The sequence below is a fragment of the Anarhichas minor genome, unplaced genomic scaffold, assembly GCF_050575085.1.
Source record: "Anarhichas minor isolate MPS153535 unplaced genomic scaffold, ASM5057508v1 ptg000087l, whole genome shotgun sequence".
Taxonomy (NCBI): Eukaryota; Metazoa; Chordata; class Actinopteri; order Perciformes; family Anarhichadidae; genus Anarhichas; species Anarhichas minor.
In genome coordinates this window covers 2,908,512-3,180,000 of record NW_027466533.1, presented here as the reverse complement: position 1 = coordinate 3,180,000, position 271,489 = coordinate 2,908,512, and the positions used below count along the sequence as shown (strand labels likewise).

General features: G+C 44.4%; 16 protein-coding genes and 1 long non-coding RNA gene across 38 annotated transcripts in view; 5 read left to right on the top strand and 12 right to left on the bottom strand.

Annotated features, from left to right (window-relative positions):
- The window catches only part of bcor (BCL6 corepressor), a 33,537-nt gene extending 7,638 nt beyond the window's left edge, over positions 1–25,899 (bottom strand). Inside the window, exons 1-9 of one of the 2 annotated variants that reach the window (XM_076081787.1) lie at positions 24,928–25,899; positions 15,217–15,298; positions 11,789–14,959; positions 10,231–10,287; positions 9,530–9,689; positions 8,185–8,514; positions 6,844–7,134; positions 5,149–5,462; positions 3,667–3,957 (exon numbers count right to left, since the gene is read on the bottom strand). In XM_076081787.1, coding sequence (XP_075937902.1) covers positions 3,667–3,957; positions 5,149–5,462; positions 6,844–7,134; positions 8,185–8,514; positions 9,530–9,689; positions 10,231–10,287; positions 11,789–14,959; positions 15,217–15,219 — 4,617 coding nt within the window. In that variant the 5' untranslated portion in view covers positions 15,220–15,298; positions 24,928–25,899. The remainder of the gene's footprint in view (positions 1–3,666; positions 3,958–5,148; positions 5,463–6,843; positions 7,135–8,184; positions 8,515–9,529; positions 9,690–10,230; positions 10,288–11,788; positions 14,960–15,216; positions 15,299–24,927) is intronic. The other variant, XM_076081788.1, reaches the window with a different exon arrangement.
- An 8,022-nt stretch (positions 25,900–33,921) lies between these two features.
- LOC142938575 (cyclic AMP receptor-like protein A) lies at positions 33,922–87,261 on the bottom strand. Of its 2 annotated transcripts, XM_076081854.1 has the most exons (14): positions 87,101–87,236; positions 84,306–84,340; positions 83,474–83,526; positions 82,394–82,448; positions 81,245–81,301; positions 81,065–81,125; positions 77,927–78,014; positions 74,837–74,926; positions 74,300–74,338; positions 69,331–69,409; positions 65,958–66,005; positions 56,856–56,938; positions 44,642–44,789; positions 33,922–35,483 (listed from the first exon to the last, which is right to left on the bottom strand). In XM_076081854.1, exons 1-14 carry the CDS (start codon positions 87,102–87,104, stop codon positions 35,316–35,318), a joined length of 1,008 nt encoding a protein of 335 aa, XP_075937969.1. In that variant the 5' UTR covers positions 87,105–87,236; the 3' UTR covers positions 33,922–35,315. The 2 variants fall into 2 exon arrangements, with proteins under 2 accessions (XP_075937969.1, XP_075937968.1); XM_076081853.1 differs by lacking the exon at positions 84,306–84,340 and having other exon boundaries at positions 87,101–87,261.
- Positions 87,262–89,591: 2,330 nt separating this feature from the next.
- Positions 89,592–91,519, bottom strand: mid1ip1b (MID1 interacting protein 1b). Its single transcript, XM_076081855.1, has one exon. It carries the CDS (start codon positions 90,900–90,902, stop codon positions 90,405–90,407), a length of 498 nt encoding a protein of 165 aa, XP_075937970.1. The 5' UTR covers positions 90,903–91,519; the 3' UTR covers positions 89,592–90,404.
- Positions 91,520–102,056: 10,537 nt separating this feature from the next.
- On the bottom strand, positions 102,057–112,899 carry tspan7 (tetraspanin 7). The gene is made up of 7 exons (XM_076081892.1): positions 112,834–112,899; positions 104,242–104,430; positions 103,886–103,960; positions 103,674–103,769; positions 102,912–103,067; positions 102,623–102,706; positions 102,057–102,143 (listed from the first exon to the last, which is right to left on the bottom strand). Exons 1-7 carry the CDS (start codon positions 112,897–112,899, stop codon positions 102,075–102,077), a joined length of 735 nt encoding a protein of 244 aa, XP_075938007.1. The 3' UTR covers positions 102,057–102,074.
- Positions 112,900–115,227: 2,328 nt separating this feature from the next.
- On the bottom strand, positions 115,228–122,047 carry katnal1 (katanin p60 subunit A-like 1). The gene is made up of 10 exons (XM_076081890.1): positions 121,880–122,047; positions 121,554–121,714; positions 120,464–120,632; positions 120,235–120,362; positions 120,016–120,121; positions 118,488–118,646; positions 118,259–118,385; positions 117,918–118,052; positions 117,200–117,326; positions 115,228–115,426 (listed from the first exon to the last, which is right to left on the bottom strand). Exons 1-10 carry the CDS (start codon positions 122,039–122,041, stop codon positions 115,228–115,230), a joined length of 1,473 nt encoding a protein of 490 aa, XP_075938005.1. The 5' UTR covers positions 122,042–122,047.
- Positions 122,048–123,318: 1,271 nt separating this feature from the next.
- LOC142938586 (ras-related protein Rab-33B) lies at positions 123,319–125,597 on the bottom strand. 2 transcript variants are annotated; one of them, XM_076081873.1, is made up of 2 exons: positions 125,307–125,597; positions 123,319–124,665 (listed from the first exon to the last, which is right to left on the bottom strand). In XM_076081873.1, exons 1-2 carry the CDS (start codon positions 125,562–125,564, stop codon positions 124,219–124,221), a joined length of 705 nt encoding a protein of 234 aa, XP_075937988.1. In that variant the 5' UTR covers positions 125,565–125,597; the 3' UTR covers positions 123,319–124,218. The 2 variants fall into 2 exon arrangements, with proteins under 2 accessions (XP_075937988.1, XP_075937989.1); XM_076081874.1 differs by having other exon boundaries at positions 123,319–124,659.
- Positions 125,598–126,367: 770 nt separating this feature from the next.
- On the bottom strand, positions 126,368–130,514 carry kbtbd7 (kelch repeat and BTB (POZ) domain containing 7). Its single transcript, XM_076081962.1, has one exon. It carries the CDS (start codon positions 130,140–130,142, stop codon positions 128,271–128,273), a length of 1,872 nt encoding a protein of 623 aa, XP_075938077.1. The 5' UTR covers positions 130,143–130,514; the 3' UTR covers positions 126,368–128,270.
- A 1,348-nt stretch (positions 130,515–131,862) lies between these two features.
- LOC142938543 (uncharacterized) lies at positions 131,863–133,147 on the bottom strand. The gene is made up of 3 exons (XM_076081800.1): positions 133,127–133,147; positions 132,815–132,978; positions 131,863–132,097 (listed from the first exon to the last, which is right to left on the bottom strand). Exons 1-3 carry the CDS (start codon positions 133,145–133,147, stop codon positions 131,863–131,865), a joined length of 420 nt encoding a protein of 139 aa, XP_075937915.1.
- A 1,487-nt stretch (positions 133,148–134,634) lies between these two features.
- slain1a (SLAIN motif family, member 1a) lies at positions 134,635–145,990 on the bottom strand. 2 transcript variants are annotated; one of them, XM_076081936.1, is made up of 9 exons: positions 145,524–145,990; positions 143,206–143,342; positions 140,324–140,440; positions 138,995–139,090; positions 138,717–138,866; positions 137,195–137,527; positions 136,482–136,670; positions 135,966–136,299; positions 134,635–134,710 (listed from the first exon to the last, which is right to left on the bottom strand). In XM_076081936.1, exons 1-9 carry the CDS (start codon positions 145,988–145,990, stop codon positions 134,635–134,637), a joined length of 1,899 nt encoding a protein of 632 aa, XP_075938051.1. The 2 variants fall into 2 exon arrangements, with proteins under 2 accessions (XP_075938051.1, XP_075938053.1); XM_076081938.1 differs by lacking the exons at positions 137,195–137,527; positions 138,995–139,090; positions 140,324–140,440; positions 143,206–143,342; positions 145,524–145,990 and having other exon boundaries at positions 138,717–138,777.
- Positions 145,991–146,741: 751 nt separating this feature from the next.
- scel (sciellin) lies at positions 146,742–155,971 on the bottom strand. The gene is made up of 25 exons (XM_076081893.1): positions 155,456–155,971; positions 154,308–154,339; positions 153,658–153,727; positions 153,417–153,473; positions 153,231–153,302; positions 153,065–153,097; positions 152,879–152,923; positions 152,750–152,785; positions 152,606–152,653; positions 152,447–152,515; positions 152,300–152,362; positions 152,047–152,115; positions 151,892–151,942; positions 151,116–151,184; positions 150,924–150,965; positions 150,724–150,798; positions 150,569–150,634; positions 150,429–150,476; positions 149,107–149,175; positions 148,957–149,010; positions 148,769–148,831; positions 148,611–148,676; positions 147,895–148,003; positions 147,257–147,359; positions 146,742–147,121 (listed from the first exon to the last, which is right to left on the bottom strand). The coding sequence occupies exons 2-25, from the start codon at positions 154,324–154,326 to the stop codon at positions 147,105–147,107; spliced, it is 1,413 nt and encodes a 470-aa protein (XP_075938008.1). The 5' UTR covers positions 154,327–154,339; positions 155,456–155,971; the 3' UTR covers positions 146,742–147,104.
- A 3,367-nt stretch (positions 155,972–159,338) lies between these two features.
- Positions 159,339–223,837, top strand: mycbp2 (MYC binding protein 2). Of its 15 annotated transcripts, none has more exons than XM_076081810.1 (83): positions 159,339–160,032; positions 162,315–162,390; positions 168,887–169,102; positions 171,278–171,431; positions 171,637–171,833; positions 173,659–173,901; positions 174,515–174,586; positions 174,907–175,003; positions 175,122–175,195; positions 177,961–178,099; positions 178,318–178,394; positions 180,364–180,568; positions 180,685–180,849; positions 180,997–181,155; positions 181,293–181,497; positions 181,686–181,831; positions 182,328–182,414; positions 182,735–182,839; positions 184,825–184,944; positions 185,119–185,200; positions 185,584–185,701; positions 185,858–186,216; positions 186,586–186,758; positions 187,091–187,216; positions 187,477–187,604; positions 187,919–188,010; positions 188,100–188,234; positions 188,364–188,447; positions 188,553–188,649; positions 188,745–189,003; positions 189,274–189,548; positions 190,126–190,347; positions 190,534–190,725; positions 192,135–192,341; positions 192,442–192,579; positions 192,723–192,901; positions 192,992–193,134; positions 193,249–193,349; positions 193,439–193,657; positions 193,777–193,999; positions 195,703–195,821; positions 195,932–196,019; positions 196,173–196,222; positions 196,337–196,509; positions 196,695–196,839; positions 196,953–197,159; positions 197,967–198,022; positions 198,098–198,213; positions 198,418–198,515; positions 200,260–200,376; positions 200,982–201,122; positions 203,874–204,098; positions 205,025–205,157; positions 205,245–205,370; positions 208,646–208,831; positions 210,962–212,596; positions 212,704–212,873; positions 212,988–213,235; positions 213,347–213,514; positions 214,091–214,248; positions 214,341–214,540; positions 214,722–214,871; positions 214,969–215,129; positions 215,373–215,529; positions 215,633–215,857; positions 215,947–216,012; positions 216,269–216,508; positions 216,601–216,690; positions 216,786–216,866; positions 216,950–217,216; positions 217,873–218,156; positions 218,270–218,366; positions 218,834–218,953; positions 219,043–219,144; positions 219,234–219,362; positions 219,466–219,598; positions 219,719–219,822; positions 220,594–220,782; positions 220,872–220,979; positions 221,232–221,441; positions 221,526–221,633; positions 222,159–222,324; positions 222,459–223,837. In XM_076081810.1, the coding sequence occupies exons 1-83, from the start codon at positions 159,761–159,763 to the stop codon at positions 222,572–222,574; spliced, it is 14,223 nt and encodes a 4,740-aa protein (XP_075937925.1). In that variant the 5' UTR covers positions 159,339–159,760; the 3' UTR covers positions 222,575–223,837. The 15 variants fall into 15 exon arrangements, with proteins under 15 accessions (XP_075937925.1, XP_075937926.1, XP_075937934.1 ...); XM_076081811.1 differs by having other exon boundaries at positions 182,304–182,414; positions 188,745–188,937; XM_076081819.1 differs by having other exon boundaries at positions 182,304–182,414; positions 203,874–203,909.
- A 943-nt stretch (positions 223,838–224,780) lies between these two features.
- Positions 224,781–230,790, top strand: fbxl3a (F-box and leucine-rich repeat protein 3a). Its single transcript, XM_076081824.1, has 5 exons — positions 224,781–225,073; positions 225,702–226,080; positions 226,219–226,341; positions 227,280–227,451; positions 227,951–230,790. The coding sequence occupies exons 2-5, from the start codon at positions 225,703–225,705 to the stop codon at positions 228,589–228,591; spliced, it is 1,314 nt and encodes a 437-aa protein (XP_075937939.1). The 5' UTR covers positions 224,781–225,073; position 225,702; the 3' UTR covers positions 228,592–230,790.
- Positions 230,789–234,776, bottom strand: cln5 (CLN5 lysosomal BMP synthase). Its single transcript, XM_076081825.1, has 4 exons — positions 234,578–234,776; positions 233,843–234,017; positions 232,911–233,136; positions 230,789–231,787 (listed from the first exon to the last, which is right to left on the bottom strand). Exons 1-4 carry the CDS (start codon positions 234,679–234,681, stop codon positions 231,300–231,302), a joined length of 993 nt encoding a protein of 330 aa, XP_075937940.1. The 5' UTR covers positions 234,682–234,776; the 3' UTR covers positions 230,789–231,299.
- Positions 234,464–237,365, top strand: LOC142938558 (uncharacterized). 3 transcript variants are annotated; one of them, XR_012949660.1, is made up of 3 exons: positions 234,464–234,948; positions 235,521–235,736; positions 236,159–237,365. It is a non-coding gene; the product is annotated as an uncharacterized LOC142938558 (long non-coding RNA). The 3 variants fall into 3 exon arrangements; XR_012949659.1 differs by having other exon boundaries at positions 234,505–234,948; positions 235,594–235,736; XR_012949658.1 differs by lacking the exon at positions 234,464–234,948 and having other exon boundaries at positions 234,968–235,736.
- Positions 237,366–238,386: 1,021 nt separating this feature from the next.
- Positions 238,387–241,053, top strand: LOC142938617 (glutamine amidotransferase-like class 1 domain-containing protein 3, mitochondrial). 2 transcript variants are annotated; one of them, XM_076081913.1, is made up of 4 exons: positions 238,387–238,533; positions 239,246–239,417; positions 239,644–239,842; positions 240,625–241,053. In XM_076081913.1, exons 2-4 carry the CDS (start codon positions 239,252–239,254, stop codon positions 240,818–240,820), a joined length of 561 nt encoding a protein of 186 aa, XP_075938028.1. In that variant the 5' UTR covers positions 238,387–238,533; positions 239,246–239,251; the 3' UTR covers positions 240,821–241,053. The 2 variants fall into 2 exon arrangements, with proteins under 2 accessions (XP_075938028.1, XP_075938026.1); XM_076081911.1 differs by having other exon boundaries at positions 238,403–238,637.
- acod1 (aconitate decarboxylase 1) lies at positions 241,037–244,074 on the bottom strand. Its single transcript, XM_076081799.1, has 5 exons — positions 244,063–244,074; positions 243,694–243,855; positions 243,132–243,221; positions 242,850–243,049; positions 241,037–242,138 (listed from the first exon to the last, which is right to left on the bottom strand). The coding sequence occupies exons 1-5, from the start codon at positions 244,072–244,074 to the stop codon at positions 241,178–241,180; spliced, it is 1,425 nt and encodes a 474-aa protein (XP_075937914.1). The 3' UTR covers positions 241,037–241,177.
- Positions 244,075–246,539: 2,465 nt separating this feature from the next.
- Positions 246,540–247,409, top strand: kctd12.1 (potassium channel tetramerisation domain containing 12.1). The gene has a single exon (XM_076081910.1). It carries the CDS (start codon positions 246,540–246,542, stop codon positions 247,407–247,409), a length of 870 nt encoding a protein of 289 aa, XP_075938025.1.
- Positions 247,410–271,489: the final 24,080 nt, after the last annotated feature.

Sequence of the window (271,489 nt, the reverse complement as noted above, 5' to 3'; positions counted from 1 at the left end):
CTCTACTTCTCTCTTGATTTATTACCTCAGTAAACATTGTAAACATGAGTTTAGGGTCTCAATCTCTAGTTTCAAGTCTTCTTCAATACAGCATGATGTTCATTTAGTAAATTATGGTCCATTCAGAGTCAAATAGACCATAAAGTAGGGTATGATTTAGGGCGGGCTTACTGTGATTGACAGGCCGATGCCGCTACCAGAGCCGTATACGGCGTCTCTACCTCACTCCTGCTCATTCCAAATGCATTGACTTCCGTTAAAAAAAAAAAAAAAAAATGACGACGGCCGTAATTCAAGATAGCGACGGCGAAATCTCCAAACTTGAGACTTCAAAACGTCAGTCCACAAACCAATGGGTGACGCCACGACAACTACGTCCACTTCTTATATACAGTCTATGCATGCTACCCACTACAGTAGCTAGCCTAATGCTAAAATGATGGCACCGGCTAGCCAAAAGTGCTCGCCAAGCTCGCTGCCGTGAAACCAGCTAGCTAACAACTAAGTAGCTAGCTCGGTCGCTAACTAGATACTAAGTTCAAATGGATAATTAAAGTGAATTTCTATATGTATGAATCCGAGTGACTTGGTTACAACAGATATGCTTGATTCCTCTATTTTCTGTTCCCTCAAAGGTTGGCACTGTCAGGACTGTTGGTCAAAAGAGAAAATTTGCGCGTCAACGTTTATCATAGTTTAACTTGAAAAATCAGTGGGAAATTACTTCACAAGCAAATCCACTAATTGCCATGGTTTTCGGTCCCAAAAAGTTTGCGATCGTAGATGCTGGTCCGACTGGGCACTTGAAACGCAATCTAGTTGTTTTTTCTCTTTGCTCGGATCATACACGGATTTGAGGAGGAAAATCAGTCGTGATTCATGTGAGGAGAATAAATGACAGATTGCACCTTTATCTGAGCTTTCAATGGGCAGAGCCGAGAGGGGCCCCGGCACGAGGGGGAGAGGGATGAAGACATCCGCAGAATCTCTCCTCATTACCATTTCAAATGCTCAGAGAGCGAGGCAGACGCGGGAGACAGAGAGAGAGCGAGAGAGAGAGCGAGAGAGAATAAAAGGGGAGTGAGGGAGGGGAGGAAGAAAGAGAGAGTGGGCTTTCATGTGCAGAGGCACGGATCGCGAAACTAAACGAACATGAAATATGCACGGTGTCGGCGGGCTCCGGGAACAGCGCAGAATAGTGCGTGTTAAATAAAATGCGTGCGTGCATGAGGCGGTTCTGCATGTGCAGGTCTGTGGACGAAGAACGGACGCCTGTGCATGTGCTTACGATGTAACAACTGCTGTTTCTGTGAAATTGTGTGTGGCGAGCATGTGAGCCTTGTGTGTACGCATGTGTGCGATTCCGAATTTGCATGTGTGGGTCCGTGTCTGTGGGCGACAGCAGCGAGTGCGGAGAGCCGTCGCTGTGTGCAGCATATGGAGGAGAACACGTCAGGATGCCTGTGCTTATTGGGTCATAACGGGTGTTTCTGTGTGTGTGTGTGTGTGTGTGTGTGTGTGTGCGCGTGTGTGTGTGTGTGTGTGCTAGTAATCAGCATGTGAGCTGTGTGTGTGTGCGTGCCTCTGTCTCTCAGGCCCTCATATCTCTCTGCCTGTGTGTGATAAGCCCGGAGCTTGCGGCGCTAAAACACCAGCGTGAGACAAGCGCTCTGTGCGTCTACAGGCTTGTATGCGTGTGTGTGTGTGTGTGTGTGTGGGGCGGTATGCATAAATTGGCGTGTCTCTCTGCGCACGTCCTTGTGCGCGTGTGTGAGCCCCAGGGGTCTGCCCCAGGCTTATCACACACAGGCAGTGAGAGACGAGCTTCCTGAGAGGGGGAGAGAGGGAGAGAGAGAGGGAGAGAAAGAAAGGGAGGGAGGGATGTGTGGGGGGGGTGTTGTTTGCGCAGCGGTCAGCGCCTTGTTTGTGTAGTCTCAGGTTTTCTCCTCCCTCCTCCCCTCTCCACACACGGAGCGCAAGAAGGGAAAAATGCGAAGGGGGTAGGAAAAAAAAAAATAAAGAGGGAGAGGGAGGGAGGGAAAAAAACGTTCGAGAGAGACGCATAAATCAGAGAGACGAGCCAGCTTCTCTCCAGCACGGCTGACTGAACCCTGCTGCTGCTGCGCTACACCCTGTGCTTGTGCGCGCGTCTGTGTGTGTGTGTGCGTTTGTGTGTGTATATATGAGCGAGGGAGAAAAACAGCCGCCGCCACTGCTAACCACAGTCACCACGGCACATTAGAGGGCCATTAGAACGCGATTATACTCCCAGTGCTTACCTCTCATTCACACTCTTGCTCTCTCTCCCTCTCACTCACTGACTCACACACATTCGCACGTAATCACGGACACACACACACCTCATCACCATAAATGTGTACGACAAACACACACGACCATAAAGCAAGCGGTTAATGAGCGACAAAAAGATACCCACACCTATTTACAGTTCTGTGAAGATACCTCTGCTGGTGATAAAAAAACACACACAAAAAAAAATAAAAATCATCACACACACACACACACACACACACACACACACACACACACACACACACACACACACACACACACACACACACACACACACACACACACACACACACACACACACACACACACACACACACACACACACACACACACACACACACACACACACACACACACACACACACACACGAGTGAGCGACGGGGTGGACATGAGGCACAATCTGCAGCTCAAGTGGCATAAAAACCACTTGGATCAATAAATCAATTTGTAAAATCTGTCAACAAGGGGGGGGGGGGGCTTAGGCTCACAAACACCAGGGGATGAGGGGGAGCGAGGCGGTGGGCCATCCAACTTTAATTAAAAGCTTTCAGAGCAATGGGAGTTGAGAGATTCAGCAGAATATACGCCGGTCTCGTTCTTGTCGTGTATGTGCAGAGAATGAGAGGATCCGGTTTAGGAGCGAACGATCGGCAGCTACACACAAAGAAAAAAGAAAAAAAAAGAAAAAAAACCTCCCGATGCTAGAGAGAGGCAGCGAGCATCAGTCTCCGTATAATGATCCCACCGATCCCTCATGCTGTCTGCGCACGCACTTGTGTGTGTGTGTGTGTGTGTGTGTGTGTGAGAGAGTGTGTGTCACACTTCGCCTCACGGAAAATTAATGAGATGTGAGAGCGGAGCGAGGCAAGAGGAGGGGAGGCGAGGGAAATGTGCGTGTGTGTGCGCTAGGGGGGGAGGAGGAGGAGGGGTGCCAACGACAATCTGAGTCACAAAGAGAGGAAGAGAAAGAGAGCGCTGAGAGGAAAGAAGGGGGGGAGCGGAAACCTAAGAGAGAGAGAGAGAGAGAGAGAGAGAAGCGGGCAAGAGGAGCAAAAAAAAAAAAAGATGGAGTATGGCGAGAAGAAAGCGCGAGTAAGGGAAATGATGCAAAAAACAAAAAGAGTGAGCTAGAAAGAGGAAGAATAGGACAGATGTAAGAGAAGAATGAGATGGAGAAAGACAATTTTGAGAAAAAAAAAAAGAGAAGAACCATGTCTGCCAGAGTCACAGACAGGAACAAAGTAGGGGGAGAAAATGAGCTCAATTTAAGAAGAAGAGAGAGCATGGATTTGTGTAAGTGTGAGGAGAGACAGAGATGAGGCGGGAGGACGACTTTGAGCGGAGCCCATTACCTCGTAGCCCAGCCGCGCCGCTCTCTGGAGCAGAGTCTCGCCGGCATTCTTGTTCACTATCAGCCGACGAGCCTCTGGCGGGATGGGACGCACCGAGGGGGACTCGGCAGGGGGGGCCCTGTGCAGCCCCACCGCCGCCTCCTCCGACTGGAGGCCGCACGCCCTGCCGTTCACCTGGGGCAGCAGGGTCGGTGGACAGAGCGCAGTGGGCGAGCAGGGCTTGACTGGAGAGCAGGGGTAATGATTAGGGGAGGAGGCTCCCTTCCTCGGAGCGCCGCGCTGCTTGCTCAGCTGAGGGGAGAGAGGGAGGGAGAGAGAGAGTTACAGCCACTGCCACATAGCAGGCTGGACACATTCACACGCACACATGGACACACTCATGGGCACGTGGATGAGATTACACACAAGGAGACACTCGCATATAATAGTTTTTTTGGATAAAATAAAGTGGCAAATAAAAAACTGGTAAAAGTATATGACATTGCGTCAGTGGTCACTAGAAGGCCAAAATCCATCCAGAAAAAAAGAATACTAATATTTTTAATAAAGCTCAAAAAGCTATTTATCCTCTTACATATATAGCTCTCTTTTAAATAACACCCACATAAAGCTACATATGGATGGGTTTTTCTTTCTTTCATTCATTCAGTTTTACAACGTATGTATATTTATGTGTGATTATTGTGTATGGAAGCCACACTATATGCGTCACTGAAAGCGTTCACACCGACTGCTCACGCCCCAAACACTGCAGGTTGGCACGCCACTTTTCTTTGACCGCTGAAACAACAGAGCCCTCGGAGCGTAACACACGAGAGAGGGAGTTGCCTGCCTTTCTCTGTGTGTGTGTGTGTGTGTGTGTGTGTGTGCGCGCGAAAAGTGCGTGCCCTCTCAGTGGAATTCCATGTCGAAGCAGCTGTCAGGCTGAGGAGAGCAGCGCGGGCGGAAAACAACTAGCCTCCTTTTTTTCCCTCTTTTTTTCCCCCTCAAATTTTCCCCATGCTCGTTTTTTTCCCCCTCTCGTTTGAACTCGGGCGCTTCATACGCTCCGCCACGGCTGCCACATTCCTCGCTGTGTGTGTGTGTGCGTGTACGTGTGTGTGTGTGCTCGGCGCTGAGTGCGAAGTATAATTGCTCCGGGGTTTTGTTGTTATGTCAGGAATGCTCACAAACACGCAGACACTCACGGCCTTCGGCACGCACACTCGCGCACAAAAACGGCGTCGATGACACACGTTCAGACAATTAAGGGCCCGAGACAAACGCACGTGCATGCAGTCGCTCCGCAGGGAGTCGATAAGGGCACGAGGAGGTCAAAGCTCCAGCAGCCCTCTAAACATTGTAAACATACTTCCTTCCTCCCTCCCTCCCCCCCTACCTCTCCCAGCTGCATAATCAGAGGCGCCGACTGGCATACTGAAACAGACCCCGCTGCTGCAAACATCCAGATGTACCGCGGCCAGGCACCCTATCAGCGCTCACCATGTCATCTTCAGCTGCTCCCAGATCAGCCACGCAACGCTGGCCCGGGCTGCTAGGTGTGGCCTCTTTCCTCCTCTCCCGCTCTCGCTCCCTCTGACTGGTGTGCTTGGTCTTGCACGGCCGCTTGCCCTTGGGTTTGTCCGTGTCACTATGGCGACGGGGCTTGACACAAGGGGTGCCTCCCGCGTGCAGCTCCGGGGCCGGAGAGGGGGGGCCCCTCCTGGGCTCCTTGAGGCCGCGGTCACCCAAGAAGGGGCCCGGCGGGTGCGCTCTGTCCTTCAGCTGGCCGAGGGGGAGGGGAGAAGTAGCTACTCCTGGAGCAAAGAGGGGAGGGGGGGAGAGGCAGAGTGAGAGGCTGATAGTGCGAGAGCTCAGTGGAAGGGGAGGATGGGAAGGTATTGCAAGGCCATCTCTCACCCTCTGTTGGTTTATTAATGAGCGCACAGAGCTGTCTGGGAGCGCAGCATGCCTGCTCGCTCAGAAAAAAAAAGAAAAAAAGAAATTGCAAAAAAATAATAAAAAATACACACATACACACACGGGCTCATATAAACACCCCCACAACGTAACTTGTGCACACTCATTCACTGCAGCAAGGACACCGCTAAGAGTAATCTCCTTAAACAAATGTAGCACTGTCTAGTTCCAGCCTCTAATAATACATATTTACACGAAAAATAAACACCTGCCCTTGAAACCACAATGTCAAAATGCTGTTTAATAGCTTAACGGGATACAGATAACTGCAAAGCATTTCTAACTACTCGGGAACGTGGTCTAGGTCTGATCTGTGTAACAACAGGACCTTTAGAATAAACAGTCAATGAAATCAGTGGTCGGCTGTGAACCAGTGGAGAGGAAAGTGGAATTATACACCTGTAGCAATAGAAACCTTTTAGAATGAGAGATTCTTAACAGTGATGAATGCGTTCTATCCGATTAGTGGAGTCCTGAAAAAAAAAAAGACCACAGCCCTGACAGACACACTGTGGAATAACCACAATCATTGTAAAAACACGGCTGTTGCCAGGGTGATGTTATCTAAAAAAAGGTAAGAGCGAGAAAAAAAAAAGGAAAAGAAATCAGTGGCCAATCAAGGCCTGTGGTTTCTGCAGGAAACATAAAACCAAAATCTCCCCTGCTTTATTCACTTCCTTTAATCTCTCTCCTGCTCTTTTATTCTCTCTTCGTCTGTGCCTCCCTCTGTCTCATTTTGGGCACTTGAACAAGGGAAAGCCCTGGTTTTAATAAGTTAACATGCGCGCACACACACACACACACATTCCCGCCCCCCCTTTCCCTGTAACTGGTCTTGAGGGGAAAAAAAGAGAGAGAATAATCATTGATCACACATTAGTCACACCTGCCCACGCATATCTCCACCAGCCACTTCCCTCATTCGCACTTTCATCGTTCGCACGGAGCCCTATGAAGACAAGCGCAAAAAAAAAAAAAGAAGGGGGGTGGGGGGGGGGGGGGTCTTCAGGTCCCGTTTGTGAATTCTCCTCTGGCAGGAGGAAGTATCCTCTACCTCACTTCCTCTGCCCTCTCCCCAGAAGCCGCACGGGAAATCCCCCCCCAAAGTCAGACCGCTCAACAAGAAAGTGAAACGTGAGCCAAAGATAGATTTCCGTTACCCTAGATGAACTCAGAGATGCAGCAGGGCGGTTTGTGCTGCTGACGGCTCATTCTTACCATTAAGTAGCTTCTCGCAGCCCCATTTCCTGTTGATCTCGGCTCTGTGCGCCGCGGCCCTGTCCTCCTGCTCACCGGGCCGGATCTTGCGCTCCCGCTGGTTCTGGACCGGGGCTGCCAATCGGGGCTGGGGCCACGCCCTCTCCTGTTTGATCAGGGGCCCGTCGGGAGACACCGCACCGGCAGAGGGCTTGCTGAGCCGCAGTCCCTTCAGCTCGATGCAGACCTTGAGCTTCCGAACCTCATCATCGTCATCATCATCGTGGCCGGGGCTGGCCTGCTCGCGCTCATCTGCAGATAACAAACGTAGAATTTGCATTGTTTGCCATCCCTCATATAAAAGATTCTAGAAAAGATTAGATGGAAGAAAATTCTCCTTCATTTACGAAAGGTCACGAAAAACCCAAACAGCAATGCATTGTGGGCGAGCTTTAACCCCGACAGTTTCTATTGCAGGTGTCGGAGTAGGTTTTCACTCCTTCAAAGACGCTACTCTCACCTTCTGCAGCGCATAAAAACTATTTTATGTACACACCCACGACCTGCAGACAACTGAGCACAAAGAACAAAGGCCATTAATCACTACATTCATACGGCTTGTAAAACCCCCTCTAAGCCTGACGTTTACCACGAGTGCACAGAGGCAGCAAGCAGGACGCGAGAACGACAGATTGCGGAGCAAAAAGGGGAAGAGAAGTCAAGAACCGGGCGGAGACACAAAGCAATAACGACTGGAGAAGCAGAGGGAGAGTTCTCCCCCTTGAAATTCACGGGGGACGGGTATTTGACTCGTCTGCCAGTGCCGGGGAGAGCGAGCGCGACACCGCATGCCAGAAAAAAGAAAAAAAAAGGAAACCCAAACAGATGAGGGAAAAAAAAAGAAAAGAGATGAAAAGAGCAGCTTTGAAGAGGGTGGGTAAGCGCGGCGTAGGAACGGGAGAGCTGAGAGAGAGAGAGAGAGAGAATGGCTGTCCCTCTTCCTCGCTTCTCTCTCTCGCACTCCGCTCAAAGGCAGGATTAAACACTTCTCTGAGCTGGCTGCCACACAGAGCGAAAGATGGGACAGGGGGTGGGAAGGGGGAAAGAGCGTGGGGGGGGGGGGGGGGGGGGCAGGTTGAAGGTGGAATTGATTGGGAAAGAGGAAGCGACAAAAGGAATAGAACTTTTTTTTTTTTAAAGGACGAGGGAAGAGACAGTGATCAGCATAATATAGGATGAAGGGGAAAGAGTGGGCAGAATTAGAGAGATGCACGGAAAGCAGAAATGAGGTGGTGGTGGAGGGAGATTTGAGGAAAATGGAAGTGGCATGTGGGTGATGATGCGTGCTCAAGATATTCTTACCCGTAGAAAGCTTGGCCCTTTTCTCCGGGTGGGACACCCTGTCTCCTTCCTCCCACTCCGTGTCCTCCTGTTCGGCCTCGAGGCGGAGCTGGCGTTTCCTGTTGGCTCCAAAGCCGGGGCTGGCCTTCTCCTCGGGGTATCCTCTTGCCGGCGTCAAAGTAGGGGGCAAACAATGACCTCCTTCTGGCTCCCTCTTCACCTTCCTGGCCCCGTCACTGAGCTCTCCTTGGCCGGCCCCCTCACGAGCCCCGTGTCCTGGGGACATGGGCTCGCTCGGGCCCCCGCACCTCTGGAGGACCGGCACTCTGTTGGTGTACGCCGGCCGGACACCTGAGCGAAGCGGAGACAATTGGGCAGGGGAGGAAGAGGAGGGGAGTGGGCAGAGGCGAAAATAAGACACGAGAGGATCAAAGGGAGACAGACGGACCACAAACCAGACAGACAGAGAGCAGGGAAACACGGGGAGGGGGAGGCGAGACAGGGTGTGGGATTGACAGAGGGAGAATGCCAGTTAAACAGCAGCCAGTTTTTATTCTGCTTTAAAGACAGGCAGTAAAACTTTCATGGGGTAAAGACTTTTTAATCTGATGTGAGCCGAGCCAACGGGCCGACGGTTCAGAGCCGCCGCTCGCACTTCCAGCGAGGAAACATCCTGCGCACTCGCTGCACACGGCGACTCCCATCCCCCCCCCCCCCTCCCCCGTCCTCCCCCACGGCATGACCGCACCACGCCCTTCTCACACTGAGCGTGACTCCCCCCCCCCCTCTCCGTGTCTCTCCGTGCCATAATTAGGCTCACACGTCAGCCGCGGCCTCGCTCCAACACACAGCTGGGCTCCCAGCCAACGCAACTCTCCCTTCTCCCCTCTCGCTCTCTTTCCGTCGCACTCTCCCATCCGCTTTCACCCACTGACTACTCCACCCCCCCCCCTCCCCCCTTCACTCTCTCTCTCTCACGCAATCTCTGCCCCTCTTTCCCTCCCTCTCGATCGTCTCTTCACGCAGATAAGCACAAAAGACTTCTTGAAAATAAAACTCCCCCTCTCCGTCTCTCTTGCCGGCTCGTTCGCTCGCACTGCCTAGCTTGTGTAAGAGTGCGCGTATAAGTGTGTGTGTATGTGTGTGCGTGCGTGTGCGCGTGTGTTGAGTCCGTGTGTGTGGAAGCGCTTGTCTTTTTTTAGAGTGACCCGGTCTTGCCTCAGCGTTTGCTGCAAGTGCACGTGAGCGTGTACGCGCGCCTATTGTTTGTGTGTTCCTTTCTGAGCGTTCATTTGCAGAGTGGCTGTGTGTGTGTGTGTGTGTGTGTGTGTGTGTGTGTGTGCGTGTGTGGTGCTGGGTTACTCACCCTCCCTCTCTCCCTGCCTGGTGGTGTGTTGGCAGTGTTCCAGCACTCGCTCTCTATGCTGGCCGTCTGCCAGCTCCCGTCCTGCTGCCGCTGCCGAAGCAGACACGCACACACCGCCGCCCTCCTTCAGCTCCAGCTCCGAGAACCGCATCATTGCCCGCTGTGCGCACACACACACACACACACACACACACACACACACACACACACACATACACACACAAAAATGCAGAGAAAGACCCATGAAACCCACTCATCATCTGCCCACGCCGCACACACACACACACACACACACCTCTCTAAGCCTCAATCTGGCCTCAACAGCTACAGAAGCAAAAAAATTGCGTCAGAAATCACATCGTCTTAAAAATCAAAGAAAATGCCAAGGAAATTAAACCCACACACACAAAACGCACACAGGACAAAAAGGTAGACAGATAAATCACAGGCATGGCATCAAGACACAGATTAGACTACTGCAGCCACTGTGAGTCCATGCTCTCTGGGGCTTAAATCCTGGCATCTCCCTTCCTGAAACATAAACATGGCTAGGAAACATATACATCTAAGCCCTGAGGCAGAGAGAGGAGAGGAAAGAGGAAAGAAGGGAGTGGGGAGAAAAAGGAATGTGCAGCGATACAGAGTACAAAGGAGACAGAGCCCGTCAGAGGCAGATGTGATAAGAAATGTAAAGAACTGACCTCCCAGTTAGCTGCAGGTTGACTTATATTACTCCCCTCTCGTGATATGACTTCCATCTAAGCAATTAGAATGGGGGGCTCAATATATCTGTCCATCATTTCATCTTTTTTTAATGACTTTATGTTACGTTTCTCCACATGTTTCTTTTAACACACAATAGGCAGCCACAATCCCACAAAATGACACAATTAAATTAAAGTGACTCAACAGGTTGATTAACGCTGCATCAAAACTATCAAATGATTTCTGAACTGCATGAGTGACAAATTTGGAAAAAGAGAATCGAAAGAATATGTTCATTTTAAGAGTGATTGATAACGCTGATTCAGTTTTAGAAGTCTTGTTTCTTTAAAAAAAAATCCCAAATAGACTTCCACATCTTATTTGTCCAGAAATAGAGCGTTTGATAGCTTTGTGTTGCAGCTGTGCATTGACAAGCATGACAGACAAAACCACAGTTTTCTAGGGCGTGTTCACAACATAGACAGACATGTGCAACCTATTAAGATATCCGCCTCTGAGCCTGTGGATAATGGAGCGTAGGGTTCGTTTGTGTTTCTATGCTGAACATTGAGCACATAAGGACCCAGAGGTAACGGTCTAAAAGGAATAGCTCAATGTGAGTATCAGAATGTTAGGCGATGATGGCCGACTGTAGGGGACGTTGCTGTGCTGGTGCATTTATAGATGTAACGTGATGTGTGTTAGGAGAGAGGGTCTTTTAGCCAACGGGGTGAGGAGAACTATGTCCTTGGACAGCAACCAGGCAGGGCAGCGTAGGCCATCAGGGGGAGGACGGTTAGGGGAGGATAGCGTCTGGCGGGTGGGGGGGTGGGGGGGGGGTGCATGCAGAAAGCCTAAGAGGCTCCCCAAAGAGGGCAGCTACTGGTTTTTAAAGCACACTGCAAGCCCTCTGCTGCCCCTCACCTCGGGGTTAAGCATAGCCAAAGGCAATGTGAACTGTGAGGCTGCCACAGGCACGCTCTGAAACTACAGTATACGGCTCTATAGCACCAGTCAGCACTAACACATGCTTTAGCCTCAAGGCAGTCACACAAGGACAAGCACGTACGGACACACAAACACGTGCGCATGGAAATAACCTTTCCAATAACTGCTCGCTAATCAACATACAGAGACTGCAGCCCTGGTTAACCTTTGAACTGCCTTCCCTGATAGGGGGCCTCAACTGGCCTTACACCAGCTCACTAGGACAATGAAACTGAGGGGAAGGTCAGGTTAATGGCCAGGACAGTAGCATGACAGCATGTATATTACTCTGTACTGTATTGTTAATACGGCCTGTGCCAATTTCATGCAGGGTTTTGTATTGCAACAAGGGAATAAAGACAGTAGCCCTTGTGGTGGAGGGGGGGGGGGTATCATTCCTGATTAAATGTCAGAACTGAAAGTATGTTTGAAAAGTATGCACATAAGAAACATTGATCAGTATGACTTCTTTCCAACCCACCACCAACTTGAGCCCAATATACCCTGTACTGTATACACACACACACACAAACGCACACACACACACACACGTGTTAATGGCCTTACCTGCAGGGCTCTCTGTTCACGGCTCAGCTTGCTGGAGTCAGCATACAGCTCAGTGGTAACACATTTAAAGCGGTCGCCAACGTAGCCTGAGGAGTTAGCGATCCTCTTGGCCAGACTGGATCTACGAGAGCCTTTAAGTGACGTCAGGCCATCTTCGTCGTAGTCGTAGTCGTCATCGTCATCATCATCCCCTTCTCCTTGAGACTCTCCTAGGTCAACAATGCTGTCTTCCTTTTCCATCTCCCCCTCACACGCTCTCTCCTCCTTCACCACATCTGTGCAGTCCTGAGAGAAGTGAAGAGCTTGGCTGTCTCTGTCCCGTTTGTCCTTACCAGAGCTGCGCTCCCCAGATGTGCGAGCACAGCGCAAGGTGCTCTGGTCTTGGTCGTCGGGGTCGGGGCTCCGCTCCTCCGGGCTCTCCTCGGCTTGGGCGAACTGCCCTGGAGAAGTCGGGGATGTGCTGGAGGTCAACCCAAGACAGCCCGTGTCCTGAAGAGCCTTAGTTTTCCTGAAGGGAGTTTCTGGCTGTCTATCATTGTGATTGGACTTCAGGGTGGGGCTGTGTCCGGAGTGGATCGGAAAAGGATGGGAAAGGCGGTGTTGGTGTTTTGGCTCGTACTCAGTCTTTGTCAGATTTTGGTTACTATGACAACATTCATTTTGGTTAACCTTGCTGCTGGTCTCAGCAGAGGGCTGTTTGTTGACTGTTGGGGAAGACTCAATATCTGTGTCTGAGTGTACAAGGTCAATGCAGACAATCTTTTCTCTGCATGTTACTGAAGAGGGGGGTTTGCTTTGATTGCCACCATGTCCTTGTGCTCCTGCTTCCCTATCAGACTTAATTTGGCTTCCTTCGCCTATCTCTTTCCCAACGCCGTGATCTCTGTGGCCCCCGCATTCTTCAACAACCCCCCTAGGTTTCTCCTGTCCCCGGGGCTTCAAGGTTGCATCTCCCCTTTCTGCCAGCTTGTCTGAGTGCGTTTGCATCAGGGGATGGGCCATCTCCTGTGAGTTATAAGTGAGGTATTCTCCTCCTGGACCAGCTGGGAGGTTGTGGTAGGGTAAAGGGTGTTTTGCTGCTAAGTGGGTTGGGTAAAGGCTGTTGCTGCCCAGCAATACTGGGTGAGGGTAGACTGGGCCTTTTCCTGCAATTGGCAGGGAGTGTAGCGCCATGCCATCGGGGATGGGGTAGTGCAGGTATCTATTGGCATAAGCCAAACTGTGGTTCAGGTAAGCGTCACTTTGAGGAAGGTAAAGGTGGCCAGGGATGTGACCATTCTCTAAACAGGGCCTCTTGTATGCTGACAGTTCTGGAGTCATTTCACCTCTCTTAGCGGTCTGGGAGGACTTCTCTGTTCCCTCTCTGTGGTGGCCTGGGTGTTCTGAATGGCTAGGGCTGTGTTTGACCCACTCGCCATTGGGCTTGGGAGAAAGAGCCCTGGAGCTGACCAGAGAAGAGTGTTGAGTGGAGGACACATTATGGTTGGACTCCCCTGTCCTTGGACAGGATGAGCTACGTTGCTGAGGGAGTACTCTCTCTAGACCCTTGTGTTTGATGACAGAGGGTGAGGAGCCTTTGGCTTGAGAAAGGCCCAGGTCTGTGTTAGGCCTTGGGGAGGGGGGCAAGCCTGGTGTGTGCTGTGTACGGGATGGAGACGGGCTAGGTACAACCCAGGAGGAGTGTAAAGTGCTTATCATTTCTGGCCTTTCTGGGACCTTTGAAGAAGTGCTGCTGACCACAGAGTGTGGGTGGGAGGAAGGAGAGAGGGACAGGTTTTTGTCCTTTAGGAGCTCTCGGCTAGGGGGCAGTCCATAATGTGCGCCAGATGCTAAAGTGTCCATCTTAACTGGGAAACCATTAGGAGGCAACCCAAACTCTAGCATTCTTCCAGACAAATCCAAGGGCTTCTCTGCCGAGTCTTTGGTTGCTTGGGGTTGGTGAGCTGGTCTCTCAAAATTGGGTTTGGAGGGTGACCTGCTGGGTCTCCTCTCAACCCCTGCATTTCTGTTTTCAGATGCCCCGTCTCTTGTCCTAGATTTATGGGGGCTGGGCCGGGCAGGAGAGGGCTGCTCTGATGCCATGCTGCTTACAGAGAATGGATGAGGAATGGACTGTGTGGATGAGGATGAGGCAGATATTGAAGAGTTGGAGGAGGTGGATGGGTGTCCTATTCTAGCAACTGGGCGTTGTAAATCCAGTGAGTTGTCAATAAGGGCAGGAGGAGGGGGAGGCTGGGGAAGGCGAGAAGATGCATGAGGAGGAGAATCAGTAGGTAGACTATTATTATTCCCACTATTGGTGCCACTAGTGTTAGCGCTACTGGTATTATTGTTGTTGCTAGAGCCCTTCCTTGAGGGAGGTCTGCTTGGTCTGCTGCTCCTGCTAGGGGACCGGTCCCTGTCTCTGTCTATGGCAGCCTGATGATGCTGAGGATGAGGGGAAGGTTGGTGAAGCTGCTGTGCAAACTGAGGCGCAACACCAAGCCCCTTGTCCTGGCAGTGGACCATGGATGTGGGGGCCACTGTCACTGTAGGAATCCTCATAGGAGGCGCCACCAAGGGAGAAGAGATGGGGGAAGGAGGATAATGGGGCATATAGTAGAGCCTCTCAGCAGCAGCAGGGTTAACATTGCCCCCCTGGGATGCACACAGAGACGGGTATGCCAGGTGCTGGGCAAGATAGGGGTTGGGTTGGCTGAGCAAGGAGGCTTTGTACATGTTTAGAGCCGCGTACTTGGATGTGTCCATGAAGGGATACATGCTGGTTTCAGGGTAGGGGCTGAGCCAAGGCAGGCGGAGGTAGCTGCCACCAGCGCCTGCCAAGCCCAGTTCAGATGCCTTTTCTCCAGGCCCTAACCTGCGTTCCAAGCCTAGACCTTCAGCTCCATGAACCAGCACAGGCTTGTGGAAACCTTGAGGAGTGCCCTTGTACAGACCCAGGTATCCATTAGTGGGCTTACGACTGTCCAAGGGGCCATCAGGCTTGTAGATGAGCTCTGGGAGACCATCCCTGTTATAAGTGAGGGGGAGGGAGTGCGTCTCTCGGCTTTTCTCCGCTGGCAGTGCTCTGATGCCTGGGTATACAACCCCACCATGGAGACGAAGACCGTCGTGCATCAGAGTGCCTCGGTCCAGCCCCATCGCTGCCAGGGGCGTCAACCTTGCATCCACCTGTGCCAAAAAAGGGGGTGACCAGAGAAGTAAATGTGACTCAGATCCCTCAAGAGAACATTTGGAAAATCTCACACTGAAAGCACGAACTATGAAACAATGACTGCTAAACAAAGCACAAAAGAAAAATTGCTTAATGTTTTAGTTCTGTGGCGTGCATGCACATAGTGAATCAGACCAAATGGTTATTTCCAGGTAATAATGACTAACGCGACAACTGAGTGTAAACAGTACTTAAGACAAGCACGGGGACTTGCCATGTTTTGTGTGATGTGGTTCCCTTGTCTTAGTTCCAGGTTGGTTTGTGTCTCAGCATCGACATCACGAACAGATGTTGCCCTGTGGAGATGAGCAAACAGTTAGCAGTCAGTGTCTTGGCTCTGATGCAGGCACGCACGCACACCACAGCTCTGTTGTAACCCCAAAAAAAAAAATTTGACAGGGGAAAAATGTCGGTTCATAAAATCTCCAAAAGAGAAATTAGATAGAAGTATTGCACATTCGTTAATTTCTGGGTCAACATTTAGATTACGGGGAGTAGGGCAAATTTACAAAGAAAGGAATGGTAACAGCATTGTAAGCTACAGTCAGCCTTCCTTTCACTCTCACACATACACACACACGCACACATCTCCACTGAAGTAGTCAGTGGAGATGAAAGCACTGTGTGGGCTCCCCTCCCATCCATCAACACCCCTCAGCCACCCCCATCCTCCTCTCCCCTCCCCTGACCCCCATCCTGCCCACCCCGTGGGCTTGACGTGCATTGTGGGGCTGCGTCTATTCAGTCACGTTCCCCACACACTGGTTCTTCAGTGCCCTCTCTGACCCGCTCTCTTGGCTGCCTCAGTCAGCGGAGCGAGGGAAGATTATACATCAGAGACCACTTCGGTGGGAGACCATTTGCCGCCCGCCAACGCAGAGCCACGGATCAACAAACTCTCCCACCAAAGAACATGCGCAAAAGTATAGTACGCAAGAGAGAAAGAGACAACTGTGTATAATTTGCAATAAACAAAAATAGATTCAGTTTGAGAAGGAATTACGTGGAGAAGTATAAAGAATAATACGACCACTGAGGTGAAAATGGTGTTTCTTGTTTTTTGTTTTTGATCACAAGAGAAACGACAATAAGCAAAAAAACATCAAGATCTCTTTGTATGTGAAATGTCCTTTATCTGTAATTTTTTGGTATATATTTGAATTTCTTTAAAGAACTGGAGCACAACAGAGCAATTACTCTATGTTAAGGAGATATTGAATAAGTAACAAGAAGATTGCTATCATTTATTCATTAGTGCAACATTTTAGGAGATTTAATAATTGGTCTTTGACATTAAATCTGTGCTTTTATCAGCGGGGTGCCGATTGGGGCTGGATTTTACAACGTTATTAGATTAAAAGATACAAAGATAGGTCTTACCAGGACTAAATACAATTTGGGGGAAGCAGATAAACCACATGTTATTTTTTGACAAATGTATATTCATACAATGCCTCAAATGTCTGTAAGTAGCACAACTTATGTCAAATGTGAAACATGTTGACTTTTATTGATATGCACATTGAGCTCGCTCTAAACTTAATGTACTTTCAAAGAAAAGAAACTCAATGTACACATTTTTTAACAGCAAATTTACAGCACTTCTTTTCTCCAGTTTGTATTTACGTTATGGTGTCAGTTCAGTAGATATAGAAATCTTACTTTGTGGCAATACTTTGTATTACTGAGTGAAGGATATCACACTGCAAAACAACGCAAATTTGTTTTTCATAAAATATTGTTGTACAAATGGCAACATTGAGAGATCACTGAGCACTTGTGAGCCTCATGAGTGGAATCTTAAAAACAACAAAGTGGTCTGAATTCAAGAGGCCATTTCAAAATCCTGAAAAACTGGTAAAACAACAACGGTGAAAAGGTGAAACTACTGCTCCCACTTGGCAGATTATATTTGAAAAGGGAACATTTAAGTTTTCATTGATGACTCGTTAGGGTGGACATTTCTGCAAGGTTAGGGGAGCCAGTGCAGGAATGAGGTGGGGGGGGAGAAGTGCCTTTAAATAGTAAAAGTGAATCCTCAGCGGTGTTGAGAGCAGCAGGGAAACTTGGCTCCTCGATCATCGCAGAGAAACGCCCCTGAGCCTCGCTGCTGGCACGCCACTTTTATTGCCGTGACCCGGGGCCCATTAATCAGCCTGTTGCGGGGCCCCTCGGCGCGGCTCCTCCCTGCCCCAGCGCTCCCATCCCCCAACAGCTCCCACAACATCCGCGTCTGACGGAACTGAAAACAGTGTGCGTGCTCGGATAAAAAAAAAAAAAAAAAAACTGCCAGTGTCGATACGAATGTGCGTGCAGCCATGTGAAGGTTGGATTTGTGTTACACAGACAACCGTTAAGAAATCACACCAGTCCCGTTGCTCGTATTTCCTGGAGCGTCACATGCACCTCTCTTACACACACACACACACACACACACACACACACACACACACACACACACACACACACACACACACACACACACACACACACACACACACACACACACACACACACACACACACACACACACACACACACACACACACACACACACACACACAAAAAGTCTGCGCTCCACGAGACCAAACGTGATAATGAAAAAAAATAAGCCTCTTAAACAAACGCAGATTGTCAATGACACGCTGGCTTTCTGGACATTTCCGTTTAACCTAAACGCAACCTTCACCGCTTTAATGAAATATCTGTCCTTGGCATAAAGCCGGCGTCTGTGCTGCTTTTCCAGAAAAAAAGAGAAAAACAGGAGAGAGAGAGAGAGAAAGAGGGACGGGCTCACGTAAAACAAAAAGACAGTCGGCTGTCTTAAAGGCCTGTCATTACTTTACTTCACAACGTGCGCACCGTGCCGATGACCGAGTAGTTTTGCGCGGCCGCGGCGCCTGTCATTTCCATGAAATGAATAGTAGCCCCGTCCAGAAAAGATGAGAGGCTGCGCAGGGCCTCAAGGTCAGGATCAAGCACTTGGCGGCATACTGCACGCACCGCTGGGAATAGCCTCTATATGACACAGCCTCTCTGATGCACTGTACACTCTAAATAAAAAGAAAACTCAAAAAAATGCCGCAAAACGCGCGGGACAAAGCGCTCTGTTGAGCACAATGATGCCGTTACAATCCCATATAGCCAGAGGAAACATAGACAGGTTTCTAATTCCCCCGAATAACCTCTTTTTCAATAACCGTTAAAAAATATTATTGGAAGATTATTGTAAATATTAATGGTATTTAGATTATATTTCATGATGCAAAATTATTATTTTTTCCGATGTATGTGATTTTCGTACCTAGCATTTGCAACATAGCCAATAACGTGTAGCCACAGAATTGCATCGACTTGATTAGGCTTTTGTGAAAAGGACTTCGGCACGTTGCAACTGTCATGTCGTCACCGACACAATATGACAGCAGGAAAACAGGCTACTTTATCACAGATTCATTCTGGTCACAACCACATTTCTTAAGTGCTGCTGTTGGTTGAAAAGCTGCATTTGAAATAGATTTTGTTCATGCTAGTCTGAGTCAGGTCCAAACGACTATGCAAGACACCATACAGAATATTATGGGCAACCATCTGGAAAGCTTGTGTGGCTCGCAGTAATTAAAACAAAACAACTAAAAAACACCTTACCCATCCCGGGATGAGGGTAATGTTGCATTAAAGGCACCATGAAGTCCATGAAAGAGACGTGTCACGCCTATTCCAAATCTCATGTTTATAATTTCTCTAAAATCTGAAGATTAAAAAAAAATTAAACTGTTGTTGCCTGAGAATATTCTGGGAAGAAATTCTTCCATGATGTCACGTATAAGTGGAGGGAGAGAGATAGGAAAGGAGGAAAAGGCAGTGTTGACGCTCATCCCCGCTGCTAAGAATAGTTTGCGCAACAAACAACTCCCTACGGCCGCCCAATCCATCACAGTGGTCGGCAGCAGCAGCAGGAGGGAGGGGGGGGGGGGGGGGGGGGCGGGGGGAGGGAGCGCAGCGGTCGGCGTTGCGTTTATAAACCAGACCGCTGGAGCGGAGCCCCGACTTGCACCATTAACCAGAAAACCACCGGGCGTTTTTCGCGGAACCTTTAGCTCTGCATTCCGGTATTGTCTGCTTCTTCTCTTTTAAGGGAGGAAGAGTAAAAAAACAAGGGCAGAGGGAAAGACTGATAGAGAGAGAGGGGGGAGGGAGGGAGAGAAAACAAACTCGCTTCTCCCTCTTTTCCCTTGTTTCCTGTTTCTGACGACAATTACTTGAACTCAGCGTGACCCGCGGCGCATGCACGCACCGGCACCACTCATCGCTTCCTCCAGGACGGAGGCCTCTATTCCCCGTGCAGCGCAGTGGTTACGTGCGCACCGGTGATGTGTGTGTGTGTGTGTGTGGGGGGGGGGGGGGGGTCTATCACCAGCAGCAGCTTCCTCTCTCTTTTTCAAGTTAGTAAACGCAGATCCACATTTAAAGAAAACGTAGGGCCATCAATCATTCATAAACACCTCGTGCGCTTGCTAATCTGTTCGGGTAGTTGAACGGGGAACCGGGAACGTGGGTCTCGCTGTGTAACGGCGCCCCTCGCGCTCTTTGTCCCTGGAGCTTTGCCAGGCTCTCTGAAGCGCAGAGCTCCGTTCAGCTCTGAAAAAATGCAGTGTGACGCAGGATAATCTCCGCAGCGACGGGGGTGGGGTGGGTATAAACAGGGATTAAATGTGGGCGCGCGCATGCACACACACACACACAACCGTGAGGTTGTGTGCGTGTGTGCCAAAAACGAAAGGAATTCTGCGCACACTGCCGGTGAACAAAATAGAAATCAGCGGGAACAAATGTGAGAAAACATTAAGCGCAGACCAAAACTACAACCTGACTACTAAATACACAGCCTCAGGGCCTCACTCTCACCTGAGAGAGAGCGAGAGCGGGAGAGAGAAAGAGAGAGAACGCGTGCCCAATTTTAATTGTTATTGATCATCGGGCTGACGTGTGCCAAATGGCCCCATTGATCATCTCGATGTAGACTCGGGAGTCCAGATATGGGAAGTCGACGCGCTGCCTCTCGGTGTAGTTTCTGATACAACAGGAGCGTGCAGACCGAACGGAGGCAGCGGGGATAATCGCTGCAGGGAGCCGCGGGGAGCGCGCTGCTGGTGGAGCGCAGAGCTGGAGGGAGCCGGCGGCGTCTCTTCAGCTGTCACATTATTAGCAGCCGAGCTGTAAACAAAGGGGCCCCTTGGTCCTCCCCGGGCTGCTGCACAGCCGCATGCAAGTCGGTGCACGGTGCAACCCCCCCCCCCCCGCCCGCCCGCCCGCCCTCGGCAGCACGGCCGTCAACAACGTCGACATTGTGAGGCCTCCCCCCCTTCCCCGTGCTGTCACTGGGGCCCGGGCGGCGGCCGCTCAACTGGCTCTATTCATCCCGGGCCAAATGGGGACTAAATGGCCCTTTATGCCTCCAAAGGACCCGATTGTAATGGGGACGCGCGGTCCCGCGTTTACCGGAGGTTTCTTGACTTTCCTTTGAAATGCCGGCGCTGCTTTCATGTGTTGGATGTAAGCACATTACGCTAAAGGAACCCCCCCCCCCCCCCCATGTATAGGATGAATAGCCTGTATAAAGAGGTTTATATATTGGTGCTGCGTAAAGACGTACATAACGCTAAAAGAGCATCAGTTTAAAACAGGTGCTGACTCAGCGTGAGGTAAACCAAGCTTCCACACCTCTGACATGGCCTACATGTCGGGCTTTTAAAAAGGTCACGTGCATTGTGGGTGACATATGAGGAAATGAGGCTACATGTGAGGCCCCAAGTTCAAAATAGAATTCAGTCTTTAAAGAAATTTAAAAACGTACTTAAGGTGTTTATCTCAGCCGATCGGTGCTTTGAAGACGGTTGCATGTGATAAACTCCTATCGCCCTCACCCTGCCGCCGCGCAGCGCAGCCGAGCGTCTGTGGTGATTGCGTCAGATGGATAGATGGACGCCCGAGGCGCCGACGCATACAAAACAAACGAGGCCTGATCAAGACCGAGCCTGCACCGACTCAAGAGGAGGGAGGTGATGCGTGTCATCATCACTCCACTGCTAAATCAATCTTCCGACGGGCCAGAGCGAGGTCAGTCAACTAAATACAATCCGGGAGATTTCGAGTTTTAACTACCCTGAAAAAAACACAAAAACATTCCAAATGTTGCTCCCGGAGACACGATTAACAAAAAATGTAACACTAATTATTGGGCTTAAACTGCCATCAGAAATATATGTGTTAATATGCCAGACACGTGTTAAGAGTCGAGAATAATGTGGGATGATTTTTTTCTGCGGGGCCGTAATGACAGCCTCTGTGACGGCGAAACAGCGCTGGGGGGGCCGACACATCTCTGCGGGGAAGTGATCCGTGCGCTCCAGACCTCGTCGAAACAAAAAGCTTTGTGAAGCGTTGCGAGAGAGCGAGAGAGCGAGAGAGAGAAAGAAAGAGGGGAGGAGGGGGGGGGCAGCTCTCCCGTTTCATCGCGAGGTCCCGGGAGGCCAGCACGGAGCATAGCTTCAATCAAACCGTGACGTCTCCTCCGGGAGCAGCGCAGCGCCTGGAAAACCGATCTCTCCTCGGCTCTCTGCCGTGCCTCCGCTTTTTTTTGTTCACACGCACCTCGCCTCAGCAGCGAGCGCAGCGCCGGCAGCGACGAGACTGTTGTTTTATATCCAGGCGAGAGCGAGAGAGCGAGAGAGCGAGAGAGAAAAAAAAAACAAGCGCGAACACAATAAGATAGACCTCATGTCTCCGGCTGGATATAAACAGAACACGGGCGTTTCTTTTTTTTCCTTTTTGGTTGACGGCTTTTCTGCGCATTTCCCCGCCCGCTGTCCCGACACGTTAGAGCGGGGTTTGATATGCAAAAGTAGTCCCGTGGTTTTATTGACGCGCTTTCTATCCGTGCGCGATATTCCCCGCGTGGTCCTTATTGATTCCAGAGAAAGCAAAGCGGACAAACAGCAGATTAATGGGTATAAAAATGGAGGTGGCGTGGTTGTCCCTATACCCCCCCCCCCAGGAGCACACATCCACCGCCACACAGCACTCAGCATGACAATATGGCCCAGCAGGCACGAGGTTTGGTGATACCTTCAGAGACACCGACCCACACTTTGATTGTCTGACTGTGTTGGAGAGACGAGGTGGCCGAGATGAGAGTGACCGTTAAAGCCATGTCTGCATATTTCTAATAGGAAGTCATTTCTTATTAAATCAATAAATAAATAAAAACTCTATATTTGGTTCGGAGACCATCCTTGACCCTGCACTTTGAATGCCATAAAACACCGTTTTTGGGACGAAGTGTGAAGTCATCTCGCATAAAAGGAGGGGGTGAGGAAAATCAGTATGTCAATCCATAATAATAATAATAATAATAATAATAATAATAATACCGGCGCAACGTTCCCGCCCTGAGCAGGCTGTGAAAGAGGCCCCAGCAGTAAGCAGCCCTCCCCGCTCTGTGCTTTCAACACCTGGGAGATAGATCAGCCCCACGCTGACTGCTCAGCGCGCAGTGGAAAAATGATGCGCGAAAACGGCTCCGATGCGTAGGCCATAGCGCTATAAATAAACTCGGCCCACACAAAAGTATTTGTTTTACGCTTTCCACAACAGTCGGGGGAAACGGGCTCCATTACCAAAAAAAAGATCAGACAGCAGTTAAAATAAAGAAGCAAGAGTCATGAAGAAGGCTGTGGTAGCTGTGAAAGGTTGTGGGGCGTTAAGAGAGAGGCCGAGGACAGGTAGGAGATATCTGAAGGCGACGAAACGATATTATTGTCATGGTATAGCTGATTCATTCCCAACACCAAATCAAGATGAGAAAAAACACTATTGTGGCAGGAATAGGAACCTAAACCTAAAGACATGCCTTGATTGACACGCAAAAAGAAGTCCCTATGTCCCCATTATGTCAAAAACATGGCAAACTCAAGAGGAACACGCGGAGCAGTGTGAACAGCGTGTCATTTGGACAATTTGGTAAATAATTAGCCATATGGTTTTATGGGTCACTTTATGATCCTCAAATTAGAAATCCGTATTCTCTCCGCTGATTTTGTATTATTTTAAAACCAGATCAAATTTCACTGGAGTCATTCACCCTATACCTCGCCGTACCAATAGGGACAATACATTTAAATACAATTAAGCCTTTATTCTGCTTGAAATCCCCCCTGAAGTATAGCCTCCACCCCCCACCACTTAATCCCTCCCGCTCCGTTCCCTCGAAAAGGGTCCCAAACACGAGGTCCTGCTCTTTGCGCGCGTCAGCCGCTTGCGTTATGACCGATCCTCTGCGCTGTAATATACGCTTTTCTTCTGCGGGGCCGAGGCGGTCTTTTATAGTGGCTGCTTCCCTCACTAAGCTCGTCAATGAGCTGGAGCCAGCCGATATGAGGCACATCGATCGTCCTAAGAGAGCGTCCCCTAATTAGTGCCTGTGTGGCTGCAGGACAGGCAGCAGGCGCGGCGGCGGTAGCGGGGAATAAAAACAACAACAACAACAACTGCGATGTGAGCCGTCCTCGATGCGATGGAGAGTGCGGTCCTGACAAAGTCGCTTGGAGACAAACATCCCGGTTAAATGCGGCTCTGTTGCTCGTGAAATGTGGGCTATGCGCAGCCCCGCAGAGGAGCTTTAGAGACTCGCTGGGAAAAGACGGTTCAGTTTGGAACACGTCCAACGCGCCTTGCGGCACTTATTTCAATTAAACGTCAACTTTATAGGACGTGGTTCGTCGCTGCCGCCCACAAACTGCAGTACTACAGTGAGGGGAGGGGGTCTATAACTGGCGCTACACGGATCCACCGTGCGCAAAGGACCCCCGCAAAGCAAAGACTGCACGCAAGAGTGGAAGACAACATACCGCAGCGCAAAGTCACAGCAGAGAACACCTGCAAGACACCAAGTGTGTGGTGGCAGGATGCCAGAGCGGTTTCCATCAAGTAAGACAGGAAGGTGAGCGGTGCAGCCCCCCCACCACTACCTTTGGGACTGATGAGACAACTGATCAACGTCCACTCTGTCCCAAACAAAGTCTCCCCCCACCACCACCACCACACACACACACACACACACACACACACACACACACACACACACACACACACACAGCAGCCACGCCAGCACACGCACACACCGCGGGGATGCCCTCCAACTGAACTGAACCTATAAACGAGAGCAGCACCGCTGGCTTCCCGTTGGCAGGGCGAGGCTGGATTCCGTAACCTTGTTTAGCGCAGAAGCTCCGTGTGCGCGCACGCACACACGCACACACTCATACCGTCGCCCCACAGGCTCTCTCGCGCACTTCAGTACTAAAACGGAGTGCGAAAAGCCGGAATTTTCACAAGCGAGGACGGCGCCACTTTCAAGTCCGCTAATCTCCGGGACGTCCTTCTCACCTCCCTCCGGCTGACAGGGCAGTTGTAAAAAAAGAAAAGAAAAGGGAAAAAGAAAAAAAAAAAGAGGCCAAGCTCACGGTCGGATCATTACGTGTGTGCGCGCGCGCGCGCGCGCGCGCGCGCGCGCGCGCGAGTGTTATTTATCAACCACATGCCACTGCCCCGCCGAAACGCACAAAGACCACCCTATGCGCTATTCTTAGAAGTGGCCGATCCTCTCCCCGGTCTCTGCGCACAACACCGGGCTGTCGCGTTCAGATTCAGCCCGACCGTCTTTCATTTACAACACACTATATTTAAAAAAATAAAATAGAAAACACAGTGGTCGTTTAAAAAGCACATGAGCTGTTGTGTACAGTTACAGTTTGAAAGATTCAGAGCAAAGTGTGCGTTCTCTGTCCTCGTTCAGGAGGTTTCCACATCGCCAAAGACACACGCGAAGAGAAAACACATTTGGGTTTGTCATTGATTGCCTCACCTGGTTAATTGGTGCTAGTTCCAGCCGTCGTCCGTGCGACCCCAAACTCACGCCTTTTTCCTGTTTTTCTCCCAAGTTAACTGGGAGGACAGCGATCCGTGCGTACACGTAGAGAGCAGCCCGGTCACGGTCCCGTCTGCTGGAGACACGCAATCCCGGCCAAAGAAAAAAAACTAAAAAGTGTCTAACAGGTTATCCACTTGTCACGAAACAAAACAAGTCTCACAAATAAAAGCTCTCGGTCCTTATTCTACTGTTTACGGGAAACTCTCCTCCGTTACCCGATATTTCGAGCGGACTTTTCTGCTGCTGCAAATGTCACTTGGGTTGCCATAAAGCGACAAAAAAAGAGATCCTGCGCGGAGGGGGAAAGAAACGTCAGAGTGTAGAGAAATCCACTAAAGAAGATCCGTTAAGGTCCGGCAGAGGCGATGCGCCGTGTGGCCCGGGCTCCCCACAGGATACAGGTGGCGAGGTCGGCGGACTCGCGGAGAAATTAATTCAGCTCGGCCGTACCTCGCAGCAGCGCCATGTTGGGTTTCAGCGGAGCACGCCGTCCTCGGAAAAAGCCCCCTTTTCTCCCGCTCTCCGTCACTCCATGTCCTCTCCGACAACCGGAATACCCGAGTCTCGGAAGGTTTTCTGAAGGTTATTCCGTGTGGTCCCGCGTTTCGCTGGAGGAGCGCAGAGAGAACACCAACCGGGTTCGAGACCGAGGACGCGCGGAGCCGTATGGGGAGTGCCGCACAGAATGGATGAACGCTGCCGAGACCGAGCGACTCGCTCCACTCCCACTCGCGCAGACTCTACCCAGAAGGCCAGTCGGGAGACCGCAATTACCATAAGCCTCCAGCGCACGGCACTGGCTGCGCGCGCACGCACACAGAGAGAGAGAGAGAAACAGACACACAGAAAAACACACGCGCACACACACACACACACACACACACACACAAGCTCCGCTGAAACTCCAAAACAGGAATAGGCGAGGTTTTAACAGCAGAAATAAGGTAGAAATTAAAGTCAAATATATTATATAGCCAAATAAAGCGTAATAATAGTCATAATAACAACATTTATATATTTTGAATTACATTTTTTAAATGTATCTTTTTAATTAAGGCAACAAATAGATATTTAACTAAAGGGAAAGTGCACAATTCCAATAGTTATGTTGACATAGAGACCAACACATATATTCCCATTTAAGACAAACAGTTTGTAATAAATTGAGTGTGGTGATGGAGGACGACCTCCAAGGAATTAATACCGGTACAGTTTGAATCGTGGCATTTTATCTAAATAGATTAAAAAATAGACGTTGAGTGCAAATACAAATTAAATGTCTCTTCCGTTTTTGTTTTTTTCTAAACCAACAGATAAGGTGAATCTGCGAAGCACGAGGCAATGGGGGGGGGCAGCTCAAGGCTGGGGCACATCTGTTAAGGCTCCCATGTCAAGTGAAGGAGGAGGAGGGAGGCTATGAATATCAAGCCTGAGGTGTGTGTGCGTGCGTGCCTCTGTGTGTGTCTCTCTGCGTGTGTGCGTGCGTGTGTGTAGGAGAGCAGAGAGAAAAGCCAGCAGACAGACACACAGAAGCAGAGTAGGAGTAGGAAAAGAGAGGGGGAACTTGGAAATGGAAGGTCTGGCTGCGTTCGCCACAGCTGCTGAAAGTAGGAGTTAAACCAGACGGTCATGCACAAACAAACACAAAGCTCGCAAAGCACTCACACGTGGACGCGTTCAAAAGCAAAGTTCATCTTAAAAGGACGAGTTATCCGAAAGCGGAAAGAAGAGTCTCTCTCTCTCTCTCTCTCTCTCTCTCTCTCTCTCTCTCTCTCTCTCTCTCTCTCTCTCTCTCTCTCTCTCTCTCTCTCTCTCTCTCTCTCTCTCTCTCTCTCTCTCATATCTGACTTCCTGTGACAAGAAGATGAAAAAAGAGCCTTTCTTCAAACTTTAATTAAATCAGGGTGAGTTGCTGGGCGTCTCTGCTCTCCTCGGCCCCACCCTCTCCCTCTCCTAACTGGGAGTTATCCACTATGACCACCGCAGGCACCAAAACCACGAGGCAACTGAGGCTGAGTCCACACTAAGCCGGATGAATCTGCTCGGACGGTTTACGTGTGATGAGGACGCAAACTCACGCCAGTGTTCAGGTAGATTTCATCCACACTGAAGAGCATAGCAAAGCGAGATGCTTGCATCTTAAAGATGTTACTTGTTACAGTAAAGCTGCGTTCAGACAAACAGCCGTGTTTGTTTGAGTTGTCTGCCAACACAGAGATGGCAAACAAACTAAATAAAAAGCAGGGTGATCTGGCAAAAAAGAAGTTAACTTTAGCCTGCAAAGCGATGAACTCATGTGCTGCCTGAAACAATAATCATAAACGTGGGTTATTATTGATAGTCATTTCATCGCCAAGCGGCCCCGGGCCGGCCTCAGGGCGATGTTCTCCGAAAGCTGTGTTTTTACCCCGATCACAAGGCAAGGCATTTTTTTGAATCGTCCGTTCTGGAGATGTTTTCAAGAAAAGCTCCGTTTAGAGAGAGAGAGAGAGAGAGAGAGAGAGAGATTTAGAGTGGACATAATGTGAGTCAGTGGACTTACTTCTCAGGCTTCACGGTGCCTTGGATGCGCATGAGCATTTTGGACATGATAATCATTGTATGGAAAGTATACGTTACACTTACAAGGAATTTGACTTGGTGAATGGTCCATAACAATAAACAATGAGCACAATGCAATAATCGGGACATAATTAGCGGTCCAAACCCCCCAAAGCATTATACCTAAAAACCGGAAACAAACTAGGTCAAATTTCATATTCACGTATTGTGATGTGGCGTTGCTTTGTGTATTTCCCCTCCATGCCTATAGATTAGACATGCACCGATACCGGTCCCATGCCGACTCAAATAGCTGGATTGGGTACCATTATTTTCATACATAACAATTCAGTACATTTATACGGATTCCTCGTGTTGCCTTACACATCAAATAATGATCCCCGTCACTTCCACACAATGAGACATAGTTTATTAATTAAACACTGGTATCAAATTGGTACTATCAGGTGATATCCAAAGCCAGGTATCGGTATCGTATATCGCATATCTCCATATAGCCTAGTGTATATATGAATCTTAAAGAGGTGACTTATAAAATAGTGATCAATCTTAGAGCAGCATCAAGAGAATCAGCACACACAGTTTTAAGATTTGGTCCGTCAGACTGCAGAGAGCCAGCCGAGCCTTTTGGAAGCCGACCACAAGATGAGAAGTAAACAACGAGCATGAACGGAGGGAAGGAAAACCCTTTTCGTTCTTTATGTGGTTATGCATGGCGGCAGCTGGCATGCGAAGAGACGCACTCCTTCGACCAGCATATACCTGCACCCTCCACAGTCCAGACAGCAGCGTGTTTGGTTCTGGAAACACGTCCTTCTGTCTATAGAACCACCCCAACGTGTACCCCCCCCCCCCCCCCCCCCCCCCCGGAAGGACACCACCATTTTAGCCTTGGCAATGTGAAGTTTCATGCTCTCTCTGTACCATTTAGCCACATCCCACCATATGTTCCATTCACTTCCCCTGCCAAGATTTTTTCCAGGTACAGGGATCCAACCTGGCAACCCTACCCACTGTTTGTACTGTGTTAATACTGGGCCATGGGGGGATATGATGTGCCCCTTTCAAAGATGTCAGGGGGGGGGTGAGGGGCACCGTTGTCTCCAAACAGAAGCCATGATTTAGCATAAACTACCGAGTCACCAAGAGGTCAGTCAGGAGGATTATGAATAAAAAGCTGAAAGCTCCTTTGATACTCTGGTTTTTAAAGCAGTTAAAAACAAATATTTGCGACGTCACACACCGCTAATAATCACGCTAAAAGGTCAGATGCGTGTTGGAAAGACAGGGCGACGTCACAGCAGCAGACACCGGGTCTTCCCTCCCCCCGCACTGACTCAGAGGCTCTCTCCATCGCTCACTGGAAACCGGATTAGAATGAATATTGCTCCGAGGAACCGCAGGGCAAAAAACAAAAACGTTTCTGGCGCTCAAACGCAAAAAAACAACAACACAGTCATAGGTAACAGAAAGAAAAAAATTCTGGGGTCTGAGGGAGTCTCTCGAAAACAGGTCTGGCGAGCGCGGGCCTTTTTAAAAAAAAAATTTTATAACTTGCATTTTTACGACCGTGTGTGAACTTTGTGGTTTGGAAAAAGCCAGCCCCCAGAACAGCGTGTGCCTTTGAAAACGCGCTCATGTTGGGTAATGGCGACGGGAAAAAAAAGCGTGCTTAAAATCCCGTGATGTCGTCCTCTAACTGTCATTCTATGTCATGCATAGGTGTGTCTATGTGTGTGTGTGTGCGCGTGTTTTATACAAATCAAAAACAGCGTGAACGCACACATGCGTGCACCCCGGCGTAGGGAGCCACACTCTGGGAGGTCAGAGTGATCCAGCCATCTGCTGTTGCAATCAGACACTGAAGCGGTGGCCGGACACACACACACACACACACACACACACACACACACACACACACACACACACACACACACACACACACACACACACACACACACACACACACACACGGCAAGTTCACACAAGCCTCCAGCACACATTAACCAAATATACACGTGCTGTCCTCAAAACAGACACACATATTTTTGAAAGGGCTGGCTGCCAACGCACAAGCGAGCACAGGCGTTGTATTCGCGCGCACACACAAACACACAGTCGTCAGGCTCAGATTGCAGGAAGCTCTTTGCACGCAGCTCAGTCCGCAGCAGCCGGTACTAATCAGCACAATCCACCTGCAGATCGTTATGGATCGCTTACTGCAACTCACACACAAACACACGGACGCGCGCGTGCACTCACTTACACGCAAAACTTGCCCGAAAGCTCACTATAGCACGCATCTCGGTCACGTGCACACGTACAATCAATAGATCTATACATGAACACACTTTTAGAAAGCCCTCACGTTGCTGATTATTTGTTGTTCACGGCAGTCTGACAATCACCTGCCATTCCAGGAAAATGTTTACGGGAAGTCATTGCGTGTTAAGACAGTCCACGGTGACTTTATAGTGAGCGTATCAATTGTTTTAAATCCATTTATTTTTTTCTAATCTAAAATCGCTTTTTAAGGTTCACGCGAGGACTTTGGAAATGCCTCGATGCGAGCTGCTGAAATAGCAACACAGCGGCGCTTGTCTCTCCGTGTCACACAAATACGAAATAGCACGCGCACGCAAATCCCCCCCTCCATCCCCCACCGGTGTTGTAGGGCTAACCGGTTCCCCACAGGCGCGCCACGCTGCGTTAGCGCGGCCTCACCGGGGATAATTACAGCCTGGCGCGGCAGGGCGAGCGTGGCTCCGAGCCAAACACTGCTGCTGCTCGCGAGAGAGAGAGGGAGGGAGGGAGAGAGAGCGAGAGAGATTATTGGAGCAGTGAGAGACATAGACCTATAGATTAAACCCCAATCAATAGGCTGCTAAATTCGTCGATGCGATCAATCAGTGGGCCCGTGACATAAAGTAACCATCGCGATCAATCACACTTCTTAATTCTGACCTTGGGGATCATGGGTACCCCCCCCCCCCCCCGGGTGCCCCCCCCCCCCCTCCTCTTTCTCACTCTCCAAAACGCGCGAACTAACAGCCGCGTCGTTTTTTTTAAAAGAGAATAAAGATTAAAACCTTCAAACGAACCTTATCTGAGGGGAAGGAGAAACGGTGGCGGCTCTCAGCGCGCAGCACAAGAAAGATCCCCCCACCCTCCTCCTCCTCCCCCTTCCTCCCCCCGCCTCTCTCTCGTCTGTCGGCCTCTGTCGAGTTCCGCTCATAACCTCGCCACCCACCCTCCCAGTTCCCCGCCTCTCCCTGCTTTCCGCTGCTGGCGGGGAGCGCACACACATACACACACACACACACACACACACACACACACACACACACACTTTACACACAAACGAGGGAGACGCACACACCCACCTCTTTATAGCTCTCTCGCTCTGACACGCACCCACAAGCATGCACAGCCTTGCACGTACTCACACACACACACAGATGACACACATACACACACACAGATGACACACACACAGAGGCAGGCAGCGTCAATAAAAAGCCCAGCGCTGTGAGAGGCCGCCGGCACTCAACTCCCCCCCCCCCCACACTCCCCCCCTCCCTCCTGCCACTGCGATTAGCGGAGGCTGGCTGGCTGGGGAGAGGCGCCCCTCTGTTATCTGGGGCGGTGGCAGCCTGTGTGTGTTGAGAGAGCGAGAGAGAGAGAGAGAGAGAGCGAGAGACAGGAGAGGGAGAGATTAATTTAACTCTTTCGGGGCCGGATCGCAGCGCTTGAAGCTCCGCTCGCTTCTGCTCTCCGCTCAGCAGCAGCAGCACAGCCGAGCTGTTATGAGACAGGACGCAGGGGAAAGAGGGATAATGCACGCGATCCTCAAGAAGTAGCCGTCCAATAATTGAATTAAAAAATAATAATAATTGTTAATTGCTGCCATAATTTTGACCGTGATATAGAAATATTGGATTTAAAAAAAAAAAAAATACTTTTGCTCTGAGTTTGGTTGGGGGAATGCTTTTGGTGGGTGTGGCGTTCTGCTGGGGGATGCATTTCTAAAATCCTGGGTATGTCCCTGAATGTAAGGCGATGGCTGCATTCGAGTAAGAATAAAAAGGTAACAATGTGTGCAGGAGCCATGAGTGAAGAGGAGCCTGAGGGACATTTTCAAACAATCGTTTATGTAAATGGTCAGAATGCTCTCATTTTAGAATTTGACACTTTGGTTTAACATTGCCACTTTTTTAGACACATGACTAAATTTATAGTTTAAGCATCCAAATCATTTTTTAAAAATTCTTATTTAATCCACTGCTTCATCAGGTTGGTCTCAAGATAGACTTGAAACCAATTATGGTACTGCACCACGCAAGCCTTTAAAGGTCTTTGGAAACCGCAACATCATCACCACTCTAATATGTCGAGCTTTGAAAACTAGAATTTAGTTCTCACACGCTCATGGTGTTTGCAATTACTCCATAGAGAAACTTTGTTCAGCTCTAAAAAAATAAATAAAAATGAATCACAGATTCAAGGTCAGTGTCACGATGAGAGTGAGGAATCCAGAGAAGTCCAGAGAATCTTTTCATTAAATCCATAGTGCAATAATGGAAACTACAGATACTTTGGTGTTGGTTTGCACACTGGTAATGGGTTGAAACAGATATGGGATAAATTCCAGTTACCATTCTTTGAATGTTAACTGTGGTGTTGTGTAATTGCCCGCTCACTGATTGGCCAGACTTACCTGTTTGAGGGGGCCCAGAGGCAACAATTGGAGCTGAGCCACTCTACAGTCTTTTGGGGGAAGACAAATGTGGATTCATCCACAACTGAAAATAGTCCCCGACAAATGCAAGATTTACTTGTTTAGTAAGGTTTGCTAAATACTACACGTGCCCAATTGTTTTTTTCAATTACTGAGCCTTTAAAAAAAATGTTACTTTACATTTATTTTCGAGCTAAACATTAATTTTAGTATTCAGTACAAAGTGCCACTGTCAGAGAATGGAAGTTGGAAGATCCTGAAAGATAAACACGTTGTTGGTTTTAGTCTTCCACGGGATTTGTTGACGATAGGAAAAGTGTAGAGTAAGTGCAGACTTTTGAGGCTGCAGCACGTGGGCTGAATCTTAAATCTCTGAAAAAACATTTACGTTTTGGGTAATACAAAATTTGCTTCAGCAGCCTATTCGCATCTTACTCTTACGCCACTTCTTTACGTCTATACATGTCACCCAAAATACGGCTGTTCCGCACATTCTTGCAGACCTGTAAATCTCCCGTTCAGAACCTGCAGCCATAGCAAATGGCTAATTAAAACATTCGACGTATAAAAGGGCTAAACGCGAGAACTTCCAGTCAATTATTTATACTTTTAAGGCTGCAATCTCCCCATTAACCTTCTCCAGCCTTATATTTAGTGCACGCGGCGGGTGAGCAGAGTTTAGGAGGGGGCTGTACCCCCCCCCCGCCCCGCCTGTAAACACTGCTCTGGGGGCTCTAATAGACAGCAGTCGAGGCTCCCGGTGGGAAGCCGCGCAGGGGGAGCGACAAACACCAATCCGGGCCTGCCTCGCTATCGCTCCGAGGCGACAGCTCCGGCTTGTTTTTCAGCCAGCGTCTGGGCTGCTGCTGTCGCCTCTCCCTCCCCCCTCTCCCCCTCTTCTCTCTCGCTCTCTCTCTTCCTCTCTCTGTGCGTCACAGCTAGGTCATGGCCGGACTCCAACAATGGCTCCGGTTTCTCGAGCCACATGCACGTGCGCAAACACACGCACACACACACACGCGCGCACAGGCACACAAACACTGATCTGACAAATGATAGGGTGGCGAGGCGAGGCGAGCTAATAGCAGGCAGCGCGCCTGCCGACATGCCCGTGGGCCGCGGGGTGTTAAATTGTATCCAATTACGGCGCATGCGACGATATGAGAGGGGGGGGGGGGGTGTAATAATTCTTCTTGCGTGACAGGGAGATTCGCTTATTTTTCCCGGGCTCTTTATGTGGAGACGGGCGCGGGGCTCGAGACGCTCGAGCTTCCGCGGAAGAGCCGCGTGGAGGGGGGAAAAGTCTAGCTTTTCTGGAGGACATGGCGCGCGTATTCCATTAATCAAAATCCAGTTAACCAGATTTGGAGACCCCGCGGGGGGGGGGGGGGGGGGGGGGGGGGGGGGGGGGGGGGGGCAGCAGGGTCCGACCAATAATTAATATCCATTATTTAAGCAGCCCAGGTCTAAGAGGCGTCTTAAGCGCACGCGCACGCACGCACACACACACACACACACACACACACACACTCACTAACAGACACTTCGCAGGAGACAGGGGAAGGGGCACGAGGGGGAATGAGGGATTGCATGAATGTGAAAATGAAATAAACACGCCCAGTCTCAGCTTTGTTATGAAATGTCTCTGCTGCTCATTTATTTGATGAGAGTGCACAGTCAAGTAAAATCAGCAACAGTGCCAAAAGAGGGGTAGGGGCACGGTGCACATGAGCATGTGTGTGTGTGTGTGTGATACAGTGGTGGGGGCTCTGTGAACTGCAAACGAAAGTTGCACTCTGGCGTTCACTGCCGCCCCGGCAGAAGAGCTCGACAACTCAAGGGTAAAAAGGGGGGTCAAGTGTCGGTTCATTAGTTCAACTTGTCAGAGGCAGCTGACAGGCGGCAGCTCACGCCCCGACAGTGACGGAACCACCTCGACGTGTGTGAAAAAAACAACGGGCTGATGTGGAATATATAGCGACTCTATTATCCTGCCAATCACACCTCAGCTATATGCCCCCACCCCCTTCAGCGCCACGGACAAGGGCCACGAGGCAATGAACCGTCAGAGGCTGTTGCTTCGTCATCGTTTCCAAGAAGGCCCCGTGTGTCTGCGTCGACTAGTGAGATGGGTTTTTTTAAGTTCATAGCTTCCATTGAATCTTCCTCGACTGTCTCCGTGAGAGCAGCAGGTTTTTGGACCAAACCTCACATTCCGGTCCGAGGCACGTACAAAAATAGAGCGTACACTATATATACATATGTACAGGTCGTTGATAAATACAGTGCAACAAACAAATGTAGTATTCCATAAAAAACAACAACAATACAAACAGTCTTTCAAAGTAATACTTGTGCGAAAAGTTGCAACAACAGTAATGTCATAAGATGAACCAAGGGAACACAGATACTGTCCGAGGAAGGAGAGACTGCTTTGGGACTAATTCGCCCCACCAAAGTCCTCTTCCTGTATTGCCACTGTACCCCCCACACCCCCCCAAGAAAATTGATGCTTTCAACTTCTGACACACGAGGTACTTTTAAAAGGCACGTTTTTCACCCCCGTAGAGAAGTGAAAAGGTAATTGCTGTCAATGCTCAACGAACACCTTGTTACGATTGCCTTTGAGCCATTCTTCATGTTTTCGTGGTATGCCAAAACGCTGCAGAATGCTGGAGTTGTTGTAGGACCTTTGGCTCTGCAGCAGACGCCTTTAACATCAGGAGGATCTTTAGAGCCGCTCCTCTCTCCTCGTAGTGTTGTAGGGAGCTGCAGCTCTGCTCAGTATGTGTGTGTGTGTGTGTGTCTTTAGGATATTAAATAGTAAAGGATGGGGATTAATAATGGAACCTGACAGCTCATCTCCGCCTTCTATCTGCCCGACTGTCCCCCCAATCTTTTCCCTTCCATCCCCCCCCCCCCCCCCACCTCTTGTTCCTCCCTCTCGGTTTCTAATCCGCTGCGTCTCTCTTCCTTCGGGCTGCTTCCCTCCAGCTCTTTTCTCTCCCTCCCTCCCTCTCTCTCAGGGCCCTCTGTCTTTCAGGGTCATGTCAGGAGAGTAGAAGAGCACGTTGGTGTCATCGTCGTCGTCATCGCTGAGGTCGACCAGGTCAGCCTGTGTGTAGCGCACCGCCCCGGGGTGGTACTCTCCGATCCGAGTCCTGTCACACAGCCGCGACTGCAGAGCCAGCTGGAAAACAGGCACACACAAGCAGAGTTTGAAATCAAGACACGCTGTTTTGTACCGGAGTAAAGAGTGCGTTCACACAAAACCGACAAATTTTGCCCCCCCCCCCCCTTAGATCTGGCCATCCAGTCGCACTAAGCTGCCGTTTCACACACTCGAAGACGGTCTCCTGGGTTGATACATGTGAAAACGACCGGCCGTTCACACATGCAGGAGGCGAGACAGGCTGCCGCTCACTTGTGAGCTGAACCTTCGAGTGACATCCTGGTGCTGCCGATTAAGACGCAAAAGATCGACCCGGAGAAGTCGAGAAAAGGTTCCACTTTATGCTAATTTACTCTGACACGCTTGTTTTTGACTCCCTCTGGAAACTGAAGCACAGTTGTTTTCATTTTCTACTCCACTCAATGACATGAAAGTACCGTACTTCAAACAAAATGGAGGAAAAGCGTGCTGTCACGGTCAATGGCACTCAATATGATGTAACTTCAGGGAACTATCGGGACTTGAATAAGAGAAAAAATTGAACATGAACGGCTTTGTCGTGCACCAGTGGCCAATCAGAGCTCCAGTAATGATGTAATTCACATGCATGAGGGAAAAAAGGCTTGCAAGCCTCAGGCTCATGAGGGGGCCAGTATGCTCAGTCAGAACAGCGTATAGCCTGGGAGACCCCCCCCACACACACACACCCTTCTGACATAGTGTTGGGGGGCACTGTGTCCCACCATTTATGCAACTTTTTGAAACAGACATCTACACCTCACTTTACGACCTCAGGTGAGAAATGAGCCAGAGTTTTAACTCCTCTCTCAAGCTATCTTTTTTTATTATTTACACAACAATTTCACTTCATGACTTACCATGAGAACAACCAAGTGCACCCCTGCAGCCCTTTTTGCAGAGAGATTCTGCAACTCTGCCATAAAGGAGACACGCCATTATGTCGGCTTTGCTTTTTGACACTGAACCCACCAACGGCGGCATAATGTTCCCCCGGTGTGTGAGTTAAGATAGCATGCTGGCATTAGGGGCCGATCACACCGAGACGCAGCCCAAGAAACGCGTCGCCTGCAAAACCATTGTTTTCCTATGGCATGTTGCGCCTGGAGTGTGCTACGTTTTTCAGGCAGTTTTAGACACGCATAAAGTTTACATATATTTACCTTTTCAGTGCCAGACCATAGACTGTATATAAGAAGTGGACGTAGTCACCGTGACGTTTTGAACCCTCAAATTCGGCGATTTCGTCCTCGCCATCTTGGATTACGGCGGTCGCCGAGTTTTTTTTTTTTTTGTAGCAACCAGTGAACGGAAGTGACCATATTTGGAATGCGGAGGAGTGACCTAGAGACGCTGTATACGGCTCTGGTAGCGTCAGCGACCTGTCAATCACATTAAGCCCGCCCTAAAGCATACTCTGCTTTATGGTCTATTTGACTCTAAATGGACCATCATTTACTAAATGAACATCATGCTGTATTGAAGAAGACTTGAAACACAAATGTCCCGCCTTCAACAGGCGTGTGTGAAAGGTGCTTATTGATGAATTCCAGGAGAGACTGAGTCTGAAAATGTGCGCCGTCATCCTCATATTTAATCAATATCGCCTCTACATGACGGCCACTTTGTTACTCCGCCTTCGAGTGTGGCCATACGAAAAACACTTCCTACAAAGTGGTTCTCTTCTAGCATGACCCAACACTTGTGAGAGGAAAGAGAGAGTCTGCTACTTTGAGTTTGTGTATGTGTGAACTTGGCGTTATGGGGGGGTGGAGCATACTGACGACTTTAGGGTGATTTCCCACCTGTAGTCCGGTTCATTTGGTCTGGACCAAAGGGAAACACTAAACACTGTTGCATTTTAGTTCTGCTTGGGTTCCTGTTCACACTGACGTTTTACGAATGAACCAAGACGAGTTCACATGAAGTTGGGTGATTGGACAGTTCTGGTGATCGTCTTCCTGCATCATCAGGACTCTCAAGGGGAAATGACAGAAGTTCATGCAGCACTTTAATGCTTCTGATGAGGATACTTATATTTAGAGTCACAAAGACCTCACGTAGAAATAACTGATGATTAGCAGTATTGGTGTTATTAGACTGCAAATCGATCCGATGATGATGATGAATAATGACCAACAGGTAGAGACAACACTGTTCAAAAGCCCCTTCACATGCTCACAGATGACTGGTGTGAACGTCAGGGAGCGCACGGACACCAGGCGTCTGTTCAGTAATGACTCAGGGCTGATGGCTGTGGGATCGCTGTCACACACTTGGACTTAATGGACAATAGACTTAATGAACTGACAAAGTACACAGAGTCGGATATAAGCACAGCTTTTACACAGGGAAAATACCGGTGCTGACATGCACACCTGTTGATTTGCATAAATAGGTTTTGAAACTGCTGTCCGCCGCCTTAACAGGTGACTTTAATGACCCGCAAGGAAATCGCTAATTAATCAAGTTTGTTTGACAACAGGAACAGAATAATATCTGCACGAGAATAACCAAAGTGAATTTCTACTGTTTTCAAACACAGCAGGTGATCACAGAGAGTGAAAGAGGGCGGAATGTTGAAAGTAAAGAGTATCCAGGCTATCAACTACTCCTTAACACCAACGTATTATTTTACAATGATAAGTATATCTTACGATGAGTTACTCTGCATTTTTTGTGCGCTTTCCTGCGAACATGTGTCAATTTCCACTCGTTAAGCAGTCTTTTCAAAATTAACTTCCGTGGAGAGTGATCATCATACCTGCTAAGCATCGGCACGTTAGCAATGTCCTTGTGCAACATATCCTCATACAACAATTCATATATCTTACATAAAGTTACACATTTATCGTGCGTTTTCCCAAGAAAGACAGCAACACGTGTCAATTTACACTTGTTGCATGCATACGGTCTTTTCAAAATAAACCTCCGCCTTTACGGGAAACAGCACAGGTAGGTTTAGGCAACAATACTTCTTGGTTAGGTTTAGGAAAAAACCTTAGAATAAATGTACGTTGAGTGACTTCTCTTTTCACATGGGTCTCCTGGCTGAAAGATAAGTGTTTGTTGGACCCACCCACCTCCTGTCCCTCCCGCCCTGCGTGGGCTTTTGCGTTCTTCATATTTCCTTGTTCATGTTCACGATTCCGTCGATAACATACAAAATGATTTCCGTGAATTACAGCGCATATTTTTCGTAAGGTATAGCTCGGAACGCTGGATGAGAACAGCCTGCCTGATACACGACAGCTGTGAGGCACAGTGTGAATGTTTACTGGCCGAAAAAGGACCCCAAAGAAACGATCTTTACAAAAAACGACCTGCGGCGACATGTTGTTTACACACAACATTTTTTTTTTAATGAGCTGGCTCGGCGAGGACGTACTCTAAGACTGCAGCGACAGTGAGACCTGTGGGGATTGGGAGCAGCTTTTTCCTGCATGCATACACACACACAGAGGAAGAAGACGACGGAGAAGAAGAAGTGAGCTCATTGCAGAGCTACAGGCGGTTCGAGCTGCATGGCTTGAATGCAGATCAATATCAGGGAAGGAAAAGAGTGGAAGAAGAGGGGGGGGTACACAGGTGGGAGGCAGACGCAACACAAAGGAGAGCGGCAGAAATAATGTAAGAGATAAATGCCAGAGATGCTGTAACAGGGTGAAGGGAACAGCAGAGGCATGGGAACACACACACATACAGTACAGAGAGATAGAGATAGCAGAGTCGAAGACTGCGAGGAAGAGAGGGAAAAAAACAACGGAGGACTAGAAAAGAGCGAGAGACACGAGGCAGAGAGACAACATGCACACGAGACTCCAGAAATCTGGTTTTCACGGGTGATCAGGCGAGGTGAGCAATCAGAGGAGGTGAGTTTAGTGTAAGTTGTAGACTGCTGAGGGCTTTTTAGCACAGGAACAAGAAGGGGTGGGAGTCTTTGGTTTGATGTAGAGTTTCACAATTCAATACATAGCAAAGAGGCAGTATTGTTTGGACTCTTTCTCCAAACACTCACGTTTGCAGTCTGCTAAATCGTAGTTTGAAACATAAAGCAGTTAAGCGAAATGGTCCTAAAGAAGGTCACTGTCTGACCAAACAGAAAAAGTAGGCGTGTGGGAGTATAAAGCTTTTCTTTTTTTATTTGAAAAAAAGTTACATTTTGACAAAATGCTGCATGTCTTCTGGCTGAATGAGAATAAAGAGATGAAAACCAATGTATATGCTCTTCTCTAGAAGCACAGGTCGGTCTATGTGTTTCGGGGTGCTCTGCTGTGCTGATTTTAACATTACATCTCAATCAGCGGAGAACACCCGGGTCATGGGCGGGGGGGGGGGGGGGTTCTTTTGCCCTAACCAATCGGTCGTTCGTGATGTTTCCATTCCGCCAATGTCATTTTCAATTACCAGCTGAACCGTTCACTGGACGTATATCACAACATAAAAAATGACAGGGATATAGGTTATTCTGTAAGAATTTACAGGAGTATGTACAGCTACGTCGCCCTAATTCTTATTCCCATTTTAAATCCCATTTTTAATCCCGTATACAAAACTCTGGCTGGTCGACTGTTTCTCCAACCGCAGGTTAACAGTTGTTAGATGGCAGCTCATCTCCGCCTTCTTGTTCACGCCAAACCTGTTTGAGTCACTGAACACATACATGTTTGGCTACACGTGCAGGTCTTAAAATGAAATAGAATAGAAATATCAAATTAATCTCCATAGACTAGACCAAGGGACAAACAACTGCGACCCCCACTTCCCCCGCCCTCACTGAGTTCGGCTACAACATGAGCCTTCGTTCTTTAGCCTGCATTTGTTTACATTTAGGAAAATTGGCAACATTAAAAGGCACAATGGTTATAAATTGTAGACACAACAGTCAAAGTTAGCCCCTCCTCTTCCGCTTAACGAGGGTTATGGTGCTCGCCAACGCCGTTTACGCAGCTTCCTTTTGGATGCGTGTTCACGATCTGGCACTCGATCGTAAGATCGATCGATCGCAAAATGAAAATAAAAGAGAAAACCCAATACAGACACCGCCACACACTTCTAGTGGGACACTAATCTCTACAAACAGGTTGATCTGTTCGTACACGTCGTCCCTCAACTCCAACCCAAACCTCGCATGTCAAGTTGCTAATCGCGCTGTAAAAACCAAGAAGCCTGCAAAAAAATGAAATCTTGGCGCGGATATCTGCTGGCTGCACCGGAACCCCAGAAATAAAGCCCCGATGTCAGACCGATAGCTGGTGGGTTCAGAGATTGTTGGGTCATAAATGATGATTGAGATGGATTATTTTTGTATGAGTCTATAGCTAGTTTTCAAAGAAAATCCTACTCTTTCCTTTAAAAGTATTTGCCAAATAAGCTATTTGTAGTTTTTGTTTGCAATGGACACACAGAAAACTACAAACAAAATGAATCAACTAAATATTATGAACTAAATAAACTATAACTAGAGCGTCTTTTTCTGTCATTTCTAAGCAGATTTATGGATTCAACTTCCCATCGGTTGCAGAACGCCGGCATGCACCCGTCCCTTTCACCTCACGCAGTATCTTTGCCTCACGTCTCTCCCTCAGTGCCTCCCTTTCAACTCTCACAACAACTTAAAGTGGTGCAGTGTGTGTCGGTTGACCGGCTCATAGTTCGTTAGCTCACTGCTGTAAGTCTTTGAGTTTTGGCACACAAAGCATTCACAAAATACTTCACCTTATTCTTGTAAATACTAGTATTTAAGCTATTAAATCCAAAATGCTTGTCAGCATTTCACGATGCCCTAAATTCACAGTTTCTCCCTTTTCAGTTATCCCAATATAGCGGGGAGAAACACACGTTATTAACGACGTGAAGTAAGAATCAGAATCACAGAAGAAAAGGATTCTGATTAAAAGGAACAAAAACTGGATTTTGTCTCTTATTTCTCACGCTGTTGTCACATCAGGAGGGAATCCTTTAATGGCGAGTACGGTGAGGAGGGACCGTCAACTCATTTAACGTACACAAGGCATACGAGCAGTGTATTAAGACCCAAGCCGATCCCTTTAAACGCATGTAAATGCACCGCAGGCAAACAGCAGGAGAGACGTAGAGAGGCAGACAGCCAGTGAGTGAGCTGGAGGAGGCAGGCTTAGGAGGGGTGGGTGGTATCTGGTACCAAAGTGCAGATTTGTTGCGTTGAGGGAGGAATGCTTTGACGCTGTTCCCCCCCTCCCCCCTCCCTTCTCTCCCTCACCCCTCCTCTCCTCCGCCAATCTCGCACCTGATGTGTGGGGGCTGCTGGGAGCCGCATGCCAAGATGAATAACAACCGGCTGTTAGTCACGATAGAGCACGAACACGCGCGCGCCGCCCGTCTCTCTCGCTCTCTCTCTGTCGTCTTCTTTCTCGCCTTCTCTCCCTCTCTCTCTCTCTCTCTCTGACACACACACACAAACAGCATTTTCTCTGTGATTTACGAACACATTGAGATTCCACTTCACTCCTCTGTCTCCTCGTGTGTGTGTCTCTCTCCCCCCCGACTCGCCACAGTGCAACATTGACATTTGGGTTGAAGGTCATACCACACATTCCGGTCTTCCACGTTGCGCTCGTGACCCGTTATCAGCGTGGTTGGTGAAACTGAGTAGGTGACAATACGTGTGTGTGTGTGTATGCGTGAACTAAGACCACGGGGACTTTTTTTTTCTCTTTGTGGTTCAATATCAGCTGTGGCTCATATCCGCAGATGCTGCCTGTGTTTGTGGATTGAGACAAATCTGTGGAGAATTGTATTGATTGTGGTGTTTATTGAAATGCAACCAATCAGGGTGTGCGCTTCAAATGTAAAAAAAAAAAAAAAAAGGCCTTCATTACATTTTCCTAAAAGACTTAAGGATGTGTAATTTCACTCTTTAAATAAGGGGATTTTGGTATCAGACCCGACAGTTATTTCCTGTGTAGGTGATTCGTGAACACCTGTGACGGATGGTAGCAGACAACTTGGAAAGTTTAGTACGCTAATTACAAACTCTGAAGCGAGGAACTGGGAAGATGTTGAAATTAGAGTGAGTTTTTGTGGGGTTAGCACATCGGTTAACTTCAATTTATATGAGTATAAAGGTTGCTTGGCCTCTTTCTTCCAAGATAGTGATCATGAAATACAAATGGTTTGATCTACATGTATTCTAAATATATCAAGTTTCCGACCACATATAGAACTACGGTTAACCATCTGTGGGGCATTTTTGCTTGGCAAATTTCTACTGCTTATCAAGTGTGTTGCCTATTCATGTTCAGTCAATCGACTGACTACATGTTTTGGCCGTTCATCAGTATGAAATTGTTGCAGCTACTACTGACACCACCGGTTGCTGGTTAGTGCAGCGCCACCAGGAGTTCCAGAGTGGTATATACTGTGCAGAGTGAGGAGGAACACACAGCCCTCGTTTGTTTTTTTTTGCCGACGACAGATGGACAGATGGTAATATGATGGAATCTGTGGCATCGCTGATAGGAATGCAACGGATCATAAATCTCACGGATCAGGTTGTATCACGGTTGTGAGTCAGGGATCCGATCCGATCATAAGAAAAAGGGGAACAAATATAATTTTCAGAGATGCCCCGATTATGTTTTTGTGCTGCCGATACCAATTGCAGATTGCTGATGATCCATATTGGCCGATACAGATCATTAATGTTGTGTATAGCAGCTGGTCTACAAGGCTCCAGACTATTCTTCCCTAAAATCATTTCAACCGCTCTGATTGGTGTAAACCATCAGAAATTCAAAATGTTAGCCTTTTACTTCGTTATAATCACCTATAGGTGTTATTTACATTGGAACAGATAGATTACAATTTTCATTGATGTAAAAAATCTTGGAATTAGCAATTTTAATGATGTATCATAAGCTGCTAAGAGCTAGGGCTCCCGTCGATTTAAAAAACAGATTTGTTGTTTACACTGTAACATTATCAGGGATCGCCTACTAGAAAGCATTATGCTGATCTCCTAATTCCATATTTTTATGGAACATCGGCCAAGGGTGATGGGCAGTAAAACTTTATTTCACACTATGATAGTTGAAGTGTGTGACTAATCTGCGGTTCACATGCGTGCTGAACTGTGTGTGTGTGTGTGTGTGTGGGGGGGGGTCATACGAATCACAGGTTTGGTCAGTTACATCGCTAATTGGTGGCTGCATCTATATATTAAAGTTATTGCCCTTTAGCTAGCGATGTGGCTCTAGATATTCATATCTGCAGATGATGAATCCCAATGACTCCGGATTACCTGGGCTTCCTTGTAGCGCCCCCGTGAGGCGTGAACGATTGGATAGATTGCCATTCAATTTAATACCGATATACATGGGGACAGGTACCCAGAGGATGAAGCCTTGTGACTTTTGCAAACCCCTGACTTTTCCCCTAGCGCCACCTTGAGGCTGGCCTTTTGGTTTCGACTAAAGTGACTCGACAACTATTGGATGGATCGCCAGCAAATGTGGCAGACATTCATGTCTCTCTCAGGTTGGATTGTAATAACGTCGGTGTTCTCTGACTTTTTAGCATCACCATCAATTCTGATTTATGATCAAATACTTGCAGAACTAATGACATTCCCATCAGTCTCAGCTGTACTTTGTGTTTAGTGCTAATTAGCCATTTTCCATCTGAGATAAGTGTTAGCTTGCTAACTAAGATGGAAAATTAGCTGATCATTATACCTGCTAAGCATCAGCACGTTAGCAATGTCCTTGTGCAACGTATCCCCGTTCGTATATCTTACATAAAGTTCATCCTTATTTTCCGTGCGTTTTTCCCAAGAAAGACAGCAACACGTGTCAATTTCCGCTTGTTACATGCGTATGGTCATTTCAGAATAAACCTCCGCCTTCACAGGAAACAATTCAGCTAGGTTTAGGCAACAAAACAACTTCATTAGGTTTAGGAAAAGATCGTTGTTCGGGTTAAAATAACTACGGAAGTGACTTTTATTGTTGTTGTCAAACACATATCTCCATAATGTAAATGGAAGTGTTACGGAAAAGTAACCAGGTCCGAAAAATTACTTGGTGACGTATTCAGACGTCAATCAATAAGTGAAATTCCAAACACATTCACAGAGTGTTCCGCATGTCTGGACGGGCAAGTGTGTGCAGCTGCTGTACCTGCATGCCAGTGGGGCTCAGTAGGCTCCACCAATCCCTATCCAGGCCGAAGACAAACGCGTTGGCCAGGCCGTGGAGCGGTGCCGACAGGACGTGCAACAGGGTGAGCGGGAAGGACGGATCCTGTGGGTAGAAGGCATTATGGAGCCTGGTAGAGGGGGGAAGAGAGAGACAGAAGCATCATTCATAGAGTTCATCCATAAAACAGTTGTAAGTAAAGAGACAACCTGCGTGAGAGCTTCACAGGTGAGGATGGAGTAATTGATGGAGAAGTCAGAACGAGCAGAAAGGCAGCAACGGCAAAAAAAAGAAAGAGAAAAAAAACACGGGGAAAGACGGCGAGCGAGATGTTGATCGACAGAGCGCCAGAGAAGAGGGAGGAAGAGAGGGAGAGGACAAGTGAGTGACAGACTGAGGGACAGGGTGAGAACGGGGAGGTAATGATGGCGAGCGGCAAAGGCAGGAAAAGAGAGGGGGAGAGAGAGAGATGGAGAGGGAAAAGGGGAGGGCGAAAGAGCGGGCGAGCTTTATATCAGCGTTTAAGAGCCCATTAGGCAGCGTGAGACGGCCGGGCTGACACATTCTTGGCTGCCACCTCGACAGCACGCAGCACTTTACAAGGACAGGGAGAAGTGTAGCGCTCAACTCCCCTTCCTCTGCTTCTCTCTCTCTCTCTCTCATCTCAGCTTCCTGCTTCTCCTGACCACAATTTTTCGTCGTTCCATCCACTCCTTTTTTATTCCGTGCACGTCTCCCCCTCAACACACACACACACACACACACACACACCCTCCCTCCCTCCCCCTCTTTCTACGAGATCTCTCCCATTTCTTTGTATTCAGTTTCATCCGTCTGGCTATCTCATTTTCATCTCGACTCGCGAGGGCGATCCTCAATTCTTCTCTTTTCAATTTCCCTCCCTGCGCCCATATCTCTCTCTGGGAGCCCGGGGCATGACTAGAAGGAGAACCTGATATTGTGCGGAGGGGCTGCAAACTAATGGCTGCCTCCGAGGAGGACGCCGCTCAGCCATTAACCCTGGATTAACCCTGTATTAGCGCTGCTCGTCGGGTTAGCCCGCCGCTAATGTCTTTTATTGATCTATTAGCCAGAGAATCAAAACCGCACGCAGCTCAGAGCGTTTCTCCCCCTTCGAGTGCGAGGTCCCGGGAGGGGCGCGCGGAGGGAACCGAGTGGCCGCGGTGGTTGACCTCGGGGGTCGGGGAAGTCGTCCCTGAGCACCCCACGCACCCAGCAGGGAAGGACGATACAAAACCCAACCATTTGAGGAAAAGAACCACTGATGCATTGTGGTTACAAGGAGCAACGCGAGACACCACGATCATGTGACATGTCTCCAGTTATCTAAAATGATATTCATTTAAGAGCACAACTGCTGTGTTTTGAACTGTTCTCCCCGTTAATCACTTTACAACGGTGTTGCCGATAGTGTGACATGATTGTGCACCTTCTCCAGACAAACACATCATGACACCAGCCAAGCTGCAAGGAATAAGGCACCTCCACCAATATTTGTGCCTATAAGCGACCAAATGTAAACGTGGAGATATCCACGCTGTACAGATTCATCAAATGTGTTTTAAAGAACAATATACGGTGTTACAGTCTAAAAAAATGTAACTTAACATTAAATTGAAAAAAAAAAGACAGCGGTTGCTAACGGTCATGTCAGCAGCAGACCTGTTTATATGTACACGAAAGCAACTACTCTGTACGATGCGTTGTCTTATCACGTCAGTAGCCAACTTGTCCACATATTTATGCATAAATCTTTAAAATAAAATCCTAGTTCCATAATTTATTTTAAGTCAAAATAATTTCCTAATAGACAGTTAAGTAACAACATTGTATATGCAATTGTATGTATTTGTAAGTGGATTCATGAGAAATGTGGTCTTAATTTGAAAAACAACGATCTTACACCAAGTTTAAGGTTACCGGTCATTTTAGGCATGGTGTCGATCGTTTGGCGCAAACACACAAACACATCGCAATTAATGTGACGATACCATGAATTATTGCTGGCCCACATAACCTAAAATCCACACGAAGATGAACGGCAACATTCACATTGGTAACTACAAATGAAACAATGTATTTTTGAAAGTAACTGAGCATGACTGTTTTCAGGCAAAATCTTGTCTGTTTCATGAAAGTAACAATCAGAATTAGGATTATAAATAGATTTGAGCAACACATTTAGTATGTTACCTTTTCTTTGCTATTTACGCATCATATTACATGACATGGTTGTGTTGCAACTATTTTTACAACGCTATTTACAGCTTGACTTTGCTCTGTAAGCCAAAGTGTGCCATGACATTTTATTTCTCTGCAGCAGCTCTTCTTCGTTTGCAACTGTGCGACCGACTGTAATTCATCCAATGCTGGAGTTACAATCAGAACTAGACTAACAGGTGCTCATAGTTGATTGCATCCTTACAACAATTAAAAAAGGACTTGTCGCCAGTTGCTTTGTTGTCGCAGTGCGAGCACAGCTTCAGGCTTAGATGTGATTCTTGATTTGCTTTCAAATGCGCACACACGACAGCCGGTCTGAAAGAATCATTTGACCAAACATGCCGACGTGACTTTGGATGACTTCAGTTTTGGTAAATGTTTGGTTTGTTGCCCAGCCCTCCATCCTGCGAATGTCAAAAACGCTGCACCTTGAAATTACAGTTTGGAAGCACTTTTACTTTGTCGAGCTAAGCAAGCACATCATGATGATCTTGTCGACTTCCCTTGAAAACCCCAGTGAGCGCTGCAGGTGAGCAGCACAGAAGATGATTATGGAGATCCGTCCGCAAATCTGGTTATAATCCTCTCTTATCCTCTTTTGCAGCGCCAGGTTGTAAGGTTTATTTGCTGCTAATCTGTCTCCGTTTTACCTTCCGGCAAAACCCTTTGAAAAGGGAAGGAAATCGCAAGTTGGGCCGGCCGAAGATGGAGACCCAACTTGTGCTTTCTGGGTAATGGTGTCGGCTAAATGCGGCTTAAAATAAAACCAACAGTGCAGCTAGTGGAGCGTGGAGCGGCGTGTCTTGGCACTTGTCGGAGTGAGGAGCGTTTTCGGAGCGCCGCCGCCTATTTTCCGGGTTGGCCTACTGCTGCTGTATCTCCGAGGACCAGACCAGCTGCTGCTCACATTCATTTCACTTCCCATTAAAGGTGAAATAAATCAGGAGTCCCCGCGCAACCTCCTTAGAGACGCGGAAAACACGCACGCACGCACGCACGCACGCGACTGCCTGTGCGTGCAGTCTAACCTAGGTCATATGCATCGAGGATGTCAGATGGAGAGGAAATGCAGTGGATGTGTGTTCTGTGTGTGCGCCTGCCGGTGTATGTGTGTGCGTGCGTGTGTGTGTGTGTGTGTTCCTCTGACAGCGCAGCGGTGAGAGTGAGTGGGTCTGTGTGAAGGGGGGCTATTTCTGGCGTCTCATTTTTTTTTTTTTCCCTGCTGCCGCAAAGAAATGCGATCGGCGTCCGGGAAACGAGAGCTGGCAGCAAGCAATCATCTGCCTGCCTGCCACACACACACACACACACACACACACACACACGCACACACACACACACACACACACACACACACACACACACACACACACACACACACACAGCACCTCGCAGCGCCGAGCAACACGCGCCATGGCAACGGAACAGCCGCAATTAGAGGCGAAGAGCCTTTCCCCTCCATCGAGGGAGAGACGGAGAGCGAAATGAAAGGAAGAATGAAAGAGCAGGCGAGAGAGAAAGAGAGACAGGAAGAGGGGAGGGAGGAGGACGGGGAGGGGGTGGGTGGGTGGGGGACGAGTGTCAGAGAAACAGCACCGTGCAGGAAGGAGAGAGGGAGAGTGGAAGAGGAAAGGAGAACGCGATAAAGAGGTGAGAATGTGCAAGCGCGAGGCGGCGAAGGGGAAGGAGGGCCGAGAGCAATGGAGGAGGAGGAGGAGGAGGAGAGCGGGCTGAAATAGTGACGCTGAATGGAAAAGACTAAAAAAGCAGAGGAGGCAGAGAGCGAGAAAGAGGAGCACGAGGAGAAGGAGGAGGAGATATCCAAAAAGACAGATTGCAAGACATGAGCGAGACAAACAAAAGAAATTACGCGCGAAGAGAAACCAAGATAAGACGAGACGATGGTTAGATAGAGATGGAGGAGATGGAGAGTAGGGTGGAGGCGTATGGAGGAGGAGGGATGTTTCTCCTGTGTGAGCCGCGCTAATGAAAGATGAATGAGGGAGTGGTGGGAAGGAGAGTGTGGCTGCGGGCGGTGAGTGTGTGTGTGTGTCTGTCAGGGTTTTTGTGTGTGCGGCACGGTCAGTCGAGCGAGTCCCACAGTTGGCTGACTGGTGTTGGACAACAGGGACGTTATTGTGTATACTGTATGACTCGGAAGCAAACGGTCAACAACAACAGCACGCACACATGAATGCAGCGCGAGGCCGACATGTGTAGCTTTCAGTGGAAAAGCCTGCTGCCACCTGTAAGCGCGAAGTCAGTCATTAGCACTCGCACGGCGTCTCCGAAGCCTCGCTCACTTATTCAGACCTTCCATCTATCATGCTGTCAGACTCTCTCTCTCTCTCTCTCTCTCTCTCACCCTGCCAGTCTATACCACTCTCCAGCCATCAACCCCACCCCCCTACCCCTGTTTTTTTTTTTGTCTGCCTCTAATTGTTCATCCTGAGCACTGTGGGAGATGCAGAGCTGTAGCAGCGCGGAGGAGAACTCCCCTTCCCGGAGTGCGGCCAGACAGAGAAGTCGCCCTGACCCCGATTGCACTTCTTTCTCTCTCCGACTGACTGCCTGACTTCTTTTCTTTCTTTTTTCCCCCTTCCTCCAGACAAATCACATGCTTTCGCAGTTCCAAAACAAGGCCCTGGTGCTGCCCGCGGTGCTGTTGCCGCTGACAGCAAATCTGAACTTTTTTTCTCAGACTAAAAGGGATTTCTGCCAAAACGAGCTTAATCCCTCGACTACGGTCAGACTGTGATTCAGTGTGATCTTTTTTTTTTTTACTCTCTGAAACGTCTGGCTGCGTCGACATATAACGAGGCATGGGCGACTTGTTGAAGGCGAGGAGATGGTGTGATTTCGGCCTTCATTTCTGGGAATAAATCACTGCAACTGTGGGGCACTATTGGGGGGGGGGGGGGGGGGGGGAGATTTATATACTTGAATTATAAAAAAGTATGACCACCCTGTGGCGATACTCACTTTACAGCTTTTAGGCTTATTAAAATGATCTTAATGCCCCTGAAATTAAATTTGGGGTCCAATCAGAGAAATCAAAATTTAACACTGAAATGACAAAAGACAAACACTTCTCACAAACAGACACTAGGAAACAATAACTAGAAATTGCCACACTTCATTAAAGCCTAATTATGCTTCATGACGCTTTGGGGCGTGATCGCCTTTTATTGAATTTGAACCGAGAATCCTTCAATCCAAATCCGAATCCTTCAAAGCATGATCGGATCATCTGCAGTTTTGACTCTCAACAAAGTTTGTTTTGGTTTTTTTAGAGAATGGTAACTCAATGATAGACATTCGATGCGGAGAAGACCTGACCTGTGGACACAGTGGCTCAAACGGTTCTGTTGGTTGTTCACTGGTCTGCTGTGAATGTGCGGCAGCCTTTAGGACAGCGAAGACAAGAGGACAGGCCTCCCATTGTCCAGAGACAACATGTGATCAGCCACTTCAATGTGCGTGAAGCTGTACTGCTTGGGAACTCTCTGCAGGAATATGGATATGGACATGTGCACGATCTACTTTGATCATAAAGTCAACGAGGAGATTACCGTCACGGTTACGGTTGTGACTCCTGTTATGCACGAACCCACAAATGCACAGTGTGCGCGCGCACACACACTTCTTGTCACCTCTGTGCGAAACAAATATTTCTGGAATCAGGCTGAAACACAGAAACAGGCAGGCATGTTGTGCAGAAGCCCCCCCCCCCACCACACACATACACACACACAAATAGACAAAGAGGCACACACAGACCTTGGGGAACGAAGCGGCTAACGTTCACCGACAGAATAAAACCCAAACAAAGAGACATCCTGTTTCCTGGAACACAACACCACTCAACCCTCTGTGCAGGGAGCAGCCAGTAAACACACACACACACACACACACACACACACACAGCTCATTGTCCACCGCCGTGCATGTGTTTCCTTGCGCCTGATTCATGTACCGGCGTGTGTCTGCGTGTCCAGCGATGCCACTGGCTGTGCCTTTGACTGTCGGTGCACGTGAGCTCATGCCTCTGAGTTGCTGTGGCCAGCAGTGTGAGCGTGTGTGTGTGTGTGTGTGCGTGAGAGTGAGAGAGAGAGAGAGAGCGCAGCAGGGAGAGCAGATGATAGAGTAGACTTTAGCGATTCCCTGGAGTGTGAGGCAGCGTTTACGGCACTCTCTGAGCAGCCAGAGTGATGAATATTTAAAGACGTGCCTGAAAGAGCAGGGGGGAGAGGGAGTAGGGGGGGAGAGAGGGGGCGTGAATGCGTGCACGCGTGGATGTGTTTGTGTTTGCGTGTGCCCGTGAATGTGTGCGCGTGTGTGAGGAAGGTTATCTAGCATCTCCTTTAGCATTTGCATGTGCGTACCATATGCATATGAATGTATGTGCCTTTATATAGGTGCCTGTATGGATGTGTGCCTACATCGGAGAATATATATCTCATATGTAGGTATATATAATTTATTTGCCTGTATATGTGTGTTAATCTCTGACTATGTGCATGTGCCTGTATCTTATGTGCATTTTAATATAAGTATTTCACGTCTGCATAGTGATTTACATGCATGCAAATGTGTATTCATATGTCCACTACGATATTAAATTCAGAGCCTCTCTGTGTGTGTGTCCAGCCACAGCGCGGGTGCCTGCCCTGTGTGTGTTTGTGTGTGTGTTTGCACTTCACACAGCCCTGTAGGCCAGCTCTCTGTCTCACTAAATGGGGATGAATAGCAGAGCGCCGCTGCTGCTGCTCAACGGGAGACGAATGGCTACGGGGCTCTCCGTCTCCGGTTACAAAGCGATCGCTGCCTGAGACGCAACGGCACACATGGACGCCCGCCCGCCCGCCCGCCCGCCCGCCCGCACACACACACACACACACACACACACACACACACACACACACACACACACACACACACACACACACACACACACACACACACACACACACACACACACACACACACACACACACACACACACACACACACACACACACACAATCATATATCCACCCACATATTATCTAGGCCACATGAACACATGTGGCCGAACTGTCACACGGGCGATCAGGGGGTTTAGAGAGCGTGTGGCGTCGGACGCCACAGACATCTTTGATTTTGAGGGGGGGGTTAAAGAAAACGCAAGAATAAGCTGATCATCCTACGTGTTTTTTTTAGTGGGCTAAATTCTAGTGTATGAGATTTAAATCTAATTTAGCTAATTCGGATTTTGGTGGCGAGCCAACCCCCTGGAGACCACTCACGTAAACCTGGAGACTCCGTTCTGCAAAGATCAGAGATCAAAGCAAGACAACACGGTGTAGAAATGACAGTTTTGCCTCCCAGTCTCAAAAAAAATTCACATACCACCAAGTTATATCAAACTAAACTAAACTGATTTTAGTAAACACAGGGAATTGAATGTGAGGTGATAGATGAATTTTAAAAAAAAAGACTCGTAGATAAATATAGATGAGAGTTGGAACCTTACATAGTGCCTTTCAGAATCTGAGGAGCTCACTGGTTCAAGTAAACTAAATACTAGTGCTGTGTATTGGCAAGCCACTCACGATACGAAGCGTATCGCGATACTACGATATATATATTGCAATACTCAATAAAAAATACAATACATTTTTTTTATGACAATGTAAGGGTAGAGCTGAAAATACAACTTGCTGTGTACCACCTGGATAGTCTAATACGTACATCCCATATTGATAACTCAGCGGACAAATTGCATCAAAGTGTTTTGTATTGTCATTGTGTCACTGAACCCTTTTTTACTAAAATGAACATGCCACAACTTAATTTGTGGCATCTTTTCTTGTTGTGTCACTGACCACTCTTAATTTACATGTAGATGCCATCAACATCTTATGAAATAAAGTGCATTAAGTAAAGTTGTCAGTTACTATGGCTGGGTCCTTCCCATTTAATTCCCATTCCTGCAGGTTCAGTTTTCAGTAACTCCGCGATGTTACTGCCTGTACGACTCTCGTGCTGTGGTGTCGTGACGTCATCGTAACATTCGACTCAGCGGTCTAGTCGTCCACACATCGCATGTCAGGGCTACTCTCTCTCTCTGCAGGGGGGAGCGATGTTTTGACACGTTTCGTCACCTCTTCGTAAATCCTGGGCACTACACGGCTACATCCATCATGTGTTGGCAGGAATGAGTCGGGATCACATCGCACCGCTGTACAATATACGGCCACTTGCTTGTGAGACGCCATGTTGTGAATTTGGAGTTCCGGACATATCGATACACTATAGTTTGAACAAATATCGCGCTAGTAAGCTATATCGATATTTTTGCCCAGCCCTACGAAACACACCATAAGATACATTAGGGTATACAGTACAAACCACACAACAGCCTACACACGCACACACCGAGGCACTAACACACATCTATGCGCCGAATGCGAGATATTCCGAGAGGCGAGGAACGGAAGGAAGGGAGTGTAGAAAGGCAAGAGAAAGCCAGTTGGGGGGGGAAAGAGAGAGAGAGAGAGAGAGAGAGAGAGAGCGCATCCTGGGATGCAGAATGCCGAATACAGTGAGATAAGAGTTAATGTATCCCCCCCACCCCCCCTTCATCCCTCCCGTTTGGCTCTCTCTTTCTTCCTCCCTCCATCCGAGCATCCCTCCCTCCGCCTCCCCATCCCCCGCCTCCTCCCCGTTTGCTTTGAGGGATGAATAATAACTGCTGCTCTGAGATTTCCTCCCTCGTTTTTCAAAGCGCCGAGCGGAGATGGGGAAGGTCTGCCTGGCCCGGGTTGCGCGTGCGGGCGCACACAAAAAAGCACACAGACGCACACACAGATGCGCGCACACACTGTCTTGTTCTCGCTGCTCGCCTGGAGCGGGGAAATCAGATCTCCTCCAGAGAAAGGCGGCGGGGGTGGGGGGGCTTAGGCGCCGTAGGGAGCCCTTGCAAAAATCCCCTGCAAGCACGTATAGGCCTATACACGCCACAAAACCCACACGCGGCATTGAGGGGGGGAAACCAGGAATAACTGGGAGGATGCGAGCTGCCTCCCCGGAGCGACAGGGTGAACCCAAGGTTATAGACGCACCGGCCGGTTCGAGCCCCCGCCGCCGGGGCCAATCTGTCCCTGCTGAAGCACCCGCTCTGCAGGGCACGTAACCCTGATTGCTCAAAGACAACTAGCTCTCCTGTCCATGTGCCTGGCTTTAGTGCTTCGAGAGAAAAAGCCTTCAAGAAGAGGGGAGAAAAAAAAGACACTAAATGGGGATGCCGGTTTCTCCCCGCTTGGTGTCAAATGGTGGGGTGGGGGGGGGGGGGGGGGGCAAACGTCCTCGTAAAAGATAAGCAGGGCTGTCCAGGAGGAGCACTAGCTACGTCAAGCCGTGACGCGCCCCCAGCGATCGGCGGCTCGGTTCCGGGGAGAGGGCTTATTTATGCAAACAGGCGTACGGGCGCGCACAGTAGGAATTCTCGACAAGCCTTGTAAACAAACACACACCCACACCATAAAGCACACAGGGGAGGCGATGTGAGAAGCAGACTGTGAAAACTGTAGTCGTGCCCGGGTAACGCTTCCACACACGTACACACATAGAACGAGCTGAGAGAGAGAGAGAGAGAGAGAGGGACTGAAGTGGCAGCGAAAAGAAGGACAAAGAGAGAGGAGGAGAAGGAGGAGGGATAAGTGTGAAGGTGTGAGTGTCTGGTGCTACTTTTTTTGTGGCCAAGAGAGGGCAAGTGAAAGAGAGAGAGAGAGAGAGAGAGACGTGCGCACGGTAAAGTGATGTATAATGACTCGTCCGCGCTTGTGTGTGTGTGTGTGTGTGCGAGCGAGCAAAGAAAAAGTAAGGAGCGCTTTCCCCATTTCAATTCGCAACAGCTGGTGTCGAATTAACACATTTACCAGTGTGCATTTGGAACAGATTAAAATTGCGCGTGGCGTGTGACTGTCGGTGCGCGTGTGGCCGTGCGTGTTTTTGTGTGTGCGGTGGCAGATGAGGGCCAAAAAAAACAACAGTGTGTTTGCGTGTGGGAGCGTCTGTGCATTAACGCAATGGATCAGGGCATGGGAGAAATGGCAGCGAGAGGGAGAGAAGAGAGAGAGAGAAAGAGAGAGAAAGAGAGAGAGAGAGCAGCGGGGAGAGATGTAGAGTGAGTGAGCAAAGGGGGGAGAGAGAGAGAGCTCTAACCGACGGCTTTAGCTGCTGCCCTGGGCCGTCTCTCTAAGCCCTGTTTAGGAGGCTTTGGAGCTCAGATAGAAATAATCCCCCACTCAGACACACACACACACACACACACACACACACACACAAACGTTACGCGTGCACACGCAAAACAAAAACGCACGCACACACAGGAATGCTCACAAACAGACACGCGAATGCACACACTCAAGTCGTGGCGGACAAACAAGTGCGTGCACACGCGGCAACAAGCAGCGACTGCACATTCGCCTTGACACGAAACCGCCCACACACACACACACACACACACACACACACACACACACACACACACCGAGGCTGTCTGCCGTGCGCTGCTTCCGCACGGCAGAGCACAGCGACATCAGCACGGCACCGTGACAAACACTTTACACACTCCAGCACTCAGCGGAGGGGAGGGAAGGAAGGAGGGGGAGATGGAGAAAGAGGGGAGGAGGCGGAGGAGGATATGAGCCAGGGGGAGGGAGGTGAGTGAGTAGGGGAAGGGGAGGGGGGAGGGAGGGAGGGGAGGCTAACAAATTAATAGGAGCCGGAGATACACACAGCCAGCGCTGCTGAGCGGGGGGAGGGGGAGGTGGTGGAGGACGACTACGCGAGAGCAATTCATTCCCGTTTTCTCCTCGTTCGCTCTCTGGAGAAAGGCAGAGCGGAGCGGAGCTGAGTGAGCGAGCGAGAGCGTGTTTGCTCAAGAGAAGGGGAGGGAGAGAGAGAGAGAGATAGAGAGAGAGAGAGACGGGGCTTTGTGTGGCAGAGAAGAGGAAAAGTGGAGGGTGGGGGGGTGGTGGGGAGGCGATATAAAAACACAGGAGGAGAAAGACGGAGCGAGGACGTGTGGAAATAAAAAGGGGGGCTATAACGAAGACATTTGGAGCGTAAAAAGAGGGAAGAGCGGAAGAGAAAGTGACATTAAGGGAGGGAAAGAGGTAGGGAGGAGAGGGAGGGAGGTTTTGGGGTTTGCACAGGATGCAGTTTGTCATCTTCATCAGCCGACAGTTGGGGCGCACAGGGAGGGAGTATGGGAGGGGACCTGGGATGGATGGAGAGGTGAAGGGGGGAGGATAGGGTGAGAAGGCGAGGTGAGGGGGTGGGTCGGGGGGGGATGGGCGGTGTTTAAGCGGAGCCTTTGAGAGACGTTGACCCTGTAATTGACCTGTGTCTCTGCCTACATTGCCGTGGCGACAAGCAGAGCCGCTGCGGCTAATCACTTAGTAACCCTGACCTGTCAATCACACCGGGTTCCGCTGCAGGGAGGGGGAGGGAGGGGTAGCAAATGAAAGAGAGCGAGAGCGAGAGAGAGAGAGAGAGAGAAATAACAGCACCGGGGTTATCATTTACTGGACCACCCGCCTCCTCCCACCGAACCATCAGCCAACGAAGCCTTGGTTTTAAAAGGAGCCAATAAAATGCCCTGTGCCTCCAACACACACACACACTCACACACAAACACACTCTCACACATACACACACACTCACACACAATTCTGGTGTTCGTGCTGCTGTACAGAGAAAGTGAAGCTCCGAGAGAGAGTTCAGATAAGAGGGAGCAGGGGAGGGAGGGCGAGAGAGAGCGGGAGGGGGGTGACGGGTTGAGAGGAGATAAGCAGTGTGAAGCCGACACGCAGTCAAACAAGGGAGTGCAGAGTTTATGTGCAGTACAGGTGTGTGTGTGTGTGTGTGTGTGTGTGTGTGTGTGTGTGTGTGTACACGTTACCTGTTGATGAGGGGAAAGATGGACACCAGCAGGTAAACGGAAGGATACCACTTCAATGGCTTGATCTCCTCCGCCAAGGAGAGCTGGAGGAAAGAAAAAAGTGACTACTGACCCATGAGAAACTGAATGCTCACACGAACAGTGTCGTCTCTCAAACACACACACACACAGTCTTTGTCTTAACTGGGAGATCAGCGCACTGAGGCAAACAACAAAGGCCAATTAAACCCTAATAAAATATTAACCTGCTGATAATGCTCAATATCCACACACATTTATGAGAAGAAACGGTGTGTGTGTGTGTGTGTGTGTGTGTGTGTGGGGGGGGGGGGGGGGGGGGGGGGGGGGGTGGGGGGGGGGTTCCAATTAAACTGGAAGCCAATACTTGTAGACGTAATGCGAACGGGGATGAATTCAATATACTCGTGGACGAGCGAGACAGGCGGGCGGGAAGACGGAGAGATGCGGCAGCGGCTAAAAGTCGAGGAGAGAGGGGGGGTGGGGTGGGGGGAGACCTTTTACAAGCCGTTATCTAATTCCCCGCAGAGGACTCTTGCGCCCGGAAGAAGGCTGAGAAGCGCGGCCCCTGGATCGATTTTCTGCGCTGTGCTGTTCCCCCCCTCCTCCCCCCCTTAAGCTAGGACGCGGTAGCAGCGGAAAGTCTTCCCTCTCTTTTCTCACACACACACACACACACACACACACACACACACACACACACACACACACACACACACACACACACACACACACACACACACACACACACACACACACACACACACACACACACACACACACACACACACACACACACACACACACACACACAGCCAGGAGGCATGGGCCCGCGAGCTCTGGTCTCTACCCCCACATGCTGGAAAATTAATTACTCACCAGAAAAGACCCCGAGGCGTGCAAGCTCTAACACAGGCATTTTAAACAATTCAAATGAAAATCACGAGATCCCCCCCACCCCCCGGTGGTATTTCATCTTACGCGCGTGCGTGTGTGTGTGCGCGTGCGCAAATCCAATATATTAAATATAAGAGCCAAGTTTCCAGCGTGCTGGCTGGATGTGATCAGCTGAACGGAGGCCGGTCTCGTTTTCCACAACGCATTCTGTAAACCCAAAAGGCAAACGTTAAGCATAGCCCTGTGTCTATCATGATAGGAAGCACTGACGTCACCGGCCATGTTCCGCTCTGCCTATTGTCATCTCAAGTGTGTGTGTGTGTGTGTGTGTGTGTGTTGGGATGAATGTGTCATTGGGAGGGAGGAAAAGGGCAAGCCAGGAGCCTAAGGATCCAGGATGCTAAGTGGAAAAGTAGATTTGCAATGCACATGAGCCATTGTGGGTTTTTTTTTTGGGGGGGGGGGGGGGGGGGGGGGGGGTCCAGAAATTGGGTTTTAAAAATAATGCATGGAGCCAGTAATCTCAGACAAAACGTAGGTGAGGTGTAGAAGCAGGCATTTGAGGAATTCCAATGCACAAGGGACAGGCTGTGGAGGAGGAGGAGGAAGAGCGCGGCTAAAGAGCCTGGTGTTTTTAATCACAGTCCTCCCGTGTCAGTGAAGCCTGCGCTGCTCGGGAAGCAGAGGGGGTTGAAAGCGCAATTGTGTGCGGCGGGCGCAGCGGACCCGTCATTAATGACGCACGCTAGATTACGGACGCGTTATCGGGAGCGACCCGTCCCCCTTCACTGACCGCAATCATTCGTAGAGACAAAAAACAACTCTTCTAAAAATAACAGCATCAGGTTTCCCCAGCGCTCTCCAACATCGCATTCAAAGACCTTTAAAAAAAAAGAAAGAAAAAAAAGGTATTTTTTGGAGTGAAAATCAAGGACTAACTTATTCATTATTTAATAAAATTTCATAATGAAAGGTTTTCGTGAGACATTCAGATCATCTGCTGCAGGATTAACACAAATATCCATCACAGGGTTTTACTCATGAGGATTCAGAGTGTGTATTAGTAAATTAGGATGTTATTTATATATATGTGGATGGATGGATGGATAGATATAATTGTTTTGACAACAGCTGTTTCCAACTTTCCAACCAACATGGACTAAAGGTCCTTCCTGAAAAGTTAAAATGGAAATTATAAATCTACAAATGTCTGACAGCTAGGCAAACTCAAGATGCTGTGATACAGTTGAAAGCTCCAGACAAGCTCTAAAATGGCACTTTTGGTGAGATTGTTGAAGCAAATAAATTGCCATATTTTAATTCTGTTGTTTAATTCTTTAACAGCCTAATTTGTGTTTTTTTAAAAACCAGAAACGATGGACAGATGAAATCCAAACGCATTCGGTTAAGACACCAGCGAGTAATGCCGAAATGCTCAAAGCATCTCACTATCTGGCAGCTGAGGAGCCGATCCCTACAAACGGAGGTGTGTGTGTGTGTGTGTGTGTGTGTGTGTGTGTGTGTGTGTGTGTGTGTTCTGTCAAAGCCACGCGTGGCGCTTCAGAGCCCTTGAGAGACAAGCCCAACTGTCCTTGCAGCTTGATGTTTTGGATGTTTTTCATGGTGTTTTTCATGGTGTTGTTGACATGTGAAAAAAAAAAAGTGAAACAAACATGCAGATGTAGAGGCCTTAAACTCACAGAGGAACGAGGTCAAGCATGCGGCCCACACACGCACGTGTACGCAGACACGCGGATAGACGCATCGCATTGTGACTTGAAGCTTGTGTGGATCAGTAAACAAACACCCTGGGAAGATAACGAACAAGCAGCTCGCTGTTTGCTCAGCCAGCTTTGTTGCTACCCGACGGGACTGAGCTGCTGTGTGTGCAAATGTGTTTAAAAGTGTGTGTTTGTGTGTGTGTGTGTTTGTAAGGCCTGGCTTAAACACCCTCTTCTAAATACCCCCCCCCCCCCCCTACCTTCGCTGCTGCAAGACCTTGTGGTGCTTGTGCAGTGTGTGTGTGTGCGTGCGCATACTCATGCGTGACCACAAACAAATTGCTCGGGACACACAGAGATGTGTCGAAACCATGTGACTGACGGCCCTGATAACTGCCAACACAAGTTATGTACGTCATCGCTCCAGCCAGATACACACACACACACACACACACACACACACACACACACACACACACACACACACACACACACACACACACACACACACACACACACACACACACACACACACACAGATAGCGAGGGAGGGGGATGATGCCAGGCTGAGTCAGAGAGAGAGAGAGAGCGAGAGAGAAAAGATCAAGAATGGCAAACGCAGGAAACTACATCCGTGAACGCAAAACAAAAGAAGTGTGCATGTGCGCGTGTAGCCGTATGTGTGTGAGAGAGACAGTGACAGAGAACATGTGAGGCACAGAAGGAGGGAGATGTGGCGAAGTGAATGGAAATAACCAGAGCCGGCGGTCTTCAGACACCCAGCAGGAATCGCTTTCTCTAGTTTACACCTGCTGATACACACACACACAGACACACACACACGCACACTAGCCAGAAAGCTTGCTGGCTTGGCAAGCACAATCGGGGAGGCTGTTGTTGTTGTTTTAAAGCATCGCAGCGCGTGCATAAACTCTCATAAATATTCATGTCCATGAACCTGGCTTGCTGCTTTATTCATGCTGGGTATGAGTACAAGAGAAAGAAAGAGAGAGAGAGAGACGGAGGGAGGGAAAGAGAGAGAACAAAAAGAGAAGGGGGAAAGATAGGGAGGGAGAGAAAGAGAGGGAGGGCAAAGTGAAAGGCAGAGAGAAAAACAGATGGAAACGAGGAGAGCGATTGGGAAAGAGAAATACGAGGAAACGGAGAGTGTGATAAAAAAAAACACACTGCTGACTTATTTACACTCTGTGCTACACGTAGCAATTAGCCCATATGAACAGTGTGTGTGTATGTCGTCACTGGTGAGGGTTACGCCAGTTCAGTGTGCAGTAATTACATCTGCCACTTAGGGGCAGCATCTACATAACCTTAACCCTAACCCCCCCCCCCCCCCACACACACACACACACCTCACCCTGTGGGGTGGAGTTGTAACAACAGAACAGGTACGGCTGCTTTTCACTTTTCATGAATAGCACTGTGACACTGATCACCTCAGTGCAGGATGCTCGTGGATTTTAAGGCGTTACGTTTTGAATGATTTGGCGTCTCCAGAGTTATGCACGGCGTGTGGGCAGGAGGAGTCCTGCCGGAGGACACTTGAATTGGATGCGGCGTCTGCAGAAAGCAGGCCAGATGAAATGATGTACCTCCTGATACCGGCGTTTTACAAGAAATCAATAATTTAATATCAATGGGCTGTCCGGCAATTTAGTGCTGCACTTCCATAAAGTTATGAGACTCGCATGAAACACATTTAAAAAAAAATGTTTTAAATGAAAAACAGCTACGGCTGAGATCAGTGCTGGGCGGTATTTCCTGTATAATCTAAATTTTTCAGGCACTGCTACAACAGTGTATAATCGCACACGGTACTGTCAGGGCTAGGTGTGCATGGAGAGGAGACTCTATGCTTACCCTTCACACTCGTGGTTTTAACTCAATGTTTTACCAGGCGGCAACCTCCGGTTCTGCCGAGTGAAACCAATGCGGAAGCTTCCTAAACTTCCATTCTCTCGAATGGCCAGCAGGGGGCGACTCCTCCAGTTGCAAAAAGAAGTCTGGTTGTATAGAAGTCTATGAGAAAATGACTCTACTTCTCTCTTGATTTATTACCTCAGTAAATGTTGTAAACATGAGTTTATGGTCTCAATCTCTAGTTTCAAGTCTTCTTCGATACAGCATGATGTTCATTTAGTAAATTATGGTCCATTTAGAGTCAAATAGACCATAAAGCAGGGTATGCTTTAGGGCGGGCTTACTGTGATTGACAGGTCGCTGCCTCTGCCAGAAACGTATACGTCTCTACATCACTCATCCGCCAGCCAAATACATTAACTTCTGTTCATTGGTTGAAAAATAAATAAAAACAGCACGGCGACAGCCGTAATCCAAGATGGCGATTCCGCCGAATTCGAGACTTCAAAACGGCAGCCCACAAACCAGTAAGGCAGTGGTTCTCAAACTGTGGGGCGCGCCCCTCTAGTGGGGCGCGGTGGTATTACAGGTGGGGCGCAGACGGAAATGCAGAATGTTTTTATTAAAAAAAAAAAATTTAAGATTTTTTTTTTTTTTAAGTAATTAATAAATACATGGCGAAATGCCTGTACTTTCGTGTAAAGCGCGACGGCCATGATCCTTGGCGACTCATGTGTGGCTTAGTGTTCCAAATGAAGAGACATTTGGCAGGCGGGAACAGAAAAGCAACCGCAAGCGATGCATCCGAGACGAACAGCAAGCAGCCAAGAAGAAAATATGATGAGGCCTATCTTGCTCTGGGTTTCACAGAACGCGGTAGGAGACGAGGAGAGACCAGTCTGTATTTTATGTCTGAAAACTCTAGCTGCGGATAGTATGAAACTTGTTTTGTTTAGTTTTTCACAGATTGCACTTTATTGTTATCTTGAAAAGATGTTTAGTGCAAAACAGGTTAATTGCAGCCAATTGCAATAAGCTATTTTTTGCCAAATTGTAGTTCTTTTTTGCACAGATATAACTTTATTTGCATTGTTCTAACAAAGTGATTGCACATTGTATTTGTTTTTGTCTGATGGAGCAATCTGGTTTACTTAAAAGTGATTGCAACTTTCTTTATTCTATTATTTGAAAAAGCACAGACGGAGGAGTCACAAAATGTTATTTCAACAAAAATTCAACATAGACCATTTTGTTGGGGCAGTGGGGCATGAACGTTTTTCTTCCTCCAAAGTGGGGCGCGACAGAAAAAGTTTGAGAACCACTGCAGTAAAGTGACGTCACGGCAGTGGCGGGCCGTCAGGGCCTGCAAGGCCTTCTCTGCTGGCCTAAACAGAATCACAAAGCTATATCTATTTTATAATTTAATAATTTTTCTTAAATACACTACATGTATTATAATTTATAAAAATATTTTTCCCATTATCTTATTTTCTCTCTTCCTCAGTTGCTCTGCTTCCAGTGCAGCTTGTTTTAAGTAGAGCTTTTATCCAATCAGATTTCACCTCTGTGTCTCTAGGTAAGAAGAGAGGCCCCAGGCCTGCAGACTCTGAAGTGCATCCATTTGCAGTTTAAGTGAACGGGGACGATATTGTTGATTGTCATATTCTTCAACCAATCAGATCTTTAGTTTGACATGTTGGGCGTATTCTTTGACGTGCCTGTGAGCCGGCCTATAATGACCTCAGCATTACCTGCAGCTCAGTGTCCATGCAGCTCTGCCACGAGGTGCAGAGTGCGCTGTGATTGGTCAGTGGGCGAGCACGTGACTATCGTGAAACGAAACTTAACAGCACAGGCTGTCGGGTAGTGAATCATATCACGTGATGCAGCTCAGCCAATCAAATATGAGCATTCTGACTCAGTGAGATGTACCACACACCATGACACAGGGGGCTGAGACGAGGAAAGACACTGCAGAGCAGTACCTACAATGTTCAAGTTGTGAAAGTAAAATCATAAGACGATCTCTTTGGGCCGCGACTTGTCATTAAGGAGTGATGGTGGGTCCCACAGCCAGCCTGAGAACCACTGTCCTCCATGAGCACAGAAAACATTATATTTTCCTGAATATAAGCTTCTGCATTTTCCAGATGCTCTAGTACTATTCAAACGTATTGTAAGTCTCGTACCGAATGTTGCGTACATTTAATACGTACATAGTTACAGCCTTAGAAACTGATAACTGTGGCGCCATCATGTGGTTATAAGGTGGTATTTCAGCTGCAGGACAACAGTGAAGGCCTAGGTATAACATGCACGGACCGCCACTGCGTCACGGTGACTACGTTTTACAGACTATGGGTTTTACACAACTATGAATTAGGCACAGATTTCTCTCTGTAACAGAGTAAAGTTTCGGTTATGGTCGTGCATCTCTGAATTTCTGTAACTTGGTGCCTGCACCAGACGTGACTGTCACAAATAGTTCACTGATAAAAGCACTGCATGTCAAGGGATTATACAAAGAAGGCCAATTAGTTATTAGATGCCTTAGAAACAGGAGGTGTTCAAAATTTTCTTTTGAGTAAATATTTTGCAGCCAAGTCAAATTATTTACAGGATGTTAAACCTTCGTTTCTTTATAATACATGTGATAATTGAGTCGTTTCTTTACTGGGCTTGTACAAAGGAAATACAGTAATCTGAGAATATGAGATAATAACAATTCCTCCTCGGCATAGTGGAGGTTGGTTTATGCCGTTTTGCCAGTTACACTCGTTGTCTTCTTGCTTCTTCACAGTACGTTTTGTTGTCCTCTGGCATTCCGGAGAGCAATGCAACGAACAGCGCGTTGAGCATATACTCTTTTTTCAATTTGTGACACCTAAATAATTTGTAACCCTAATTGAATATTGAAAAATTGACACTGCCAAACGGCATGCTGGGTAACGTTATAGCTGCTAGCTATTAAACAGCTAGGAGAGGCTCCATGGCTACCGCACATTCAGAAACAGAAGAGAGATGGAGGACGAAGACAGAGAGACTGGAGATGCACCAGATGCCCAAGAGAAGAGCTGTCTGCTGTTTGGAAGTTGTATTGGTTTAAAAAAATCTGACGTAGCCACTGTTGTTGCCAGTGGTGCTAACAGTAGCAACCTAATCCGTCACCTCAGCAGAAAACGTGCTAGAATACCAAGAGTGCAATTATGGTCGACGTATCTGCAATTTCAGTGAGGTGGACAGGATGTGGGCACAATCCGGACAATTTATCAAACGAAGGTCCTCCCCCCCCGACACCTGGGCTGCAGCCCAGTTAAGTTACTGCTGATGAAAATACAACACACCAGGTTCATTTTTTTCAGACTTCAGAGAGTTTCCTTCTGAGCCACAGAAGACTTTATACAATTGTTGTGACCTGCTGAGTAGTACTCTGCACGCCTAAAATGACCTAGAAGCTGCCAGTATACTCTGTTAGAGCTGCTTGTCGGATGGTCAGACAGCGTTGGAAACCAACCCCCCCCAAACATCTGGCCGACGTTGAATTAATGGATTAATAAACTGACAATTCAACTTCCACACCCACTCGACGCCGTGACTGGCCAGCTTTCATGTGAACGGATTGCAACACCGTGAATGCTTTCCAGGAGAAACTGTCCGAAAGCGTTTCCCCCTCTTGCATCTTATGATATCTGTTTTGAGCATAACCCAACACTTGTGTGTAAAATCCATAGCCTGTATATAAGAAGTCGACATCACCCGTTGGTTTGTGGACTGCCGTTTTGAAGCTTCGAGTTCGACCAATGAACAGAAGTGACCATATTTAGAATGCGGAGGAGTGACGTAGAGACGCCGTATACGTCTCTGGTAGCGTCAGCGACCTGTCAATCACAGTAAGCCCGCCCTAAAGCATACCCTGCTTTATGGTCTGTTTGACTCTAAATGGACCATAATGTACTAAATGAACATCATGCTGTATTGAATAAGACTTGAATCTAGAGATTGAGACCATAAACTCGTGTTTAGAATGTTTACTGAGGTAATAAATCAAGAGAGAAGTAGAGTAATTTTCTCATAGACTTCTATACAATCAGACGTCTTTTTGCCCCCTGTTGGTCAGTAGAGAGAATACAAGCTTTAAGACACCGCATCGGCTTTAGAACCGGAGGTTGTCGCCTGGTAAAACTGCACGTAATCTCTCCACTATTTCCATACTGCCCATGTCCTGTTTTCACAATCTGACTTCTCTTGATATTAATATTTTTTACAGGTAGCTTCCCCTGTCCCCTTTCCCTTTCAGTAAGGTCAGGAGCAGAACAGAGAGGCACCGCAGCTCCCAAATTTAAACACACACATACGTGCACACCCACATTTGAATATACATGCACGGGTGCACGCGCACACACACAAACACACACACACGGTGAAACGCGGAGGTGTCACAAGGTCAAATTGCTCCCCGCTGTTTGACACCTACCCAGCAGGAACACAAAAGCTAATCCTGCACACACTCTAATCCTCACGCTCTGTGTGTGTGTGTGTGTGTGTGTGTGTGTGTGTGGAGAAATGTGATGGTCGGACAGGCCATTACCTTTCGTCTCTCTCTCTCTGGGTTGAAGGTTCCCAACCATGACTGCATCTGTGCAGAAAAGACACAAAATGGAAAGAAAAGGTCAGGGCAGTTACTTTGGGGGGGGGGAAAAGAAAAAAGAAAGCAGAATAGAGGTTTGATCATTTAAAGCAGTTGTTTTTCCTAGAGAGGCCTGATGTTTAGAGGTGACAAGCTGGAACAAATATCACATTGGCTATCACACCAAAGCAAAATCCCTTCACCTTATCCGCCATCCCTGCCTAATTCACAGCACAGTGCAAAGCTTTGAGGCAGAGGGGAGCGCTTAAGACAGCTCCCGGCATCTCACAAAAAGAGGGATGTGATCAGCTTCGGCGCACACAATGTGGCACGAGGAAGAAGAAGAAAAAGGCAAAGGGTGTAGAGAAAGGGGAGACGTTTTTTTTTTTTGAAGTGTTAAAGAAAAAGGAAAAAGTGGAGCAAACATGGCAGATCTGAGATCTCCAGAGAGAACGTGGGAATACTTTCCGCTCTTTCTCCATCTCCTCTCTCGGGGGAATGCAGGGAAAATGTCAACAGACGCGCGCAGGGAAACGCGCACACACTCACATTCTCAAATGCACACACACACACACACACATTCACATGCACAAGACTGGGATCTGTAATGGTGGGATAGGGGCTTCGGGGGGTGTAGGAAACCAGAAGGTTTATGTTACCCAAGACATCACAGACAAATCTCTGGAGGCCCAGTGTGAGCGTTCACACGCGCGGCACAAAGAGGCTGCGTGAACGATGTGCACTAACAGCTCCTCTGTTCTGCCATTTATTAACTGGATGTTGCCATGGTTTCCCCACGCTGACGTGATTGTCACTGTAAATCAGTGTGTGTGACCGTGGTGCGTTTGTGCAGCGAAAGAGCAAAAAATATATATATTATAATAATAAATATTTGCCATTTTGGTCATGAGACTGAACTGAACCAGAGCACCGCTATCCATCAAAAACACTGATATTAAGTGGAATATCATGAGGCTTCGGCCAGGTCTCTGGTGTGCGTAACCGGCTTTTGTTACAATCCCTGTTAAAGCGGCACCACCGAAAGTCGAGCAACTCGGACGGTTTGCCGGTTAAGTGTTGAGGCTTAAGAGGGAAGGAGTGGGGCATGTACAAATCGCATCCGTAAAACAAACACGCCACCGCGCTCCCAGACCTCTCTGTCTGGCCTGATAATGACTCATTAGCTTTCAAATCCCTGTAGTTAGTGGTAGCTCGCACAGTCACTCGGAGTGCGTCTGTGTTTTTCTAAATAATCCTGTTGTAACTTGGTCTTGGTAAACTAATGAGCTCCAGAGTCGTCGCCCCCACCGACGTCTGTCTCTGGAAAGCGGAGGAACTTCTCCGTCCAGCTAACATCCCACCTCTCTTCGCTTCCTCGTCTTTATCCCCTTTCCCCCGATGCGTCGCCACCTACCCTGCTTTCAAAGCTTTTGAAATTCTTTCAAGTGAGACAGCCTGCAGCTGAAAGGAGATAAGGCTTGAGCTCTTCATAAATATGATAGAGAAAGCAAAACGGCAGAGTGAAGGGGGTGGGGGGGTAGAGGCGGAGAGGAAGAAGAGGGGGAATAGAGACAGAGACACAGGGAGAGAGAGACAGATGGAGGTGGAAAGGAAAAGAGAGGGAGAGGGAAAAGAAGAAAAGGTACAAAGAGAGACAGGAGGTTGAGGGAGAGACAGCTGAACACTGTGAGCTGAATGAGTTATGAGATGCAGGTTGCAAACCGGCTACATTCAAATTCATTCTCTTTATCGTATTCATGATAAAGAGAAGTGTAGTCTCTTTCCCTTCCTTTCAGCCACCTGCAGTCTGTCTGCAGCCCGGCTATCTTTGAATCTGTCTCACCGCCCCTGTCGCTCTCGCTCTGCCGCCCAAACAAAGAAAGGCAACATTCGCGTTGACGATTCATTGTGAGCCCGTTGTGGCTTTAACCTTGATTTTTTTCCTTCGCTCTGGTTTTGTATTTGATGAACAACACCTGAATCATCGCAAACATTTTGTTGTAACACATGCCTGCCACCACCTTTCCGCTGGCAGCGCGGTGTCGTCAGGTTGGGGGAATGTGAGCTATGTGAACTGTGTGGAACACCGCCCCGGGGCTCCTGCTGCACCCTCACAATGGAAAAAAAATAAATCACACAGAGCTACGAGCCAACATGGAGAGGAGATCGACCGAGTGGTAAACCAATTAATCGACTGATTACCGACACAAACGGACTGTTCTGAGAAGCTGGAAGAAGGGACTGGTGGGCGTTTCTCAAAACAAGTAAACGCATATGGCCTTTCTACACACAAACAGTTACGTGATCCAAATAATTACTAACTTTACAGGCTGGTTCAAGTTCATTATAGCTGGCAGAAATGTCACAAAATTGTGAAAGAATGTTGGTCTTCAAATAGCTGGTTTAGCCCAAAACCACACAAACCCAATGTGATCAATTTACAAACCAAAAAATTGGAAATCCTTACATTAGAGTAGCTGGAGCAAGTTAATGGTGGACATTTTTGAATGAAAAATTAGTTTAAGTCACTATGTATAGTCAATATGTTTCCACACGCAAAAATGTGTGATCTGAATAATCAGTTAAAGAATAAGTTTGGCTTTTTGCAACTTGGATCTTATTGTTCCACTTGTGGTCTTCATTCCAATTAGCTGCGAGGGCATTCGACTGCACTCACCGGCATAATTACTGAGATTCGTCAATAAAAAGCAGTCAGACTATCAGACTGTCTTACAATTCGATTTCCCAACATGTTTTTCTTTTTGAACATATTTATATGAGAAATGTCGGAGGCAGCCTGAGCTATAAGTTGTCATTGCCAACGACTGCTTCTCTGTAATTGTTGTGCATATGACAATAGAGAGCTTGAAACTTTAGACAAGTTTTACACAAACCCCCAGGTTAGCAAAACAAAACCGAGAAGTTCAACTATGACTGTGCTTGTGTGCTTCAGTTTACCTCCAAGTCAAGAAGCTTATGCCACTTGGTTTATCTGGTGGCTTGTAGTTGTAATTATCAAGATGTATCCTTAAAATGATCATTGATTATCAGAGCAGCATTGTTTATGCATTCAAGCATATAACAACTGTAATAAAACAAATATTGAAAACAAAAATTCAGATATTTTAACCCTAGCCCACTCCCAACCATAAAATGATCTGTCACACACCCACACAATTATTTTGTGACTAGTTTTCCTGACTCTCTATTTTTTGTGAGATTCTCAGAGATGTCAGCTTTCACTAATGTCACTTTTCTAAAAGGTCACAATGCACTTCAGCTAAAGTGCCGGTGTCTCAGGCGGCTGCTGGTTTCACGCATGTCGAGCACTCACCCTCGCATTGGCCACGCAGATTATCCTGGCGTTGCAGCAGATCATCAAGAAGATGAGGCTGAACAGAGGCACGTACCATCTGCAGAAAGCACAAACACGAGCAGGTCGTAAAAAAACACAGGATTTAATACATTTTGAATCCACAACTAGAGCGTCATTTATCCTAATGGAATTTATACCGTGACAGGACGTAATAACACACTAGGTGTTCAGTGTTGAGATAGTAGGGTTGTCTAAACCGATTAGAGAGAAACTCATCTAATAAGATTTCCTCTGCAATCTGAGAAGGCTATCGTTGTTAAGGCATGATTTGGTGGCTTTGTTTCGCTTTATTTCATCATTATTCAGCCTCTAAACATAAAACATTCCTCATTCATACTCCCAAAAAACTCTTTGAAAGAGACAGATGACCTTGAGCGCACACATTTTATAATGTTAATGTATAGGTAAGACTGTGTGGACACAGGGCAGCATTATTCTAAACAGCTGATGCATAGAGGACACATGGTTTGCACATAAACCAGCATAGAGCAGGAGCAGGCCTGACTCAGCGCCTCTGCATCGCTCTGCACATATAGTTTCCGTGAGCAGAGAGAAAGGCAGATAAAGAACAAACTACAATGCAAAGTCACTGCGACCGACAATGCATGGCATTCCTACGGGATGAAGGTTTTGACAATCAAGGGAGGCGTGGGGGAGAGAACAACATGTCAGGTATTTCTGAGCAGATGACAGAGAGCGGGAGGAGGGGGGGTGATGGATTTGCTGGAATGGCAGCCTTGTGTTACGTAACCTCTCGGGAGGTGATGTAAGCTCGGAGGAGTTTCAGCCTCTCCCTCTAATCATGAAACAGGCCTTTGTCTCGCTTTGATAGACAGGTTCCTGGCCACCACGTCTCCGCGGTGCAGTCGAGGCCTGCCCGGGTCCTCCTGAGCACCTGGCACAAATGCGCCCTTCGTGACACACATATTGGGCCGCGCAGAGGAGAAACATCGAGAGTAATCACCGTGGCCCTAATCATGATCCTCGGGAAAAACAGGAATCTCTCTCTGACCCATAAATACGGAGACATACATTTCAAAGGAAAATGATTGGGACTGACGCCGTGCCTGGAAAGTCCTTCACATCTGTGCTAAAAACTGCAAGTTTGAGCAACATCCATGCGTCTTGTAAGGAGCATCAATATGCAAAGAACACCCTCTTTGAATGCGAACGTTAGCGCTTGTGTATGTGCGCGTCCACGCAGGTTTAATAATGGCATGGGACAATGATGAAAGCGTTTTCAGGGGGGGGGGGGGGGGGGGGGGGAAGACCTGCGCGAGCGTCACCTCGGTGTGATTTAATAACCCGCGCTCCGGCATAAACAGCGTCCAATTACGCCAGCGCGTGTCCCGTTAATGATGGAGAGACGAGGTGGGGGGGAGGGGGGTGGAGAGGGAAAAGGAGGGGGTGGCCTTTTTAACGATAGCGTGGGGGGGGGGGGGGGGGGGGGGGGCTGTGAGGAGCGGAGAATGACGGGCGGCAGCTACAAAGTGCTCTAATTAGCATGATAATGATCTGCCATTAGAGTCCGCTGTGCTCTACAGCTGAGCACTACCCGAGAGAGATAGAGCGCGGGAGCGAGACGGGGAGAATAAAGAGAGAGAGAGAGAGTGAAATAGAGGCAGAGAAAGAGCCCCCCTGCCCATCCCCCTGGGGTGGGCAGGGGGATGATAAAAAGCAAAGACAAGAATAGAGGTCAGGATGGGAAAGGTGGCTGGATGACAGCAGATTGTGGGTCAGGAGGACCAGGAAGAGCAGAAATAAGAAGGAGGGATTGGGTGATTAACAGACAGGGAAAAGGATGAGGTCATTCTCCCGTGACAGGAATAGCAGAAAGAAGCTGCAGAGGGATGGGCTAACTGAAGGACGGATAGAGAGACCGGCAAACACAGAGGGGATTTTGAGAGGACAACAGTGAGCTTAGAGCAAGAGTGGAAGCCTGGAAGTGGCAGAGAGAAAAGACCATCGCAGACGGTCAAAGATTCGATCTCTCGGCCTCGGTTCGGCCCTCCCTCCAGCGCCACTCTGAAGTCAAGAATGAGGCTGGGATGAAAGAAGCCTTAATTGAAGTGCTCGGTAGGAGACGGGAGAGAACTGCAGGGACCCGTCTGTGCGGGTTAGCGCTCAACTTTGACAAAGCAAGATCCTACTGCTGAGTGACAGATCAAGATCTACCTGTTCAACCACTCAGACAGGGACAGGACAACCCCAGAGACAGAAAGGGAGGAGGAGACGACACAAAGACCAGGAGGAGCAGGGTGTGTGTGTATGTGTGTGGTGTGTCTCACCAGATGCGCTGATGTCAAAGTTAAAAGGGAACGAGACTAAGGCTACATCCACACTAATAGGTTTCCGTTTAAAGCCGGGGTTTTGAAACGATCTATGTCCACACGGGCGTTTCAGCATCGTTGTCGAAATGCTTACCGTCCATAATAGCACATCTGGAAATGAATATCACGTGACTATTCACGTACAATAATGTGGGCGCCGGTGTAAACAGGAAGTAAATGGTTGCTTAGTTACAGAAAATACGTACTATTATAGAAATCTTTCATAATAAAAGGTTCAGTGCTTGATACTTAAGATCTTCCTCCATATACTAAAACTGACAAATTTCGTGAAAAAATATCTTTCAAACGTTAGTTGCAAGGCTGCAGGTCTTGCTCTGTCTCTCTAAAACACACATCAAATTTACTTAAAATAAATTTGGTCAACAGGCGTCTCACTCATTTCCTCTCGGTTTCCTTGTCTGTTTTCACACTCGTAGCTCTGCTGGTGGCTGAAGTCACAGTCATACTGGAGAGTATTTATGCTTTTGTTCATTTACAGTTTCTTTGTGAACTTTGCAGTAGTTGTGCAGACCAAAATAAGCATTGATAAGAGAAGGCCAGTCCTCCGTTTTGTGTCCATCACCCTCCTCAAAGCGGCAAACCGAGACTTCAAACGTCCACTTCGCAGGGATTATAATGTCGTCAAAATGCTCACAATGACAATGCTAACATAAAGATATTTAGCAGGTATAACGTTTCCAATGTTTGGTGAGTTACCACGCAAACATTTGCTCATAAGCACTAAACAATAAGTACAGCTGAGACTGATCGGGATATCATTAGTAAGTGTTTTGACCTGATGATGGCCCTGGATAGAAATGTCAGGGAAAGTTATTAGAATTCATCCTGAGGGGAACATGAGTGTGACCCAAATTTCACAGCAATCCATCTATTCCTGTCATCTCTCTACTTTGAGCTATCTAGGCAAAGGCACGGAATTCCCCCAAAAGAAGCCAAAAAGGTCACCTGTGACTTTTTTAAGATACATCTTCTTGGAACCATGAATGTCTATGCAAAGTCTTATGCAAGTCCATTTAGTAGATGAACTTTTGGTGGCACTAGAGGAGAAGTCTGTTGAGTACTAAGTCATTAAAATTCATCCTCTTGACACCATGAATGTCTGTATTAAATGTCACGGCAATCCTTCCAATAGTTGCCAAGACATGTCACTAAAAACCAGAAATGTCAACCTCATGGAAAAGTCAGGGGGTCACCAAAAGTCATTAGGATTCATCCTCTGTGGACCAAGATTTCATCCAATCACAGTTGAGGTATTTCAACCCGAGACCAAAGTGCTTGACCGACTTTACCATCCCTGAGCAGCCCTGCTAATTATAAGCTTTCATTTGTCATTCTCTCAGCTTCTCGGTGCCTTGTCTGACCGCGGACCCATGCAAACACCGACGGGGACCTCTAAGAGCGGTGACTCAGCTAAGCTCGAGTGCTTCCAATTGCTGACTCAACCCCTGAAATTCTGCACCTCCGTCACAAAACGCTGTCCTCTGCTTTTCAGTCTCCTTCCTCTCCCATCCGCTTTCACACCGACCTCCTCCGCGGAGCCCCCCCCCCCCCCCGCTCTGTCCTGTCTGCGCCGCTTCGCTGAACTCTGATGAAGACACACTGCGGGGGAGTGGGCAGAGACGAGGGCAATCTATTTCGCTCGCTCTGCTCTCTCTCGCTCTCTCCCCGGTCCTGCTATGCCGCCCCTCTTTCCTTCCCCTGCTGAGTAATTCCCCGTCTCTCTAACTGCACCCCCGTATGTCTCCCCTCCCGCCTTTTCCACTTCTCACCTTTAACGCTAAAACCTCTGCTCTCCTGCGCCCTTTCCCCGGCGAGCTGTCGGCGGCGCGTGTGTTTTTTTTTCTTTTCCTTGACGGGAGCTGCCGTGGCCTCTAATCTCTCGTCTGGTTTGATGTAATTAGAGCTAATGAAGATTCCCTGATCCTCTGAGCGACTCGTCCCCCTGGGCCACGACAGCGTGGAAAACTAGAAAGAGCCGGGGAGCAGAGGAGCACTGATAAAAGAGACACAGGCTCGTTTAGCGCAGCTGATAGCTATGTGTTGTTCTGCATGTGTGTGTGCGGGAGTGTGTGTTTGCTTATTTGTTTAGAAAGATTGATTCCCTGCTGATGCTGCGAGCAGCAACGCGATTACCTTGGCTCATGGCAAAGTGTTGTTGTGTGCACGTCTGTGTGTGTGTGTGTGTGTGTGTGTGTGGCTAAGCGTCTGTGCCGGGGGATTGGCAGAGCCCTGGCAGACTTAGGGCCAGTTGCAGAAAGCAGTAGACAGGCATAATCCTTCATAGCCCTCCTAAACACTTAAATACACAGTGTAGCAACTCCCCTAAATCTGACAAGGCAGAGACAAGCACATCCACATGTGTGCGCACACACATACTCACTCACGCACGCACACATGTGCGCACACACGTGCGCACACACATCATGGCCTTACACCAAGAGGGAAAAAACCCCGAAGCTCCCCTGACATGCAACCCTTCACATTTCACCGCAGAGACAGCCCCCCCCCCCCCCCCCCCCCCCATCACCACCAGTGGAAGGGACGCTTTGATGCCGGCGCTGAAAGGGTCTACTTACATCCCAAATCTCCAGGCTACGTGATCGTCTGTGATCCAGCTGGGGAAAGAGAGAGAGAGCGATGAGGGGGTTACAAAGGAAAGGGAGCGTGTGAGCGGAAGAGAGACTTGTGTGACTGCAGAGGGGGGGGGGGGGGGGGGGGGGCTGTGCAGCTGTAGCTATTAATAAGCCGAGAGTGGAAAGAGAGAGCCGAGCCCGGAGATTAAGGGCTCTGTCCCAATTCTCATTCCGCCGCCTCCTCTCCTCTCCTCGGCCTCCCCCCCCTCCCTTCCTTACTCCTTTAACCACCCTCCAAACAAATGATGCCTTTCCCATTCACCACCGAGGACTGGAGAGTCTGAGGCGGAGTTTTACTCTTCAAAGATGTGCTGATAATTGCCAATTTTTGATCACATAGAATCTTATGCGAGAGGGAGCCTGTCTGCAGCTGGAACGAGGCCAGCGCTGTGGCCCCTCGTTGAAAGGAAAAGGCATTTAACAGAAAATCCGCCGTGGCTTGATGGAAAAAAAACTTTTAAAAAACGATGCTGTACTCACCACCAGGCTCCCGCGGGGCCGTAGTAACCCTTTAGCAGGGGTAAGGAGGCCATGACCAGAGGAACCCCCCACGCCATCAGATGGTACAACCTGATAAAAGGCAGACATTTATTTGATTATACGCACCGAGACCAGGCGAGCTTTGCCCCTGAGAAAAAGAAAAAGAAAACACTCATGACTAAATCGATTCGTTCCTTCTTCGGTTTGTCCCTTTGTTGGCGCTCACATCGGGGTCGTTTTTCAGGTACGGCCCAATTGTGACATAAACCATAATTACCCTCACTGTTGCGCAAAAACATGATTTACAGAGGATATGTCCGCACCAAAACCACAAACAGGATGCAGATTCTCACCCGGTGGGTGCTAGTGGCCAAAACATTTGTGGACGAAGCTGCCTTACCTCGAATTAGCACAGATTTTAAAATGAAACCGGTTGAGAGAGCTGGAGAGGCTCATACGATCAATGAAAAAATAACATGAATCAGTGACGGCTTCTAAGAAATCTCAATCTCTGAACTTCGCGCGCTGTGTGTGTGTGTGTGTGTGTGTGTGTGTGTGTGTGTCAGACAGATGAGGTGTGCGCTCCAGTGTCTTGGGCGTCAGTGTGGGTGTCGATACTTTATAGAGCGCACAGTGTCGCCCGGTCAATAGAGTGGAAGTCCTGCCCTGACTTGTTCCAAGTGTGGTCAATCGAGCGGTTGCTGACACGCACTCAATCCCTCTCGGGCTTGTACGGCGCACGCACGCCCCCACACACACACACCTTCTCACTCTGATTTCACCGGGGCACGCTGTATCTCCCCTCTCTGCCCTCATGTGATGGACAGCGGAGTGTGTGGGAGGTGATGGAGAACGTGAGACGGCCGGTGGTTAAAATAGAGCTGAATTGTGGGTGGGAAAGAGACATAGGAGACGTATACATTCATAAAGAGAGAGAGAGAGAGAGAGAGAGTTTAGATCGAAAACGAGAGGGAGTGTGCGTAAGAGGGAGAACAAGGAAGAACGGGGGGGGAAATGGTTGAAGCGCTAAAAAAAAAAAAGAGAGCAACTGAGCGAGTAAAGGAGCAAAAAAGAGAGAGAGCAAGGGAGAGAGAAAGAGAAAGAAACACATCGAGAAAGAGAGAGAGAGAGAGAAAGAGAAAGAGAGAAAGAGAAAGAGAGAGAAAGGCTGTGTGGTGGTGGGAGGAGAGATATAAATGCTGAAATCAGTGCTGCCAGTCCGTGGTGTGACGATTGGTGCAGGGAGGGGGTGTGGGGGGGCTTGTCAGGAAATCAATGTCGAGAGCTCGCAGACCCCGCAGACGCACACACACGCGCTGCCTGCAGCACACACACCACACACTCGCAGCACGAGAGGGAGATGACGAGGTCCGGGGCTGCGCGCAACATGGGCTTAATGAGGCACAGCAGGGCCGCTATGCGCTCTGTATTTCACACACCTGCACGCACACACACACACACACCCACACACACATAAGCTCATATAGAAATCTCTCTCGGGGCTCAATCTCATCCCCCCCACATCCAGTTTGCCAGAATCCGTCCTTCAAACGCACATTAACGACGCACGCACACGCGCGTGCACAAACACACTTCCCGTCCTCTCGTGCATCCACTTCAATCACTCTTAGATCATCCAGCCTCCGTTCTCCATCTCCTCTGGCGATTTGTTCATTCATAAACCATCACGCTGTGCCGTCACTCTGTGCGTGTGTGTGTGTGTGTGTGTGTGTGTGTGTGTGTGTGAGTGAGGTTGGGTGAAGGGGCTGAGGGGTAGCCTAATTGTGCATGCATGCAGAGCCTCATACCCGCCTGCCGAAATGCATGCGGCTTATCTATGCGCAGTGAATGCACGACAACTCCCCTGACGCCCCGTCCTCACGTTGCTCTATAACCTATTAAGCGCCGAGTTTTTTTTCCCCCTGTGTGATCGGCGCGACGCAGAAACACAGACGCATCCTCCACCCGCCTGGTCCCTCTGGACCCATGAGATGGCGTGCAGCTGACAAGGCTCTGGAGCGAGCTGATTTTGCACCCAACCCCCCACCCCCCCGCCCCTCCCAACCCAGCACCCCTTTCCCTGCGCCCCATAAAGCCGTCTCCCTTTGAGTTATAACACCATTATATCGTCTGGCTTATTGCTAATCAATGCAGGGAAACTCCCATGGGGGAGAGGGGGGGCGGGGGGTTGCACCTTTTTTTCCGGCCTAACCCCCTCACACAAGGATGGGTGGAAGGGGTGGGCGTACCTATACGCGCATCTGCGGGACACAACCACGGAACAATCGACTTGCAAAACAGAGTTCCCGCTTACTTGTTAAAGGTATTTTTTTTATGCGTGTTTGTGTCACAGACCTCCACGCGAGGCATGGAAAATGAGAAAAATATCTCTCACACCCACACAAGCAAATTCACACTCGCGCTGCGGAGAGAGCTCATGGGAGTTTGAGCGACAGAAACGTAGAGCCGCAGAGCGTGAAGATTGGTGCGCACGCAAACGCGCACACTTAACGGCTGACACTCACTCCCTTTTCAATTAGAGCGTCGGCTGGAACAGAAAGGGGGAGGAGGAGGAGGGAGGAAGAGGGGGGGAGGGAGGGGGCTGTCAATGCTCCGTGGGGAGACACATGCTCTGGCAGCCCAAACATATGCACGCGCGCACACACACACACACACACACACGCACACACGCACACACGCACACAGGTAAACGATGGCAACAAGAGACAAACACACATTCATAGGAAGACACAGAGGTGGACGTAGAGACGGAAAACGACCCGTTTGTGCACGCGAGGGACGGATACGCGATATAATTTGTTGATTAAACGATTAGGTGGATCGTCAGAAAACCAATCGGCAACTATATTGATAATCAATTAAACATGCGAGTCATTTAGAAGCCTATCACTATCTGGCTCTAGCTTTTCCAATGTACGGGTCTATTTATTTTCTCAGATTCAAAACATTGTTGGTTAATAACTTTTGGACAGAACATAAAAAAAGAAAAACACTGAAGAACATAATCAGTAAATCAACCAATTGATAAAATGAATAATTATCAGCTGCAGCATTAAGTGACCTACTCACATCTCATATCTGTTGGTGCTGATTTCTCGCACCAGGTTGAGGTACAGGTTCACTGTGATGAGACAAACCCAGGCCAAGGCACTCCAGTCTGTAGAGACACAAACAACAAGGTCAAATTACAACAAAGCCCCCCCCCCCCCCAACTCCACCACACAGCATGCTACTGTGTGTGCGTAAACACACACGTGTGCGTACGAGTGCACGCGTGTGTGCACGCTTGTGTTCCCCTTTTTGATAAATGAAGGCCCATTCCGCAATAATATGAGGGAAACCTGTGGCTTAGGGTGATGGATGAGAGGGGGGAGCTCGGAGAGAGATAATGATGAACTGTGGAAAAGCGCAGGGAGATAAGCAGAGGTGGGGGCGAGGGGGGAGTGGACCAGAGCGGGAAATGCAAAGGAACCGAGAGGAATAGAAGAAATGAAGAAAATGGAGAGGAAGGCGAAGTCAGCAGAGGGGAAAAAATGAATACATTTCACGGAGACAAGGAAGAGAAGAGTCGAGAAAGATTCCTTCCTTTTTTTTTTTGCCCTCGTATTCAGACCTTTTCCTTTCCGTGCGTGTGTCTGTATGTGTGTTGTTTTTTGCATTTCTGTTGACAGGACAGGCAATGATGGATTATCTGAGCAACATACTCAGCTTACTCAGGCCATGTCCACACTACTCCGTTTCCATTTGAAAACGCATATGTTTTGCTATGTTTACACTGAGCGTCCACACTACGCCGGCGTTTGGAAACGCTCCCGAGGACCGATAAGTTTGAAAACTCTGGGGTTGCGTCTTCGTGTGGACGACGTAAACTCATAAGTTTGGAAACGATGACGCCCACACCTGCTTTCGCTACTTGATTGGTTCTTAGCAGTCATGACGTGTCCTTCCCTGATTCGTCACACCCCTATCACGTGACCGTTTCCCAAAAAAATCATAAACAACAACATTGATTACCGATGGACTACCAGGTTAATTTAACATGGACAACTGATTCCAGGTGTTGCTGACCTTGTTGTCTTTACTAGCAGCTGTTGTTCAGTTAAAATCTGCATTATTACGGAGGAAGCAGCTGTTAATGGAGCGATCAGTGAGCGGCGTGTCCAGCGGCGTTATCAGACCTACGGAGCGGCGGCGGCGGCTATTTGAAGTCACGGTTAGCGGCTTTAGGGAGGGTGATTGACACAAAACAGAGGACTTTCCTGTCCTTATTAATGCTTATTTTGTTCTGCACAACTATTGTGAAGTCCACATACAAACTATAAAGGAACAAAAGCAGTAATGCTCTCCAGAAGGACAGAAACTTCAGCCACCAGCAGAGCTACGAGTGAGAACAGACAACAACGAAACCGAGGGAACGAGTGAGAAACGTGTGTTGACCATATTTATGGACCCATAATCTAGTAAACGTTTACGCGTAAGTGTTGATTTTAAAGTAAGTTTGATGTGTGAGAGAGAGATAGAGAAAGACCTGCAGCGCTGTAACTAAGTCTGAAAAATAAAACTTCGAAAACTTTCCACGAAATGTGTTTGAGTTCATAGAGGAAGATTTTAGAGAAGATTTTAAGTATCAAACACAACCTTTCATTATTAAAGACTACTTTATTACTCTGTCGTATTTTTTTAACTAAGCAACCAATCTACTTCCTGTTTTCACCGGAACCAACCCACATACCCAGTGTACGTGAATAGTCACGTGATATTCGTTTTCAGGCGTTTTAGTCTGGACGGAGATCATTTAGAAATGATGCTGAAACGCCATGTGGACAGAGATCGTTTTAGTGTGGATGTAGCCTCAGTTTCACACAACCCCCCCCCATACACAAAACTCACATACCTTCCACACTAAAGCGATGTTTAGGAATAGTGTGCCGTGACTAAGAAAGAAGGAGGCCGGCTGTCTATGTCATTATCACAATAAAGCACCGTCACAACGCGTCTTACATAACCCAACAGCAAGCCCAAGCTTCGCTTCTTTTTTAAACTCCCGCTCGGCTTCACCGACATGTCCCGACGTTGGCCCCCTGCTACCACCTCCCTCCGTTTCAAACACATTTCAGAACATTTTTTATGGGTTAGAGTTAAAAGCGGAGCTGTGCGTTACGCGGCTCCCACCGGACTCAGCGCTTCGCGACAGAACAAAGTGCCCCGCTCAGCTGCTGTTTATGTGCGGCCGTTTGTCCTGAGCGCGAGGGATCCTCGTTGATAAACCGAGGTGACAAGGCACCAGCCCCCGCAGCACTAACTCACTGCCCATTACCCTGTATCCGTCTCTGAGTGTGTGTGTGTATGTGTGTGTGTGTGTCGGCCTCTAAGGACCATAAAAACAAGCGTGGTGGAGTGTTTGTATTAGCAGCCAGTCCTAACTAAGAATCCGTATGCTAATCGAGGCTAAAGGAGCTGCAGTTGCAACAAATGCCAGCAAATAAATGTGCACACGATCCCGCCTCATCGGTCCAAATCACAAAGAAATCTTCCCACTAACCCCAAATTGAGAACCTGCAGATGCGCCCAATTAACCCAGATGAAATGCTGGAGTCATGAACCATCGTTACAGGAGATAGCAATGAGCCAATAACTGCAGAATGTGGCGCTTGACTCCCACGTACAGGTGTGGTATTCTTGGTATGGTTGTGTGGATACTAATTGTGATGTGCAAATTTATTCGAAGCGTTAACACCCTTGACAACTGTAGTATATGGCAAGTACATATCCTCCCTGTTTTTTGTGTTTTTTTTGGAGAACTTTGGGAGAGGATGCTGAGTTGACTAAATGAATCTAAGCAAAGGCTAGGAAAGGCTTTTACACATGTAAAACAGTCCCTGCATTAAAATGATGACCATACCATGAGAAGGAATACCCATAAAGTCACTGTTAAATGCAACAGAATTCATGTAATCATATATAAGTTTTGAGCCTCTATCTCCACCAGACACAACTCTCTCACGTCGCATTTCAAGCTTGATGAGCCGGAGCAATCAGTGTCAAGGGATATTTTGTTCTCAAGCCAAAACAATGAAATGACATTAAAAATATATATATTTTTCCACTGTGATATATGAGCTCCTGAGCAGATGTCTTTGTGGAATCTTTACTCCACCTCTATTGTTAACAGGGAGCCAGTGAGTAGTTCATCAAGTTTTGTCTTACCAAAGTAAGTTAGCCAGCAGGCCTGGAAGTCACACAGAGCCCCCTCTGGATGTGCATCACCCTGGGGAAGGAAGAAAGAACAGCGCAGGGAAACGTTTTCACAAAACGACCAAAAAAATAGAAAAATGAAAAAAGCCTCTGCCATGTGGGCGTTCAGTGAAACTGACTCGAGTAACTCACCATGACATATGCTACGCTGTCGAAGAAGGCGGCTACTGTCAGGCTGAGAATCATCTTCTGTGCAGTGAAAATGAGAGGGAGACGTGAAAAAGGGGTTCTCCAACTAAACACCCCGATTCTGAATACGCCGGCGCATTAATATTCACGTAGAGAGAGAAAGGGCAAATTATGGATCAAATGATCACTGATGTGGCTGACGTCCCCGGTGACAACTGAAAATATCACAGGGTGGAGGGGAGAGGCTCCGTGAATTCTTCTACATAAACATGAAATTCATTCTATTGCATATGAAACAAACCAATAATCTGTGTGCTGCAGAATCTAAAGAGGCTGCGCTGCATGCCAGCCGTCAGTCTTACGCTGACTTCGCCTGCAGAAGTGGTTACAAACTGTGGCAGGGCGCGCGCGCGCACACACGCACACGCACACACACACACACACACCCCTTTATTAATTTGTCCAGCAATGACCCTGCCAAGGCTACAGAGAAGGGGGAGGGGGAGGCGGAAAAAGCCTTAAAGAGAGAGCATTAAAGACCATTGACTGACGGATAACCTTTGAGAGGGGACGGAGGTAAGGAGAGGGTTTAAGTTGTGCGAGAGGAGCAGGGGGGGAGGAGGAGGTGAAGTCACTCTGTGTGACCTGGTCCAGAGGTAATAGGATCCATCAGAGCCCCACGTTAAGCTGTCATTAGCTTCAGATTAGAAGGATAGCGTGGAGCGTTGCTGAACCTGACAGACCGGCTTCCACAACAACGCTCAGGCTGCACACTCACACAAAACACCGCGAACTGACACTGATCTGTTTTAGACATCTGAAACGATTTTGGATGAAATTAAACATAGCCATGTGGAAGAAAGAAAAGAGCATTGAACTAATAATATTCGGTGCATCGTCAGACCTTAAGTATAACGCAAACCTCCTCATGTAGAGAGGGGAAAAAGACAGCCGCCATTATCACAGAACCACCATCAGTCAATTAACTCCACAATTGATTCGTCTGTGCAATTTTAATTGGGTTCAATTATGCAAAGATTTGCCGTGGCTAATTGAACATATTTCCGGTGGCAATGAAGCAAACAGATATGGTGGGGGAGTGGGGGGGGGCGAGGGAGTCATAACATACTGTACATTGTGGTGCGAATTTACCTGAGCCAGAGAGTGATACCTGCGAAGCAGCCAGATCACAAAGAGCATGAAAATGCTGTGGAGAGAGAGAAGAAAGACGACAGTGAGAATGGCAACAACTTGAACAGGACAGGTCCTTAGTTGCTCTATCGATGACATAATGTCTTAATGCACATAAATACATCATAGCAACTCCTAGCTCTGTCGTTTAGACCGAAACCTGCAGAAACCTGCAGAAACCCTGCCAAAGACCTGCTCAGCAGCATTTGAAGGAGTGAGGTCCTCAGCCAAAAACGCAACCACCACAGCTTAACGTTAAGATGCAGTTCATCGAAATGCCACTAGATGCCACCTCACAAGTCACAATCAAATACTGCAACAAACAGGAAAAACCTCCAATGCCTTCTTTGGAATAATAAATGTGTTTTTCCCAGAAGCGATTAGGGACCAACCATATTCATTTGCCTTGTTTGTTTCTAAAAAGTGTTGTTTGATTAAAGCGATAAGTCATTCTAGTCTATAGCCATGGGCCTGGCTTTGAGATTAATCATTTAGTTCCATCACAAAGCAATATGTTACATACAATTCACTTTTCATGAGAAGTATAGACACCGCAGAGCACAACTTCTAAAATGAACACACAGTAGAATCAACCCATCTTAGACACAGGCTCAACAGGCCTACTGTAAAATGTTGAATTAGTTTGCACAGGTTAAAGGTGCCCTGTGGAGTTTTCTTGTAAACAAACTAAAGTTCAGTTTACATTCAGTCCTCGAGGTCTAACAAATGTGTCGAGTGCACTTCCTTCCCCAATAAAACATTTGCAAAAGCCGATTTTTACGTATTTTCAATTCCCCATAAAAAAGCAGGGACCCAGTCATCAAAAAACGCCTCCATGGCGCTACTCGAGATCTAAAACTCTACAGGGAACCTTTAATATTATAGTTAACTCTTCCACCACCTAGATATCATAACCAATTATAAATACAACTCAGCCAAATATATATATATCGGTGGCTCCCCAAAGCTATGAACAGTTAAACTATCCGGTGTGAAATAAAAGTCAAGGATTCAAAACAAATAATTTGAGGAAATATTTACCATCCTACTAAGGAGAAGGTTCCTGTGGCTCGTTTTACCCTTAAAATCACCACCTGTAAATCAGAAACAATTCCTTACTACTGTGCAGTATATGGCTCACATCTATGAATGATAAATAAACAATAATGCACTTAAGTGTAGAGTTGACATATGCATTTCTTACAATATTTTTGTTTAAGTAAAGCGTTGCGCAAACTTCCTGAGAAGTGCAACACAAATACAGTGCTGCCATTATTCTAATCATAAGCTTAGAAACGACTGTGTTGAGGAGACTTCTATTTGTTCCAGCATGCCTGTTTGTGTGCAAACGTGTGTGACTAAAGGAAGTATAATAACATGTTGTTTGCGTACACTTCCAGAGGATCCGAGTTCTAGGAACAACCTTAGACATCTGAGCGGTTTAGGAATGCCACCTCCACATGCGTTTGACACGTTTTAACATGTTATAAACCACAGAGCGCTGTTCAATGACAGCTGAGTGAGTTGAAAAACTGGAAGCTGACACTGTTGCGCAAAGCAAAAATGCGAAGCTGAAGCAGATATGAGAGCTACTCAGAGAGAAAACAAACGGAGGAATGAAAGGAATGAGAAGTGTGCGAGTTCGACCAAACAGCCTCGGGGAAAAATGAAGGGGCCCGGTGGAAGTCTTGCATGCAAAACAGAGCGGGACACGTTGGACAATACCACTGCTGTGGCTTTCTGCACACAGTGTCCTACACCTGTCTCCTTGGAGGCGTCACAACAAACACATGTGGCCCTGTACAGAAAACATGGCTATCTACTAGACTGCTTCTACTTCATGTATGGAAGTGGGTTTCAAGTTGTTTAATACCTTGTTTTTGCAGTAACGTGAGATCTCTGGATACACTAGACAGAAAAAGAGAGATTTTTTTTTCTTTGAAGTCTTTTACCGTTTTATTACTGTTTTAATTACATTCCAACGATGGCTCCCAGTACGGAACTGTAGGAGTGTTAAAAGACTGCCTTTTCCTTCAAATTGTCTTATAAATAGTGCACGAGTGATCTTGCTTTTTGAAAAGTTTATTATGCTATTATTGGGACGTGGATTTCCCTCCTTATGCTATGCAAGTCACACAAACATTTTTCATCCCTACTTCATACCGAATAAAAAGTCGCAATAAACTTCAGCTCACTTCCAATGAGTAAAGTAATTCAGGCTGCAATCAACGATGATTTACTCATGATTAATCTGTCAAATATTTGATTAAACTATTAATCATCATGATTAATCATCTGCCCTATGTGAAGTCATAAAATCATTTGTTTGTTTGACCGACAAACCCTAAAAATGATCACAAAGACAAACAAAAGAAGAAAAACAAGTCAAGGAAATGTTTGCTTTTGTGAAAAGCAAACATTGAAAAATGACTTCAATGATAAGTCGATTATCAAATTATTGCAGATTCTTTTTCTGTTTGATTTATCGGGATTAATTCCCAAAAAGCACAAGTAAGCCTATAGAGTATGAATCTAGGACAGTACAGATTTATGAGCATGTTATACTTTGCTATCGCAGCAACAATTAGGCACTGAATCATTACTAAAATTCTGTTGCTCAACTGACAAAAGAGGATGATGCAAGGAACAAAACTGACTGCACGAACACATGAATAGTGAATAGGATGGGAGAATTATGGGGAATGAATGAATGAATACTAGGTTTGTTCTCTTTTGAAGCTTGATACCAAACTCAAACCGGTATAGCTGGCTTGCTCACTGTGAGCCGTCTGTATCTGGGTTAGAAAGTTAGTGTGTGGGACACTGTGATCCATCGCTTGCAATTATGAGCGATTGCTTGTCGTCAGAGGAGAGATTTGGGCTCAACGCAAGACAGCATTAGTGCAGCATTCTTAATTAGGCCAAGAGAGTGGACGATGACCTGGAGCCTAGAGCTGCTGACACGAGAAAGTTTCACCTTCTCACATTAACACGAACGCACCAGAGACAATTAGTTGTTTCTTGAACTAATCTGCCCGTATGCCAGCCTTGGTTCAGCGACAAGTTACAACTGATCCAAGCCGGGTGTTTCCTAACGAGGTTATTCTGAAGATTTTCTTCTGAAGACAGGTTTATTGTCATCTCCTATACAAATCCTTAGGGTGTGTACTCAATGCCACAACCGCGTGTTGATTCAATGGAATGTAATTTGCAGGCACGTTTGTGAAGGTCGTGATGTGCAATTGTTTGTGCTTGATACTTTGCCAGAGAGGTGTTGTTTCAAGTTTTCCAGTCTATGTTTTATTGGACTGCAGTATGACGTACATTGTTCAAGTGCTACAGGAACAACTCACAGTTAAATGCTATCAAAGACAACTACATTATATTCATTTGGCTGATGTTTTGGTCGAACGCAACTTACAATATGTGCATTCAAACTCAGCTAGACGTCATCAGTGCTTGGAGATATATATAATATAACATATATATAATAGTTAGTATTAATATCCGGGTCACTGAATTAGACAAAGTAGAAGTATTAAGATCCTTAACTTTAGTAAGAGTAGCAATGGCACACTATAATACAAGTCCTGCTTCCAAAATGTTACTTAGGTGGAGAAGTATAGCAGTATTATCAGAACAAAATACTTAAAGCACCGAAAGTAAAAGTACTCAATGGTCCCTGTCCATATGTTATATTATGATGTAACTGGATCATTATTGTTGATGTTAGCAATACTTGAATGTTGAACAAGGCTGGGAAGATATTAACTGCTTTACATACTGCTGGGAAGTTTAATCTACAACAATGGATTTTATGATTGCAGATTTAGTTTGTAAAATCTTGATCTGCAAAGCAGTTAGTAAGTTTATTTAACTAAAAATATTAAGTCAGCTAAACGTAGTAGAGTAAAAAAGTACATTTCCCTCAGACATGTATTGAAGCAAAGGTATAAAATAGCACACAGTAAAATGTAAATACTCAAGTAAAGTACAAGCAATTCAGTAAAGGACACGAATACGTGTATTTAGTGACTTTCCACCACTGATGTTATTGTGCTATTATTGTTGTACTTCTCTCCTTCACGTTCAGCGAACTGACACAACAGGCTCGCGTTATCGTCTCAAGATAAGAAACTCTGCTTGTCTTTGTTCATATTATCCACAACAGACTCGTTCCGCCTGCATGTCTGACGCGTGAATGTAAAACAACGTTGATAAACGCTTTTTCGTTGAGCAAAGTTAACAACAGCTTACGTTAAAAGACTCAAAGCTGGTAATGCTCAGGCAGGTTAGCTTTAGTTAGCTCGTCAGACACAACAGAGTAATGTGTGCGCTCCATTAGCAAGTGAGCCAGTTAAGCTAGTTGTGGAGGATGTTTTAATTAGTTGCGCTACAACGCTAATATTCAAAAGGCCAATTAATGCAGCTAGTTAGCATGTTAAATGACTGGCAGCTCAGTTGTACCGTTAGAGTTTAGTATTGAGAACCATGCAGGTGTCAGGCATTCATACATCAACGTATCGAATAGTTAATCAATTAATCAATCAGTTCTAATACAAAATTACCAAACCCTTAACAAGCTAACTGTGCCACGTTATGTAGCAAACTAGCTAATTAACGTTAGCTTAAAAAAAGCGAATACTGAGTTTACCGTTAGCTACTTACGCATTGATAGTCGTCTGAATCTGTATTAACAAATACGCAGCGTGATTCGTTACTCGTTGACTTTGGGTTTTGACTGTCCATTTTGAAACAACGTGTAATTTAGATGGTTTAGCATCAATTTGTTTTTGTTTTGCTGTAGCTTTCTCTTGTACTTCCTGTTTCTACCGTGCGCTCAAAGGGACAAAAAGCACCTCGGACCGTTCTGAGTTAGGTCGTCGAAAGGGGCCAGATGTTAGTCAAAACTTGGGCTTGTATATTTAAACTCTGCTTTAAAACGTTTGTATTCATTTTAAATCTCACTGCATATGTGTTGTACTTTACTTCAACAAAAATAAACAACTATAAGTTGTTGGGAAATCCCCTCCCAGAGGCTATTTGTAGGGTGTTTTATGTGGATTTTTTAGGGGGATTTTACCATCATTCAGTAGTGAAACTAAATACATTTACTTGTTTTTTTTAGGTACTTTGCTTAAGTATTTGCAATTTTTGCTGCTTTATACTTCTACTCCACTACATGGGGGATATTGTCTTTTTTACTCCAACGTCGGTCAAAAACTGCAAAAATCCCTGCAACTTAATTCGGCTCTCATTATCATAAAACAAGGCCTCAGGAGGAAGTTCTGTGTCATCCTTGGTAGCTCACCAGCACTGTTGAGATATGGGTAGAGGCGATAGCCTCTGGCATTCACCTCAAGGTTAATGATAAGGTTATCTCAGTGGATGTTTTTAAAAACCAGCGACTTCATGCAGTCAAATGCAGCATTTGTTACGTCAGCTGTGGCTGCATTTTCTGTAAACACTCTGAATCAGGGAACAAAAATAATTTTCAAGGTGTGTTTCTTAAAGATGTTTAGGGAGTGTTGCTGCCTTCATAAGACTTTGTCTGGATTTACAGAGTCTGTAATATTGTCTCTGAAAAGAGACAGACTAGACTGTATTTAAATGAATGAAGTTATTTTTCTCAATTGTTTTTGGTTATTTTAAGTAATGAAAGAATTCAGAAAAAATGTTCACAGATTGGATCCTATATTTGAAAACGAAGCTGTTTAAAGAAATCTTTTCAAGAAATTGTATCCCAAATATTGGTATTTTGCAGTATAGCTTTATAAAGTGAATGTCAACTATTCACTGTAGTGTTGTGTGTCCACTGCACATTGAGCTCTATTAAAGTGACTTTCTGTTTCCTCTGCGGTCGTCTTTCCACTGAATGGAGGCAAATTAACATTATCAATCAGACACATTTGCATGTGCTCTCCTTATTATGTGGGGGGATTTCACAATATGTGTGTGTGAGAGAGAGAATGAAAGTGGAATGTGGGTGTGTATCACTGTTATGACTCTGAAACTCCAGCTGCACCCATTTTTCCATTTGATGCTTTCACTGACAGTTACTCAAACAACAATGAGGGAGACCTGTAATTTCTTTATTTTTCAACTGACAAGCTATATAACATAAACAACACATGCATGCAAACATGCACACAAACACACATCTTCATTCAAAATAAATATAAATTTGAAAATAAAAAGCAGTCCTTACTGAGTGCATACTTGTAACTGCCATCCATAGACTATTTACTGGATGTACCGTTCACATTGTTACTGTTTTATTCTATAACACAGCTACTGTGTATTCTGGGAAATATCATTTAACACAAATACATTGAGAGAAAGTAAAGCAAAACATGGCTTTTGCAAGTATTCAAGATGGCCTCATACATGTAAGGTTATTGAACAAACAGCCGCTCCTCCACAGGTTCTTGACTTTGGGAGTTGAGAAGGTTCAAGGTGTTGCCACTTGAAGCTGACAGGCAACATTCCTCAACCTGCAGGTATTTTGAATCCACCTTCGAGGGAGAACTGTATTTTTAGAATGCATATTGTTGTTTTGCGAACGGATTTAGATTTTTCTTTATTCTTTTGAGGTTTGTTACGACAGATGCCAATAATACTGCCGTGTCATATTGTTCTTAGTCAACAGGGCTGTAGTTTTAGGTGCAGTGGTTGGACATTATCTCCAACAGCTGAGGCCTCTTTGCGTGTTTAAATGCTGCCTGGAAATCATGGGCTAAATAATTCCCACTGTTAGAAAACAGCTGTTTTTCTAAGCCGATGGGAGAGAACTGAAGACACTAAAGAAGAGATGTAGTCTCTGTGTTGATCTAACATGTTGTTAGTTTGTACTGTATAACTTTGTCTTTTGACATTTCTGAATTCTATAGTAAAACACCTTTGATCCTGAAGGAAAACTATTTCCCTTTCAACTATATTTGTATGCTTTGTACCCAGATGTTTTATGCCACACAAGATGAACGTGCCTTTTTGACATTGCTTCTACCTGTGATATGTCAGGCATTTCCTGTATTAACGCTGCACAATGGAGGATATGTACAGTGAATACCACATTCCACATTCAGTTTTTGTTCTGTGATGTATAAAGCTCAATATGTAGCCAAACTGTATTCATGAAAAACCAACGGGACAAATGAAGTAAGTTCATAGAAATGTTTATTTTTTAAGAAAACAAATAGTACAAAAGAGGTGCAGAAGGTGCAGACGCCTTTGTTCTTTTCGACAGATGGACACGTCCAAACAATAGCAAATAAATGACAATGACAACAAAAGCATCTTGTTGGAAACCTCTCATTATTCTTAATGCAGAGGCACCATTCTGGTTCATTGGCCATGTAGGGCATCAGGAGATCACAGGCAGTGAGCATCTGCCTCCCTCCATAAAGCTAAGTTTAAAGACACAGACACGTCCGGCTCGAAGGGGGCACCGATCACACACACACGGGCCACGTCCGTCTGAACACACTGACATCATCGGCGACACAAACGGGAAGCAGAATCTTTCATCAGTATCCCCCCCCTCCCCTCAGAGAGGTGGGGGCGGTTCAGACAGGCCCTGCGGGTTCATGCGGTCCTCTCCTTCTCCGGCTTTCGGCAGAACATTTGGGCTCTCAAACTATACAGCGTGAAGTAATAAATTATACATTAAATAATTATATAATTAAATAACTGTGCGTTACGGGGAATACGCGATGCGTACAAAACTTTGTAGTGCAAAACAGGAGTTGGGCGTCAAGTGCACAAAACGCATTCCCCCGGGATCGACACATCCGCAGTCAATAATACCACATAAAGAGAGATATAAGCTGCCCCCTTTCTTTTATCTACCATTCAAATGTTTGTCCACAAATTTCATCAGTAGTAGTAACAGCAGCAGTAAAAAAAATAAAATATAAAAGGCCCATTAAGAGAAGTCCAATACAAAAAACGGTGCGCTGTCAGTTTCTGCGCGCTACTGGCCCCATCCTCCGATCCCGAGCTCCTGCTTATAGCGCTTGGTGAGAAAGTTGGCCTGCAGCGTGAGCTTTGACAGCACCCCTTGCAGCCCGGTCAGGTGGTACTGGAACTGCTTCTGCAAATCCTCGTCCTCCTCCTCGTCCTCCTCGGACGACATCGACGCGGTGGACGCGGTGGAGGTGGTGGACATGGACGAGTTCTTGCGGCTGGTCGTCATGCTCTCCTTGCGCCTCTCGTCGGCTTCCGCGCACCGCACCCCCCACTCGATGTCACAGCGGATGGACTTGAGCAGCTGGTAGTAGCTGTACATGTCCCCCTCGTCCTCGTCCGACTTCATGGAGCTCATCTCCCTGTCCTCCTCCAGCGGGACGTCCCGCAGCATAGTGGGCAGCATCACGGTCTGGTCCATGTTGTTGACCGCGCCGATGAAGCGGTTCATGGCGCAGAAGAGGGAGTTCTTCTGAGTGTAGGATTCTGGCAGCTGCATCATCATGTTGACGAGAGTTGGTTTTGTTGTTGCTTCTTCTGGAGCAAAAATGAAAGCGATCCGAGTTTCTTGTCTTGTTTGTTTCTCCTCTGTGAGTGCCCCGCTTTAATTCCGGGTTGATCGGCTTATAGAGGAGCGTCTGCCTGTCAGTAATGCTGCAGCGGGGATTGGCTGTCCTGTAAATCAGGCGACTTTAGTTTCAGCCCCTGATGAGTGTCGGAGCGCTTGTCGTGGTTTCTAGTTTGCAGGAAGAAACGGTGCGTATTTTTAAAGGCTGGGTCTTGGTTTAAAGGCGGTCCCACGACCTGTTTGTCAAGTCCTGCCGCTACAGTTGAAACCGGACCCAAATGAACTGAAGTAGCACCCGGAAGAGCGCAGGGGTTAGGCACATTCTTTTTGAAGAGGAGTGGCTTCAAATTGACAGCAAGGTGTTGAATCCAACTCCATAGAGTGCAGATCCAAAATAAATCTACAACAGCTATCCACTCACTTATCAACATCCCGAACAAACATTGCTGTGCGATGAGTTGTCTTCCGGAGAAAGAAACCGACAGTTACATCACCACAGCCCACATTCTGTTCCGATGACAAGCCATGGGTGAGACCCCGTCCGAGCAGGACCAGTGACATGAATATTCATTATCAAGGCCATCGGCCCACCGCTCCCAGCCGACTGTGCAGCCAATGAGATGGCGATTTCCTCGGAGGCGGGACAAGTCGGGGTTGGACCAATGAGGAAGCCACTTTTGACTCACAGTTAGAGAACAACAGAGGCAACAAGTGGTCAGAGCGTTGAAGCCTCGATTTCATTCATAGACTGACTGTCAGTGTGTCACCAGCGGTGGAAGAAGTATTCCTTAAATACAACTACCAAGAGGTTGAATATAAGTTGATGTACTCCGGTACAAGTAGAACTCGTAAAAGTATTGTCCGCAAAATATACTTAAAGTTTCAAAAGTAAAAGTAGTCCCTCTGCAGACAAAATATCCCCTGATATGGAGTAAGTGACATAACTGGTATTATTAAATATGATCAATGTTTACTGGCGTAGCAGGTTCAGGTGGAGCTGGTTGTGATCAGGTAGTTTAGTCCAGTGGTTCCCAACCCAAACGGTCTGAGGATAAATCTGAGGAGTCACGATGAGATGATTAGTGGGGTAGGAAAGAAGAAAACAACAAATGTACACCTGAAAACTGTCGTTAAAGTTATCGTGATATGAGACTAGAGTTTGACATCTTCATGTCCGAATATGGCATGAGTCTTTTCCTGGTTTTAAAGGCTGCATGACAATAACATGATGTCATCATCTGAACTAACCGTCTAGCTGTTCTATTATTTGTCTTGAACCACTCACTCATTATGTCCACATTTCTGATGATTACATGTCAAACAATCTCATTGTGTATATATCAAGTGAAATCACCAGTAGTCAACCGTACAGCATCGGGGTATCTGGTCAAAATATCATGCTATTTGATGCCTGTGTTTGTGGATCTCACTTCCCAGAGATCCAAACGGTGTCGCCTTTCCCAGGAGTGTTGCCACAAACACCCGGCTCATAATACTGCAAAAGGCAAAGGCTTTCATCAGTGGGCTCAATCACCATGTTGTTACCTCATTTGGTGATAGTGACCAAACAGACATTGATTTAAATGAAAATGTTCTACTTTATTACTAAATGTAGCCTACTTGGTTATTTCCCACCACTGATCACCCCTAAAACTGTGTTTTGGCTTATTCCCTCTATCATTTTGACTAATTGTTCTCTGTTTAGTAGATTTTTAGAGCTCCACTGATCGGTCAACACAAAAGCTAGTGGAAAACATAGCGAGAATCCAGGAAGTAATTGGTGCTAAATCAATGTGCACAACAGTCATACAATGTGGAAAGAAAATGTCATAAAAAAAATAAAGTTCACACTTTATTGAGTTCCACATCCGTAGCAGTCCTTGCAGGGATATTACAGGCCTGCTTATCTCCCCTCAGGGTAACTTTAGTCTAAACCAGTTACAGTACTGACAAGATTTTCAGATTACACCTCAAAACAAACTGTTGCACCAGCCAGTTTCCAGCAGCGTCGGAGAACAGCTGATTCCCCTTGCACTTTCGGGAGTGCTCGGTCTGAAACCTGAGCTTTGGTAAACACCTCTGGTCAGACTGAAACTACAGAGCAACATGTTTTTTCACTGTGTAGCCATCAACAAAAACATAAATCCACCTGTCTGTTCAATGAAAACATGTCTGACTGATTTGGTGAATGAATATTTAGAATAGTTCCGCAACACTATTCCCGCAGGAATGACAGAGAGGAGGGAGGGGAGGGTGGATCTGGCTGAAACTCCATCAGAGGTGTATTTGGGCACAGGTTGTCCCCGTACAAGCAAATGAATCATTGTCAAAAGAAAATTGTTGCTCAGCTAGAATGGGAAGAATGTCAACGGCAAAACCTGCTGGTTGAGTTTCCGTCTCTCTGTCTCTGTCCCACCTACATCTCCTTTTCTTTTATTCTACGTCGTTACCACAACTCCCTGTCCTGAAGCTACTGGTGGAACAAGTATTCATACTCGAGTAAAAGTAGTGATACCACAATGCTCCTTTATCAGTAAAATCCCTGCATTACAAGTAAAAGGATCACAGCTAAATGTACTTAAGGTATGTATTAGGCCTACTACGCTAATAGATGAACATAAGCAGGATTGTAGCTGCTAGAGTGACGCTTATTTAGTCTATATCAGAGGTCTTCAACAGCAGGCCCGCGACCCCTAGGGGCTCCGCGGAGGTACTGCAGGTGGGTCCGCGAAATTTTTGGTTGATTTTTTTTCTTCTTTTTTTCTGTCCATTATTTTAATAGTTCAGTATTGTATGCAAGATAACAGGTATCTTTATGCATGGCAGTGGCACTAATAGGCCATCACTCATTTTCGTTTCCACATTTATGTTTAAAATGAAAACATCAGTTTGAATAGCTTGTATGCATGATTATCATGCAATTGACAGACAATGTTGATATTGGCATTGGTATCAGCTGACAAGGTATGTTTATAAATGGCAGTGGCATGGCCACCCTACTCAATGTACCTTGCACATGTTTAAAATAAAAACATGAATATATGAACCTGTGTATTATTTGAATAGCTTAGTATTGAATGCACAATAAAGAGGTATGTTTATACATGGCACTAGGCCCAGTTTAATATAAAACACAATTTTATACAATATATATAGTCGGGGGTCCCTGCTCCATCTCTCTATCAGTTTGGGGGTCCTTGGCCAGAAAAACGTTGAAGACCCCTGGTCTATATCATATAGTGCTGGGCAAAGTAATCTATTGTAGTTTTCTGTCAAATAAATGTAGTCAAGTAAAAAAGTACAACATATCTCTCTGAAATGGAGTGGCATTAAAGTATCAAATTGAATTACTCAAATAGAAGTACCTTTAGAATTGCTATTAAGTACAGTACTATGGAAGAAGTACACAAATCCTTTACTTTAGTTAGTTAAAGTAAAAATATGTATAAAAATTCCAATCTAAGATTACTTAGATATTGAAGTATTAGCAGCAAAATGCACTCAAAGTAACAAAAGTAAAAGTACTTAAATTGCAGCAGAATGGTGTCCGTCAGTGTTACATTATTATGATGATTAAACATATACACAGCATTTCTATGTTGCACCTAGTTAAGGTGGTGCTGATTTTACTGTAACTATTATTTGGGTTAAGGATTCAAGGATTCAAGGATAATGTATTTTCATTCTGCACAATGAAATGCAGTTATAGCCCATTTTCTACACAATAATAACACAACAAACAACCAAACAAAAACACTTGTGCACTCCTGTGCATTTATTTTGTACTTGCATCAGGAGGAAGTCAACCAGCAGCAACAAAACAATTTTCTGGGCCGACATCTTGACATTACAATTTGACATCAGGGAAATACTGTCCTTCAACTTTCACTGTGTTTAAACACCAAGCATCATGAACACAGAGTCCACCTCCAATGGTCACACTGGAGACCAGAGATCTGCTGCTGTCAAGTTGAATCTTCAATAATTCTTCATATATTAAAATATGTCGACAGGTTTTGTATCTGAAATCTTACTTTGCAACATCTACTGCTGTCAAAGAAATAGTGAAAAGTACAATATTTCACTCTGAAAGGCTGAGGAGTACAGCTTGGAGTTGTACTTAAATACAGTGGTTGAGTAAATGTAACTGCGCTATTTCCCACTCTACCACATCCCCTCAATCCCAAACCTGCCTCAGCAGCAAAACTACACAAACACAAGCTGACTAATCCCCCCCTCTGCAGATAAACTGATCCCAGATGCAGTCAGAGAGAGAGATCCAAAAGAAGCAGGTCAGCAGATGTGCACCTCTGCTGATCAGATAGGAACAGCTTCCTCAACCGGGCTGTCAATCAAGGCCCCCACAGACTCCCTCTATTCTCCTCGTGAAAGGCCTTTCCACTTGTCAGGGGGGGACGTACTGTGCATGAATGTGACAATGCAAACCCTGGACCACTACGGAAGGGTTCTTTCTCGATTGTGTGTCGTGTCAGGAGCTGGGCATCCACCGATTACGGCGGGTGTCATCATCATCATCATCCCACAAGGCTTCAAAGGGAGAGAGGAGTAAGTGGAGGTGGGGCTGGGGATGGGGGGGAGAGGAGGGGGGCTGCGCTGTGGGAACAGGCAGCCTTGAGTGGGAACTCGAGTACTTGTCATCACGTCTGCTGCGTGTTCCCTGAAACGTGTGAGGCACGGGTGTCTGAGTTCAGCGGAGAAGCTGGAGGCGAAAGCAGACGCAGCAATTAGAACGACAACAAGCACAACAGCTCTGATCGCAGACAGACGGGCGGAGCGGAGCGGACAGGCCCGCTATGCTGCTCTGTAGCGGCGTAATGAGGTTATCGCTGTGGATGGGAGAGGTTCTGTTCGAAAGAGAGAGAAGCTTAATGCTCAATTAATGAAATACATAGTGAGATCATATTCAGTAAAAGTATTGTCGCGGTTTAATACGATTTTTTAAATTCTGAACAAAATTGCCATTTAAAAACACATTTCTGTCACACTGAGCCACGTGAGCCGCTTATTGTTGTGATTTGAAGCTGTTTAACTTCACTATACAATGTATTCTCCCGATGAGCAGCACCCATCAGCATCATGGCCGTAAGTGACACTGTAATGGTACGAGTCCTTTCTATAAGTGGTTTATTCATTTTATTCTGGGAGTTTGGGAGATTTCAACAACCTGCTGAGGAGTTTAGATAAGGAAGCTATTAAAATTACTTATTCCTCTGTTTTTCCAATATATTTGGATTTTAGCGCTTTAAAGGACAGTTTCACAATTTTTTTTTATCAATCTTGTAAAAAAGTCAGGTGCTCTTAAAACTTTGAAATAGGTTTGCTACATTACCAGATCCTCACATCTTCTAGATAGCAGCTCGAGGCACTTTAGCCGCTATACACAACCGAATCTCTAACTAAACTGTTAGCGGTCAAGTTGCATATTGGGTAATGCGCGTTTTAGCAAGGATGAAGAATGAGTGAAATAAAAGAGTTTGATCCTTTCTTGTTTTTGAAACTGTCCTTAGAATCTGCCCCTTTTATGTTCCAAGTTAATGCAGTTTCCTTTTGACTATAAGCTTGACAAAAATATGTGAATTTAGGCTACCGTGAAAATAATAATTGAATTTAGATTTTTGACAGATACATTTTACAGTGAGACTTGATTCCCAGTATTCTATGGAACAGCATGTAGACCTCATGTTGAGAAATACAATTTACTATATATATATATATATATATATATATATATATATATATATATATATATATATATATATATATATATATATATATATATATATATATATATACATATATCGTTTTGAAAATTATATCAAACATTAAAAATCCACAGTTGAATAAACGTGGCCTGGTAACAATGTCACCTGTTTGAAACGGGAGGAGACACGTTTCAGTGTTAGTTCTTTACAGCCATTTGTTTAAAAAAAACACATGCTAAGAGTCCGACATGAAGCAGAAATATAGTACACATTTAGTATTTTTGGTGTTCAAAAATGTAGTGACTGCAAACAGCCTTTTCTCACAGACTGGCTTGGCTGCACGTGAACGTGTCCGTGCGCTCTTGAGTCCGGGTCTGCGCGTGTGTGTCTGTGTGAGTAATAGCGCCTCTCCGGTGGATGCCTCCCTCTAGCTTACAGCTCATTAATAAGGGCATTCGGGAGTCGGAAGGGAGGGAGGAGAGCCGGGGGGGGGGGGGCACGGAACGGAAGCCAGCGGCACGCACGCTCCATTAGCGGACCCACTGCCGCGCCGCTCTGCCGGTAATTTGCGTAACAAGATCGGAACGGTTAGCGCGATCTCCCCGAGAAACGGCCTCTCTTTACCCGTGTGGCCACCGCTTTTTTCCGGCCTCGTTGTTTTGCTATGCAGCAGCGCAGGAGAACAAGCGGACGGAGAATGTGTGTGTGTGTGTGTGTTTCTGCGCGTGTGCGTGTGTGCGTGTGTGGTGCTCGGTGATCCGTTTCCACACACATGCGGCGCTCCCTCTCTCTCTCTTTTTTTTATGAATCCCCTCGCCACAGCTCCGTTTTCCGCTGATACCTAAGCGCCGCCACGTGGCCGAGGACGGTAGCCTGCACAGTGATGTCATCAAGTAAACCAGCTGGAGCTGAGAGGCTCTTTCAAAGAAAACCAGTCACAGTTTTAGAAAATATAGTTTATTTTTTTTGCACAAAAAGTGCAAATAAAAATGCTTATGAGAAAATGAAGTTGAACATCATGGCAACAGTGAGAAGCACAGAATACATGAGAATAAAAAAGAGGAGGCTGGTTTTGGTGGAGCAGGAGGCAGTAGTGTTTCAAGTGTTATTCTGATTATTGTACAAAGTCAATTAATTCCTAATAGTGAAAGTGAATGTGTGTCTAATTCTTGGTATTTGTCTTTTATTTTAGTAGAAAACAAAAGCTTAATTATTGTCTTCATCCAAGCTGCAGAGTAGCAGAAAAGTATGCTGTTCCATCACTTATTTTTACCTAATTTACCTAATTTATCCCTGCATCCATTGTTTGTTGTGTTTCTGTTGACAGAATCCAAGCCATAGGCTGGCCATTCACCGCATGTGCTGCTCTGTTACCCGACAACTCATATACATACCGAGCAGTCTATTTCTTCATCAACATGTCCCACATGTTGGTTGTCCCAATCTCGATAAATAGCGCACCCACCCACACAATTTAGTCTAATCTCAAGATGACTTCACCTTTAACCCAATCTCTTCTTACACTAAACCTGCAGCTGTAAATATAGCTTGTCCTAGTAATGTGTGGAAACAACCCAGATTATTAAAAAAAAAATCAGGAAAATATATAATTTATGACTAATACATCATCTCTTCGTAGCACAGTCATAGTTTAACCAGGGTCTCACCTTCAGAAGAATTTGGAAACATTTGAAGTGATCTATAGACCAGTGGTATTATTGGTAAATATATAAAACAACTGTTGAACTCAACATTTGAGAGGTACAGAGCTGTCTTCATGGTAGCAAAAAATGAACAAACACATTTGTTATTCTGTATATTTATTGATAATAAGACCACTGATGGTGACTTAGTCAATAGCAGACAGCGTGGTGCCATTCTTTTCCAGTGTCTGGTGACCCCATGTGTAAGCAGGATGGTATTACAGTTTAGTATTTACAGCACAATATCAGTTTAGGGAAGGAGCGTCGGAAAACATACAGTCACTTAAATAAATTCACAGCTTAAGCGACGAGCTTTGAAAAGCTACGACCAAATACTGACCAAAAATGAAGACAGCGGGATCCACGAAATCTAGACGCTCTCTCTCTCTCTCACCCCCCCCCCCCCCCCCCCCCCCCCCCCACACACACACACACACACACACGCACACACACACACACACACACAAGGAAAAGACATACTCGAGGTTAAGGAGACAGTCAAATAAAAGACAGAAAAATCACTCACACGCACACATACTGAAAGAGCGATAGAAAATCACTTGGTGTAAACTTAATGCCAACCAAACCATAATAAATACACAGCTAAAATTGAAACACCTACAGGTTGCACGTCACTCTCAACAAAAACATTGGCCACAATTATTTTTCCAGTGCGAGTTTTTCCTACAAACTAATCAACCAAATACAGACTAACGGCACGGTGTGCGGAATCAAAACTGTGACACAACATTTATACTGATTAGCTTATTAGGATGAGAAACATTACGTCATATAAATTACATTTCCCATAAATATCTACAGGTGATGATGATGATGGCGTGTTGATGCACTGCATAGGATACTGTAAATTCTAGATGAACACTGCTGGAGTCCTGCGTATCTCTAACATATTGAAACCTTTAAAAACCCAGAATCCTTGTCGGCAAAAAAACAACAAGATTCTAAGTTTAAGTTGCTCTTTAAAGCTAATTCTTGACATTTTGGAATTTAGTCAGTTACTTTTAGATGAACCACAAGACAAGTACTGAAATATTACGAAGGTGTCAGTGTGCGCCAAATGAAGTGCTTGTTGGATCGTTGAGCAGCACATTGTACGCACAGATCGGCCAGCTGTGCGGAGGTGTGAACGTTGGCAGGAATTAACCTTCCCTCTCAATCTCTCTCCTTTATTATTCACACTGAAGACTCTGTCACATTTCATCTGACAGCCGGGTGTAACGCTATGAGTGCCTTTAGAGAAGCGTTGTTATCCGTATGATTCTCTGCATTGCTTGAAGCACACAAATCTCTAAAATAACGGTGTTAGGCTTGACTTAGAGCCCGACACAGCCGGGTCACACCAGCGTTTAATACTGGATTTTTGTGGCAAAATCAATTAATTTCAATGAAAAGCCAATTTGCGCCGTTGACCTATAACAAGTCATCTTGACGGATGGATTAGCAGAACTGGCCTTTAGGGGAACAACAGAGTGGCAACACTGAGGGAGTTATTGCAGCACATAAGCTGTGTAGTGTCATCCGTTTTTATTTACCCTCCTCTGTGGGCGTACAAGATGCTCCACAAAATGGACTTTTGACAGTTATGAGACAGGAGTCGATGGTGCAACTCCGTCTTTTTGGATGAGCTGCTTGAACTTATCGTCCCGTTTACTGCAGAGATACTGAAACATCAATTTCTGGTGTGACTCGGCCTTCAGTTGATTTATTCCACAACCGGCGTTATTTATTTGGTTAGTTTTCTTTCCCCTCAAAAACCCCCCCATAAAAAATATGATTGAGTTACATTAAGTATCATAAGTGTAAGTAGGAGCAAAGAGCATTATTTTAAGTAACTGTGGGCAGTAGAGCGGGACAGGTAATCGTCCCATTTGGAATCTGTGTTCTTGTGTATTTATCCCCGGCTAAAGCTGTATTTGATACTGAATTACAATCTTAACACACAATTTACATCATAATCTGCTTTTGGGTTGGATAATCAGGTCAAAAAACATCATGCCTCATCTACAGGTAAAAATACGCAAGTCGGCTCCCTTAAATTTCATATAAACTTAAAATATCCTCCTCAGTGCACACGATGAGTTCACAAAATGTCACGACCATAGGAATATACAATGGCGAACAATAGCAAAGTCAAATGCAAAACTAAACCTATCTATTTAAGTGTTACTTTCAAGCCTCGGTAATGTCGTTCTGTACAAACATGTGCGGTGGTCTTCTGATGACGCTCGGCGGAGCATGCTGCAGCCGACCGAGAAGCCGAGTTCCACCCAATTCCACTTATCTGAGACCAGCGCCGCCGTCAACCCAGACAACCCCGGTCTACCTGCTCGTTGTAGGCCGCACTGATCTGAGATATGCGCTAATGAGCAACCCTCTACATCAAGCGGCGGTGGGATGTGTGGTATAGAACGCTTTGATGCAACAGCGGTGAGTCGAGGAATGGTGCTTTACAGTAAGATACATTAAGATATTACATTAAGATTCACAGGCAGAGAGACGGAGGGAGGTACATTCCAAGTCAGATGCGTGATAGTGTTTTCGGGAATTTACTGTCGTCATGTGTCAAGGCTCTTTGTCTCTTCTTCTCTTCATCTCCCTGAATACACAAAAACACAAAGACAGAAGAGTTGTGCATGAATTAAAGCACTTCACCTTACTTCTAACATCTCAATAAATTGTTAGGGCGAACATGTTGGCAAACAGTTACCTATTTACACATCCAGCAAACACAAATCACCATCTGTATATATTTAGAGTCATGTTTCTGGGCACCCGACTGACTTTCCTTTTAGCTCTGATTTGGTCTCTACCAACTCCTGAGGGAAATATCAGGCTCTTTAGCTGCTAAATGCTCCATTATGTTCACCAGCAGGTTGCTGACTTTGTTTATCTGCTGTTTGGGGATGGACAGGTAGTGAAGGGAGAGTTAATTTTTCTGTAATGAAAATGCTGCTGCTGTGGCTAGAAACGATGCTGAAGAGCGGGTAAAGCTGCGGTCGACAACTTTGGAGAAACCAGCAAGAGTGCGCTAGATTTTGAAATGATCCAACGGAAAAACCCAGCCCTGGTTCGCCAACTCTTGTCCGATGAAAGTAGCTAGCAGCACTAGCTCTGAAAGTTGCTAAACCTAGCTGGAGAGTTGCCAAGTCGGCAACACTGACGGTCCCTCCCTTCGGGCATCCTTCCAAAGCCACTACCCCAAAATGATCATTATGAGCGTAGACAACGGACATGGCTGTTGTTAGTAGTCACAGCTGTCCAGATAGCAGCTTGTGGAAGACTTTGCTGACGAGCAATGAGCGCACAGAGAGAAGATAGGTAGACAGGCAGGTAGATGTATTACAGTCCTGCGACAGCCACAGATACCAGATATTCTTCCCTTTTTCTTTTTTTGTCAGAGCATTTGAGTTATTGATTGATGTCAGAATGTAAAGAGAATTTCAACAAATACAAAAAAAAGGTTTTATGAAATACACGACCTACCCGAGTTTTAAGTTGTTGGCTGTAAAACCAAGTTCTGACACTACGAGTGACACCTTCTACATTGTCCTTGTAAAGTTATTCATTGTTAACATAAAATATTGACGATAGCAGCTTTAACTCTGAATGTGTGTGTGTGTGTGTGCATCTTTAAATGTCTCCCACCTGCCACCTCACATCAGCTAAACCATCTCATACTGATTGGCTGTGATGATCCTGGACAGACAGCAGGCCAGCAACATGCCAATCAGCTGAAAGACAGACAGACAAGTTTTTTTTTTGATTATTTCACATTCGGGGTTAAAAAAGAACATTTGAATTGTCATTTTCTCAAAAAACGAAACGTCATTTCCTGTGAAACCTTCTGATTCCTGTTGTAAGAACGGCCGTGCTACAAGTGTCTCCTTCCTTCATCTAGCTTTGTTACATGCTTGTTTAGAAGACAAAGAAGAAGGATATGCAAAAGTCTATTGGTATCTATTTCTGGCAATTTAGATTGAGGTACTTGTTTCATGCAATGGGTCTTTTTTCGCCATGTGTCACAGCAGGAAAAGCACAGGTGTTACTAATAACAATAACAATGGGTCTGTTATGTCCAAAGGTCCCAGTAGGCCACGACAGTGTGATTGATCTTCTTAATTAACATAATTTAATAGTAATAATCCTTTATTGATGTTTATTTGCACATCACCACCTGCAAACCCTGAACTGTTTTTTTTTCAAGTCTTACCTGTGAGAAGGCGATCCCAAACGTCACTCCTGCAATAATGGCCATGTTGGTCTCCATGAATGAAGTGACCAGCTCGTAGCAGCCCTGAAACAAAGGGGGGCAAGTTAGTTTGCAGAGGAGGGAACGGGGTCTGGGAGAATATCTGAGGCAGGTGTTAGTGTACGGAGGGAGATGGTTTTGAAAAAGCTGAATGATTTCCCCATCAGAGTATTGATACAGTCACCTTCTGACCGGTGAGAGTCATCGACTACATGAAGAACTGAGCAGAAAAATGCAGTGGCGAGCTGACCTGGTGGTAGACTTTGCTCGGGGCTAGAGTTGCATTGCGGAGGTCGTCCGGGTTGCAGTCGGAGGAGTTAAAGCAGCAGCTGGCGGGAATGCCGTTGGACGGGTAATACACACTGCCAAACCAACTGGTGTAGTTATACACTCCGCAGCAACGCAGCTAGAAATATACAGGGGAGAACATTATGAGAAGCAGATGAGAACATTACTCACTGTCAAAAAATCCCATGTGAAGACCAAAACATATCTCTGAATAGTTTACGACTGACACTCAGCCCTGTTGCTTCTTATTGAAGACATAGATCTTTAAAAACAAGTCACAACAAATATAGAGTTTAATTTAAAAAAGAAAGAAAGAACTGAGCACTGTAGTTTTCAGCAAGCGCTAATCAAACAGCAGAAAATAAAAATAATATACCATAATAATAAAAATAAAGATTGCATTTATTGGGGACTATTTTCAGCTGTGGATTCATAAATATTTAATTTATTAATTAATAAACGGCATGACACAGACAAACAAGCTATATTCAGCTTTGGCTACAAATATATAGGCAACACCTGTAAGTAGCATGAACTCATTTCAATTTTTGTCTTTTCATGGGAAGAAAAAGAGTGAGTTGATCTGGTGTAATCCTTTAAAAAAATAAAAAGACAAAAAATCTTCAAAAAAACTTCAACATTCATGGTTGTGTTTTGGTTGGCTGGCGATGCATGCATCAGCTGTTTCACCTCCATGGTATCGTGTCACGGGGGCCGGACTCACCCGGTGCTGCAGGTTATCCACGGCGCGGCTCGCCTCGTCCTCGGCGTTGTAGTTCAGCACTGCGTCGGTGTACGTCCTGTGAAAGGTCCCCTTTATCTGCAGCGCGCAAACACACACGCACACCAGATTAGTAAGCACGTTAACGGGCGCGAGAGTGCTTTGCACAGCTCTAGCGTTAGACTTGTTGCCAAGTGGTGAGTTGCATTGCTGACCTCATGGCGAAACACAAATCCAGAGATCCCGGCCACCAGCTCGGCGAGGAAGACGAGCGACAGGAACATGGCATACTGCAGAGAGAGAAGAAGGAGATTTGCATAGTTTGCATGATAACCCTCTGCCTAAGTGTGTCATTTGCCTATGCTTGCACACACACACACACACACACACACACACACACACACACACACACACACACACACACACACACTTGATCACCATTAACAGAACAAAGCGTCCTGCAGCATCTATTGGATTTCTGATCCCTCTTTACAGGATAGAGGTCAGCCATTATTCCCTTTATCATGTGACCTGAGGGCTAATTAACCAGCATCCCCCCCCAGCGTATCACCAGCTTCAGCATCCATGGGCTTCCTCTGCAGGTGGCGAAGCATCCGAACAGGCCAAAAACGATGATGACGGTGCCGGTGCCGATGAGGACGTACGGGGCGTTGGTGGAGTTGTCGGCGATCAGAGAGATGTACGGGCCCAGCATCAACTTCCCCCATACTCCCACTGCCAGCAGGATGGCTCCTGTTATCTAGAGGGCGGTGGGGGGGGGGGGGGGAGGTTGGAGAGATGGATGTAACAAAAGAGAGAGAGAGAGAGAGAGAGAGAGAGAGAGAGAGAGCACAGGGAACAGAATGAAAGCCGGGAACGGGCCTTTATCTCGGCACTTCGTTGGCGCGATTACAATGCCTGTGTTTTAGCAGCCGAGGCGAGGGGGGAGGAGGAGGAGGAGGAGGAGAGAGAGAGGATCAAGGTGGAACAAAAAAGGAGCAGAGCAATTAGAGCGAGAAGGAGGAGGAGACGGCAGACAGACGACACAAATTTATCTGCCGCTCGGGATGGCAATCACCTGCTTCGTGAATATGCCTGCACGCACACACACACACACACACACACACACACACACACACACACACACGGAGAGGAAGAGAGAGAAAAAGAGAGGGGACATATCAAAGAGCCTCTTTGATCCGAGGCGAGACGCTTCCTCCTGTTGCGCCGATCTTAGCATTTCAAATGAGGGGCTGCGGGATGAAAGAGGGCGTTGTGCGCGGCAGCTGAAGCGGCGTGTGTCTCAGCTGGGTATGTCTCACTGGCACTGGGGTGTGGAGCGGCTGCCTGATGATCAGACTCTAGCGAGGGGGGCCAACTCATCGTCCTGACCTTCCCCCTCCCCTTTCCAAGAGGAGGCTGCTCGCCGTCCTGCTGCCAGGCCCTCTGACTAGAGAGGGAGCAGAATGCCTCTGTGTGTGAATGTGTGTGTGTGTGTGTGTGTGTGTGTGCACCCTGAAACCGGCTCTCAGCAGGAAATGAGCCAATGTGACTGCGACGGCAAGGACTCCACCAGTTTTGCCCTCTGATTAAAAGTTCCCTCTTAACAATTAGTCAAGAATGTCCTGAGGCTTCACGTTACGTTCAAAAAATACAATAACACAGAAGTGATTAACGGCTGTATATATATATATATATATATATATATATATATATATATATATATATCTTTGCATGCTCTTAGGCTGCCATGTTCCCTCTCTGACCGTAGCTTAAACAAGCCTCTGCTGGTAATGACTGTGTTAACAAAATGCACACTTTGCCCCGTCTGGCAGGGTGTGCACTTAATGACTGGGCAAAGGTTTTTCACCATGATAGATCATCAGTGTGTCCTTTGACTGCTGTAGTTTCCTAGTTTCCTAGATGTGGTCGCAGTCTAACCACAAGAATAAGGAGTCCTTCAGACTTAGACTAGGGCTGGGTGATATGACCAAAATCTTGTATCATGATATATGTCATTTCATTTCCATTAGGACATTTTGGAAATCTGGTCATTCAATAAATAAACATTCAATATAAAATAACCACATGGTTTTGTACACTCTTGTGTGAATTAAATACTTAACAAATGAAAAGTACTTTGAGTACTTTATATTTGTCAAGTATTACTGTGAGTAATTTCTCATTTTATTACGAACATTACTGTCAAATAATCCGATTTTTCAGAGAAATTTGAGTAAGTGTGTGCTTGTTATTGTCAATTTAGACGATGTAATTGTGCAAAGTATCCTCATACAGCGGTTCGTATGATATTCCGCTCATTACATGCATACGGCCTTTTCAGAATAATCTTCCGTCTTCACAGGAAACAACTTAGTGAGGTTTAGAAAAAGATTGCGAAATACTTAGTTAGGTTAAGCAACAGAACTACTTGGTTAGGTTTAGGAAAAAAGGAACTAGGGAAGTGATGTTACGTGAAGTACGCAAATTACGTGGCAAATAAATCAACGTTGACTGCGGCCTCTTGGAGGAAAGATAAGTGTTTGTGAGACCCATCCATCTCCCTTCTGGTGAAGTGATAAGAAGGGTTACAGTGAGGGAACACACACACACACACACGACACTGGCAGCTCCTGAAGGAAGCATGAGCTAAGCAACTAACGAATATTTTAATTATTGATCTATCGTTTGGTCTCTAAATGGTCAGAATAGTGTCAAATAGTCAAAAATGACCATCAAATTGTTTCCACCAACGGTCCAAAACCCAAATATATTTAGTTAACTATCATAGAAGATTAAAAGAAACCACACTCAATATTTACAAAATGACTTGTGGTTAACTGATCATCAGAACCTTTGTAAGTTTTCCACAATATTGCCAGAGTATCTCTTTGTGTTTGTAACTCAAACATGTAGCTGCGGTTTCTATTACGTAAGCCAAACCTGTAAAAATGGCCGTTATTGACAAGTTGTGGGCAGTCGGATGTGAGATAGATAAATCCTCAGTGGCACGACGTTTGATGGAGCTGAACCACATCGTGAGGACTGAGAGACAGTAGATTGTCTCTTTAAAGTCGTCTCAAGAGTTGTCTGTTCAGCGTTTCTGTGACCTCTTCATCTGAATCCTCCTGCTGTGGTTCCCTCTGCTACTGGAGCTGCTGTGTGCACCAGCCACATTTTCCACAGGCCTGCCAGTCGTCTGGTTTCCTATGGGATGCAATTTCTCAAGGTGCTGAGTTACATGTTATATGAACATGTATCATGTGAATCATCACATTTTGTAAGTATGCATTAATACTCAGGTACTGAGCTGCTTTTCACCTATTTAGAGAGAGAACTGGTGAGCAATCGTCATTTGATGCAACAAGAGCAATAGGAGCTTGAATCAATGTATTAAATGCTTCTCGGTTTGGTGTGTCTTTTGCTTGTTCAGTAGAGTAAAAACTAAGTACTGGTGCTGTATGAGTGTTCTACATGTCTATTGATTGGATGCGACAACTTAAAGGGACAGTACACCCCAAAATCATCTGTGGGTAGCTGTAAAACCTAAGCTGACGGATTATCACCGAATAATAAGATGGTAATATTTGTAATATCATATTTCAAAGTTGATATAGCAAATTCACTATTTTCACATCCAGCAGACACGGATCAACATGAGCATTGACTTTGAGTCGTGTATCTGTCCACCTGATCAATACTTGGCCAACGTTAACTCTGTTTTTGGTCTCCACCAACTCCTAAACGAGTATCTGTCTCTTTAGGGGCTAAATGCTTCACTACGTTCACCAGCTGGTCGCTAACTTAGTCCGTCCCCACTATGGTGATGAGCAGCTCATTCTGCAGAGGTGTTTGATAATTCTGTGTGGGATCTTCATTCATGTTATACAGTTATCTGAGCTATTGTTAATGTAAGGACATTGATTAGTGGGGCTTTACTTAATCAGAAGAGCGAGCCGTCTCAGGTTGTTCTCGACCTTTATTAAATATTAAATACAGACCTAGTTATCCGTAGCAAATATGATATACTATATATTATTATATACAGAATATTAATTCAAAAATATTCCTCTAACGAATGAATGGCTCTAATAGTGAAAGTGAACAAGTCTGTTTGGAAGGGATGGACCTTTAGCTCTTATTGTAAGTGGCTTTAGACTAGGAATGAGAGCTATGAATAAAATGACCTATCACAGTACAATGTCATTTTAGATCAAAATATTTATGTATATTGTGACAAGATAACATTTATATGTTATAAAGCAGAACAACTCATTTTTTCCAATTGTTGCTTTTCACTTGTGGATCAATGGATTAATTCACATCTCTAGGCCACTAAAAAGTATGAAAATAAAACTATTTGAAAGTGCGATTAAACTGTTTAGAATTGATTTTGTGTCCTGTGATGAGAGGTTGCAAGTAGATGAAGCTCTGTAAGGTCAAAAGCCTCAAAGGTTGAGAAGCAGAGAGCTAACACAGATTATATAAAGATATTAAAGGGATGGATACTGAGGTATACATCTCTTACGGTAGAACTGAAAATAATGACAATTTTCAATATTGATCAATCTACTGGCTATTTACTCAATTAATTGATCAATTGTTTTGTCTAATGTAGAATTTTGTAGAAAGGTGATGTCTGTAAATGTCTTCGACTATATTCAGTTTACTCTCACGTACGACAACAAAAAGCACCACATCCTCACATTTGTGAAGCTGGAACCAGGAAATGTTTGGCTTTTTTGCTCACAAAATAACGATTATATGATTATCAAAATATTCATACATTCGACTGGTGGCCGATGACTTGATTGGTCGGTAATGACGCCTCCTGTTTCTATTAACAGCGATTCTAGCAGCCGGAGCGGGCTGCCTTTTCAGAGAGCAGTCCTCCAGGTGACCATGTACTCACTGTTTATGGCCTACATCATCAGTAACAAAATGTCTTGCCCCCCCCTGAGAGCCGCCGCCGCTGCATACAAATAACAGATCGTCTTGTCATTGCTAAAGTCTTCATTTCGAAGCCAACGGGGGAAATTAAGTCCAATGAGGAGGGGCAAGTCATCGAGTCTTCATGTGTGCTGCTGAATCCCAAACAGGCCCCCGCCTCCTCCTCCTCCCTTCATGTTGTGTTTGAAATTCAACGCCAGGCCGGCCACCCTGGTTACAGCACAGAGTTTAAAACAGGTCACCCCTCTTCCCTCCTCCTCCTCCTCCTCCTCCTCCACAGGCCCAATAAAGCAACAGAAGGCGCGATGACAAAATATGCTGGCGAGGACACTACACAGACTCCACCACCTGCTCTGCATTTAACCGTCCCGCATGGAGAAGACGTTGCTATTCGCTCTTGAGATGTCATTCGCCACGACAAGCCGATGGCAGTGAGCCCCGGGGCCCCCGACATGGAGGCCACCACTGGCGAACCTCTCTGGCAAAGACAGCCGCGAAGCTGTGAGACACTTTCTGCACTCTGAAACCCGATGCTGTCGAAGGAAGGCGCTCCAATCCGGACTAAATATAAAAGTTGGTATCAGTGACGGCGGCACATGTCTGCAATGCAGGCAGACACACGCGGCACAGATCTGCTTTCTAAGCCTCGGAGAACACAGAACTGTGTGTCCACCGGGACTCTCTTCTGCCAATGTCCGGGGTTAGTTTAGGAAAAAAGGGAAAGTACTCTTCAGGTCCTAAATACATTATGAAGCAACTCAACAACATTGCTGACAATATCTATTGATCACAAAAATGCATGAGAGTATTTATTATGGACAACCTAATAACTACCCACATATTTATTAGCCGCTGTTGATCTGGCACATTTTAATCATGCGGCAGCATTGATGTAATTAACGGGAAAGAGAATGTGATTTTTTTTCATTTTGCCGATGAGCGCACTAATTAGTGCTCTAAATAGAACTTCCTGGATAGTGAGTAGGGAGTAGTGAATGAGTGAATGATTTTGGATACCACCATGTTTTCAATGGTCCTTTCCATTAAGAACCCGTTTCATCCAAAGAACACTTTTTGGAAGAAATAGCTCTTCAAGGACTGATGAAAGCATGGACGTTAAGGGATCCTCCAAGCTGCACAGCTCCAGAAAGCAGTGCTTGTGGACCATGATAGGGGTGGGTTCTGCTGTAGCCCACCACATCAGCCCCCTCCCTTTAGGAGCCTCATGAACCCTGTGGGTTCTAGATGAAAGCATTGGAATAAAAAAGGGTTCTCGGTAGAACCCCCTGGATGGGTCCATGCTAGCACACAAGATGGTTGTTGTGGGTTGCACTGTACAACATGTACCCTGACCCTTTAGGGGCCTCATGTGGCCCAAGGCTGCTGGATGTGGTTCACATGGCCCCAGGGTAACCTGTTAAACTAAAACCATGGTTAGGATGAAGAAATATCTATTGGATGTAAAAGGGAGTATAAATAGCTTCTTGGTAGAACCCCCTGTTGGGGTTCTAGATGAAAACCTTGGAATATAAAAGGGATCTCGGTAGAACCCCATGGGTGGGTTGTTGTTGGGGAACCATTCAGAAGAGTTCTCTGTAGAACCTCTCATAGGGGGTGCTGGGTGGAACCTTTCACAGATGGTTAACCCTTTATGTTGAATTCTAGGTAGAATCCTCTGAGAGGGTTCCAGGTGGAACTTTTTAAAAAAGGTTCTACCTGGAACCAACAATGGGGTATCTTATGGGGACAAGTTGAAGAACCCTATATGGAGTGTGGCCTTGCTGTGTCTGGCTGTGCTCAGAAATCACCCCATAACCCAAAATTACAGTCATACTGAACTGCTGGTCAGTTAGTCCCACAGTATTGTGGTTGTAATGTTCATATTGTTGTCTGCAAGAATGCTAGATTACGTGTGATCAGCTGGCCATCAAAAGGTAAACAATCCAAACCCCATCGAAGCCAAACGGGGAATAATCAAATATTATTTCACTTCTAAATCTAAAAAGGCATTTATCCCACAAATGGGAGCAAATTTATTTGGGTTGAGAGATGCTTTCTGAAGTGATCTGCTGGCTCACTTACTACAATGAGTTTTAATTACAGTGAAAATATGAATCTATTCTTCATGAGTATTGTTTTATGATACTGTTTGCTTGCTCAGTATTACAGCATTTTTATGAATTTCAAATCAGCTTAAGACCCCGGCAAAACAATCCTCCAGAGGTATTGATTGAACTCGTTGGTATAACATGAGGCTTTTGTGCTGCTGTGTTTTGCTTGATACTGCAGGGCATAGCTAGTGTTTCTGCTCAGTATGTAAATGTGGTGGACCACGCAGAGAAGGAGGACACGTCCACCCCATGCAGCAGGGCACGGGTCCAGGACAAAAACAGCATACAAAGGAAGAAGAGAGGTAGTCCACACTGATATTTGCAAGATCCCCACGAAATGTTACGTGTTCTTAGTTCACATGGATGTTTGTACGTCAAACAAGCTTGAGCCTACCTCTCCTCTCCTCTTTGAGGACAAAATATTAGAAACACTCGCAACTATTTTGATAATTATTTTTGTCATTTATCAAGCAAAATGTCCACAAATTTCATGGATCCAGCTTCTCAAATGTGAGGCCTTGCTTCTTTGTCTCATCTTACATCATAGTGCACTGAATATCTTTGGGTTTTAGACTGTTGGTCAATTAAAAAACACACATTTGTAGACTTCTTTATAGGCTTTAGAAGATTGAGATCAACATTTTTGTAACTATTTTCTAATCTAAAACAAAAATAATCTTGACACAGATTAATCAATAATTGATATAACTGTTATTAGCAGCTCTACTTTTAATACAATGCTGCATTAAACAACACAACCACAAAGTCAAGTTTTGTAAAGTAAAGTAAACATTTTGTGTGAAGTCTACACATTAACTGGACATTCAAAGTAAAGTATTTATACCAGGTACATAACATGGTTCAAGTGCAGTGGTTAAAAGTACAATAACTCAAGTACTGTATACAAAGTATCATTTTGAGGAACTTGAGTATTCCCATTCTTTACTTTATACTGCTACTCTGCCAATATTGGATTTTTTTACTCCACTACATTTATCTGACAACATTAGCTTCTAGTTACATTGTAGATATTATTCTGAAATAATATTATTTCAGAATAATTTACAGTGTATAAGAAATATAAAAAATATGCCCCAATTTAACCAACGGCAACATCAAAGGTGATTCTAACACATTAATGCATCGATAATTATAATCCAGTGACGTAATATGAAATGTAGCAGTCTGCATAATGAGTAGCCTACTTTTACTTTGGGTACTTTTGCTTAAGTGAGATTTGGAATGCAGGACTTTTACTTGTGTATTTTTACACATTTACACGGTTATTACTACTCTGGACCAGCAACAACATTAAAAATGACTTACATCTTAATGCACCGGTGATAATCATCAAATATGATAAAGGGGCCATTATGCTGGAAAATGAGTAACTTTACTTTAGACACATTTGGTGATGGTACTTCTGCAGCCTATTAGAATGCAGGACTTTCATTAATAATGAAGTATCTTTCTCTGTGGTATTTATGCGTTATTTATTAAATAAAAGATCTGAGCACTTCTTCCAACACTGGTTAAGTGTTTATGTTTTTCTGGACACTCAGTTTAAGGTAATTAAGAGCATTTTCTACCGTGTTCCCATAGGAATCAATGTGTTTTCTTGTTTGTCTGCGTATCTGTATGGGAATATACACTAAGGGCGCAAGGTCCCTTTAAGAAATCTATAGCAACGACCCCAAAATGTACATTACGCGTTAAGAAAACGGGGCTTCAACCGGGGCCTCATCAAACAGACGAGGCCCCTAACGTCGGGTCTCTCATCAGACACCGTTAAATCGTGACGTTACCGTCCTCCTCCGCGCTAACTGACAACCATGGCGCTACGTGCGCTCGGTGTGTGCTCACCGCTCCGCAGCCCAAATATGTGCAACCTGAGCACAAGTTACACAACGCAAAGCGATTAAAATCCACATTTCAGACGCAGAGTGAAGATAGCGACTTTTCATTTAGCGATATATCCGCACAACAGCACCGATGCCGTCGATGATGCTGCCGCTGCCCACCCCTTCATCGAGCACATCCCAAACACATCATGGTGGATTACGTGATCGGAAACAGAAAGAGGACAGAGAGAGGCTACGTACCCAAAAGACGAAGGAGTAAACGATGAGCAGCGTTTTAAGGCAGGTGATGACCGGTTTAGTCTCCATTGTGGAGCGTGCGCTAGACCCCACTGTGCTTCTGAGGGAGTGGGAGAAAAAACACGTCTCTGCGAAGTGTCGCGGTGCAACCGTGAGCTGATGCAGCCACACAGCGTCACCGGAGACACGCAGCACGTTACATTATCATCCGGTTATTTAGTGCGGAGCGATAGCAGCGGCTATTGCAGAGAAGAATCAATAATGCGATTTAACAAAAGCACGATGAAGGGTCGGCAAGGTTCTGTGTGAGAAAAGCATCGGTGGAAAGTAACTAAGTACATTTACTCAAGTACCTAAGATGTAAGATTTAATGCGACGTAATGCTTCTGCTCCGCTCCATCTCTTAGGAAAATACTATCTTATTATTATCAGACAGCTATTTATTTTGACGTAGCCTAATGTATGTGTTAATTACATGATGTAATGTAACGAAGTACTTACAGGTACAATTGTGAGGTACATTTAAAGTTAAGTATTTACAGCCCATTTTCTGCAGCACAGTTGTACATTACGTATACATAAATACAGATACATATATATATATATATACATAGGATTGCATGTTTTATAAGCAAACCCTTTTATCACCAAGTACTTAGTATGCAGTATTACTAGGTCTTCTCACATGAAAACACTAAGTATAAGAACCTAAAATTGTACTTAAGTACAATAACAGAGCATAAATCCACTTCCACCACTGTATACATTTAAAGTCGTCCACCCACAGTGTAACACAAAGTTTGAATTCTAACCCCCAAAAGAAAGACCTAATTCTTATGAGTCCTTACTGACCGGTGCTATCCAGGTCTCTCTGGTCGTGCACATTGTACAGGTTTCTATTTTTACCAAAGATACACAGACAAATCAACACACTGAGTCCCTCAATTACTCTATCGCCAGAAAACTGATCATACATCATAAGAATAAACTATTTTGCGAGTTTCAAGTATTTTTAACGTCTCGTAACCCACGTCACTGGTTTATCAAAAATAATATTTCAATAGTTTGCCCAGATAAAACCAACTCAAGGTCTTTTTTCTCTGAGCTGTTAACCCGGTCACATAGGCTTCATGGAGTCTGCTCGGTTGTCATGGAGATGTAGCGGCGATGATGTCATCCGTAATGCTTTTAAGACTTGGAGTAATTCAGAGATCCAATAAGAACCCGAGTAACTCATTTCATTTGGAGTGGGCGAGGTTTCACTGTATCCTTTAATAAACATTCCACGGGTCCAGCAGCCGTGTTGTTTTAGAATGGCTACATTTGTTTGTTTTAACACAACTAAAATCGAAAAAAACAAATATTAAAACCAAGAAAAACAAAAACAAAAACACATAACACAAAACATGGTGGTTCTTCAAGTGTGTTCAGTCAGTAGTACGTACATTGAAGGAATTCAAAGTGCTCAAACATACAGCTCGTTAAGACAAAGGGCCTCGTGCAAGAAACAACAGTGCACCATCACAATGGTGATCACCGTCACCATGGCTTCAACTTTACTGAGAGGTTCCACTACAGCTTTTGTAGGTTTTACTGGATAACTTAGAATTTACAATTTAGTGTTTGTGAGGAAGATGTTCTCCCGTCAGCATCTGCTGCAGGGTTTTTTATGCGGCACAATTTCCTGTTGAAGGTCCTCTGATGTTTTGGTTGTAGTAAGATTTTCCAATTATTTCAGGTCTCCTAATACAAATACTTTAACTGCTGATCTCTGACAGCAGGGTGTGAGACTTGCTGTGAAATTATTCTTTTTACTCTCATTACATTTTTTTGAATGAAACTTGCCCACAAATTGAGAAAATAACGGTCTTAATCACAATTTTAGGGTTGTTGATTATCCAAATGATCAAATCTCACCAACGCTCACCTACTTGTAAACAGGTGGCGTTCATCGAATTGAAACAGGCAAGCAAAGCTTGGGTTGAGGATAGGAATACGCAAATGTTCCTGCACGAGGCCTGACATGTAAGTAAAACGTTCCCTGTGTGGGTATTAGGCTACTTTTTTACATTAAAACTTCCCCTTTTCTTCCTTGGGTCGATTGATAGTCTCTACACGGACAATTGTGTGGAAGCAACAATGGAAGGGGGGGGGGGGGGGGGGGGGGTTTGAAAGGGCAGGAGTGCAGCCACTCAAAGTTCTCATCACGCTCTCTCTCTCTCTCAAAGGCACCCGTCTTCTGATGTATAATCTTGATCCCTGATGTGCTGCCAGGTTCACACACTTGAGTTCACTCCGCTCCGTGACTCCCAGAGCCCTCCTCTTCGAGGCTTTCATCATTTTCAAAGTCCTGCTTCTGATATTCTGGTCCCTCTGGGGTCTGAGCGGAACTGTTCTCTACACTGACCCAAACTCAGCCATCCAGGATTCGTACTTTTCCAGGTCGGCGGCGGAGACGGACTTGGAGATCTTCGTGAGCGTGAGGGTGAAGTCCTCCATGGTCACGGGCATCTGCAGCTCGTCTTTGGACAGAGCTCGGATCTCTTCGGGGCTCAGGCCTTGGATTCGACGACGCATCGCCATCATAGACGCATCCCTGAAGTAAAGACAGGAGCAGAGGACGGTTAGCGGTATTCAAAGACGCATATACATAACACCTCTGTTTTGTTTAAATACGCTCCCTAAAACACACTTTGTGATTTCCTAGTTAAAGAGTTTTACTCTCGTCAAAATGGATGGAGTCTCTGCTGTGATCACTAAGCAACAGCTGGCTGAAATCCTCACACACACACACACACACACACACACACACACACACACACACACACACACACACACACACACACACACACACACACACACACACACACACACACACACACGTCCAAGGTCAACGAAACAAACTTGAACAACATGGCATACTTGTCATTCCAAGCAGAGCAGTAGAAAGGACTAAAGCAAGGACAGGGTGGTGAAGAGAAGTCTTCAACTATTAGAAATAACGTTCAGAAATATAATCAGTGCATACTTTATAATAACCGTCGGCATATCTGTTTTCATCTCGGTGCGGGTCACCAGCTACTATCACTGCTTTTGAATGTGTATCTGAGCTTGTGTCGGTTTGGGATGGATTTAAGAGTGTGATGATAAAATCTATGCTATATGCTATGCCACATAGAGCTGGTTAGTGATAGACAATGAGGGAAGTGATGCTTTGTTCACGGCCACATGTAAATACCTGCTCATGAAGACACGTTATCTCTCTCTCTCTCTCTCTCTCTCTCTTACACACACACAACACACACTCTATGGCTGCTCTTTTAATGTCAAAATCAAAATGGCTTGTTGTGCACACACTGTTTTAATACAGTCTGTGTAACCGCTATAGTCACACTTCAGCTCATGACTTTGCATCTATATTCTAGGCACTTTTGTTTGTAGGGTGCGTTCACACCTGCACGGGTTGGTTTGGTTAAAACTAACTCGGGTCCGCCTGAAGAGGTGGGTCAGTAAAATAAATCCATCTGCTGATGGTGTAATCTGTTCAGGAAGTGATCTTTTAATTGATCTGTATCAGGCCATGTATATAACCTATTTATGCAAATCAACAGGTGTGCATGTCAGCACCGGTATTTTCCCTGTGTAAAAGCTGTGCTTATATCCGACTCTGTGTACTTTGTCAGTTCATTAAGTCTATTGTCCATTAAGTCCAAGTGTGTGACAGCGATCCCACAGCCATCAGCCCTGAGTCATTACTGAACAGACGCCTGGTGTCCGTGCGCTCCCTGACGTTCACACCAGTCATCTGTGAGCATGTGAAGGGGCTTTTGAACAGTGTTGTCTCTACCTGTTGGTCATTATTCATCATCATCATCGGATCGATTTGCAGTCTAATAACACCAATACTGCTAATCATCAGTTATTTCTACGTGAGGTCTTTGTGACTCTAAATATAAGTATCCTCATCAGAAGCATTAAAGTGCTGCATGAACTTCTGTCATTTCCCCTTGAGAGTCCTGATGATGCAGGAAGACGATCACCAGAACTGTCCAATCACCCAACTTCATGTGAACTCGTCTTGGTTCATTCGTAAAACGTCAGTGTGAACAGGAACCCAAGCAGAACTAAAATGCAACAGTGTTTAGTGTTTCCCTTTGGTCCAGACCAAATGAACCGGACTACAGGTGGGAAATCCTCCTCAGAGAGTTAACTTGAGACTCTTCAGGTCTCTGCCGCTCTATTTCTCTGCCCCGTGTCTGTCTCTAACAATGCTATTTTAACAGGACGTGAAGGAGATGAAGGATGAACTCATTAGCAATTCCTGGATTGTTTTATAATTTCGCATACGTGCACACACTACCACATGCACCTGCAGACGTTGGTGATGTCTGCTCCAGAGTAGCCCTCAATCTTCTCAGCGATGAGGTCCAGGTCCACGTCAGCAGCCACATCCACCTCTCTTAAGTTGATCTTTAGAAGCCCGACACGACCCACAGCTACACACACACACACACACACACACAAAAGAGCATTCATCAGATATTAGGATTTATTGTGTCCAGCCTCGGTTCGACCACTACGGTGACCATCGCTCAAGTTTGTTGTGCAGTTAGCAGTGATGTAATCAGGACCAACTAAACGGAGACCAAGTCATGAGCTAGACCAGTTTATCGAGGCCGAGACAAGACCAACACCTTGAGGGGTTGAGACCAAGTCAAGACTGAGACCAGCGAGTCCCAGCTCTGTTTTTTTTAGGGAGCCAATTTTATAGACATTTCCTCCCAGACAGCTACACCTTCTTCTCCTGTCTCCCGCGTTCACTCTCTGGGAGTGGGAGTGAAGGGGGGCGGGGATGCGTGACCGTCGTCAACAGTAAGAAAATGAGTTATTGTTGCAAGTTATTGGTTACATTTGAAGCAGGAAGTTTGACATTCAACACACAACAAATACTTCAGACAATGGGGTAATATCCCACGAGTTGTGGTCTAGACCAGTCTATAAACAAATGAGACCTTCAAAACGTGGTCTCAAGACTCGAAACTGATCTACGACAACAGCGGCAGTTAGTCTGTGGGTAGTGAGGTCACCTGTGGGCAGGGGGATGTAGATCCTCTTCTCCAGACGCCGTCGTAACGCCTCGTCGATGTCCCAGGGGAAGTTGGTGGCGGCGAGGACCATCACCATCTTAGAGGGGTCATCGTTGTCCAGAGCCCCCCCCACGCCTGGTCACCAAAGCACACACAAGTGAATGTGTTTTGGTTTAATACTGCGCTTTACACAGCTCTATTTTATGTTGAACTCATTCAGTTTTGATATCAAAATGTGCCAAATGCCAAAAGAGAACAGCTCATTTCTTTTTCTTGAATGAACTCCAGAGACAACCACATCAGAAACCTTTTCATAGCTTCACCTTCTCTGTTCCACTCACCATCCATCTGAACCAGAAGCTCGGACTTGACCCTGCGGCTGGCCTCATGTTCATCAGACGTTCCTCTCCTGCCACAGATGGAGTCTACCTCGTCTATGAAGATGGTTGTCGGTGCATAAAAGCGGGCCTGAGAAACGAAAATAGTTCAGGAGACCCGTTCTCTGCAATATAACACAACATTTTGATCTTCAGTCCGATATTGAGACCAAATACATGCACGGGAAGTTACCATTTCGAACAGCAGGCGAACAAGTTTCTCTGACTCGCCCCTGTATTTGGAGGTGAGGGTGGAGGAGGACACGTTGAAGAAAGTAGTCCCACATTCTGTGGCCACAGCTTTGGCTAACATGGTCTTCCCCGTCCCGGGAGGGCCGACCATTAACACGCCCTGAAACAAAATGTGACACGCGTAATAAACACACATAAACAGACAGCACACTGATGCAAATCTCTTCTGTAAACACCAGGACTGCCACTGCCGCTCTGATGTCTGACATTTATGCATCTGGTTTATGTCTGTTGCTATGGAGATTATATAAAAAAAGTACCAGTGACAGTCCATAACACGATATGTAATTGTACTCTCTGCTGCCTCAGAATCCACAGCTACTTTACCTTCATCCTTTTTCCTATAATAAAGTATTAATCCTTAATTTTACTGCACTTTCAGTTATTTGAGGAAAGGCTCCAGCTAACTAAGTAAAGAGTTAAATTATACATCAGACAAGTGAAAGGCCGTGTTCTGCTGTAAAAAATAACTAAACGTTTAAGTATTGAGCCTCACGTGGCGGGGCCTGCGGGGGAAGAGGCCTCACATGATGAAGCTCAACAGAGGCCGGGACAGAAGAGAACTCCCAGTCATGTCGCTACTGAGAGGCAGTGTGACTGAGCGGGCCCTTTAATGAAATACGTTAGTGATGCAAACACATGTAAGCATTAAGGGTGTGTGACTACCTGGGCAGGAGAACAGCGGGCTGTTGCACCAGAGTCGACTGTAGCTTAGTTTGAGCGCAGTGCAGGAGTTATACTAAAACTTTGTTGCACCATTTGAAGTTAGTTATTACGTAGAGTTAAGACAGATTGTAAAATGTACATCTCCCGTATTCATTATTTACCGTTGTCATAGCAGAAGTGATTGATAATCGTTTAATCACTAATGAGATAACAAACAGGTGGGGCTGGGCAATATGGAGGAAATCAAACATTGCAATCATTTTCACCAAATACATCAATATTGATATTGAACCGATATTGTAGGGCTGATTTTAGAGGAGTGATCGTCAGGAATGTGGTTATAACGACTAAGTGGGTGAAGGCAAATAATAGGACGGCTAGAACAGTCTGGTAAGTTCAGAAAATGACATCACTTTACTGTAACGCAGCCTTTAAAACCAGGAAAACACACGCTGACTGAGTGCATATATTACCAACCATTCATTAAACACTCTCTTGTAGGTGTTTTACTTACTTTCTATTTTTCTTTTAAAGAAAAAAAGATTGTATTTTGTATTTTTTGTTACTATGTTGCAGTTCGTGTTGACTTCACGCTCTACCTTTGTGTTTCGTTCAGCTGCAGGACTCAAAACATGACGGGTGTGTGGCAATATTTTACTGTAAGCCAATACGGCTGCATGTGAAAAGGTCATTAGCTGAGCAGATTCTAAATTTATTTCATCTTTGAGAGCAGAACAATGTGAACTGCTCACTGGTAAAAAACATGTGCATGTGTGTGTGTGTGTGTGTGTGTGTGTGTGTACCTTCCAGGGGCGACGGATGCCCTTGAAGAAGTCGGGCATCCACATGGGCAACACCACCGCTTCCCTCAGCAGCTTCTTAGCGTCTTCCAGGTCAGCAATGTCCTCCCTACGGATCATCCAGAGAACTCAGTCAGCAGTGCAAAGAAACAAACAAAAACACACTTCCCTGACAGCAGAGCGTGTAAAGGAGTGTGGAAGAAACAGTGAATGCTACCACACCAGTGCACGTTGGGGTTGCGGGACACAATATCTCTCTCCAGTGAGTCCACCAGGTCGCTGTCATATCCCGTGCCATCAAACTTCCTCTGCTCTCCTTCCCCTGATGCATCTCCTACCCCTTTCTTCCCCTGATGAAGACAAAAAGAAGGGTCACAAGATTTATAAAAGGTGTTTTGACTCGTTTCTTAAGTACCAAACTCATCCGTCTATCGGTCCATTTGAGTCTGACCTTATCGTCTTTGGCCTTCGTGCCTCGGGCGTCTCTGGAACCCTGCCGGTCTGGTTTGGGGTTGGCCTGACCGCGGCCTCCTGGCCCCGCCCCTCGATGCTGCAGACCAGGCGAGTCCTTCCTCTGCTGCTTCGCCGCACTGTTGGGGCGCTTCACCGCAATCAGATTCCTACAGAGACACAGGAATACAACTGTACACATGAGTGATAGTAGGACACACCTGCAGACAGAAACATCAAAGACCATTTGCAACGAGGAACTAGTGGTAATATCATAGCGAGCCGACCTCCTCACAACCAGCTCCGCAGCTTCTCTGTGGAGATAAAGCTTGATATGTGCACTTTAATTAACAACCAGACGGTAAAGTCACATTGTGCCGGTGGAGATGAAACAGATTATGCAAAATATGTCTCTTTGTAGTTCAAAGCGCTTCCTTATGAAGGAGTTTTGTTCTACAGACTCTCTGGGTAGCGTCAACAACAGTCAGTTCTGCCAGAAGGTAAAGAAGTCCCCTGGATCAGCGCCTGAGCAGGTGGCTGAAATAAAGCAACCAAAGTACCAACACACTGACATCTTGTTCCCAGTTCTTTAATCCCACATAGAATAAAATAAGAAGCGGCAAACAGACAGCAGCGTGGAGCTACTTTTTCAGCTTTCAGTGCATATTATTATATAGAATTAATGGTCGTACATGTGCTTCTTGGAGATTTATTGATATTATCCTGAATGAAAGGGTTTCACGTGTATGTGACAATAAAATGGTGATGTCTTAATATTTCAGTTAGCTTTCGTGTATTTATAAAATAAAATACATATACAAATCAGATGGGGCCAGACATTGGGCATTTCTTTCAAATCTTCTTCTCTTCAAGAACACAGTGTGACGCTAAATAAATGCTGCTATGTGATTTTAAAGAAATATTTTGTTTTTGCTATCAGACACATTAAAGACATCACCATGAGTCTCAACTGATGTAGAACAAGTAGAAAAAAGATCCAAGCGATTCTATTTTATAGAGGTGAGTCCTGCCCGAAGCCCACAAAGGCTTTGGGTCAAAGATGTAACTTCTACACACACACACACACACACCTGTGCTCTGCAGGGGTGGGAGGGGGCCACACTGCTGGATCCTCGGGCCTCTCCTCCCATTGAGGGGCGAGAACATCAGCCGGCTTCTCCAACTTAAATCTCTCCAGCGTTCCCATGATGCCTTTCACCTGCTCACACTCCTCAGTTAGTTCCTGCCTGACCTGGTCACAAAGCAGAGTGTTGTATCAGCACAGCACCACAGAACACCCTACTGAACAATACAGCAGCTGTAAAACAACACAGGGTTTACAGTGAATGTCCAGCATTCAATAAAGAATTAACAAAAAGTGTAATAACTGGTGTAAGGGTGGCGTTGGTGAACTCACCTGTTGCCATTTGACTTTGAGTGCAGGGTCTCTGAGCGACTGGCAGTGCTTGTGGATCTGCTGAATGACGCCTTGGTAGTACACAATGGAGGAGTCATAGTTCCCCAGCAGAGCGTACTCACGACCCTTCTTGGCGTTGTCACATATCTCTGCCAGATTCATGCTGAATAGCAGCTAGAAGGCGAGGGAGAGGACAAGACATGCGGGTTCAGTGCATCACCGAGCACTGCTGCCTAGTGAAACCATTTTACAGTAATTCAAAACCACATTTTCAACAATGTGCTCGATGACCTCATTATTAATCCCGCGTTACTTATTTACAGGACGGTGCAGCTCGGAGGTCAGTTGCCTGTCGGGTATAAGAGACCTGCTAGCAAACACCCGGCAAAGCATGTCGGTGAAGCGAGCTGATATCAGAGACTGTGATTTTAAATTACCGGTCTTTTTTATCGCCGACAGTTCACCTTCGTTTCAATCAAGGCAATATTTTAAAAAGCTTCTTTTCTGCATCCTTATACATTTCCGACGTTAGGTTTTGCTAGCTTGCTGCTAGGCCATAGACAGAAAACAAAACAAATCGTGTGGCAATAAATAACGTAAACGCTACTTAATCCTCCCAGTATGGGTTAAATATGCGTGCAGACAAAAGCAACCTAAATTATATTCTTAAACTACATTCAGAACATGAAGATAATTCACAAACCTGCATGAAAAGCTCTTGTTTGTTGTTCTTTTCTAATCAGAGGTCCGGTGTTGAGTGTTACCATGGCCGCAGAGAGACGCCGCGTGAAGAATACAGGCGGCTCGATTACTGTGCTGCATTCACGGACTTGTTGCAAGGTGGTAAATATGACACCCTACTAAGTGATCAGCGATCAAGGTTGACAATACTCTACCAAAGCCTAGCATACAAATATGTTATATTGATGCAGTACGGAATTTGATTTCGTTTCGGGTATTGCATTAGTTTTTATATTCCATTAATAACCTTAACAGTTAGCGTACGTTGAACTAGATAATAGGCTAGTTTACAGGATTTTTCGAACACATCATCGAAGCTAGACCTATGCAAATGTTGACCACTAGTCGTCGCTAAAAAACAATAAAATATTGCAAACTGGGATGAAGGCATGAGAGCATAGAATGGAGCTGAGGCAACTCTCTTGAGGCCGTTCTGGAGCTTTCAATCATATCACATGATCTTCATCAGCAGATGATTGCAGATGTTCACATTTCCTTGTTTTTTTGAACACCTCAAGGATTTTTTATCCATGTTGGCTGACGTTTTACTGTTTTTCAGGCTTTATAACCAACCAATAAAATAAAATACAGTAATTTATTGTATCCTTGGTTATGTGTAAGTATTTATGAGTACATTATAAGCCTGAGACGACAGCTGCATCATCACACTAAACAACACCGACACACCAGAAGCCTCAAACATTTTAAATCATCCCGATGGAACTACTTTTATTGATTTGCAGCGTAACATTGTCACATCTCTCCATACTTTTAGAAAGTGTTTGCATTATTGTACACATGCAAAAAAAAAAGTATCCGTTGGTTGTGATTTTATCTCATACCATCAATACCTTGCATACGGCAGAACAATTTCCAAAGACAGCCGAGCATGTGTTCACTCATGCTTTTCAAGTGAACCGCGTGGATTTGCATTTCGTCCCAAAAGACAGCTACATTTTGTCATTGGGGAACTCTAACAGGAGAACTGTGTGGGCGGATGAGCTGACACAAAGCTGGTTATGTTCATATTTATATTTGAGAAACACATTCAGCAACAGCACCAAAACTCATGCGGCATTTATTCCTTAAAATAACTGAAATATCACTTTAAGACATAACTTAAAAATGATTGCACGGTTTTCTTCACAGTTTCAATTCACCTTATTGGTTCATTTCTTTACAATGAAATCGGTTTGGTCTCTTAATTCACTGTCTGCGTTGAAAAGTGTGGATAAGCTGTAGTGCTACTGGACAGCTGATTGCATATGATTTGTCTACGTGTTAAAGTGCACTCTGTTCTTTGACTCAAAGTGATTTTATGTGCAGTCACAAATATTTGGCATACCCCCCATCTCCATTCATGCTTTTCAATGAAATGTTAAATTATTTTTGTGCAAACGTATAGGCCCCCACTGTCACAAGCTGTGCCTCGCAGCAGGCAGGGAAAAGTGTATAACCGTTTCATCCTTTTCTATCTCATGATCATAAGAGGCCTTTCTGTGTTCAGCCTCAGGCTTTCCTGCAGCACTGTTATCGATCCAGGAGGCTGTGATGACCTGCACGCTCTTGAGTAACATCCACACAAGATGTAGGTGACCTCAGCACTGACAAGTCGCCGCTTCCTGCTCTCTCTGGTCCCACAGCCGCCCGACGCCGCCCTCATTCGGCTGCTTCAGTCGCAGCGGTTTGTGGCTCTTCAGTCTGTAAGCCAGAGTCAGAAAGATGGCGTCCACGTGCTCCTTCTCGGCGGGTTCCTTGGCCGAGGTCTCGAACAGCGGGAAGTTGTAGCTGTCGGCGAGGCATTGCGCCGCCGTGGTGGGGACCTCCCGGCGGTCCCTCAGGTCGCACTTGTTGCCCACCATGATGCGGGGCACCAGGGGCCCCACGCAGTGCCGGCTGCACTCCTCAATCCAGTCGGGGACGCTCTCAAAGGAGGAGAGGCTGGTCACGTCGTACACAAAGATGACGGCGTGGACGCTGCGGTAGTAGTGCTCCACCATGCTCTTCCTGAAACGCTCCTGACCCGCCGTGTCCCAGATCTGCAGCTGGCAACGGAAAAACATATTAATATGACTGAAAAATTATTCCTAAAGAATAAGGCCGTAAAAGAAGAAAGCAAAAAATGTGTTAGTCGAAAACTACTGTGTGGCATGAAGGAAACCCAGGTCACCTAGTGCAACAATGTGAGCTCAATGGTGTGTTTAGTTTTTGAACTAACAATAAAAGGCCTATAGCACAGCTATAGCACAGGCTGTACAGACTACAGCTGTGAGTGCCTTTTTCACAGAAGCTAAGGTAAAGCACAGGTGTATATAATTAAATGGCTGGACATTTTCTTGATTTCATGTGCTGCCACTGCATATCTTTTTTGTTTGTTTGTAGGTGTCCACAAAGATGTAGAAACAGTGATTATGTATCTTATTGGCAGATGTATTTTACAGCGATTATGTATCTTATTGGCAGATGTAACGGTTGTTAGGCCTTTTGTTTTGGAGAGCTGCCCTCCCCATGCACAGCCTATAAATATCTGTAAATAAAACAGACCTCAGGTCAGACAACGTCCACTTCTGAACCGTAGCTCAGGCAGCTGGCCGCTTTAATGTTGTAGATAAATGCAGGTGTGTATGTTTGTGTTTTTACATCCATTAAATGGATGCATGTGTGACCGTCTGTTGGTCCCACCTACCTTGATACTCTCGCCGTCGAGCTCCAGCGTCCTCTCTCGGAAATCGACCCCGATCGTCGCCTCCGGGTTTTTCAGGAAAGTTCCCCCGCAGAATCTGTACGTCAAACACGTCTTCCCCACGTTCGAGTCCCCGATGACTATTATCTTGAAGATCCGAGCTGGCGCAGTGTCATGATCGCGGTGCGAGGGGAGCTCCGAGGAGTCACTTTGACCGAAAACGGTGTCAAATTCGTCCCCAGGTTTGTGTTCTATTGCCATCGCTCATGTTCTCGCGGTCTGGATGTGAGCGGCACTGAAACCTCGCGAGAGTAAACGTCACTTGAGCCACATTTCAACTTTATTGAGAGAAATAAAGAAACCAAAAAATCTACATCTTTGGTTTCCACACATATTTCACTCTTCTTTTGAATGAGTTTACCAAAAAATCCAAAAGTAACAGGTTCGTAAAATGATACAGAAATATATTTGAGGAAACAAATGAATTGCCTTCATATTCTCAGGTTTAAAAAAAATTATACGAATTATTATATTCGTTGTAAATTCTATTTTGATATTCAATGATGTATCTTTCATTTACTTAATCAATGTTACTTATTTCGTTTGTTGTGAATTAATGAATGAAGTTTTATTTTCTTGTCTGTCCATTTACATAACATGTAATATAACAATGGAAATCAAATAAATACAGTATGAACACAAATTTATATAACAAACAGAAACACAAAAAAAACATTTATGTGCCACTTCATGTCAGTTAGCAAACTGTTATAAATAATAAGAATAAATAATAGTCTGTAATACACATCAAATGAGGCTTTTTCCCCGCTTTATTGCATGCTGTTAAATATTCAGAAAACAGAACTTCGTTAAAACTCTCCAATCAAATCTAAATATGAAACTTCAATAGATGCTCTCATCTTCATCCATCCCACTGTAGCCTTCAGTTTCAACAAGTAGTGAGAGTATAAATACTTTCATACTACAATGTACTGTGTTTTTATGCGCGATACACTAACTTGTTAAATACATTTTTGGAGAAAAAAGACACAAATTCTCCTCTGCATTGTGTTTGTAGTGTTTATTTGACACAAAACAGTTTTATAATCCAGACCATGTGTTACCATCGACAACCGCTCCTTCACACATATGCACAAAACTTAAAAATGTAACACTTCAATTATCCAGCATATAAAAAGGGACAACAATGAGAACTGCACTCATTTACCAGTTTATTAGGAACCACTAGCAGAACCTGACTCAGCCTCATACAACAGCCCTGTAACTAATCCAACCTCTGTGAAGGTTAGAGTTGTATTAACCGTTTTACACAAGTGATGATTCTGCTTGATGGTGATTTTGGAGGCTGTAGTTGACAATGTTGCATTAGACTGAGAGGTGATTCTAATATTTTGTCTACTATCTTCTATCGATGCGAGCAGACACATTAGGAAACCGTTCTAATAAACTGGTAAGAGAGTGTGTGGGGTGGCTGGGGCTTTGCAACAGTTCCACTACATGCAGACAAAATGTCCTCAAATTCAAACGGATCATCAGGACAAATCAATACTCAAAAAACACTTTGTGGAACATTTGGATTCCTGATTGAAAAATAACCGTTAAGTTAAACATCATCGACAAGAAAACGCATACGTAGGATCCATAAAATAGTTTGAAAGAAATGTAATAAAATGTATAATTTGTGTTCACTCAAACCACCTAATTGTTACTACATTAACAAAAGTAAATAAATCATGGCATACGGGCTTTTGCTGAAGCCTAAACCTGAGTGAGCGTACAAAACATTGGCTTCAGTAGTTTTCACAACACCGGCTGTGTGTGTGTGACGTCTTGATGTGCTTCGATAACAAAAAAAAAAAAAAAAAAAAAAAAAAAAGACAGGAAGTTTTTAAAGCCCTGTAAATGACTTGTGTAAGAAGTCATAAATGTGAGGCACTTGAGCTGCCGAATGTCCAAAAAAGTCAGTCGCGATTCTGCACCAACCATAATTTATTCACGCTAAATAAAATCTATATTTCAGTCACAAACGTGCGTCTTTATACGGCACATCGCAAGCCCCCGAGCATCACAGGGGCCCTGCGCCAATTAAACACGTCAAAGTCAATGTGCTAGTCATGGCAGTACTACTCAACCTGTGTAAACACTTACCTACAATGGATTGTGTAGCTCTGGAGGAGCATCGTCAAGTATAAAGCAATTTGCATTATGGCAGCGGTTCCCAAACTTTATCCCCCTTAAGAAATAGATTGCATTGTCCTATATCGACTCAAGAGCAAGATAGACGTCTTTGTATTTTGTATTGTTATGATGTTTTTGCACGTTTTTCTTTCGTCTCTGCTTTGAAAAGATATTAAACTTCAGTTTAATTATTAATAAATTCTTCCTCTGGTTTTGTGCATCTACACTGCAAAGGCTCATTTAGGAAACCACTGCATGATGGGAAATGTAAGATGACCTTAACGACAAACTCTCAGAATAAAACCACCTCTACTGCTTTAGTTTTTGAACAGTCTCTCACTGTCAAAACCCTTTATGAAAGTGTAATGCTACATCTCTGGAGTAACCAGTCTCTCTGCTGCTCTTATTACTGTGCTACATTATGACTCTGTGGGCGGAGCTTATTCTGTCATTTGTTTGTCTTGAGTTATTGCGTAAACAAGACTCCACCAGGCATCAAGCTGTCCTTCATGCTGGCAGCACATGATACAAGATGAACAACAAAACCCTTGTCTCTTAGCATTTCTGAAACAAACTCCCCTCCCTCTCTCCTTCAGTGAATGCTCATTAGCCGGACAGGAGACGAGAAAGTCGTCCATGCGAAGTCCAGATTTTGATGGATCAGTGCTTCTACTTTAAAAGGCCGGCTTCTGTGACCTCTCCTAGCAGACGGAACCCTGTTCAATCCGACAAATCCTAAATAAGTTTAACTTTTCTTTGACGCAGCAACTACCAGTTCTCGTCCGAGAAAGAGCTGGAGCTGCCGGAGTCAGAGTCGGCGTCCGTCAGCCCGTCGAAGTCCCAGTCGGCGCTGGAGCCGCTGTCGTCGTCCTCCTCTGTCGAGAAGCTGTGCGCGGAGCCCAGGCACGCCGGGTACACGCGCGTCGAAACGCACACGGGCCCCAGGGTGGACACGTACACCGCCATGATGTTCTTCCAGGCGTCCCGGGCGGGGTCGTACTCGTGGATGAGGACCCTGTTCTTGTTGTGCTGCAGCAGAGTCTGAGTGAGGAGGAGCAGCTTGCTGTTGTGCTGGATCACCTGGTAATTCAGAGCGCGGCTGTCGATGGGTATGTCGCCCAGCCTCTTCCACTCCCCTCTGGCTGGGCTGTAGGCCTTCACCACCGGGATGTCGCACACGCACACGATCTGGTCCTGGTACACGCAGGCCTTGTGCAGCTTGTCCCGCCTCAGCGAGCCGCAGTGGCGCCAGCGGTTCCTCTTGGCGTCGTAGCAGAGCATCCTCCGTTTGTTCACCACGTACAGGTGGTCGTTCAGCGCCACCACCTGCATTTTGCCCAAAGAGTGAGGAAGAGGGGCCACAAACGTCCACTGGTCCCTCTGGACGCTGTAGCACTCCACCTCCTTCAGTCTGGAGTCCGTCACGGGATTCCGTCCCCCCAGGAGGTACACATGGCCGTTGAGGTAACCCATCCCGGAGTGTATCCTCCCCAGCGGCCTCTCCGCCAGCTCCTGCCAGCTGTTGAGCACTGGGTTGTGCAGCCAGAAGTGCTTCGAGAGGTGGGAGGCCAGGTACAAGTTGTTATCGGGCGCAGCACAGGCGATCAGGGACTCCATGGTGGAGCGCTTGTAATCCTGACTGCTGAGGTCCTCTAAAGGAGGAGCCATGAAATACAGGTCCTCAGAATAAGGGTCGCAGCACATGATGTTGTCGTTGGGTAGGCCGAAGAAGAGGATCATCTCTTTCGCGCTCACGCCCACCCTGTGTTTTGGCGCGTCCAGAGCCGCGGGCGTCCCGCAGCCGTCCTCGGTCGAGCCGTTGTAGAAAGACGCGAGGTATTTCTCAATCAGAGGCCTGGCCATGAGGCCCTCCAGGTAACACTTGTCCCTCTCCGTGAACAAGTTCCAGCGCACGCACTTCAGTGCCAGCAGCGCGTCCTCCCGTCTCAGCGGCGCGTTCGCCTCTATCCACTGCAGGGCGGCAGAGCACACCTTCCTCTCACAGTCCACGTCCAAGGTGTCCAGGGACAACATCTCCTTCAGCTGCGTCAGATCCAGCTCGCAGAGCTCCCCTCCGCTGCACACCTGGCCAAAGTTCCTGGCTATGAAGGCTTGCGCGTTCTCCTTCAGTCCAGGGTTGTCGTACGTGTCGGCGAATTTGAGGATCCCCACGCAGTTGGAGAGGTCCAGCCTCCTCGTCATGAAGCCGGAGCAGGCTTTCCTGATGTACTCCAGCTGGAGCATGTTGGCCGCCGCGTACAGCCGCTGGACGTTGCCCTCCGTGATGGTCACCCTGCCCGTGTAACAGTAGTCGATGATGACGGACATGGACTCGGAGTCCACGCCGCGGATGACCACCCTCTCCTGCACGCTCTCGTTTAACCCCCCGGTGAACATGCTCTTGAAGTAAGGGCTGGCGGCGGCGAGGACGTTGCGGCTACACAGGAAAAGTTGGTCAATGTCACCTCCGGCCGACCCCCCGCTGTGCTCCAGCGACTCCTCGTCACACTCGACCCGGATAGTAACGTCTCCGAGCAGCCGGCAGTCGTACAGTGACTTCAGCTCGTCCATCAAACCCCGCGCGTGATTGACGTCCTCCAACACCTCGGGACCGCCGAAGCAACCCAGCGCCGAAGCCATTGCTGCAACTTCGGGCGAGCAATTTGCTATTTCACGTCAGCGAAAAGTATCAAATAACCCGCTGCCATGCGGTTGACATACTCAACAGCGCGAAAGAGTCCGTGCGCTGAAAACCACACATCCGTTTATACGAGAAAATCAAACGGGTGGTGAGAAAAATACATTACCAGCTGAACGGTCGCCCATGTGTCTCACAGAGCCGACAGTTCTCGGCCTCCAACCGGTCATAATGTCGCGTTTACATCAGAAATAAACCACGTAGTATTCACCGAGAGTCTCCGTGACATTTGTCTTTTTTTCCTGTCAACGCTGATATCTGTTTTGGGTGAAGGAGACGGTCAGGCTCTAGTGTCAAACGGTCTGGGGGCTGGAACCATATAGAAACCCATGGTTGAAACTACATTTTCCGGGAGAAGTTGCCAAAATAAAAGCCCATTTCGTGTATGTGTTGCACAGGGTTTTCTTTGTTTCTTTACATATCCAATTCAAAAAGTCCTCGAATGATTATCATACTAAAATCAACGTTTGTCACTTTCCACTGATACATTTTGTCTTTTTAACCTAAAATATATATTTTAAATATCTTACTTTGAAAGTCATCTTACTCGGCTTCCGCTCTGGCTGCATGCTCGTCACACAACCTTGCTAAGAAAGGCTTCACCGCTCTGATTGGTTTGTCCAACTGGGTCGATAATTGTTTGGTTCATTAGGATTGATTCAAAATGATTGATGCAGGTCAGATGCATAATAATAATAATAATAACAATAATAACAATTATTATTATTATTAAAACTACTGCTACTACTATAAAAAAGCTCATTAATTAACGCCTTATTTCTTGATTCATTATGTAGGCTACAATGATAATAATACCCCTTTACTGTCAGATGTTCGTTTAAGCAGACTGAGTGTTGCACATAAACTTCCTCTCTATATAGAGTAACTAATAACATTAGCCATCCAATACTATCCAGTGTTCTTTGCCCTGCCATACACACCTGCATTACTTGGAGCAGAGACAGTTCAGAAAGAGCATCTTTGCTTGTAGCCAATATAAAGTAGCAACCACACCACAAACTTAACTGCAGTAAACAGTAAAAGTTGACTTGCATATTGTATGTTTGTTGTCCTTTGCTGTTTATATCTAAATATATTTTTCATATAGTTTTAAGTTTGCTTTTCTATCTTGTTTTAAATTGTATTGTTGTCTTATGTCTATATATCTGTCCATATGCATGTTCATTTCTCATTCAGATTCGGTAATGTGGGCTTTTTGAACCGGTCACAACTGTATGTGCCTGCTACTGAAGGGATTAGTCGATTAATTCAGTCAGCAATAATTTAAACAGCTGATTAATCATTTCAGTCATGTATCATGCAAAAATATCAAACATTTCCTGCTTGCTGCTTCTCAGATTTGAGAACTTACCTTTCTCTCTTTCTGTGTATCACTGCAAATTAAAAAGCTTTTGGTTTTGTACTGTTCCTCAGAAAGTTTAATATAAAAAAGGCAATTTTTTATAGATTAAAAGGAATTAAAGATGGAAAGTATATCAAAGTTTTAGTTTTCTTACAAGACAAAAAGTGGCATGACTATATATACACGGCCCATGCTTCTCATTAGTTTCTTCAGTGACATGCAGTACATTTATTTCAGATTACACTGCAGTATAGCCCATTTGTAAAAACAGCCAGAGCTGTGTGCACTTTCCCCCAGCTTCAAGTGACTCTGCGGTTGAGTTGGTTGATCCTGCGCAGTGCGTCTTGGTTGTGGATGGTCTTGTGGACTGTGATGAGGAAGGGGAAGGCCGAGGGCAACTCGACCCTCTTGCTCAGCTTCTGGTGGCCCCAGTGGAGGCAGCGCAGCCTCTCTGCCAGGTCCCGTCTGCCTGCCCGCTCCAGCCCATCCTGCAGCAGCTTGGTCTTATTGGGCTTGTCCCATGACCTCTCATACCTGTGAAGAGAGATGGACGCCTGAGCGGAGCTGCAACGATCAGGCGATCAACAGAAAAAAATAACCGCCAACTATTTTAATAATCGATTTATCGTTCATGCAAAAATGACACAAAACGCTGTTTCCAGCCTCTCAAATATGAAGATTGCCTGCTTTTATATCTTATTCAAATGAATATCTTTGGGGTTTGGACTGACAAAACAAGACATTTTCAAGACATCCCCTTGGACTTTGAGAAACTGGGATGGACATTTTTCAGTATTTTCTGCTTTTTTCTTGACCAAACGATTAATCGAGGAAACAATTGTCAGATTAATGAAAATAATCCTTTGTCGTAGCCCTACACCTGAGAGACATTTGAGCCCAAGGAATGGTACAGAATACAGTCGATGATAGATATAGTGCTATGAATATCTTATAACTCATAATAAAATATGACATGAGAAGTCCTGATCACCTGATCATGATCCATTCCTGTAGCTTTTAGGTACGATTTGAAACAAACATTGCACAGAATACCCTCCTGGTTATAATATCAATTATCCCAGGAAGCACCTCTGTACGTTGAAGTATTAAGTTAGCATAATGACACTTTAATATACAATATCTGCACACTCTAAAGTGACAAAATCTTACCACAACATCAAGTCACACACACACACACACACACACACACACACACACACACACACACACACACACACACACACACACTACCAGCTTTCCAACATGGTCCTAGCCTGGACGCTCCTCTCAGAAGATTTGGTGCGGAACCGCCCGACCTCGGTTCTGTTGAAGCCAAGCTCATACGCCAGAAGTGTCCACTCAAAACCAAGCTGCCTGGACATCTCCTTCAGTGTCTTCAGGTTGATGACGGCATCCTAAAAATGGCACAAAAGAAAGACAAAATGCGAAATCCCCTGAAGAGAATGCCTTTAAAAAAAAGGATGCGTTTACTTCAATTAAGGTGTCAATGATAATCTGATTTAAGGTACATGAAAGTGAAAATGAAAAACAGATCACATATACCTCTTGTGCTTTGTTGGGCATTATTTCAAATTCCAGAAGGTCAGCAGAGCAAGGCACACTCTGACTAACTGTCTTCATAAACCTAATTTAAAAAAGGGATCTTTTGAAAAAGAATAAGTCTGCACAAATATTAGCGGTTGCTTTATAATAAACAATAAATTTACCATCCCAAATTCCAAATAGCAGGCACTCACCCGACAGCATGCCAAACATGAGCGTGGTTTGAGTGTTACTGGGGAGATTCATCGTCAACACACTACCCTCTGTTAAACATTAGTACCTTTAGCTCCAGGGTCCCCTGTGGAGCCAACAATTGCCAGGTCAAAACAGTCAGACCAGTCTCTCCAAGTAAACCTGTGCTTCTGCGCCGTAATCAGAGTGAAAGTTACCCGTTATATTTTACAGAAAGAACGTAAAGCTCATCAGTAACTGGACTAGTTTGGATTTATGTATTTTTAATTGTGCATCTTGCCCCATTAAGTCAGACCGCTTAGAGAAACTGGTGAGAAATGTTCTGATTTCAGTCAAAAATGATAAGGCGATGCTTTTTTTAAACCATTGTTTTTAACATGAATTAATCCTTTTAAAAAAGCAAAAAACTCGCTCACACACTCATAAATGACATTGCTGACAAATAATATGACAGTATGTCATCTTGTCGCTGTGTACAGTGGAGTAACAATGCCATCTACAGTTGGTAAGGAATACATTTTTTCTCATACTTTAAACCCCCAAGTGAAGAAAAGACTTGAACTATTTTTTTTGAAAGACTTTTATTCACTTGAAAAATTCACCTCCTCTTTAAAGTCTTGTCAGCCATAAAAAGCATCAGGGCTCTTTGTGCAATATCATTGCAGCGATTATGTTTATCGAAGAGCATTCAAAATCTCAGCTCTTATGTAAACAATAAGGAAAATAATAATAAGGATAACGTGTGCACACTTACTTTAACCAAGGTCATACTTCACTTAGGAAACACTATAATGTGTTAATCAGAGCTCTGATCAAAAGTGCTGCGAGGTCCAGCCAATAAATATAATATCAAATACACTACTTTTCAACAGGCACAGGATGTAACAAAATCCCAGGTTCAACTTCATATCTGACACCACGGTCTGACAAAAATCAATAGTTGCTAAATTAGTCGTATGAAATCATTAAAAGCATGTACAAAAGCGTGGGCTGTCTTTTCCCTAAGCTTCACTCTAACCATCCACAAAAAAAACGCATATCAAAGAAGATCCAGTTCACACAGAACAACAGATTATCAGAATATTGCCAGGTTGTTCCATCGTGTGTCAGTCTGTGTTTCAACAGGTAGTAATGTGAAGGTCCAGCCTGCTGGACCCGTACTGTTCTCAGTCCTTCAAGTGAAGAGCAGCGGCCTTTACAAACGCTAACAGCCACTCTCTCTTGGGTCGCAGCCCAAGACCAGGCCCTCCTGACGGCAACACTTGAAATCAGTGCGTCGCCCTGGGATCCCTCCTCAGCTTCCGTCTGATTTGGGTTCAGTAGCAGCCGTCTTTCCAGCTGCCGTCCCTCAGGGCCGTCAGGGCAGCCAGGCTCTTTGGAGGAGTCAGCAAACTGTAGACGGAGAGAAACGAGTCCATTAAAAAAGACTGATGAGAGGATGCATCGTCATCCTCAAGTATCACAACAAACTGATTGTTAAAGTTCGACCTTTCACTACCAATCAGCATAATATCTAAACACCTGCGCTGTGTCCCAACGCCATACATATTTATCATTTGGTCTATAAAACATAAGTAAACAATATAAAAAGCCCATCTCAATATCCTACAGAACAAGATGAAATTGTTGGTCGAACAATAGCTCGAAACCACCACAATATTAAATTTACTATAATTTAAGACCAAGAAAAGTTTTCTTTTTGATTAGTTTTCTTCTCATCAATTCATTGATTGATTGACCAATTATACAGAATGTACTATATATGCTATATATGATCTTTATAGTGTACTATTTCTGCAGTAAGTATGCAAGAAATTAACATTCAACATTGAACATAGTCAAACCTTTTCATGCTGACAGAAAATAATACAAAATGCAATGTCGGACGTCAATCAAACTGCAACTTTATGTCACTTAAACTAAACAAAGAAACAGAAAAGTTATTTATGTATGGTGTTGCTGGAGCTGTTTTACCACAACACGAACATCTTTTCAGCTGTGAGTAGCTTCCAGGCAGAAAACTCCGGCTCTGAAAAGTGAAGCCAATGTGGAAGTGCCTTAAACTTCAACTCACTTCAATGTATTCCCTCAGTAAACATTGTAAACATGAGTTTATGCTCTCGATCGCTAGTTTCAAGCCTTCTTCAACAGCATGATGTTCATTTCATGTCAAATTTAGAGGCAAATAGAACATAAACAAGGTTATGCTTTCGGGCAGGGCTACCTTGTGATTGACAGGCACTAGAGCCGTATACGCCGTCTCTACATCACTCCTCCGCCATACAAATATGGTCACTTACGTACACTGGTTGCAAAAAACCAAGATGGCGACGGCTGTAAACTAAGATGGCAAAGCCCAAAACTCAATGCTTCAAGACGGCAGTCCACAAACCAATGGGTGACGTCACGAGGACTACGTGAATGGTAATGGCCTGTACTTGTACAGCGCTTTTCTAGTCTTTCGACCACTCAAAGCACTTTCGCACTACATGTCATTCACCCATTCATACACTGATGGAAGGGCTACCATGCAAGGTGCCTTGTTTTGAATGAGTAGGCACCATGGGTTTCGGGACGCAGCTTCGAACCCAGTTTCAAAACGCATTATGCTTCCAAGTTTTACCGTACGGATTGAGATATGTCAAACCTGCGTGTGGGCTGGCTGATCTTGCTTGCACGTGGAACTCCACTCGTTCCCACAAAGGAGGCCGGGCGAGGGAGGGAGCTGCGGGTGACGGCCGGCTGATTGCCGCCGACTTTCAGGGGCTGCAGCACCAAACTGCTGCTCGGTTTGAGGGGCTGAGGTGGTCCCGCGCTGCCGGGTATGGAGTGTAGACTGATGGAGGTGGACAGGGAGGTGGAGGTGGGGCCCTGCTGCACTATGGGGCTCACGTAGGCCGTGGCTTTTAGCAGGTGTCGGGGAGTGGTGGGGAAGTTGCCCACGCTCTGGACCCGCTGGGTGAGCTGGCCTGGGGAGGGAACTGAAGCACAGCAGGAGAGCAAGTTAGATGACAGTAAGTCGAACATCGGTGGCGGGATGGCATTTACTGCATTTACTGCATTTGAAACTTTGCGACAGCCTTCAGAAAACATACGCTCATGAATAGAAATGAGCCGTGCGCGGTTCATTTCTATTCATGTGTTTGAAGCAAAAAAATCTTACTGGAGGACTGGAGTCGTGCAAGCCCACTGGAGGAGTCAAAGCTCTGGCTGCTCCGCAGGGAGGATATCGTTGGCAAGGAGGAAGGGCCGTGGGAGGGTGGGTAGACAGGGGAAGCCAGGCATGGAATGCTGGGAACACTGGGCATGCTGGGAGCTCGGAGCAGGTTGGGCATGCTTCTCCGTAGCTTGTCTATGCAACCAGATGAGACATTGTAGGTGTCGGCCGAAGCGTGGTAACGTTTTACTTATTACTCAACATTAAAGGAATAGTTCTAGTTTGATAAGTCACTGCTTCTAGCCAATAAATTACCCTGAACATAACCTCCTGTAAAAGCCCAACTTGTCATTTTTACAATTTGCTTTTGTACAAATTAAACAAAACAAAAAAGATTTAATCTAATGTTAATAAGTGAGATTGGGAGGTGCTGATAGCCTGGATTTTGTAAGCTTTGGACAGAACCATGCTAGCTGTTTCCCCTCTGTTTCCAGTCAATATGCTAAGCTAAGCTAACCTGCCGCTGGCTGTAGCCTCCTATTTACTGTACAGACATGAGTGGTATACATCTTTTCATCTAATACTCTGTAACAAAAAAAAGATCACATTTTTGCGAAATTTCCATTTTCCTGAGGATGTGGGTAATTCTGTATTTGGGACACTTGAAAAAAATCAAGTTCAGCTTCAAAAAGTGGACGTGGTATTGGTGAAACACTCACCTGTGCTATTCCTGTATGCTGAGTGTGTTTCCATGGTCAGGCTGAGGGGTCCAGAGTACTGGGAGAGTCCGCTGAGTGAGAACTGAGGTGCGATTGAGCTGCGTCTGCAGTCTCTGATACTGGAGAAGGTGTGAGAGTGGGGCAGGCCGCCCCGCTGCATAGAGCCGAACAGTCGAGGCTGGGGAGGCGGGAGCTGGTCGTAACCCTCGTCCTCCTCCTCGTCCTCCTCCTCTAGATCCATCTCGCTGCGCCGGAGGGAGTGCAAGGAGAAGCTGGATCTGCGCTGGCCGGCTGTGGCGGTGTGCGAGGTAGAGGCGTAGTCCTGTCGGAGGCCTGCAGGGTGACAGATCGATGCTTTTATCCGTGGAAAACATGAACCTGAACCTCATTCAGTATATGATGCATTTCATTCTGCAAGGCGCCGATAGACCAGACTGATACGTTTACTCTCAAATCATCTGCATAACTTAACAAAAAGATATTACTGTCAACTCAAGTTCAACTGATCCAAGGTCAAACATGTATCTGAGCCATACATCAGTAATGCAACACAGTGATCAATGTCACTCCCTTCAGACGGCTATGCAGCAGTGTTAAAGGGACTGTTCACCCAAAAATCCAAAATTCATGTTTTTCTCTTCAATATAATGGTGCTAAATGGAAAAGTGTATTTCTTTGGCACGTTAAGCACCACAAGCTGCCCTATAGTCCCATTATATTAGAGAGAAGGCAGACATCTCGACGGCCGATATCTCCAGAGCTACGCAACTCAATCTATACTCAGTGTGCGAAATAAGGAGGGTCTCGGGGAGTCTGAGACCTCTTGATTGACACTTGAGAGACCCTGAAAGCCTCAATTTAAAAATTTCGGGGAGTCTCTAAAATCTCAAGACAATTATCAAGACTTAAGTGTATTTTTAAAAGCTTACTAATATTTTCCCATTACATGCCCAGCAGTTTTCATTATTCAAACTGCAAAACATATATTCACAAAAGTGAGTGTGGGAGACGATTTACACGGTAAATGCCACAGTCAGCCAGAGACGCAACATGTTTGCACGAAGGAGCCTGTCTTTGCGTCAGTTTGTGGACCTAAATAGACCCCCTCTGGGAAAATTTGATCCAGTGCCTTTCCTGTGAACCTGGATTAAAGCAGGACGTTGTCTCCTCTCTTCTTGGACCCTATGGAACTATAGAAGACAATATAAGACGACAGAACTATAGAGGATAAACTAGTATTTTTGATTTAGGGGTGAACTGTCCTTTTAAGATACAAAAACAAAAGACTATAGAAAATCAGTCATCAAGAGGCAACTATAATTTAATAAAAACTAGATGTGGACAAACTAATTTCAACACCTCTTGGAAAAGGACATTCTGAAGTTCTAAACCACAAACACTGTTATGAAGTAGTTTCCTATTAGGAATGCCAACTTCTCAGCTGTAAAGAAGGCCAAACTGTAGGTTGTTTTTCACGAAGGGTATATTTTTGATCCGCAAGACATTTCAACAGTCGACTCACTCTCCTCCTGAAGTCGTGCCATGACCTCCACGTCCGTCATGTCCTGCAGTTTGTAGCTCATAGAGATGGAGTCGTCCTCCAGATCTGACACACCCACCTCACTGTCCACGGAAGACTGGGGGCTGATTGCCGCGTGTCGGCGGCCCACGTCTAAAAACACACAGGGGAGCCACATCTATACCACCAGGATACTTCGCTTGATTGCATGTGAGACAACAGAGTGTTAAAACTGCAATGAATGGCAGAGCGGAGAAGACGTATTGCCAGTGAGGTCTTACTGTGGAGAGTGGAGTTTGATAGGAAGGTGGGCGCTCTGTCACTGAGGCTGGCCCTGAGAGGCTGGAGGAAAGACTGAGCGCATGATGGCAATGGAGCTAGGAAAACACAGAAAAAGAGGGAGACGATTCAATCGTTAACATGCAAATCAACATCTGTGTTCATATAAAATATGGATGGTTTTTTTTTTTTTTCTGGTGGAGTTTGAGCTTGCTTGTGTCCATCTGTCCGAGGGAATGACCAGATAATCTCCTCCCCGGGAATCTGCTGTAATCTGATTGTAAACTGCAAGTAACAGGTTGTTTAAGAATCTGGGTTATGTTCAGAGAGCTCCAAAAGTATTTTGGAAGCAACACGTGCTTTTGGCTCTGTATTATTTTTACTTTGGATTTAAGGTGAGAGTTGGTAGTTATGTTTGAAGTTTAATAGATTAAGTTTAATGTTAGCTAATAAACCCTCATTTGCACATCCAATGATTTGGTTGTTTGCTATTTCTGAGCACTGAATGAGGACAGAATAAAAGCAGGCTTGAGTCCCCACACTGGCAGGATCAAAGTGGGTGGGGAAAATGAAAAAGCAGCACTGTTCAGAAGCCAAACAGATCAGATTGTGGTTGTACTGGGCAGTTTCCAGGTGTAACTGTGTGACTGTGGAGAGATCAACAGCCATACTAGGGGCTGTGTGAGGCTGCACAAAGGCACAGCAGTGCTTTGAGCTAAACGCTAACGTGCACATGTCTAACAAGTAATGTGTCTCATTATCACCATCTTAGTTTAGCATGTTAGCATGCTAACGTTTGCAAGATTTTGTGCCAATCCATCAAATAGCCATCGCGACATTTAACTTAAAACCAATCGTGCACATCTAATGGCAGCATTAAGGTAAAAGTCAGGAGATACACCAAAGTTATTAAGATACACCATCTGGGGACCATGAATTTGGGTCCAATCCAACTCATAGATTTTAAAACCTATTTTACAGGACAAGTAAATCATTCGGACTGCTGATGGTGCCAGAGGAAAAGATTACCTAATTCATCAGGATTCATCCTCTTGGGCCCATGAATGCCTGTACAAAATTTCATTGTAATAAATGTAATAATTCTTCGAGATATTTCTGTCTGGGCCAAAGAGGTGGACCAACGAACAGGCCGACATTGCCATCTGAATAAGATGATAAGAAACATAACAACCGTTTAGTACTAAGCTACTGACCTAAAGGATCCATCGGTTATAATGAAACATGGAACTGACAGTTCATTATCAATCAGCTGATCAATTCATTGAGTGTTAGCAGGAGTTATATGCCTGTGTAGTATCTGTCTGTGTTACCTGGGGCCACGGTTGGTGCAGCAGGTTTCGTGTAAGGCAGCACGGGGCAGCTGAGGGTGGACAGTCCCTCTATGCAGCTGTATGGACGGACCGAGGGGAGTCCTCGCCACCGCTTAGCTGGACACAAGATTGTAGCGAGGGACACATTAGACTGATTGCTTTACCTCGTAACACACACATACAAACCCCACACACATCGAGGACATTGATTAGATTCGGAGACACTGTCCGAAAATGTTAATCTGCTTTTTACAGATCAGTATTGATGTTTTAAATGATCGGGTCACGGCTCGGACAGACGAGGCTGATACGGTAAGACGAGGTTTAGCTTACCACTGTGGCTTATTGGGCTAAACTGCAGATCTTTTTTTTTTTTGGAGGGATCTTAGGATAAGCAGGGATTGTGCATGTAGGCTGCCTACATCGCATTCCCAAAATCAGAATTAGATTTGGGGGTGTGGAGGTTACATTTATACTACTTCAGATGTTTCCTGTTTTATGAATTCCATGGTACACACTGTCATAACATATACGTTATTAATGTTTATAAGCTGTGACTTATGGCTTTAATAATGAATAAAACATAATCAATTAGGTTTAAAGATTAGTAATAAACCACTCATATGGAAAGCTTGTCACCAATTGATTTTGGCTTGCCAGGCTCAAATATTGTCCTTACGAATGGCTTAATAACTATCTATTAAGCATTAATAAATGACAATTAGTTACAACTCCTAATGCCTCATTAAAAGTGGTATTCTTCTTTTACACGAATCAATGCTGGCCAGCAGTGAGTGCGTTTGGCTATGAATGACATGACTGACATTAGATGATGTGCGTTCCATGTGTCAACCCCCCCCCCCCCCCCCCCCCCACACTGATTGGTAGTCAGAGAGGCACACCACTCCGGACAGAGTGGTGCATTTTGGCATTCCTGACGCAATTAGGCTCAACTGCTAATGGACGAAACTAGCATTCACTGCAGGTTACACAAAACAACAGCTCCTGGAGCTCAGAGACAAGGATGTATTCATGACCCAGAGGAGGAGAGCCAACCTTCACTGAATGCAGCTTCTAGAGAAAGAAGAGGACCTTGAACCGCACACAAACACACACGCACACACTAATGAACATCCAAACAGACACTAACAAATCTGCGCTATTGAATAACAGTCTGGACACAAAGTGAGGGTGACTGAGCTGAGAAAACTCTCCTTTAAATATTAAGAATCTAAGCACACACACAAGTTCACACAGCATATATTCATGCATGCAACAGTAAAGAGTCTCTTGTGTTTGAGCTGCGAGTGCCGAGCAGATCAGCCTCAAAACCAGAACCCAGTTAATGTAAGCAAGGTTTCTATGGCAACCATATCCCCGTGCGTGAGTGTAGAAACAGCGAAGCCTCGAATCCCAAAAACTGTGTCAAGCAGCAAATGTCATTCAGTAGCTCACTAGAAGGGATTTTGAAGTATCCTGGTGTGTTATGTGAGTATGAAAATCATATCGTCGTATCCAGGTCTGCCGCGAGCGCAGGTGCGTCCTCAGCTTGAGTTATGTTGTTTTAGCCAGAAAAACAAGAACACACGAGGATGATGATGTAACAATAGTCTACATGATGAAATGCAAAAGCTGTAATGTAGTATCTTAACTCAGGTCCTCCGTAACTGATGAGTAGATGGAGAAGCTTAATCCAGCAAAAAAATCCTCATCATCTTCAAGAGTCGAGGCGACTCAGTTTATAAGGACATGTCAGATTAGTGTGATGTGGATGAGCCAAAGACGACAACACGGCGGACGCACCCTCAGCAAACTGTATAATGTTACAACCATGTATACGAGGGGCCGAATAGCCAGGTGTCTACTATCTTACTTGTAAATGTTCCAGGATATTCTAAATATGAGCAACACCGGCTAGCAGCCACTAGCTTAGCTTAGCATAAATTCTCAAAACAGCAGAAAGCAGCTGTAGCCTGGCTCTGTCAGATGGCAACAAAATCCACCAACCAGCACCTCTAAAGCCCCAAAACCAAAAGTGTAAACATGACAATTTGGGGCTTTAAGGGCAGTTATGTGGACTGTTTATTGGCTGGGGAGCAGTGACTTCCTGGACTCCCTGCGGGTTGCCTGCCAGCTTTATGCTAAGCTAAGCAACCAGCTGCTGGCTCCAGCTACATTTTGAACTACAGACACGAGAGTGCTATCAATCTTCTCATTTAACTCTCGGCAAGAAAAGAGAATGAGCATATTTGTGAAAATGAATACATGTATATTTAAAAAAAACATGAATTTGAATTTAATATTATTTTTTCTTTTGAAATGTTTCAACATTCCTTTAAAAAGTCGAAGATGTAATATACAGTATGTAAAACCACTTGTTGGTGGTGCAGTGTAATGTGATACTACAGCTTCATAATCCCTGCTCTGTTTTCTACTTAACACAGTGTAATGCCATCCAAGAGCATAGCACGAGTTCCTCCAAATGGAAGTATTTTTTTTGATATATATATATATATATATATATATATATATATATATATATATATATCAGCAGAGTATCAAATCCCTGAAAGCGATCTTAATTGTTCTCTGGCGATACTGAAATGTGTAAATGGGAGACCTTCCAGCTACCACAGAAAATAATCACTCTGTGGGAAGTCGGCTGAGGTACTTAAAAACCCATAAATTCAAAGAGAGCGAGTTAAATGGTTAGAAGCGATCGAGCGGTGTGCAGGGAAACGCTCCCACGGCTCGGGAGCTGAAATCCTATTGCACGTGGAGACGTTTCGTGGCTCAGAGCTTATGATCGCATGTCAGCAGCCGGAGGGACAGATGTTCAGATGCGGCCGCAGTTGAAGGCCGTTAATCTGAGTGATAAATACCTTGGTCCAGCCTGTGGCAGAGGGTCATCTTGGCCAGCTCCACCTCGGGCCCCGGGTGGTCCAGTACCTGCCTGCACCACTGGAGAGGGCTGAGGACACTCCCGCCCCACAGCTTGGCTTTGGGACTCACGTACAGCCTGCGACGACACAGCACAACCCACAATTCAGTCCTGACACCTTTACAGCAAAGCTCATATTGTTACTGTCTGGAGAGAACTGAGGGTAAATAAACTAGAGGCTGCTTTATTGTGCAGCCTAGAGATCTGTAGGGACGCATTTTACTGTGGCAATATTTCTCAGACAAAGGCAGAGCATGACTTTGTAAAGGTAAAACTTGTAGCTGAGTAAAGGGAGCGATTTTCATAAAATCCAAATGTCAACACACCGTAAAAGATCAACATTTCCACAAAAAGCAATTGGCATTTTACAGGCTACAACACAAACTGTGAAAGCAGCAGTGTATAATAAAAATTAAAATGGTGACAGCCTCATTGGGTGCAGTGATTTATAGAATATGAGTATGTGACTCGTGAGACACAGGATGATCGTATCTCTTCCCCCTGTGGGCTGTAGATGCTTGAAGCACAGAAACAATCAGTCAATGAACAGATTAGTCCATCAACACAGGATTAATCACAAACTATTTGGATAATAGATTCATCATTTCAATAATTTTTTTAACCAAAAATGCCAAATATTCTCTATAATTCCTTGTCATAAATGACAGTGAACTGATAATTGTGGGGTTTATGTTCGAAAAATGAATTGAAGATGCCACCTTGGCATTATACTACACGTTTTTCACAACATCCTGTCTTTTTACACACCAAATGGTAAAATAATTAAATAAGAAAAAAAAGAACAAACGACTGAAGATAATTGCTCGTTGCAGCGCTACATACTTGTATCTTGGCCACACAAAAACCAAAAGAAACGGAAACTGGATGTTATCAGCGACTTGCTATCAGTTGAAAGTATCTGACCGCTGAACAAAGAGCATAAAAACAAGCTGATTCTGAAATTACATTAAAATGACAAGACTATAAAACAAATCAATAAACTAAATATGTAGGTGTGTGTGACTTTGATACACTGGAATGACAGATTCCTAAAAAATAGGGCTGGGCGATAATTCAACATGATAACGTATCGTCTTTCATATCGTGATGAAATCATACATCAAGATATCGTGATACACAACCACATCGTCTACATGGAATATAACAAGCACACACTAAATTCAATTTCTAAGACAATCTGAATTGATGAGAATTAATCTGTATTTGTGTGCATGCATGTACACAAAGGCAATGTAGAGCTGGACATATGTATTGATATTTTCTCTATAATTTCACAACTGTTCTTTTCATTTTGCCCCAAAGTTCTTAATTAAGTGAAGCAACATTTAGTGCTTTTCAGCTGTATGAAAAAATAGACTATTTATTTATTGAAGTACCAGAAAAAAATTTGTTTTTATATATTCATGTTATGTATCTATAACACTACATAGTTATATATACTATAACTATATATATACATATATACAGTATATATATATAGAGAGATATTTGTATATATAGATAGATAGTTTATATATTAATATATATCGTTATTGAGATATGAAATGACCTGTATTGTCTTGATACGTGTCATCTACAAACGAAGCAGAACTGACTTTCACTCGACAACTAGGCCACGGTGTTACACTGACCAGGGGTCAGTTAGTCACGCTAAATGGAGCCACTGGTGCTGCATTCAGCCCTGTGCTACATTTTCCCCATCATCTCATCGGATACATAAAGCCAGAGAGACGGTTCAGTAGTCAGTGTGTGTGAGCTGCCTCAGAGTCAGCGGATAACAGCGCTTCAAAGCGGTGCAGCCTCGGGCTGAACACTGCACAAAGCCGAGCTGTTTGATCACAAGCTGAAGCGGGTCATTGTTTCTAATTTCATCCCGGTGCTGTCTTACGCTGAGAAGAAACCTATGCTGCACAGTGCACACACAGTGCATTCTGGGATGCCCACTTGCTTGTGTCAAACCAGTTTTTGTTCTTTACGTCCTGTAAAAAAAAAAAGTCCCTCTGTGAGCCGGAGTCTGCAAGTGTCTTCCTCCAGGAGAGGAATCAATAATGTAATCGATGAGAGGATACATGGCAGGGTAGCATTACATATGATGTAAAAAATAAATGTGGCTAGTTGACAATCTTGTGGCCTGTGAGGCATCTATGGTGGTCAGAGAACAACAGGGATTTTTAACTGTAATTTCACATAATATGTGTGTGGCTGCGATGGAGTGGTGGATACAAACAGAGCGGTTACCAGCTATCGGGCTCTCCGAAAGGGAGCGCGGCGTCGAGGTCCAAAATATCAACCTCATCCATAACGGTCGTGGTGGCTCCGGGGGCGGCGCCGTCCTCCCCAGCGGCGGCGGCGGCGCCAGGAGACACCGAGCTCGGCTGAAAATACGCGAACGGCTCCTCCGTCGCTCCCCGGGCTCCGGGGGGACAGGGATGCGACTGTGTCGGGCTCGAAATGCCATATTTGCCGGGGACGTAGTCACTCGCACACGCTGTACCGCCGAGCAGACACGACAACGAGGTCTGGAGATGAGGAGGGCCGACGGAGCAATTGTTTACAGCGTTCGCTCTGGTCCGCAGTTGTTCGTTTTGCCTCTCCAATTTCCGGACCAATTCCTGCAGCTTCAGCACCTCCAGCTCCGCGTTGGTGATTTTGTTGTTGCCGTTGACGTCTGCCATCATCTGCGGGTTCAACACCTCTGCTTCCATTTGGTAAAGAGCACATTGAGAAGGGGCAGAAGAAGCACGGCCTGCCTGCAGAGGGTCCTATTCAATTCAGAGAGGGTGTCCAGATTCCCCCGTTTAAAGCTACTACTACACTCACACACGCTCACACACACTCGTACACACACAACACAATGATGCTGCTGCCGCTGCTGGGATGATTGTACAGCCTCCATCTCATTGGTCAGCAGCTTGGAGTTCAACTCCCCTCACACCACTGCTAAGGAAGTGTTTATTATGGACACACTAACACACCGAGTATTAAAGTGTACCTTGCATTTCTTTCTTTTTTTTAAAAATGTGTTATATATGTCTTTTTACAGTTTTTGATAAAAAAAAAATATATATATATATATATAATTTTTTTTAAATGAATAGCATGATTGAAGTCCAAACATGAAAATGACATCTAAATATTTTTTTAGACTGCCAGATATAATTTTGAGTAGCATGTCCCACCAACATTATCCCCCACCCCAGACACCAACGAGAAAGTCTCTACGTTTTGCATAGTCGGATTACATTTAAAAAAAAAATGTAATTTAATGGTTTAGTTGTATTTTCCACCTAAATGCACATCTAAATGCTCTTTCAAGGACATTTATATGGAGTAATATAACATTTTGTTTTCATTTACTAAACTAGCCAGAAGGTAGTTTACCTTATTGCATCTAAAACAGGGCAACATAACACCAAATGAACAGACACATTTTTAGATACAGATATATTGATTGTCTTTATTGCACACAGAAAAAGCCCCCGGCCCTAAATATTGCAATATCTCCTTTCATATCACACAATCCCCAGTCAGCAGACCTGAGAGAATATCATAAGTTCTATCTCAAATTAGTGAAAAGGGTTAGATACTGAGACAGCAATATCATGACGTCAACAGCACAGTTACAGCTAGCTGCAATAGTATTTAAAATGTATATTCATAATGTAACTGTCATTTTTCAAAATACCCAGATAAAGCTTTGTCAGCTTGTAAAAACACAAGTACAGGAGAACCTGCGTCACCCAAAACACACTGATCAACAGCAATCCATTTGATCTTAAATCACATGTGCTTCCTCTCCAGTGGGGGCTGGGGAGAAACTCAGCGGCACCATTTATCTGTGGAAAAAAAAAGAATAATAATAACTGTTTAACATCTTTTTTCATCAAAGAAAATAAACAAATACATATGAACCTTTGACATTCCTCATTCAACAATTATTTTTTATTTCATTTTTAAAATTTTTTTTTTACCTCTGGTGACCTCAAAGCAGTTCTCACAGTGCACCATGCGTTTGTAGATCCACATGCTGTCCCCAGCTTTCATATGACTCAGCGTGTTGTTACACACCTGACACTGCCGAAACACAAACGCACACTCACATGGGGAAAGAGGTGCACGCTGAGCAGTCGGCTGCACACATCCTGATAACATCGTTGTCAGAGTTGAATGTAAAGTACATTTTACTCAAGTGTCTTACTAGAGTATAGTGCAGCCGTGCAGATTTTTTACTCCCCTTCCCTACAAAATATTGCATATTTATCAGACAGCAATAGTTTCTTGTTGCTTTGCATATCAAATGCTCCGAACACCCACAAAGCTGTTTCCAATATGGCTGATTGGGCCTCTTGTCAGGTGTAAATTGGGTGAAATAATGCAGGGATTTTACCACAAACTCTACGTACTAATTAGGAATGAACAGAAGATTGTTTTGACATGTCACATTAGGAAAAGCCCAGCTGTAGAGACACAAAGTAATGATGGTAGAGAAACAATTTTTTTACTGTGTGATATTGCTACTTTTACTCAAATAAAGCATCTCGATGCTTCTTCTCCAAACACTGATTGTTGCAGACTTTCATGGAATGAGAGACTAAAGTAATCTGCTCACCTTAAAGCAGGAAGCGTGGCAGTTGATTTTCATGTCATCCAGGACCATCTTGGCGTCACCAGTGAAGGGTTTACGGCAGTAGGTGCACAGGTCTTTCTCAAGCACCGCCCTGCGTGGGACAGAAAAATAACAACATCATTTATTATAAGTTCATTCTTGACCTTGGAAATAGGAGTTTGGTAGAAACAAGTCTTAGCTCATGCTCCACACTATATTGACCTAAAACTGTAGGAAAAAGCCTTTTCCCTCCAGCGCCACCAGCAGGTTTATATTTTTGGCTTTTAGTGAAATACCATGACAACTATTGGACGGATTGGGACAGAATGTGGCACAAACATTTATGGTTCCCAGACGAGCAATCCTAAAGACTTTGGGGATCCCCTCATGTTTCCTGTAGCGCCACCATGAGGTTGACATTTGAGAACTGTCTCAACTGCTGTTGGATGGATTGTCATGAAGTGTGGATGAATTGCAATAACTCTGGTGGTCCTTTAACTTTTCACGTAGCACCACCATCATGTCAAAAAATTCCAATTGTGTGCGATACTTTGGTCTATGACCAAATACTGACAGAACTAATTCCCATCAGCCTTGGTTATATTTGTGCTAATTAGCAAATGTTAGCGTGCAAAACTCCGGTAGTGAGCATTGTAAACATTTGACCTCTCAGCATGTTAGGACTGTTGTCATTGTGAGCATGTTGCACTTTTTCCTACCTCTCAGGAGCTGCATACACACTCTTCGTGGAGGATGAGTAGAATTGATCAGTGTCATCCGACCTGCTGTGAGAGTTAAACAGATATCAGTTTCTACAAGAGTCTTGCTTTACTCTCATATAATATCAAACCAAGCAGTGTTTAATGTCATGGAATACCTGCTGCTCCTGTAGGGCGTTGAGGTGTAGGAGGTGGGACTGGTGATGCTGCTGTAGTCATAACTACACAAAGACAAAATGAACCACATATGACAGGATATTTTGAATATTTCTCACTTACTGCAAACTCAGAGAAATGGAAAGAAAGAAAATCATTATGCGAGAGCTTAGCTTGCTCTGCTTCCTACCTGGAGTCTGGTCTGGAGTAAGAGTAGCCTTTACGGTCGCTGCTGTAGTCGTCACTGCGTGTGCAAACACAGAACAGAGGCACGTTTTAATCCGGTTGTACAGACAAGAGGTGTGTTTTCGAGTGTGAGAGACGATAGTGAAATGATCACCTTGGGGTGGTGCTGATGGTGTAGGAGCTGGTGCGGGTGGAGGGAAGATCATCGGTGTACGAGCTGTAGCTGTGTGTCAAAGAGGCATGAATGAGATATGGTCGCAACTGAACAGTATTTCTATTTATGTATTTATTTGGTTCTTTGAATTATAAGTCAGACATTACATCATAATTCAGATATTACAATGTTATTGTTGTTGTATCAATTGTCTTAATAAAACTAATAATAATTCTTAACTTAATACCTGCAAAACTAATGCAATTCCCATCAGCCTCAGCTGTACTTTGTGTTTTGTCTTCATTAGTAACTGTTAGCATGCTAGCACACAAAATTGTGATGGTGAACATGGTAAACATTTTGCCTGCTTAACATCATTATGTTAGCGTTGTTATTCTGAGCATGTTAGCATGCTGACCTGTGCTAAAGTACAGCGTCACAGAGCTGCGAGTCTGGTTTTAGAATCCACGTCTTGTTTGTTGATGTGTAAAAACAAGTCAAAGATACAAATGCCATGATCTCTGAAATAAATGCTAACTACATTTAGCGTTTGGATAAAAAAAAGATTTGTGAAGAATAATCATTCAATCATAGACATCCTTAAAGGTGCAAGGTGTATGATTTGGTGGCATCTAGCGGCGAGGTTGCAGATTGCATTTAACTGAAATTTCTCCCGTGTGCCAAGCGTGTCGGAGAACCATGGTGGCCGACGCAAAAAAAAAAAATCTATTGCCAGGGTTTAGTTTGTCCATTCTGAGCCACTGTAGCAACATGGCGACTGGCTCCTTGAACAGGATCCGCTCCTTATGTCGATATAAACGGTTCATTCTAAGCTGACGAAAACACGATTCTTATTTCCAGGTGATTATTCACTTATGAAAACATACTTAAAAATATGATATTCCATCTCTGCCAATAGATCCCAAATATGCTACACACTGTACTTTTAAAATGTAAAAAATGTAAAAGAATATAAATATTGTTTTTTTTGTTTTTTTGACGATAAACCTCATTAAAAGTAGTCCATTTAAATGAACTTGGCTTTTTAAAAATGTGTTGGCCTTTTAAAAATATATATTTTTTAGTCACTGTAGGCTAAATTAAAAAAAAGCTCTTGATTAAATAGTATTTTATGTATCAGTCTATACAATCTGTAGGTAGTTAAAATAAAGATGACTAATATTTCGGGTTTGACAGCTACATTTAACAATCTAACCAACCCATTACAACCTAATCTAGAGTGGTTTAAAGATTATATTGAATATAGTTCTTCAGATGGCATCAACTCCATCTTATCCTACTTGAGCAGTCAGCATGTTTACCTGGTGGTTCTGGTGGAGGATGGCGATGACAGACTTGAGCTTTCAACTCTAAATGGCACAAAAGACAATGTCAGAAGAAATATATAACTATATTGTACGGAACCAATACGCAGTCTCGGCTGTTCAAATCCAGCACTCACCCTCTGCTGCTCTCCGATGTGATGATCTCTCTCTTTGTGGTGATGGTGCTGGTGCTGGTGCTGCTGCTGAGAAAATGACGATGTGATCATTTTAAATGACAGGATAATTAAATGGTTGTGTGTTTTGAGAAGAATTATTCACTGAGACATCTCACCTGAAAGAAGGAGATCGGTCAGATACAGATGTAATGGATCGAGGCAGGAGGGTGCCATACAGGTCATCCTCAGCCCTGCAATGCAACAATATTATAAATATACGGCATAAGTGCATTAAGTATATTTATTAATATATATATATATATATGTATATATATATATATATACATATATATATATTGATGAAAGTTTATCTTACATAGAGGAAGTCCTTGTTTTGGTTGTAGTTTTAGTGTCATTTCTGGAAAAAAAAAACAAGATGAGATATTTTCATCTGACTGATTTAATGTCAGGGTCACTGTGTGAAGATATTCCTCATCACAGAATATTATTACTGATTTACTGTCGTTATTTTATATATATATATATATATATATATATAAAGTATCACCTGTCTGGGGACGAGTAATCCTCCTTGCCAGATGAAGGGATGAGTGACGTGAAGAGCTTGTCCTCCGCACTGCACAGAAATACAGGTTACATGCAAGCGATGTATAGATTAAAGTGTATTAAATTGAGAAAGGGTGCTTTTTTTTTTTTTGCTTGTGAATTCAACTTTTCTTTTCTTTGAGGAATATCTTGTAATCTGTTCTTTCAAAAGTTATATAGTCTCACTTGCTAAATACAAAAAAACAAACAAATATTGGTCAAATAATATTCATAATATAATATAAAATAATAAATATAAAAAATAGTCATTAGTATATCATTACCATTACAGCCATAAAGCCAGTCAGTGGCCTTCAGCCCCAAGCCTATTGTTATGATTTCATTTGTGAAGAAAAGGCTCAATCATTTTCCTTAATCAGCTGGGCACTGTAGTTTTTAGCAAACATTACTCAAACAGGAGTAAAGGGCTCATTTGTTGTGGACTATTTTCAGTGGCGGACTAATACACATTTGGTGCTCTGCTGAATGTTTACAGCAGCAGGGAGGTGTTTGTGGGATTGACTCAAAATACACTACAACGCCCATGTTCTTCGTAATGATAAGGCTCACTGATGTGTTTTTTCTTGTTTTCGGACAACAGTTCTCACAAAGGAATGAGATATGTGGTGGGATATAGGCCTTGGCTCCACAGGCAATACTAGTTAGTACCATCAGTTAATTGTCTGTCTGGCACACACAGCCTCCCCTGCATTGTACCCAGTATGGGAAGAAACTCACTCAGTGCTGCTTTTCACCATCACCTTCTCAGTCTCGAAGACGGTTGTTTTGCTGTAAAGAAGAAAATATACCTTATTACAGAATATCATTAACGATCGTGCGGCGTCATGATCGATATAATTCATTTCAAAGGCTTTGCTGAATGAAAATATCACCTGTCTGTGGGTGAGGAATCACCCTTGATAGCCGAGGGGATGAGAGTGTCGTAAAGTTTGTTCTCAGCGCTGCTCAGAAATACGGGTAAGATTGAAAGTGATGCATAGATTTAAATTGTACTGTTATTCAATACTGTTATTCATATATGATATATACATCATATATGTATATATAATACTTGTACTGGTACTTTTACTGAAGTGAAGGTTCTGAGAACTTCTTCCACCATATAGCAGTATATATATTCTTTACCCTTTGCTTGAAGACTTGACGCGCTCAGTGAACGTCGTGGTGGGACTTTTAATCACAGTGGAGCTGCAAGAAAACACAGCCGTCGTTAACACCGACACAGACTCAACGTGCGATAAGATGATCCACATTAACCGTGACGTTCTCTACCTAACACTCTTGGAGGTGGTGATGGTGGTCTCACTGGTGCCGTCCCTGGACACCGAAGTGGTTCTGGTGCTGAAGGAAGAGCAATACAAAATAAATTCACAGAATGCTCAGGAGTTGTATTTTTCCTTGTCGGTTGAATTGGAACTGTTAGTCACGTACCTTTTCTTAGGTTCCTCTGTGACAGTCGTCTTGGACGTGGTGGTTGCGCTGTGACATGATAAATGCAAAAATCACACATTATATTTATGCTTCTCTGTTGATTTCTTGCTTTGTGTGTGTGTAAAAGACTGGAGCTTTACACACCTGCTGGGATAATCTGACTTCAGGGTTGAGTATGTGCTGCAACAAAGAGGCAGGTTATTCAGAGGATTTGGTATAAAGAAAAAGAAGAAGCTGTGTTGTACAATTAGTTGTGTTATTATGAAAATGTACCTCTTGGTGTAGGAAGATGTAGTCGGGCTGGAAGGGAGGGTGCTGCTGTTAGAGGAGAAGCTTTATTTAGCCACAGTTACTGCTTAAAGTTATTGAAAGTGCCTTTGACTTGGAGGAGGGCTGGAGTGCCAACAAATTATTTGTGTGTCTGCAGAGTAAAGGAACTACAATAAATACTGTACCAACCCGCTCCTCAGCTCATCCTGACTTCCGCTGAATCTGCAATGACAGAAATTTACAATTAAATGTTCTGCTTTCTAAAAATAACTGCTAACATGATGTTTATTTGAAAAACAAACATACATTTCTGCATCAATATAAAAAGAGAACAGAACGTTTATTAAAATCATACTTCTTGGAGAGAGACTGCACAGATGTTGACCTGCTTGTAGTTGTGGTGGTTTTTACTTCTTCACCGTCTGGACTGTGAGCAAAAAACAAAAAAATGAAGGATTAACAACTCAGTCGCCACATTTAGTTATTGGAGTAATAACAAAATGATGTTCTAGAACTTTAGGAGTTGAAATGTTTGTCTTACCCAACAGTAGTTTCACTGCGCTGGCCCAGAATACTTTTGCCAAAGTTTGGGTCTCGGCTGAAGGAGGAGAAAAGGATCCAATTAATTCACTCATAGAGATGACTCAGCACTCTGGCTTACCAAAAGGAATGCAGTAGGAGGCTTTATTTATTTTTTTACACACACCCAACAGTTCTGACACATCCTACGTGTGTGTTTTCCAGTATAGAACATTGTATCTGATTATGTTTACGTGACTCACTCGACGTCTTCGTCCTCATCGTCCACTTTTTTGATCCAGCTGCCGTCCTTTAGGAGAGAGCTGACCTTGCCTGCAAATACGAGACAAGAGAATGTTGAGCCTCAAGAATAAGTCACTATCTGTTTTTTAATCACTTTTCATCTATTTTACTCGTTTTGTGTTGTTTTAAAAATAACATTTTAATTTCTCCTGTGTTAGTCTCGACTTGTTTTCCTGTTTACATTTGTACTGTCTTGTTATCAGCGAATCAGTCATGTGTAATTATGCACTTTGACACCTAAGGTGCTATAAAAGTTTCATTGATGAACTGATATGACTCCCCACCACTGTTGCACACATTTAAAGATTAAAATATTTTATTTGTCACATGCTCAAACAGTGTGTGCAGTGTGAAATGTGGGGTGGCATACTCTTAGAAAGACTAATAAATAATAATGGTTAAGAAAAAAATATAAAAAAATATTTGGAGCTTAAAATAATATAAAAATGATAAAATCTCAAAGATAAAAAAAAATCTATAAATTATATAAGTATTGTAAAATTCTATGAGCGTCATATGACAAATGTAACCTTTGAATATTGACAAAACATGGAATTTCACATTAACTTTTTGGGGGGTATTTTATTATTTGATATATTTCTATACTTACCAGTCGAATACCTGCTCATTTTGTAACTTCACCTGTAAGTGTAAGAGAACAAGGAGGGACTTCGTCACATAATGAAACTACACATCACATGTAGCCACCAGGTGGTACTGTGGGCTGACACCTTTCATATACGGCGCATGACGTCTCACCTGAGATCACTACACCAGGTTAGGGAACAATGCTGTTCTGTATGTATGTGAACATGTCATGCTGGATTTGTCCCTGTGTGTGGCGCAAGTATCAGCTAAAGTTCTGCTCAACCCCAGACTCCCTGATCAAGCCCTTAAACTGGTTTGTCTTGATCTGTACCCACATGAAGACACGCCTTCTCCAAACACACAATTGTCAGCAAAACAGAGGGGCGTACCGGTGACATTAGTTATGAATGACAAAGATTGTGCCCTTTTGACTACATGCACACTCCGGCACGTACACTTCTATGGAGCCCTGAGGCAAATATGTACAGCTGTGAGGGAAGTTATAACTGTAAATGCATTGTGTCTCTAATTATTAGTCACATAATCTACTGTGTGATGACTGCTACTAGCGCATATGATATTTATGGTGTGTGTGACATTGTTCGATAGGTCCATGTAAGGTATGCCGTGTGGTAAAGAGCTTAAACCGAGCTTGTCCTGGAGTTTTCTGAACCGTCGAGATTATTAAACTCTAGAAAAATCTAATCGTTTGAGCAGAATCTCTTATCTCGGTGTCTACACTTTAGTGAGCCTTGTAAAAGTGGAAGATTTACAGCTTGCGCTCTTGAAGATTACACAGTAATAATCCATGATGTACTGTCCGGTAACACAATGCTTCTGAAATCATGACTAAATCAGTGTGGCTCATGTTAAGCAGTAAGTGTTAACAGCAATCTTAGACATGAAATCAAGTATGTGTGTTTGGTGTATCCCAATATCAGCACGACATGCATTTCATTCCTCAAAGTAAAGTCACTCAAAAAGTAACTAAAAGTACATCATTAGATAATTGACATAATGTTTCTATTTATCCAGGACTGTTGCATTTTTGTCTCAAACAGCTCTGTATCACACTTGAAGTCATTTCTAAGCACTTAAAACTAATCTGAAATGTCAGTATACGAACATATTTGTGTAAAGTGACAAAGTATTTGGAAAGAGGGTACCTACCTTCTCTGTGACTCGATGGATGGAGGAATTAAAACTCTCACAACAGCTCAGCTCTTCAACACCTGCCTGGTACTCAGATTTGCAGTGCAATCACACCCTGTTCACTCCTTCTGCTTTTAACCCGAAGGGAGGAGATTCCGAGGCCACCCATGGGTGTGGCTTAAGACAACAATCAAAGAATTCTCTCCCCAGCTCTCATTCTACATTTTTCTCTTTCCGTCACCACCGACTCAGCCTTCATAATTGTTCCGCTGTCTGTTCAGGGTTGAAAAAGGAATTGGGTGGAGTGCTGAAGGACCTGCATTACAACTTAGGTGACAAGGAAGCAGAACTGCAATGTGGGTGTGGGAGCTTGTGCTTCTTTGACCTTCTAGCTTTGAAATGAATTGAATTTGATTGAATGGAGACACCGTTTAATGTTCCTGTTTGAAAGTTTGTATATTTTGATGTGCACTGTGACATAATGTCAGTAGAACTCTCATTATATAGCCAGTAGGTCTATATAATGACCTTTGGTCTACATATATGACTGACCTGCCTTGAGAATAAAAGAAGGCCTCCTCCGAAAGTCTTACCCTGCTATATGACTGCGTATTAATATATATTTTTAATACAATACCTGGCTGACAGTGGACTTTGCTCTTTACACATGTATGCTGATAAAAGTACTGGAAGAAAAAGTGGTTTCAACTTGGTTTTCAAGCACAGGTAAATAGATAAAACATCACTCGCTAATAGGTCTGATAAATTAACTACAAACACCTTCGCGGTCCGGTCACAAAGGTAACAGGGTGGGATACTGATACCTGAGCAAGCCTCACCACAGTCACTCAAAGTTCGACTGAAACTTGTACCAAATGGCATCTAACATCATGTATAATTCCATCGATTGAGACCGAGCCACCTGAGGAGCCCTCTAAAGGGGGACTACCTGAGTTCATTTCTTCATGACAGCTATGGGATATTTACCTGATGCACAGCAGTGGATAATCATCAGGAGTACTCATAAAATGTGTAAGCGTCAATCAGACTTGAATTATAAATGCCATACTGTCTGTGACTGTGAGCTTCATTGTGGGGCGTGCCGTGTTTTGAACGATCAAAGGTATGAACTGTGCATAGCATGCAGGGGTGTGACGGCGTGATACTGAGGTCAACCCGTCCTAGTCATGACGACAGCATGAGAGGAATGCAGACTATCTGCACCGATCGAGCTGCTGCGCCAAATGTTTAAAAGAAAGACGGATCTGTGTGGACAAGCCCAACTGAATAGCACATTAAAAAGCATTCACAATAAAGTCAACCGTGTTCACTTCAGTCTAACTGAGCTGGCAACACACTCAGCTGATTTAAGACATAGATATTAACTTTAAGTAGCAACTTAACCACAATCAAACTACAAAGTTGTATTTATGGTATCATTATCATTAAGAAACAGCTGGAAAGCCCTAGAATGAATCCCTGCACTCAACAATAATCTGCCCTCTTTATGGCTGCATAAATGAAAGTGGAGAGCGGCTGACACTGGGTGGCGCTAGAGCTACAATGATGGAAATGGAAATGTTGGTTGTGCAACTCTAAAATAGACGAATCTCACAAGCTGTCCAAGGTAATAGACATCCTGATCATTTTACAGTCAGTTAGTCAAAGCAGCAGAAATGAGTGCAACCTGATCTGTTACAGGGAATATGAGAAGGTCAAGATGTAACATTAAAGAAAACGCATTTCCAAATAGACACAATAATTCTGCCCTTACTCATGAACATCGTCACTCGCATGCAGTAAGTTGTGTTGCGTCAGGACGACTGACGACACTGGCACACTTTCATATCATTCCAACAACCCATCTAGATCTTCTTATGTATCCCGCCTCACTTCCCTGATGTGTGTATATACCAACTGGGTTTCATCTCCACCGGTTCATCTCATTCGCGTGACACTTCTGCCTGATCTATAGCATCATCTCGGCCTAGATACCCCTCCCCTCCTCCCTCCATTTGTCCTAACAGGACAGAGCCAAGATAACCGGGCAGCCCTTTGAATGTGGCTTGACAATCAAACACCAAATCTTTTTTTATAACCTTCTACCTTAAGACAAGTAAGGAGGGCCAACAAATGTCACACGCTGCTTTTCACTTCCAATATTTCAAACAGAAATCCTAATATGACAATCCCTAAGTTTCATAACAGTACAGAAGAGTCAGTTGTCATCACTGATACATGCTGGCACTCTGATACTGCGCATGATAATCTCCCAACGCTTCCTGGGTTGCTATGAGGGGGAGACAGTAGACCAACCCCTCGCATGTCATTGGGCCGCTGCGCTGCCTGGCAGCCAATAAAGCAGCACCAGGGCCTGTGTAAATCTCTTTCTCTATTTTCCTCTACCTCTCTCTCTCTCTCAATAGCATGCACATCCACATGTACATCTCTACCACCATAAAAAAAATACGACATTAAATTGAACTTTGACATTAGGGAGATTCAGTAAAGCATTTTGGAAATACACTTCCCAGATACATGCTTAAATCAGTCAAGTCAGTGTTATTTACATAGCCAAATAACACAAATTGTCTTAAAGGGGTTTTATAATCTGTGCAGCAAACAACACCATTTTTCCTTGCACTATCGATTCAGATGATATAAAATCTCCTCCAAAAGCCATCTGACAGAAAAGAATTTGAACAAGCATCAGAAAGAGCGACAGAGGTGGCATCCCTCTCCGAGGATGGACAGACGTGCAACTGATGTCGTGTGTGGCCTACAGACTAGACCAACATAATACTATTACAGCATCAGGATGACATAACTATAGATTATAGACTGTACACATGAAGTAAATGGATCACACATGTATTTATCCAGATATATTATGTTCATTTCTGTGACATGTGCACTGCCTGCACCTGTTTTCTGTGTTTACCTTTGCATTGCAGTGTGTTTCGGCCTTTACTGCCATACTGACTGACGTTACCCCACACAGTGTCTCCCAGTTTCCCCCTTTGCAGCATTCCTGCTCCAACTCCTCCTGTCAGAAGGTAAAAAACACAAGTATTACTACTATCACTAGGCCTATAATGTGCATGTTGCACTCCTGAGGCACTTCCGTATTCCCATGTAATTTTTTGGCATAGATAAAACACATATTGCATCTGCTATCTCGCCAACAGTGAGCCACATCATGGAGCCTATATTCATAAAAAGGTGCACATTTTGCTGTAGGTAGATAGAGGCCTCAGCTGGGGCCAGCTCAGTGAAGAGGACCACTGTACCACTAAGATTTAATAAAAGACGGCTGCAGCCCTTGTGCAAAGTTGTTTAAGAAGGCTTGTCTGAGATCAAATGGCAACATTTTACAGTTCCACAGTGTACACTGGAGGGGGAAGTACTGTGCACAACACTAACAGTGTACATGGTTCCAGTTTATATTCATTAAGGAACAGTATGACTGCATATTATAATAGCATAGAGGAACTTACGAGCTAATAAGTCAAAGCAGTCTAAACAAAATGCAACACTGTTTTCAAAGGTCAAACCGGAGCGTCAATGCTTTTTTTTTGGCGGACAACGTAACATTTAATCGGTTTTAAAAGTATCTCAGTGTGCCGATTTTAAGATCAAACTGGGAGGGGCCTTGGATGGACCTCTACAAATTAAATGTGCATACTGTGCAACACAGCTCGTATTGTTTCTATATTCTCGCTATATGTTCACTTCCACGGTTGTCGTGGTTTTGCGTTTTGAATAAAGAACTGCAGATTAGAATATGTATGTACAGGGAGGTTTATTGATTAAATAAGTCGGTGATAGCATCGCCCGGCTTTAGTCGCATGAAAATATCCCGGCATGCTAGCGACGCAACACTCAGCCAGGGAGGGGAGGGATGATGGAGCTAAGATGGCAGCCCAACTGAGGGTGCTGCCTCTCTGGGGTCAAGAACACACTATAGGAACTAATAAAACCCGATCACGACAAGGCGACTGATGGAAATTAATGGTTCCGTTTCTGCAATTTGTCAAGAAAAATGCTATGGCTTGAGAAGATATATTTACGGGAGACGAGCACCGTGGTGACGCCGTGGCTGGGATCGGAAGACCGAACGTTGTAGTTGCACCACCAGATCGGCTACAATTTGCTCTTATAATAACTGGGGACCGTGGATGCTAATTGTGGTATATCTGCAACTTGGAGCGGCCAAATAATGTGACGCGTGGAGGATTTAATGACAATTGGATTGCATCGGATGGCTTGATATTATCTATCTGTGGTATCTTTTGTGTGATATATGCATTGTTCTTCAAAACGATGATGTGTGCTGCTGCGGCAGCGGCCGCCGGTGGAGGGATTCTACCTTCCTCATCGCCGTCGATGGGGTTGGGTGTCAGGGTCATTTCTGGAGCAGGAGCCGAGCTCTCCACCATCGGTTCGGGAATGGGTTCTTGTCCGACACCCGGAGCCCAGTCGGATTGTCGGACTCGGTACCAGCTTTTACTCTCAGGGCGAGCTCTGGCCGAAAGATACAGGCGGATTTATACCACCGCTATCAATGATAAAGAGCAAGGGATAAATCAAGGGAGGTGAGTGGCTAACGTGAAGAAATATAGATATCGCAGAGGCTGGTCTGTCATTTGTGGGGCTAACTGGGCTAACGTAAGCTAACATTAACCCTTGCTTAGCGGCACGTCAGTTAACTACAGCTACACCTAAATAGATAGTTATGCATGGTTCTTGAGCTTGTTGGACTTTTGTCACATAAATGACTGTTTTACCTACAATGAATATGCCAGGGGCTACATAATTTAGGTGCATCCTCTATCAGCTTGCTAAGTAGCATTTTGCCAATTGACTTCCTTAGCTTATCGGAGCTAAGCTAACGTTAGTTCACCCTTGCTCGAGTGGTTTGCACCCTTGGTGCTTTTGGACATTGTGTATCGCTAAACATAGACATATTGTCACTGAAATATGAAAAGTCAATACCAACTTCGGCCATTACGACACGAAGAAATGCTCTATCGGCAATATCCAAAACAAGCTGGTAGGCTAACTGTCAAAACAGCAATTTTGTTTTGAGCAAAAGCCAGCTAACGTAAACAAATGTACTTGCTAGTTAATAGCCTACTTTAATTTGTTGCTTAACATTTTTAAATAATAACTGCTTGCGTTGTCCACCATATTTTACGTTACTTTATAATTTAATATAATTTGATGTAAGTGAGCTGTGTGTGTATCTAGGCCCAACGGCGTCACTGTTTCGATTGCTAGCTAACGTTTACTGACGTTGAGGAGCATCAGCCCTCATCTAAACGTAAACCTGGAGCTAACAATGACCAGATATAACGTTACAATCAAACTATTAATACATACATTTGACACAAAATGGCCCTAAAACGTTCGACATTGTAGCCTAATGGGTGAGGATGTGTTGGGAGGTGGATGAACTCATTTGCTTTTCTACCATAAGCGGGTAATACAGTTACGTCATCCTGTCAGTCAGTCAGGTTGTAGACTAGAAGAGCTTGACCAATGCAGCATCCTCCCTCACAAACCCAATTGTTGTTCTCAACCCCTCCCCATGTACACTTGCTTTAAGCTTGGGTCAATACATTGCTCAAGGGTCTAACATTATACTGTTTTCATAACCAGCTCCTGATTTATAGGTCTGTACAAGTGAGCAAAAAACAAATAATAATCAGGGGTTCAAGCTATTCATGATGTTATTTTGAACAACTCTCTTATATGTTACCAGCGTTTCTTCATTTATCTGATAGTGAAAGATGTTGCGTACACAAGGTGCAGATTACACTCGGAGAGATATATATGCAAGCTTTAGGGAACTGCTTTGGAATCCTTCTGAAAGCAAGGGCCAGATAGTCGTTTCTCTCTCATGGATTTGTTGATATTTAGCTACTATTGTCAACATCAGATGGACATTTTTGTCAGCCTTCTTTGGTATATCGTTTGTTTGGTATTTTCAATGAGTAATAGTAACCCAGGCTGTCACTGTATGCTCAAATGGCTGAATGATCTGAAGCTACCTTGACAAGCTATTAGAAATCAATATTCAGTTTCACTCTTGAGTAATTGAATTAAGCTATACATTTGTTTTTTTAAACTCCAGCCCTGACAGTAGACCTACAGTACCGTTGCAGATCAATAGGGCAACAAAAAACCATTGAATCTTGTTCAGTGAGAAGTGCACAGAATGACTATATCAATACTTAAAGAAAAGCCTTTTTACCATGAATTGCTTTTCTCTATTTAGTAGAGTGTAGTAATAATGATTACTAATTCATGCTCTGCCTTTCCTTTTTCAGTAGTCTTTCTATTTTTGGTCCCTAGCACTTGTCATTGTCAGCCTGATTTGTAAGTGAAATTAATCATAAGAAGCCAATGTAAAACACAGATGTTCGAGAGAGTTTGAAAACACCAAAAATGGAGTTTCTGCAGAAACAAACATCTGCTTGCTTCGGGTGTTTTTCAAGAGGAGTAACACTGAATCGAATCTAATGACACCTGCTACACAGTCTGATGGTGACGGTGGGGGGGGATACTGCACTTCGAATGGCACAAACTTTGCCAGCTGCATAAGATGTAGACTGAAAGTGAAAGTGAGATTATCAGTAAAGACACAATGGAGATTTTACCAGCTATTATAAACAAGTGAAAGTAATGACTTCTTTTCTGGCTTAAAGAATGTGTTAACAACAAGGAGCTTTACCATCCGTTCTCCTCACATCATCATATTTGCATTAAAGCTTGTGATAAGATATAAAAAAACGTGATGCTATGTGTTTGAGTGTCGCCATTGCCTAGACACACAGTATATTGTGCAATACTGAGGATCGCTTTATACTTTCAGGGGAAAGAAGGCGTTGAGTAAGAAGAAACTGAAAAGGCGACAGAAGGTCAAGTCAAAAGTCAAATCAAGAACAAAGGTAAGATATGCACGATTGTCTAACTAATTGTTACACAATATTACACTTGTTCTTCTGTGTAATGTGACTATCGCTGTATTTATATTTGTATATTAATAATGCATATGTATGTTCAGCAGTATGTTTAGAATGGCTGTTTTTAAACAATTACAAAATAACCCAAATGATATACGCCCCTCGAAGAAAACACAATTCCATCGTTGCAGTGTTAAATCACAAATGGGTGCAATATTTATTACTGGGCCATAGTCATGCCTAACATTCTCAGGACTACTTGGAGCATTTTAATTAAGTATCTACATGTAGTATTTTGCATTTTCTCTTTATATTGATAGAAATAACACGACTGACAGTTTTAATTTGCAACTGTCGCAGCCTCAGGTATGCACCGATACATCCTCACAGCTGGTTTGACTCTGTACTGAATCAAATGAACAGGTTGAGGATGGAGATAAAGATTCGGGTAGAAGGTGTTCGGCAGAAACATTGGTGTCATCAGCGGCTGGTCAGGTGCCAGGAAGCCCATCCACACACGGAGACGGAGAGGTGGATAGGCAGAGTGAGACACATGGGAGTGGCCCCGGCTTGTGCATGATGGCCTGTTGCCGAGCGACCTAATGTGTTTCCCATCTCCACGGCAACAGTTGCCTGCCTCCATCTCCTTCGTCCAAAGAGGAAACCTAGTCTGTATCAGTGGTTGTGGCTAAATAAAATATATATATTATCCTAGCTATATATATATATATATATATATATATATATATATATAGCTAGCCAGTGTTTGGATTTAATTTCCTTACAGCCACTTGGCAGGCAAAGGCAACAGAGATTAATGTGATCGTAGCAGAGATGGACTGAGGCTCAAGCGCTGTGTCATCGTTCACCTCAAAACTATTCCAGGCAGCAAATTCAACGTGGAGTGGGCTAGTTCTCTTCAGGTCGACTTGTTCAGTGAGTGGATGTCCTGGAGGATCTTCTATGGAGACAGAACGGACAACACTGGCAGGCAGGCGGGCATAAAGACATGGGCAGTTCCACAGGCAGTCGTGCTGTGTTTGTATGTGTTGTTGTGCTCACTCTCTCTCTCTGTCGCTCCTCTCACACCGGCATCCTCAGACAAGAGTGTGGTTTGAAGGAGCCTCTTCTCTCCCCCTCTGTCTGCTTCTGTGCTCATAAACATGGGGAAGTGGAGTCTGAACAAAACGCGGAGCGTAAACGCTCATCATCCTAATGAAGAGGCTGATGTAACGTCTTGTGTACGAGCAGATGTGATCTTTCAAAAACTGCAATTATGGTAACTACTTAATTGTACAAAATTATATATGCAATAGGACAGCGTCAGAAAACTATGTAATATATATATATAATCAAAATAGCATAATCTATCAAATCTACCTGGCAGCAGTGGTGCACTTGTGCTATTAGATTATTATTTATTTTTTAAAATCTGAGCTGTAAGTGTTGCCGACTTTGCGACTTTCCTGCTAGAGTTAGCTACTTTTGAGCTCGTGTTGCTGGCTGCTTTCATTGGGCTACTTTTTAACTGTTGGATCATTTTTAACATCCAAGAGTACCTCGCTGGTTTCTCAAGATTACCAACCCTAGCTTTAATACATGAGTCGTTCATGCTGTTGTCATCCCAGCATGAAACCATGATTCGGGGCCTCTCTTTGAATTCTGGGAAACCCCCCCCCCCCCCCCCCCCCACACTCCTACACCCACTTAGGGCTGGGCAATAATTCAATATGATCATGTAACGTCTTTCAATTTAATCATATTGTGATAAAATCATATACCAAGATATCGTGATGAACACCAAGGTCATCTAAACTGATAATAACTAGAACCTACTAACTCGCATTTCTCAGAAAATCTGATTATTTTGCTCTGGAGTTCTTAATTACATGAGAAAATTCTTTTCATTTGTCAAGTATTTAATTCCCACAGCAGTATACAAAATCATGTGGTTATTTCATATGGACTATTCATTTACTGAATGACCAGAAAACATGCTAAAAAGTAATTGAATTGAACGAAAACACACCCCTACAAATGACATACATATGCAACTGCTAATGCAGAATAGCTGCATATGAACACAATGTGTTTCAGAGGCTGAATTGAACATAATGTACTAGTAAGAGCCATATATGGTGTTGGAAATACCCAGAAATACAAATGTTATTCTCTGTGTATGCATTGGGTGGCGCTGTATTATATCTTGACTGCAGGTATATAGCTACTGAAATCACTGCTGTTGTCAGGTGTTCGACCCGGGAAGCGCAAAAGGTTTTGACCGCTTTTGTGGTGACAGTTTTGTTGTCTTTTTGAAAATGGTGCGCTTGATTGTCGGTGGAAACAAATTAACTGGTTTTATCAGCAAATAATCTGACTCTCATCCTACAAAACTGGTCTGTGGATGTTAACGCAGCGCACATCAATGGTAACGGAAGGTACCTCATGCTTCCAACCAGCGTCAACCGGGTCACTCCAGAGGGAAAGACGCCTCAGTAGCTTACAGGACTAGACTCCTTTAACAGTACTCATAACCCATGGTCCAAGTATACACGGGTACAATGAAAGGGATGTTTCAGAGAACAGTGGTGTTGTGTGGAAGTGGTAGATAGAGGGCAAAATAAATGGGCCAATTCAGAATTAATCAAAAAAAGACGGCATAACTGCAAAAATAATGATTGATTAATGACTTGATGATTCTCCTGTTGATAAATGCACATTTCCCATCTGATATGGTGGTGCAAAGTAACAATGGTGAGCTTGAGCCACTGCTTTGGAAGACACCACTTTTCTTCGTCTTTTTCCGCACTGTGGAATGTGTGTCTGTCTAAGTGCAGCCGGGGACTCTATACCAGCCTTCTCCAAAGCTTTTAGATGGCCATTAAATCATCAGCGCAGACAGAAACACAAAAGAATCCATCAGATGACCGGCGTGTTTGGGTTTATGGGTTGCTGCCGTCACAAAGTGAGAACAAACCACAAAACATCAGCAGGTCGTCGGGCTTTGCATAGCTGCGTATGTCTTTGCCGGTGTGCATCATGACATCACTTAAAGGAGCCTCTTTCAGTGAAACGTTTCTGATGGTTTGTTCCGTTTTCTAGTGTAAACCTGTCAAATGACACTTGACAGCTTCATGCTCTGTTTGCATGAAGATGTGACCTATCAGATGTAGTGTAACATATCTGAAATAGCTCACTCTAATCATAAACAGCAATCGCAAACTAACTGGAGGCCTACAGCTGAAAACAAGTGGGTGTATAGCAGACAGAGAGGGTCCATTGAGTGACAATGTCGAGTTGCATTGTGGGAATAATTTACTGATACAGGTCCTTGAGAATCTACAAATTTTACTAGACTGAACGGACCAGAATCTGATAATTAAGATTCACTTCTGTGTGTGTGTGTGTGTGTGTGTGTGTGTGTGTGTGTGTGTGTGTGTGTGTGTGTGTGTGTGTGTGTGTGTGTGTGTGTGTGTGTGTGTGTGTGTGTGTGTGTGTGTGTGTGTGTGTGTGTGTGTGTGTGTGTGTGTGTGTGTGTGTGTGTGTGTGTGTGTGTGTGTGTGTGTGTGTGTGTGTGTGTGTGTGTGTGTGTCACACACAGGATCCTGCAATACAGATAGTGACCATGATGTCAAATTGACCTCACAGCCCAAACAGTGCTGTTCCTGGAGGATTGATCTATACTGTACACATACAGATGTGCACTATTTACGAGCAATTTCCCACAGGTCATCCGCACAATTATTAAAATGACAGCAGCTATTACTTCACTTTTATCTGACCGTATCATTTTAGGTATATTCACATCATTTATTGCTGTATTTACAAATATAATCTAAATGAATTAAACATATGATAGCACCAGGAGACAACAGTTAGATTTCACTGTTTAACCTTTTATTTGTGGCCATAGTGGGTTCTGTGTTTCGGATTAGTGTTTTGTTTACTTGTGGATTGCAGATGCTGCCTTTACCTTTAAGATTTCACCACTTTATCAATACTGCTTCCTTTTAATACATAACAAAGACTCTTAAATAAATCTATACTAAAATACGATAGTATCATATTTGATCTCATGAATGTCAGGTCAAATAAAAAGGAACTATCAACTGAGGTCTTTTGTTTTAGCTGCTTTCAAGCAATGGAGGCAACCAAAATATTGCATACATAAAGCTGTTAGACTTGGTGGGGAGCCTCTTTGTTCTTATGGGCCCAAAACGCTACGCTTACTATATCAAACGCTCAGCTATATCATGCAGTACTTTGGTCTCTACTCCACCCTTTTATTTTGCCGCCATGTCCTAAGAAACCCTTCTTCTCTTTCTTGCTTCATGGGTTTGGGTTTTATGGGTTTTAGCATCTTTAGGTTTTATATCGTCTGAAGTTCTCTCTCAAGGCAAAGTGAATGCTGCCCGGTCACGAATACTTCTCTAGCAGCAAAACAGGAGAGCAGTGGACAGTACCGTCCTCCCCGCCGGTCTGAGCCCAGAATGAATGACCTTTCTCCCCAAATAGATGACATCACCCTCTGTGATTGGGATGCCAGAAGTGCAACACTGCAAGAGAGGCCCAATCGATCAATAGGATTCTCTAGAGAGGTTGCCTCAGGACTGTAGCTAACAGTGCTTTGGTGGGATAGAGAAAGCTCATCGATGGGTTGAGAGTAGCTTCTCTGATCACGGCTGTTTGGATGTAAGGGATCAAGCTTTGTTGTGATGATTTTAATGTAAATGTTGCCTTTCGGCTTCTCTCCCTCATTTATATCAAGGAATACAAATACAACAACACCTCTAACTAAACCTTCCAAAATGACCATTAAACTGACAGATTTTCCACGACAGCAATGTATCACATGACAGTGTGAAAGCAATGTGCAAAGGGAGCGCTTGTAGAGATGGACCTAATTTGAATTAGCCCAGAATCCTCTATTTGTCTCATTTGTTCACAGTCTGAGCAAAATGATTTACCTTTTTATTTTTAGAGCCTCGATTAGGACGAGGAGCCACCCCAAACAAAACCCTTTTAATGAAGGGAGGATCTCCTAAATATAGCTAAAGATGAGCTAATATTTCCCATGATGATTCATCGGTTGTCATTCCACCCTTGTCTATTCAGCTGTTTCATTTTCATTGTATTGCTTTTTTAAAATAATAAATATCTTTTACAGCTTTGGTAATCTTTTTTTTTTCTTCCCTGCACTGGTTATGTAAAATGTTGGGTAAGCCATTTTGTAACTGTGTTGAGCTGATCTTGAAATGGGTAAACACTCGCCCAGCCCACTGTGTACAAAAGGGAGCTTCCTGAGGAGTCGAAGCAAAAGCGAGGATTCATTTCATACCACAAATGTGTCACTGACTAGACATGGAGACACAACTGACGGTGTAAAGACTGACACTCCCATAATATTAGTGTTATATAACTTTGTTCAGTCAAACGTAACAGCTAACATCTGCCTGGAGTCCCGTAGGTTTAGGAACCTCTGAGGACTTTCCACGTAGAGCCAGATGAGAAATCACCCCACTTATCGTGGTCAGTGGGCACTACTGGCTTTGGTTAGGCGCTTCTTTAGTGGACGAGCACTGAAATTGCCTCTTAAGCAACTGCATGAGTCACGAGCAGTCGAGAGACACAACCCAAAACGAACGATTTCAAGCTGCCTGTCCATGTTAAACAATGTCAACAGCCTATGTTTAGAAATACTAAAGCCCATGCTTTGTACAAAATCATGATCAGCTCCATGGAGATCAGATTAAAACATGCTTACTGCTCTGTCAATATCCAGTCACTGCTTTTGTCTGTCCGGTCACTTTGTTTCATATCGTTTTAAATTGTGTCTTAAAGGCGATTTTGAAAAAAGTCAAATTTCAATATGATGATGTTAAAGCTACTATGAGGAAATTTGAACTGGTTATGAAATGGTGTCAATTTAATACTGATGCCTCCATATGTGAACGAGACCATCGGATAGAAGACTGTCTATTCATTGGTGCCACCAGTTCGGATTCAGCGCAAAATCACATGAAATCATGCAGGTTCACTGGCTCTGGCAGAGACCAGCCCACTGCGGACCGAGAGCCCATAGCCGTACTGCTGGACCCGCTGGAGGGAAGGGAGGCACGGGAGAACCAGAACCTGGACTGAGCGTAGCGGACTGTCGGACACCTCCTGCAGTAAAATTAGATGTTTTCTGAAGGGACTCTGGTGCTCGGAAACACTACCACTTTAGTCCACAGGGACCGCCAAAATCAACACAAAATGAAAGTAACTTCAAGGAAATTTGTAGTGGCCCGAGGGAACCAACCATCAGGTTTAAACACAACAGGCTGACTTCTTACAATTAGACATACTCCTAATCAATAAACATTGCTGTTTATAAAAGATTATTTTGTGTGCTTAAATAGCTTATCGTCACACCAAATTGTATCAAATCTGCTGATCCCCCTCACTCTTTTTTTTTTTTTTTTTTTTTTTTTTTTCACAGACCGAGAGTCTAGATGGAGCCCTCTGCGTGCCGGACATCAAGCTGCACAGCAACCCATCTGCTTTCAATGTCTACTGCAACGTGCGGCACTGTGTGCTGGACTGGCAGCAGAGAGAGGCCTCCCTAGTGCTGGCCTCCAGGAGCTCGGTGCAGAGCGGCGACTCCGACAGCGAGGAGGAGGAAGAGTACCGTGAGCCGGCCGTGAAGCTGCCAAAGGTATGAGCAGTGGGGCAGTGTTGGCCGCTGATGTGTTGGTGGCGGCGCTCGGTGTCAAGGCGAGAGCCATGCTGTGCCCTTTATTTTAGGGGTACAACAATCCTTAATCTCCCGGGGCTGGTATGTAGGACTCATTATTAGAGTCGCTTTACAAGAGGTCTGACACCCTCTTTCTGTGAGGATTACAGCCTCTGCTCTGATTCCCCCAGCTCCCTCTTCTACTGTGAGCCTGCCGGTTTATCTGTCTCACTCATCATCAGAGCTGTCGGCTTCCTACTAAAAGTTGTAGGAGCACCAATTAATGGACATGCAAGGCGACACATTCATATTTTTTTATAGTTTAGCTGTATTATCGATGCTTTGGTGAAATAGCGCTTTTTAATAAATGGAGACACCAAATAATAAATTGTGCGGTTGAGTCTTATGGGCTACCACGATAAAGGTACTATATTTTTAACTAATCGAACTGTAATGATGAATTGCTCGCTGCAAACTGGGGCTGCTCTCTCTCTCTCTTTCTCTGTCTCTCTCTCTGTCTCTGTCTCTCTCTCTCTCTGTCTCTCTGTCTCTCCATCTGTCTTTCTCTGTCTCTCTCTCCCTCTCTCTTGTGTGTGCTGGCCAGAGGTAATACGCAATCACAGCTATCCAATTCGATGACGTTAATTGTTTAGGATTGCTTGTGTAGTGTCTACCTTCAGTTGCACTTGCAAAATCAATATTAGCATTGTGTTATGAATCAGAATTGTCACTTTTTAAGCACACAATGACTGCCATTAACGCCAGCACTAAAACCGCGTGTTGGTGCGGGTGGGACCGATTCATCAGTTTCACATCATGATCATTTGCAAAACAAAACAAAACTGGGTTACATTTGCAAGTCCCACTGTTGTCTCCAACAGTCGGGATGTCAAGCTGCTCTACTGAAACCAGCACTAAGCCTAAAGGCAGATGTCCGGTTGCATATCGGATTTAAAAATGTAAAGACAGAGGAGAGCTGGAAATAAGCAAAGTTATTTTTAAGATGTGCTAAATTGATATTGTGGAAATACCACAAGAGACTGTTGAGTTGCACTTAATTGCTGTAGTGTGTTCATGTTAAATAAGAAGTACATAAATGGAACTGCTTTGGGATTAATTCTTAAGCATTAATATTTTTAATAATGCACCAGGTTGGAGGGTTCCTCGTACAATTCCTAGCCTTAATTCTCTGAGAATCTCTTTGATATCCAAGCTAAACCGTTACTGAAATATCCCTGTTTGAGAAGAAATCAAATCATCATTGGAAATCGACTCTAATTGGGAACTTGTGATTCACAATCGAACTGATTTAGGAAATCAGTTCTATTTAATAAGCTCACTCCAACAGGACTAACCGTGCTACAGTGCCACAGTATTTCAATAGTGATATAATAATTATGTATGTGTGTGTGCAATGTGTGTCTTGTGTTGTGTGCTCGCTGCACATACTGGTTTACAGGTAAATACTGGAATGGTTTAACTTACAGTCGTCATTGTGTTAACTGGAAAGTTCCTATTTCATCCGGACAAATGTCAATGGCTACTGATATAATATGTCAGGGTGATTTAATTTGACGGAGTGCCTGAAAGCCTTGAAAAAGTTTTTCACTTTCATACATTTAACAAGTTTAAAGATCAGGAATATCTATCACGTATGTGTTCATCTATATCTATTCAGTTTTTGGCATTTGGTATTGGTTTGTCATAACTTTTCCACTTGGCATTATCAGTGAGATCGGAGGGAAACATTGGAGCATAGTTTGATTCACTAACGAGCCACACTGATCCTTTTCTAGGCCAAACGCCTTCTCCAGCCTGCCTTCTCCCGTGGGTCTGTTACACAAAATGTTAGTAGTGGATGTTGAAGCCAGCAGTAGTAACTGTACATACTTGGGACCCTAGCTTAATGTAGGTTGTTTAACTGTAGGATGATGAGGACATATCATTAGAAGAAAACCTCAATCCTCTTTCTTCATCAGTTCTGTTTTATTTAGCAGATCAAAAGATTGTTTTCTACATGTATGCAGAATGTCAGTGTGTTTCATCCTCATTTTGCTGTCTAAAGCCTGCTACTCTAGCAAGACTCGGGCTTTAGTTCGACATCACGGTGTTCTTTAGCTCACAGAAAATGTGCTTCTTTCTGTGTGTGCGGTGCAGATCATTGGCATCGGGCTGTGCGGGGTGTTTGAGCTGATAAAAGAGACTCGGTTCTCTCACCCCTCGCTGTGCCTGCGGAGCCTGCAGGCCTTGTTGGACATGCTGCAGGGACAGCAGCCCGAGGGCTTTCAGACCGAGCCTCCTGATGTGCTGGGTAAGGCGGAGCATGTTTGTGACGCTTCAAAGGTTTCGTTGACCCTGTCAAAGATATGTTGTTGCAACCTAAAGGTCATTTTAAGACTGTAGTTAGTTAGTTGTTTTGCAATTTGTGTGTTTCAGCCTGATTTACACACAGCACTCCCGTTTTTTCCCCTTTTCACTGACGTCTAACCTGCCCTCCACCTGTGCGCCTCCCTCAGAGTCTCTTTTCCAGTTGTTGTTGGAGACCACGGTCCGGAGCACGGGGCCCAACGACCCGACGGGACAGGCCATCACCGCTCTGTCCTGCGCCTGCCTCTTCAGCCTGGTGGTGGCCTGGGGAGACACCGGCAAAATCCTGCAGGCCGTCTCTGCCATCCTCACCAACAACGGCAGCCACGCCTGCCAGACGATACAGGTAATCAACCAATTTTGATTAATCAGACTGCGTTTGACAATAGGACTGTGTTCTCCATCTTTATTTCTGCACCACTGGCGTTCATATGAAAACCAACATGATGAAAGAAGATACCTGTGAGTCAGTCCAAACTGTGCTTGGCTTAGCATCTGCGTCAACATCTTACTTTTGCACTGATCACCTGTTCAGATCGCTATCTTGCGTTGAACAGACATTTTTATCTTGCAAGAAGAATCCCAGGTGTTCCTGATGCTTGTATTCGATGAAGCACAAAGCTGGAATGACAATGGACCTCATGCAAGAACCTTTTTGTGTATCTAAACTGTCTGTGCCATGTCAGATTCAACGCTTCTAACTTTAGATAACTGTGTAAATGACCAACATAAACGTGACGAATGCCACCTGTGCGTTCGTGAGAATTGTGAATTAGCATAATGAACGCCCCAACAATACCATATAAGGCTACGCATCCTGCAGCATATGACTTTTATTGAAGTCCTACTTTCAGAGATCCATAAAGGAAAGTCCATCATTTTAAATAGCAGAATTAAAGGACCTTAATGGCGAGGAATGTGGAAAAATAACGAGTGCTGTTAATGCTGTGTGGTTCCGTAATGGTTCCATATGAAAAATGATAACTGCAACAAGAGGATGTCAAATTATTTAGCATATTGATATAGTAGTGTTTTACTATAGCATGAATAGCCAATTTAAATTAACGGTGACACTGTTAGGCTATGTGAATACATATAAAATTATATTATCTTATAATTTGAATTGCAGAGTCAAACGGGATTATGTCAACATAATTGTGTAATTTAAGTGTAATTTATAAGGTTTTCAAACTCAAAATGGCTTCAAAGTAATGAAATATACAACCCATTGGGAAACACTTAAAGTTTGTATAACAGTAGACTAATGTCACATGACTTCTGTAACAGGTCTGGACCCCTCATACATTGTGTTTGTACCTGTTAGAAAACCAGCAATTGAGGCAGTGGTTCCTTGTGCTTTTCTCACATCCCGGATTCAATTTAACTGAATTACCTTTTGTCATGTCTAAACCAGCTCTACTGGGAAATGTGCACATCTCTATTATCCATTCACGTTCAGATCACCACAGTGCACTGTAGAAGGCTAAAATAACCTCTGGCTCCGCCATGCACTTCCTCTGAGCAGAGAGACTCGGCACAGTCTCTGGACGGCACAAATTGAGTTTTAGAAAATGTCAGGCCGCTCTGACTCTACCCTGCACAGCATTCTGACGCCAGTTTAATCTCTAGCTTGCCTCTTTGTTTCATACTCAGTTTATTTTGTAATGTCTTCTACGTCATATCAAAACCGCTTTTCTAAGATTTTAGGAGTATTTTCAACTGTAAGCATGTTTTCTTTTTGTGGGAATGCTTTATGTCCATTCAAATATTTCACCCTTTATCTGCATACTGATAAAATTACTACGCCTGACCAAGGCTGCAGAGAGCCTCACACATTTATCCCCCACAGACTGGACTGTGAATCATCACAATGGCAGGCAGGCAGGCGGGAAGTGTGGGCTTATGTGCTGTACGTGTCGGTGTGTTCATGTTTGTTTGCACGTGTGTGAACGGTGAGACCAGCGGTGTGTGGTTTTTATAAAGGATGTGAGAAATGTGTTTGTGTGAAAACGCAGAGCAAAGAGAGCAAATATGAATGGATTTGACTCAGTCGGCAGCAAAGCCGTCTGGTGCGTGGTCTACCCCACAAAACACACCCCATGATGTCCCATTAGAGGTTGGCACTTCTGCTAATTTCCACCCCCTGTCCTTTGTCTCTCCAATCTCACCAGGTGCCCACCATACTCAATGCCCTACAGAGGAGCGTACAGGCAGTCCTGGTGGGAAAGATCCAGATCCAGGACTGGTTCGGGAACGGCATCAAGCGCGCTGCCCTCATGAACAAGTGGACCCTGAAGGAGGTGGCCATCGACGAGGACGAGCGCTGCCTTCTGCAGACCGATGGCTCCTTCCTGTACTTGCTCTGCAAGGACGGACTCTACAAAGTGGGCTCTGGATACAGTGGCACCGTCAGGGTACGGGACACTCGAAGCTGCATGTCGCGAACTGTAATGTGACAACCACAGTGTCTCCTAAATTTGAGAGAATTCTCTTTATTCTTAAAAGACATAAACGGGTAAACTGGAATATTTCGATAAAAATGAATCAATTCATAAGGAGGACTGCTGTTCTTGGCTTTGGAAATGTTCACATTTTAGCGATGCATGGGTTAGCAACTATATACTCTGTCGCCAGTTTATTAGGTACACCAGGCTGAAACTAATGTACTCTAATCCAGCTGTAAATCCTAAATTCTTGAAGATTATAATCAGTTTTTTGCATGTGTTGATTCGACTTAATGGACGTTTTGGAGGATGTAGTTTGTGTTGCTGTTGAACTGTATTTATACTGACAGGTGTTGTCTATTATTTTTATATAAATGAGGCTAAATAACATAATGGCCTCTGGCAGAGAGCACTGTTACTAGGCAGCCATAACTCTGCTTTATAACACAATACTCTCACTTTAAAGAGGGTGACGACTCCAATGCGTGCTAAATAAAACATTTTTATTTTTAACATTAAAGGTATGTCAGTGTCTGTGGTCGTCTGCTCATGTGTTCATCAATGTCTCATCAATGTCTCACAGGGCCACGTGTACAACTCCACGTCTCGTACCAGGAACCGGAAGGACAAGAGGTCGTGGCTGGGCTTTGCTCAGGTTGGTAGTGGAGCTTTCATCGAGATGCTCCGCACATACATTTCTGTGAAGTGGCTTTGAAAAAGGCTTCGAGTGTGCAAAAAATTGGACTTAACCTCCATCCTTAAATGATGTTGGTTATTTGTAGCCGGTGCTTAGTTTAGTGTTGGTCCCGTGAATCTTAACAACTGTAAACTGTGTTTTTATGAATCCTGGTGTTGTTAAAGTACAGTATCATCTTCATCGTTATCAACAATATGTGAAAGCAAGCTGTAAGGCCTCCGTTAGAAATAGTCCTTACTGACGTTCGATCAGCAGCAGTGTTTCTTTTGTGTCTTCAGGGGTACCTGTTGTATCGGGACACAAGTAACCACACGATGTCGGCCATCAAGATCAACCCTGAGACTCTGGAGCACGAGGGGACTGTCACCATGCCAGGTTCTAAGAAAAACACTTTTTTCGGCTTGTTTACAGAAAAAAAAAAACACCCTTCATTGTTATGAAGTTATTTAAATTCCAACTAACAAGATACAATTGACTTTGTTTCTCTTTGCAGGTCAACATTCAGACGGACAGAACATCATCTTCACAGACGGAGAGTACATCAACCAGATAGCAGCCTGCAAAGACGTACGTCTAATGTTCCTGCTCTTCATCACCATGACAATAACATGCATCATCTTTCTGAGGCACTTTAATAGAACAACGTTTTTAATGTGAAATTGAATCGGTATCAGTTGGGGGAAGTTCACACAGTTTTCTTTACATGTGTAATTGAACCCTGTACTGCCCATGTCCGCTGGTACCATGGTGGAAGGAGCTGACTTTATTATTCACTGTAGGATTGTTAGATTCCATGTCAGAGGTCCGGCCTGTGAGTCGCGTCTGGAAAAAGTCATGAATCGTCATTGACTTGCCCCCCCGAGTCTAGACGGCAGGCGTCGGGTCGCGTCACTGTCTGATTGTCCTGATTTATCTTTCTATTAACACTGATGTGTAATATTCTTTCATGATTTGACACTACTTTCATGTTTTAACCTTCATCACATAGCCAAAGGCTAACATTAGCGTTTACAAAAGCAATTTGTTGGTCTGAAACTTTAAAGAGCACTTTTATTTGTGTACCACTTTTCAAAACGCTTTACACATCAAACGATACAGAATCAATAAATAAACGTCAATAAATCATAAAACTTTCCATCAAAAACAATGTAATCAAAGAACAAGGTTGGATAACTATAAAGAAAGATAATATGATAAAAGTATAGTAATCAAAATTAAAATCATGAAATAATCGAATCATTAAATATGTAGTAGATTTGTAGCAAAGTAGCAGTGTTTTATTGGGAATCAACCTCGTGTTTGAGCGTGTATAACAAAAACACTAGCCGTAAATACAGGTCGCGGTTAGGCCCTTGAGATGCAGCTGAGATGCGAGCCTCCACGACGCCGGTGTGGACAGCTGCAAAGACTGACGCATAAGGTATCTGTTGCATTAGACGCGCGGGTGACAAACAAATCTGTTACGCTGTAAATTCTAGGCTGTTAGAGTCCATCTCTATCGTCAGCGTTTGTGAGCAGTTGTCCGTACCAAAATAAATGCAGAGACCATATGTTTACGGTGCCATTCATCGATCACATACACATACACACTAGTGCTATCAAACCCTTTCCTGCTCTTCAATTGTCACCTTTTTCATCTTGTGCAACTCTGTGAGCTTTCATTCAATGCGCGTTCCCCTCATTGTTAGTCAAAATAAGGTAGCTGTTTCTCTTGTGCTGCCCCGTGAAGCATCTGTCACTTCCCCTGCCATGGAGGCCTCAGCCTCACTTGCTCTCAGCTGTGCCACTGAGGGAGGGGGAGGGGGGGGGTGTAGCTGTGTCCGTGTGTGATGCCTATATGTGGGTGTGGCACCAGATGTGGGTATTCTCCAGAGAGCTTAATCTCTCAAGCAGTTATCTGCATAAGCACTATGTAATGTGAGTGGGGGAGGGGAAGATGTGGAATCCATATAGCTGCCGTCGCAGTTAGCCTGATAGCAGTCTCTAGGCTAATCAAAGGGATAGGGGGGATATTTTATGGGGGAGGAGGGGGAGTTCTCAGAAGCTGCATTTTATTTTATTTTTTTCTGAGCAGCCAGCAAATGCAACCACAGCAGAGACCACTTAACGGTTGAGGAAAACCACATGATTCACACAACGAGGGGGTTTCAGATTGCTGGGAAGAGGGTGATGTGGGTGAACTATAGGAGGTCAAGGAGATAGGAAGAAGGTAACATGTAGGGAGGGAGGAAAAGTCAATGGGTATACTGGCCAGAGGATAGAGGCGCTTTATTTAATGATGTGAGTGGCACATGTGCTCTGCTCTGCAGGAATCAAAGCACAATAGATGAGTGCGTCATCATTACCACACTGTGGAAACGAGACCATCCCCACGCTACCCGTCATCTTTTCTTACACCTCTGTTGCTCCCAATTATTTCCTTGTTGTGTTCCTCTCTTTACTCCCCCCCTCGTAAATTGCCCCCCTTCAGCCACGAACCCTACAGTCTGACTAGCCCACATCTCTGGCAGCTGCATCGTCTGTTTGCCCTGCATTGAGTCCGAGGCTGCATCCTTTTGCTACGCCGATGCCTCGCGTCCATCCTACCCCGGCATTTCAGAACCCCTAAAAACGGAGACGTTTGAAAACACTGGCAGAGCTGTTTTAGTTTGAAAACTCCCGAGTTGCGTTTTTTAAAATCTGGACGTGCAGAAAAGAAGACCTCTGAAAACAATGACTAGGACACCCACGTTTGCCCCGACGCGTCCTTCCCTGACCTGTCACGTGATCCTTCCGCGGAAGAAAACAAACGACATCAGCCTAGCAGTGGTTCAGTTCAACATGGGTAACGAATTACAAGTGTTGTGAGTTGTGGATCGATCACACCTCATGGTGTTGTTAGGATAAATGGAGCACCAGTTGACAGACTTATCCATGACTCCAGTAAGGAGTGTGCCTATCCAACGCATATGTAGTGAATTACCTCATTCCCCACTAAAGTCATGCAGTCAAGTGTTTCATGTCCTCAGGGTATCACACATTATTGTGATTTAAAGAAATATAGGAAATATACTTATTTGCAGTAAATATTCATATTTAGTGTACATACATGTGAGTAACATACATGCATACATGGCAAGAAAAGAAATGAGTAATTTATTTCTCAAAAGTTTGAACTTTTCCTTTAAGAGCTTGATTTGCTCAAATTCAGGGAGCTGAAGTGGGGATGTGTTTTCATTAAGGGACTTCCTGTTTCCTAAGATTGTTAGCTGGACTCTTAAGTGCCACACTGTAGCAACATTGAGTCATGAAACTGAACCGCGTTTCATCCTGTCGGCCCCCGACTCCTGCAGGATGGTTTCGTGGTGCGGATCTATACCATGAGCTCAGACCCGGCCCTGCAGCAGGAACTGCAGCTGAAGCTGGCAAGGAAATGTCTGCATGCCTGCGGCATCTCTCTGTTCGACCTGGAGAAGGATCTGCACATCATCAGTGAGTGATGAAAATATACTTATATCTGTGTAAGGCTGTGGGTTTGGGATTTTTTATATGCATACGTATACCTGCTAAAGACATTTGTGTCGACAAGGTTGCAAATGTGTCAGAAATTGTTCGAAACACATTGAATTAAAAAAAAAGAAGAAGAAAAACAAATCACTCTTTCCAACCTTGTGTCATTGTGCATTTGTGTCTAAATGTTGTCGTCCCAGGCACAGGCTTTGATGAAGAGGCAGCGTTGCTTGGAGCGGGCAGGGAGTTTGCTTTGATGAAAACCGCCTCAGGAAAGGTGAGTGTGAAAAATCCTATCTGCCTAAATAGTTTAACAAAGAAAAGGACCGTTGGTTCAGATTGAACCGTTGAGCTCTTTACAGCTCTCGTCTTGCTAATGACACTTTAGAGGGGGAACGTAGTGAAAAAGCTCTAAATGAATTGTGTTTCTGCATGCGTTCCCTTCCTTCTTTCGTCACACTGGCCACATGAAGCCCATCGTATAAAACATTCCCTTTGTCTCATAACATCTGTATGCAGTTAGCTGCAGTCAGATTTTCCTAGGTCAGACTGCACTAAACTAAAGCACAACAATAAGACATCTCTTCTTGTTTTGGATATATTTGGGGGCCCTTTTAAATAAAACATAATGAGGGAGCTGTATTTTTTTTGGGAGATGTCTTGTGGTCTAAGTATTGTTTATTGTGCTCTGGACCAAATCCTTGTTAGTTTTTATATGAATGTTTAGCCGATACAGTGACCTCTCTGCTTGAGTAAATGGAAGTATTTCACCCAGCTAAGCAGTAGCTTTGACAGCGCATTGAGCATAAACACCTTTGTGCATGCTCGTTGATCGCGTGCCATCTGCGGAGGTTCACGCTACGCCGCCACGCGCGAGTATAAACAAAGCTTAAGACTGCGGTTGGTCATGGACTCAGACCGAGTCTGTCAGGAGGCCCAATCACTGTAGGCAGTGGCTGGGCCTACTGAGATAAGTCCCATTTATTTTAGACGAGCATGCTAGCTATGCAGTTTGTTGGGGTGTGCGGAGGGTGTGTCTGTGCTGTAGGTGTGGTGCAGTGGGCCTCATCTGTAGATAGCAGGCCAGGGCAGTCACCTGTTGCACATTTCTGTGTCTGTGTGGAGGCCTAATCTCACCGCACACTTTATCTGCAGAATACCTTAACCCAGACTGGCTGGATGGGTAAAAATAGCAGCAGCTGACTTGCATCTTGGCACAAAGTTCGCTCATCGTTAGGGTTGGAAATTATGCCAGACATTTGGTGTAAAGGAAAGAGTCAAAGGCCCAGTGTTTATTAACAAGCTACTGTGTGTTCTACATATTATCATCAAGTGAATGTCAGATGATTTGAGCTATGATTATTGAGTTAAAAATAAAAAAAAACTTTTCCAGCAGCATTTGTAAACGTAGCACCACAATGTAAAAAACTTGTAGCCCACGAAATATGAAATAGTATTCCAACACTATTCATTACGCATCAATATGAATTATTATGAGTTATTCTCAGACAGGTGCGGGTGTGGGTGCGGCGCTGAGAGACTGAAGTAGATGGATAGACAGTCTCAACAAAGCCAGGTCTCTTATTTTATGTTGACATATTATGGCTACAGTATTTGTATTTATTTGTTTATAGGTCTACGTGTGAGGAAATGGGTTTTTATGGACTAGCAACCATTGTCATTCATATGATGTAATTATTTCTCATTTTGTTTTCATTTTTATTTCAATAAAAAGGAAAATCTTTGAAATCCAAATTTTGTCCTCAGCTCTCGTTGGACAATAATCGCGAAATAAAGTACAATATGAGTAAATAATGACCGGTAGTTTGAGGAAAGTTTGACAGCTTGTGTTGTCATCGTTGACAACTCCCGCCACTGTTTTAATGCACCGGCCTCACCAGGGCTCAATGACGCAATGGCAGCAAGTTGTGACTCCGACACAAACTTTTTTTCAAACACTTTTCTTTTCTAGCAATCGTAAATCTTATTTTTCTTACCGACTGACTCCCTGAGTTAAGAGTGAGAGGCAACTGATGGCTAAAATTGTGTTCGGGACAGCCCATGTTGATGCGGCAGGGATGTCGGCTGTCCCAATTCAAGATTCCGGGCCATCTGCCAAAAAAAAATTCACCCAGATTAAGCTTTTGACACAGCATAGTGCAAACAAATGGATATACTGTGGATCCAAAAATAACCACTGTAAGACAATTTGGTCCTGAACTTCTTTTCTCATCTTCCCCTTGCAGATTTACTACACCGGAAAGTACCAGAGCCTGGGCATAAAGCAGGGTGGCCCTTCAGCAGGGAAATGGGTGGAACTGCCCGTTACAAAGTCTCCCAAAATCATTCAGTTCTCGGTCGGCCACGATGGCTCTCATGCACTGCTGGTGGCCGAAGACGGAAGCGTGTTCTTTACAGGCTCTGCCAGCAAGGGAGAGGACGGAGAGTCCAGTAAGACAATTTCAAACTTTGGGCAAACCTTTAAAAATTAATTTTATTATTAAGTGCTGAATCAAAGCCCCCTCAGTTGAACTCCTGACGTTGATGTCTGTTGTTTTCCCTTGCAGCTAAAAGCCGCAGACAGCCCAAACCCTACAAGCCCAAGAAGATGATCAAATTAGAGACCAAGACAGCGGTGCACACAGCGTGTAACAACGGCAGCAGCAGCATCGTCACCAAGGACGGAGAGCTCTACATGTTTGGCAAAGATGCTATTTACAGTGACAGCACTTGTGAGTTGACTGGGACAGGGCTGTTTCTTCAACCTCAGTTTCTCTGAGATATTTCAGTAGTTTCTTTGATAAAGACATTTTAGAAAGATCTTAATATATTTCTCAGTTTCTAAAATCTCTTTATAATCATTACTTTCTCGTCTGCAGGCCAGGTGACGGACCTGAAAGGTCACTCTGTAACTCAGGTTGCCATGGGCAAGGCCCATACCTGTGTTCTGACCAAGAGTGGTGAAGTGTGGACATTTGGGGTGAACAACAAGGGCCAGTGTGGCAGAGACACTGGATCCATGAACCAGGCAGGGAAAGGTGAACAGATGGACAAACACACACAAACAAATCCAAACGACAACATACTGTATATTGTGTCTTACATAAACGCACATTGTCTTTGTACTGCGCTCAATTTGATGTCTTTCCCGTGTGTGTGTGTGTGTTTATTGTAGCGTTCGGTGTGGAGAGCATGGCCACGGCCATGGATGAGGACCTGGAGGACGAGCTGGAAGAGAAGGAAGAGAAGAGCATGATGTGCCAGCCGGGCATGCACAAGTGGAAGCTGGACCAGTGCATGGTGTGCACAGTGTGCGGAGACTGCACCGGCTACGGTGCCAGCTGTGTCAGCAGCGGACGGCCGGACAGAGTACCAGGAGGGTAAGAAGCACAGAAAACTGAAGGTGGTAACTACAGTATCTGTACAGCACCTACATTTATCAATGACCAAGTACTGTCAAGAGACAGAAAATGTGCACATGATCTTGGGGGAGGATCTTTTTTTAACACATTTTTGGCTATATTGTTTCTCATAATGTGAATGTATTTGTCCGTCTGTGTCCTACCAGTATCTGTGGCTGTGGCTCTGGAGAGTCTGGCTGCTCGGCGTGTGGCTGTTGCAAGGCTTGTGCTAGGGAGCTGGATGGTCAAGAGGCCAGACAGAGAGGCATCTTTGACGCAGTGAAGGAGATGATTCCTCTGGACCTGCTGCTAGGTATGCTAACTGATTTATTATACGACTTCATGACCCCCCCCCCCACCCCCCTGTTTTGCTTTCTCACACTTTACTCGCCTGTATCACCACTCGCATTGTTTTTACATTTTGCTCACAAAGTCTGATAAATCAACTGCATGTTAAAATGTCACGCACACATATGCGATGTGATATTCTAAGTGTGCCAGCTATACATCCTTCTGAGCTATGCAAGCGCGCTGCTTACGCCACACGCATCACACTGCCTGTCACATTCGCTCCAATGCACTGTTTTGCGCGCTTGTCGTCGCTCATCTTCTGTTTGGTTCTCGTGTTGTGCAGAGTCATTGCTTCTCCATGACGTCTTTCCATCATTCATTGACATGTGTCTTGTTTTGTTCTGCTCTGCTCCGTCTTCCCTTCTCCTCCTCCTCCTCCTGCATCCTATCTGGGCTGCCTGTACCTGGGTCCTTTTTTTGGGGGGGGTTTTCAGCTGTGCCTGTCCCTCCCCCTCCAGGAGTGAACATCGAGGAGCACATTCAGATCCGTCAGGAGGAGAAGCGACAGAGGATCAACCGCCGGCACAGGCTGGAGGAGGGCAGAGGTATGAATCAGGGCGTAACAGTCTGGGGACTATGTTTAGAGATTTTTTTGGGGCTTTATGATATACTTTCTACATTAGAGAATAAAGCATAGACACGGGGAGAGTGAGAAGATGGCAGTAGTAGTCAATGAACAGGGGGAAGCTACAAACTCTGTTGCTGTGTGAGCTTGGGTGTTGTGCCTTGGTGACTTCCCCCTTTGCTTGTGTCTTTTATACTTTTTCAGTGCGTGTGTGTGCATTGTTGTGGTGAAGTATTTATCATGTGTTCTTTCCCATATGTGAGCATTGTGCATGCATGTGAAAGTGTCTTTCTCCACCAGGCCCCCTTGTTTATCCCGGTCCCATATTTATGAACCAGCGTGAGCAGGCCCTAGCCAGAATAAGACCCCTTCAGGCACTAAGGCATAAGCGGGACAAGCACAAAGGTACTTTGGTCTTCACTAACTCAACGGGTGCAGAGACACCCCTTTTTTGACTCATCTCCCAATCTGGCTGTCCCGCCCACCTCCTCTCTCACTCTCTAACGGTGGGACTCTCATGTCTTCACCAGGTCTCGTGGTAACAAAACAATGTGGCCTGTTGGCAAGACGGACTCACTGTGACTCACAGTGGACAAATGACTGTGAAGCCTTTAGAACCGGGTTAAAGACCGACCTCAGCAGGCTGCTTCCCTTTTGAGTTTGAACATAGGAAAGGGCTGAAGTACAGTAAAGACCCGGTCTGTCCTGCTAATTCATTTTCTTGTTTAACCGTTCTAATCCTCGGAGTAGGATGCCTGCTCTGCCCCGCTGCTGTTGTTTGACCTAAATAGAAATCCTGAAATGTACTTGCCATCACTCCCGTAGCGGCTGATTTGCCACTTCACGGGTACAACATTAGCATTGCAAGAGGACAAAAAACAGCGATCACTGGGGGGACAGTGAGCTTTGATGAACGACGAGCTGAAATGTGTGATGCAGAAGGAAGGAAGCAGGCCTGTTAGCTTTATAATCCATGTTTTTAGATGTGAGGCATCTCATGAAAAAGGCTCAGAATTCGACCACAAACACGAAGAAATCCATGAACTTGGCATAAAGCTAAGCTTTTCAGGCACTGGACCATCACATGTTTACTTTTCTCTCAGCTAACTATTCAACCAATGGACAACTTGTAATTCCAGTAAGACCCACGTTTATGATTCAGCTGAAACGACATAACACAGTTATACAATAGATATGTAGTTAATTTGTGTTGGTTGGTTTTGGAAGAGCAGAATCTGGTTGCAACAAACCGTCTCACTTTCCTTTCTAAAGTAACCACAAGGAGGACAGAGGACACACAGGGACGCTTCAAACTCTCTCTGTAGTATTGTATTCAGGGAATATTTTAGTTCATAAAAACACAAGATACTGTATCAGTCATTGCCTGCATAAATCTGACAACCAGCTGGTATCTCTGTCTGTAGCTTGTGCCCGTCTGAGCTGCTGCTGCTGTTCTTGCCGATAGGTGGCTCAGGTTAGAGTGGAACTGCAGCATTGTACCCTTGTTGATGTAAAAGCAACCGTGTGCTTTATTTCAGAGCACAGCTAATCAATGTCAGTGAAGAAATTGAGGCTGTTTTTTGGAGAATATCTTTCCATTTGCGGAATTATTCATTGTGGTTGATGCACCGTTGTAAGGCTGCCGTAGGTTATATATCACTCCTCTGAGCATCCTTGGTTTACTCATGAAGAGGGACGCTTGCTCCAACCCCCCCCCCCCCCCACCCACCATACTCCGTCTGTGACCTCCCAATAAACTCTAAATGTCATGAAGAGCACTTCTGTTTTTTTTCAACTTACATTGACAGTTGTCACCATGAGATAAACTTTTTAAACCCTCATAAATGTGTGGGCCATGAGCCAGTCAAACTTCATTTTACATTTACTGTGAGGTAATATTGAAACCTAAAGCTCTTATCTCCTCTGGCCGACCTCAGATATACAGAGGTTTACCACAATGAGCTGCTTCCTGGTCCAAAATGATATTGACTGTCATTGTGTTTACTGTAACGCATGGTCCAACTTTTCTCCCATCACACACCACAACTGTGACCTCTTAAGCAGGGCTCAGGGTAAACCAGACTCCCTCTTCCTCAGTGAACACAGACCATTGTTGAGAAGAAAATCTAATTATTTGCTGCACAATCAATCTTTACATTTGTAAGGGGACTGGTTGCCAAAAGCCTTTCTCTTACAGAGGTGTTTTTCCCTGCTTTCTATCTCGGCATGCTTCTCCCTTTTCTCCCCGCTTTCTTTTGAGTCCTCTTCTCCCTCCAGCTCTGTTTTCCAGGACTGTGCAGAGACATCTACCTCTGTGGTCTGAAGTTGCTACTAAACCTCCCCCCCCGTGTTTTCCTCAAATGTGCTGACTTGGTTTGTTTGCCTCGTAGATGGTAGCAGTGAGCGTGGGGAAAAGGATGCCAGCAAAATCACCACCTACCCCCCCGGGGCCGTGAGATTTGACAGCGAGCTGCGAGCTGTGCAGGTCAGCTGTGGTTTTCACCACTCAGGTAGGATTCGTTTCCCCGCGTGGCTGCTTCTGGTCAGGCACCAGGGTGGATCTGTCTGCATTTTACTTCAAGAACATTATTTTGAAAACCTCTGAGCAAGAGATGAACAAGATTTTCTTTACCTTGAAGTAAAGAAAATGAGTGAATAACCGTCACGATTATGCTGCTTTACAGTGGTGCTGATGGAGAACGGAGATGTCTACACGTTTGGTTACGGCCAACACGGGCAGCTCGGGCATGGAGATGTGAACTCCAGGTATTTCTTCTGATACTGTTCATGAGAAAGGAAGGAATTATTCGTAATGCATAAAATACAGTTCATTGGAGAATAAGATGCAGTATTTCATGTCATTTACACATTAAGCAATGGTAATGATATAAAATACTACATTACCCATAGTTCTACTGACCAGGAAGGGGTAGCGTACAGTTTGTTGTTGTTAGACAGACGTGTGTTCTAGGAAAGCTAGCTACTTGTCGTTGGTATAACAGGCCTACATTTGATAATTCAGCCCAAATGTTCTATTAAAGATTGAAATAAGAAATCCTTTTAATTTTGAATTCCATTACAAACTTAAGTAAAGAAACTGCTGCACTCATGTGGACACACAACCTGAACTAGATGCTTCCACCTGCTAGGGGTTCTCCGACTCTGGTGCAGGCCCTTCCAGGTCCCAGTGTTCAGGTGACAGCAGGCAGTAACCACACAGCCGTTCTCCTCATGGACGGGCAGGTCTTTACATTCGGCAGCTTCTCGGTAAGAGCAACATTCTCGCTTTTTAAGAGGGTGCAGGCTTTTGTTTTTTACTCGTTTGATAGCAGTATTTTAAATGTTCAGTGCTTTACACCTGTTTTGATATAGTTGACCATAGAATGCTCTTCAGAGTGAATATATATACTCCTTGTTCTTTAGAAAGGGCAGCTGGGCCGGCCCATCCTGGACATGCCCTACTGGAATGCCAAGCCATCGCCCATGCCCAACATTGGGGCCAAATATGGGCGAAAGGCCACCTGGATTGGTGCCAGCGGGGACCAGACGTTCCTGCGGATCGATGAGGCTCTTATCAACTCCCATGTCCTCGCTACTTCAGAGATCTTTGCCAGCAAACACATTATTGGGCTTGTGCCCTCCTCTGTGTCTGAGCCGCCTCCATTTAAATGCTTGCTGATCAACAAAATGGACGGAAGCTGCAGGACCTTCAATGACTCTGAGCAGGAGGACCTGCAGGGATTTGGCCTGTGTCTGGACCCTGTGTATGATGTCGTATGGAGGTCAGTCCAAGGACTATACTAACATTTTTGTTTAGTTGTAGTTGTTGCTAAGCAATGTTTTTATCCCAAGTTTTAACATTTAGTTGAAACGCCCCACAGATAAGATTAACTTGGCCTTGTAATCATTCTTTGCATCCGAGGGGAAAATAAACGACTAAAGACTAAAGAGAATGTGTTGAACTCAAATGTGATACTACCCGGGTATCAAGATTAACTTTTTTGGTGAAGTAGTTGAATAAGAGCAGGTACATTTAAGTTGGTGCATGTTATTTTAAGGGGTCTATACATTTTTCATTTAGCCAATTTTAGTGAAACTTTTTAAAGGTGATTTTTCTTTTTAAATGAATTTACCCCTCTGTGCGCTTTTAGGTTCCTGCCTGCTGCAAAAGAGATGCTGTGCTACAATGCTGTGATAGCTGACGCCAGGATGCCCTCTGCCACAGATCTACAGGCTCGCTGCAGCATCCTCAGTCCGGAGCTTGCTTTGCCCTCAGGATCACATGCCACCACCACGCGCTCTCATGGAGCCCTGCACATCCTCGGTAATCCTCTGCTCTTCAGCCTTGTCTTTGGTCAAATTAATCTGTTTTATTAAGGTTCTAATGAATAAGTACACATATGCTACAACACAAGTGATGATGGACAATGCATCTGTGTTTCTCAAAGTAGATGTTAACACTGTCCCAAACCCCACTTTTCTGATTTTTCATGTACTGGACCCTTCGTTGAATCAGTCATGTGCTTTCAATTCTTGGTAAAATCAATTAGACGGATAGATTTGCTCTTAGATTGTAGCCAAACATGACAAACTGTAATGAATTTGTGCTCATAATCATTCAATGCTAAGTGTAAGTATACTGGGCCATCCGCTTAGGTTGCCTGGATACACTGGCCGCCATGCAAGAGCTGAAGATGGGCGTGGCCAGCGCGGAGGAAGAAACCCAGGCAGTGATGAAGGTCTACTCCAAGGAGGACTACAGTGTGGTGAACCGCTTTGAGAGTAAGTGGGCTCTTTGTGCAGGATTCATGGTAAATGATGTATGATGCGACAAACTGGGGGATACATTTGGCTTGTACAGTATATGTTGTGATTATGTCAGAGCTTGGCTAACCTTTAACATTTTTTTAGTCAAAGCTGCCGAGTGTGTGAAACATAAAAACTCAGATCATCCTCCTTAGTGAACAACCAAAGTGTTTAAGAGGATAAACAGCATCTGTGAGCCTTGCATAGCCTGACTGACTCCATGCGTGATGTTATAGGTCACGGTGGTGGCTGGGGCTACTCAGCCCACTCTGTGGAGGCCATCCGGTTCTGTGCTGATGCAGACATCCTGCTGGGTGGACTGGGTCTATTCGGGGGACGAGGGGAGTACACTGCCAAGATCAAGGTGGGCCGCCTTGTCACACTTTTCTTATTTTTATTTTTTAACGAAGAGACACTTAATTATTTTTAAAGATGTATTTGCAATTTAAAGCTGCAATTTAGAAAGTCACCTGCTCTGCGCCAGAACTGACGAGACTAGCAAAAACATTACGTTGGTGAGAATCAATGCAAAGCTAGAATAATTGCATTGTAACAGTCATATAAACCTCCTCAAACCAATAACTGGAGGATAATACACTCAATGGATAAAGTAGAATCATTGCCTCAAATATATCACAGGTGTTTACAACATACTAACCCAGTCCTGTTGTTGTGCAGCTTTTTGAGCTGGGACCTGACGGGGGTGACCACGAGACAGACGGCGATCTGCTGGCTGAGACCGACGTGCTGGCGTACGACTGTGCTGCCAGGTAAAAAACGTTCACGGATTCCTTCGCTTCTCCCAACTATTTTCTTGAAAAGAAACAATTCATGGAAGCAATGCTGGTCTTCTCTTTAGGGAGAAGTATGCCATGATGTTTGACGAGCCGGTGCTGCTGCAGCTGGGCTGGTGGTATGTGGCGTGGGCCCGAGTGTCTGGACCCAGCAGTGACTGTGGCTCCCACGGACAGGCTACCATTACTACAGATGATGGGTAAAACTCATTTCACAATGTAGAGGATGCTCCTGCATTTACAAATGAATACATCTTGAACATTTTACATTCAAGTAGATAATGTTTGAAGCACAGCCCTTTCATTTATCTGTTTTTTTCCCTCTTAAGTGTGGTGTTTCAGTTCAAAAGCTCTAAGAAGTCAAACAACGGTACAGATGTTAATGCGGGTCAAATACCTCAGCTGCTATACAGGCAAGTATAGTTTTTTACACTTTGCTTACAGTGATTCAAGCATTTTTTTGTTTATCGGCTTGACAAGTAAATTATTTTGATTGTTTCTTTGTATTTGAACATCAGGCTTCCTTCAAATGATGGCAATGCAGCTAAAGGGAAGCAGCAGACCAGTGAACCAGTCCATATCCTTAAACGCTCATTCGCTCGTACCGTCTCAGTGGTCAGTATCGTCTCTGTGTTGTTGCCTGCTTAATTGTCTTGACAGATGATGTTGTACAGCACTGTGTGACTGTCTCACTCTGTCCCTCTCTGTAGGAGTGTTTTGAGTCTCTGCTGAGTGTCCTTCACTGGAGCTGGACCACCTTGGTTCTGGGTGTGGAGGAGCTGCGAGGGCTAAAGGGCTTCCAGTACACAGCCACCCTGCTGGACCTGGAGAGGCTGCGCTTTGTCGGCACGTGCTGCCTCCGCCTGCTCAGGGTCTACATCTGTGAGATCTTCCCCATCGCCGGTAGGAGCACAGACAACTCAGCGGGACTTTGTCTCCGGCAATATAACGGCTCGTTCTTGGAGAAAAGTAAAAACCACAGCGTTGCTACTTTCAAGCTGTTAGTGGCACTGCTGGTTCCCTGCCTTTTTGAATGACAAAAAACAGTTGACAATATTCATCCTCGTTAATTTTTGAATGAAATACTCGGTGCCAATCCTTTATGTCTGTTGCCTGGAAAACATTAAGACTTTTAAAGACTAGGTTGTGTATAGATTTCAAAAAGTACACTTCAATTGAACGCTTTGTTAGTAAGACCTGACAATGTTTTTCCTTTTCTGTCTGTTCTTTGATTTCTAGCCAGCACCAAAGCTGTGGTGGAGGAGTCCAGCAAGCTGGCAGAGTGCGTGGGAAAGACGCGCAGCCTGCTGAAGAAGATCCTGTCAGAAGGCATGGACAACTGCCTGACCAAGCTGGACAACGACCCCCAGGGCTACCTGTCTCAACCTTTGACCCTGCTGGAAGCTGTGCTGCAGGAGTGCCACAACACCTTCACCGCCTGCTTCCACTCGTTCTACCCGACTCCGGCTCTGCAGTGGGCCTGCCTCTGCGACCTGCTCAACTGCCTGGACCAGGTCAATGACGGCAGAGTAGAAGGAGTTTTTGAATAGGAAACTAGTTACAGTATTATTCTCGTTAGCAATTCATCTGTTTTTTCCCCTGATTTATCATTAGTGTAGTGTATAAAATGTTGATGCCGCACCACAAAGCCTACGGTGACGTCCTTCAAATTGCTTTTGTTTGTCTAAGCAGGTCGTAAATCTAAAGATAATCGATGTCTAAAAACAGAAAAGCAGCACATTTTGAGAATACGTAACCATTGAATGTTTGGCTTTTTTTGTTTTACTGATAATTTACTTGAACAATGTTAATCAAAAAAGTCGATGAATCATTTACTGTCAATTGACTAATCGACCAATTATTTAAGCTCTAAGGATTGTCAAGAGTGTTTTTAAAATCCAGCAGATGTACTTTTACATCTAGTGAACATTTTAGATATTGAGGTGATGCTCTTATAAAGATAGCCCACCAACGTTTGAAAAACCATAACTCGCTAACAGTATTGTCTTAGGTTGTTAAATGAACGTTGTAGAAACATTAAAACAAGGTGATCAAATCTGAGATTCATTCCTGTCCTCCCTCCTCTTTTAGGACATTGCCGAGGCCAACTTCCGCACGTCCAGCAGCCGCCTGCTGGCGGCCGTGATGTCGGCTCTGTGCAACACTTCGGTCAAGCTGACATCCATCCTGCCCATCGCATACGATGGGGAAGTGCTGCTGCGTTCACTGGTCAAACAAGTCAGCACAGAGAACGACTCTGCCCTCGCTCACCGCTTCCCCCTGCTGGTGGCCCACATGGAGAAACTGAGCCATGTGAGTGTTTGCACGTTGTACACGGTGCATCGGGTATCCTCACTTCAAAATGGTGGAGGTGGTCGGTGACCTAGGAAACAGTTTTGCAGATAGAGAACATGTTTTGATCATTACCACGTCCTGTTCTCATCAGAACCCCTCCGATATCTCTGTGTCAAAACACTAACATCATATTTCGCCCCTTAGACGGAGGAGAACCTGATGGGCATGACCAGTTTCCGGGAGGTTCTGGAGAAGATGCTTGTGATTGTGGTGCTGCCGGTGAGGAAGAGTTTGAGGAAGGAAGTGGAGCTGTTCTCTCCACACCTGGTCTCCAACACCTGCGGTCTACTGGCCTCCATCGTCTCCGAGCTCACCGCCTCGGCCCTGGGCTCCGAGGTAACTTGACTCGCGCTGATATTCACGCACCCTCACAAAGACAAACATGAGGCTTGTTTGTAGGGCATCAGAGCTTAGACCCAAGTCCAGCGTCCTATAAGACAACATAAGTCCTGATCTGCTCTCTTTGTGCTCATGTGGTGCTTTTTTTTTAACCTTTGTTAACCTCTGCATCCGTTGTTGCTTTTTAAAACAGCTGGGATCAAAGTTACATTCAGAATGGTCACAGTGCAGCCTCCTCATTCTTTTTCTTACTTCCTTCCTGCCATGTCCTTTTACTTAAAGCTCTGTTGTGATCGCACTAACCTTTCGTAGTGACAGCTTTTTCTTGGAACAAGGTGATGTCTCTACTGATGCCAAAAAAACAGTAACAACATTTTTTTAATTTTTTTATTTATTATACTATATTGATCCCTTTAAGGGTGAATTTGTCTCTGCATTTGACCCATCCCTGTATATAGGGAGCAGTGGGCTGCCAATGAGAGGCGCCCAGGGTTCAGTGTATTGCTCAGGTACACTTCGACACATAACACGTCCCAGTCGAGGATCGAACCGTTGACCTTCCGGTTCCCAGACAACCCTCTTAACTCAGTGAGCCACGGTCACCCTTAAACCGGTTGCCCAAAAGAAGTTTGATTGGATTTCCTTTGTTGTTTTTACGATATGTTGAGTCACTAAGTGGGTGTGACAGATGCCTGTCGCCTTCCCTCTGTCACACTCTTAGATGAATTATCATCACATGCATACCCTTGTACTGCAGACTCTGGCGTTCTCGTCACCATAGGAACCGTCACTCGACAGCAGTCCCTATTTTTTTTTTTCTCCCCAGTCTGTTGTCAGGGAAACAACTCTTCCTCCCCTGAGCACCTGGATAGGGTCCCTGTGCAGTCGTGTCTGGCTCTCTGTTGGCAGCAGGCTGATAGAAATAGTAATAGTTTGTATTGTTTATTTCAGACAATGGATCTTTTAGAGATCATCCATGTTTTCTGTTTGTCCATCCCTCGGTCCATCCCATGCTCTTCAATGTCATGTCTCAGGAACGCCTTGAGGGAATTTGTTCTAATTTGGCACAAATGTCCACTTGGACTGAAGGTTACCCTGATTAGAATTTGGTGGTTAAAGGTCAAATGTCACTGTGATCTCATAAAACACCTTTTTGGCCATAACTCATATCCTACTTATGACAATTTCCCACAAATACCTAATCGGATACAAATGATGACGTTGTGGACAGACATGATTGTAAACTGCAACATAACTGGTTGGCAGAGGAATACAACCACGAGGCGGTAATTCTAGTGCAGGATTTCGTTGTTTGGAGTAAAATAAATGTGTTAATCAGCCCTGTGTGCTTATGTAAGAGGTTTGATATGTTTGGCCACATCTCTTATTGTGTCCTTGCTTGTTAGGTTGATGGGCTGAACTCGCTCCACTCCGTGAAAGCATCCCCGAACCGTTTCACCAAAACGAGCCAGGGCCGCAGTTGGAACACGGGCAATGGCTCTCCGGATGCCATCTGTATGACTGTAGACAAGCCAGGCGTTGTGCTGGTTGGCGTGTGCGTCTACGGGGGAGGGGGCATCCATGAGTATGAACTGGAGGTGCTGGCCGACGACGTAAGTGATTAGGAATCATCTTCAGCTCATATTTTCTGGTGTTGCTTGACTAGCTTTCTTCCTTTGCCTCTTTTTACAACTTGTTCCCATCACCCTTCAGGCACAGACGGAGCACCCAGGGGACTCGGCACATTCTCACAGGTGGACGTCCCTGGAGCTGGTGAAGGGCACCTACAGCACCGACGATTCTCCCAGCGATATTGCTGAGATTCGCATGGACAAGGCCGTGCCGCTCAAGGTACATAGGTTCTCGAGAAAATAATACATGCATGTGATTTGCAGTTGCGATACAAATCTTTTTTTTTTTTTAACTTCCTACACATGTGTGCTGATCTTAGTTCAAATGCATATAGTCTCACTGATGAATTTATTCTGTTGCAGGAGGGTGTAAAGTACGCTGTGCGGTTACGGAACTACGGCAGCCGGACAGCTAACGGGGATGGAGGCATGACCACGGTGCAGTGCTCCGACGGTGTTTCGTTCACCTTCAGCACCTGCAGCTTGAGCAGCAATGGCACCAACCAGACCAGAGGACAGATCCCACAGCTTCTCTACTACAGGTCCACACAGCCGGCATTTTCTAACATCTAGTCTGTGAAGTATTTGGGGGTTATTTTTCTGACTTTTTTTTCTTTTTCTCGTGGCTGAAGGAGTGAGTATGATGGGGATCTTCAGTCTCAGCTGCTGAGCAAAGCCAATGAGGAAGACAAGAATTGTAGCAGAGCTCTGTCCGTGGTCAGCGCTGTGGTCAGAGCTGCGAAGGACCTGCTTAACAGGGCTTTTGCTGTCGATGGTAAGAGCAACAAACGTATTACAAAAGCATTGCAGCAGAGCCACTTGCATTGAATTTGGATCTTATCTGTTCAGCCTCTCCTCAGTTTAATCAATGTGCTTTTATTTTCTCCAGTGGATGATATTCCCGAGCTACTGAGTTCCTCCAGCCTGTTCTCCATGCTGCTGCCCCTCATCCTGGCCTACATCGGCCCCGTGGCTGCGTCTGTACCTAAGGTAAGATGGTAAAGCCTTTATCTTGGTTTAGTGAATTGTCTCTCTCTGATGTGGCATCGTGGTGAAATGCCTCGCTCTCCCTCATCCAGGCAGCCGTTGAGGTCTTTGGACTCGTTCAGGAGCTGTTGCCTGCTGTCTCCGCCCTCAACCAAAAGTACGCCCCACCCACCTTCAACCCGAACCAGTCAACAGACAGCACGACCGGCAACCAGCCTGAGCAGGGCCTGTCGGCTTGCACCACCTCAAACCACTACTCGGTGATTGAGAGTGACCACCCTTACAAACAAGCTGGCGTCACACAATACAGGGTAATGTATCCTTTGGTATGCTAACTGCTTAGCAAGAGACTTCCATCTGTAAGAAGTCAGAGACACAAATGTAATTTAAAGTCCAAAAATAAATCTTGCTCTGTCTCGCCTTGCCTCAGGTGTCTTTCCCCGACTGTGTCCGCTGGACCACCATTGAGTTTGATCAGCAGTGCGGCACTGCGCAGCCAGAGGACGTCCTGCGCCTGCTCATCCCCAGCCGTACCCTCCACCTGTCCAACCTGGGGGGCAAACCTTTGATCCATGACACCATCAACACCTGGACTGATCTCAAGAAGTTCTCTGGCTCCACTGGCTGGCCAACCACCGTCCTGGTGCTGCCAGGTAAGAGAGGCGGAGCAAATGAACATTTATCAGTAGTTATGAAGGTTATGACTGTTGTTTTGGCAATAACAGAATTGCAATAAATCCACAAGTTCTAAAAGCCAAGAGGCGTGGTTGATTTAATACATAGTAGACCGATAGAGATAATAAGTTTACCACATAAAATTAAAGATCTTCTTCCGTCTAAAATCAAGACATTAACCTTTTGAAGACACTTAATTACATTTGACAACTTTTGCTTCCCAATATTAGTGCTTTTTAACATTATCATTGCCTTCTAAGTGATTGCACTTCTCTGATATTTAAATTCATCAGCACTACGATTGCATGTAATACATTTGTCATTTAAAGTGCTTTTCAGACTTGCAATTAAGAGCAGTTATCTGAAAAATGTATTAAAAGGATCAGGGAAAGTTTGCTTTGCAGTGAATTTGTCCACAACAACTTTAATGAAGATCAAATGTTTGTCTTTTAAAATTTTATTCTGGACAGAATCATAAAATGCTAAGCTAGCATGTACTGCCCAACCAACTATCTAGCCCCGAAGCAGCAGCAGAGTCTGGGATGATGTGCTACATACCTTAAAGCGATAGCTAGGATTTTTTCAAGTGGGGTACTTCTCCAAAGTCAGTGTTTTACCTACAGTAGATGGAGTTGGGAGAAACAGACAGTATTGCCAGCATGGGATCAAAGCAATGTACTGCTGTGGAAGTATTTTAGACACCTAAAAAATCATTATCAGTCTACTTATACCCTGTTTTTAGAATACCTTCACTGCTTTACCTTGCTGTCAGACAGCCCTTTCTGACAGGGAACTAAAGCTGTGATATCCATCTATGGTCTCTGCAAAGACACAGGGCTCCTTTGACAGAACCAGTAATTTCACCTTGCAGAACACAGGAGTTGCTGGTCTACCGCTGCCTCGATAAGCTAGTTTGTTTGTGTTACTGTGTGACGTTATTGATTTAATGAGTTTGTTCAGATTCATCAAAGTCACACAATACCACCAACAAAATGACCGTCAGAGGCAGCGGTAGACCAGCAACTCCTGTGTTCTGCTAGATAAAATTACTGTTTCTGTCAAAAGAGTCCTGTGGCTTTAAAGGAGAGCATCGATAACGGCTTCAGCTCCCCGTCAGAAAGGGCTGTCTGACGGCAAGGTAAAGATATTCTTAATATAGCATATCCTTGAACTGAAATTAACTTTTTTTTTTAGGTATCTAAAATAGGTTTTGCTGCCGCTCCGTCTACAGCAGTACATTGCTTTGCTCCCATGCTGGTACTCCTGTCTGTTTCTCCAAACTCCATCTACTGTAGGTTAGACACTGACCGTGGAGAAGTACCTCGTACAACCCCACAAAAATCCAAACTATTCCTATATTGGAGAAAATTTAGCAACAAAAACAGGCAAACATGTTCTTTATTGAGGTAACGCATACATGTGTAAACTGTGACAGCACTAGCAATATGTATGTATATATGTGTAGCATGATGTAGTAGTGAATGAGTGGTGACACCATTCTAAACACAGCTGTAGTTCAGTGATCTTAATTGTTCTCATCTGCGCTTTAATCTCCTCACTCCTTAATGATGCTTCACTGAGCCACCTGCCGTCATTAGTTTACCAGCGATTCCTTGCATACAATACTCCGCCCACCTGTCTCTCTGTTCATCTTCTGTTTTTCTGCCTTCTCTACTTTCAGGAAACGAAGTTCTGTTCTCACTGGAGACGGCCTCGGACTACGTCAAAGATGAGAAAGCTTGCTTTTACGGCTTCAAGTGCGTAGCCGTGGGATACGAGTTTAACCCCGGCCCCGATGAGGTACAGACACACTCGTATATTCTTCTGTATATTGTACAGCGGGATGGACTTGCATTTTTTTATGCATAATGGAAAAAACCTTCCTGACCATAGCATTATGGACATTTCAGGGTATCATCCAGCTGGAGAAGGAGTTGGCCTACCTGGGCAGTGTGTGTGCTGCAGCTCTGATGAAGAAAGACCTGGCCCTCCCTATAGGTATGGAAAACTGTGGATGAGGGGATTTGCTTCGGCTGTTGTAAACAACCCGTTTCTCTATTAATTAAGTTATGTGTGTTACTGCTAGGAACAATAATATTGTTTTACGTCTTGAGTAAATCAATCATCTGGTATTCTAATCTTTAACTTAAGGTAATGAACTGGAAGAGGATCTTGAGATCCTTGAGGAAGCCTCTCTTCAGGTTTGTCCTCTTTTAAGTTCAGAGATACTCCTATTTGTTGTCTGGTGGAAAGGATTTTATATTTCATCATCACTCTACCTTCCCTGATTCTTATTTCCTCTGACGTCACCCCAGGTGTGTAAGTCCCACTCCGGGATCCTGGGGAAGGGTCTGGCCTTGTCTCACTCCCCCACCATCCTGGAGGCCCTGGAGGGAAATCTGCCGCTGCACCTCCAAACCAATGAGCACTCTTTCCTTGAGGACTTCATCACCTGTGTACAGACCTCCAGCGGAGGACGTCTGGCCAGGTAAACGTTTGTGGAGCCTGTCAATTCTAGTTACCTAAACAGAGCAAAATATACTGTGCATTCTCCATTTTGAACTATGTGTTGGTTGTAAATTTTATTTTAGCTTTCCCTCTGCAATCTCATTTTGTTACAGATTAGAAATTTACAATCCTGTCTCTCTTCTTTTGTCCTTTTCTTTCATCCAGGTGGCTACAGCCAGACTCTTACGCAGACCCCCAGAAGACATCTCTGATCCTGAACAAAGATGACATACGCTGTGGGTGGCCGACTACTGTGGTCGTACAGACCAAAGACCAGTATGGAGATGTGGTGCACGTTCCTCACATGAAGGTTAGGGTGATTTCTTTGGCTTCCAAGAGATTTTGGAAGATCAGAGCTGCGTAATCATTTTTGCCTGCTTTTGCAAAAATCTGACACGTGTTTCTCATCTCTTACATGTCCAGGTGGAGGTAAAGGCCGTGCCCGTTTCACAAAAGAAGTCGATGCAGCCGGACAATGTGAAGAGGCTGCAGCGGCTACCTGGGAGCTCCTCGCCGTCGTCCTCTGGCCCAGACTTAACCTTTGGAGGTTTGCCAATGCCCAAACTGGAGGCCACGTACGAGCCCATGATCGTGAAAGAGGCTCGATACATCGCTATAACCATGATGAAGGTCAGTATCATGGAACTGGTTTATAAACTCACTTGTTTACATTTTGAGGGCTGCAGGTGCTCCACAAGGTGAAGCTATTTAGTCATTATTAGATCTCCACACCAACCTGTGACCCCTACTGGATGTGCAAGTAATTGCAGATTAGACCTGCAGTTGCAATATTAACACATTTTAATAGTCAGTTTTTTTTTTTCGTGTTTGCATTTTCACATCAAACACTTATTATTTACAATAAGATACTCAATATAAAAAGAAGCCAAAAAGGAGAGTATATTGACTGAATAAAGACATTGAATCAAAATTGCAAAATTGAGGAAGTTGTCCGACTCACTGGATGTAGACCGTCGTTGGTGTATAAGTCTGACATTGGCCGTCAACGCGGCGTTCTCCTCCCTTCCGCTATTTGCGCTATCTACTTCGCCATCCCTGCATCCTGGGCCTAGCGCCGCCCAAGACGATTTTGATTGTTTTTAAAGAAATATGAGCAAGCAAGAGCGTCCTTCCCCCCCATAGCAGAATAATAATGTGTGTGGATGGAATAATTGCACCTAAGGGAGCAACAGTGTGCCGACCTTCATTTATATTATTTCGACTATTGAGGAAGCAATGCATAATGAAACGTTTAAAAACAAGTAAGGAAATTTGGCAGAATAAATCATGTCGAAACATAAATGTATATTGTGAAAAAATATATTTTTGATTTAGGGAACATCATAATAGTTGGTTATAAAGAGAAAAAAAGCACTTTATTTTGGTAAACCAGTGTTTTTGTTATTGACGTCATTCTTGTGCTCTTTGTCTTTGCAGGCTTATGAAAACTACTCATTTGAAGAGCTGCGCTTTGCCTCCCCCACCCCAAAGAGGTAAGTGAGGTTATGCAGGAATAAAATACATTTCCCAGTGAGATACAACCTACTTATTGATCCTTTCCCACACAGACCCAGTGAGAACATGCTGATTCGTGCCAACACTGACGGAACCTACAGCGCCAACTGGACTCCGGGAGCAGTAGGCCTCTACACAATCCACGTCACCATTGATGGCATTGAAATAGGTATGTCAATGGAAACGGCTGAAGTATTTCCCACATACAGGGTATGCATTGATGACCGTCACCAACCCCCACCAAGTGACATAACGTCACGCGGCTGCCGTGCATATCGATTAATCCATAGTTTAAAAACGTTGAGGCCTTTCTGATTAGTCGGTGAATCGCCGTCATTTTCAGATTTTGAGCTGTAAATCTTTTCTTTTATAGATGCTGGTTTGGAGGTAGAAGTCAAAGACCCCCCCAAAGGCATGATACCACCTGGCACTCAGATGGTCAAACCAAAGGCTGAACCTCAGCCTAGCAAGGTGAGCTCAACCAGGGGCATGAACATGCACATAAACACACCTATAAATGCATGCATGCTTGCAAATCCCCCATCAAACACACCAGAGACCAGACGCAGTTTATGCTGTCTTCTATACCTATCAACACCCATCTGTAACTTTAACTACACTCTTACCCTAAAAGCCACATTGAGCAATAATTTGATACAAACATTGAAACACGGATCTCCCTGTAATATGAAAGGGTTGTTAGTGCTGCCCACTTGCACTGACAATCAACATCTTATTTTGCACCTCCTTGTTTTGGTCTGACAATCAGATCTATTGCTGGTCCGTAGAAAGCAATGGACACAAAACTGATTGTCAGCCATCTGTCCAAGTGCAAGCTGATGGAACAATATCAGATTTTATCATGGATCGCGATTTAAAAGAAAAAAAAAAAAACTGTTGATAAGTCGATCGTGGTGAGTTTCCATTATCGGGATCATTGTGAATATCGTCACATGAGTGACTTAAAAAATAAGCTGTCTAGCTCACTATCATTGGAGATAGGGGCGTCACCATACACTGGTATTAACGATGACCGTGATATTTACAAAATGAAATACTGATATTATGTCAATAATGCACATATGATGATATTGTGTAAATAATCTAGTGCCTCTTAAATCATTTTATATATATGGTTATGGTTGGGCAAGAATTCAAAATGATTTATCGTCTTCCCATGGAATCATATTGTGATGAAATCGTACATGAAGATATTGTGATACACAATTATATCATCTGAATTGATAATAACAAGCTTGTATTAAAAAGAAAATCTGATGATATTGCAACGTTTTTGATAAAATGATAAAATACTTTTCATTTGATTTAACGTATATCGGGATAAAAGATTTTGGACACATCGCCCAGCCATGATTATAGTTACAGAGTCTCAACCCACCTACACTCATATTTTGAGTTTAGTTCATTTGCCAAAAAAGAGACAAAACGCACAATAAACAAAGTTAAAGATTTTGTGACAGCCCTGGGATCCAAAACAAACTAGTGAAGGAATTCAGGTGTTTCAAGACTCTGCAGACTAACCCAGCGCTACCAGGCTTAGACCTCCTTTGCATTTATCGGGTGATAAGTGATACTTTGTTGAATGTGCAAATAAGCAACCGCTTGATAATATGATGCACTAAATACCAAAAGTTTATTATCGAGTCCATTTGTGGCCAAAAAACCCTTTTAATTATAGTTATTCGTGCTCAGGTTTAGTATGAATGAACATATAGACTGCATATAGAAAGTGATTTGGAATTACTTTAAATGCCGATGCTGCATCAAACTGATGCATGGCATGTCGGGGTCATCATCATTTTGTGAAACTTGGTGGTATTCTGATTTTGCAATCCATAATGGGGAAACAAGCAAAATCCTGCTACTTTTAACCAGCACTGCGTATATTCTTTGGGAGCATGTGTTACATGGCTTTCCACACACAAGTGTCAATGTAGGATCAAAAACTAACTTCATCCAACCGGCACTGCTGAAAACGGAGCTCCTAAAGCCTCCTCGTCTTTCGCTGTTTGTGTGTGTGTGTACTTGGAAGCAGGCTCCGTGTGGGTTAAAGCATGCGACCTCCCACCGTCAACTTGCCCTGCTTCCTCTTCCTCCTCCTGCTGCACTTCTTGTCTATTTTTTTTAATTTATTTATTTTTTATTCCTTACTCCTGCCGCTCACGGTCTCCATCTCCCCCTCTGCTTCTCTCAGGTCCGCAAATTTGTGTCCAAGGACAGCGCAGGCCTGCGTGTGCGTAGTCACCCCTCCCTGCAGAGCGAACAGATAGGCATAGTGCATGTCAATGGCACCATCACTTTCATTGACGAGGTAACTGGCTCTAGACCAGGCAGAGTATGCGTTATGTTATAGAAGTATGTCAGCTGGAGCACTATCCACTTTGATTCCATTTCCTCCTCCTTTAAATCAGTAAGGATAGAATCATAAGTATTGTCTGCTATTTTCTTTTGCTAGTTTTAGAACTTTTGAGTCCTGCTTGGTGTCTTCTATGTATTATGTGTTATTACCTCTCTAAATAATTACTACTTTCTTGCAAAGCTTATAAATTGGTTGCTCTTAACTTTAATTTGCTTCATACTCTTGCAAGATACTCTGAGGCTACATGAAAGGCTTGAGCGCCTGCAAAATAAATCCAGAGGACGAGATGCATTTAAATCCAAATATTTAAAATTGTAGCACTCAAAGCATTTGCTCAATGATTGTAGTGTAATGCAACGCATCATCTGTGTTTGTATCCATTTTAAATGCACCCTGCTGTAACCTCAATTTACTGTCATCTAGTTTGACTTGAGACTGTCCTGCAACCTCAGAGGTGTTGTGTGTGTTAGTGTGTGAGGGCGCTGCCCATCCTGTTTCCATAGTAATAGGACGGCATGGCTCTGCCCTGCTCTGTTGCTCTTGTTTCCCCCCCGTAGATCCACAATGATGATGGCGTGTGGCTCAGGCTCAATGACGAAACAGTAAAGAAGTATGTTCCCAGCATGAATGGGTACACAGAAGCCTGGTGCCTCTCTTTTAACCAGCACCTGGGCAGGAGCCTACTGGTCCCAGCCGACGTAAGTAGAAGACGGCCCCGCTGAGCGGCCCGTCCCAGTTTGATAGACAGAGGGTCCTGTGCTGTTATTTGGGGGACAAAGCTCAGAGATCATCTTTATTGTTTAACAATCACAGTTTATTTTTCACTCCCCCAAATGTACTCGAAGCATGGTAAATTGAGAGCTTTAATCAGAGTGTAACTGCTGGGGTGTTCTCTCGCATGAAGCATCTGGTTGTAGCAACACAGAGTATGAAACGTTCACTAACACACCGTGCAAAGGAACAGCAGCTGGGAGCTTGCATGTGTTGACTCACGTTTGACGGCAAAAAAAAGTTCACCACAAAGTGACAGCAGTTGGAAATGTTCACATGCTTACGTTGTATATGTTTAGTGCACTGAAGTGAACCCCAATGCAGGGGAAAAAACAGGGTAGCCAAGGTGTGATTTCATCCCGTGGTGAAGTTAGTCTGCACTTTTCCTCATTGCCTCACTAGTCAAAACTCATAAACACCCTTACACCACAGCATGTGTTAACAAGTGTTTCCCTCACATTTCTGCTCCATGCCACAAAAACCGCCACAACATGTAAGAGAATTAAAAACATTTTTTACAATGGAACGTGACTGGGTGTGATCGAAGACTTGAATATTGCAGTAACAGGGAAATTATCTGAAAGAAGTTGTTGATATCCAGGTGGTTTTCTGTCATGAAGCAATCACTGGTCCGCAAAAACAGTTTCAATGGGAAAATTGTACTGCTCTACAATTCCACCCGTTGCTGTGGGAGGCTTTAGGTGCTTGGGAGGCTTCCATGTAAGGTCTCTTGTCTGAACAGCATGACACACTACATCATCCAAGTGGGGAATTTTTTTGGAAGTTTTCCTCTTTTTATGTCATTTGGTCGTAGATTTGGAAATACTCACTCCGTTGTGGTTGGAGTGTCCTTTCAATTCTTCTTTTGTATTTTTACACTTACTGTAAAGTGTTCAAACATTTGACAGGCTTGGCCTGGATCTACAGTGCTCCACAATTTCACCATCTGGCCTGTCAGATTCTGTCCTCTCTTCTTCACTTTATCAAATAACCCTCTGATGCTGAATTCCAAAGGAGCCAAGCCAAAAAAAAACTTTTATTTTCTTCCAAAAAAAATACACGAGCACCTTCCCCCATCCTGTTTCTCTCTCTCTCTCTCTCTCTCTCTCTCTCTCTCTCTCTCTCTCTCTCTCTCTCTCTCTCTCTCTCTCTCTCTCTCTCTCTCTCTCTCTCTCATATATATATCTACTGTTTTTTGTTGACTGTCTCACGATCTGTTGCTCAGAATGTCTTTAACGCTAGCCAAGGAGTCAGGGATATCGGCTTTTTGTCGTGGACTCCCTTAACTATATTCCCGCCACAGGTGAGTTGTATGAAGGAGGGACACATGCCCCTTAGCTTATCATCCTATCTGTCACTCTACTTGTCCCCCTTGAACCCCTTGTGACTTTGTAGTCTCCCCACAGTGTTGCAGTCGGACATAAGAGGTCGAACAACAGCTGCATGGTTCTCTGCTTTGTGTCATTTAGACATTTCAGTGACAAAACAGTACGTCAGCGGCTTCTGGCCCACAGACTCAGCGCAGCGATCCCATTTCAATTATTTTTTAATTTTTTTAAGTAATTACTGTTCAGGCTTGTGTGTTGCATGGGGGTTGAAGATACTAACGTCTAGTCTGTTGCATGAGATCCTGTATCCTTGTGCGTCACAGCATGCCTCCCTTTAGCGTGTATGAAAATACGTTCTACTGTCTATTGGTCATTTAACAGCATCACGACAAGATGTGTTAAATTCTCATGTTGTTTCTACTGCGAGTATTTCAATCTTCAATTATATTGAAACATTTACAATGTTATGTACAGTACATGCATTTTTTTTAATATCCTGGGGAATAAATGTAGTTTTGGAATATCACTTACTGCTGTTGAGGATGGAAGTCTAAATATGTTTCCAGCTGTCCATGTTGTGATATGTAGTAATTGTAGAACAAGAGTATCTCACCTGAGCATGACACAGCCTCTCAAAGGAGTCAATATGAACAGTTTGACCGCTGTCATGTCGGCACTGTAAATAGAATGCTGCAGCTAGGTTAGCTTAGCATAAAGACTGGAAACGGGGAGAACAGCGAGCCTGACTCTGTCCTGTAACAAAATCCACTTGCCAGCAACCCCTAAAGCTCACTAGTTAAAACTTTATACATCACTCGTTTAACCTATACGACAACTGAAGTTTAAAAACGGCAGGTTGTGGTTTTATTAGGCTTATGTTCTGGACTTTTTATTTGCCTGGAACAGTATCGAGAAGATTCCAGGAAACACCCGGCCACAAAATAGTCCCACTCATGACCCCCATGGGAAACTGCAACGTATAGTTTTTACACTGAGGTTACGGATCGAATAATCAAGATATAACAGTTGGCTGTTTCTAGCCGAGAAAAGGATTCCCCAAATGTCTATCGCTTAAAGCTGTTGAAGATCACACAGCACATGTCTTTAGTGACAGACTTGATTTATAACGGCTCGATATGAGAAATGACCTAATGTTCAAAAAGTTTTTTTCCAGGGCAGGTTGCTCTGGAGCGTACATGCTCTTTTGCCCGTTACCCTGCTAACAGTGGCTCTTCGCCGTAACATTTCAGGACCTAGCGATCTGAACCTTGTCCTGGAGTGAAACATTTTTGCAGCCTGTTGTTGTGCTACTGTACGTTGCCTCTAATCCATTGCTCTCACCTCTTGCAGGAGGTCAGGGGCCAATCGGAGGAGAGCGTAAAGGAGGTGAGCAGCTGCCCTTCCCACGAGGCCCCCATTCGGGCGCAAAGCAGGGCAGGGCAGGGCGGCGGCCCGGGGCTTTATAAGGTAGTGAAGACCGGCCCCTCTGGTCACAACATCAGAAGCTGCCCAAACCTTAGGGGTATCCCCATTGGAATGTTAGTTCTTGGCAACAAGGTCAAGGCCATAGGCGAGGTACGCACTCACCCCAAATGATGCAATGTGTTTTCTTTTGTTATTTTTTGTGGCTTTAGTTGAAATATTGTAATGTAGCCAATGTTAGTAGATTTTGGCCTTAATTCTCAGAGATTAGCGGTTCCCTCTATTTTCCTAAACTGATTTTGAATGTAAAGAATGTAATCTGGCTGTCTGAGGGGAATGCATCAGGTGCTTCTGGGTGCGGGTGTGTGTTGTGTATCTTTTCCCACTCGAGGATCAACTCCCTGCGGCTACGACACTTTTCGCGTGCTTCCTGATTCACTAATTTCAGTTTGTCTACGAATCCATTGCAGTTTCAGCGTGTCATATTCGGCCGCCTTGCAGAGTTTTCGGTGGAAGTGTGATCATGAAATGCTGGAGCCTGTCTGTGCCTTGAATGTCTCTTTCTTGCACTTTTAACCATCCTGTCAATAACTCCGGTACTTTTCTAAATTGTCTTTGGTGCGGTGATGAGCGGAGCCCCGCCTCTTTTAGATATGACCCGTCATTGGCTGCTGTGGTGTGTCATGCTGTTCAATAGTTTCCTCTGCACTTGGAATGCCCTGTCTGAGATCTGAGAAGTGCACCCTGCACATACTAATACTTCCGTCTGTCTTTTTTTTCTTCCAAAATGATAATATTTCAGGGAATTGAGAAAAAACAACCTCATGCATTTACCTTTCAATAAGCTACCCCTTTCTTAGAGTAAGTTATTGTTTTTGTTTAGCTACATCAGTTTTGTCCCGCAGTGTCTGCTGATGCACAAAATCTAATTCATGTGATCTACTGCTGTGGATTTTGTCAGTGCCAATCAGATGAATCCAATGATTGCATGTTAATGATCTTCTGCGACGGTGCTGTGTGTGTGAGACAAAGTGTTCAGAGTGTGTGAGTGTGGATAAAGAGTGTTGTTTGTGTATCAGGTGGTCAACTCAGAGGGGAACTGGGTTCAGCTGGATAAGAACAGTGTAGTGGAGTTCTGTGAGAGCGATGAAGGAGAGGCCTGGTCATTGGCCAGAGACCGCGGTGGAAATCAGTACCTTCGCCACGATGACGGTGAGCCATTTTGTATGTTCTGTACAAATAAATATTATTATAATTACTATAAATTGTTAGATGACGTAATTTGATCTGCTCTCACAGAACAAGCACTGCTTGAGCACGTGGCCCAGACCCCCCCGCCCAGCCCTTTCTCCGTGCAGGCCTTCAACAGAGCCGCAGCCTCAAACGGAGCGCAGGGCTTTGACTACGGCATCTCCAACAACAAAGGTCAGCTCGACGTGGCGTAAAGTTGTTTTTTTTGGTTGTTGGTTTTTTTTTTTACAGAAAAACTTTCTATCACATATCCTCAATCTGCATATCACTTTGCTTTCAACATCCACTTTGCTTTATGCTGTTCTTTTATGAGTCATCGGGCAGTAGTTGAAGTTTTTCAGTGTTCTGTCATTGCTGATGTACACCTCACCTCTGACTTCACTCTGCACCCCTCGTCTTTATTGTTCCCCGCTTTATTTTCTCTATCTGACTTCCCCTCTATGCTTTGGATTGAGACTTTTTTTTATACATTACTTCATTTTAGTTGTAGAAATGCAGACATTTTCACCATCTTTATCGCAATGAGAGTACAACTTCCTCTTTTGTTTAAAATACGACCTCCACAATTTACAGCACCTCCACGACGTGTATGAGATCCAGTATGGGTCAGTCCATCAAAAAAGAATGAGAGTAGAACTATATGCCGTAGTTATTTGACTAGTTCAAAAGACAATGGCGCTCACCGCTAACAGTTCCTTGCAATGGAAACGGTACACATAAAAATGGCCGCCGCCTGACCATCCTGCTATGTTATATTGCACAGGAATGTCCCTTCTACTCTCATTCTATTTCTATGGCTCAGTTAATCTCTTTAAAATCACAGGTGCGATCTGTCACCGATCTATCATCTCTCTTTCTTTGTGCATGCTTTTTATCGTGTCTACTGTTGCGATTTCATGCCCAACATCTCTGCGATGTCTGTGTGCATGGGCCAGTCAGTGTGCTTCTGTTCATTTCCGACCGCTCTGGGCTCTGTTTCGTTGGGCGCGGTGCTTTAGCCCAACACAGATTACCCTTTGTCGCCTTAATTCAGTCTCTTTGAAAACATTTGATCATTTACATAATCCATGTTTTCTTAAATATAATGGTGGAATACTGAAAACATCCCGTGGATGAACACATCTATTCTGCTGCACCGTCAAAGAGCAGCTTGCCCCAAATGTGTCTGTGTATCTTTCTGCCTGAATATCTCGCTGACGCTGTGTCAATTGTCTTCAAACGCCTTAACTCTTCCTCACTGCTTGAAAAAAAGGAGGCTGACCTGTTTAGCCATGCTAATCAGAGAACCATGGTTATTCAAATAATACTAAGTTGTTGCACCATTACTGTAGAATAAAGGCTCCATTCACACTTGACCACATATGTGTCTGTTAGGCTGATCGCAAGTCTGGTTGCCACTAATTTTCTTTCACTGTGCTCAATGCAAAGCTGTGTCGGCCTTACTCCAGTCCAGAGGGGGATGGAAAGGCTCCTAAACACTAACATGCTATTAAGCCTTCTGTGTGACTGCCACTGTTTCTGTTGCTTTAATGTGACAAGTAGAAGGATGACTCATTTCAGTGTCACTGTGGCTATGTGGCAACTTCATGTGGCTGCGTGGAGAGATGGATGCATTTATACCTTTGTCAACATCACCTTTTCCGAGGTGGTTTTGATATGGCAATCTGTTTATATGCATCTTGGTCACATTCACTCTTGGCTTTTTTCGAAGCCAGATGACCGATCTGCCCAAGAATGCAGAAATTGGCAAAGTGTAAACGGGGTAAATGGTTCAGTCTCGTCTCTGTTTCATTTCAGAGACGTCATTTGAACCCCCCCCCCCCCCCCCGCACTCAATACACAAAAAGGGAAAAATAGTGCTGTGACATTTAATGTTGAAACCTCACAAAATGTTTGTTGTGAGCAGCACATGTATCCTGAATAAGAACACCCCTGAACAACGAGCTACCACTAGCACGCTGAATGTTTGCTCAAGCCGTTAGGAAGCCGAAGGCCTCTGCAACTCTAGGTCAAGGTGACGGCAACTGCTGAACCATTTGATGGAGGGTTTGAATCACTCGCCACCTGTGCGATGGACCCATCATGCTGTGAGGCAGGTGGATCGCCCTCAGATTGGTCAGCTTGATGGACCAGTCCTTGGCAAAGCTCTTTGAGCAAGTTGGAGAGCAACCTCTTTGACAGATGCTCTCAGACTTCAATATTCAGCCGTGCTGGTTGAGTTCCCCCATCTGGCCTTCAGCCAGGCAGCCTCACAATTCTGGCTCCAACAATTGATGAAAAGGGAACGGATTTAAACTTTTTAAATCCATGTTTGAAAACAACACAGTGACTGGGTTTTGTACCTGGTTCACAACTACTCAGTTGTGTCAAGAGAGTGAGAGACTTCTGTTGCACGTTCAACAAGAGTCTTTGAATTATTACTGATGCAGTGTCAGCTCAATATATACGGTATATGGAGAAGGGTCTATTTTCTCCCAGCACGTTTTTTGGAACTTCTGACGAGGATGCACATGTTTTTCTCGGAAGAATGACTCCTGAAATGAATACATGAGAAGAGACCCCACCCCCCCCTCACTGCCCCCTTCCTCAACATATCCTTTCCCCAAAGACAGTTGCGAAATGGGAGGAGCCGCTGGTGCTGGAAGTACTTTTTTTTTAACACTGTACAACCCTGTTTGAACGTTTTCTGGTGATGATGTCATCAATGCTCCACAACATAGAAACACAAGAGTTTCCTGGATAGTTTAACGATAGTGTAAGTTCATAACAAAGTCCATTTGAAATTACATTGCATATGTCCGCTACAGCATACACCCTTGCACGGAATACTGTTACAGGTATTCGTCTATTTAGGGGGAGACCTTATTTCAGACGGTACATACAGACAATCAGATCCTGCATGAAGCAGCAACGTTAGTCTGGCCGTCTAAAGTTGCTAAAGTCTCGTTCTTTTCTAAATCACAGACAGGAACACGTGCCATTTCCCGCTCCTTAGCTTGTCGAGCGATCCACCAAACAAACATTCACGGTATGAAAGTCCACCACTCAGGCTACATAGCGAAGGAGCTGCTCAGCTGCTGCACATTAAACAGCATTTGAACTCGGCTGCAAATGCCATTTGCCAATGTTTCTTGGGAGTCGTAGTTCACCTCTCTCCTTATGTTTTATCCACCCGGGCCTTGTACCTTTCCACTTTTTGCTCACCTTTTGGATGCCCATTCAGGCCTTGGAAGTGCTCCCGCCAATCCACTTGCATTGTCTGAACAGAAAATCAATAGGATCTTTTCTTCCGGGACCCTGGCGACTCCTCCCATTTCACACATGCGCGGCGTCGTCGGAGATGACTGAATGACTGATAAACTCTGACTGATCCTCACCCCCCCTTTTGGAAACCTCAAGCCATAGTATAAGCTGTAGTTTTTCCCCATCCTCTGTCTCCATGTTTGCAGGTGACCGGTTGAGTGCCATACTGAATTCCGTTCAGTCTGGGCCCTTCCTCTCAGCAGCTCCCTCCTCCTCCGTATTTGAGCAAGCCGCCCAACCTCCCTCCTCTTCCTCCTCCTCCCTTGTCCACAGCCCATTTGTGTTTGGACAATCCCCCTCCCAACTGTCTCAGCCACAACCACAGCTTCCGAGTAAGTCTGTCCTGCTTTCTGACAGCGCTTGCTTGCACAGGTGTTGATCCTTTTCCTCGCAGCTTTTAGTTTTTTTTCAGATTTTGTTCTGTATTCATCCTCTTTCATGTATTTTTCTGGAAAGGGCAGCAACGACGTGTGACACATAACACTGCAGTTATGTTTCTAGAGTGCCGAAATATCCCCGACAAGCCGACATGTCTAGTATTGAATGTTTAAATCTTGTTTATAAAAATCAAATCGGGTGACACTGCCTTCAAAGAATATGCACTGACAGGTATTTTCACTTGTTTTTGAAAACAAGATATCAAACTTAAATACTCGACCAAACGTCTTGTTGAAAGGGATATTGTTGTCGTGTGCTGAAGTAACAGGCTGAGCTGCTTATTTCTCTGCTTGTCTGCTTGTTCTGCTAGTCAGCTTTTTTTATTCTTTTTCTCATCACGCTGCTTTAATTTCAGATCTGCATTTTTCATCCTTGATTAACAACTTGTTTCATTTTCTACCTCAACCAGCCCAGGGCTTCAGTGCAACTGTGAACAACTTTAGTCTAAATAGTTGATAGTTTAGAGTCGACTCAATCTCCCTAAAACAGCAAAAATTCAGTTCCAGTCATTAAGTAGTATTACATTTAGCACATACTAATAGCTTGTACTGGATAATTCAAATACAAAATACCACAATTTAGTATTACGATTAACTTAAAACACTTTTGTTTTTCAGCCCGTGTAGCTCTCTTTCTCCCTGCCGGTCTTTTCTTGTGTATTTCTACTTTTTCTCTACTTGTGATCATTTTTTCACCTTTTTTCCTTACGGAGCCTGGGAGGTGTCTTGGGAAGGAAAAAAACCTCATCTGTGTGCATAAATTAATATGTGCTCAATTTAGCATACAGTTAACTTATCGCCTTAATGCCATCAGTCTTGTCGTACATGTCCCCTTCACACTCACTCTAGATCACTTTAATGGATTTAATATGGGATGTTACGAACAACGTTCTGTTAAACCTTTTTTACATAATAAAGGGCTGTTTCTCCCTCAAAACTTTGAGACTGAGGATGTTCATTAACAACATGCGACATGCTAAAGGTGTATGCCGCCCTCTAAAAGAGTGAAAGAGTCAAAATGTATATAAAATTAAATGGAAAGCACATATTACTAAATTGTGTGCACAGCATACTTTTATTTCCATGACAACTCTTGGTTCTGTAATTTCTCTTTTTTTCTCTTCTATAAGTGTTTCTCTCTTCATGTTTCTCTACCTATCTGTTGATCTTCCCGTCACTTTAACTTGTTGTCCTTTTTTCCTCTTTCTATTTCCCCCTCTTGACTTGACCCCATTGTCTCTGTGTCTCTGTGTGTGTCTCTCTCTCTCTCTCTCTCTGTCTCTGTCTCTGTCTATGTCTGTCTCTCTCTCTCTGTGGTGACCCCCTTGCGTTCCATGCCTTGCTTGTTTACCTGCTCCACTGTTTTTCGCTGTAGATGGTTCATCGCGCCGCCTTGCTTCTCGCGAGCGTGTGCACAAAAGCAATGTGTCCGTGGCTGGGCATGGTACTGCTCTCTCATCTCTCGCTCTGAGGCAAAAGGGTGGGTAATCACAGCATGCATGCCTCCCTCAGACTGAACAGAGGGTGGGCACGAACACAAGAAAAAATAACTTTTTTTATGATGGCTTGTGAAAAACATTTTGTGTTGATGCAAAGCTTAAAAACTGTGGTCCTAAAGTAGGATGTGGCCAAACACTATATTGTAATAAAGAGGAAAAAGTAAAAGGGCGTAATAAAAACATGAGTTTTGATTCAAATTTCAGTTTTAAAATAGGTGGACCTTAAATGCTATTGATTCAGGATGTTTGTGGTTACTAGACTAAACTACTAGGCTATTAAAAGTTACACTAACTAGGTCCAATATCAGTAGGAGAGGTCCCAGGACTGGGCTGGAATCCATCTTTCATCAGCTCTTCCATGGTCCACTAGTTATCTTCATTGCATTGCATTTTACCTTATATTTTGAGCATTACATTTTTTTCCTCTCAGGTTTTGAGTGTTGCGCATAGAGCTAAATGGTTACACTCTTACCACCGGTTTACTCCTCTTTCGTGTTGTAACTGTGTTTGAATTATTAACGTTCAGGTGAGCGAGGGAACCTGATGCCCGGAGCGCGGCCCATGTCCCCAGCCTCCAAACACCGGCAGGAGAACCGCTCGCCCAAACAGGAGGGTCGGGGAAGCCGCTCATCCGAGCAGAGCAGGAGCAAGACAGGGGAGGGCGGCCTCTCAGCCAACGAAGCCCTCATCCTGCGGTCAGACACGGCCAAACTGAGGTCCGACTCTCACAGCCGCTCTCATTCGCCCAATCACAACACCCTGCAGGCCCTGAAGGCAGATGGTAGAACCCCGGGACTCCGAGCTGAGTCCCCAAATTCCGGCTCTCGCTCCTCCTCTCCCAAACAAAAAGGCTTATCCTCTTCAGGCAGGTCTAGTCCCTCTAGCACCTCCTCCCAGCACTCCTCTTCAGCCCATCATGACAAAAACCTCCCACCTGAAGTCAGCCCTTCCTCTAAAGCCCAGCTGGACCCTCCAAGAGAGAGATCCAAATCCGATTCGTACACTCTGGACCCAGACACACTTAGAAAGAAGAAGGTCCCACTTACAGAGCCGCTTAGAGGCAGGTCTACCTCTCCAAAACCTAAACTGTCTCCTAAAGATCCAAATAATGAAGTGATTGGCAATGCAGAGAACCGTGTTCCCTCTCCACATGTGACCCAGGAGAACCTCCACAGTGAAGTGGTGGAGGTGTGCACCTCCAGTGCTCTGCTCTCAGAGGATGGCAACGACGAGAACGCGGAGGCTCAAAATTCTGAAGATGGCTCATGCAAGGTGCACTTCAGTATCGGCAAAGCCCCCGTCAAGGAGGAACTAGAGACCCGCGCTTCGCCCAAAGTCAGCCGCAAAGCCTCCAGTCGACACACGCGCCCTAAGAAGGAAAAATCTGGGCCTCTGTTCAAAGGTGAGAGTACTTCAAGGGCCACGGAGCCTGCCAAACAGGCCATGTCACCTTCTGTGGCCGAATGCTCGCGAGCGGTCTTCGCAGCGTTCCTGTGGCATGAAGGTATTGTCCACGACGCCATGGCCTGCTCCTCCTTCCTCAAGTTCAACCCAGACTTAACCAAAGAGCACGCCCCCATCCGCAGCTCGCTGGGAGGACAGGGCGCCGAGGAGAAGGAGAACAAGCTAAAGAACCGCCACTCCTTAGAGATCTCCTCTGCACTCAACATGTTTAACATTGCGCCGCACGGCCCGGACATCTCCAAAATGGGAAGCATCAACAAAAATAAGGTGCTGTCCATGCTGAAAGAACCTCCACTGCCAGAGAAGTGCGAGGAGGGGAAAGGGGAGTCCACTTCCTACGAGATGACTTCTCATCCGACTATGAGGGCAAAGTCGATCTTGCCGTTGACGTTGCAACATCTGGTGTCATTCTGGGAGGACATCTCTCTGGCCACCATCAAGGCAGCCACTCAGAACATGATTTTCCCCAGCCCGGGGTCCAGCGCCATCCTGAAAAGGAAGGAGCACGAGAAAGACGGCAAGAAGTCGAAGAAAGAGAAGAAGAAGAGGGAGAAGGCCGAGGTGCGTCCAAGGGGGAATCTGTTCGGTGAGATGGCACAGCTCGCCATGGGTGGACCGGAGAAAGACACCATCTGTGAGCTGTGCGGCGAATCTCACCCTTACCCCGTGACCTACCACATGAGACAGGCTCACCCGGGTGAGAATACAGAAGTTCTGGTTAGAGTTTTGTCATTTTGAATATGGGTACTGTATTACTGGGTAATAGACATTTTAACTTTTAACACCCTTCCTATTTCATGGCAGGTTGCGGTCGCTATGCTGGAGGCCAGGGCTACAATAGCATCGGTCACTTCTGTGGTGGTTGGGCTGGGAACTGTGGAGACGGAGGCATAGGGGGCAGCACCTGGTACCTAGTGTGTGATCGCTGTCGGGAAAAATACCTGAGAGAGAAACAGACTGCCGCCAGGGAAAAGGTAACCTACTTGTGCTTAAATTTGTGTCCCTCTGTAACTGAAGCCTTCTCAGCATTTCACATCATACTGACCTGTTAGACTTGAATCAAAACCAATCTGCCGGTTCTTTGCCAGGTGAAGCAATCCAGGAAGAAACCCCTGCAGGTGAAGACTCCGAGGGCACTGCCCACCATGGAGGCCCACCAGGTGATCCGGGCGAACGCTTTGTTCCTGCTGTCCCTCAGCAGTGCTGCCGAGCCCAGCATGCTGTGCCACCACCCTCCCCGGCCCCTGCACTCCCAGCTGCTTCCCAGCCTCAAGGAGGGCGTGTCGGACGAACTCCCCAATAAAATGGGCTGCCTCTACCTCCAGACACTAGCTAGGTAGCTTTACAGTTCAGTTAACAACTCTTTGTTTTGATTTTTCAGATAAAAAAACCTGACAGTTACTTGTGCTATTACAACAATTAGAGTCACTCTCCTCTCATCACCCAGGCAACACACTGAGAACTTTGGGGCCTACCAAGACGATAACCTCTTCCAAGATGAGATGAGGTATTTGCGCTCAACATCTGTTCCTGCACCTTACATATCAGTCACCCCTGATGCCTGTCCCAATGTGTTTGAGGAACCAGAGAGCAACATGAAATCAATGCCGCCCAGGTAACACGTCTTAGTACGATGCTTTTCATCACTTCCACTTCTCTGCATGAACACAAAATGAGTGAATTGCGGATGTTACTATCACGGATTTTTTTCATACACCATTTACTGTTTAAGCATGACATAGACATGCATACATACATGATATTTAAGTCATGGCAGATCAGGTAGCTGCTACTGAGATATTGAAGTTATTTTCCCATGTTCAGAGCAGACCAGCAGATAATGCATGTCAATTGTCATTGCAGGTATACACTGTACGGATAGTTCTGTGACGACTCCCACTCTCTCCCCTGCACCCTACTGTGCATAGTGACCGCATGCATTTTGTTCAGAAAGTGTGCCTTAATTGTTATGCCTCCTTATCATGATCAGCCTCATTGGATACAGTACACAAGAGTCTGGCCGCTCAGTTTTATGATGAATTAAATTTTCGTTTGTCAAGCAAAGAGAACTGTGGTATGAAATTAGCCTTTTTAAGTGGTCACCTTTGCTCCTTCTAGTGCTACATTTAACCTACGAAGGGTCGATGTCTTTATGAGCTAAACTGTGACTGTTTCATATGCTTTCTTTCAGTCTGGAAAGCAGTCCAATCACAGACAGCGATACGGCGAAACGAACAGTGTTTCAGAGGTCTTACTCAGTCGTAGCATCCGAGTATGACAAGCAACACTCGCCCTCTCCGGCCCGGGTCAAAGCCGTGCCCAGACGCAGGGTCCAGAGTGGTGACGCAGGTAAACGCACGTGTTCATTCGAGATGTGATATCTCAGTATTAATGCGCCACAGCGTCATCGGTAACATCAACCCGCTCTTTGCCCCTTGAAGAGGTGGGATCTTCCCTGTTACGTCACCCGTCCCCTGAGCTGTCCCGGCTGATCTCGGCCCACGGCTCCCTCAGTAAGGGGGAGAGGAACTTCCAGTGGCCTGTCCTGGCTTTCGTTATCCAGCACCATGACCTGGAGGGCCTGGAGGTGGCCATGAGACATGCACTGAGGAAGTCTGCCTGCAGGGTGTTTGCCATGGAGGTACAGGCAGCAATATCTCTCTGAATCTCCGAGCTTGGTCTTGCTTTAATCGTTGCTATTTATCCAGCAGTGAATCAAGGTTATAGGCAATTAGTTGGCTGGATATTGTTAGTTAATGAGTTAGATTTGTATACTTGTAAGAAGACTAATTGGCATGATTTTCTCTTGGTGTCCCCATCAGGCCTTCAACTGGCTGCTGTGCAATGTGATCCAGACCACCTCTCTGCATGACATCCTTTGGCATTTTGTGGCATCTCTCACCCCATCGCCCTTTGAACCTGAGGACGAGGAAGACGATGAGAACAAGGGGAACAAAGAAAACGTGGAACAGGTAACGAGTGGTTAAACGCCAAAAACCATGCAACGTTACTTACTCGCTCTGTTGTAGCGTATTCTAACTGTGAACTTCTCCGCTCTGCGCTCCACAGGAAAGAGACCTTGGCGTTTGTGAACACCCACTGTCAGACATTGTTATTGCCGGGGAGGCAGCTCATCCTCTCCCCCACACCTTTCACCGCCTCCTTCAGACCATCTCTGACCTCATGATGTCCCTTCCCAGTGGCAGCTCACTTCAGCAGATGGCGCTTAGGTACACTTCCTGAATGATTAAAATACCCACCAACCAACATTTTTTTGATGGATTGATTTCAAACTATACTTGAACAGATTTGTCTTTTTGGGAATATGTTTGACATGTGTACTTAATTAAACTGGCAGAAAGATAAGAGAGTCGTCCTATTTTGAATTATCACTGCCTCTTTTTCCATTGACACCAGTTCTGAGATTCATGTGCATATTAAGGGAAACGTATCTTGGTGACTTATTCTTCCAGGTGCTGGAGTCTCAAGTTCAAGCAGTCCGACCACCAGTTCCTCCACCAGAGCAACGTTTTCCATCACATCAACAATATCTTGTCCAAGTCGGACGATGGAGACAGCGAGGAGAGCTTCAACATCAGCGTGCAGTCAGGCTACGAAGCAATGAGCCAGGCAAGAAAACAGTCACTTACTTACTTTAGATCTGTCTCCTGTTGGTGAACACGGATTGAACAGTTCCATTAACATGCCCTAACCTGACTATGTGTGATAATAGGATCTCTGCCTGGTGACCTGTCTGAAGGATCTGACAAGCGTCGTAGACATCAAGACGTCCAGTCGTCCTGCCATGATTGGCAGCCTTACAGACGGCTCCACGGAGACCTTCTGGGAATCTGGAGACGAGGACAAGAACAAGACCAAGAGCATCACCATCAGCTGCGTGAAGGGCATTAACGCCTCCAATGTGACTGTTCATGTGGACAACTCCAGAGACATCGGGGTAAGGGGGCAACAGCAGCATTGTTGTTGTGCAAATGCAAAGTTTAGACCAAGGTGGAATTGATAATAATATGTTTGTCATATTCACAGAACAAAGTCACATCAGTTACATTCTTATGTGGAAAAGCAGTAGAGGATCTCTGCAGAATCAAACAGGTATGGTCAGTTGCTTTGGTAGTAATGTGGGAATAGAGTGTAATCCGCTTTAAGTCTAGTCTATATGTAAATCTGTGTATATAGATTCTTTGTCTCTTGTCCGAATAACAATAACTCTAAGTGCAGAAATGATAGGGATAATGTTGGTAGGTTGTTTTTCATAAGGTGCTCCTTAATCTATTATTAAAATACACTCCAGATCTACATGCAAATGTAGCAGAACAATGTGAACATCCCCCTGCCTTTACATTGAAAGGTTGACCTGGACTCGCGTCACATGGGCTGGGTGACAAGCGAGCTCCCTGGAGGGGACCACCATGTGATCAAGGTGGAGTTGAAAGGTCCGGAGAACACCCTGAGGGTGCGCCAGGTCAAGGTCCTGGGTTGGAAAGAGGGCGAGAGCATCAAGATTCTGGGACAGATCTCAGCCAGCATGGCCCAGCAAAAGAACTGCGAGGCCGAGACTCTCCGAGTGTTTCGCCTCATCACCTCACAGGTCCGTCTGACTGCTTCCTCCATACGTGATCACCTGACAAATATCTGGAGCCTCTTGGAAGCTTTAATGTTTACTTTGTTGTTCTCAATTAGGTATTTGGAAAGCTCATCTGTGGAGATGCAGAGCCGACTCCAGAGCAGGAGGAGAAAAACCTTCTTTCATCACCCGAGGGAGAGGACAAGGTCTGCACCGTGACAGTTTACCTGTGCTGTGTTAAACTGAAATATTTACTGACCTTCAGCCTGACGTTTTACACCTTGTACGTTTTTATGAATAGGCTCCATCTGACGCGGACCTTAAAGAGCACATGGTGGGCATCATTTTCAGCAGGAGCAAACTCACCAACCTCCAGAAACAGGTCATTAGTCAGTTCTTTAAACTATTAACAGTAGGAGCTATTATAATCTCAGCCCTCTTACCTAACGTGCATACTCTTCTCAGGTGTGCGCGCACATCGTCCAGGCCATCCGTATGGAGGCCACGCGTGTGAGGGAGGAGTGGGAGCACGCCATCTCCAGTAAAGAGAACGCCAACTCCCAGCCCAGTGACGACGACGCCTCCTCGGACGCCTACTGCTTCGAGCTCCTGTCCATGGTCCTGGCTCTGAGTGGCTCCAACGTGGGCCGCCAGTACCTCGCTCAGCAGCTAACGCTCATGCAAGACCTGTTCTCTCTGCTGCACACGGCCTCCCCGAGAGTTCAGAGACAGGTGGGTGAAGTGGACGGCACCGGGACGGTTTACATCTATGTTTGATAAGATCAAATAGAACTTTATTAAACCCAAAGGTGTTAATTAAGTGTTAAGTGTGAAAGAAATAATACTGACACCATTGCAAAAGAAAACACAATAAGTAAATTAAAGTAAATAAATAAATAAAGTCAACTAACATTCAACTGAAATAGAAAAAGTAAAGTACATCAACAAAGACTAAATACAAGAGTTAAAAAATACATAAGAAGAAGTGATACTAACGCCAGTGCCTAATGGAAACTAAAATAGAAAAGTTATATTGAGCATGATATTGAGAGAGGTATTGTCAATGATATTGAAAAAGTAGAAGAAAGTTATGTTGCACATAGATTAATGAAACTAATATTGCATATGAAATTGAAATGGAAATGTAATATCGTACAATATTGCAAAATAGCTGTCAGTCTTCTTCTTCTGTCCTTTATTTCCTGGCCTGTTGCCTGTTTCTCGCCACATTACTGCCGACCAAGACGTGGCTTGGAGTTATTGTTCAGGTGTAACTTTCAAAATAACTTGTTTTGTAAGCGTTTATTCTGTGTACAAGTTGAGGTAAACACCTCGCGATGCTATACAAATGATGTTCTTGTCTGCCATCTGCTCTTCCTTCATCTCAGGTCACATCGTTGCTCAGACGCGTCCTTCCGGAGGTGACGCCAGTGAGACTTGCCAGCATCATCGGGGTGAAGGCCCTGCCACCGGCGGACATCAGCGACATCATCCACTCAACGGAGAAGGGCGACTGGAACAAGCTCTGCATCCTCGACATGTTCCTGGGCTGCATCGCAAAAGCCCTCACCGTGCAGCTGAAGGCCAAAGGCACCACCATCTCTGGCACAGCCGGCATGGCCGCGGGCAAAGGAGTCACCACCGTCACGCTGCCCATGATCTTCAACTCCAGGTGAATTACTTTCTGCTGGGCCTAATCAAAATTTTGAGAAGTTATTATGGCAGCTTGTGGCAAATGGCAAGGTCCTTTTTGATTTTTCATATTTATGCCCGTTTCACAATCAGCTACATCCGCAGGGGGGAGAGCCACTGGTGGATGAAAGGCTCCACTCCTCCACAGATAGCAGAGATCATCATAAAGCTGGTCAAAGACATGGCAGCGGTAAGTTCTCACTGTTCAAAGGGACAAAATAAAAAATTCTTATTTTTCCTCTTACCTGTAGAGCACACAATAATCACATAGGAACTATTTTCTTTCAACCATTGCTCCTACATGAAATTGCTCTCTACAAGCTCTGTGGATTATCTTGAGTAACCGAGTCATGATTTCTGGAAAGAGACGTTGCTGTTGAGTTTTTCCAAAAGTACATTTTTGCCGCTTTGAGCACCACAAGCCGAGTGTCACATGGTCCCATTATATTGGAGAGAAGGCAGACATCTCTACAGCCGATATCTCCAAAACAAGGCAACTCGCACCAAAACAATCAAGGAGCTAGGACCCCGATCTTTGGGGTGAACTGTCTCTTTCCCTTTAACTCTCTGAGTGCCTAATTTGATGGAGAACCACAGTCGCCATCTTCGTCGTAAATTTCATATTCTCATGTATTGTATTGCACTTGCTGTTTTTAGGGCCACCTGTCAGACGGCTGGTCCAGAGTCACCAAAAATGCAATAGCTGAGACCATCATAGCTCTGACCAAAATGGAGGAGGAGCATCGGTCTCCTGTACGCTGTATCGCCACCACAAGGGTATGCACACAAATGTCACCATACCTAAAGCACGTTTACAACCACTGGGTATCAGCTAACCATATACTATATCATGCTCTGTCTCACAGCTGTGGCTGGCCTTAGCTTCGCTGTGTGTGCTGGACCAGGACCATGTGGACAGGCTGTCCTCTGGTCGCTGGATGGGCAAAGATGGACAACAGAAGCAGATGGTGAGGACAATAAGAAAGGCCAGGAGCTACACAGAGTTACAATAACTGATATGTTATTGAAATAATAACTTTCCTCCTCTTATCCACAGCCCATGTGTGACAATCACGATGATGGCGAGACGGCAGCTATCATCCTGTGTAACGTGTGCGGCAACCTCTGCACCGACTGTGACCGCTTCCTCCACCTGCACCGACGCACTCGATCTCACCAGAGACAGGTCAGTGTCGGTTCTCCCACTGGTGATAATATGAACCTTTTTATGGAAAGAATGTGAAGGAGAGTGAGCTGGTGTTTAATCTTGTCTTCGTGGCTGCTTCCAGGTGTTCAAGGAGGAAGAGGAGGCTATAAAGGTGGATCTCCATGAAGGCTGTGGAAGAACTAAGCTCTTCTGGCTCATGGCCCTGGCCGACTCTAAGACTATGAAGGCTATGGTGGAGTTCAGAGAGCACACAGGTAACATGGCAACAGATCATACAACTGTGCTTTTTTTGGGGTGGGAGTATATGTATTGCTGCAAATTAGTTATTAAAAAAAACGTGTGTACTTTTATTAACAGTAGTCTTTTTTTTGCAGGTAAACCGGCCTCCAGCAGCTCAGATGCCTGCAGGTTCTGTGGGACGAGGAATGGCACCGAGCTGTCTGCAGTGGGCAGTGTCTGCTCAGACCCAGACTGCCAGGTACTGAACATCAGCTGTTCACAAGACAACTTGATCACAACTGTAACCACCTGGTTCTTCTTTTATGCCTCTGTGCCGGCAACAGCCATGGACGGAGGCAATATGTTTTCGGGTAGTTTGTCCGTCCGTCCCGTCCTCGGAAAACCGTGAGGTGGTGATTTTAGCGGTTTTGACAGAAAGGTTGAAGCTTGAAAAATATATATATATTTTTTTTTTTTGTTTGAAAAATATACACAACACACAAAACATTAAAAGCAACACAAAAAAAGAAAATAAACAAAATGGCTAAATTATTATGCTGAAAACAGGTGCTTTTCTCTTTGTTCCTTTCTGTATATGGAATTATATTCTAACATAACTATGTTAACTAGCTATGAAAATATTTGATCAAGATAGAAAAATACCAGTTATGCTAAAACAGTGTACCTAATACAAAACACAGATCCTGTTCCCAACACTAAGGATTTTGGTGTTGAGTGTCTTTCCTCCTGAGAGGAATTTTCGAGGTTTTGCTGAGTGGAAATATTGTTGAAGAATATTTATTGTAGATTCATTATTTGAGAAGATGAGTATGGATTCAAGTGTAGCGTGATGGAACCGAAGCGTCCACTGAAGTACGAGTCTTACAAATAATGGATGAGGCGTCGACCGGCCACTTCAGAGCGGACCAACCTGCGCAAGACTCATATTAAGCAACAGAGATTTACAGCATGTAGTAAAGTGTGTTTTTATACAAGTACTCACCAGTTTCTCTCATGTCGTCCCCCTCAGGAGTACGCTAAACTGGCCTGCAGTAAAACTCATCCTTGTGGACACCCCTGTGGAGGAGTCAAGAACGAGGAGGCCTGCCTCCCGTGTCTGCACGGCTGCGACAAGAACACCGGCTGTCTGAAACAGGATGCAGACGACATGTGCATGATCTGCTTCACGGAGGCCCTCTCCGCTGCTCCTGCTGTACAGGTAGCTCTACATACGAGCGATTGTCCGTCACACGCAAGAGTTTCGCTTCATTTTTTTGGTCTTGTCTAACCCTTTCGTTCTGTTCTCAGCTGGACTGCACTCACGTGTTCCACCTCCAGTGTACTCGTCGCGTTCTTGAAAATCGCTGGCTCGGGCCCCGCATCACATTTGGGTTCATGCTGTGTCCCATCTGCAAGGTAAGGTGTTACCTGAGCCTCTCTGACTGAAAGAGATTAACCCAGCAAACAAAGAGACGGCGAACTGTTTCCCCCACACCTCAAGGTTGATTCAGCTCAGTTTGCTCAATGGCTTTTGTTGAGCAAGCTCAGTCTACTAGAGTACCATGACTGCTTTGTTCACTGTGAAATGCTGTTGACACATACAGTAATCTCAACAGAACTACCTTTATAAACGTGGGCTGGTTTCTTTCTTTCTTTGTGTGCCTCCAGAACAAAATCAATCACTCGGTGATCAAGGACCTGCTCGACCCCATTAAGGAGCTCTACGAGGACGTGAGGAGAAAGGCTCTGATGAGGCTGGAGTATGAGGGTCTACATAAGAGTGAGGCAATAGCCACACCAGGAGCACGTTTCCACAACGACCCCGCGGGCTTTGCCATGAACAGATATGCATACTATGTCTGCTTCAAATGCAAGAAGGTACTACATAACTTTAAAGTATTTTTAAAATATGTTTTTGATATTGTTTAGGGTTTGAAAATTAACGGTTTCCATTATTTCCAGGCCTATTTTGGGGGAGAGGCTCGCTGCGATGCAGAGGCCGGACAGGGAGACGACTACGACCCCAGTGAGCTCATCTGTGGAGGATGCTCAGATGTGTCCAGGGCTCAGGTGGGTAAATGAAGCCTGGGAGGACCCTGGCTTTACTATAGCCACTATAAAAGAAAATACTTTTTTTTCAGAAATTTTGGGAATTACACTTATTCTCTTTAATGCTGAGAGTTGAAGGAGAAGTTGATACTGCTCTCATATCTGTATTCTTAATACAACGCTGTAATCAGCAGGCGATTAGCTTAGCATAGCACAAAGACTGGAAGCAAAGGGAAACGGCTAGCCTGGCTGTCTGAAGTGAAAATAATCCATTGAAGCCCACTAACTAACATGTTATACTTTGCTTGTTTAATCCATAACAAAAAAACATGGTTTTACAGGGAATTTCTCACTAGACAATTTCTTGGCCGTGCACACCTTGAGTCTTGTCAAAACTGCCAGGTTGCCAGAAAACTGGTATCAATCTTCTTCTCTCTTTTGGCTGAAAGGCTCATAAGCAAATTTCCCAAAATGTGTGACCATTTCTTTAAAAATGATATTTAAATGTTCTCTTCCCCTGATTTATTATTCGTCACTTGTCACCAGATGTGCTCCAAGCACGGCACAGACTTCTTGGAGTATAAATGCCGGTACTGCTGCTCGGTGGCCGTGTTCTTCTGCTTTGGCACCACACACTTCTGCAACGCCTGCCACGATGACTTCCAGAGGATGACCAGCGTCCCCAAGGAGGAGCTGCCCCATTGTCCTGCAGGTGCCCAATGATTCTATTGACTACACTCTTCTGGAGAATGTTGAATTAGTCAGACTGACGGCAAATGCCAGACAGAAATACCTACTGTATAAGAAAACACAAGTAAGATGCCATCCTTGTCCTTTCTATTACAGGTCCCAAAGGCAAGCAGTTGGAGGGTACTGAGTGCCCTTTGCATGTGGTTCACCCGCAAACGGGGGAGGAGTTTGCCCTTGGCTGTGGGGTGTGCAGAAATGCGCACACCTTCTAAACACAAGACTTTTACTGAAAACCAGTTTGTCTACTGTGATTTCTGGCTGCTGCTGAAGCTCAGCCGTGAAGCTCGGCTCTTGCATTGTCAGGTCTCCTGGACACCGGACCAGGTTTCTACCCTACGCCAAGAGTCCTCAGGTCTGCTCCTCTACCAACATCAGTATCCGGGCTCTGCTACAAACACAAGCTGTGGCTACTTTGGATTCAGAGTAACCTGAATGGGGTGTGGGGGGGGGGAAAGAACAATATAATTTTAAAAAAAGAAGAAGAAAAAAAAAAAGAAGAAAATATCTTGTGACTTGTTTGCATGCGGCCGTTGTACTCCCTCGGCTTCTATAGACGTTGCACACCTCCTGATCACTGAAGTGTAACAATACAAGATTAAACATTGAATATGAAATACATTTGCTTAAAGGCAACTGTGGATCAGCGTGGGTTTAAAAAAAAAGAGAAAAAGGAACAGGCCGTATTTCCAGCTTCCTAACTATAAATTTAAAATATTGTTGTATGTAAACTTTTTCGTAATCTTGCACAGTATTCTCCACTGTCAAGTGCATCATGGGTTGACGGACAAAAAAAAAAAGATCAGACTGTTGAGAATAATTATGTTTGGGAGGAAAATAGTGTACGATTTATCTAATCTTGTATATAATGATACTATTCAAAATAGCTGTATTCCGAAGTTGCTACTCTTCACTTCAGTTTTGTTTGATATTCTGGGTTATGTTTTGAGCCAGAACTTTTAATGAAGTGCAATACTGGGTGTGCCTCCTATTTTGCAGCTGTTTAACCTATGGAATGTATGTCAATAAAGCCACTGTACATTTTTATACAGTAGACAGTCGTAATTCCCCCTCTTCTAAATGTCGGATCTGTGTGGAAATGAGGAGGAGGAGCCTGGCGCCTGCAGTGAATGATAGTGGATGTATATCCTATTTGCAGCTCTGTCAAAAAGAAAGAGGAAAAAAAAAAAAAGTACCAAAATCCTACAGTAATACAAAAACAAACGAAAGACCTCACAGTGAGACTGATAACAGCTGAATGATTTGAGGGGCTGGTCTTTACACCAAATATAATTGTGCACCTGTAATGCTTTTCCCTAGTAGGAGGCAGGGGGGGATCAGGGGTCAGGGGAACAGAATGTGGAGAAAAAAAAGCTGCTGTTATATAAAAAAAGCTTAATACTTGTGAATCTGCTCTGTAATATCTGTGGTGGATGGAGTCGAACGGTAATAAACCAGGTTCTCTGTTTCGCAAAGTATACACTGTGTCATTAATGAGTGGTGACATTTCCATTAAATGAACAGCTGTCACTGTTGGCCTTTGATGGATTTATATTGATGGCATGACGTGCAAAATCTAGCTGGAGACTAAAATGGGTTGTGTATACATCATTCCTTTAAATGCCAAAATGAAAAGGCTGAAACTCTCGCAGAGACTAGAAAAAACAAAGATGTATTACTCTACCATTTATTTCCTGGTGCCAACCTGCAAAACTAAATCAGCCAGTTCTCACTGAACGTCAAAATAACCCTCACCGATGGCCTGCAGTACCTGTAAAAGGTGTAAACATCCAAGGGATTCAAAATAATTTCCTTTTTAGTGTGTGTTGGTGTTACTAAAATTCATATCAGTTACAATGACAACATGCTTTTCCTATGGCAGGAAGAAAGTAATATGATGACATTGTAACTGACCATAGAAATTCTAATTAAATGTTTACTTTAATTTATTTTTGTATTTTAATCTATGTTCTGTGGTTGTAAGCATGAAGCAAAACTGCAAAAACATGACAGTAAATTCATTAACATTTAACATACTCAACTGAGAAATGAAGCAATGTAGTTTTTGTTTTGTCTTTTTAAATATATTTTTTTTATTTTAGGACATTTCAAAGAGACTAGAATATAATTTTAAATAATTGATAGGACACTGTAAAAAGTTTCGGTCTCTTTCTATATTTATTTAATTGTATTAGATAGAACAAATCTGAGACTTGAAATGTTTTTTGTAAATCATTAAAAAAATCAGCAGCAGGTTTCCATTTGTGTTAATCGTTTCATGTTAGGAAAAATAAAATACGTGTATATGTATATGTATATATGTATATGTATGTTCTGACTCGTGTGAGCGAGTCATCATCCGAGCAGAGACGATCTTTTACCAACAGCCATTTTGCATGACATTTCCCATGGTGCACCGCTGCTGTCACAACAACAACAACAACAACAACGCTTCGCCATTTCAGAGACGGGGGGGCCGAAACTCCCGCGAAAGAAATTGGATCAACCGAGCGGAGGTGCAGAATCTGTCCGTTTCTTCATTGAAAACCTCTCTTCGATCCTCTCTCTCGTCCAACGGCTTGGTCATTGTGGTCCAATGCATGTTATTCGGTTGGCGCGAACGAGCTTTTCCAGCGTGGGCCCGGGCTCAAGTGTCAGTGTCAGCTGTCGGATTTTCCTGCTAACAGCTAGTAAGCTAGCTGAGTGTAAACAAGGTAACGTACCTGGCTTGTGTTGTAGTTAACTCATCATGGAAGCAGCTGTGTGTCATTCTGTATATAACGGTTTTAGTATAAGTGCAAAGTATAATTTGGAGGCAGATTTCTACAACGAGTTTGCGAAATAGCTAGCGGTCCATACATTTGACTAACGTTAACACTAGCTAGCTGATCTAACAGGTACTTTAATTGACGCTGTCACTGCGATAGTTAACTTGGGAAGCAATGGAAGCAGGTTCTTGTTCATTCAGTTTAACATAAGCATTGATGGCTTGAGGCAAGTTGCACTGTCATCTGCCCTGCGTATGACAAGATAGTCACAGCTAAAGGCAGCGTTACCTGCTTAAGCGTGGCCTCCCGCCAATATAGCTCAACATCAAGCTATAATACAGACGCGTTGCTTCTGAAGCAACGCTAAGTAATGCTAGATATAACTGGTCACGTTATTGTGTAATATAGCAACTGTATTCTATTGAGAGAATAGAAGTGTTCTAATAACGTCACACTTGATGCAGCAGTATAATACATTAAGAAATAGCACACACATTAAAATGTACTAGTGAGTAGACCTATTGCCTATTGGTTGTGATCAATCAAGCAATTCAAATTCACCTCAATGTTTCAGGATGAAGCGGATTAAAGGAGGAGAGGACAGCGACAGCTCCTCCAGTGAGAGCCCACCGGAGGCTTGCAAGAAGGTGCGGACGCAGACGAGCGAGGAGTCCGAGGCAGCGGCGGCCAGTGAGACACCAGAGAGTGACTGGGTGCGACTGCCTCAGGAGCTCCTGCTGCACGTCTTCCAGTACCTTCCACTGCTGGATCGGGCTTATGCCTCCCAGGTGTGCCGCCGGTGGAACCAGGCTTTCCACATGCCCGAGCTGTGGAGATGCTTTGAGTTTGAGCTTAACCAGCCAGCAAGCTCTTACCTCAAAGCCACACACCCGGACCTCATCAAGCAGATCATAAAGAGGCACTCCAACCACCTGCAGTATGTCAGCTTCAAGGCAAGGGTGGAAAAGCTGTTGCGTCTGTGTAAAAGTATACGTCCTGATTCTGTGTTTACAATGCGCCAGCACCGGCTGGTTCAAACATGTTGTTTTTATGCTTCTGAAGTGACACCCAATGTTTGTTTGTGCTTGCAGGTGGACAGCAGTACAGAGTCTGCAGAAGCGGCATGTGACATCCTCTCCCAGTTGGTGAACTGCTCACTGAAGACCTTGGGGCTCATTTCTACAGCCAGGCCCAGTTTCATGGAGGTTCCAAAGGTACAATTAGCATAAAACCGAGGGGTCTGGGACAGATTTACAAGGAAAACCAAATGAACTCTTTCCATTATAGTTGACCATTTATTTTCATCATATATCGCTTATGCCTTTAATGCTATTGGTGTATCCTAAAAGCTGTGGCTGAGCAGGGTAATAGTTGATTGACAGATAAAAAGACAATGTAAAAACTATCCTGAGTGTCCGTTCTCATGCATGGTCAAGGATAAGGATTACTCCGAACGGCACAGGAGGTTATTTTTTGTTTTATTTTGTTCTCTTAGTGCACAGTGAGATTTTTTTTCTTCTATGAAATATAAATTCTTTGCGTTGTGACTCCTCATTGAAATTGAAAACGTTCATACGCACACATGTACAGTCTACAATCCAGGTACAGTCAATTATACGTGGATCATGCATTCTGTAGTTCTCATACTCGAGGTACGATGAAGTGCACTAAAGCTCAAGATACAAGTGTTGTCCAATTAGTAGTAGTTGCCCAAACCTGAGGAGGCAGACAGTGCTGCAGCAAGTGAACCCTCACAAGGGACGCTGGAACATGTAGCACTTCTTCTTTAACTCGTTTGCCACATCAGATGAAAAGTCCAGTCTGGACAGGCTTGCATGAGCCAAAAGAGTTTGATTATTGGATTCTAAACCTCTACACACTTCACTTAGAAATGTTCTAGATTTATTCATTTAAATTGTGTCGGTCTATTATTAATATACATTTTATAATTAGTGAATCAAAGCCACTTCGTTTGACTAACATCCATTGTGTCTCTGTGTGACTGACCAAAGATGAATTCCCCATCAATCCAAATATAATTGATTCAAATATGCCCACCAAAAACTGTGACCTGCCCTCTTGGTAGGCACTTCTAAAAAGGTGCTCTGACCATAAAAATTATAATTCATTCACATTGTTTTTCCTTCCACAGTCTCACTTCATCTCAGCTCTGACTGTGGTGTTTGTCAACTCCAAATCGCTGTCTTCGCTGAAGATAGACGACACGCCGGTGGACGATCCGTCTCTGAAGGTCCTGGTGGCCAACAACAGTGACACCCTGAGACTGCTGAAGATGAGCAGCTGCCCTCACGTCTCCCCAGCAGGTACCGCGGGCGCAGACACTCCGGTAGCTGTTTCGGTGCTAAAGCTAAGAGGAAGCGGCCTTATCGTTTGTTTTCTCTAGTTTTATTTTATTGTGGTTCTGGGATGATACTCAGCCAAATATTTTCAAGCCATGTCTATGTTGCAATTTCAGTCATGTGTTTTTGATATCCTTTCTGAGTCACAAGGCTTTTTTTTTTTAATCCAGTGTCTCATTTAGAGCCTGTGACCTTCTTGTCTGCCCTCACACGGTGTTGTGATTTCATGTGGTGGACTAGCAGACATCGCATGATAACCGTATCCTGTTTCTGCCTCTTGCATACATTTGAATTGTTCAGCTGTGATCATGACTGCTGATTCAACTGCAACTCGTCTGGCAAATATATTAGACATCTGGAGCAATATTTGTCGCCCCGTCGATTGCCACCCCGTTTAAGAAATATAACAACTGGATTTCATGATGAGTTAGATTTAAAAAGCTTAATCTGTCCTTATTTTCAGGCATCCTGTGCGTGGCAGACCAGTGTCACGGCCTGAGAGAGCTGGCACTGAACTACCACCTCCTGAGTGATGAACTCCTGCTGGCCCTCTGCTCGGAGAAACACGTCCATCTGGAACATTTGCGCATCGACGTGGTGAGTGAGAAACCCGGCCAGCACTTCCACACCATCAAGAAGAGCAGCTGGGACGCCATGGTGCGCCACTCGCCCAAATTCAACCTGGTCATGTACTTCTTCCTCTACGAGGACGAGTTCGGCCCCTTCTTCAACGAGGAGGTCCCGGTCACGCACCTCTACTTCGGTCGCTCAGTCAGCAAGGAGGTCCTGGGCCGCGTCGGCCTCCACTGCCCCCGTCTGGTGGAGCTGGTGGTGTGCGCCAACGGCCTGCGTCCTCTGGATGAGGAGCTGATCCGCATCGCCAAGCACTGCACCCAGCTGTCAGCCATCGGCCTGGGCGAGTGCGAGGTCTCCTGCAGCGCGTTTGTGGAGTTTGTCAAGATGTGTGGCCGGAGGCTCTCCCAGCTGTCCATCATGGAGGAGGTGCTGATTCCAGATCACAAATACTCTCTGGATGAGATCCACTGGGAGGTCTCTAAGCACCTGGGCCGGGTCTGGTTCCCAGACATGATGCCGACCTGGTAAAGTGCAGCCAAAGAGGCACACAGTACGTCTAGTTTGTGGTGTGGAACTTTCACGTCCTCCGTGTTTGCATAGAAAAGCCTTTTAAACGCTCAGCTGTAGTGGAATGTTTGGTGCCAACATGGAGAGCGTAAACTAGCCGGGATGTAATGTGGACACCTAGACGATGTTATCATCTCATGCCATCACTACAAAAGAGACAGTGGGATCCCGCTGTGCTTAATCTGGAGCGAGAACTCGCCAGGCCGGCTTCTTCACATATTAAACAATCAGCACACAGACCAGAGAAGGTGGAAATATAGGACGAGAAAACTTTGAGTTTTATGAACATTGTAGCCTGGTTATGATAGTCTACATTATGAGAGATGTGTGTGTGTCTGTCCGTGTATGTATGCATATGTGAGAGTGTGTGTGTGTTAATGTTTGTAACATTATGGAGTAATTGGGTAAGATTAGGGGCACATTTGCATGTTGGTACATTACCACTTGGCCTCCTTAATTCCAGTCTGAGCTCTGCACCCGAACACAATATGACATTAGAGGTTATTTGTCCGTTGTATGTGACAGAAGCACCTTACATGAAAACCCAAATGATGCCCTAATGAAAGCAAGGACACTTTCTTCATAATGCTCCAATTAGTATTAGTTGGACCCAGATTCTAATGATGAGTTACTGTTCAGGGGTTCTGTTGAATCGGATACCAAGGGCAGTGTATTGAAGTAATAAAGCCATAACTACTAACAAAGGATTCTATGTAAATATAGATGGCGCACTAATGTTTGGAGGTAGAAGAGGCTGAGTTTGCGTCGTAATAGTTCAACAGACTTGTCTCTGCAGCTATTGGCTTACAATGCATGCTGGGAATGCAAAACTTAACCCTTTGTGTCTGCCGGGTGCATTGAATTAATATATATATTTTTCCCTAAATAGGTTTGATTTGTATGTTGTGCTGTTTGCCTGTTGGAGCTCTTATGTTGTGAGTGTCTGCCCTCCTGTGCTGTGTATGGTGTCACCATCTTTTCATTCAAAACTCTGTCTCTACAGATGTTCCAAAACACCAATTACTTTCAGTCGAAAGAGATTTTGGAAAGTCGGATGAGTGAAACTAATTTTTTATTTTCCTTTAAGAAGGAAGACGAATGCGTCTGTATATAAAACGCTGTGTGTTTGATTATTATGAATAGAAATGTACCCATTTCTTTATTTCGCCCTGTCAGGGTTTGATGTTTCCTGAACCAGCAGCTGGTGTCTTTTATACAACCATAGTGAGTTATCCTTTGCTAGATGGATGTGTTTCATACTGTAAAACGTACACTAGGAGAAGATAAGCTTTGCAATTCATTGATATAGAATTACTATGTTTTTCGGTTATACAAAGAAGCAGACCAGCAGAGAGTTGGTTTTTCTTGCTTGTCGTTGGTCCAAAGGTTTCGAGTCCACTACCACAAGCTTTAAACAATTCATCAACACAGGAGAGACTTTCAATCCTAAACAGTTAGTGAATCTAGCCCCGCCATTGGTTTTGTCTGAAAGATAATTCATCTTCCAGCAGGACAATGGCAGTAAATAAGTTGCTCCACACCTTTTTCAGGAAAAGTATGAATGAAATAGACCAAATAAAGAGACTCTCAGCCTACATTTCAAAGTGTCATGAAGACATGTCAAATACTTTGACAAGTTATCAGTCGTGGACAACGCTGCATGTCTATAGAACTGTAGATATGACTTAATTCCTCTTATCCATGTCGTATTTCATGTAACCATAAGTGATGTAGACTAAAACTGAATCACTTGTTGCAGGAAGTGCTTCATGGACACCTGTGCTCTTGAGCATTAGCATCTCGATGGTTCAGTCGCATGTCTCCGGACTTGTTGTTCATCGTTTGTGCAGTGCATTAAACGGCTCTAACGTGAAGGTGTTGTGTTTCAATACTGTACTGGTTTTCATTTGACCCTGTTCTTTATCAGCTTTTATTGGAAATGTCAGTTGGATGAGTTGTTTCATTTGAATCCAGATGAAATAGCTCGTCAGTCATTGTTTGACCCTCATTAGTTCAGAGTCCTGCAGAGAGCTGCTGTCCTCGTCGTGTTGCTTCTGTACGGATGCTTGGTCTACTTTGCTTAACTGGTCACCTGTCATGAAATTAAAATGATTGTTTTGGACATGTGATCTTACACTGACAATAAAAACATTGAATGTACTCTTTCCATCTGTTTTATTTTCCAAACACCGCAGTCATTTGAATTAGTTAAATTAGATGCACGAGTAGAAATGGGGCTATTATTGAAACAAAAAGACCGGAAAACAAGTACGCGAGATAGATTTAGACTCTAAAAAGTATTTAGTAGCTTTTCTGAACTTCTGTTCCTATCGCATGATCTTCATCAGTTTGGGCAGTTGTCATGGAATTCTAAATTTCCATGTTTTTCTGAGCACTCCGAAGAAGTTCTCGTGCAACGCACCAACAAAGGCCGGAAGAAGAAGACTGCAATCTGACAAATGGAAGTAAAATATTAAAAATGAATAGCTTTGTAAATGTTATGAGTAATGAAAGGCATTACCTCAAGGATTCTTTGATCGACAACTTTTCAAATTCTTCAACATGAAGATTTGTGCTGCTTATCTCCGTTTCTTATTAATATATTTGAACTAAAAAACAGATTTACCATTAATGAAAATAATTTGCAGAAACACATTAAAAGTTTTTTGTTAAGGCAAAGGCACCTCTTCATATGTAATCCGCACATAGGGAGGCTTCATCGGCAGATGCCAGTACTCAAAGTTGTAGTAGAGGTAGAAGCTCTTGTCCAACACAACCTTTTCATAAGCCTCCAGCAGACTGACGGCAAAGTCGGCGAACGACTGGTGTGGTCTGAATGTGTGGTAGAAGTTACGGATGTCCACTGCCAGATTCTTCAGGGCGGGCTGTCCGAATATGGCGCTGTCGTTGCCGAGGTAGGTGGGCTCTCCGCTGTACAGGTAGATCTTGGTGTAGTTGGTTTGGGATCTGCTGGATAGTTTGGCTCCCAGCTCAGTCAGCTTCCGGTATGTGCGGTGGACAAACTGGGAGCAGTCGTAAGACTCGAACCACACTGTGGCGTTGGGGCCGGGGTCGGAGCGAACTGTCCACGTCTCGTAGTAGATCCCGGTGTTGTTGTCGTCCTGGACCCACTGGGCCATGTCATTGAACTGGCTCCCTGGACAAAGAAAGACACGATTTTAATACCAGAAACACCGAGCAGGAAGTCCATCAGAGGGAGGGTGTGAAAATGACTGTGCCAATCAGTCACAAAACTGATGATTAAAACATCACGGTGACAGAGCAGCATTTTGAAAGTTCGTACATCTAAGCAGTTTATTTCTGGGCCAAGGAAGGTGTTCTAGCTGTTCCCAGAATGCAATGGGAAATAAACTGTCAAACCCACAACCTTCTTGGTGTGGGACCGGTTAGCTACTATGCCGCAAAAGTGGCCTTATTTTAATTATAAAATGCAAAACATTCATTAAGCTGACTTTCTTGGCCATAGGACCATATTTCCCATGGTCCAAAAGAGGTGGTACTGAGAAAGAAAGATTATTCAAATGTTAAAACATCATCTGCGTACAAAGTAATACGATTCTCGTGGTTGTGGGCAGGTATACCGTATTTATGCAGATGAATCCTGATATTGGCAGCCATTATTCAATGGCCACAAGATGAGAGGACGAGTACAATACATTTGTTTCTATATTTTTTCTTATTTTCAACAAATCCCATGAAAAGACCAAAACCAGCAATGTGTTAGTCGGTCTCTAAATACCCTCTGACCTCACTTCCCTGTCTGAGTGCTCTGACTTCAGCCCATTTGATCCCACTAAAGATGTACATTTTTAAAAATGGCAAATATTGTTTCATTTAAAAAAAGGTTATTTGCTACAACAGCTGGGCACTGTAGTTTTTAACAAAACTTACTCAGACGGGAGTAAATAGTGCATTTCATGGGGACTATTTTCAACTGCGGATTTATACACTTTTGGTGTACTAGTGAGTTTTTACAACACCAGCAAGACTGTTAGTGGGACTGATTCGAATCAAACTGCACAATAATGAAAGGACATGTCCCCAAGTGGAACTGTGTGGCTCATATAAGCATTTTGAGTAGTTTTAGGACAAGAGATACAGTACATGGGATTAATACAAATGTAGTTTATCACCAGCTTCATCTGTCAATGTTCTTAGACGCCAGAGCATATAGGTTCCAAACAAATTGAATCACTGTATTTATATTTTATTTTGGTCTCTAAGAGCTAAGATACAAGACTACACATGTGAAGTCTTACCTGTGAGTTCTCCGATTTTCTCCAAGGTGCCGTTTTGTGACCAGTGTACGTCATCGATCCCCTCAAAGAAGCAGGCGGCTCCCTGGTTGCACCAGAAAGGTGCGAACACCTCGGGCTTGACATGAGGGAAGGTGCAGTTACCCAGCTGAAACAGCTCATACCACTCCATGGTGTAGTTGGCGCCTGATTCTGAACTGCTGAACCCAACGGCATCGTGCATGATGTGCTGTGAACCAAACGGAAACATTACATCGGCTCTCTGTTCGTGGATAGACGTGTGCAGCTGTGTAACTATGAATAAAATCGCAAGTTGCACTTCCACTTTAACAGCCATACTGTCTTTAAATACCGGTCTGTGTCAGAGAATATCTACGGCAACACAGCGGTATCTTCATCTCAATTTCAGAAAATGATCAACAACACAAAGACAATCAGTGTTAATGACGGTGACTTCAGGCAAGGCCACTGTTAGTTATTATTATGAAATATTTTATACAATTATTTTCCCTGGCCAAATCTGCATTGTATCAGTTATATTAACTGGCAGTTTAATTCCATAAAGTAATTTCCCCCAAGTACAATTTAAAACAAAATATTTATATAATGACTACTTTTCATTTGAACTTGTTTAACTCAATTTTTATTTAAATTTGATTTGTGAGCTCAATCAATCTCTTTGAGACAAAAAAGTAAAAGATACATTGTTTTTTAAATTGTATTAAAAACACAGCATATGTCATTCAGACTGCATTTAACTTTTGGTCCAACACTCAATAATAAGTCCAGAATTAAGACTAAAGAAAGATGATGTATCTTTACCAGCATTACCTGGTTGTTAATGTTTTATTCTACGGACTCTAAACTAGACCTCAATGCGGTGAAATATCAGCAACATGTTTGAACTGATAAACAAGAGGACTTCGTGAACTTACAACTTTCCCCAACAGATCTCCATACTTGAATTCCCACACAGGTGTCTGCAGTCGGTAAACTGAGATGACGTCGCTGTCTCTCACGGAGGGAACGCGTCCATCCCGGTCTCCGGTGGGACAGAACGGGTAGACGGCTTCACAGTACGAGTCCACGGCAGGGCGACGATCAAACCGTCTGTTGATGATGATTGTTGGTGCATTACATCACGTAATATTGCATAATATTGCATCTTGCATTATTAGGCTGAATCTGGAAAATAACTAGCAAGTAAGTTATTAAATTAATGTAACGGAGTAAAACTATCATATTTGCCTCTGACGTGTAAAAGCATAAAGTAGCAGAAAGCGGAAAAAAACTAAAGTAAAGTACAAGTGCGTCAAAATTGCACAGTTGAGTAAATATACTTATTTACTTTCCACCACTGATGGAATTCAAAACACGTCGTATACTTTAATTTGATTTCTCACGTGCTCTTCAACCAGATTATCCAAATTCCAAAGTTCCCAAAGTCATGTGAACGCACCAGACATAACTGGGTAAACTGGCTTCCCTTTGAGCTAAAAGTCCTCCATTAGACCGAATAATAAACAATAATCGTATTTTAAGACTCGGACAATCAGAAGTTAGGCAGATACGTTTGAACTTATTCTAATCGGGTACTTTATTATTTAGCTGTCACATGGTTTTACAGAGCAGAATCAGCATGGAGAGAAGAGGCTCTACGGTCTTCCTACCTGTAGGGAACGGGCCACCGCTGCTGTCCATTGTTAGTGAACTGAGCTGCTACAGGAACAACCAGCAGCACGTTTAAACACAGAAGAGTCAGCGCGTGAGCCATGTTAAAGCCTCGAAAACTGACGAAAAAGAAGAGGCTACGGTGACTGCGCTCCCTTCATCCTTCCCCTCCGAATGGACTTCCTCATTGCTGGTCACGTGGTTTTGTTGTTGATACGAAATCACATGACAGCTGGTCCAAACGTCACCAGACTAGCTGGAACATTTAAAGTGACCTGTTGACACATGTCCCCAAAATGCAGAGTATGACTGGCAGGACTTTGAGTGCGTAATTACCGGCAGGCTGCAGGCCTCGTGACGATGTCAACAGGTGTGTGATTGGTCTGTTTTTCTTTAGACAGAATTAAAGCAGCTGAAGTGACTTTTCTCAGCGTAGTTAAGCCTGAAACCCGCACCTTCCTTCTGAATGCTAGTTTACGGCCATATTTATGTATTTTTGTTCTCCTTCTGAATGGATTTGCAGAAATATTTCTGTCTCAGTAGAGCCCTACAGATAAATGGTAAATTGTGACTGCGATTGATAAAATATAGACTACGTATGTTGACTGCAATTCCAGTTTCCTATGCTGATGAACATGTGGTTCGTTTAAACACGTTTCATGTTTGTACAGGCTTAAACTGACATTCTGCATAATCCTGACTGAAGTAATCTGTTAATCAATTTCCAGCTAGAGTTGGTTAAATGAGTTTTCTTTAAATCATGTGCGCACATTCATTTCTTGCTCCCTCTAACTAACTTTTCTACTTATTCAAATGCAATTGGAACTGGACAGTTTAACTATTTCAAGCAAGTGATTCTATCAGAATGAAACCATTGCTACCACACTACAACGGTTTTGTTGAAAACATGTATTTTAAGATGTAATCTTCTCGGGGGTGCAGGAACGATTGCTGATCGTACCTGACCGGATTCAGGCTCATCTTGGCTGAAGGTCTCACTGTTTGGATTCCGCAGGATATATAACTTCATTCAGGAGGAGTATGGAAATCCACCTATTATCATCACAGAAAATGGCGTGTCAGAGCGAGGGCAGATTGACCTAAACAATATTCATAAGAGCTACTACTATGAAAAGTACATCAACCAGGTGCTGAAAGGTAACAAACCACAACTCCCATCGTATATTTTAATTGAGACCAATGTCAATGTTTCATGCAGAGTATCTGAGAAATGATTGAAGTGTAATGGACTTTGATCAACTACATGACGGGCATCATTTGCACTAGCATTTTGTGAAACAAGATATTGCATCATGCATGAAACGCATGATTGTGATCTGCAGAAGTCGAGACATCTGTTCTGTTCCTCAATAAATAAATCATTTGTTTGAGAAAAAGTCAACTTTGGGTTAAACATTTGGGAGCTGCAAACAAAATCAGATGGTCTCCTAAACCCTACTGATGTGTCCCCAGAAGCTGCACTTACAAACTAGCTTAGCATCAACACTGTAGAGATCAGCTAATGCCACTAGATGTCAATGTAGGTGTGAATTCATCCTGCTGGCTGCTTGGTTTCACAGGAGATTCATCCATCCATCCATCCATCCATCCATTTTCCACCGCTTATCCGGGGTCGGGTCGCGGTGGCAGCAGGTCAAGCAGGCTGACCCAGACCTCCCTCTCACCGGCAACATGTTCCAGCTCATTCTGGGGGATCCCGAGGCGTTCCCAGGCCAGCTGGGAGATGTAATCCCTCCAGCGTGTTCTGGGTCTTCCCCGGGGTCTCTTCCCAGTTGGACGTGCCTGGAAAACCTCCAGTGGGAGGCGTCCAGGAGGCATCCTAATTAGATGCCCGAACCACCTCAGCTGACTCCTTTCGACGCGAAGGAGTAGCGGCTCGACTCCAAGCTCCCTCCTGATGACCGAGCTCCTTACCCTATCTCTAAGGCTGAGCCCGGTCACCCTACGGAGGAAGCTCATTTCAGCCGCTTGTAGCCGCGACCTTGTCCTTTCGGTCACGACCCAGAGTTCGTGACCATAGGTGAGGGTAGGAACGTAGACCGAGTGGTAAATTGAGAGCTTTGCCTTCCGGCTCAGCTCTCTCTTCACCAAGACGGTCCGGTGCAGCGCCTGCTTTACTGCTGCAGCCGCACCGATCCGTCTGTCGATCTCCCGCTCCATCTTACCCTCACTCGTGAACAAGACCCCGAGATACTTGAACTCCTTCGCTTGAGGTAGGCACTCAGTCCCCACCTGGAGGGAGCAATCCACCGGTTTCCGGCAAAACCGGAAACAGGAGATTCAGATCCTCTTAATCTGTAACCCCCCCAATTAAAGAGAAAACGCTATGATATTGTCCAACTAAAGTGATATTGTGTCATTACACTTTAAAAACATGTACAAATGTTTCAGTTCATGTTTGATGCCACGATGAGGGTTACTGACTATCTGGCAAACTGAAGCGGTCGATTCAGTCACAGATAACAAAACCAAAGTGAAATCATTAAAACAATGTATTGTGTGACTGATTCCCGCTGCAGATTTAATGTACGCTAGTTGACATATTATTGATACTATAGATTAAGTGTTATGGGTATGATGTACTTTTTTTTTTAGATACAAATATAAACCTGATGTTTGTGATGATCAAAAGTGCAGCTCCTGATATATTGTTTTAGAGGCATTTCTGAATATTTCCTTTGTTAATGGTGGCTGGACTGCAAAGTAAAAACAACAAAGAAAGCTTAATTGCAGTTTTTCCAAAGTAAATGAACTAAATGAACACGTCACAGGTGAAATTATTGAACTATTCGTGTGAAAGTAACGTTCAACAAAATGTGGAAAAAAAGCTAATTGTTTTTGTCTGTTTTTAATCTATCGTGATCAGTTACCAGTATTTACTCATGTATTTCCCCGGTCACTTTTGGACCCGATAACAAAATTATATTAAATAAACAAACTAAATATGATAATAAAAAACGGAAAAATCAAATAACATATTAGGAGGAAAAATCTAAATACATATCATGAAATACATATCTAAATAAATCAATCAGTATCAAGTTAAATTATAAAAAAAAAAAACAATTCCAACTGATCACAGTATGTAGAAATATTGAATGTTTTGCCGTGTCTTTTATTCCATTATTATTTTCTATACGTTTTATTTTTATGGTTTTGTGTGAGTAGTAGACATGATAATAATAATAATATCAATAATACAATTAACAATAATATAAAAAATATATATATAATTGTTATTGATATTATTTTGCACTGGTGCTACTACAGTCCATGGGCCCAGTTGTGAATATAAATAGTTATATCATAGTTAAATAATTTTAAATAGAAAATATATCATAAAATAAATAATATGACGAATATATATATATATATATATATATATAATCGTATATATATATACGATTTAAAGCTGAAATAATGAGATGTATCAATTACAATTATAAAAGATAACTACATTTTCCGTACAAATAGTTTTTAATGGCACAATTTCATGTAAATTAATTTCAATTATCTGTTTTTAAATACATTTTCTTAAATTAATTGAGAATTTATTTGATGGATTAAAGATTTTAGAAAATCAACAGTAGCTGAGATTAGACACATTTGATTCGAACTGAGTGAAGAGGAAACGTACAACAAAAAGTTGACAGAAGAAGAAAGAGGTGTTAACCTCGCCATTAATAATTATTAACATACATTCAGCGTCCTCTTCTTTCAATCAGCAGCAGCAGTGCTCTGGTTCAGACACAAGATGGCGCTGAAGCGCAGAGAGACAGCTGGTGACTGCAGAAGAAGGAAACGTAGAAGAAGGGGGGGCGTCCTCTCCGCTGACGGTCCGCCATGCTCACCCTGCTGCGCCACTGTGGTCGCAACTTACCGACGCTCAGGCCCATTCAGACAGTACATACAAGTTACTACGCCACACAGATGGGTAAGCGCGTGGCTGTGGTGTTGGCGGGCTGCGGGGTTTATGACGGCAGTGAGATCCACGAGGCCTCCGCTGTTTTGGTCCACCTGAGCAGAGGAGGTGCGAGTGTAAGTTGGAGACTTATCTGTCGGTCAAATGGATGTTGTGTAGTTTTGCTTGTGAGAGGAGGGGGAGGTGGTGGGGGGGGGGGGGGCGCTGCCGGAAGAATGAATCCACTTGCTGCAGGCTTTGGGATCAGGTCAAATAGACCAAACTGCCATCCACATTGTTTGATTGCACATGTTGTGCATAACTTTCAAAGGTTCATTTTTTTTAAACAATACTCAGATGCCCATATGTGCATTTTAAGAATAATTGGTCACTTTAATTGTTCTTCCTTAGTCCTGGTCATATTGGGTAAAGAGCTCGCTTTTTCACAGGATTTCAGTGATTCATATGAAAATAGGCTCGTTCGAGATGAGCTGTGCCTCGCCTGGAAAGAGGAGAGCAGCAGCAGGGGGCTTCATCAGCCTGTGACAAAGTGAATTGAATGTCTTTGGGTTACGTCATGTGGAGTTCAGAAACCTTGTGATTGTTTTTTTTTTTTTTTTTTTATAGAAAGAAGTACGAATTAGTAATTTGAAGAAACTGCCATCAGTTGAAAACAATCATTATTTGCTCTCCTCATGATTTCTGATGGAAATGAGCATCCTCCCCTCTGCTTTATCCACCGCAGGTCAACATGTTTGCCCCCAACATTGACCAGATGCACGTTGTGAACCACCTGAAGGGCGAGCCGTCCGAGGAGAAGAGGAACGTGTTGGTGGAGAGCGCAAGACTGGCCCGTGGAAACATCCAGGACCTGGCTAAACTCAGTGTTAAAGACCATGACGCCGTTATATTCCCAGGTTCGTTCACCACTACACAGCAGAAGATCTCATCCTGTTTTTTTTTTGTTTTTTTTGGTCGAATACACTGAAGGGTTCTCGAGTCCACCCTGAAAATAAACCATGAGACTAAAGTCGGTGGCCATTTCTAACCAATAATATTCCTGACTAATAAAAGTTTTCTCCTTGACCAACCAACGAGTGTTCAAACGACTCGAATAACCACATTTTTTGCGACCTCTCTCAGGTGGTTTTGGGGCAGCGAAGAACCTCTGTACGTGGGCCGTGCAGGGGAAGGACTGCTCTGTGAATGACGAGGTTAAGGCGGCGCTGCAGGCGTTCCACGGCGAGGGGAAGCCCATCGGCCTCTGCTGCATCTCACCTGTCCTGGCTGCCAAGGTGTTTCCCGGCTGCGAGGTCACCGTCGGCATCGAGAAGGATGACAAGTGAGTCTTGACTGAGCCGAGCGGACAAGATCTGTGTTAAAGGGGAACTCCTGTCGTCTCACAGAGTTACTGCTGCGCACGTGGAGACAGTCGCATAAAGCCTTCTGTGGTTGTGGTGTTAGAAAGAAATGAGCTCACCAGATTTCCTCAACTCTGTTTCTGGATCGCTGCTCCAGGCTACATCAGCTGCCACTAGTGTAACACACGTTGCATTGTGGGTATTGTAGGCGCCATGTTTTGACCAGGAAGAAGAATGTGTGGAATATAAAAGACGATATCTGGGATTCTGCTGCATCGATTTTATTTTAGCTCACAGAAACTGTCAGCCGTAAACATGTGTCCCCGTTCACAGACCTTTGAGCTACTGTTCCTGCAGTAGTTGTACGTAACAGACAGTTTTCCTGTATAGTGAGGTATCGTTGGTGCCACTTCAGGTGTACTTACTTTCCCCCAAACAAAGTGCTACAGATAAATATATACATCTCAAAAAGGGAAAATAAAGTGATGCTCAATGAACAAATAGTTCAGAATATCTGTCCAAATTAAAGCCAAGACAATTGTGTACAGAATCAGAAACTGTTTGCAAATTTTGATTTGAGTGTATTCATTATTTTATTTAAAATTATTTTTACATACATCTTAAATTGACATCCTTATTTCTTTTAATTCCTATTTTTCACAGCAGTCTTTCGTACAGCCCTAATTAACCACACATAATATTAACAAATAAACATTTGACTCCTTCTGATCAGCTAAACGCTGTGCTCTCCCTCCTCTCTCAGGTATCCCGACACTGCCGACACCGCGGCGGCCATCAACCAGTTGGGCTGCAAGCACGTGAGTAAGAGCGTCGGCGAGACCCACGTGGACGAGAAGAACAAGCTGGTCACCACCTCTGCGTTCATGTGCAATGCTCCGATACACGAGGTATTCGATGGCATCGGGGCGATGGTGCAGGACGTGCTGAAACTCGCGTAGAGAAGATAATTGGGGGGGTAGAACGATCTTAACCCCTTGAGCAAAAGCACTTCCAGAAACATGTTTGTAGTCGTGATGTGCACCACATGGCCTGATTTATTTAGCAAAAATCTCTGTGAGTCAATCTTACTGGATTATATTCTGATGCAGTGGATCGGTATCGTGTTGGCAATGCTAACAGCAGCTACGGTATTGTACAAAAACAAAAAAATGCAATAAAATTTGAAAGTTCACTTTCTCAGTGTGCTTTATTTCTCACTCACATGGAAGAAAATGAGGAATATCAAATATTTACACTGCGATTGTTGTGGAAAAGTTAAAAAATATCAAATGTTTTCACACAGGTTTGATGTATCATCACAAACTCCCTGTGCTGTATAACTGCTCGTCTCGACTGCTTGTCATTCTCAGGTATGAATTTAAGATTGAGCATTCCCTCACCCTCTCAATGTTCCCCATGACGTCAATCACGCCCTCCACCCCCTCAGTACACAACACTGAGGACGCATTGACGCTGAACTTCTCCACCAGGTCCTCCTGACTCAGTGGCTTCCTCCAGTGGCCATAAAAGGTGTCACATCTGGCTGCGTGAGTCTGCCCCTGCTCTGTCTCTATCGCGACCTCGCAGTACATCTTGTCGAAGCTGGGTGGGTTGTCTTTAGGGGTCTCCACCTCCACTTTGGACAGGAGCTCCTTCAGGGCAGGCCGGTTGATCTGAGCTCCGCTGAAGGAAGACACCGTCACTTTGTTATCCAGCAGGGCGGAGGAAGCGTTGAACTGAAATGAGTGCCTGGCTTGGTGCTCCGTGGCGGGAAAGGGGCAGTTGATGTACTTGGATGGAGGCACTCTGAGTGTGACCTGCCTGATCTGGCTGAGGTCAAAGTTCCCGACTGTGTTTTCCAGCTTTGCGCGTGCTGCCAGAGCCGCGTCCACCACCCAGTGCATCCCCAGGTGAGCGGGGATGCGCTTGAAGGCCACGTCCTGATCTTCCAGGATCCATCTGAAGTCAGCAGAGGCAGGCACTGCCATTGCTGAAGGACTGTAGTCCTTGTAGTAAACCCCAAACCCGCAGTTCATATCCAGGATGGCCGGATTCCCCTCCAGTCCCATCCCGGCCAGCTGGGCGGCCTCCAGGCCTCTCCGACAGGCGTTTCCTATGTGCAGAGGTTTGGTTTGCGTGGCGGCGTTGGCCAGGGGAGCCCCAGCAGAGGAGGCTGCGATGGCCAGAGCGTGACCGCACTGCTCAGGGGACAGACCCAGGAGCTTAGCGGAGGCTGCAGCGCTACCCATCACCCCAACCACGCTGGGAGGGTGGAATCTGAGAGGGTTGGGGGAGAGGACCGAAACATTAGGATCTATTTGGTTTTAATACAGAGTTCTTTAATGTTAGAGCTAAATGATAAGTCAGCTAAATGCAGAAATGCAACATATTTAGTGGTTATGTAATAAGTTGAATATCTTTGGTAGCAGTTTGAGGACGTCACCTCGGGCTTAAGACAAATGATCAATTGATTAATAAAGAAAATAATCTGCAGATTTTATAGTGAAAATAAATACATTTTTTTGGAGCCCTATATGATACAGCAGTTGAAAAACAACTTTTTATCCCTACTTTCTTCACTAGGCTTTGGGCAATCTGTGATATTTCTGCTCGCACTGTTAGTGGTGTTCACGGCATAAAAGCACGTTGAAAATTATATTTGAAAGACTTGACAGCAGCTTGTCTTATGTTGATTGGAACTACTTTCTGCTGAAGGAATATTCTTTATGAGAACTGTTGACAGTGAGGTGTATGTATTATCAAGGTTGGGCCGGGGAAGTTTCTCTTGAATTATTCAATGCTGTGTGTACCACAAACTAAAACTCATTCACCACCTCCATCCAAAACCATCTGTATGGCCACATACCACTAGAGGTAGGTGTTCAACCTTTTATCACTCAAACACTTTCCGTGCACATACAATTACAATTAGACAGAACATTGGCACATCAGCTTGAAGAGCCTGACGTTGGTTATTAAATATCCCACCTCTCAGGGATGTTGTAGGCCTCTCTGGAGAACCTCATGAGTCTGCCCTGCACCTCGATACCGACATTAAAGGCCAGCAGCAGGTCCAGACCAGAGGGCTGTCTGGGCAGAGTATCTGCCAGGGCCAGCAGGGCGGGTAGCACAGCTCCAGAGGGATGAGTCGCAGGGTGCCAGGTATCGTCAAAGTCCATGGAGTGCACCTATCTCCACACAACGAGACGGAGCAGATCAAACCTCCATGTTTGTGTTTTCTGTACGTGAGGGTGATTTGAGTGATCTTACCGCGATGCCATTGACGAAAGCAGCGTAATGAGAAGGAAGAGTTGGCTCTGATTTACCCCAAACACTGCTCCTCTCGTCAGACCGGAACAACTGCAATCAGACAGTATTATGAGGACAAGTGTGCAATCACACGGACGCAACTCTGTGCTCTGACGTGACGCTCCTACCCATTTCCAACATATATAATCATGAATACATAAATAAGCCGAAAAGGATCAACTAATTGAACAGTAATCAGATTTATGTCAACATCTCATAGAAAATAAAAGAATCACAGGAAACAGTAGTTCAACAATATATTTGTCAGCAGTAAAAGATATTTTACACTCGGTAGCTCAGTGTTTTAGTTTCTGATTGACACAGACGACTTGTGATGAGGCCAAAAGATATGACGATGATCACAGGTTGACAGATATTACGAAAATATATTTAGAATTAAATGTGTTTTCAATTCTACATCAGTGGAGATCAAATCTCTCATTAAATATGTATTACTTTTATATATGATGTCATAAGACATATTTTAGTCGGTGTAGTACATCAGTGAAGCACTTTTCCGTACCTGGCTGTAGGTGAGAGCCTTGTTGAAGACAGCTGTCCTGGTTCCTATCAGCCCGACACCCAGGGTGTCCAGCATCATCCTTTTGCTCCTGTTAATCACACCATCTGTCAGCTGGGGGGTGTTGAGGCCGTGGATAGCAGCTCCAAAGCTCCCTGTAATACCCTGGAGAGGTGAAACAGGGCCGGTCAGATGCAAACCTCCACAGAGACGGTGCAGTTGTGAGGGATCAAACCAGGCTAAGAAATTCAAATAATGCTGCATCGAAGTGACTCTTTCAACCCCAAAATACTCTCCAAAATGTGCCTGAATGTAATCTCATATAGTGAAATGCTGAGAAAATGTAACCTAAAAAAAGAAAGAAAGTTATACCTTGCGTAGCATTGTTGTCTCTCAGCAATGTCTTCAACTGACAAAACATCCAAGTGCAGCCGCATTTATAGGTCAGTACAGTGTCTGAAGGCTGGTCCACAAATTTCCAAAGTGTCCAAACCTAAGAACCTCCATAAAGAGAAGTGGGATCTTTCACAATGAGAACACACAAAAGTTATTTCAAATAATAGAGCTGCATGTTAAGAGGGGAACCACATGATTTCAAAGAAGCGTGAACCCATGCTGTATTTTTTATTGACTCTATTGAATCCTGTGTGAATGCAATGACCGAAGTGTAAAGACGACTTTATTTTGGGTCAAATGAGTGACTCGGTCAGAGCAGATCATCTGCATGTCTTTCATAACCACTGATGACAGATAGTGGAAGTTCAGCTCTCTGCAATGGGAGGTTTTCAACGGGGAGATGAGTCGTCACCGACACGATGAGTGGTGGAAGAAGTAGATCCTTTACTTCAGTAAAAGTAGAAAGACCATGATCCATTACAAGTTAAAAAAAAGCCCTATTCGAAATAAAAGTAAAAAGATAAAGGTAAGTATCAAAAGGGAAAGTACTCATTTTGCAGAATGACTCCTTTCACTGTGTTCATTTTATCATTGTGTTTGTATCACTAACACATACACGGAAGAGCATTTTATTCTTGTAGTCAATGTGGAGCCATGTTTGGGCACTTTGTATACTGCTGGGTAGATTATACGACTGCATCATATAATATCAGCAAATCTTGTTTTGTTGTAGTGGAATAAAATGTACAACATTTCCCCCTGACATGTGATGGAGTAGAAGTATAAAGAAGTACAGAGTGGAAACCTGGTTAAATCCCACCACTGCTAACATTTTGTATCTGACATCCAGATGAACTCAAGTAACCCTTTGTCGACACCACCCGTCATGTTCAAAAATAGATTTTATGAATTGATTATCAACTTTTTTTGAACTCTTAAAGTATGTATTGTTTCTATATTTGTCTCTCAATACAATCTAATTGTCAATGTTAATGTTTGTTTGGTCAAGTTTGCATTCACACTACAGCCACTACAGAGAGGTAAAAGCTGAACTCAAACATTTACGCTTTAGTCTAATAAAACTAACTGTTGTTCATCACTTAACAATCTCATGCACTTATCTATTTCATTTAACTGTTTCAACTCCTCTGCTCGCGTCCTCAGGTCCTCGGGGACTCAGGTTGATCGGCAGCATATACGAACAATCAGCATCACACCAGTTTGTAATCCTATGTGGCGTTTATTTTCCTCCTTAACACAGACATGGATATATTGTTAACACAATTTCTATTTTTTAGTTGAGTTAATTAGTCAAGCTTTACAAGCACCCTGTGGTGACTGCAGGAGTACATGGACCCCCTGGGGCAAGTGGCCCTGGTTGGGAATCACTGCTCTCTAATTTACAAAATTCTTAAAATTACAGACACAAGTATTGTTTATTGAATCTCCACATTACATTTCACCCTTTTAACTGACTGAATATGTTATCAATGTACTCAAATACAATGAGAAACCAAATACATCTACGTCCATCACTTAATTTAAATGGAGTCTAGAGAAGTTCATTGGGTAGCGAGATGGTGTCTGTGTGTGTGTGGGGGGGGGGGGGGGGATACATTTGTATTAAATGTTGTGGGGACTTAAAGTCTGATCTGTGTATTGCAAATAAATAAATATATATTTTTAAACCAGTTTTACACATTCTCACTTCTTCAAAAGGCTGTTTGAGGGACTTTGTGTGTGTGTGTGTGTGTGTGTGTGTGTGTTTGCGCGCGTTACTTGAGATGGCTGCATTTCCATCAGAGTTGCAATGGGTGTCACTCTTTCCATATTTTCTAACCATTTCTTGATTTCAGCAGCCCCTGAAAAGCTCAGGCCATCTGCACGGTTTCTTGTTTTGAGTGTTCACATGATTTGTAAAGAATGAAAAAAAAAGTCTCATCGTGATTAATTTCATTAATTAAATAATCATCAGGAGGTGGGCTGCATGCATATTAATGACAGGCAAGGAAACAAACAAACAAATGACACATAATCAGATGTGGGTGCTTCAAGTGATGCTGGAAGAGACTACGCATGGGTTTGCTCTCTCTCTCTCTCTCTCTCTCTTTCCATCTTTGTCTCTTTCACTCTCTCTCTCTCTACCTCTCTTTTTTATCTCTGTCTCTCTCTCTCTCTCTCTACCTCTCTTTTTATCTCTGTCTCTCTCTCTCTCTCTCTCTCTCTCTCTCTCTCTCTCTCTCTCACACACACACACACACCGCTTGACCGCTTGCCTATACTTTTTGGGTAAAGACACGTTATAGTTAAATGCTAATTTTACGCTCGAACCCCGCATCGCGCACGCGCACTCACGCACGTGGTAAAGCAAAGGCTTCATAAACAAGCCGCTGCCACCTGGCTGCTCAGTGTTTCCACTGACCCCCCCACATCAGTGCTGCGGCTCAGAGAAGATGGCACTGGCTGACACGGAGCACGGAGTGTCCAACTGCGGTGACTCCGGCTCCCCGTTCCCGGAGATCATCGAGCTGAACGTCGGTGGACAGGTGTACGTCACCAGGCACAAAACTCTCATCGCCGTCCCGGACTCGCTGCTGTGGAACATGTTCAGCAAGAAGTCCCCCAAGGAGTTGGCGAGGGACAGCAAAGGGCGCTTCTTCTTGGATAGGGACGGGTTCTTGTTCCGCTACATCCTAGACTATCTCCGAGACCTGAACTTGGTCCTGCCGGACTACTTCCCGGAGAAAAGTCGTCTGCAGAGGGAGGCCGACTTCTTCCAGCTGCGGGACCTCACCAAGCAACTCAGCCCCCGCGTGAGCAAGGACAACTCGATCAGCGAGGAGATCGGCCAGAGCGACACGGAGGAAGGCGCGCAGCAGCAGTGCGGTCCCTCCGGCGGCGCGGAGACTTTGCGCGCCGTGTCGGTCGGCGGGGCCATGCGCTCCCCGTCGCTGGACTCCAGGAAGTCGGGCTACATCACGATAGGATACCGCGGCTCGTACACCATCGGCAGAGACATCCAGACCGACGCCAAATTCCGGAGGGTGGCGCGCATCACAGTATGCGGGAAGACGGCCCTGGCCAAGGAAGTGTTCGGGGACACGCTGAACGAGAGCAGGGACCCGGACAGGCCCCCTGAGAGATACACGTCCCGGTACTATCTCAAGTATAATTTTCTAGAGCAGGCGTTTGACAAGCTGACGGAGATGGGCTTCCACATGGTGGCCTGCAGCTCCACGGGCACCTGCGCCTACACCAGCAATGACCCGAACGAGGACAAAATCTGGACGAGCTACACTGAATATGTCTTCTGTCGGGATTAACAACGAGGTTGATGTAAATAGACATTTCATAATCTAGAGGGGAATGTCTTTTTGATATAGTATTGCGTCTGCTGTGGTGAATGTCGAGTGACTGCAACGCATTGCTCCTTTATTCTAAGAATAATGCTCTGGTTTGTTTTTGTTTTCTTAAAACCAGAGACACAAAATGCCACTAAATAGAATCCACACAAACCAGTGGAAATCGAATTTGGACGCTCAAAAAATCCAAAAGTCCCATACAGCGTGGAAAACACCCCAACAAAAACACCATCATCTCCACCTCATAGAACTGCATATGAACGTCTCAGTCATGTCTGACTCAGTGCTGTGTGAGTTGAGCAGCATCCAAGAAGCAGCAATTAGTATTCAGTGTCATTGTAACTTCTTTGCTTGATCACATGTGTTGGCCAAGTCTTGTATCATCCAACAGGCTCTCATGCATCCCTGTTCTATCACTGACATGACTGTAAGTGTATCTGCTTGCTCGGTAGTTGTGTTTGTTTAAAAAACCTGTTCAGGTGAAATAAAATCTTGTACTCGGCTATTCTCAGCACCCTTTGCCAATCATCCTGTCTTCTTCTGGACACCTGCACAAAGTGCACTACAGAGCCGACATAGCATTCATCCCCATTTCGACCGTTTCAACAAAGAGTCAGCCTCAAAGGGAGATGCCGTGCCCAGGGAACGCCAGCCATCTAAAGCTGCCAGCTCAACAAAATCTGTCACAGTTTTGACTTACGAAATCCGGGGCCACGAACTTCCCATTGGCTCCGACTTGGGTCCATCACATCATATCTATTTTCTATTCGTCTTCGCCCTGTTATTAACTCACACAAGCAGAAAAACCTCCACATATAGTTGCATGTGAATACTGTCGGAGGAATCCGTGCCCAACTATCCGTTTTTTTGTCACACAAATTCATTCGCATGCCACGCGGATGCAAATGGTACAGCTGCACACACAATGTCATTATCATTTCAAGTGTAAACATTGAAAGGGTCCAGCTGCACACGAATAGGAGGGTCCGGTCTACCAGGGAGAATGAATGGAGAGTGGATTTTGGTGCACCTCTTGTTGCAAGAGCAGAGTTATGCCCATAGTGTAAAGCCAGCGCCGGATTATGTGTGTTCACTCACATGACAAAGAGGCCTTACATCCAGAGCCACGGGTGGGGAGACTGAACGCAGGGGCTTATGGACCAGAGGCAGTGATGTAACCCCCAGTAGGGGTCCGGGGACATTCTCTCAGTGGGAACGTCTTTCATGTTTCATGTTCTAAATACATCAGTCTGGTTCAATTTGACCTTACAAATGTTCTGTTTGGACATGGAGCAAAAAAATGTCGTAGGGATGAGGATCTGTTTGGAGATCGTTGTGGACACACAGACTCAAAATAAGTTGACTGTAATTATCTAGGACGACTTCACAGTAGGAGAAGCACATGTAAACAACACTATAATGATGGCTGAATTCCATTTAGAGTTTCAGGGTCCTGGTGGTGTGCATGCTGGCTCACTGGGACACTTGAATTGTACCGAGCCATTATTCATGTTATTAATGACACCTGTCAGGTATCAGGTTTGGTATAGCTGTTACTTCATAAAAAGACAGCTCCACATGTAACAGTCAATAAGTGAGTTAGAATCGACATGCCCTTTAAGTCTGGAGATATAGTCCCTTTATAGCTATTTGAGCAAGAGCAAGCCTCTCTGACAAGTTCATTTAAAAATAATAAATGAATGGGTAGAGAAGAAAAAAAAAATCCACATAACTTAACTTTTTATGAACTATTGTTTTGTACTGTAACTTTCATTGAAATGTCAAATGCAGGGAAACACCCTGGAGATCACAGATATCGGCCTACAAACAATCACTGCATCACACCCACGGGTGCATATAGGGCGGCATGAGTGTCTCCACAGCACTATCATGTCTCTGGACTGTGGGAGGAAGCCCACTCGAACATGTGAAGGCTGTCATTCCTCGCTGAGTAAAATCGTTCAAGCTGTTGCACCACATGCAGATGTAATCCCGTTGTGCACTCAATGACTACATTTCATCTAGTTTAGGGAGCGCAGGATTTTAAACATCTTTTAAACGCTTTATTATCTGCAATTTGAATTAAATGATAGGAAGCCCCAAATGAGAGACATTTGGGTCTATAATTGTATTTATATCAATCTTTACATCCTGCTATTGCTTCATTCAGGAGCTCCAGCTGTCTTTTCAGTGTTCAGAAGCAGATATTTATATACCAGTCACGGTATCTGACTGTAATTTGAATGTAATTACTTATTGGATTTGCATTTGTTTTGAGAAGCACTGTGAAAAACGGAAGGAAAACAACAGAACAGAACAACCATTATGATTCTGGTTGGTATTGAACTGTGAGAAGTGGTAATAACAATAACTGTAGCAATTCACAGCACATAGTATAATATAGTAAACACAAATGAGTTACTGACAATTGCCTAAAATTCCCATGATTATGCTTCCTTTCAGTAAAATGGAAATGCCATAAATGCATTGTCAGGGCTTTTCAGTGCGAGTGATGATGGGATAGCAGAGAACAAACAGAAGGGAGCTGTGAGACAAAGGGAGGGGAGGACTGGAGGAAAGCAGCGCCACTGAGAGAAAAATTACTTTTGATTGTCGACCATTGTTACTGTCCTCATATGCTTATCTCTGTCCGTAATATTTCTCTCTTTTCCCTCCCGCTAATGTGCGCATGCTCCACGCTGAGCTCCCCGACGTGAACCTCAGCAGATCGGGACTGTTTGAATTCCATGCGTGGGTCCAGGATGCGTTTCAGCTTCCCGAGTAATTTTAGATCAAAGTCGCTTTCATTAGCACATCACAAAAGTAACTCCGGACTAAAAGGCGTCATTACTCCAATGAAATTCTAAGTCAGAAATACATTTTAAACTCGAATTCACATCCGGGGGCGGGGGGGGGGTGCGCATCAGTCAGTGCAAAAATCTAAAATATCGTCCGTCTACTTGTAATTTTGACCACAATCTGCCTTCACAGTAAAATGTATAGGTCTTAGATTTTTCTTGTAGAAAAAGAACATTTAAATCACTCTCTGTACCTTTGTCTCTCACATGCTCACACATCAATGACATGCAGCGAAGGTCCGCCACTGAAATCCAACCAGGTGGACATTGTGGTTATGATGATGCACCCAAACCACTCGGCTACATGACGCCCTGCTAATGGCATGCTGTGGAAAAAAGGTAACTGACTTCTTACAATATATGACTGAAAATGCATTCTATGCACATTTTTAACCTTAAAGTAGGCCACAGTAGCTCTTATTAAACCGAATAAGATAAAAAGACAAACATAGCAGACATTATCTGCAGTCGCCTGATTGCTGTTTTGGGAAAATTAATGTAAGTCTAACAACAATTCTGATGAATAATGTGTCAGCAGATCTGTACTCTCAGACTTGCTGTCAGGGAATCAGGTTAAAGAGGATGCTCAGGTTGACAGACTTTCGGATCAGACCAGATCAGGGTAAAGAAGAACTAAGTAAGAATGAAATGCTCATTTAAGCGCATGCCGTGCTTGCTTGTTTTCATGGGAGCTTGGCATGATTGGGAGCTTCCTTGCTTTTGTGAGAATGACATCAGCAGGAGCAACAATGACGATATCACCGGGGATATTATATCAGTGATATTAATGGTTGGGCTTTTTATGTGGTCCAGAGAGACACTTCAGCCAAACAGGACAAAGATCGACTAACTGTGTGCCTGCATTGAAATTAATGACCGAAAGTACAGAAATAAAAATATTAGACAAGATTAGGAAGAAAAACACAAGGTCCTGCTGAGCCCTAAGTGTGATGGTCCTGCTGATATTGTTATAACACCAGTAGCTTCAGACTGAGCATATCTTAAATGTCGCTGAGAGTGCATTCGACTTTCTTGAGAGTTTCTAATGTGCATTATTTTAGACTCCTTTTTTATTGCAGATTTATGTCATCATTTGTGATCAGCAGGCATCCAGACTGATGTAGTAATGTGCCCTGATCACCTGAGCTGAGATGCTGCTCCATCCACTCATATGGCCATTAAACCTCCCACCTTTCATGCCAGCTTTTGAAAATGACAGTCATCAAATAGAAAATGTTCTTTCCACAGCTGCTTGGTGCACCGAGGCCACTCTTCTCACATGGAGGCCTTTCATTTGAGTGGTCTCGGCATCCCCACTGTTATTGGAAATCAGATGTCCTTTTAAGCAAGCGACGGATTTCTTATCTGCTTGATGCTCTGCACAGTTTTAATTGCTGTACGTGATTACAAATGCACTTTATGCCTTTTTCTATTTGATCTTTGAACTTGAAAAACGGAACTATTTTTGTCTTTGCGTGGTTGTGCTTCCAAATTAAACTGTATTATTTTCTTTTTCACAGGGAGGGATCATACGTTGTTTCTTCTTCTCTGTTTTGGGAACAACAAATAGTCCTTATATGTTGCACAACATACTTAGTGTCATACAATACAGTACAATGTCAGACGTGTTTCTATTTTCTCGCTGACTCTGGGAGGTTGTTACAAGTTGTCTGAGTCACCCGGTGAGAGTCGACTTAGTCCTCAATGACAGGGCTACGTCTGCACGAATGTGGTTCCCGTTTGAGTGCTATTCACATGAATTCAGAGGATTTGGTTTTGGTGGCCATCGCTGAAGTCTCAGGTTTTCCCCATCTGGCTCGGTTTGGAGAACAAGCCATTCTGTGTTTAGGAGACAGAATTACAGGGTGCAGTAGCATAAATAATAAAGGGGCAAAGTCTCAAGTCAGACGTCTGAGTTTAGAAATAAGCTTTATGAATGTATTAATGTATTACTATGGACTTAGAAGTGTGAGGCAGAATCAGTTGGAGTTCTGGGGATAACTGCAGCAACTGCTCTATATGTACTGGTACACTAACAATACATGCTGATTACTGTGCTACCAATCAATTCTTGATGGCTAATCTTTCACCTCAGAAAATCAAACCTCTCTCAGATGTACTTTCAACAATACTTTGGGCCCACTAAACGCATAGCTGTAATTTATGTAAATTATAGGCTTGTACATTCCTTTACAGTCTCCTCCTTAGCTATTAAAGTTGACTTGCCAAACAGCATTCACAGTGCACCAAGGACTCACGTATAAGTGCACTCTAGTTTAAGTGACGTGAACTCAACATACGAACCCCTATATGTTCACACTTATGATTTCCTTTCTTGCCGAGAGATGAAAAGATCGACTCACTCTCATGTCTGGACAGTTAATATGTATCTGAAGCCCCCAGCCGGTTAGCTTAGCATAGTTTACCCTAACAACTGGAAACTAGTAATTACATCTATTACCTTAAGGCTCCACTGGTTGGCACATAACCAACCAATAAGTTTTTAGTTATTTATTCAGAGATTTATTTAGTTTGAAGTTATTGTTTCCACTAGTGTTTTTAACTGTTACTGTACTGTATTACACTGTTCTCCTATTTAACTAAATTGGCTATGTACCTCAACAATTTATTGAAAGATCAGTACTCTGCATCAGCCAATCAGGTATGTGTTCAGGTAGAAGTGAAGGTATGTGTGTTGGAACATCTCTACTTTGGACGGAGCCAGGATAGCTCTATCCCTCTCTTTCTTTTAAATCACACTCATTATTATGTTTACAGAAGCTAAACTACATCCATGTTGAGCTCACACTCTTACACTGAAAAGTCTTTTACAATGATTTCGGATCAAAATATGCATGAAGACATTTAGAGATGATTTTACACCAAAATCCAAAGTGTTCTGGAAAATACAAAAAGTCTCAACTCATTATTTTGGCATTGATTACAAATAGTCGTGTTATGCTGCCAAAGTCTTCCGAATTCCTCCGAAAGTCCAACCGACTTTCAAATGCTGGTTTGGTTTTCAGGCAAAGGATGCTATCATTACAGGAGCCACCATTTGGCTGCTTTTGTTTGAGGTTGCACATTTCTTTCGGGCAAAATGCTGAGGATGGAAATTCCCTAAAAAACCAACAGATTCAAACTGATTATTTGCGGCCTGAAATAAATGCATAGTTTAGTCTAACATACCATGAGGACATTATTTGTATTTCTACATGTCTACCCTGTAAAGAAAAGCACAACGACAGTATTTGAGGATAAGGTTACATTTTTCTAGGATTTAGTTTTTCTTTTATGGAGGACAGCTGCGATCGGTGACCTTTCCGATGAAAACACTCAAACCACATTGTCGTGAATTGTCATTCATGACATTCAAAACAGCATTGTTGAGTCACATCTAAACCCAGTGAACAATTCCTATCTGTCAGAAACGGACAATTTGTCTCATCTTTCTCTCAGTGCATCCCTTTTATTTCTGCACAAATCTTTGTGCTTTTCTCTTTTGTTTTTTATTGATTGCCCTCGTGATTCTGAATGAAAACAAGAAAATATAAAACACATAGTTGAAGGGGTAGACCAATTAAGAACGTCTTATCAGTTTCTTTCTCTAACGTCATCTAGAATTTCCATTAGTAAAGACTTAAAACAAAAAACATACTGCTTTGGCGTGTTCTGCCAACAATGACAGATAAAAATAAGGAAAACATTGAGAGGATATGAGGCTGCAGATCAAAACAGCGCTCTCGGAGGCTGATACAACCACCACCGTGACAGCTGTGGTGTTCAGATAAATAGGAATTCATGTCTGTATCTCTCATATCAGATTCGAAGCAAGAACTGTTGGAAAAAAACAAAAAAAACATTCTGTACACAGCATTTCACAGGTGATTTCATCCAGCTTGAGCTTTGCTGCATGGCTCATCGGCTGCCTGACAATCCTCTATTTGTAGCAGGAGAATAAACATCGGAGGAGTTGATGGAAGCCCCTGCAGATATTACGTAACATGCGCTGGATCAATACCAGCCGACAGCGACGCCATACATGTGCATTGTGTTTCTTTTGGATGGATTTTCAGTCCTTCAGTTGTATGTATAGTTGTACGTTTTTTTATTTGGATATTTATTTGATTTTATATGTGCCCGGATTAGTTCGGTTTGATTTACTGTTACTGTAGACTGTCTCTTTTCTTGAAAATGTTAATTTACAATTTTTTTTATCTTAATAGAACAAAAGTAGACAAATTCTTTTGAATTATGTTAATTAAAGAGATTGAAAATCTTTAGTTTTAGCCTTTCCTTCTTGAAAAATGTAACATTTTTAAAATTAGTATACGACTATCAGTTCTGCGCTTATCTTACGAGAGAAAGAACAGTACTCTCTGAGGAGTATCACATCAGGCCGACTGTTGTTCCTGTGTTCAGGAATGAGCACAGTGAAGCGATGATATAACTATGGAGATACAGGCTTAATCACGGGATCTCTAACATCTGCTTGACTCTACAACAGCTGTCTGCCTCTGCGGGACATGTGTACAGGTTACAGCTTGATTGGATAACTAGGTCGAATAAACTTCCTTCACCCCAGACAGCTTTTAATTCGTTCACATGGCATACATGAAAGGGCACATAAGAGCCTCCTTTTGTGTGGACAATTAACATATATGACACGGCTTGTAGTGGTTACCAAGGATACGGATGAAGATGTAAAAGCTTATCTTGTGCCTTTAAATTGTTGTCTATTTGGATATAGACACACTCGAGCAGAAATGCAAATCTGTGAACACATCAGCCACGTGGTTATTGATGGAGGTGCAGAGTGTTTGACAGAAAAGCCAAATCAAATGTTCTGCCACCGGAGCTTCAACCTCGAGGCAAAGCTTATAGGCTGTTGTGGCAAGAATCAGTGATCAGAGTTATTTTGATGCAAAGAAGGCATCGTATCGGTGTACAACCTTTAATAATATATTAGGAAGGTATGTTACATGAAACTGCTGCCACAATCCTGCAAAAAGCATGCCTGCATGCATCTCTTTTGTGTTGGTTGTGGTATAACACGTGACTGACATGTTGTGGTATAACACGTGAATGACATGTTGTGGTATAACACGGTGAATGACATGTGTCCGGGCCCGTGAATAGTATTGTGACCAGTAAAATAATAACTGAAAAGAGATTCCAAGTGCTCTTTATGTGATAATTCCGTCTGCGGAGGAGTCTGAGAAAAGATGACATTTTCTTACATTCAAGGACATCACCAGATACATAAAGAGTCTCACAAGTATTCATGTGGCTCTATTAATTAAACTGACAAATGTCGAACATGCATCCGCAGACTTGGCATGTCAAGGATTGTTTTTCTCCAATTGAAGAGTTAGTCAGAACCTGATTGTGCATATATATATATATATATATATATATATATATATATATATATATATATATATATATATATTCCTGATACAACTTACTTATAGTCAGAGCGCTCCGTTGCTGTCCAATGGAGTGCTCTGACTATTAAAAACACATAAATGTGCCAAATTGTTGTACTGGGTAACATTATCTTTCATTATGATGAACATGGGCACTGTAGATTATTTTGAGCCAGTCCAAGGTACACTGCCCTCCTGCTGCAAATACTCATTAGCACACAACATGTGTATGTGTGTTTAGTCTTGTTTGAGTAACATTTGCTATAAAACTATGTAGCTGTTTTAGGAAATGACCAAAATACTCAAATTGGCACTTTTAGATCTTTATTTCATACTTTGAATTTCTGTGAGGTATATATTTATATAATATATGAGGCTTGGTCTCTACCACTGTCATGATTAGAATGTGCTGCCTCATTTTCTTAATAGTTGTATGTTTTTTTATTTGGATATTTATTTGATTTGATATGTGCCCGGATTGGTTCTGTTTGATTTACTGTTACTGTAGACTGTCTTGTGTCATTTTTCTTGAAAATGTTAATTTACAATTTTTTTTTTATCTTAATAGAACAAAAGTAGACAAATTCTTTTGAATGATGTCAATTAAAGAGATTGAAAATCTCCAGTTTTAGCCTTTCCTTCTTGAAAAATGTAAAAATGTTTAGTTAGTAAGTACTCCGAAATCTGATTATACTGAATACAAATCACTACATTTGGGAAATAGTTAAATGGTCAAGTCGTACCTATGATACTGTGACAAAGCAGTACCACTTGTGTATTGACTCTGATTCTATATTTGTTCCTGTTTAAAAAAGTCTCTCACTTGAATCCCCTACACTGCATCAGAAAAGCAGCTTGGCTCTATCAGCCGGCAAGGAAACCAGAGACCTGTCTCCTTCTAAAGCCCGACTGAAGTCCTCACTAATGCACGGTTGTGTTTTACCAGCAGCCAAAGCTGTAGTCACAACTTAAATCTCTGCTAAGATGCTTATTATCCTGTGAAGTGGGAGCAGGTAGGAAATCTTCTTTGAGACTGCTGCAAAGAATAAACACCTCTGTGGAGACAGCAGTAGGTTTAGAGGGCAGAGTGTGATGTGGCAGCATCTCCTTCATCATTTCTACTGGATCAAATTCAAGTGGTGGATTAGATGAGATGGTGGGATGTGAAACATTTAAGAGCACTGGGAGTATATTTGGATTTCACTCTTTCTTTGAGGGGCTGCTGTGCGGAGAGCCGTCCTCAATTCTGTTATTTATTAATGTCCTTGTTGACTCTTGTTTAGTACAGATTTTTTTCGCTCAGTGCACTAATTATCTTGAGTCCAGGTTTAATGGCATGAGCATTAGATGACCCGTGAAGACGTTGCCCAGCTGTTAATAAGTTAATAAGTGTCTCTCACAGATCACACTGTGGCTGATGACGACAGTGCGACAGGTGGTCTGAAGAGTCGCACTCAGTGCATTCCTTTTTTACTGCGAAGCACAGATCACACTGTGACATTTAAACTGACACTGCAGTTGTTCAGGGACATTCTTCAGGAAAGGTAAAGGTCACGCGATGCCAGGGTGGCAGATTATACCAATATGCCAGCTGCTTGTTTATTCGGGGGGATGGATAGTGATAACCTGACTTGGTGTTTTGATTTTTTGATTTTTTTGGTTGATTTTGAGTTTAAGTTACTGTAGTTTCACTGTGAAAGTGCCTGCTAATCAAACTGTACTGTATTTCAATCAGGAGAGACAAGTCAGATAAAGAAAAGATAATTGTTTATTAATAACAGATGATATGCAATGATAAAGTCTTGACAGAGTCTTTAGTGCTTGGACTCTACAGGGAGATTTGTAATGGAGGGGCGTCTGCCCTGAGCAGCAGCAAGATAAATCCCCTCGTGGAGTCCAGACACTGGTGGTGGTGGCCGATGAAGCTGATGGATCTGATGGATCTGATGAAACCTGGCCGGTGATGGGGAGGTGGAGGGGTGCGTAACAGCAGCATGAACGTACTGAAGGTAGAGAGACAGTCATATTTAAGAGAGACAGCAGCAAGAGGATAGGCTAACGAGGAAATTGTTTCATTGTGCTGTTGGGTAAAGGAGACAAGCTGATCTAAACAGCTGATGTCATGATTGACAGCCCCAAACAATAACAGCAAGGAAATAATGAGTGAGCATGCGTGAGGAGTGAATGGCAGATGTATGAAAAATAAACTACGGGCTTAGGCATGCAAGAGTGTAGTCTTCCTGACTGAACTTACGCTCGAGCTTCATATCATGTCTAGACCAGTGATTGGAACAGACAGGAAGAAAGAAAAGGTGGATAGGTCCAACAAACAGAACTGTCAACCAGAAGACCGGTGTTCGACACCTTGTTGTACTTTTATTGTAGTGGTTTTGTTGCCTAAACCAAACTGTGTTTTTAAGCCCAAGCAGGATTTTCCTTGTCTTAAGTGGTTTTGTTGCCTTAACCTAACTTTTGTTTACGTAATGTTGTCCCAGGAAAAAAAAGTTGTTCCGATCAACCCGAAAAAAAGGACAATTCATGTCCCTGTACAAGAAACCAATAGATTGCACTGCCGTGAGGCTGTGTTGCTGAGTCAGCTAGTGTTAGCGTTAGCCTGTTACTTATTTTATTAACTGATTGGAGGTAGTGTAAAAGAGTAAAGCCTTATGTTTCTTTTTACACTCCAATTTAATTGTTTGACCAGTTGTGACTCATCTGATAACATTCTATTGCCTTTTGTGAGTTTTCGGGTACTGTGATATGCAACCTGTGACAAGAGGCCTCAAGTAGACACGTACATTGAAAAGATTGGGATCTACTGTCCTAGACCAGCTATTCTCTCCGTGCTGCCTCTTGAACCCCTACTGGGTATCGATTGTGTCTGTCAGCTGCCACTCCATTCAATCACACACATACATTTGATTCTTCATGATAGACAGAAAACGGTGAGGTTAGGGGAGTGTGGGGTGAAGGAGAAAGGTGTATGCAACAGGAACAACAGGGGGTTACCTATGACCAGCTGATCAGCACTGTCAGCAGCAGCAGCATGGAGGCAATTAGAGCCCGATTTCCACAATTTGCATTAAAATCGTATTCATTACTCAGTCAAATGTGAACACACAGACATAGTTTCAGGGTGACTTACACTCTCCAGTGGTGTAATTATCTTATACCCCGTTGTACATAAATGTTCATGCATCCGTAAATAAATCATAGAAAAAAAAGAAACTTGTAAATCCACAAGTGCCCGAGAATCACCATGTTCTTAAGTTTTCTTCCGTACTGAAGTGATACTGAGATATCAGTCTGTGCATCCATAGATACGCTGCAAACAGGAAATGTGCATAGCTAATTTGGCATCTTTTTAATGGTGCCAATTTACCAAATGTAACAAATACAGGCCTCAAGTTAGCATGGCAACATCCTACTTCCTGTTTATCACCCAAAGCATTGTAGGACTGTAGTTCCGGACCTTGTCGCACATGGTAGAAGTTTGCTTACAGGGATTTCTGGCGGAATCCAGGGCATTGCTTTTGAAATATTACCTTGATATTACATTTTTCTAATGTTATTATTATTTTTTTTTTTTTCAAAAATTGGGAAAAGGAATAAAACAGTATCTTTCAAACCCAAAGCTGATGAAAAACATTTGCCAACTGAGGTTATAAGTGCTAATGCTAAATACAAAAGATTAGAAACCTTTAATGTTAAAATAATGTAAGTGACCTGCTAAATTGATATGACTTCAGGTTATTAATATTAGTTAGCCTGTTTTTAAAAATTTAAGAAGAAATTGCCCACCAAACCCTCTAAAGATCACCAATTACCTTGTTTAATCTGGTTTTTGTTAATGCACAAAAACCATAGTGTAAAAATGACAGCTATAGTTTCCCCCTGCTTCCAGTGTTTATGCTAAGCTAAGCTAACCTGTGGCTGTGGCGCCACAGTTAATGCTAATGTTAACAGAGCTCCATCAGTTGGCTCACACCACATTCCAAGAAATCAGATAAGCGTTTTTCACAAAATATAACTTTCAATAACATGTATTGTTTTACACTCATGCTTTTTTATTTTGGCGCATGTGTGTGTGTGTGTGTGTGTGTGTGTGTGTGTGTGTGTGTGTGTATATATCCAGGAATGGTGTGTGCCAGCCCAATCCGCTTTGATGCTGAGGACTCTCTGGTCAGCCCTCTGTGTCATTGTGTGTCCGCCTGGCACTGGAATGTGTATGCGGCTCCTGGAGGATGTTGTTCTGTCTGTTTAAATGCTGACAGCAGCATAACCAGAGGAGACAGTCGGTCTTTCAACTTAATTAATATCTACTTCTAACGGACTGACCCATGTTCAAACCTCACTGTACAAATAATTCTTGTCTATAATTGGTAAGGAAGTCAATTGAATTTACGGGGACCTAATTACCGGTCTCTGTTTCCGAGTGTTGCAGGCAATCATGTTTCATTTCCTCTTTTTTTCCAAATTGGTATATTCAGGTCATATTTCTGCCCTAAAATATTACTGTTACTAGCCATGTTTTGTTAGTATTGTTGCTATAATTCAAAGTTAGTTTAGCAGTCCTGCGCATTCCTTTTTTCTGTAACTCATCTTATAAAACTCAGCAAGTTTCTGATGCAAGAACTCTTGTATTATGGAAGGGAAATCAATTTTCTTCTATTTGAACGTGTCTCAAAGGATATCCTTTGGTCTGTTGCAGGAAATCTTCCAACCGGAGAAAGTCTTGATCCTTCATACATTTAGCCATGAAACATTGATTACAAACGGCAGTGATAAGTTACAGATATGACTTTGAAATGCAGAGGTGAATCATCATCCCGCTGCAGCGTCATGATTATCAGCAATGTGCCATGGTGCCATGTGCTCTACAGTAAAACCTTCTCATTGGATCATGACGGGACATTCACGCAGATTTAAATCACATAATAAGAGCCGACTGGTACTTGGCAGCTCTGCTCCCTCCTGCGATGCTATTAGAGTACAAGAACAATTATATAATAAAGAAATGATGTAAGTTTGTAATGATAGTGCCATGCAAAAGCAATTGACATTCTCACAAGAGCTTTATGTATAGTTCGATTGATTTACATATCCTGTTTTAAACATGATCGATCAAGATATTATTGGACTTCATTAAAAGGAAAAACCCTTTTTTGAAGAAGAAAACATTATGCTGTTGCAGCTGAATGAAAGAAATCCCACTTGTGGGTAAAAGAGGATCTATTCAGTCTGCCATTTCATTCTCTCTTTCCCACTCTTACCAGAAAGCAGATGTGTGTGTACACTCAAACCCCAGCTCCGATCTGATCTCCAAGGGTAGAAGAAGAGCAGGGCAGTAGGTTTTCCCTCCCACCAGCTCCTCACAGGACGGAGGTAAGCAACCAAATTCACCCAGGGATGATCTTCTGCCTCATCCTGCTCACTTAGCCGGCTAATCTCCACCTACCTGGGCAGCCATTGACCCAATGCAAGACATTCTGTGGGCAGGATGAGGCCAGCTGTGGAAGCATATAAGTGCTATTGATTAACGATTGGATTGGAGAGGGTTTGTTGGGAAGACAGCGGGTGGTGTTTCGGAGGAAATGCAGCCCACAGCAGCAGCTTTGGCATGGCCTACTGTTGAAAACATAAAAAAACAAATGAATCTAAATCTGCCGCCATAGTAGAGGTCAACAGCTGCCACTCCTCAGTCAGGAAATCAGGCTGGCTGGGAGAGATTACTAAAGGGCACATGGATTAATCAGCTCAAAAAACGTATGAGATGAAACAACATGTAAACACAACAATGCACTATTCACCTTTAATGTTCCCTGTGCTGCTTAATGAAGAAAAAGTGCTGTTCTTACTTGGCTTATAATCACTAAAAATATAACTAAACTCAAGTATGTGACATTTATAGCTTTGCACAACTTTTAGTGTCTTACAGGAACAGTTTTTTTTGGGGGAAATGCTTTCTTGCTGAGAGTTAAATGATATTGGTTGCTTTCATAAATCCAATCTGATGCTCTACACTAAATGAGAGCGCTGTTCATTTCCATATGAATTAACCAACGGGTAAGTTCCGATGGATAAAAGAAAAACTTTCCTATTTCTAAAACAAAACAGCATTCTGAGTGAAAGGCCTTTAAAAGCAGCAGCTTTACAGGGTGATAATGTTCTGGAAGTATTCGTCAACCACCGATGAATTCAGGAAGTTACTGTACCCAGTCAAGAAATTGTCAGCGAGCCAAAGCCCTCGGAAATGGGTTTAGAGAAACTCAGAGATCCTCAGTCTAACGTCCTCAAGTGGCTTGCATTACAATGAGACGCGGGTGTTTATCAAAAAAACTGCCGGCTTAGTGGCGTTGTTAATGAAGAAAAGGGATTATTCTCCAAAATAATTTAAACGGGGGGGGGGGGGGGGCTCTGTTAGTATCTTACAGAAGATGGATAATCAAAGAGGCTTCCGAGACTGGAACATTGCATCCATGGCAACAATGTGGTGGAAATTAGTTTTGTTGCCCTATAGATACGTGTAATGAAAAGCAGAACCTTTGGGTCACTAAATCACATTTTCATAACTAGAGACAGGATATGATCACACCAGCTGCGATCCCAAATCGTATAATAGTTTCCCAAATATATAATAAAGACTAAAATAAATATTCAAATCCTCTTCTGTGGTACTTCCTGCTACAGTAGGTGTCTCCAGATCCACATTTAGCCACAATGACTCACACAGACTCACAAGGTGAAAACGATGCCGGTGCTGCTGTCGTGGATGGTAATGAAGAATGTGTCACCTATGAGGCAAATGTGTAAAATGTAACCTAACCAGAAGGTGAAGATGGGAATCCAATACATGCATCAATCATTATATGTCATTATATTGTTTGTAAAATATTTGCCATTTGTTTCAAAATTAAAGCAGGTAGAGTCACACGAATGTGTATTAATTACTCAGTCCGAGCCTTTATGGAGCGATCAGCTCATCAAATCAACAAATAGTGTAATGAAACGAGAGCTTCCCACTCAATACAAAATAAACATCAAAGACGCAAAATGTCACTGAAACTAGTTTGTATCGATCTCCACTTAAATTCCCATTCGTATAAGTGGGCAAGAGATAGTTAGTACAGCGCGAGATGTGCACAACTCTGCCATCTTTTCTAAATATAGTCTGCTGCCTCAGTATATTCAGTTCAAACTGTTAACGATACCCGTGGAAGGAGTGAAATCTGTACCACGGCAGCAGAGCTCTCAAGGCTCTATCTTAAAACCCTGACAGTGACATTTCCATCGGTCTAGATCTATCTTCCTGAAATTGTTTTTTCCTACACAGACACAGCATAGGCACATGTGCGTGACACATGATGATCCGCTCTGCTCAAACCGCTTCGCATCTTCTCCTCCTAAGGACATAAAGTATCAGCTCAGGAGAGCATGAAATTGAGTTTAAAGACGAATGGGCGGAAGTGATGTTTTTCATGATAACCTAGAGTAAACACCCAGGCCATTAGCAAGTTAACAAGCCAAACACTCTAATAAACTCAGCTTTCTCTCTTTGCCTTGTGTAGGTCTCCGGAGCTCTCACAGGGTTTAATGATGAACTGAGGTAATGGCTGGATTGCAAACAGACAAGGATACAGCCGGGGGGGGTACTGGTGGTCTGAGTATATCACTCTGTCTCCCAACAGTGGAATTTGTGGTGGAGCCTATCAACAGGGAAGCATATGGAGGGAACCTGGTAGAGAGGTTTCTACGTTAATCAATGTCTGCAGCAGTGTTTAATTAATCCAGACCACATAACCTAAGGGACACACATTTATCAGAGTATACTTTGAATATGCACAGTGCACAGAAAAAAAAATACTTTTGGCAAAAAAAAGAAAGATGGAAGGTCTTTTATTTAGCTTTGTGGTCAGTTCAAAAACAAAATATATTTTAAATTAACATGAATATCAGAGGAAATTTGAATTTTCATTTCCCAGAGAGCCTTGAATATATATGAATGATGAGCATTCATCCAAAACCAAACAAATTGTTTAACGGTGATTTAGGAGCGAGGGCTCTGGATGGAAACCCTGAGGGCCGCCCTGTTCCAGCTTCAACGGCCCCCCCCCTCCTGCCCCGCGGACCTGCAGTCAAGTATGAAGAAGATAGCAGCTGGCGTATCAACGTCCCGTACGCCTGGGACTTCAGGGCACAAGCCTCAGAAAGTTGAGGTCACCCATTGGCCTTAAAATCCAAATTAAATTACTGAAAGTTTGACTGAAAGGAATCTGAGGAATAAGTTGTTTCAAATGAAGCAAGGGTTAAGGCTTAAGGCTTATGGGTGTACGGCTCTTACTGTCTCCCCTTCACAACGTCAATTTTTCAATATGTCAAAGACTGCCAGGACTATTCCATCCCCAAAGCTCCTATTGATGTCCATTTTCATTCTTTGTATACATGTGGCACAGGGACAAAAGCGTCTGCAGCGTTGCTGTCATGAAAATGGTTAATATCAATATATTGACAATAGCTCAGCTCCTCTGTTGTAGCGCGAACAAAACAAGAAGCTTACAGTGCAGGAAATGATGGGTTCTGGAAAAGCTATTCACCGTACAGTAATTACAGCTCTGCAAGGGAGATAATGATGTTGAATGGACCACAAACAAAAGACTGGACTTACAGCTTCACGTTCTAGTGGTGCTTTTCAGATGAAATATTGCCCGCTTGCTGCAGTAGCGACAACAAAGTCCCATTTCGACTGGCCTGCTGCCTTTTTCGGGAATCTATTCACTCCAGCGTCTCATGGAGACGCAGCCCAGGGCATTGTCTACACATTTTACCTACACTATGACATTTTTACCAAATTTGATAAATGTCAATACAACTTGTTTTCATCACACGATGGCAATAGAGGTTATGCTCCAACTTCAAACTGCACTTATTACAGCAATTATTTGTGTCAAGATCAGTAATCACTGATTCCCACGCACTAAAACTGTGTAGGCCAGTCACAACAACGATAAACACGCTGGGAAATCATAATTGCTATTTACAAGAATTCAGCTTTACATGTTTCCTGTTTTTGGTGGTTGGATCTTCCCACAAGAGAGACAGCCAACATGAAAATGAAGAATTTGTCAGAGCAAGAAAACTCTTTGTCCCAGGAGGGCATCAACAGATGTTGCTTCAAAAAGCAGAAAATGACACACTATGTGACCGGCCATGGGTCAAAAGATGCACTTTGAGAGCATCAATGTGTGTTACACATGTCTGAGTTGAAAGGGCAGGTGCCTGACATCAGTCGCCCCCCTGACATACTCTGTGTTGCACTAGTGTAGTGGAGAAAAGCTTTATATTCCCGTCGGAAAAGATACGCACACACGGTGACAACAACATCTCGTCTGTGTCAGGAAGCAGAGACTCCATCAGGCACATAAAGTGTGGCTTTGTGTAAGTGACGACTGCAGGGCTGAAAAATATATGCCTCAGACTGATGTGTCATGAGTTTGGTCTTTACACACCATCAAAGGGATGTCTCACACAAACCAGAAGCTTGAAAAAAAGTCCCTTCTGATTCCGACATGGAACAACTTGATCCTACGGAGAGAACAGTGTTACTCTGGTTTAAGCCAGAGAAAGGAAGAAATGCAATCTGATCTATTTCCAGCTTCAACAGCAAATCCCAAAAAATAAAGCCCTCTGTTTTGCTTTACGTCATCTGTTGTACTGCATTATCTTCTCCTGAGTGTAGCTGTAGGGATAATCCTAGCAGGTCTTACTGAGCTGTTGAAAAAAACGGCATCAGACTCATGATTGAGACTTTTCTTTTTTAGGTGGAATGGGCAGCCACCTCCATTCAACATCTTTTTATTGAGGCAGTAAAAACAACAGAGAGGCACATTTAGGAGAGTAAGTTGGGGTTGTGTGAATGAATGTGGCAACACGTTGAACCTGTGAGAACTGATTTTCTTTTGGCCCCTTGGGGGCAGTGGAAAGCATTCGTGAACACAACATTGATATATTGCACTTTTATTTTTCCAAAATTGCTTTGCCTCACATCCAGCAGTTAGGGAGCCATGTTATCATTTATTTGGAGTCGTCTTTCCGGTAACCCGGCGAACGTAGCTAAACTGTTCGGAAAAGACGGGCACTTTCCAAAAATCTTTAGTAGGTGATTGGATGAACTATCTGTCAATCAAACTGTTGCCCAAGCCAGTAGGGGGAAGAGTGAAAACATCTTTCCAATCGAGAAAAGTCTTCGTGCCGCTCTTTGCTCTTCTTTCAGAGAAAAAGATACTCTCCAGTTCCGATCTAATTGATACTGAGTGAGTGTGTACAACTCTGTCCATGGCGAATCTCGCCTACTGCTGGATAGTAATGACAATAGCGGCTCTTTTATTGCCAACATATTTCATTGCATGTTTTATCATTGACTGTTGACTCTTCACTATTCCTATCCGGCCTGTAGGGGCCGCATGGGAATCAACACCTGGTTCAGTTTGGACTTTTGTTTCCACCACGGATTACAAATTGTTCCTCTATTCATTTGCACGCCCATGACAATTTTATATATCTATGTATATGTACAATTATCTTATGTCTAATGTTGGTGGGAGGGGGAGCTAGTTAGCTGTTATAACAGCAAGTCCCCAGGAAGAGCTCCAGGCTTTGAAGCAAATTTGACATACTGGCCAAACGGTGTATTTACAACTTCAGGGTCCATCGCATGATGCCATTGGGACCAAAAATCCTTTGGGAAAAAGGCATCTGTAAATCAGTGGATATTTCTTTTTTTTTAGGTAAATCAACTTCCCAGTACCAACACATGAAAAGCCCTTATTTAAATCATCAGGTCCTAAAAGTTGTAAAATGCCCCAATAGCTGAACTTAAAGTTTTTAGAAAACACTCTCCAGTAACCCTGGAGCTACCGGAGTCACAACAGGTATGGGGAAGGCTGCTCCAGGCCGGGGCTGAGAAGTTTTTCAACTCCCATTAGAACTATGTTATCTGGGGAAAAGGGACATTAGAAAAATGTTATTTAGTAAAAGGGGGTAGCTAGTCGCTAACTGTGTTTAGGGGCTGAGTGTACAAAAATATCCTATTTTCGGCGTGATTTAAGGCCAAATAAAAGGACGGATTAGCAGAGCAAATGCAACAAACAAATGAACTGTTCAGGGAAGATGCACAACAACTTGTATGTGCTAGTTATTCAACCGCTTAAAAGGTCGCAATGTATCCTTAAATGTGGTCTATACCACATTCTAAATGAGCAAAACACCATATATACGCTTCAGTCGATGTCATGATTCATAGTCATTCAAAACAAAGAGTAAATGGTTTTGCTGTCAGTGTGTGTGTGTGTTAATCGGGCTGTTTTGGCCTCAGGTTGGCTTTAGGCTATCCAGAGGATTACTGAGTAGCCCATATGGCTTCTCAAAGACAGACAGAGAGAGAGAGAGAGAGAGAGAGAGAGAGAGATAGAGATAGAGAGAGAGAGAGAGAGAGAGAGATGAGGAGCAAAGCTGTGTCCTGGCATCACTACATCCAGTGGTGAATGAGCAGCACTCATGCACAGTCACAAGCACTCTCCACAGCTCCCGAAGGCACATCGAGTGTAACACAGTCCTGCCAGGGATTTATTTAACAGCTCAGATTCTCTTTTGCCTGCTCTGCTCGTCTGCATAACCACACACACACACACACACACACACACACACACACACACAAGCCATTTGATTCTCCATGTCAATGCTGGTTGTGTGTCCCTTTCCGTATTTGACACAGACGTTCTTTTGAAATGCTTTAATTTGTCTCCACATTTACATAATCTAATTGACCAAAAAGTGTAAAAAATAAACAAATACATTTTTTTATAACATAAACATCCCTGACCTGCACAGTCTCCAAGCAGAGAACATTTTGATTGGTACGTCCTGTTTTCTTTGTTCACAGTTGGCTCTACTCTTCGGGCAGCACCATGGTATAGTCATTGTTAAAGTGTTTAATTTACAACATCTCAAGGTCTCTCTGAAGGTCTCTTTCCCATTTATCCACTACACCAATATCCTCTTGCAGCTTTATTGAAGTTTTGAAATAACAAAAACACAGTGCGTGTTTCCGTGTGAAACAATACCTCAGGATTGGCTCAGAACCTAAATTATCAATTGATTATCTTTCAAATTTGGACATGATGATATGCAAGCTTTACTAACATGTAGTCTATCCACACAGGTGTTTTCACTTATGCTGCCTGATTAGACCTCTTCTGGACTGTGTGGGTGTATAAACCTGACATGATTGATATCTCACTGACTGTACCTGTTGTCATGGTTATTGCTCAATAGAATTTATGATACGAAGTTCAATCAGATGGCAAAAAGATATGAAGCTCACCCGTTGATGATCTGTGGAGAAAACGTGGAAATAAAGGAGCAGCATTGTTCTCATATTAAAGGGCAGGGCTAATTAGCCCTTCTATTATATCCATGCAGTCGATCCTGAATGGGGCTTTTTCTCACGTAACCTGTGACAGAAACACAACATTATTGTCAGAATTTAAAGTAAATGCCAGTTTTGGCTTTAGAATCAAAACAAGCTGTTTCGTGAAGGGGTTTAGTGAACAGTACGATTATATATTAGCAGGAGAATTCTCTTCTGAAAGCCAGGACCTCTTTAAATCTACTATTGTTGTTATTATTAATAGTATTTATATTATCATTACTGCTACTATTACTGCTTTTATTATCATTCTATTGTATACACTGCTGCTGTTATTATTACTAAGCATTTTTATTTTATTAGTTCGGCTATTGCTGCCACTGCTGCTATCACTGCTCTCATTATGTGCATCATTTCTCTCATATGGATTGACTACGTTGTAATTTCATTATATTGTTCATTCTGTAGACATGACGATCTGTTGCACTTCTGGCCATCCTGGGAGAGGGATCCCTCCTCTTCCTCTGATGCTCTCTTCCTCCTTTTCCTCATATTAGAGTAGTTTTTTTGGGAAAGTTTTTCCTATTCCAATTTGAGGTCCAAGGGCAGAGGATGTCGTATGTTTTACAGAATGTAAAGCCCCCTGAGGCAAATTTGTGATTCATGATATTAGGCTATATAAATTAAATTGATTAAAAAAATGTAATCAATTAAATCCTTGATGGTTCTTTTCATGCAACATAATCTCTTTTGTCACTATTTAAATCTGGAACAGTAATTCTGTCAGAATGTGTTACTGTTCATTTGTACTGTAAGATAATCACTGCTATACTATTAGGTATTGTGATATACTGTAGGCGGTGTTACAGGTAATGTATAATAGACACAGTAGGGGTGCATGGTAGTGATTACGTCACTTCCGATATTAGTAAGTTGTCAGTGCATCCGGGTGTAAATGCCTAACGACAACTTTATTAAGTAGCAAAAGACATTTCTGCCCCAGCTGGTTGTGAGTATGACAGTACGGGCTGGATGCTGCAGTTAGACTACAAACAGGACCTCCATCACACCACCCTGTCTGTCTGTAGCGCTGTTCAAATGTCAAACTGAATCTCCTGACATCAAGTGAAGGGCAGATTTGAGAGCGTGTGTGTCACCCTCTCTTTTAAGTTTCCCTCTGATAAAATTCTAATTAACTTCCGGTATGTGTGAAGACACGAGGTTGGGGGCAGAGGAGGGGGTTAAAGGGGGTAAAAGATGAGGTGATGAGTCTCTGTGAGTTTGTGACAGACAAGCATTGTAGTTCCCACCTGTGGACTCGCACACTTTTTTTGAGTCAACCAGTGGGCCTGCTGCTGCGACGCCTATATCGTAGCCTACTTTGCTCAGCGTGACTGAGTTGGACTGGAAGTGACATGCATCCAAATATACGGCATCCGCTTCTGTCACACATCTGTCTTTCTGCCGGAATAATGTTCGAACAGATGCTGCAGACTGTGAGGGAGTGCTGCTTTAATGAATGAATGAAAATGGGAGTTTATGATGTTTAGCACGTGGATAAATTTGATAGCATCCGGTTCCCCCCCCCCCCTGTTTGAAACACACAACAGCACCAGATAAAGAGTGGAGAATGCTCAGCTGAGAATCAGTATTCCAGCTCATGCCCGGCTATGCAGCTGAAGCAGGGTGAATTAATATGAGGACAGAAAACGTGGTCCCATGTCACCCCGGGTATAATGCGGTCTCAAGCATATCAGGGTGCCCCAGCTGTGACCGTGCAGTCTTATCATTTCTGAGCCATGTAACACTTTCTGCACTCCTTTGCTCTTCCCCTCCGAGTGGAAAAGAAACTCCATCTCCATCTCGTTTCTGGTGATACTTTTCCTTCACTCAGACACTAAGCAGAGGAACGAAAATAAATCGTTCTCTTTAAGGTCACGGAGAGAAATCACAGATGTTCTCCTTCCTGATTGGAACATGCGTGGTGTCCTCGTGCACACACATAGGAAGACAGATAAAGAAAAGCTTTTCTTAGTTCCTTTTTTTTCTTCTTTTCCTTGCATGTGGATGAATTATTATCTTGGTTGTTGGACAGAGACACAGTTCTTTTGCAAACATGGGAGCAAAATGTTCTCCTGTGTCAAAACGGTAACATTTGTGTGGAAGAAAGGTGGACAGCATTCCTCGTGTTGAGCCTTCAGTCATTGATGGATCTTGTCTTATTTTAAATTTTAAAATAACACAACTCTAAAGTTGAATCCCTTCAGCTCTGCCCTTTTGTGAGTCAAGGATTAGAATCAGCATTCATAATGAGGACAAGTAGGGATCTGGGCTCATCATTTCCTCATTGAACAAAAGGTCACAGATCAATACCTTTGTACAAGTTAAAAAAAAAAAAAAAGGTTTCATGTCTGCGGATGAGAGGATTATCTGTTGATAATCAACAATCGATAGCCACCTGTGCCACCTGTAAAGGTAACCGGCAAGCACCCTACTGTTTGTACCTTATTCCACTTCTATTTAACATATTCACTGCAGGGAGCACCAACAGAAAGGAAACAGATGACCCTGATAATCAGAGTGCATCCACTGAAATACAAAGTAGTGCATGCATAAACAGGACCTGAGAGATACGACTGTTTTTAATGGAAAACCTTTTAGGTTAAAGATCGACAATATATTCAGAATTAGAATAAACCCCTGAACCGTGATATGGATTACATGCAGCTGAGCAAAACATCTATACACCTCTTAATAGCACTGTACACTACTGAATATACCATACAAGATATTGCACATTTACCTTAATACAATTTACTGTATCTTCACTTCATATTCAGCTTCAACACTTTTATTATTATTTGCATTTATTTGCATGTATGTGTGAAATTAAATCCAGCTCAGTCATCATTAAGCCTTGAGAGCTGTAATTGCAAAAGTTATCACAGTTTTCATGAATGCGTCACAACTACTGTTATGTTAATAAATATGCTGTCATGTGAAACCATTCTCTGTTAAATGGTCCTCCCATGGACGGGGGACAGTCTCAGTCCATTTAATTTAATCCCTGTAGCTACTTGATTTTATGTTTTTTTTTTTCTCCGTACACATGGTGCCTGCACGCCATGGCAACAGGTCTGGTGAGACAGTGTCTGCAATCACATAACTAATTATAGCATTGGTTCAAGCTGCAGGTGAATTAGTGCCTGATGGCTTCTCTTTAGTGTGAAAATGATTCCCTCCTCATGGAGGCACATGGCAGGAGGTGCTGCTTGTGAGGGATGTTTTTCAAACAAAAACAAACAAACGAACAAAAAAATCGACTGGGTC

What these genes read in the sequence shown, in the direction of transcription:
- slain1a (XM_076081936.1), bottom strand. Translation starts at nt 145,990, where the DNA reads ATGGAAGCAGAGGTGTTGAACCCGCAGATGATGGCAGACGTCAACGGC. An exon ending in TGCACCAACCGTGGCCCCAG is followed by an intron (nt 139,091 to 140,323) that starts GTAACACAGACA and finishes GTGTTTTCCTAG; the next exon opens with CTCCATTGCCATCATGCGCT. An exon ending in AGCATACAGGAATAGCACAG is followed by an intron (nt 136,671 to 137,194) that starts GTGAGTGTTTCA and finishes CTGGTTGCATAG; the next exon opens with ACAAGCTACGGAGAAGCATG.
- fbxl3a (XM_076081824.1), top strand. Translation starts at nt 225,703, where the DNA reads ATGAAGCGGATTAAAGGAGGAGAGGACAGCGACAGCTCCTCCAGTGAG. An exon ending in TGCAGTATGTCAGCTTCAAG is followed by an intron (nt 226,081 to 226,218) that starts GCAAGGGTGGAA and finishes TTGTGCTTGCAG; the next exon opens with GTGGACAGCAGTACAGAGTC. An exon ending in GTTTCATGGAGGTTCCAAAG is followed by an intron (nt 226,342 to 227,279) that starts GTACAATTAGCA and finishes TTCCTTCCACAG; the next exon opens with TCTCACTTCATCTCAGCTCT.
- kctd12.1 (XM_076081910.1), top strand. Translation starts at nt 246,540, where the DNA reads ATGGCACTGGCTGACACGGAGCACGGAGTGTCCAACTGCGGTGACTCC.
- LOC142938617 (XM_076081911.1), top strand. Translation starts at nt 238,443, where the DNA reads ATGCTCACCCTGCTGCGCCACTGTGGTCGCAACTTACCGACGCTCAGG. An exon ending in TGAGCAGAGGAGGTGCGAGT is followed by an intron (nt 238,638 to 239,245) that starts GTAAGTTGGAGA and finishes TATCCACCGCAG; the next exon opens with GTCAACATGTTTGCCCCCAA. An exon ending in TGACGCCGTTATATTCCCAG is followed by an intron (nt 239,418 to 239,643) that starts GTTCGTTCACCA and finishes GACCTCTCTCAG; the next exon opens with GTGGTTTTGGGGCAGCGAAG.
- katnal1 (XM_076081890.1), bottom strand. Translation starts at nt 122,041, where the DNA reads ATGAATCTGGCAGAGATATGTGACAACGCCAAGAAGGGTCGTGAGTAC. An exon ending in CGCAACCCCAACGTGCACTG is followed by an intron (nt 120,122 to 120,234) that starts GTGTGGTAGCAT and finishes GATGATCCGTAG; the next exon opens with GGAGGACATTGCTGACCTGG. An exon ending in GACATCACCAACGTCTGCAG is followed by an intron (nt 115,427 to 117,199) that starts GTGCATGTGGTA and finishes TCTTTACTTCAG; the next exon opens with GGATGCGTCTATGATGGCGA.
- acod1 (XM_076081799.1), bottom strand. An exon ending in CTTTCGTCAATGGCATCGCG is followed by an intron (nt 243,050 to 243,131) that starts GTAAGATCACTC and finishes GTGTGGAGATAG; the next exon opens with GTGCACTCCATGGACTTTGA. An exon ending in GCCTACAACATCCCTGAGAG is followed by an intron (nt 242,139 to 242,849) that starts GTGGGATATTTA and finishes CAACCCTCTCAG; the next exon opens with ATTCCACCCTCCCAGCGTGG.
- LOC142938543 (XM_076081800.1), bottom strand. Translation starts at nt 133,147, where the DNA reads ATGCCCAACAAAGCACAAGAG. An exon ending in TGCCCAACAAAGCACAAGAG is followed by an intron (nt 132,979 to 133,126) that starts GTATATGTGATC and finishes TGCCATTTTTAG; the next exon opens with GATGCCGTCATCAACCTGAA. An exon ending in AGGACCATGTTGGAAAGCTG is followed by an intron (nt 132,098 to 132,814) that starts GTAGTGTGTGTG and finishes CTCTCTTCACAG; the next exon opens with GTATGAGAGGTCATGGGACA.
- LOC142938586 (XM_076081873.1), bottom strand. Translation starts at nt 125,564, where the DNA reads ATGGCAATAGAACACAAACCTGGGGACGAATTTGACACCGTTTTCGGT. An exon ending in TCGACGGCGAGAGTATCAAG is followed by an intron (nt 124,666 to 125,306) that starts GTAGGTGGGACC and finishes TTCCGTTGCCAG; the next exon opens with CTGCAGATCTGGGACACGGC.
- cln5 (XM_076081825.1), bottom strand. Translation starts at nt 234,681, where the DNA reads ATGGCTCACGCGCTGACTCTTCTGTGTTTAAACGTGCTGCTGGTTGTT. An exon ending in GAGATCTGTTGGGGAAAGTT is followed by an intron (nt 233,137 to 233,842) that starts GTAAGTTCACGA and finishes TTTGGTTCACAG; the next exon opens with CACATCATGCACGATGCCGT. An exon ending in GAAAATCGGAGAACTCACAG is followed by an intron (nt 231,788 to 232,910) that starts GTAAGACTTCAC and finishes TTCTTTGTCCAG; the next exon opens with GGAGCCAGTTCAATGACATG.
- mid1ip1b (XM_076081855.1), bottom strand. Translation starts at nt 90,902, where the DNA reads ATGATGATGCAGCTGCCAGAATCCTACACTCAGAAGAACTCCCTCTTC.
- kbtbd7 (XM_076081962.1), bottom strand. Translation starts at nt 130,142, where the DNA reads ATGGCTTCGGCGCTGGGTTGCTTCGGCGGTCCCGAGGTGTTGGAGGAC.
- mycbp2 (XM_076081808.1), top strand. Translation starts at nt 159,761, where the DNA reads ATGATGTGTGCTGCTGCGGCAGCGGCCGCCGGTGGAGGGATTCTACCT. An exon ending in TGTGGTGAACCGCTTTGAGA is followed by an intron (nt 187,217 to 187,476) that starts GTAAGTGGGCTC and finishes GTGATGTTATAG; the next exon opens with GTCACGGTGGTGGCTGGGGC. An exon ending in TCGCTCGTACCGTCTCAGTG is followed by an intron (nt 188,650 to 188,744) that starts GTCAGTATCGTC and finishes CCCTCTCTGTAG; the next exon opens with GAGTGTTTTGAGTCTCTGCT.
- LOC142938575 (XM_076081853.1), bottom strand. Translation starts at nt 87,181, where the DNA reads ATGGACAGTCAAAACCCAAAGTCAACGAGTAACGAATCACGCTGCGTA. An exon ending in GGTATCACTCTCTGGCTCAG is followed by an intron (nt 81,302 to 82,393) that starts GTAAATTCGCAC and finishes TTCACTGCACAG; the next exon opens with AAGATGATTCTCAGCCTGAC. An exon ending in GTAGCCTGGAGATTTGGGAT is followed by an intron (nt 69,410 to 74,299) that starts GTAAGTAGACCC and finishes TGCTTTCTGCAG; the next exon opens with ATGGTACGTGCCTCTGTTCA.
- tspan7 (XM_076081892.1), bottom strand. Translation starts at nt 112,899, where the DNA reads ATGGAGACTAAACCGGTCATCACCTGCCTTAAAACGCTGCTCATCGTT. An exon ending in TTTACTCCTTCGTCTTTTGG is followed by an intron (nt 104,431 to 112,833) that starts GTACGTAGCCTC and finishes ACCGCCCTCTAG; the next exon opens with ATAACAGGAGCCATCCTGCT. An exon ending in TTGGGATCGCCTTCTCACAG is followed by an intron (nt 102,144 to 102,622) that starts GTAAGACTTGAA and finishes TCTGTCTTTCAG; the next exon opens with CTGATTGGCATGTTGCTGGC.
- scel (XM_076081893.1), bottom strand. An exon ending in TCCTCCACCAGAACCACCAG is followed by an intron (nt 149,176 to 150,428) that starts GTAAACATGCTG and finishes TTTGACACACAG; the next exon opens with CTACAGCTCGTACACCGATG. An exon ending in TACTCCAGACCAGACTCCAG is followed by an intron (nt 148,832 to 148,956) that starts GTAGGAAGCAGA and finishes GTCTTTGTGTAG; the next exon opens with TTATGACTACAGCAGCATCA.